The 288358-nt window shown below is 45.5% G+C and overlaps 1 protein-coding gene across 1 annotated transcript; it reads right to left on the bottom strand.

The window, feature by feature from the left end:
- Positions 1-66252: 66252 nt before the first annotated feature.
- Positions 66253-285627, bottom strand: LOC146860101 (cholesterol side-chain cleavage enzyme, mitochondrial-like). The gene is made up of 9 exons (XM_085643887.1): positions 285295-285627; positions 178310-178465; positions 173465-173664; positions 165705-165908; positions 157913-158073; positions 140403-140569; positions 113653-113731; positions 76227-76418; positions 66253-74748 (listed from the first exon to the last, which is right to left on the bottom strand). The coding sequence occupies exons 1-9, from the start codon at positions 285591-285593 to the stop codon at positions 74635-74637; spliced, it is 1572 nt and encodes a 523-aa protein (XP_085500013.1). The 5' UTR covers positions 285594-285627; the 3' UTR covers positions 66253-74634.
- Positions 285628-288358: the final 2731 nt, after the last annotated feature.

Genomic DNA, 288358 nt, shown 5'->3' with positions numbered 1-288358 from the left:
TGTAACGTCACAGCAGTACATAGGTCGGGTGACACAGCCAGATGATTGGCCATTGCACTACATGGGACTCATGTGGACATGTGGAATTGAGATGTGAGGTGATGGTCATGTAGGTGACATATGTGTCCATGCCCAATAGCACCCACCTCAGTACATTGAGTAATGTCATGATCTATCATGTGATATTGAGCCTGGTCATGGCCACATGGGTGGATGAACCGACAATCTTCCTTTGTTCATCTCTGTTCTGCAGGGCACCAGCTGTCCATCGACCGTCCCAGACCTTGCAACCATGCAGGAACGCGACTGCATCCGACAGTACCGCTTCACCAGGCCACTGATTGAGTAGTTGGCAGAGCAGTTGGCGCCACATCTGCTACCTGGCCGGACATACACTACAGCACTGACCCCAGAGGTGATGGTGTTGGCCCTGCACTTCTTTACTACTGGTACCTTCCAGTACACTGTGGCTACTGCTGGTGGGATGTCGCAAACTATGTTTAGTCGGGTGCTACGCGATGTCTTGGAGGGGATGTTGCATTTCCGAGACCTGTACATCAAGTTCCCGAGCCCAGCTGAACTCCCGGAAATAAAGGATGCCTTTTATAACACTGGGGAGGATGCCAAACGTCATCGGATCTATTGATGGGACACATGTGGCCCTGATACCACTACAGGCACATGAGCAGGCATACCGGAACAGGAAACTTTTCCACTCAATCAATGATCTGGTGGTATGTCTTGCAGACATGTCTATCACACATGTGTGTGCACGGTTCCCTGGTTTGGCGCACGATGCCTACATAATGAGGAGTAGTCGCATTGCAACGCTGATGTCACAGATGCCAGATCAGCATGCCTGGCTTGTCGGTGTGTACTGACTGTTTATCATTGTGTGTGTTTGTCAATGTTGTATTCCGTACTCCTACAAAACTCAGCTACTTGGTCATTTTTGTGTGTGTAGGTGACTCCGCCGGATACCCCAACATGCCGTGGTTGCTGACACCCCTCAGGAACCCTGTGACACCAGCCGAGATGCGCTACAATGAGGCACATGGTCGGAGCAGGAGGGTGATTGAGCGGACATTCGGCCGCCTGAAAAGCCGCTTTCGCTGCGTGGACAAGGCCGGAGGGGCCCTCTCATATGAACCTGCAAAGGTGTGCAAAATAATCCTTGTATGCTGCATGCTCCACAACATGGCAGTGCGGAAGAAGGTGCCTCTCATCCAGGATGACGATGACGTTGACCAACCTCCGACACCTGTGGAGGATCCCGGCCTGGGCCAAGATGCCAGTGATGATGAGGATGAGGGTGACGTCCACCCACAGCTCATCAACAACTTCATCACCTGAATGTGAGTTTCCAGGGTTATGTCAATGTATGGAGTTAGCCTGGAATGTGTTGTGGCTGCTCTGTTGCTGTCTGAGTGTGTCTGTGTGCCACTTGACTGGATGCGTGCAGTGATGTGTCCATTCAGGCGGTGTGTACTCCACAATTGGGTAGTACAGCTAACTTGTTTTTGTGTAGGTTTGTTGTGACATGTTTGGTGCATTTGTATTGCATTTCTCTCCTGTTTTGCTGTGCTTTTGACTGTGTCTTGTGTCTGTCCTTCACAGGGTAATTTGCCTGTTGTTTGTTCAACACTGACCCCCAGAATCCGACACCAGTGTGGGAGTAGTCAATTGACATCAAGTGATGTATCACACACCCCTGGACTACAATTCTCAGACACTCTGTGACCGTGTGTCCACCGTAACGTACAATTGCCTTGCAACTATTGTGGAATAAACATGTTGCTGATGTGTAATGAACCTGTGCTATGCTTTGTTAGGTGCGTTGTCTGACTTCCCACATCTGACTGACATTTGCTTACCTCACCTGTGGACTTGTTACCACTGACTGTGGATAGGTGTTGTGGTTGTGCATAACTATGTGTTTCAGGTCACCATCATTGTGTGTGATGAGTAACATGGCCATGGTGAGTATGTGTTGTGTTGCCATAGTGGTGTGTCTCCCTCACATGTGTCACGCCACCATGACTCACCTGACGTTGGTCACATTGTTGCATTATTTGGCATGCACTGTGTTGTGTAGCAGATCGACATCTCCATGACACATGACAATTTGAAATCACAACAGAGGCAAGTATGGTGTACTGGTGAGTTTATTTTCGAACATGTGTGTGGAAAGTGCACAGGATGGTGGGTGCTGTACATTGTTTTTGGAATCCAAAGTTCACATTAGAGTTGGAAGTGCTGGTAGATGAAATGTCCAGAGTGAAGTCCACAGTCATCTGCTACATTGACCCAACATGAACCCTCCATGTCATGTGGGTGAGTTGTGTGGGATTGGACAAGGTGAACGTGTTGCGCACAAAGAATATTGTCCAGAACAGGTTTAGAGGCCCTGGGGGATGTGCTGGGACATCTGCCTCTCACATGTCCTTCTTCAGACGACCCCTCTTCTTCCTGGGGAGAGGGGATCCTCAGGTGCAGGCCTCTGCGGTGCAGGGGACTCTCCGCCAGAGTCCTCCTCCCTCCCTGTGGCGCTGGCAGATGGTGTTGCAACAGATGTTGTGGCCACACAGGGAGGTGTGGACAGGTTTGTGTTGATCTGGCGGAGGCATTGGAGTATGTCATGCTGCACCGCAGTAAGGGCATTCCACTTAGCCTCTATGCGAGCATAGTGGGCAGCCTGCTCCTGTTGCATGTCCTTGAGGCTCCCCACTACCTGGCCAAATCTTCCGGTGCTATCCTGGTACGCATCTATGATGCATGCCAGTTGGGGGTCATCATGCAGTCCAGACCCCTCTGCAAGGCACGCCCTCTGCCTCCCACCCCTCCCAGCACCCCTATCCACACGGGCAGGACCAGCGGCGGGCCGCACAGGTGACACTGGGACCCCTTGGGTGGTGTTGCTGGTGGTGTTTGCTGTAGCTTCCGGGGGGTCCTGTGTCCCTGTGCTGTGGGTGTTCAGTGGCCTTGGTCTGTCCATGTTGGCGGGGGTGCCCTGTCGGTGTCCAGATGCTGGAGGCATGGGTACAGGGGGTGCAGAGGTTGATGCTGCTGGTGCTGCATGATGACTCACACCGGAGGGGCCAGGTTGGTCGTCGTCATCCGAAGAGGACAGAGACAGAGTCAAACCAGAGAGCTCAGTGTCCACCAGAGTCTGGGCCTGGGAATCCTCTTCATTCGGTGCTGGGTCCCCAGCACCACCTCTGTTTGGAAGAGAAACACAATGTGAGTTATGTTTCTACAGGCATCAATAGTTCACAAACATGACATTTTCTACTGTACGAACAGATGCCTGCCTGTACGCTGCTTTTTTCCAGGTTGTCACGGACAGAGTTTGAGATTGTTGTTGCCCATTTCCCAGCAGGGCCTTGTGCTCCCCACAACAGAGCCCAGTGTCAGACATCTTGTCAGTCCCTTCCCACTCCCTGTGAGGCGAGCATGGTTCATTGTATGCTTGCTGGGCCATGTGGGTGGGTGTAGATTGTCTGTGACTGCGACTCCCATCATGCTCTTGGCTACATCCCCCTTCCCAGCATGCCCATACTTCCTCCCTCTTGACTCTGCATTCCTGTGAGGGGGTGTGACAGCAATGGCAAAATGGCTGACTGTGAAGTCCTGGTGTTTGTTGTTGTCCATTTCCCAGCAGGGCCTTGTGCTCCTGACAACAGAGCCCAGTGTCAGACATCTTGTCAGTCCCTCCCCACTCCCTGTGAGGCGAGCATGGTTCATTGTATGCTTGCTGGGCCATGTGGGTGGGTGTAGATTGTCTGTGACTGAGACTCCCATCGTGCTCTTGGCTACACCCCCCTTCCCAGCATGCCCATACTTCCTCCCTCTTGACTCCGCTTCCCTGTTAGGGGGTGTGACAGCAATGGCAAGATGGATGACTGTGAAATCCTGGTGTTTGTTTGGCTACATGTCCAAAGAGAGCCCCTGTGCTTCACACAGCTGCACCCAGTACGGGGTGTCTTTTGATGATGTTTCACAGAGGTGTGAGTCAATGCATGCTACCCGGTGAGTTGTGTGGAGTTTGTGTTGAGGGGGGTGTGTGTCTCTAAATGCTGGTAAGTTTGGTGAGAGCTGTCAGTCCTCCTTCCCACCCGGCCAAACATACCACCATGAAACGTGCTTCCATTGTAGGGCGTGCAAGTTGTCTTTCATGATGTCAGTCAGTGGTGTCCTGCTTCTGATTTGCGCACATGCCCTAGCAGGGCCTTGTGCTCCCCACAGCAGGACCCAGTGTCAGCCATCTTGTCAGTCATTTTCCACTCCCTGTGATGTGGGCATGTTTCAGGGAGGTCTTGATGGGCCAATTTTAAGGGGGAGCATTATCTGTGACTACAAACCCCATCATGCTTTTGGATACACTCACTTCACCTGCATCCCCACAATTCCTTTCTGTCAGTCAGCTGCACTGTGAGGTAGTGTGTTTGTGGTGGCAAACTGTCTGGCAGTGTCTATTTAGCATTGTGCCACTGCCTTGCTCTATTTGTTTGTAGGTTGGTGCATGTCATGACACAGTTCCAAGTCACTATGAGATGGCAGGTATTGTGTTTGTCTGACTGGCACACACATCTTGGGGTGATTATCTATTGGTTAGTGTAGCTTTGCTTGCGGTGCATGGTTTCACTGTCCCCTTGCCACACAATAGTGTGTATGTTGTTTGTGTACTCACCAGATTCTGGTATGTCTGTTAGCCCATGGACACTCTCTGGTGGTAGGATGTCCCGCACCTTCTCCTCCCAGGTCCTGAAGTAGACTGGTTTGGCAGGAGGGCCACCGCCGGTGCACTGACTCAGGGCGTGATCTTTTTCGATGAGTTTCTTGACCCTCCTGCACACGTCATACCACCTGTTCTGGATATCGTCCTTTGTGTGCCTTGCTGGTTCTTGTGCGTTCGCCTTGTCCACAATCCTCGCCCACATCTTTGTTTTCTGTGACATGGGGTTCCTTTGGACCAATGTACCAAACAAATGTGGCTCTACTCTGATGATCTCGTCTACCAGCTCTTCTAACTCACTATCTGTGAACTTTGGATTCTTCTTTGGGGGCATGGTGATGGGTGATGGTGGTGAGAGATGTGTGTGTGAGGGTGCAAGTGAGGGTGGGTTGGTGTTGGTTTTGCTGGCTGTATGTGTGTGTGATGTTGGATGAGGTGCTGATGGTGTGTGAGTTGTGTGATGGGTGAGTTGTGAGTGTGTCTGTGGTTGCTGTGTAATGGTGTTTGCTGCTGGCTGTGTCTCCTGTTTGCGAGGGATGATGGTAGTGATTGTAGCCCTTTATATATTTGGAGTTGTGGGTGTGTCTTTGGTCCAGGTTTTTTTTATTTGGTATTTATTGGCTTTGTCATTGCTTGTTTGGTCCTTTTTTTGTCTTTTTTCCTTTGGGTTTTGTATGCATGAAGGAGATGTTCATCTGACGGATACGGTCACTGATATTGTCTCGTGCGGGCTTCTCCGCCTCGTTCATGCTGCCTATCTTCTGTGTTTCATACGCGTCAGTCGCAAAGGTCTCTATTGGTTGTGGGCCCAGTTTTCTGTGCGTGTCAGTCGTGCGGCTTGGTCTCCGTGCGAGTCGGTCTGAGTTTCCACGCATTGCATCGTACTGCGCGGATCGGACATCGCTGGTACGGGTCGGTTGGGTTCATTCCGGGTTCGTGTCGGTCAGTGAAATTCGTGTTGGTTTTCCAGCTGGATCACTATTTTCCCTACGGCTCGGTCGTACGGCTTGTATTCCGTACATGTCGGATGTAATTCACATGCGTTGCATCGTACTGCACGGGTCGTACAGCGCTGGTCCATGTCGGTCAGTATCCGGTCCGGGTCCGTGTCGGTCGGTTCGTTTTGCGGCCGGAATTAGAATCGGCCCCATAGAAGTTAAAAAATTTCATTTTTTAAAATGATTGTTTATGTGCAGGAAGGGACACCTATCTGCACATAAACAATCACAAGAGGTGATTACTTTCGTTCTGTGTGTGCTGTAGAATAAAAAGAGGAAATACACGAGGAGAAATAGAAAATATTTCTCCTCGTTGTTCCTCTCTATGCCTCCCCTGGGGAGGCGAAACATTCGGAAGCATTTCCAGGTTTACAATTTCTCGTAAATCTGGAAATGTGGCAGAAGCCATGGGTGTTGAGTGGGAACACCCACAACAACACCCATGGTACTCCCCTTTCAACCAGTGTTGCATGTAAAGGGTCCATATTTACCAAGGACACCAAAAGCCACGCAGGGTGGCTTAAAGTGTCCTTGTACATATGGGGTAGCAGGTTGCACCGCTGGTGCATCACAAAACACGACGCCCCAGTGGTGCAAGGGGCTTGTAAATAACCCCCTCCATACTGTCAGCAACTGTCAAGTCGATGTTTCAGACAAAGGGGCCGATTCTAATCCGGGTTGGAAGGGCACCGAACGCGATCCGGCCGGAAAAACTACGAGCCGTACGCGTGTTTTCTGTCCGACTCGTACAGCTGTACGAGCGAGCAAGTACCATGCGAGCTACATGAAATTCACTGACCGAGTCGTTTCCGGGTCCGAACCGCTCTGTACGTCTCGGTCGTAAGCTAACCGTTGCGTGCAATGGATGCGATTCACGACCGAGCCAGTACGATGCACGCGTCGGACAGCCTGTGCGAGCTGGAGTGTCCAGCTCGCAAATTGTCTGGGTGGTTGCCTTAAGGGGTCCGTGTCGGACCCCCTGTCACACGCAGCCCTTTGACTCAGACACAGGGGGAGACCCATGGGTCTCCCCAACACTGGCATGTACGGTGCGGATGGCACCGATGCATACCCACTGTAGGGGCGCACTTGTCCGCGACGTACCCATTCAGTCAATGGGAGCCCATGTACGCGTCGTACGACCGGCTCCCATTGACTTCTATGGGAGTCCGACCGAACCGAGTCTGGCAGCATATGGCCGCATCGCACTTGCTCGGTTGGACTGCAGGACTCTGGCTCGGTCGGAAAACACTCTGGATCCGGCTTGGTCAGAGTGTTTTCCGACCCGGATTGGAATCGGCCCCAAAATGCTTTCTTTTGAGAAATATTTTCAAATCAGATATTTTCGGGATAATTCAAACACAGTGGGGCCGATTCCGATCCGGGTCGGAAAGCACTCCAACCGAGCCGGATCCGGAGGGTTTTCCAACCGAGCCGGAGTCCTGCATTCCGACCGAGCGAGTACAATGCGGCCATATGCTGTCGAACTCAGTTCGGTCAGACTCCCATAGAAGTCAATGGGAGCAGGTCATACGACGCGTACATGGGCTCCCTTTGACTGAATGGGTACGTCGCGGACAAGTGCGCCCCCTCTAGTGAGTACGTGTCGGTGCCATCCGCACCGTATATGCCTGTGTTGGGGAGACCCATGTGTCTCCCCCTGTGTCCGAGTCGTAGGGCTGTGGGTGACAGGGGGTCCGACACGGACCCCCAAAGGCAACCACCTAAACGATTTGCGAGCCTCGCACAGGCTGTCCGACACGTACATTGTACTGGCTCGGTCGTGAATCGCATCCATTGCACGCCACAGTTAGCTTCCGAACGAGACGTACAGAGCGGTTCGGACCCGGAAACGAGTCGTTCGGTGAATTTCATGTAGCTCGCATCGTACTTGCTCGCTCGTACAGCTGTAAGAGTCGGGCAGAAAACACGCGTACGGCGTGTAGTTTTTCCGGCCGGATCGCGTTCGGTGCCCTTCCGACCCAGATCGGAATCGGCCCCAGTGTTGTTAATTTATAACTCATTTGTGTTCCTGATACCACTTACTGCTATGGTTGTTGTTTAATACTTTATATGAATGAATTTCTCACCTATATTGTAAAAACTGCTGTCTTGGGTTTGTTTAAAAAATATCGAGTTGCAAGAATATTGTGTCGAAAATATTGTCAAATCCAAAATATCAAGGAATAGAATATAGAAGCCTAGATTATCCTTGTTTATGTATATAATAGATAGTTTAAAAAATATTGTTGCATGTAATATTGTTTATTTTAATATAGTTGTATTAAATATATTTTGTAAATTATTAAATATATATTAGTTATGAAAATGTAGGCATGAGGATTATAATCATTGTTTTAAATTCATTGTGTAATTTGTAATATTTATAGGGTAATTAATTTTCGTTTTACATTTAATTACTAATTTATAATTCAGTAGCAGGTTTATGTTTTTAGGGGAGTAGAGTGGAAAGTTATTTAAATTATAAATTATTTTTTTATTTTAATTTCATACTTAACTGGTAAGTATGTCAATTGTTTCTTCGATTAATTGTTATTTAAATATTTAACTAATTTGCAATTTTAATTTTCTATAGTTTCTATACTTTAAATACTAATTTATATTTCAGTAGTGAGTTTTTTGGTGTGTAGGGAAATAGTGTGGATAGTTGCTTAAGTTATTCTTTTATTTTTTATTATTTTTTAATGTTCAGTTCATGTTTATAATTTGTAGTTAATTATGTAAATATTTGAGCACTTATTATTATTTGAGCATATTTTGTAGTTTTTATTACTTCATTTAAGGTTTCTATAGTTTAATTCCTAATTTATATTATAGCAGGAGGTTGTGTATGGGGAAAGGTGGAAAGGTATTTAAATTATATATTTTTTTAATCATGTAATTGGTTCTTATGTAAATTATTTAATTGAATATTTGTCATGCCAATTATTTGTTGTATTTTAATTCACTGATGTGTATTTAATTTGTTTTTAAATTACTATTTTAATATTGTTATTTCTTTTATTTATATGTCAGTTTAATTTTGGTTGTTGTTATTTGGGTAGTAGGAAGGTATATCTACTTATTTTAAATGTATTTAATTTGTTTTCTAGTTGCATTATTTTTGTATTACAATTTCTTTTTCTACTTTATTTAATTATATTCATTTATGACACATATTTTTATTATTCATTTTAAATATTTTGAAGTTGTTACGTAATTAAATGTTTTGTTTAATTATTAAGAATTGGAATAGCATATTTAACCCTTCCTAAGTCCAACTCTTCGCCTATTTTTGATTATGTTGGAATAGGGAATAATAAGTCTAAGCCCTCCAAAGTTGCACTCTTTCCCCGGTTTTGCTTATGTTAGAGTGGGAATAGCAAATCTAACCCCTCCAAAGACCAACACTTTCCCTACTTTGTTTTAAATTGGAATTACAATATTAAATCTGACTCCTTTGAAGTCCAACACTTTTGCTACTATTGTTTATTTTCAATAGTTTTTTTAATGTTTGTTTTTTCTAGAATTTTAATTATTTATAAGAAATACATGTATTTTTTATTTAGAATGTATTTTCGCTTTTTATATTATTTCTATTTTTTTAAGTGTGTGATTATATGTTTTTACGGCAAATGATTTTCAATTGGCAATTGGGGTTACAGCAAAAAGTGACACATCAGAGTTTTTTACTAGTATATAAGCAAGTAAGTAATTCACTTGAGGTGTACCAGCATGCTGAGGGTCAGTAACCACTGCCCCCATTCTTGACCAGCCAAAAGGCTGCTTACATAAGCTAAATTGTGAGCAAGATGCTCAGGACCACCGTTAGTGTGTGTTCAAGAAATGCAGTTCTAATTCCATCAGGCAGTACCCCACAGTCCAACAATATGGTGTACTGTATATTTTTTATTTCTTCTTTAATAATATAATTATTCATAATCCTGCAAAAATTGCTTGTAGCCTTTCGCCAACACGTTTCGTTTAGCAAGAAATTTTTCAGGGCACTGTTATTCTGGTTGTGTACATTTTTGTATCTGAGGTGCTTATTTTCATATAATCGACACATCAAGGTGCCGATTCCGATCCTGGAAAAACCGGGTACGAACCGTCGGTCGGAGCGTTTTCTCCGTCCGACTAGTACCCGGTGAAAAAACATTACAAAAATGCAAGTACGATTCGTATGGAAACACTATTTCCGTACGAATCGTACAAAACACCGACCGACGAAAATATACATACAAATGTGATCCGGGAAAGCACCGACGTGACGTCGGGACGCTTTCAGGCTGCGTTTCACGAACCAGGAAGTACGATCCGTACTGACGTCACCCCGCACGGATTATATTTTCCGGCTGCCAAAAACTGCAGGGAAATCAGGACGACGCGCACAAGGAGCACCTGTACGCGACGGACAGCCATGGACCCGAACCTACGTGTTATCCCAGCCCTCATGGCAGTCCACCTGCTCTACAGGAACCGACGCAGACGGCGCAGAAGGTCAGAACAACACCCAGGGGCAAAGGGGGGGGCAGGACACATAACCCCCACCCAAGTCACAAATCATACATGCCCAGGACATACCTGACCTTCAGGGCCTGGTCACTTCGAGGGGGTGGGGGCGTGTCCAGCAACGCATGCGTCCGCCACAACAGAAGTGGATGTGGACGCGAACCGGCAACACAACCATTCCGGTACGTACCGTACCCACGCCTTAAGAGCGCGGGTACGGGTCGTACCACGCCCCCTCTACGTCACCCCAACAATGGCGGTACGGACCGTACCCACGTCCCAAAGGCATGGGTACGAGCCGTACCGCCATTGTTGGGGTGACATAGGGGTGGGCGTGGTACGACCCGTACCCACGCTCTGAAGGCCTGGGTACGGTGCGGACCCCTACTGCACCCCAACAATGGGGGTACGCACTGTAACCACGTTCCAAAGGCATGGGTACGGGCTGTACCCAGGCCTGCAGAGCGTGGGTACGGGTATGTACGGAGTGTACCCCCACCCGTGTATGTACGAAGCGTACCCCCACCCGTGTATGTATGGAGCGTACCCACACCCCACCAGTGTATGTTCGGAGCGTACCCCCACCCATGTATGTATGGAGCGTACCCACACCCCACCAGTGTATGTACGGAGCGTACCCCCACCTGTGTATGTATGGCGCATACCCACACCCCACCAGTGTATGTACGGAGCATACCCCCACCCGTGTATATATGGAGCGTACCCACACACCACCAGCGCATGTACGGAGCGTACCCCCACCCGTGTATGTATGGAGCGTACCCACACCCCACCCGTGTATGTACGAAGCGTACCCCCACCCGTGTATGTATGGAGCATACACGCACCCCACCCGTGTACGTTCGGAGCATACCGCCACCCGTGTATGTATGGAGCGTACCCACACCCCACCAGTGTATGTACGGAGCATACCCCCACCTGTGTATGTATGGAGCATACCCACACCCCACCAGTGTATGTACGGAGCGTACCCCCACCCGTGTATGTATGGAGCGTACCCACACCCCACCAGTGTATGTACGGAGCGTACCCCCACCCGTGTATGTATGGAGCGTACCCACACCCCACCAGTGTATGTTCGGAGCGTACCCCCACCCGTGTATGTATGGAGCGTACCCACACCCCACCAGTGCATGTACGGAGCGTACCCCCACCCGTGTATGTATGGAGCGTACCCACACCCCACCAGTGTATGTTCGGAGCATACCCCCACCCGTGTATGTCCCGAGCGTACATGGCCAGACATAGGAGGGGTGGGTGCCTATCACTCCCAGCAGTGCCCAGACATAGGAGGGGTGGGTGCCTATCACTCCCAGCAGTGCCCAGACATAGGAGGGGTGGGTGCCTATCACTCCCAGCAGTGCCCAGACATAGGAGGGGTGGGTGTAGAGTCCTCCCAGCAGTGCCCAGACACAGGAGGGGTGGGTGCAGAGTCCTCCCAGCAGTGCCCAGACATAGGAGGGGTGGGTGCAGAGTCCTCCCAGCAGTGCCCAGACACAGGAGGGGTGGGTGCAGAGTCCTCCCAGCAGTGCCCATGGAAAGAAAAGGGTGCAGTACCCACAGATACAATGCCCACAATTGTCAGTCAGGTGCTCAAATACCCTGCAGAACACGTAACACATGTGTGCGAGGCTGGGAGTACACACATGCATAGTGTGTAAAAGGGAACATGTCCACATGAAGTCACGTCAATATACTCGATACTCAAGTACAGTGACCACCAAGGATGCCACTAATGATGCTGGTGGAGACATTGCCCAGCATGCATGGGCAAAGTTGAACGGATCCGTCACACACCAAGGATATGTAGACACACCTCAGCACAACATTTAGGAAACACCCTGCAGGGAAGATGTCAGGGTCCACAGAGGAAGGAACACACCTTGGGACAATGTCACCATGCAGTAAGAGCTTGCATGAACAAAGTAATTTTGCAAATACCTTGTGATGGCACACAGATACCAGGGTCCACCCCATGAGCAGCACACTACTACATTTCCCAGACACCTAACACATTATCCCCACCCCAAATCATGGAGCAGCACCACCAACAGCAATACCAGAAAAGCAGTAGTGTTCAAAAGAAAAAAAAAGAGCTTTATTCAGCATGAAATTCAAAGAGGTTGTTATCTGTACACTATTAACAAGTCCCATAGGGCAGTCCATATTTCCATCCCTGGTGGGGGACACATTGGGACACGTGTCCCCTGGCTTGCCTGCACAGTTTATAGTTCCTTGTCTTCCACAGGGGGGGGCATCATGTGGGGGGGAAGGACCAGGCACCGCAGGGAAAGGAGGGGCAAGGGTAGGTGTTGTGGGTGCAGGGACGGAGGACTCCACCACAGGGGGTGGGGCAGCGCCAAAGGTGGAGGTGAGAATGGCGCTGCACACAGTTGTGAGGTCCTCCAGCGTCTCCCCTGCACCCGAAGGAACCACAGGCCCCAAGGAGGGGGGGGGTCGGAGGGATGGGTCGCAGCGCTACTGGGGGAGGGTGTGGACAGGGGGGGACTCAACTACCCTGACCGGGGACACCTTTGACCGCTTGTGGGGTGGTGTCACACTGGGGCTCAGGGACAGAGCGGCCACGAAGGATTCTTTTGTGCAATCTTGGCCAGGAGAGCTGAGGGGAGTGGATTTGGAGGCAGGGGGTTGTGATGAATGTGGACTCCCACTGTGGATACGTGTCTTCCATTCGCCCCCCGACCCAGTGGGTGTGCCTACTTCACCCCGTGTGTGCGTGACAGGAGGTGTGCGCTTGGGCTTCCCTGGTGGTGTGGTGCCTGTGTCTGGTGGGGTGCGTGCATGGGTACATCTGGGTGTGCTTGGGACAGGCATGGGAGTGGGAAGTGTGGATGGTGCAGGGGTAGTGGGGGGGACGTAGCGCTGCAGGAGACCCACTGCTGCAGTCAGTGTCGAGTCTATGGACCTCAGCAACTGGCGTTGGTCAGACTGCGCAGCTGAGATGCCCTCCATGTATGCCTCCATCTGGGTGAGCACTCGTGTGTGGCCATGGAGGACATTCAGCATCACAGTCTGGCCAACCTGCAACTGGCGCAGGATGTCCACAGACTCGGCATTCGCGGCAGCAGTGGAGACAGGGGCAGGGGGCGCGGTGCCTGGCAAGAAGGAGACACGTGGTGACCTAGCACGGCGGGAAGGGACCAGAGCAAGTGGGAGGCCGGTGATGGGAACGGAGGGGGCGGGTAGAGATCGAGTGTTGCTTTCAGCTGTCGGAGCAGCCTCCACCCCCTCTGGGAGCTCAGCCTCGGACCCGTCAGCGTCATAGTCGGTGGTGAGACTGGACAGGTCCTCCGCCTCACTCCCCTCGGCCTCCGTGCCACTCGATGTGCCAGACAAGACAGCACTGCTGCCACTGGTGCTTGCTCCCTCCTCACGGTCCGTGCCAGTGTCTCCCTCGGAGTCCCCCGACGATGCTGTGGGCAAGGTGAAGAGACAGGAAATAATCAGACACCTGTATACATATGTCACATGAGTCAAATCTACATAGGTCACAGTGCATAGCCTGAAAAGCAACAGGAGTAACATGTACAATACAAGGTACATATGTAGGCCCTGCAACACACAGCTGGTTGACCCACCATGCCACTGAGAAACAATGGAAAGCATGACACCACAGCAAATTACTTGATATCAAATTGGACAGAGGAGCCAGGCTCTGGGGACAATCGTGCACAGCATCTGTACCACACAGCGTTGCCAAAAAAGGGATGAGCAGGAACCATGTCTATTAACTTTTTGCACATGCTGCAAAGCTAACGCATTAAAACATGCCCAACATGACTGGGTCACTGCACCTTGAGTGTATGTCCAGACAAACATCACACACAGGCCAGACCTAGCAAGGAGACTACAGATGTAGGCCTTGCCCGCACAAACCACCCCCTACCTGAGACAATGTGATTGAGACAGAGGAAGTACTTACACCTCTTACTCTGGGATGAAAACACATGGGCTGCACTAAATCCTGATTGTACACAAACCACCCCTGTTGCGCCTGTCCACATACATCATTGACAATCAACCATCATCAGATTGTCGTACCAAGACACACAGGCACTGCCCACTGTGAGTATGCACAAGCAAAATTGGGTCACACTGTACAGTGGACACATGTAGCACAGTTTACGTAAATACAGATGAGGCCAGGGTACAATGCCACAGAGCCCAACCTATGCCGAAGACACAGAGTATGTCCACATTGTTGGATGACACACATGATACCTAGGAAAAGGTGCCCCAGGGCACGGCAGTGGCCACACTCCTCCATGGTCCTGGATGGATATGACTGCAACTGAAGCAACCGTCCCTGCACTATGCATTACTCCCACTCATGCACATCATGTCAGAGGGCACAACATTGGACATGCATGCTGTACGGCAGTACACTTTAAAGACACACTCCTATGTCGGGACTCAGCATCAGTGCCAACTGACATGGACCCCACAACGACAGAACTGGCCAGGGCACAGGCAAGGTCCCAAAACCTGTTACACACCACCCCCACACATGATGCTGCAAGCATTGGGCACTTGGATTAACTGCCAGCCTAGATTACCTTGTGCAAGAGTGACTACACACAGACCAGGGAACACATGGCAAGGAGGGGAAGGGAGGAAGAACAGCATCGGTTTACTTTGGGGAACTGGTTATGCACTGCACATTTAAACCCTGCCAGTGTATCCATGCAACTGCGCACTTCCAAAAGCTGGTGACACACAACAAACACACATGTACCTACCCCCTTCCTGCTGCTGCTTCTCCTGTAAGCGCCTGTCCAAGTCGGAGAAGACCACCGCCAGCACACGCTTATGGATGTGGGTCAGACGCCGGCGCCCACGGTTCTTGTGGCTCTCAGGTGAGTCCCCCAGCAGGACCCGTGCAATCCTCCTCGTCCAGCACCAGATATCCTGCCAGAGTTTCCTCACCTGGGCTAGGCGCCGCTTCCGACCCTCCGACTTCCTCACGGCACTGACGGCTCGCTTCCATATCTCCCCCTTGGCATGGACGCCTACCTGTGAGGATGCAAAAGTGAGAATACTTTAATACACCTGAGCAATGACACAGAGACAAACATATTAATAATTTGTCTTGTTTGAACAGGCCATGGTATGCAGAAAACTCATTGCACCTTTGTCATAGGGACATTATCCTCTGGGGAAGGCAAAATGCACTACGTGGCATTGAAAGTACACAGGTGGCATGAGGGGTGCCACACAATCAATGATCCTGGATCACACTGTGCATCACAAGCTACACCAGGATTATGTACAGCACCTCAAAGCAGTCACATGCCCCAGCCCACTGACGCAACCTCAGCAGAGTACACTGACACGCACAGGCACAGGACAATCACCTGCCATTGCCAACTGCGGGTACAAACCTCACTCTGCCCATGTGCCACTAGACTGGGGGGTGTCACAGGTGTGGGGCTGGCTCAGCACGGCAGTCACACAGCACTGCTCCCTGCTCACATCACATGGCCAGGGTATATCCATCCCTCATGCAGCTGGTGTGCAACACTCCCCATATGCACTCACCCACATGACAGGGGACTTACACACACACACCAATGTCCAGGGGACGAACACATCATTTGGACACTCACAGCACAGGTACACTAAACAAACACACATCTATGGGTACTGTCACCTGTCACACTGGGGGGACCACATAGTGATACGGACCGTACGCGCGTGTGTAGGGGCCGTATCACTATGGCGTACGCATACGCCAGCACTCCCATAGTGATAGGGACCCTACACACGCGTGTACGGTCCGTATCACTATGGCGTACGCATACGCCAGCACCCCCATAGTGATAGGGACCCTACACACGCCCTCAGAGCGTATGTACGGTGCGTTTCACACCTGACAGTGGTGACAGGCGGCACACAGACAGGAATAGAGCTGTCATACTTGGCCAAGGCTGGACATCAAGGCATTGTCTGTGCAGTACTTTATGTGTCGGGCACAGGTGTGTCAGGCTGTGATGTTGCACATTACTCCTGAGGTGTGAAGCCAATGAAAGTATGATGAGCTGTGTACACATGTCATGTGTGATGGTGCACTATGTGCCACACATCCCCTTCACTCCTTTGACACATGTAGTACAGACTTGTTGAGCCATGCGTCACTGGCATGGCACAGTCACCGACACCCGCAACTGTCCCCTGATGCCAGGTACATGGAATATTACCCCTGAGATGTGAATGCACGCGTTGCACGCTCTAACTAAGTCATGTGTGTGTCATGTGTTCCCATAGGTCTGCTGTAGGTGTTTGGTCAAATGCATCTGCAGTTGCTGCAACCAACATGTGTCTGTGTGTAGATGGGCATGGCACACTGTAACGCACACCAGCCCACATGTGTAATCTGACGTAAGGTGAGTATGTATGCATCGACACGGAGTCTCAAAACAAGGACATATCTGCATACTCTCAATGTATGTGTGATCAGTCTTGACATGTACTCCCTCATGGCAAGGTGTGTGGTCTGTCCTTTTTCGATGACATGTGACCTGTGCATCTAGTGTTCCGCAACCTGTCTGTACATTAAACATCCTTCTTCTGCACATATGTGGATGTCTGTGACTCCTGTAATGCGTCTGCCTGTTCACTTACACTGGCCCACAGCTGGTTTCATGGCATGGCATATTGAGGTTGAGAATCGACGTTTGTAGCTGGCTCTTGGTAGGAGTGTAACGTGCCTGGCATACGTGTCCAGGGCATATAGCACAGACCTGACTCTGTATGTAGCATATGTGTATTGCCTGTTAAACATGTGCTCAGTACATTGACATTGGTGGTGTACTGGACTCACTCTTCGTTGTCCCTTCAAATTCACTGCAGGGCTCCGCCTCTCCCTCGACCAATTCCGGACTTGGCTGACCTGAGGGAACATGACTGTATACGCCGCTACCGCTTCCCTCAACAGTTGATTGAGGACTTGATGACACGGCTGGCACCACACCTCCAACCGCTACACAGGTATCCTACTGCACTGACACCCAAGATGAAGGTGATGGCAGCCCTACATTTCTTTGCCACGGGTACCTTTCAACATACCATTGCTCACGTTGGTGGCATGTCCCAAACCATGTTCAGCCGTGTTCTGCATGATTTTCTAGAGGCCATGTTGGATCACCTGGATGAGTTCATTAAATTTCCAACTCCTGAGCAGTTGACAGGTGTCAAGCGTGAGTTCTATGCCCTGGGAGGGATGCCCCATGTCATTGGGGCCATAGATGGAACACATGTGGCTTTGGTACCACCACAGGCACAGGAGGTAGCGTATAGGAACCGCAAGCATTACCACTCCATTAATGCCCTTGTGGTGTGTCTTGCCAACATGGTGATTTCACATGTCTGTGCTCGTTTTCCAGGATCAGCACACGATGCCTACATCATGAGGCGTAGCAGGGTGCCTGAAATGATGCTGCAACTGCGCAACGAACAGGCATGTATTTTTGGTGGGTATACTCTGTCAGTCCTCTATTTAGCGTCATCTTCCTATCTTACTGCTTCTCCTGACCCACTTTTGTCCATGATGTTTCCATGTAGGGGACGCTGGCTATCCCAACATGCCATGGCTGATCACGCCTCTCCGCAACCCCAGCACGGCTGCCGAGCACCGCTACAACAACGCCCATGGGCGGACCAGGCGAGTGATAGAGAGGACGTTTGGCCTCCTGAAGAGCCAATTCCGTTGCCTCCACACCGGTGAAGGTCTGCAAGATCTTCCTCGTGTGCTGCATGCTGCACAACATAGCAGTGGAGAAGGCTGTGCAACTCATCCTGGATCCAGATGAGCAGGACCATCCACCCGTGGAGGATGAAGGGCTTGGTCACGAGGCAAGTGATGTGGAGGAGGAGGAGGCGGTAGAGGACATCCGGAGTCGGCTCATACGCAACTTCTTTGCTTAGTGGTGAGTTCCAGTCTCTGAGTGTGCACGCATTGGGCCGTGTGTGGCATGTGTTGCAATGTGTGTGTCCATCTGCATGTCTGCCAGGTGAGTCAGAGGTGTGTTTGGATGTGTCACTCGAGTGATGGTGCAATAGACGAATGTTTTTCCAGAGTCATCATTGTCACCTTGCATGTTGACAACCTTATACGTGTCGAGTACATGCACATGCATGCGGATGTTATTATTATTATTATTTAGAGTTTGTAGAGCGCGTAGTCACCACGAGGGTATCCCAGCGCTAGAACCTTGTTGCTCAGGAGGGGGAGCGGCTAGGTAAGAGACCGGATTAGGGGAAGAGGAGAGTTTTGAGGGTTTTTCTGAACCGAAGTAAATCGGGCTCTGTTCTGACGTTCAGAGGGAGTGCGTTCCACTTGAGTCCGGTGTTTACCGAGAAGCGGCGGCCCCCTATCCGGGCCTTTTTCACCATGGGGATCGTGATAAGGTTTCCGTGCTCTGAGCGAAGCGCTCTCGTGGGTCTGTAGGGGGTGATCCAGTTGTTTAGTATGGGGGGGCCGGTGTTATGGAGAGCCTTATGGGCCAGGCAGAGGGCCTTGAAAGTGACCCTTTCTTTGATCGGGAGCCAGTGTAGCTTCCTAAGAGCGGGTTTGGCCGATGATCTGGCCGGGGTGCTAGTTAGGAGTCTGGCGGCGGCGTTCTGAGCCTTTTGCAGAGTTTGGAAAGTGGATTCCGGGGCGCCCAGGTAGATGGCGTTGCTATAATCCAACCTGGATAGGATTAAGCCCCGGATCAGCATAAGGCGCGACTGGAAGGGTAGGAGAGGGATTACTTTCCTGCAGAATTTAAGTAACCCGTAGCAGGTTCCGGCCGTCTTTCTGGCCTGGGTCCAGAAGGTAAGGTCGGTCTCCAGCCACACGCCAAGGCTCTTGACCTCCTTTTTGGGAGTGGGAGGATCGCCCATGCAGGCGGGCCAGAAGTTGGAAGGGATGTTAGTGGTTTTTTGTCCGAGGACCAGGATCTCTGTCTTGGAGCCATTAAGCTTCAAGGCGGAGTCGCTCATCCACTGGTATACGCTGGTAAGGCAGTCGTGGAGGTTGGAGGGCTCGAGTTTGGGGTGGGAAAGAGTGACCACCAGTTGCGTGTCGTCGGCGTAACTGACGATGGTGACTCCGAAGGGTGAGACAAGTTCCTCCAGTGGGGCCATATAAACGTTGAATAATGTAGGGCTCAGGGAAGAGCCCTGTGGCACACCGCACTGGAGGGGGATGGAAGAGGAGCGGCTTTCGCCTTCCCATACTTGATAGGAGCGTCGGGAGAGAAAGGACGAGAGCCACTTCAGGGCTTTGCCCTTAACTCCAACAGTCCCGAGGCGGTGGATTAGAACCTGGTGGCTGACCGTATCAAAGGCCGCACTTAGGTCTAGGAGGACCACTGCCACTGATCCTCCTGAGTCGATGATTTCCCTGGTTCTTTCCACTGCCACAAGGAGTGCAGTGTCTGTGCCTTGGCCAGGTCTGAAGCCAGTCTGCGAGTTGTTGAGAAGATGGTTTGACTCGAGATATTGCGACAACTTTTTGTTAACTAATTTTTCAGCGACTTTGCCTATCCAGGGGAGAAGTGAAATGGGTCTGTAGTTGGAGAGGTTAGTGGGGTCAAGCGACGGTTTCTTGAGAAGCGCTTTGACTACGGCTTCCTTCCAGGTGGAAGGGACCACTCCGTGTTCCAGTGAGATATTGATCAGGGCAGTCAGTTGAGGGACTATGGTCTGCATGATAATTTTTGCGAAACGTATGGGGACCGGGTCGCTAGGGGCTCCGCTCTTGGTTGAGGCCAATGTGGTTCTTACTTCTTCTTCCGAGACCGGGCCAAGCGACTCTAGAAGGGGTTTGTCTACGGGAGGCGTCTGCTCCTTGGCTCTTTCTGAGATGTTGGAGTTGGCAGGTGGGAGGGAAGAGAGTATTTTTTTTATTTTTTCATCAAAGAAGGAGGCCAACATGGCGCATTTTTCCTCGGCTTCTTTGGGGTCCAGGGGTTTCTGGGGGGGGGCAGGGACACGGAGGAGTTCTTTAAAAATGGAGAAGGTCTCCTTGGATGAGCAGGCAGAGTTTTTTATCTTTTCCTCGAAATAAGTCCTTTTAGCGTTATGAAGGGCTTGTTTGTAAGCTTTCATGGAGCAGAGGTAGACGCTTTTCTCTTCAGCTGTTTTGTGTTTTCTCCATAGGCGTTCTGTCTTTTTACAATGCTTTTTGAGAGAGGCAAGGGCGGGTGTGTACCAGGGGGAGGGACTAATTCTTTTCATGTGTTTTAGCGAGCTCGTCAATGGAATGGAGCTGTCTAGAGGTTGGACTAGCCAATCCATGAGTTCTCTGTCCGCGGTATTAGGGTCCGTGGACAAAGGGGAGATGGTATTGCGTAGTTTGGCTTCCCATTCCTCTGGAACTAATTTATGCCATCGTCTGGTTTGTACCCTAGTTTTATAAGAAGGCCCTGGAGATGTGTCGAGTGGCCAGTGCATGGGAATCAGCATGTGGTCTGTCCAGGGCAGGGGGGTGGGGTCCTGGGCGTACAGGTTCGCAATGTTAGAGAAGATGGGGTCTAGGAGTTGGCCCTTCTCGTGGGTGGCTTTAGGATTTTGCAGGAGGAGGTCAGCTGTGGTGAGATCTGCAAGCAGGTTTGCTGCGGTGTTATTCGTGGGGTCCAGGAAATGAATATTAAAGTCCCCTAAGAGGAGGAAATTGGAGACCGAGATGGACTTGAGTAGGATATGGTCAATCAGAGTGCTAGTAAATTCCCCTAGGGATCCTGGGGGTCGGTACACAAGTATTCCGGAAAGGGAGGTGGAAGGAGAGATCTGGATTGTGAAGTAGCAGTTCTCACAGTCTTTAACAGAACCGGTCTCGATTCTGCATTTGAGGTGATCTTTGAAGAGTATGGCTAGACCTCCGCCTCTACCGATTGGCCTATTTAGGCAACATATTTGGTAGCCGGGGGGAGTTGCATTGGCCACATCGAAGTCGTTGTGCGGGGTTAGCCAAGTTTCTGTCAAAAATAGCAGATCTAGCCGCGAGTCCTGGACAAGGATGTTGATTTCATGGGCATGCTTTACCAGGGATCTGCAGTTCAGAAGACCGAGCCGGAGACCTGGGTGGCATTCCGTTTCCTCGAGGTTATTACAGAGGGTGCATCCTACATAGGGTGTGTCCTCCTTGTGGATGTATTTGCACTGGGGGTGTTTTCCACGGTTCCAGGCAAGCAGTGAGTCTCTGGGGTAGGAGATGCCATTTTGCCGATTGGGCATAGTGGCTAGGCCTAAGGCCGTCTTGGCCCGGACGGGCCCAGACGGGCTTGCCTTTGGCGCGCCTTCGGCGCGCTGACGGCGCGCCCGCTGCGCCCGTCCGCTGCGCGTCCGGTAGTTGCACATCTTAAATGTTGCAGAAAAAGGGGCGGGTGGGCGTGGCCTAAGTGGGCGTGGCCTCTCTCCCTCGCCGAGAATGGCGGCAGGGAAGTTTGTTTGATGCCTTAACGTTGCAGCGAGGGGGTCGCTGTTCTAGTGACTGAGAGCCCGCTTCAGGAGGAAAACGGGTGAGTGAGGTTCAGTTAAAAGTACAAAGTATTTCGGCGAAATTAGTGACACAAATGCAAATTTTAAAAAAATGAAGGTTTCTCTCCCGGCTTCCGCCTCAGGAGCTGTCAGGATTCTAAGCAAGTTGCGCTGAAGGCAGCGTTTAAGTACTGATGGCGGCGCGTGGGCGTGGCCTAAGTGGGCGTGGCCTCTCTCCCTCGCCGAGAATGGCGGCAGGGAAGTTTGTTTGATGCCTTAACGTTGCAGCGAGGGGGTCGCTGTTCTAGTGACTGAGAGCCCGCTTCAGGAGGAAAACGGGTGAGTGAGGTTCAGTTAAAAGTACAAAGTATTTCGGCGAAATTAGTGACACAAATGCAAATTTTAAAAAAATGAAGGTTTCTCTCCCGGCTTCCGCCTCAGGAGCTGTCAGGATTCTAAGCAAGTTGCGCTGAAGGCAGCGTTTAAGTACTGATGGCGGCGGGTGGGCGTGGCCTAAGTGGGCGTGGCCTCTCTCCCTCGCCGAGAATGGCGGCAGGGAAGTTTGTTTGATGCCTTAACGTTGCAGCGAGGGGGTCGCTGTTCTAGTGACTGAGAGCCCGCTTCAGGAGGAAAACGGGTGAGTGAGGTTCAGTTAAAAGTACAAAGTATTTCGGCGAAATTAGTGACACAAATGCAAATTTTAAAAAAATGAAGGTTTCTCTCCCGGCTTCCGCCTCAGGAGCTGTCAGGATTCTAAGCAAGTTGCGCTGAAGGCAGCGTTTAAGTACTGATGGCGGCGGGTGGGCGTGGCCTAAGTGGGCGTGGCCTCTCTCCCTCGCCGAGAATGGCGGCAGGGAAGTTTGTTTGATGCCTTAACGTTGCAGCGAGGGGGTCGCTGTTCTAGTGACTGAGAGCCCGCTTCAGGAGGAAAACGGGTGAGTGAGGTTCAGTTAAAAGTACAAAGTATTTCGGCGAAATTAGTGACACAAATGCAAATTTTAAAAAAATGAAGGTTTCTCTCCCGGCTTCCGCCTCAGGAGCTGTCAGGATGTGCTTCTTTTGGCTGACTTCTGGTGTGTCTCTCATCCACAGGTACTTGCGCATGCTGTCTGCTGGTGGCATTGTTGTGCTCCTGCTATTCCTCATGAACACAGCAACATGTGCTGAATCAGCGTTACATGCACGGACCAGTTTGAAAATCTCCTTAGGGTAAGGGATGCAGCACGGATTTTTGGGTGTGGTATTTGTTTTGATTGTGTGTGCACTGCTCCTGTTCATGTTTGGATACTTAGCATACATGTAGAATCACCATGGGGCACATGACATGGAGCTGAATTCACCAGAATTGATGGTCAGACTTGGTGACAGTCATCTGTAATGGGATTGTGGATTGTGATGAAGCCATCAATGTGTGTAACACTGCCCTCGGAAACATACGGGTTGCACCGGGTTGACATGGTGTGTGAATTCCCCATTGGAGGCTTAATGGTGTATAGCAGCCTCTCCGTGAGCAGCAGGGGGTGTTTAGCTGTAACCCGTCACTTGTGTGCCAGTTCAATGGATTTCCTGCATCTGTGGTGCAAAGGGGGGTGCCAGTGTCGGTCCCACATGTTCATCCACATGACCTGTGTATGTGTTGACAGAGTTGCATTAGCATTCCGACACACATGACTAATAAAGGTGTCCCTCTGCCTCCAAGGTGCCTCATCTCTGTCAATGGTGGTCTGTTGCCACTGTGCATGCGGCATGTCTGGCATAGTTATCTGAGATGGTGCATATGAGTCTATGTGTAGAGTAGCAAGATGCAAGCTGTTATTCAGGGATTAGAATCTGTATTGTGCATGATGTCCGTGGCTGTATAGGTATTGTGGCATGTCAGTCTCCACAACGGCCACTGTGCTGCATGTGCATCCATTGTGTGTGTGTGTGGCATGTTGAACTAGACATTCCTTCCCTGGCATACACCTTTTGCATAGTTCCTTCCTGAGATCCTTGTCTTTGTGTGCAACTTGGGGCATTGTTTTCTTGACATGGCGCATGCTGCTGCAGGCCCTGCAGCAAGGGCACCCAGTGTCAACGGAAACGAGCTGGTGTTCATCATGGATTGCTTGCTGACATGTGCTATGCTGATCAGCAGCATCTGTGCCTCATGCTGCAGCACACTCTGCATTATGCACAAGATCCCCATTTCCATCCACCTCAAGGCAAGAGGGAAACCATCCCCCAGGTCAACTTCGACATCCGTGTCTAATCCTACCCTGCACTCTACGGACATGTGCGTTACAACTCCCATGATACTTGTCCACATCCTGGGTGCATCTGCACAGCTCTGCTTCTACATCCGGCGACCAGGCCACATCAACGTCCAACAGAGATGGGGGGAATGGATCACTGCCAGCTGCAGGATGACCTTCTCAATCCACGCACACACTCAGGATGCAGCCCACAACCACAACACAACCTTGTGGCACTGTGATCCAAGACCCCATTGGGCCATCTCCATGCATCCAACCTTGGCCGGCCCACCGTTCTCCACATCCACCTGACTCAAGCATGCAGGCCATGGTTCTGCCACCTGTCTACAAATACCTGGGAGTAGCACCCCAGGACACTCCACATGATCCCTGACCTGTGCGCATGACTGTTGCTCTTCTAAATAGGTCTGTGGGCACAGTTGTGCGGGCACCCCCTCAGCTGGTTGGGCCTATCACGGGTGAGTATGGTGCTCCATGTCTGTATTGGATGATACATTGTAACCCATTTGTGTCCTGTGCCAGACTCAGACCCCAGGGCATGGATGGTTGGAGTTACTTCAGAAATCAGGCATGGTTTGACTTTACAACACACACATGTAGTGGAATAATGCAAAGTGACGGCATCATCTCGTGATTGTAAAGATTTTTATTGGTGGTGGGGTACGTGTTTGGGGGGATGACAAAAGGTGCTTGGCGGGAGTGTAGAATCCAAAGTTCACTGGGGGAGTTGGTATCCTTGCCATTGGAAGTCATCAGAGTCTTTGCCACAGTCTTTGTCAACATTGGTCAGACAGTGACCAGCAAGTCCATGTGGCAGAGAATGTCATTTGCTGATGTGCTGCAGGTGGGCCAGAGGGCCAGGTGCCAGGCCAGGTGACCTGGGAGATGGTGATGTTCCGCTGACTCTCACGGTCTTTTGCGTGGACGACCCACCTGCCTGCGGGGACCCTCAGAAGCAGGCCGTGATGATGCTTGGGATGCTCCGTCGGATGAATCCTCCTCCTCCTGATCCCTCCCTGTGGGTGGTGATGTTCTTCGCTTGGTTGCACAGGGAGAGTTGCCCATGTTGTCGGCAATCCGACGGAGTACACGGGTCATTTCCGTTTGCACCGCCACGAGCTCAGCCTGTCTTGCCTCCATCCATCCTTGGTGTCGCTGTTGACTGACATATTGCTCGGCCTGCATGTTCTTGATCTCTTTGAGGGTCTCCACTACCTGGCTGAGGCCCCTGGTGTCACGCCGGTATGTGTCCAGGATGTTGCTGACGTGTGACATTACCGGTTCCTGAGCCAACTGGTCAGGTTCGTGCCTCCGCCGTCCTCCACTCCCACCACCCCTGCCCACTTGCACCTGGCCTGCCGTTGTGGGCACATCGGGTCTCCGGGACCCCTGAGGGATGGCATTTGCGGTGTCGCCTGCCTCCTCCTGGGTGCCCGGAGAACCTTGTCCCTCCTGGACAGACTGGCTGTGTTGTTGTGTGCGGGCAGGGCTCCTGGGTGTCTCCTGGGATGTGGCAGGAATGGGGGTGGTGGTTGGCACAGTTGTACCTGACGCAGGTGCTGCAGGTGGTTGGACTCCAGAGGGGCCAGGTTGGTCTGGGTCGTCCACGGAGTGGTGAGAGTCGTCGCTGCCGGTGGGGTCCTCTTCACGCAGAGCCTGGTCCTGTGAGTCTTCCCCCCCAGTGTTGGGGGGAGATCGACGACGTTGACCTGTGTGTGAGAGAGACAATGTTAATTGTGTTACATGCGACATCCATGTTTCATTCATTTTTGAGTTGGCACAGTTCCTCTGGGTGGTTGGATATGGCTTGCATTCCTCTCGCAGTGCACTTGTGCATGGGTATGTCCCTTGGCCACAGCTTTCGACACTTTACCTATGTGTGACACAATCTTAGTTGATGCATCTTTTTGGAACGCAGTCAGCAGTGTAGTGAGCGGGCGTAGCAAGCCATGCAGAGCCGCCTTACGTGTTGCACTGTACGTAGCCAAATGGTGTTTTTCCATGCTATTTGAGAATGCAGGTAGGTAACTTAAGCATTTGTGACAGGGTTCTAACAAACACAGTGGGTAGGTATACTGGGTGTAAGGTTAGATTCGTGCCTGCAGCACGGATGTACTCATGCACAGATTGACACATGGCCCAGTGTTTATCAAAGTAAAAAGGGGGGGTTCACGCACTGCTAAACCTTGTCTACATGCACACAGTCCACCTGCTGACGAGCGGACATGGCCACACCGCCCAAGGGTGATTTGGTCTCCCTCTGTCTCCCTTTCTCCCTCCCTCTGTCAGCCTCCTCCCTCTCTCTCCCTTTCTCCCTACCTCTGTCAGCCTCCTCCCTCTGTCCGTCTCCCTCTGTCTCCCTTTCTCCCTCCCTCGGTCACCCTCCTCCCTCTGTCCATCTCCCTCTGTCTCCCTTTCTCCCTCCCTCTGTCAGCCTCCTCCCTCTGTCCGTCTCCCTCTGTCTCCCTTTCTCCCTCCCTCTGTCACCCTCCTGCCTCCCTCTGTGTGTCACCCTCTGTCACCTCAGCCCAGCTTCCTGGGAACACACAGTTTGCAGGTCTTTCAAAGGCCATTGGCTTGTTCATGTGGGTTTGTTTCTAATCTCCGGGCACCCATTGGGCGGAGTGTCTGAGTCTGCGCTGCTGCTGTGGCGGTGTGTGCTGACACTCTTCCAGAGTGATGCGTCTTCATTAGCTGCTGTTATGAGCAAATTGTGCCTTCATACCCATGTCATCCTGCAACGCGGCCACAATTTGCAGGCAACACAGTACTGTGTGGGGACACACTGTTTGTATTCGCTGTGCCCTAGGCCATATGGGCTGAAAGCATTTGTTGTGTGCTTCAGAGTTGCTATGTGTTAGTTTTGGGGCCCACCCTCCTGGCATCGTGTTGGTGTTTTGTGTGGCATGTGACTTGGCATGGCCTTGCTTGGGGCATGGGGCATGGAGGCCTTAGTGGCATGTGGGTGTTTTTGGAGTGTGGTTGTGTCCGGTGCTGGCTTTGGGGGGGTTGCGTGCATGATTTTGGTTGTGTATGGCGTTCCCCCATGTGAGGTGAGTTGTTTGTGTACTCACCAGGGTCTGGGACTCCTTGTACTCCGTCTACTCCCACCGGTGGCAGCGTGGCCATCACCTTCTCCTCCCAGGGATGGTACTGTACCAGTCTGCGGGGCGGCCCTCCTCCAGTGATGTTCCCCTGGTTGTGATCGTCCGTCGTTTTGCGGCGGACCGTCCTCCGCAGATCGTACCACCTGGCTTGGCACTCATGCCTGGTCCTTCTGGTGGCCCCAACAGCATTCACAGCATTGACAATCCTCTCCCACATGGCTGATTTTCGGATATGCTGGTCCGTCTGACCAATGTTCCAAAGAGCTGTGGCTCGACTCTGACGATTTCATCGACAAGGACCTCCAGCTCCTCCTTTGTGAACTTTGGATTCTTGTTAGTGGGCATGGTGTGGAGTGTGGGTGTGGATGGTTGTGGGGGTGTTGGTGTGGATGGTAGTGGTAGTGGGTGTGTGAGTGTGGTTGTGAAGGTGTGTGTGTGTGAATGTGATGAGGGGGTGTTTGTGATGGTGGTTGTGTGAAGGAGTGCAAGTGTAAGGTGTATTGATGGCTGTAGTATGGTGCAGTGCGTTGTCTCTGTGGTCTGGCAGTGGTTGATCTGTTGCAAAGGATCATGGTTTGTGTGTGTTGGGCCTTTTTATTGGTCCATTTGTGGGTGTGGCTGTGTTTGAACTTTGGGTGGGTGTGTTATAAGGAGTGGTTGTGTTTTGGGCCTCTGTTTAGCTGTTTGGCAGTTGCAGGTCAGTGTATGGGGTGTATTTGGGCTTGTTGGACATGTTTTGTGGTGATGTGTGAATCTAATTGGCTCTCCTTGTATTGTTTTGGTTTGTCCTGGTTCAGTAGGTGTGTTTTTGGCGTCTGTACGGTGCGTTCATGGGCCATTTTGTTGTACAGTGCTGGCCTTTGCTATGGCTTAGTGCGACTCGTCCATGCGCGATGTTGGGTGAGGGTGCTGGTGTAGGGGCCTGGGGTAGGGTGCGTACAGTCACGGGCAGGGTGTTGGTCCGCACCGTCCATCGGTGGTGGTGTTTCGCCGCGTACATACAGGGGGGGATGGGTGTACGCTCCGTACATACACGGGTGGGGGTACGCTCACATACACTGGTGGGGTGTTGGTACGCTCCATTCATACACGGGTGGGGGTATGCTCCATACATGCACAGGTGGGGGTACGCTCCATACATACACGGGTGGGGGTTCGGCGCGTACATGCACTGGTGGGGTGTTGGTACGCGCCGCACATACACGGGTGGGGCGTTGGTACACTCCATTCATACACGGGTGGGGGTACGCTCCATTCATGCACGGGTGGGGGTACGCTCCGTACATACACGGGTGGGGGTTCGGCGCGTACATGCACTGGTGGGGTGTTTGTACACTCCATTCATACACGGGTGGGGGTACGCTCCATGCATACACGGGTGGGGGTACGCTCCGTACATACACGGGTGGGGGTTCGGCGTGTACATGCACTGGTGGGGTGTTGGTATGCGCCGTACATACACGGGTGGGGTGTTGGTACGCTCCATTCATACACGGGTGGGGGTACGCTCCATGCATACACGGGTGGGGGTACGCTCCGTACATACACGGGTGGGGGTTCGGCGTGTACATGCACTGGTGGGGTGTTGGTACGCGCCGTACATACACGGGTGGGGTGTTGGTACGCTCCATTCATACACGGGTGGGGGTTCGCTCCATACATGTACGGGTGGGGGCACGCTCTGTACATACACGGGTGGGGGTTCGGGGTGTACATGCACTGGTGGGGTGTTGGTACGCGCCGTACATACACGGGTGGGGTGTTGGTACACTCCATTCATACACAGGTGGGGGTACGCTCCATGCATACACGGGTGGGGGTACGCTCCGTACATACACGGGTGGGGGTTCGGCGCGTACATGCACTGGTGAGGTGTTGGTACGCGCTGTACATACACGGGTGGGGTGTTGGTATGCTCCGTACATACACGGGTGGGGGTACGCTCCATACATGCACGGGTGGGGGTACGCTCCATACATGCACGGGTGGGGGTACACTCCGTACATACACGGGTGGGGGTTCAGCACGTACATGCACTGGTGGGGTGTTGGTACGCGCCGTACATACACGGGTGGGGTGTTGGTACGCTCTGTACATACACGGGTGGGGTGTTGGTACGTGCCGTACATACACGGGTGGGGTGTTGGTACGCTCCGTACATACACGGGTGGGGTGTTGGTACGCTCCGTACATACATGGGTGGGGGTACGCTCCATACATGCATGGGTGGGGGTATGCTCCGTACATACACGGGTGGGGGTTCGGCGCGTACATGCACTGGTAGGGTGTTGGTACGCGCCGTACATACACAGGTGGGGTGTTGGTATGCTCCGTACATACACGGGTGGGGGTTCGGCACGTACATCCCGGCGGGGGGGCGTTTGGCGCGTACATACGGGGGCTGGGGGGGTGTTCGGCGCATACATACGGGGGCTGGGGGGGTGTTCGGCGCGTATGCGTGCACACGTCTCCATGGTTGCTATAGGAGTTCGGTCCGTACGGTGTTTTTTCCATACGGTTGTAAAATCGGAAGGACGGGACGGATCGTACTTGCGCGGTCGGACTTAATTTTTCAGATTCGTAGGGTAAATCGTCTGGGGATGTGTCGGACACATTTTCCGACCCGAGGACGTGTGGGGAAATTTTCCCAATGCGATTCGTATGGACTTTTTCCCATGCGAATCATACTTGGCAGTTTGTACGCTACTTGTACGATTCGTACGGTAAAAATACCGGATACGATTCTTACGGGGGAAATTTTTCCAGGATCGGAATCGGCCCCCAAGTGTCTCTCAGTTAAATTTTGCATCCTTTTTTGGCATGTGATGGTCCAATCAAGCTCGCATTCCCATTCACCTCCTCGGTGTACGTCCACGCCTTACAAGGTGTTGAATATCAACAGTCATCTGGGTATAACGCCTGTTAAGTATGGTCCTAAGTGATTTCCTATAATCTATGGAATATCTTGCTCCCAAGATTTTCATTAACATTTCACAGCTGAATTGATGCATCTTATTAGGCATTAGTTGCACTGGTTGAAATCTCTATTAGCATTTCGGAAAAATATCAAATGAAATCTTGAAATCACACATAGGAGTAATTTTAGAAGACATAGCATCATGTGGCTATGCCCTCCTCGCTGAAAGGCCAATTCATGAATCCACTACATGTTAAGAGGTTCATAGAGAGTCCCACTATCTTGCATTCTTCGCAGGTATGCTTTTCCATAGAGTGACTGAGGCATATTACTAAATTCAGCTGCACAGGTACCAGCATTTTGTGCCAAGTATTATCCAAATATTTTTTATAATCAAATTAAAGCTGAGGCGGAGAGGGGCTAGTGTTAGACCAATGAACACAGAATTGTCTCGGAGGTAAGCCATTGCTACAGAGGTTTATTAATAGAAAAATACACTCAACACATTATAAATAAAGTGTAAATTCATAATTTTATGTTCAACTTGTTGTTAACTTTGAGCCATGAATTTAAATAATTTCATTTTCATATTTTGATTTTGTATATTTGTTTTATAGTACAGCTCACTACTAAAATATTAAAATTACAAACAAATTCAAATATGATTAAATACAGGTTATCTAGGTTAGTAAGATAAAACATGTGATGTTACAAAGAAAGGAATGTGAAAAAGGTGTTGTGATGCATGACTGGGCCCATGCCCTGTCTCCATTTTAGTTCCATGTTTTAGATTGACATTGTTTTTCTATTTATAACTCTTTAATATACTTTGCACTTACAAGATAATGTACTGAGAATTTATTATACATGCTGTTCATTTCTTAGCAAGCATTTTTATCATGTTATTCGTACACTCCAAGGCAGAACATTTAGAAGTTGATACCCTTGTATTTGATTGTTTGGCTGGAGATAGCTCTTCAACTCCAGACTAAACATTGCATCAGCATTGCATCTTTGACACAGTTCGATTGAAAAAAGTGCTTTTTATCATATAAACGCCTCAGCGCCACATTTTGGAGAGGAGGACTATCCCCAGGGATCTGGCAGGGGATACTCCCACTATGCTCTTGTTGGTGGAGGTAGTTTTAGGAAGGAGTATAATCATAGCAACGTCTTAATGGTTGAACTGTTTATCTTTTTCACAATTCTTGTAATGATGGTTACAATTCTTTGGGGCATATCAGCAACAACCGGCGATAATTATCGCTAAGCGCACTTAGTGCTAGGATAATTATCGCCGGCTATCGTGGATTTTTATCGCTGAGATAGCGTGCTATTAGCAACGCTTATCTCAAAAGCGATACTAATCCTAGCACTAACTGCCAAACGTGAGATTATCGCTGGAAACCCAGCGATAATCTCACAAAGTTTGGCGTTAGCTTGATGATAGGGCCTCACATATTTAGCCATGATATCCACCTTCCATAGGATATCATGGCTAAGTCAGTCCTGAAGCAGGCGTAAGGAAAGTAGCGATAACAGGGGTTATCGCTACTTTTCTTGCCGCTATGCTTCATAGCGTGGGGCTTGACGATAGGATAAAGGTCGCTTAGCGACGTTTCTCCAGTCATGTCAGTTCAGGAATGCCCACTTTGCATCTCATTAGAGATGCAAATCTGGGCGTTAAGAATCTGGGCGCTAATGCAAGTTTTCACGCGATAGCGTGACCTTGCTAATTAGGTGATAAAATTATCGCAAAAGCGGCAATCATTTTATATCGCCTCGTTGCTGATATGCCCCTTTGTTTCTTATGCCTTCTAATTGCAGCACACTCTTTCTATGCAAGCATGCGATTGTTTTAATACATGTTTTAAAACTTAATTCGTATTTCTCTTGTGATACCTTGGGCATGTAAAAGTAAAAAACAGAAAGGGTAGTTCTGTTTCCACGATTCCTTGGGCAATAAAAAGGGGTCATATTGGAGGTTGCTAATACCATCTGTGACCCTGGTAATGTTAGGGGTCCAGATGGGGCACTGTGAGCTAGCTAAAAACCTGGCAAACATTGTCTGATAAATGCATTTGAGCTGAGTTCCTATATTTTGAAGTATATGTTGTCCAGATACACAGCCCAATACATTTGTAGGAACCGTATAACAAAGGGTTAATTTTGCTGGTACCGATTCCAGCGACAGATCAAAGGGGACGCAAAGCATCAGTGGGTGGCCTGGCATGGCTAATGTAGAGCTGGTGCTTGGGAGGTCATAGCAGCTCAGAGCAGTGTAGGCCATGGCAGGGACAGTATTGCATGCTTCCACCATAGTGCTTAAGGGCTCGGGCAGGGATGTACTGTGCTCCTACCCACAGTCCCTGCTCCTGCAGCTGATTCACTTGGTGTGCATCTGCACCCGGTACAACCAGGCCCATAATCTCTGGCCCAGAATTATTGGGCCCAGGGTAGTTTCTTCCCCATCCTGAAAATAATTCTCTGGAGGGATACCACCACATGTAATGAGGCACAGAGAAGAAGAAAACAAATTATACAATGGTTCATGTAACAAAATCAGGGATTAGGAGCCAACGGAATGAGCATATTTAAAACCAAAAGAAGGAAAATTATCTTGAAAATGGAATGAGACTGGAAATGGAAAGAAGGAAGCAGGTATATGACGGTACCAATATGATATACTACAAAGTAATACACCACACAGCAGAAAGTGAAATAGATTGAGTAGGGACTAAATCACAAGCGGGAAGTCCAATATTCCATTGGAAGCAGTATTTCTGAAAAGGACATTTTTATGTTTATTTCATCTCTATCTTGTTAATTTTTAGATTGCCTGTTCTTGTCTCTCTGCAAGAGAGAAGACTGTAAATAAAACACCAGATGTGAAGAGTGAAATTCACCCTACTGAAGTAAAAATGTGTAGCCCTAGTTATCTCGTATCTGTCACAAAAAAGCCTTAGGTCTTAATTCTATATTTGGTGCTAACCTGTACATGTGCCAGCCTGAGTCCTGATTCAGTGTGACACTTGTATTCCAGGGACCTAAACCATTCTTTACTTTTTTAGTTTATCCATCCTGGTCTTTATGGTCTAATAAATTATTAGTGCGAGTCAGACACTTATGCCAATGAAAGTATTTACACAGTATATTATGTGACTCTGAGAGTGATTTACATGTGTTCTTGTTGTCTCAGGGCATAAACATCAGTGTTCACATTTCACAACTTCAAAAGTCAGCTTACACACTCATCCTATAAAACAAAAACACTCTCCCTACCTTGCCTTCTGGCCTTCTGGCCCGCATTCAAACAACTGAAGTACTTGAATGACTTCTGTACCTTCACTACAGACCTCAGTAATCTAATCTCTCTCTGACAGTCTATATATGGATCCACCTAATTACAGGTCCACCTAAATCTAGTTATGCCATGAATTCCTTTCTGAAAAAGATAATTCTCTCAATGGATGTATGCCAGTGTCATGAGCAAGTCTTACTCCTTGGCAGTAAGTTAGGAAACTGACCAGAGTTTTATGTTGCTCACTTGAATTGATACCCATGAAGTGGTGACATGGAGTGCATCATGCAGCTACTGCCGATAAAGGAATCACCCAGTGCGTATTCCAGTGATTCCTCTGCAACGGAGATGACCCTGGGGACTCTGCCAGCTAGTGGCTGAGACCTGACCTACTGACAGCCTGCCTAGTCTTTAGCCCTTACTATCCAGTCCATTCAACAGGATGGGGCCCTATGCATATGTGGGATCCTCCCCGAAGGAAGATGTTCTGCGCTCTTGTTGCCTATGCAACTTGGATTGGCAGGGCTACATGGATGCGCCATAGGCAGCTCCCCAGAAGCTCATATCTCCTTGGAAACAGTTTTGTCGTGTGGCAATTTTTCTCCCCCGAAATACACACATTACTTGCAAGCCAGGCCTGATTGTAGGAACCTCAGATCGAGCTCTGCGCGAATGATCACGGTCCCAAGAATTAGCAAAGCAAAATGGGGTGTACGAATGCTCTTGTACTGTGTAGGGAAACTATGGAACTCCTTGCCTCTTGCCCTACGCTCGCTACCCATCTTGCAGCAATTCAGAAACAGTTGAAGACCTGGTTATTTCCGCAATAGGTCACTGAACCACACCAAAGGTATGTCCTTAGGCTCAAGGCCTTCCTAGGTTTTTGATCTGTCTAGAGCTAAGACACTTTTGGGTATTGCGCGCTTTATAAAATTATTTCATTCATTCATTGTATGCCAACATGAAAGCACAAAATCTTTCCAGTGTGTGTGTGACATGTGTATGTCATGCCAACTCAACCGTCTCTGAAACCAACTCCCTTGCTTTCAGCCCACCAGGAAAATGCAAGAGTGGCAGTCACTGTTACTCACAACATTATTCAGCTCAGGTCACACTTGCATACCTCATCATTTCTTCCTGATTGCATATACATTGTTGTCCTGCCTCATGAACCTCCCACCTGTTGCTGGCCCAAGTTTGGCCAAAACAGTGCACCGGATGAAATCTTTATTAGAACCCTAGATTAACACTTTCCGAACTTTGTAAGGGACACAGCCCTATAAATGAAATAATTTCGGCTACTATGTGCTTATGATGGGCTTGGAAAGTGCCATTACCTTGTTGAATGAAAGCTACAAGTAAGTTATTCCAGGAATATAGAGACTATGTAAAAAGGGTTATCAAAGACAGCAAAGCAAGGATGACCAAGAAATGAATGGGCACCAACACCAAAACAGCAAATAACAGATTTGAGAGATTAAAACAAAACTTTACCCAAGTGTAGAGTGCCAAAGGATGATGAAGAGACCTATTACGATGGCGGGTGGACAAAGTCCGCCCACCATCGCAAGGGAACCAGGGACCGACCGCCGAAGGCGCATCCTGCATTTTTTACATTGCTGCGGGCGTTGCTGCAAGCAGCACCCGCTGCACGGTAAAAAATGCATGTTGTGCATTTGAATGCACAACGAGACAGGCACCATGCGGTGCCTGCCACCTTGTGCATGCAAATGTAGGGGGTACCATTGGTACCCCCCGAGTGCACCCCCTGAACACCCTGGGGGCCTGCAACGGGCCCCCTAAGGCAGAAACTACATGCCTTTCAATGGCAGCAACACCGCCATGGAAAGGCACGTCTCCGCATTCATCATAATATGGATGGCGGTGTCCTGCAGACACCACCATTATATTGGAGCTCCTTTCCGCCCGGTCGCCTGTCCGACTGGCAGAAAACCGGCGGACGGTCTTTCCGTCCGCCAGGGTCCCCCCGCTATCGTAATGTGGCGGGGAGAAATGGTAGGCGGGCGGATCGTCACTACCATACTGTGGAAATATGGATTTTTCTGGTCAGTTATGTCCCCTATCTTGGACCCCAACGGTCCCATGTGCATGTCACAAGTACATGTATGTTTCCCTCCAGTTCCAGTTATGAAGACGCAAACACATGTGCGTCCACCGTCAACATGTCCTTTGACAGATCCGCCATGAATAGGCCGGATATTCCATTCCTAAATATGAAAGGCCACCGGCTTTATATGGTTCACTTATGCCACTTTACAGTCCAGGCAAGTAGGCCCTGATTCTGTCATCAAAACTCCTCTTGCCTTCTGCCTCTGAAAGCTCCAGTCCGAGCCTGCATCTGTGACCATGAACTTTGTCTCATTCTCTGCGCGGCTCACGAAGCCTGACATCAGCCTACTCTCTGCCAAGAACTGTATTTCACCTTCGAATTATCTGCTTCCCCCTCAGCCGATGCATTCCTGCCTAGTAGTTTAAGTAAACATTCTTCCAGTTACCAAGCAAAAAGGCCCAACTTCTCTGTCCTCATGCAAGTAATTCATAGCCCTGTCACCATGGAATATTCCTACCCCCTCGCATTCAGTGTAGACACTTAGACGCTTGTACACGCACGCACAGTTAGTATAGAATAGATTCTGTCCGAGAGTCCTTCTTTTGTGGATAACATAGTTCTTTAAACATAGGATGTTAGATATGATTTGGGATTAGGTTGACTTGACCCCCCAGACTTCTCGTCTCCACATATAGAGCTAAATGTCAAGTCCCCGTCACCCCCTAGTTACACGTCAATTACACGTCATACTGCTGCGCGCGCATCTATGCCAAGTATTATCTTATAGATCCACCTATGTATTACATCATAACCAATCATGTTTCTTTTTACTCATTATTACACCCATTTTCGGTTACGCAGACCAAACGTCAATGTCCTTATCAATTGTTACGCCTACTGTATTCACTTCATTATAATGTATGTACTATAAAAGTTACTTCTTGTCAATAAAGTATGTACTTCACTTCCTGAACCCCCGTGGTGATGGAACTTGAAGCATCCGATTATAATCGATTATTGGAATAAAGCCCATTCCGAAACTCTAATATCACGGATTCTGCCTCTCATTTTACCGAGCTATTTTATAATGTTTCTGTATCAAATTCAGTCCCGGTAAAGGAATTTTTATTTACCACAAGATGGCGCCCGAATAGGGACACTTTCTCATCTCACGCGCCGGCGGTGAGTTGCAGGCCCGGTCTCCTGCCACAGCTGGACGGACAATAACGCGTACCAGCAGGATTTCCTGTATCTCCCTCCGGTCAAGCGGGGGCGACTGAGACTGCGATCAACACCCAGACGAGGCGGTGAGAAGTGCGAAGTATCCCGACCAGAGCCTAGCTGAGAGAGCAAGATCCGAGGTATACAGAGACCCACCAGTCCGAAGTCAAGCCCAGTGTCCGACGAGTCGAGTCGAGTCGAGTCCAGTCCGGTTCAAGTTCAAGTTACTGAGGCCTTCCGTTTCCGAAGCTACCCGGTGAGTACCATTGCTGGGGAGGCATTTCTGACGTGCACATAGGTTGTGCCGGTCAAGACGGGTTTGGGTACACAAATCCGGTCTGCACTGTTTTAGCAGTGTATCTGTACTGTTTAGCAGTATATCAAGTGTTCCGAAGTATCTAGTAAGTGTCAAGAATTAAGCATGGTGATTTAGTTATGCAGACGATCATCATTGTTGTTTCAGTTAAAGGTTTAATGTTTAATGTTTAAAGTGTTTAAGTATGTTCTGTATATCGTGGTATGAATGACTGTTCATTATCGTGTTTATTGTATTAAGTCTGTTCAAATTCAAGTATCAGGTCAAAATCAAGTATAAGGTCAGTTCTCAATATGCCGCTCTTTTCGAAATTAAGACAGATCACTACCAGAAAAGGGGTTCTCGAAGAAGCCGTCCCTATTCCTCCTAGGGACACTCCAGGGCACTTTATGTATCACAAACATGGCTTAGACGCTATATTATTTCTTGATTTATGGGTAGACTACACCAAGGGATTACCAGAAAGTCAGAGGTGGCCCACAGCGGGGACCTGGGATGCAGAGTGCATCATGAAAGTCGAGGAGGAGTTATGGAAAAGGAAAGTCAGACAGTCACAGAAAGACGCCGTTGAGTTATGGCGTAAAGAATCTCATAGACGTACAGAAAAAGCACGTAGACAGGAAGAGAAGAGTAAAGAAAGTTCAAGCAAAGTTCGAGAGAATCTATTAATTGAGGAAGGTATCCGAGTGAAATCAGAGCAAGTAGACAGACAAAGAAATGCCCTTATGAATGGTATGTATCCCCTTCTGGCCGAAGGATTACCTAAGGCTACTCCAGAGATACCGAAAGACTTGCCACCCCCATTATTCCCAATCAAGGTACATCCTAAGGGGCATCCTAGAACCGCAGAGGATGTTTTTCTTTCCTCATATTTAGATGACGCAGCTCCCGAGTATGCTAATTCCGCCCCACGTAGACCACATACCAGGGAGGTCCAACGCCAAGATCCAGCACCCGTATCCCTACAGCAACAAATCGAGTCACAAGTCCCGGCAAGCACATCTGTTTCTGCATCTGTTCCTACAGGTACTTCTATAGCTGAGTCCACGCCTATAGTTGCTGTGTCACGTTCGACGAATCCTTTCACACCCGACGCCCCAGACGGGGCCACGGGAGGTGCTACCAATATTTTTTCTACGCCACCTAGAATAAATAAACTTATTTTTCAAGAGTCAGCGCATTCACGTACACCCAAATTCGTAAGTGATCGTACGCTTAAGGAACTTCTTATAGATTGTAGATATGACCCGGTGCTCGGTAAAGAGGACGAAATGATCCTGGCATCATTACGTATCAGACGAGCCGCAGGGTATTTAGCGAAGCTACCAGGAATGACTGCGCATCTAGATAAAATATATCATTTTGTTCAAACAGGGCGAGATCCAGAATGTATTAACAGAGCTATGGAATACCAGAAAGTAGAGATACAGGGGGAACTGTTACGTTTCCTCATAAACTGTGTGATCAGAAATCAAGACCGACCGGGGGTAGATCCGGAAGCAATGAAAATTCTTACAAAATGGAGCCAGAATATATCAGAAGGGAGACACGATAAGCAAAATTGTATAATAGCCATGTGCCGAAAGATCCGTAAAGAAATAGAACGCCTACACGAAGAGAGATTAGAGACAGACGAGTTCGAGCAAAGCGAGGAAGAAGGGTCAGGACTGCCCGCAGGACAGTCGGACACCATAGCCTATGTAGGTAGAGGAAGATCTTGTAATAGGAATCAGACTAGATGGCATACTGACCAAATACGTCCAATATGTCCAGATGACAGGAATTTCCAAATACCTATAATTAACATAAGGTCTAACGAGCATTCGTTCCAAACCGCCGACAAACTACTCCGAGAACGAAGGGGTTATCATTTTCTCGATTCTATGGATGAACAAGATTTAGCAAGGGCAGCTGTTCATTGGGTGGACAGTCCCGGAAAATATAGTGATGAGACAGTAGTACGCACATTTTTGAATCTCACCCCAGATGAGCAGAGGTTAGCTGGGATTTATATGATTCAACAACTCATTATACTATATCAGAGTCAGCATTCGGACCCTGGTCCCTTACCTGACATATTGACTGAATTGCTTATGAATAAATGGAGAGGTCCAGGTACTAAATTAATTAAAGAAATTCTAGTATCAAGAAAGCAGTATATTCTTTTTGTATGCTCAGAACATGTCTCATTGCCTGTCAAGGAAAGAACTACGTATCACCTGGATAGACAGAATCCCTTACGAGAAGTACACCCAATAAAAGGCGAGGACAATCAGTTTAAACGCGTATTCGTATATACGCCCATATCGAAAATAGAATTGTTAGAAATGAAGAAAGTGGTACCCAGTCATGACAAAGACCCAGCGGGTTTTCACCGAGAAATTAAAGACATGTTACTCATGGGAGAGTATACCTACCCCGACATCATGACAATATTAAAGGTGTTGATGCCTGCTGGCATTTATGAGAAACTCAAGGAAAAAGAGTGGGAGGTAGGTGACCAAAAGATAGAATGGTCAGCATTAGAAGCAGAAGAAAGGGCCCGAGGTCCAGGTTCGGGGCTTGGGGACAAAACTAAAGCACTACCAGGTCTACTAGTACAGGTACTGCCACGTTTATTAACTACGAAAAAGGAAGATTGGGGTACAATTTCAGCCTGTAAACAGAAGCAAGATGAAGACACTAGCGATTACTATGCCCGATTCGAGAAATGTTTTGGTATAAATAGTGGCATAAAAGCAAGTAGCGAATCATACCCGCATCTGTTTGTAACAAAATTAGTGGAAAATGCCCTGCCCCCAGTAAAGAATAGAGTATTAAAATTCGAGAGTACCTGGCAAGGTAACACTCCAACACAAATGTTACAAATGTTACAGTACCACCACAATAGAATTAGAGAGGAACAAGAACATGAACACAGACGCATGAAAGACACGAAAATGAAAATGCTAGTTTCCCAGACAGTTCCAGCTGAAGGACATAAAAAGGGTATGACACATTCCGATTCAGCAGGACCTGTAAAAGGGACATGCAATTATTGTAAAAAGCCAGGTCATTACGTACACGATTGTCCAGTGCTAAAACATAATATCGCCATAGGTAAAACACAAGAAAGATCACGGCCACTAAGACAAGATCAGAATGAACAAGGAGCTCCGCAGCATGCCCAGGCCATGCCAGCCGCACAACAGCCAATACAGTTTGTGCCAGCTGCACCACCGTTGCCTGTTGCTGCCACACAGACAACAACACGACAAATGTATCAGACCGCACAGTATGAATATCCCGAGTATCAGCGTTACGCATGAACTAGCCTAGAGAGGGAAGTTGACTTACCCCTTATCGAGATTCCTGTAGATCAAGAAGGACCTTATGTACATAGTAAATTATTAGGTCAAGATAGAAAATTTTTACTCGATACAGGGGCAAGTCGAACAACTATAAAACGTAGTGAAGTTCCAGGGGCACCCCTCTCAGGCTCACAGAATATTTCCCTTGGTTTTTCAGGAAAACCTATTGTTAATGAAGTGTCACAGCCTCTTCCACTTACGATAGGACCTCTGACCCGAACTACAGATCTATTGCTTACTAAATCATGTCCAGAAAACTTGTTAGGAATAAAAACGTTGAAAGCCCTAGGAGCCATAATATGTTGTTCTCCGGAAGGAGTAAGGTTGTTTTTACGTGATTTTAAAGGTCACTATGTATCTAGAGACATGGATCCCCGACTGCAGACTTTACCTACACATCTATGGGCACAAGGCCCTACTGATGTTGGTTGCATGAATATTACACCATATCGAGTCACGCTAAAGGCAGGAGTGGTGCTACCACGAATGCGACAATACAAGCTACCACCAGATGCTGTAGCGGCTTTACTACAAATCATTGACGAGCTCATTGCCCAAGGAGTAGTTGTAGAAACAGACTCCAATGTATGTAATTCACCGATAATTCCGATTCTTAAACGAACAGATCCTACAGCGCCGCCAGTATATCGATTGGTTATTGATCTGCGCGAGTTAAACAAATGCATTGTGCCACAATTTCCTGTGGTCCCAGATATCTCGTCATTATTGACAGCTATTGATTCCGAAGCAACATTCTTTACTGTAATTGATCTCAAAAATGCCTTTTTCAGCGTCCCAATAGATCCGGAAAGTCAATATTTGTTCGGATTTAGTTTAAATGGGTGTAGCTTTAAATTCACCCGCGCACCTCAAGGATTTACAGAAAGCCCCAGCATCTATAGCCAAGCACTGAAACGAGAACTTGACAGTATCCACATGCCAGTTAACACCGCCTTGCTTCAATACGTCGATGATCTGCTGATCACCGCCCGAAGCGAACCCGAATGTGAAAAAGCATCACTGACAGTTTTACAATTTCTAGCCGAAAAAGGGCACAAGGTGTCCCCTTCTAAGCTGCAATTCTGTGTCCAGCGAGTTGTTTATCTTGGACACTCGCTGGACAAGGAGGGAAGGCAGCTTACACCCGACCGCATTCAGTTGATAGCTAACATGTCAATACCCAAGACACAAAAGGAGGTGCGGGCTTTCATAGGCCTCACTTCATATTGTAGGCAGTGGATCCCTCAGTATGCATTTCTAGCAAAACCCCTCATTCAGTTAACCACACAGGAGGCAGCCACATCGACTGTTCTCCCTTGGACTCAGGAACACACACAAGCTTTTGAAAGCTTAAAGAAAGCTTTATGTCAAGCACCCGTTTTAGCAATGCCATGTTACAGAAAACAGTTTACACTTTTTGTTACAGAGCGCGAAGGTACTGCCTTGTCAGTACTCACACAGGAACAAGCAGGAGCACACAAACCATGTGCTTATTTTTCTAGTACATTAGATCCCGTAGCTCAGGCTTTGCCTGCATGCCTAAAATCAGTAGCAGCAACAGCTTTAGCAATCAGACAAAGCGATGCCATAGTTTTAGGACATCCATTGACAGTTCAAGTACCACACGCAGTAGAGGTTCTTGTAAATAGAATGCAAACACAACACTTGACTATAGCGCGACTTACAGGATACGAGCTTACATTGTTTCAGCCACATATAGAAATCAGACGCTGTAACACATTGAATCCTGCCACACTTTTACCAGTAGTCGGAACAGACCCACTAGCCCACGACTGTATTGAAGTTATTACTATAACGACAAAACCCAGACAAGACTTGACAGATGTCCCATTGTCAGATCCAGACCTGACCTTGTATGTAGATGGTTCATGCAGGAGAACAAGTACAGGAGAGTTAGTAGCCGCCTACGCAGTCACAACAGATACTGAAGTCATTGCAACTAATCGTATAAATACTTTGTCAGCTCAAGCCGCAGAACTTATCGCTCTGACACAAGCCTGTATTCAAGCCACGAATAAAAAAGTCAACATATACACTGACTCACGTTATGCATTCGGAGTTGTACATGACTTCGGCGTGCTGTGGCGAGAGAGAGGTTATTTAACTTCCCACGGTGCCCACATTCAGCACGGACCCCTCATTCATGCATTATTAGATGCAATACATCTACCCACTGAAATATCAATTATGAAATGTAAGGCCCATACGAAGGTTACTGATATCATTTCCCAAGGCAATGATCTAGCCGACAGAACAGCTAAACTGACTGCTCAAACTCAAACCCCCGACATGACAAAGACAATAGTCCCGACACCGACACATTGTATGACAGTTAAAGATCCTACTCTTGACGTAATTGACATACAGACACATGCTACACCAGACGAAATAAAGAAATGGACTGAATTAGGAGGGATCCAAACGGACCAAGGATGGATGATGAAGGAAAAGTCTGTATGGTTCCTTCCTGATTCAATGGTCCAAGTTATAATTAACACTATACATAGTCCAGCACATCTAGGAGAAAAAGCTATGCTAGACAGCATTCAACACATTTGGTTCAATAAACATTTACGAGCAGCAGCAAAACAAAAGGTCCGTACCTGTATGATCTGTTGTCAGTTCAACCCAGGAAAAAGCGTTCCCGTAGAACAGGGTGGATTTCATACTCCTAATCATCCTTTTGAAGTACTCCAGATGGACTATATCCAGATGGAACGATGTCGAGGATTCAAATATGTTCTCGTAGTTGTCTGCGCTCTGTCCCGTTGGACGGAGGCATACCCGGTTTCAGATTACACTGCCCCGACTACTGCCAAACAGTTGGTTCGAGAATTCTTCCCACGATACGGTTTACCACGTGCTGTTTACTCAGATAACGGCCAGCCGTTCTCATCCGAATTAATGAAACACGTTTCACTTCTGTTAGGATATCAGTGGAAATTCCACTGTGTCCGACATCCCGAGGCAGCAGGTCTCGTAGAAAGACATAACCAGATACTGAAAATTAGAATGTCCAAAATATGCAGAGAGAAAGGTGTCGACTGGGTAGTAGCGTTACCAGTTGCACTCTTTTACATGAGAATGGTAGCACACTCTCGAACAGGGCTATCCCCGTATGAGGTGATCTTCGGTAGACCACCAAATATGTGGGGGACGCCTATACCACGTAAAATAACTGATATTGACTGTAATATGCTGACAGATTACTTGGCTTCCTTGATGTCTGCACTACAATCTTCTCGTTCACAGGTAGCTGCAGCCTTTCCCGACAACACTGAGGTGAAACCCCATGACGTTGTTCCGGGTAATCTTGTATTTGTGAGGAATTTCGACCGAAAGACTCAGCTGGAGCCCAGGTGGAAAGCACCCAAGTTGGTCCTGTTGACCACAAGAACAGCCGTGAAGATCGAGGGCCGCAAGGGCTGGATTCATTCAAACCACATCAAGAAATTTCATGGACTATCTTCGGATATAGACATTGTGCCCTGCACCCCCTCACAGACTGATACAAAACTCCCTTTTGTTGAACCGAACAAATCTGAAAATTACAAACTAAAGCTTAGGCCCACCAAGTCGAGCAATTTGATTGTTTAAGTCCTCTCCAAGGTGAAGCGGTTGAATTGTCTCTGACATGTATCCCTTGGACCTGAGTAGAGAAAATACCCGAAAAATGTTGAAACGACAGGCGTATTGTAAATCACTGCGTAGCCACTGCATAGTGACATTATTAATTTTGTTTTTATTGAGTCTTTTAATAATTATTACAAGTATGTTGTTGCACATATATTACCCTATTTCTAGACATGTTTATAATGTTGCTGCTGAACATTCTTTTAGTGACTTACCTCCGCATGAATTGTCTTATAGACTTGCGCTGCGCAATAACACTTTCATTAGTATGTTACATCATTCCCATCAGACTAGTAATGCCACCAATTGTTGGGTGTGTGGCCGACTCCCTCCCTATCAGAATTATGAAGGAGTCCTGCCTTTCTTTCCACATCCATTTACACATAATGGCTCCTGTGGAGCATGGTTTAGCTTAATTAATTCCATAGACTCAGACACAGCAGTTTACCGAGATCATTGGGTATGGGGAAATCTGAACCCCGCTTTACTCAAGGTCTGTTACCCTGACAAGGAGGGTCGCCCCAAAAGAACAGGAACTGATCTAGAAAATGAAGTATATGGATTAGGTAATTTTACACCTAATCTCATGATTCTAAATGTCGTATCTGAAATTGAACTAGTCTTACCCACCATGTCAGTATTTCCAGCGAAGGGTGAATTGTGTGTAAGAAAGGTTGGTTCCATACATATGGGCCATAGTAAATGCACTACTATAGTAGAATTCAGTGATCAAGGAAAATCTTCATTTAGAGCTTCTCGCCACTCCTACTTTATATGTGGTCAGACTGCATATATGCGTCTACCCCTAGATTGGGATGGTACCTGCTACATTGCATTCCTTTTGCCACCTGTTTTCCTAGCTCCTCCTGATTATTACAGAAATATTCATTTAGTACACAACAGAGAACGGAGAGATCTCCCCATTGTCGATTACACTGAGACGGCATGGGACAAGTATGTAGATTTTAATAAAGGCATCTTTCCCTATATAGGTACTGTTACTAACAGTAAGCTGATACGTAGATTAACTAGAACCCTTGAAGCAGTAGTGAATGAGACTATTTCCGCCTTAGGCAATTTAACGGAAGAGCAGTCTGCTATGCGGATTGTTGTGCTTCAAAATCGTCTTGTCCTTGACGTCATCCTGGCTGATAGGGGCGGAGCTTGTAGGGTCATCGGATCAAGCTGCTGCGTATTCATACCAGAAAATTTGCCATCTGTATATAAAGCCATCACTCGCCTTCATAAGATTGTAAGCCAGATACACCAGAACCCAGGCACTTGGACTTGGTCCAGTTGGTTTTGGAATGCGGTATCAGCCTGGGGATGGAGAGTTTTATCCTTCCTAGGTATTGGCCTTCTCATACTATTCAGTTGCTGTCTATGTCTACAATGTGGACCAGCGATTTGTGGTCTGTGTGCCACATCGTGCATTCCACATCAAGATTTTCATTCAAGATCCCGGAAGAAGAAAGAAGAACAAATGATGCTATATGAACAGATCAATGGATTAATGAAGATTGATATCTCTTGAAGGGCAAGTAGGGGACAAGGAGGGAATGTGGAAATATGGATTTTTCTGGTCAGTTATGTCCCCTATCTTGGACCCCAACGGTCCCATGTGCATGTCACAAGTACATGTATGTTTCCCTCCAGTTCCAGTTATGAAGACGCAAACACATGTGCGTCCACCGTCAACATGTCCTTTGACAGATCCGCCATGAATAGGCCGGATATTCCATTCCTAAATATGAAAGGCCACCGGCTTTATATGGTTCACTTATGCCACTTTACAGTCCAGGCAAGTAGGCCCTGATTCTGTCATCAAAACTCCTCTTGCCTTCTGCCTCTGAAAGCTCCAGTCCGAGCCTGCATCTGTGACCATGAACTTTGTCTCATTCTCTGCGCGGCTCACGAAGCCTGACATCAGCCTACTCTCTGCCAAGAACTGTATTTCACCTTCGAATTATCTGCTTCCCCCTCAGCCGATGCATTCCTGCCTAGTAGTTTAAGTAAACATTCTTCCAGTTACCAAGCAAAAAGGCCCAACTTCTCTGTCCTCATGCAAGTAATTCATAGCCCTGTCACCATGGAATATTCCTACCCCCTCGCATTCAGTGTAGACACTTAGACGCTTGTACACGCACGCACAGTTAGTATAGAATAGATTCTGTCCGAGAGTCCTTCTTTTGTGGATAACATAGTTCTTTAAACATAGGATGTTAGATATGATTTGGGATTAGGTTGACTTGACCCCCCAGACTTCTCGTCTCCACATATAGAGCTAAATGTCAAGTCCCCGTCACCCCCTAGTTACACGTCAATTACACGTCATACTGCTGCGCGCGCATCTATGCCAAGTATTATCTTATAGATCCACCTATGTATTACATCATAACCAATCATGTTTCTTTTTACTCATTATTACACCCATTTTCGGTTACGCAGACCAAACGTCAATGTCCTTATCAATTGTTACGCCTACTGTATTCACTTCATTATAATGTATGTACTATAAAAGTTACTTCTTGTCAATAAAGTATGTACTTCACTTCCTGAACCCCCGTGGTGATGGAACTTGAAGCATCCGATTATAATCGATTATTGGAATAAAGCCCATTCCGAAACTCTAATATCACGGATTCTGCCTCTCATTTTACCGAGCTATTTTATAATGTTTCTGTATCAAATTCAGTCCCGGTAAAGGAATTTTTATTTACCACAATACGGGCAGTGGCGATTCGCCCACCAACCTAATCGACCCCGAAGTTTGTTGATCCCAATTTTATATTTATAAAACAGGTATTGCATTAATGTTTAGCGTCACTCTACATTGATTGGAAACCCCTCGAGCTCGCATATTCCCCACATCCAATAGAAGGTCACATCAGTAAATTATTCATTTACATAAGGGAGACCTCTTGTACCCATATCGCCAATGTGATTTCCACAGACCTCACATCCTTGCTCTAAGAGTCAGCCACAGCAATGCTGGATTTGAATTGCTCAGTGAGGTAATAAAATATTACATGTACTTTGTTGATGAGCGAACAAGAGAATAGGAACAGCCTATTAAAGATGAACTTGTATGTTAAAAAAAACTTCCCCACTTGCCTGATCTCCCTCGGGCTTATTTTTCAAGACCTTGGGCCAGATGTACAAAGCTTTCTTGAGGTTGCTATCCATCTGATTCACAGAATCAGGCCGTTTTAGACCGCAGAAAACATTTTTTATGTACAAATGCTCAATTTGCGATTCGGGTAACCTATTAACGAACTGTGCATTGATTTTGTGATTCGGTATTAGGAAGGGGCGTGTTTAGGGCGTCCCTTCCTAATAGCCAATCGCAGTGGTATGTGTGAATGTTTTGTGACCAAAATAGGGTTGCAAAACATCAACATTTTACCACCAACTCATTGGTGGTAACCCATTCACAAATGGAAAGGGGTCCCCAATGGACAGGCAGTGGTTTCACGGACCACTGCCTACTCTTAAAAATTAAAAGAAAACTTTTCATTTTGAAATGCATCGCATTTTCCTTTAAGGAAAACGGGCGGCATTTTTTAAAAAACTGCTTTATTTTAATAGCAATCACGGACATGGTGGTCTGCTGACCGCAGCAGGTCACCAACCCTGCTTTTTGCGATTCTCAATGGATCGCAAACCGATACCTACCTCATGAATAATAATGAGGTAGGTCTACATGCAACCCAATGGGAATTGCTAAATGTTTTAAACACACATTTGTACATAGCTGTTTACGATTGCCAGATAGCGAATCACAAACATTTGCCATTAGGTCATCGCAAACCTAAAGCTACGTACATCTGGCTCCATATCTTTAATCCAGAGCAAGGGCAAGAAAAGCAAAAAGGGGAAAAGAAGCAGGAATAGAAAGATAGGTAAACAGTATCAAAGTAATTAAGCAGAGCAAAAATAAGTTGAAGGCGCAAGATCAGACAGGAAGTATAAGGTAGCAGAACAGAAGGGCATGAGGTGGAATCAACACTAAACACCCTTAGTAAAAGGCAACCCCAGTATTCAGAAGGGTTTGGTGGGTTTCTAAGAAAACCTTGTGGCCCTCCAATATATTATTTTTCAAATTAAGCACTGAATCTTTCACTGTATAAACAAGTTAAGTAGTTGTGGAGTTAAGAATAGGACATCTGCACTTACTCACATATACTTATCGTCCCAATATATTGGTAGTTGATGTTGCTTCTGCAATATTTTGGCAAGTCAGTATTTCCACTTCAATATTGTGGCGAATGACCCATTCCCAGACAAAAAGGATGACACAAGCAGGGTCGCAAAAAGAACAAGCATTTGCATTGCAATAGGTCTCGCATTTGCGAGGTTTTGAGCTATTGGCATTGTAAATGCCAATGTCTTTTAGTTATGTGTTTGTTTTTAAAACAGATACATTTTGTAATAGTGCTAATGCGACGCTTTCATTTTAACGGCGGGCACCCCCATTTCTATAGACACGGCATATCTAAAGAAAGGTGAGTGGCCACCATTAAAGTGTAAGCCCCGGATGGGGTACTTTTAAAAAAAAAGAACTTGTAAAGCAAGCAAATAAATGTTTTTTTGTTTTTGTATAAGGGATTGATGTCGTGCTTTCACTTTAATGTTGGCAACGCCCCTTTCTTTAGACGCGTATCTTCTAAAGAAAGATGTGCGGCCGCCATTAAAGTGAAAGCGCGGCATGGGGTGCTCTTACAAAAAAAAGCATCTGTTAAGCAGCATTATCATATTCATTAGGCTAGTCATGTTATGTATGCCCCTTTTTACATACATTGTCCCATCCACACCACAATAACAGTTCTGAAGGGTGACCTTTTACCTAGTATAGCTCTGTCCCTATGCGAACAGGCTCTGTACCTGACGTATACAAACATAAGGGATTAGGAAACCTGTTAGGTATCAGAACACTGAAAAACATTCCTTTCAGGGTTCATCAATAAACTCAAAGAGGGATGTGCGATCAAAACAAAAGCAAGAAGATCGACCAAAGACACAAAGGAAAACACATCGAAATTCAGATTATATTATCAAACAGGAAGAGCAATTTAAAGTGAAACCTCAATTCAAAAAGAAGAAAGTAGCTGGAGTAAAAATTAGACATGCCCAGGTTACTGAGGACACAGCTTCTGAACGGGGAATGGGCTCTGACGATGCTAGACAGCGCAGCAGAAGTAACAATAGCTCACCAGAACCTGAAGGATTTTCTGGTGACAGCAGTATTGAATGAACATATCACGGTGCAAACACCTGATACCAGAGTGAGTGTACAACATAGACTATACGAAATTATACTGCTATAATAGAGGGGGCAATCTCAAGAAAGGTCAAAGGGCTCTTTTGGGAGAACTTAACATATGGATATGACATATTGCTAGCAGAAAAAAGATTGGTCTCCTGAATTTGTGATGGATTGCCCAAAATGGGACAGTGTCATTTTGCCTGCTTTTTCCAACCTCGTTCCAGTATCCTTAAAACATTCATACGCACAGGAGTGGGTGCAAGTGCTAGCTCGGGCATTATAGCGTAACAATGTAGGGTGGGACGTGGAGTCTTCACACCATGACATCCCATTAAAAACTACTCCAAGTTCACAGAGACAGTACCCTATAAAAAAACGATGCAAAAAGTTAAAGAAATATCAGACCAGTTGGAATACCAAGGTGTGATTGAAACTTACACCTCTCCCATGAACAATGTGTTGTAATCTCTGATGTTATATTCATAATGGTATAGCCCATGCCCACCTCCCTGCTGGCCGTGTTGGTACGGCTGGGCAGAGAGCTTACTATAGAATATTGACAACGAAGGTTCTATTATTGAGGAGAGCGGATGACCGGAATAAACAGAGTCACACTCACCTCGTGTGTGGTCTTTACTTAATTATAACACTGGCGGCGAGGATGGGATACGAACCCACGCGTGCACAGCACACCCCGCGGCTCAGCTGTCGTTCGTGTTTGCCTCAGGCGTTCCTGTGAGGGGTTGCGCAGGTCATCAGAGATTTTTAGTAGCCCCGTTGCTCAGCTGTTCTTCGTGTCTGCCTCAGTGCGGGCGCTATCCTGGTGGGTCCCGCAGTGCTCTGGCTCACCAGCGGAGTGCAGGTGCCTACCGGGAGTCGCGGTGTTCCCAGCGGCCACATTCCTGTCGGCTCCGGTGCTCCCTCCAGTCGGCGGCTGATTCCTGTGGAGCTGTCTTCCTGTGAGGTCTCCTGGCCCCGCCCCAGGGTATCGCACTGCCGGCGCACCAGTCCTCCTTGGGCCGGTCAGCAGTCTCCGGATCATCTTCCAGTCGAGTTTTCAAGTAAGATCCACCCAGTGTCGCTTGCAGCGAGTGCGTTTGTTTTCTCTGTGATGCGCACACATGGTGCGTGTTGTTATTATTTCCACAAGTCCATTATTACAACGAGTTACACATAATTCTTCACTGTGATATGCACACATGAGGCGTGCATCTCGATTTCTTATTTCCACAAGTCCATATTACAACGAGTTACACATAATTCTTCACTGTGATATGTACACATGAGGCGTGCATCTCGATTTCTTTACGCTTTAGCGTGTTCCTCTGCACAGTGGCACGCGCACATTTTGGGAATTCAATACTTTCCTTGGCTCGTTTAAAATCTACACTGTGACGTGCACACATGTGTGTGCATACCATACATTTCCTAGGTGTCTATGTCTTCTGTGACACGCTCACATTGGGTGTGCTGTGTATGACCTTGTCACATCTGGCATGGTCTAGGGTGTCAATACCTGTGTAAAGTCTTGCAATGTTCTCCGCATCAGTTTGATTTGGGTTCAAAGTCTGCTCTTCTTCTTTTAAGGTCTGGATAGTGAAGTTCCTGGGCCCTCTAACCCTGTGAGATCGTAACATATACACAATGGGCACACCTGGCATGAGTCAACCACCGTCTTTCCTCAATGACTGTGGTGATCCAGAAATCCATTGGAAAGACTGGACAAAGCTATTCGAATCTTATTTAATCGCTATGGGGGGAGAAAGGTTCTCTCCGTTGCGCAAACAACATATCCTGTTACACAATTTGGGCGTTCATGGACGTAAAGTCTATGAAACTTTACCTGAGCCTGAGTTGGAAGAGGAGGATAACGCTGATGTGAATGACATCACTCTGATGAAGTTAGAGTTACATTTTGGTGACAAGGTCAATGTGGTGCTTGAACGCCACAAGTTTTTTAGTCGTGTTCAAGGAAAGAGGGAATCGATTAATAATTACATAGCTGCCCTTAGAGGTCTTACACAATTATGTGATTTTGGTGAATTAAACGATTCCCTTATAAGAGATCAACTCGTGAGGTGAACGAATAGTGGGAAGGTACAAGAGAAATTGCTGGCAAAAAACCCATCCTTAAAGGAGGCCATTTCAATTGCGCAATCCATTGAGCATACCGCTAAGTGTGTCAGAGAAATGAAAATTAAAGAGGAGGTGGTGGCGTCCATTCAGTGTGAAGGTTCTGAGGGAGAAGTATTTAAGGTTAACAATAGAGAAGGTATTAAAAGCACACCCACTAGTAATCCCATTAGGGAGGGCCAAGGGTTGAAATGTTTTAGGTGTGGCAGCAATAACCATCTGGCCAACAGCCCCTTTTGTTCTGCACGTGGGGTTTTGTGTAAAAAATGCAATAGAAGAGGCCATTTGGCCAGGGTATGCAGGGATGGGTCAAGTAACTCTGCTAGGGCTGTCAACACCAGTGGGGAATCACAAGCGAGATTCATTTTTCAAGTGAAAGATAGCCAAGAAGCAGACAGGCCTAATTATCCCAAATGTGTCATACTCATTGATAACAAACCCCTTGAGGTGTATGCGGACTCGTGTTCACCGTTTACGTTAGTAAACCTTGCAGACTTTGAGAATTTCCTGGGGTGCGACAAGGGAATGCTGGTCCCTCCTGATATATCGCCTGAAGGGTACACCAGAGACCCCATTCCTTTGGTGGGGATGGTTAGTAGTCACATAGACTTCAAAGGTAGATCCATTGTAGGCAGAGTGTATGTGGTCGAGAGGGGTGCGAACCTGTTGGGGTGGAAACACCTGAAGGAACTGGGTATTATCCATGACCCAAATGACGAGAACCAAGTCATTTTAGTAGACATTCCCAATTGCAACAAGCTCATACAAGATGCTTTTCCTGATCTTTTTACTGAAAAGTTGGGAAAGTTAAAAGATTTCCAACACAAAATTAAAGTGAAGAAAGGCGCCAAACCTGTGGTTCACAGAGCGCGTCCAGTGCCTTTTCGACTGAGAGAAATCTTCAAAAGTGAGTTGGATAAATTGTGTGACATGGGCGTCATCCAACCCATAGAGGCATCTGAATGGTTGGCCCCTCTAGTTCTTGCTTCTAAAGCAAATGGTAATGGTATCCGCGTCTGTGTGGACCAGTGCAGCCTCAACGACAACATCTGGGTGGAGAGGTTTCCCCTGCCTAACATAAACGAGATATTGAGCACTATGGGTAAAGGGTGCTACTTCTCTGTCATAGACTTGTCGATGGCCTACCATCAAGTCGAGTTACATCCTGATTCCAGACCCCTGACGGCATTTTCATCGCCGTTTGGGGCCTACATGTTCATCAGGATGCCTTTCGGCTTGGCCTCGGCGGCGTCTATTTTTCAAAAAGTTATGCAACAAGTGCTGGAGGGCATCAAGAACACCCTCTGCTTTCAGGATGACATACTAATGTATGGGTCGACGGAGGAAGAACATGATGTCATCCTCAACACAGTGTGCCAAAGGTTGTCTAAAGCAGGATTAACTGTTAAACTCGATAAGTGCAAGATCAAAGTAACCTCGGTGGATTATTTGGGTCACACCATATCGAAGGATGGGTTCAAACCAAAGCACAGCCTGATTCAAGCCATCAAGGACGGTGCGAACCCCTCAAGCAAAGAGGAGCTGAAATCATTTCTAGGACTAGTTGAGTACATGTCTAAGTACGTAAAAAAATTTGCAGATCTTTGTGACGGTCTTCGTGAGCTCTTAAAGAAAGACAGAGAATTTGTGTGGGAGGAGAGACACAGCATGATGGTGAAGTCCATAAAAGAACGCATCCTAGATTCACCTGCATTAGGGTCGTTCGACCCACGGAAAAAGACCATTCTCACGACGGATGCATCCAACAAAGGGTTGGGTGCGATGCTTTCTCAAAAGGACCAGGGCGAAGATACGATTATAGCATTTGCATCACGGACCCTCAACTCGGCGGGAAAAAACTATTCTGTCATCGAAAGGGAGGCGTTGGCGTGCTTCTGGGCCGTCAACCACTTTAAATTTTTCTTGTGGGGGATACAATTTGTTATACACACTGACCACAAGCCTCTGACATTTATGTTTTCGTCAAAAAGTGTGCATAACAATTCTCCGAGAATTTCCAAATGGGTCCTGGGCCTAGAAAACTACTGCTTTAAGGTGGAATACCTCCCAGGTCCTGAGAATGTAATTGCTGACTACCTGTCCAGGTCTCCACTTTTGGATTATTCTAGCGAGGAGCAGCTGGATGTTCCCATTTTAGCCATGCATCTCCCTTCATTAACGAAGGAAGAGTGGGATGCGAGTGGGAACGAAGACAAAGAGATGGGTATCCTCAAACAGTTCATCCTCAATGGCTGGCCTGAGACTCGCTCAAAAGTCCCAGATTCGGTCAAAGACTTTTGGGAGGTGAGGTACGAACTGTCTATACAGTCTGATGTGATACATCGAGGGAACAGAGCTGTTCCCCCCAAGAATATGAGGAACAAAATTATCGACCTAGCCCATGAGGATCACTTGGGCAGGAGCCTCACGAAGAACAAAGTTAGGGACTGTTTCTGGTTCCCAAAAATGGACTCCATGATTGAACTCAAAGTAAAGGAATGCATTAGCTGTGCAAATAGTGACAAAAGCAAAATCACACGCAATGCTCCCTTATCCCCGGTTGAGGTTCCGGAGGTTCCATGGACAAAATTAGCTGTGGACATTATTGGTCCTATGGATGTCCTAGGTACACAAAGGAGATTTATGTTCGTACTTGTAGATTATACCTCCCATTGGGTAAATTTTAAATTCACTTCATCTACCACAACGAGCAATCTCATCTCATTTTTAAAGAGTGTTTTTGTGTATGAGGGTATCCCAGTCACATTGGTGACAGACAATGGGGTGCAGTTTACCTCAGAGACAATGAAAACATTCTTGGGGAATCTCAACATAAAGCATGAAAAAACTGCGCTCTATTGCCCCAGAGCTAATGGGTTGGTAGAAAGGGCTAATCGCTTAATTAAAGAACACATCCAATTGGCCATCACCAGTGGGTTTAATGTTGAAGATTCCTTAAGAGAGTGCATCTGGTCTTACCATACCACGCCCAATCTTATCACAGGAGTGTCTCCCTTTGTTTGCTTGAGAGGTAGGGAACCCTGTACTAAAATGAACCCGTGTTGGTTGGGAGGTGGAAAAAGGGCAGTCCCCGATCTGGTGAAGAGCAGAGAGAAGATTTCCCAACACCAACGGAAGTACAAGGGGTGGTACGACCAGATGCATGGTGTCAAAGCTCAGGAGTACAAGGTTGGCACCACAGTGGTGGTTAAGAAGCCCACACATGTTCAACCAGGTATGAGCAAGTACCATACACATCAACGTGTGGAACAGTATGGTCGAAATGTAGTTCGCCTGGATAATGGACAGACTTGGAGCAAGGACAGAGTGGTGGTCTCATCCCAACCGTAATGTTTGTTTTCCTTTGTTTCCCCACATAAGGAGATGTGTTGTAATCTCTGATGTTATATTCATAATGGTATAGCCCATGCCCACCTCCCTGCTGGCCCTGTTGGTACGGCTGGGCAGAGAGCTTACTATAGAATGTTGATAACGAAGGTTCTATTATTGAGGAGAGCGGATGACCGGAATAAACAGAGTTACACTCACCTCGTGTGTGGTCTTTACTTAATTATAACACAATCCTTTGTTTCCAGTAATGAAACCTGACAATACAAATCATCTAGTAAGTTCCAGCCCCCAGCAATACGACTACAAAATCTCTAGGAGATTGTACAGCACAGTTGGCAGAGCTGAAATCCCTGATACTAGCACTACACTATACGGATCGGGAATTCCCCACACTGATAGTGTGCGATTCGTTTTACTGTGTACAGTCCTACAATGAATATCTTCATTACTGGGGCCAGAATAGCTATAGAGATTTCAAGGGTTGCACAATTAAACATAAATTGTTATGGGAACAAGTGGCAAAGCTGAAAGCATGCCTGCCATTGGCTCAGGTTATTCACACCTTGAGTCATCATTGTGTTGGCGTACTCGTTGAAGGGAATTCACTGGCTGATGAAGCCGCCAAGGAGACTGCGAACTGCTGACGTTGCTTCAATCACTCGTTCTAGTATGAGGATAGACAAAGAGATACTGATAGTTATCAACGCCTCGAAGAATGGTTCTGCCATTCCAAAGGGCTTTCCACTCAAATATTCCCATAAATTAGATGCGCAAAATACACCGTATGCTCAAATTCCAGGAGTCAGAGGATAGAGATATACCAAACACGGATCGCAGATAAGGTCGAATTCGAGCTGCGCACGAGGGTCTGGGCTCAGCCCACGCAGGAGTTGCTGCAACAATTTCATTGTTAAAGCAATGATATTGGTGGCCAGGTCTGTCAAAACAAACAATGGCTTATGTCTTAAAGTGCGACATCTGCCAGCAGATGAAAGGTTCCACCATAGCACGGCCGCCACAGACACCATTACTCATTTCAAACAGACCTCTCGCATGTGTCTATTTGGATCACTGCGGCCCCTTAAATTCATAAAGGGCTTACAAGTACATCTTGGTGGCAGTAGATTCATGCTCTATATTTCTATGGGTTTAGCCTCAGCGCTCGGCTGATGCTCGAACTGTTATAAAGGGTTTGTGAGTCTTCATCGGGACAGACACAATTGGGACGTTATATTCCGACCGTGGCTCTGCATTTAGCTCTTGTGCTTACAAGGAAGCCATGGAAAGTATGGGCATGGCCTGCGGTACTCCTCTCCTACCATACCAAGGGAAATTCAGTTGTAGAGAGGAGAAACGATGACCTAAAGCTATCATTAACAGGACGATTATAGGGTGCAGGCAGTACTTGGGTCAATCACCTATATGGGGTCCAGAGTGCACTGAATAATATGCCAAGAAAATCCTTGGGAGGACGTGCCCCCTATGCGATCCTCTTTGGGAAAAGATTGTGGGTACCTGACCTCGATTGTGCCAGCACAGTGGCAAATATGAAACCATTTGAATTGAATGATCGTTTGGCTGTTTTACAGGAACTCAATGAATTCCGGCCATTACAAAGCAAAGTCCAAGTAAAATGCACCGCCACTGGGGAAGTGAAAGCTGTTCCGACAAGACCTGCCTGGGTCCCGTAGGTTGGGGACCTGGTCAGAGACAAAAATTGTGAACAAGAAGGAGTTTGGGTCATCGTACAGAACACCTGTACCTGTCCTGGCGGTAAGAAACAAGAACAGTACTTCTTCCGCCTTTTGCTGGCCACAAAGAAAAAAGATGTGTCTCCATTAATTTGATCAAACCACACTATGTGGCCGATTTTCAACAGCAGGCCATGTGGAATCCTGAGTAGCCGCCGATCTTTGCTCGCTACTATACAGGAAGTTCAGATGGAAGGACTAAAAACGTTTCAAGACTCCCCTGCGCAAAATGCAGAAGTAGCAAATAATGGAGTCTGAATCACACCAGTTGAATATGAACAACATCCAAATGAATCTGAAAAGCAAATTGCAATTCGGCCCAATAATGAAATATAAATCAACGTGTCTTCACAAAATGCAACTGCCAGTTCTACAAACACTGATGAGCTCCTAAAGATAGATCGAACTGTGTCTGGCTACTTTATCAACTTTGATTACTTTTCTTCAGATCAAAGTAAACCTGAGCAAACGCCACCCATTTTTAAAAAAGAACAATTTATCTCTGGTTGAAAAAGACTTACTCAGGGGCCGATTTCGATCACGCTCGGAAGGGCTCCGAACGCAATCCGGCCAGAAAAAGTACGAGCCGTACACGTGTTTTCTGCCCGACTCGTACAGCTGTATGAGCGAGCAAGTACGATGCGAGAAACACGAAATCGCCGACTGAATCGTTTCCGGGTCTGAACCGCTCCGTACGGCTCGTCCGTAAGCAAACCGTGCCATGCAATGGAGGCAAATTCCGATCAAGCCAGTACGATGCACGATTCGGACAGCCGGATTGAGTCGGAGCCTCCGACGCATAAACGCTCTGGGAAGCGGACTTCGGGGGTCCGCGCCGGACCCCCCTTCACCCATAGCCTTACGAGTCAGTCACAGGTGGGGACCCAAGTGTCCCCCCAACACATGCATGTACAGTGCGGGTGGCACAGACGTGTCCCCACTGCAGGAGGCGCACTTGTGCGCAACGTACCTTTTTCATCAATGGGAACCTATGTATGCGTCAAACAACAGGCTCCCATTGACTTCAACAGGGCTTCGAGTGACCCGTGTTGGTCAGCGCTTGTTCTCATCGTACTCGGGTGCTCGGAGCCCCGGAGCACGAGTCGGTCGGAAAGCCCCCTGGATCCGAGTCGAACGGAGCCTAGCGAGATCGGAATCGGCCCCTTAGTGTACCCTTGGTTGCATCTTTGGTTTGCATTAGGGATCCTGTTCCTGTTAGTTTGGATTGTTATAGTAACTGTCTTTTTCCTACTACTGAATGGATATTACCTCCCACAATGCTCTGCAGTACAACCTGTGAACTTGGTCTTAAAACCACACATGTCATCACACCGTTAACAGAGAGACCGGTCCCTAGTGAATATTTCAGCAGTTCCAGTACTGGATGGTATAATTTGGGATAGAGTTTAATACGATGTATTTGGTCCTACTGAACATTTGAAAATTCCACACGTGTTTAAAATATCAATGAATGATTTCATTAACCTGAGTACACTCTCTGATGATTGGGACATTGAGACTGTAAACACTATGCTGTCAGATTTAGAACAATCTGCTGCATTTTCTTTCAGGGAATCGTACAAAGACACATCTGACTTCGACAGCATGTATTGTTACCAGCACTACGATCATCACTTTTTGCTCAGAGCTAGTGTTCCACACACTGTAAACACTTACCATCAATGGGAACATTGCCCAACACCACAGAAGGGTAGTCCTGCCACATTCGTACAGAAATTTGTATACTTTTCAGGGTTCAGTACTTCAGACCCAATGTCATACTACTATAAGCTAGTACAGACAAATGAAACTATGAAGAAAATGATGCTCACTAACACCAAGCTCATACATTTAGCAGATTTTATCTCCCAACTGTCTATACAATGTTTCGACTATTGGAGGGACACGATAGACACAAAATCGATCGGGGGGACCAAAGAATAGCAGGTTCAGGGAACAGAGGCTTTATTTAGAGCTAGACTCATACCATTACAAATGATCTTCCTGAACAGAACAGTGCAACAGACTACCTGCTATGGGTTTGCGAAAATAAAAGACCTAAAATCTCCACGCATCCCCTCACACATACCTATTGAAGGTATAGCACATAACACACTGCTTAGTGAGGAAGTGGTAGGTGCAATGATACAGAATAGTACATAAAATTCTTCAACTCCCAATTGGAAGGGATAGTTAGTTTGGCCTATCGACACAAATAGGTGTCAATCAAGATTCAAGGGTGCCACCAGAGGTTTTAGTATCCATAGGCCTGAACCACGCCATATACACACAGACAACCCTGGGGCAGTGACTTCTTATAGTGTTGGGAGTTGTGCCTAAAATAAAATAGCTAAAAACTTCAACACTACAAGTGAAACAACACTTGTCCCTTATAGCTGACAACATGAATCTTAGGGATTTCTCGCTAGGTCCCAAGAAACCGCGTAAGAAACGCTTCTTATATGCCATCTACAATGAACTGTGGAAAGTCTCTTAACAGGATGCTGCTGAGAGATTATGTGAAATTGATAGGATTAACCTAGAAAAGGCCCTGGCTGTGGTAGATAATTTTATGACCACACTTTCTTCACGTATTTATTTACTAAGCAACATTGTGTCCTCAGCTATTGACATAATGGACCAAGATTTGTCTATTCTACAACATGGACAATCTCAGTTGCTTTCCATTATGCTTTTGAGCTGGACGCTACCATCATTGCATTTGTTCCGGCCATGTGCCATGGCAATACATTAACAGCACAAATATGTTCTCTGCTTACAATCTGACTGACAGAGAGTTGACTATGGCACGCAGACATGCAAAGTACACCATGCTGCTTATTGAAAAATTATCGAAGTTACCTTTCACAGTATCTGAGTCGCCGTCTGCTGAATGGTTAATTCATGGCTATATGACACTGCCAATCACGACATTTCAGTTCCAATACTGCCTTAGATACATCCAAGCAGGCAGGTATGAAACGTTAGGTGAAGGGTACATAGAGGAAACATGGGAGTTACGGTATAGATAGAGGTGCAGAAATAAAGACACGTTTTCTTAAGTGGTACTGAGTGCGGAAAGGCTTTAGTGTGCAAAGAGATGTCACTTTATGAAACGTGTAATGCCTCAAGAGCGAACTTATCTTGCTACTTTAAAGGTTCCTCAGCTGCTGTCATTCATCCAGTTTTTGAATTACTTTCGAAGGAAAGTTATTTAATGTTGAATGATCAAGGCTTGTTGTGTGTAGATTTAGATTCCTTATATAGGTTTCCCGATTCATGCCCTCATATAGGTACAATTCATAATGCCCTTATTTAGGCATAGAAAATCTAGCCCTTAATTAGACGTTGTCTATGCTAACCAAATACAGGCATGGTCTCCTACATCCGTCAATCCACGTCACAATGAGTTCTTGGATAACCAGACTCTTAAGCCTTTAGGAATTTCCCTTGCTTGGATATTGATTTCTCCAAGAACTCATTTATTATGCATGAACATCTATTCCTTAGGGGTTCATTCATGATGTTCCAATGCCTGATTTTTACGTCAATACAGACATTCCTAAACACCTTCAAGGTATAAATATACTTGCACTTGCCCTGGCAAACCACGGTTCCGGTATGGTCCAATTCGACTGCCTACTTGCGGTTCGCCATGACAAGTTCGGAAGGAGATCGAGTTCCCGCCTGATGCACTGACCAGACGCTGTCATCCTACTCACAGAGAATCCAGCTCCAGTGTTTCTGACTCCCCTTGCGGGGTGTTAGATATCGAGTCCCTGAAAGAGATAAGACTGTTCAATAAACCCCTTTTTATTGAAACGCCCGTCTCTGTATTTCTGTGCAACTCTTTAGAAACGAAGCATGCACGATTGACTAGGTGAAACTGTTATCTATTGTTTCCACGGTTCTGAGATTGATCCGATTCTAAGGGAAACAAAGTTGTCATGTTTATGCGGTTGTCAGAAACTAATTCCTTCTTGTATATTCGAGAAGTTTCTAGTGACCACTGAATTAGCTGGCACACACAAGTAATTAAGTTTAATGTACTCAATAGAGACATACTGACCTCAGTCCTATGTCAAAACTATAGTGTATATTATTCCAATGCGCAGAGCCTATCAGGGATATAGGAACTACACTACATGGCACTAATTTAACGCTAGATACTGAAGTAACTCAGTCATGCTTTTCTCAGAGACCCCTACTCATAATACTCCATAAGACATCTGGAGTGGGTAGGGATAATATCCGCCATAGCTGAGTAGGACAAAAATCCTATGTATTAGCTGTTCGGTTTGTTCAACGTTGAAGGATACAGTGTTCCAAAATATTGTGCACCTTATCTTTGTTCCCTTGAAACTTGCTCTGAAACTTTCATTAAACAATGACCGAAAACGGCACAAACACCGATACTGGTGGAGCTGTACCCGACGTAGTCGCAGCAGCTTTTGAGTATACAGGTTTTGATGAAATCAATGAAAATGCGAAAATTATCGCTCAAAATTTAAGGAGAGCCTTCACTCTAAAACTTATAAAACATGGCCTAACACCAAGAGGTGGTAGAGCAGTTTTTGTGATAGAGGCACATGAATCTCACCAGACAGAGGTATTCTATTCATGGACAGTATTCCCAGAATCAAATCCAGTAACTAAAACGTTTCATTTCTACAAAGAAGATGAACCACCTGAGGAATATATTCCTTTCGAGGATATTGAAATTCCACTCACAGATCAGAAGCATGGTCTCTGGTTTAAAGGCGCCCTAAAAAATTACAATCACATTACCAGGCTCGGTCCACTAGGTAGACCAGAAGCAACATGGACAATTTTAGCCGGCTATACACCTCATCCTGACATTGAAGCAATGTCAGACGTAGAATTACTTAATCAGATACAAAATTTAATAGAATTACACAGTTAAACCACAACTGTCTGAAAGTCCTGATAAGGTCTTTCCTAAAAACACTCCTACCTCTTCTAAAATGAAGTGGGAAAATAACAAACAACATTCAAAAGAGAAAGATTTTCAATCCCGAGGTAAGTCTCCTCAAAAGGAGCCCTCTGAAAGGAGGTATAACCTCAGGAATAGGGATAATTTGAGAAAACCTGACAGGTATCAAGATACTGATACACGTTCCTCTCGTACCTTTCAGAGATCGTCACAGACATCCGAAAGAAGAGGACGGTCAGGGAACAAAGAAGAACGCGTAAAGTCCAAAGACGATCAACACGTTCAGAAAAACAAACCAAAACCTCAATCCTCCAAAAAGAAGGTAGCAGGTCTGAAAATCAGATATGCCGAGGATTCTGAGAACACAACTCAAGAACGGAGAATGGGCTCAGATAATGTTGGACAGCACAGCAGAAGTTACAGTAGCTGACCAGAACCTGAAGGGGCTTCTGGAGACAGTGTACTTGAATGAAGACATTCAAGTTGAAACTGCAGATACCAGGGTTAGTTCTCCGCATAGGTTATATGAAATAACACTCAGGATGGAGGGAGACATACCAAGAAAAGTGAAAGCACTCTTTTGGGAGCGACTTTCAGTGTTATGATATACTTCTAGCAGAACAAGACTGGCCACCAGAATATGTCAGGAAGTGCCTACATGGCAAAGACATCATTATGCCAGCCTTCTCCAGCGATGTTCCAGTACACTTAAAATATACTTATGCCAGGAAATAGGCAGTGGCCCAAGCCCCAGCATTATACAAAAATCATGTAGGATGGGATGAGGACTCACCTCACCATAAGATCCACTAATCAACCAACTTCACAAAGGCAGTATCCAATTAAGCAAGAAGCTAAGAAACAGGCCAGGGAGATCTTAGATCAACTTAAATACCAAGGGGTGATTGAAACATGCACCTCATCAATGAACAATCCTTTGTTTCCTGTCTCCAAACCAGACAATACATATCGTCTAGCTTTGGATTACAGACACCTAAGCTCTTGTTGTAAAATTTGCAGTGCAAAATGCACACAGTACAGCATTAATGAATAACATGGTGTGTAAAAAGTACAAAACCACATTAGACATTTCAAATGATTTCTTTTGTCAAAATATTGCACCTGAAAGTAGATATTTGACCGCTTTCTCAATAATGGGGACCCAGGTCAATTTTGTCGACTCCCACTGGGGTTCAAAAACAGCTCGGGGTTCTTCTCAGCAAGAGTAACAGTGTTACTACAAATTTATGATGACGAGGCATTGTTATATGTCAATGATATATATCTGACAGATGATGACCTGGACAGACACTTGAACAGGGTGAACACCATTATATTGGGCTTCGCCTCTGAGGGTTACAAATTCAACTTTAAAAAGTCCAGAATTGCCCATCTCAATGTCCTTTTCCTAGGATATGAACTTTCAAGTGAAGGCAAAAGCCTGGCAGCCAACCTTTTTGAAAAGTGTGCGCTGCTCCAACCTCCAAAGAAGGGGAAAAACTTACAGTTGATTCTAGGTTTCCTAAATTTTTGAAGAACATACATTCTAAACTACGCAGAAAGGGTTAAACCTCTCTACGAATTAATCAATCCTGATTTTAAAATCACACATTGGACACAGGAGCACACAGAAATTCTGCGTTCACTTCAAACAGACATGTTAGCAACTAAACACTTGCAAACACTCGTAAATGTATGCAGCTTAGTGATCCGAATCATTCCGGGTCAATGCGGATTCACCTACTTAACTTTTAACAAAGGTGAAAAAGTACCAATTGCCTACAAATCCCACTTGTATACACAAGCAGAAATGAAATTCACTTCTACAGAAAAAAGTTTGACAGCAGTTCAAACCGCTGTAGCAAAAGAAAGAGCCCTAGCACAGGGGAACGCATTATGGTCGTAACCCTTGTACCAGCCTTTGAGGCAGTTACAAAAGCGAGTATTCCGAATGCAAAAGCTTTACATCCAAGATGGATACAATGGGTTAATTCTCTTGCTGCAACTGATGTTGAATATGTTTTTGATCCTTATTTAAAAACACAAGCATTCCTGCAATACGAACACGAATGTCCTCTGCCTACTGAAATTCTCCCTCTTAATCAGTACGAATTTATAATTTATACTGACGGATCTGCACATCCCGCTACGGAGAGTAAACAAGCTTACAGTGCAGCATGCGCGATCGTTAAAGGTCGTATGCGCGATGGCAAATTCAGACCAATGGTCACAAAAACGCAATCTCTAGGAGATTGGACAGCTCAGCGAGCTGAACTACAAGCATTCAAAATGGCACTTGAAAACACGGATCGCGAATTCCCCACACTCATAGTGTGTGATTCTTTTTACTGTGTTCAGTCTTACAATGACTATTTACAGAATTGGCTTCAAAATGGTTTCAAAGATGCAAAAGGTGGCACAATCAAGCATAAAATGCTTTGGGAACAAGTAGTTCAGTTGCGAAATGGACTACACACGCTGAGTCATCAACGTATGGCGTTCACGTTGAAGAGAATTCATTGGCTGATGAAGCCGCAAAAGGGGCTGTGCAAATGGCTTCCATAGCTGCAATCACTCGTTCAAAAATGAAAATAGACAGTGAAATAATGCTGGCTGTTAATGCTTCAAGCAAAGGCAGTGGTGCAGCGTTACCTAGAAAAATTCCACTCAAATACTCATATATAATTGATGCAAACAATGTTCTGTTTGCGCGAATCCCTGGAGTGGGGGATAGGGTAATACCAAGCATGGAACATAGATTAGGACTAATCCTAGCAGCACATGAAGGGATCGTCTCTGCCCATGCAGGTGTTTCCTTCACAGTATCGTTATTAAAACAGAGATACTGGTGGCCAGGAATTAGGAAACAGACCAGGAATTATGTTTTGAAATGTGAAATATGCCAGAAGACTAAAGTCTCTACTGTGAAACGTCCTGCGCAGATGCCCATGTTAATTTCAGATAAACCATTAGCATGTGTTTACCAGGACCACTGCGGTCCCTTAAAAAGGGATGGTAACTATAAATATATCATGGTCGCAGTGGATTTGTGTTCTAAGTTCCTATGGATGCGGCCTCAGCGCTCGGCTGACGCTCGAACTGTTATAAAAGATTTGCGAGTCTTTTTCGGCACATACGCAATTGGCACACAACATTCTGACCAGGGTCCTGCGTTTAGCCATGGCCTGTTTGGGCGAAGCATAGCGGTATTCTTCTCCATTCCATCCTGAGGGAAATCCTGTTGTGGAAAGAAAAAACCGGGACATAAAGCAGTCTATAAAAGCTACGGTATTAGGTTCGGGTGATGGGTGGGTCAAATACCTTTATGGGGTCCAGCGCACACTTAACAACTTGCCAAGAAGTTCTCTAGAGGGTGTCACTCCATATGAAGTTCTATTTGGAACTAGAATGTTGGTACCGGACCTTGATATGCAAGGCACAGTGACGGAAAATAAGAAATTTGATATCAAAGATCGTTTAGCTGTTTTACAGGACTTAAATGAACTAAGAACGAAACAAAGCAACAAGCTCCTGAAGCCAACCATCACTGGGGAAAAAACGGCCGTCCCAGCAAGGCCTGTCTGGATCCCAAAGCTTGGTGATCTAGTCAGAGAAAAGATCGCGGACAAGAAGGAATTTGGGCCTTCTTACAGACAACCAGTACCTGTCCTAGCAATCCACGTATCAAGAACAGTACTTTTGCCGCCTCTGGTAAAAAGGAGAAAAGATTTGTGTCCATCGACCTGATCAAACCACACTATGTGGCCGATACTAAATAGTAGGCCAAGTGGACTCCGACAATGTAGCAGGCGCACTCCACTAGCTACAATCCAAGAGGTTCAAACTGAGAGACTCATCACCTTTGAAGATTCTGCAGTGAGAAATGAAGGATTAAGCAACAGAGCTATGGAACTCGGCCCTCTTGAAACCCAAATAACAGTTCGTCCTGATACACCTGTCTACAACGAAGTAACAAGTGATCAACTGGTTCCAGCGAATTCAACAAATCCTTATGCAATTTCAACCATTGACAGAACTGCCTCTGGCTATTTCATGAACTTTGATACGTTTTCCAGAGGATCCCAGCGAACCTGAAACAACACCAGCACAAAGAACTTTCAAAGAACAAGCGACAGACTTTTTTCATCTCCTGAAAAAGACTTATCTGGTTTCACCATGGATTTAACTATGGAATGTTTTGGGAATATTCTTCTTTCTACTTTGGTTAGCTCTGGTAATAACTCTGGGTATGCTGATAAGTGGAAGATATATTCAAATGGACACAGCAAGTAAAAGAGTTAACTTACTTCTCCAGCCACACAAATCATCCCATCGTGAAGCAAAAGACTTGTCAGCAGTGAACATCACAGCGGTTTCTATACATGATGGTATAGTTTGGGACCAAACTGAATATGACATTTTTGGCCTGCCTGAACATTTGAAGATTCCAAACTTATTTAAAATTTCATTAAGTGACTTTATTACCTCTAGTACCTTTTCTGATGATTGGGAGTTTGAGACTGTTAATAACATGATGTCTGATCTAGAGATGTCTACAATATTCACAAATCATGAATATTTAGAGGGTTCATCAGACTTTGAACAAATGTATTGTTATAACCACTATGGTCATCATTTCTTGCATAAATCTGCAACACCTAGAAATGTATTTATGTATAACCAATGGAAACATTGTCCTACACCTCCAAAGGGTTGCTCAAAAACTTTTTCAATGAAATTTCCATATTTTGCAGGCTACAATTTGTCTAATCCAGAAATGTTTTACTTTAAAAATGTGAACAAGACAGGAACGAAAAATATGTTAACCAATACGAAACAGATTTATTCTGCAGCCTTTATTGCCCAACTGTCTAAACAGGGTTTCAACTTTTGGAAAGACAACATTGAGACAAAATCTGTCTGGGGTACAAAAGATTGGCAAGTACAGGGGTAGAAGCTTTGTTTAGAGCCTGTATCATCCCTGAGCAAATTATGTTTTTGAATTACACTGTCCAACAAATGTCTTGCCTTGGGTTAGCCAAGATCAAAGAGATGAACACACCGACCATACCTATACCTGCAAGTAATAGCACCACATGGGGGGAGGTCGACGTACATAATATTTTGCATCACAGCCGATCAGATTCAGAATGGAAAAAATGGTTGCTCTGGCCCACAGACACGAATAACTGTCAAGATCGATTCCTGAACAAAACACAGGGTTTCACTATCAATAGGCCAGACCCATGCTATGTTCAAAGACAGCATCCAGGGGTTGTAACAACATACAGTGTAGGGAAGCTTTGCCTTGATTGGCTACAGAAAGCTACACTGAGGGATGTAAAACAACACTTAACTTTACTTCAAGAAGGTGCAGACCTTAGGGAATTCTTGCTAGGACCAAGAAAACTGCATCAAAAACGTTTCATATATGCCGGTATCTACGCTGCTTATAATTAAGCATGGAAGGTTACCCAAGCAGAGACTGCAGAACGAATACGAGAAGTTGATCGTATCAATTCAGAGAAAACTCTCTCTGTAGTAGACAATGGGTTACCGACTTTGTCGTCCAGAATGTATTCATTGGACAGCATTGTGTCTTCTGTCATAGACATCATGGAACAAGACTTGGTCATGTTGCAACATGGTCAGTCTCAGCTACGTTCAATCTTGCTATTGGGCTGGACACTACAAAACTTGCGTGCAGGCTATGTGCCTTGGCGTTTAATCAACACTACATCACTGTTTTCAGAATTCAATCTCACTGATAAACAGATCAAACTGGCACAAAGGGGAGCAGACTACACTGTGCTGAGCATTGAAAAACTGGAAAAATTACCATTCACAGTGGCAGAAAAAACAGCTACTGAATGGTTCATACATGGTAAAATTACTCTGCCTGTTACAACATTCCATTTTCAGTATTGCCTAAAACATATACCAGTAGGCAAATATGAAAGGTTGGATAAAGGATACATCAAGACATCCTGGGATTTACCTTACACACATAGATGTTGGAGCGGGGAATGTGAAGTGTTTCTTAGCGTTGAAAACTGTGAACATGCACCAAGCGGTTCTCTCCTTTGGCAGGGTATTAACTTACACGGGGCCTGTGATGGTTCCACTACAAACGTATCCTGTCACCTGCAAGGTTCACCGGCTGCAGTGATTAATCCAATTTTTGGCCAACTTTCTAATGGGAGTTACATTATGTTGAATGATCACAGCTGCTGTGGCATGTTGCCAGGTATTCCATATCTAGTTACGGTTGCATCCAGGGCCACCTGCTGTATGCAAGTCTTGTTTTCACCAATAGACACAGTCAGGGAGTCACCTTTATGGCCTTTACTGAACATCTCTTCTATACGAATTGATACTCTAAGCAGAATGAAAGCCATTCTTTTACAGAAAACAGTGCCACTGACCACTGCCACAGAAACCTATGATCTCCAAGTCGCAAGGACTTCTGCCGAGATACATACCCTTTTGTATACAAACTGCCCTGTACATTTCTCAGAAATGTTAGTTAAACATGTCTAATACGAGCGGTATTACACATGTATTTAAGAACGTATGTGCATGACTGTTAGCACCTTTTCAAGCAGTCCTCGGCATATTTCCAAACTTCGTGCACTCTGTGTTTGGCGGACTGCTGCTCCTTTTAGCACTCGTTGCAGGGATTCTATTTTTGCTCCTACTGCTACGATATGGCAAGCCAAATCACCAGCGACACCCAATTTACCATGGAGAGAGCTCTATTGGAGATGAAGTGTCGTGAGCGCATCGTCCAAATTTTGGGTTTACCTCGTCTACGAGAATTAAACACCACATGGTTTCTGTCATTCAGACCAATCTGGCAAGATTGCATCTTACCTGTTCTACGCTGCCTGCTCTGCAGTGAAGAATGCGTGCTAGACATCTGTCTAACGCTCCCATCAGTCATGCCTATGGATATCGATACTCTGCTGGACCCGGTAACGTCCCATGCTCTGTGTTGTCCCCAACGGCTACCAATCTTGATGACGGCATTCATTGAGATCTCACAGACGCAAATTGCTACTGCTGAGGTACGAGAGGAAACAACAGTCACGCAGGTAACATCCGATTCGAACATTGCTGATGCAACCAATGCTGAAGGCGATAGTTCACATCTATGTGCAGTTAATCTTCTAAACAAGGTATTCCAACTTTCACCTATAACGGTAGACGACTTTTTGTCTACAGGATTTGAAGATTTCATGTTTTCTCCAGGCCCACACACTGACTTTTGATTCAGGCACACGGTGTTCCAATGAGACTTTGAATTTGGCCTTTCTTCTCTTCAGACAAGGGACTAACTTTGGAACTTTTTTCCTATGATTAATTTTTCTTTTCCAAATTTGTATTTTTTTAATTTTTTGGCACAGTAATCTGCTTATGGTAGAACTATTGATAGAGAACATAATTCTTTGAAAATCTTCCAGGAACATTATGTCACCTTGTCACATCAACCAATTGATTTGTGTTAACCTGATATGAAATGGTTTTGGCCCTTTTTCTTCTGTATTAACGAGCCATTTCCTCATGTGTATATATTTCTGGTTCATTCTTTTTAGCATTTCCAATGCACACATATGCTTAGAATGAAATATTACTTTTAATATGTACAGCACCTTATGCATAGCAATGGTTTTGTAATGCATTTTTAGGACATATGTTTTTAGATATGTTTTAGCATGTTTTAGCTAATCATGCGATACTCTCCATTAGATATGTTTAGTATGTTTGGGATTTAGTAATGTCGTTCATACAAAACTGGAGTGGGTGTTGTGTGTAGATTTAGATTCCGTATATAGGTTTCCCGATTTATGGCCTTATATAGGTACAATTCATGTTGCCCTTATTTAGGCATTGTCCATGCTAACCAAATACAGGCATGGTCTCCAACATCCGTCAATCCACGTCACAACGAGTTCTTGGAAAACGAGTCTCTTAAGCCATTAGGAATTCTTGCTTGGATATTGATTTCTCCAAGAACTCATTTATTATGCATGAACATCTATTCCTTAGGGGTTCATTCATGACGTGCCGATGCCTGACTTTTACGTCAATACAGGCATTCATAAACCCCTTCAAGGTATAAATATACCTGCACTTGCCCTGGCAAACCACGGTTCCGGTATGGTCCAATTCGACTGCCTACTTGCGGTTCGCCATGACAAGTTCGGAAGGAGATCGAGTTCCCGCCTGATGCACTGACCAGACGCTGTCATCCTCCTCGCAGAGAATCCAGCTCCAGTGTTTCTGACTCCCCTCGCGGGGTGTTAGATATTGAGTCCCTGAAAGAGATTCCAGCCTCACACATTCTAAGGTATGGAGCAGACTAGAACTTAGAGAAACTTTTGGCAACTCTTGGCAAAACTAAAACTATAGCTAGCTATACTTTAGAAAACAGCACCTACTTCTTACCTCGTACTATACTTAGGTTAGGTACACTGGGGTAGAACTATTTAGAAGCATCAGATGATATTCACATTTTAGCCTGTGTTATATATGTATGTAGGTATTTTATGAATATATGTCATAGCTACAAACCATGCTATTGCAGTATTATTTTATCTTACTGCTAACCCTGTACGTATTGTACTTCGCATCCTGTCTTACGATTGTAGTAGTTCATATCTCTTGCATGAGAAATAAGACTCTTCAATAAACCCCTTTTTATTGAAACGCCCGTCTCTCTCTATTTCTGTGCAACTCTGTAGAAACGAAGCATGCACGATTGACTAAGTGAAACTGTTATCTATTGTTTCCACGGTTCTGAGAGTGTTCCGATTCTAAGGGAAACAAAGTTGTCATGTTTATGCGATTGTCAGAAACTAATTCCTTCTTGTATATTCGAGAAGTTTCTAGTGACCTCTGAGTTAGCTGGCACACACAAGTAATTAAGTTTAATGTACTCAATAGAGACATACTGACCTCAGTCCTATGTCAAAACTATAGTGTATATTATTCCAATGCGCAGAGCCTATCAGGGATATAAGAACTACACTACAGGCTGTTGTGGAATGGCGCCAGGCATAGCATATTTAATCACAGTAAACTTCAGGGTTGTTTGCTGTAAGCAAGTATTGTATACCCCGGCTTGCACAGTTAGCGAGGCACCACTGTGGCCTTCATTGAACGTTTCCAGTATAAGGTTTGATTCACTGAGCAGACTGCAAGCCATGTTGTTTCAACAGAATGTGGCCTTAACTTCAGCCCGAGAGACGTTTGATCTCCAGGTTGCAAGGTCTTCAGCAGAGATACAGGCTCTGATCCGTATGAACTTTCCATTCTATTTCGGAGAAATGGTTCATCGTATCTGTAACATGTTGGATACGAGTAGGATAGTACACTTATTTAAGCGACTTGGATCAGGTTTCTTAACAATCTATCAAACCATCCTCGGAGTAATTCCAGCTTTCATACACTCCGTACTTGAAAGCGTTTTTGGATGGCTTTCTCTGGTACTGCTATTGGTAGCCGGCATCCTGATTTTAATCCAATTGCTTTGCAATGGATATATCAATCCCTCAAGACATGGAGAGAACACTGTTGGAATGACGTTGTCATGAGCGTATGGTGTTCTACCTGGGTACGCCTCAGCTTCGAGAGCTGAGTGAGCACTGGTTCCTGTCTTTCAGACCAGTCTGGCTAGACTGTGTCATGTCTGTTGTCCGTTGCCTCTTCCGCGGATCTGAGTGTGTGTTGGACCTGCGTCTGACACTTCCATCGGTTGTGCCAATGGACATAGATGTGCTCCTGGAGCCTTTGCAGCCCGACGTGTACAGTTGTCCACAGCATATTTCCATGTTGACGACGGCATCCTTGGAGCCTCCACCGGATGCTTTAGTTCTGTTGGAAGGGAAATCGGCTCTGCTCCTAACGTACAGACTTCGGTTCCCTGCCTGCAGGCATCTAATTCTTCCCCGGTGGCTGCTGTGGGAACCAGAGATGTTCCTCTTTGCTTGCTCAACTTTATACTGGAAGTGCTGGAGGTGTTGTCACTTGCGGATTCAATGTTCCGCGATGTTGAGTCTTCAGCACAGGATTCATAAACAATCTGGCCTTTTCTGTGCTGGGAACTATTCAACATGTTTTAAACATTTTCCAAATTTAAGGGCGAACATTGACTTTGTTTTATTTTTCCTTTAACGCTCTAACTGAGCATAATGGCTTTTAAGGTGCTCAGTGCAATAATAACTACATATACCATTCTGGAGGACCTTTTTGAATGCTTTTTTAGGGTAGAGGACTATTTCAACTTTGAATTTGTTTCTTTTATGGTCATATTAACAGGCTTTTCGTATTTTAATCATACATGATTTTTATGCTTTTTAATGGCCCTAGCTTTATCATTAGCTAGCTGAGCCTGTTTACCTTTAGATGAGGAGTGGGTGTCATATTCGTTAGGATAGTCCTGTCATGTTGTAGTGAAGATCGTTATCTGCTTATGTACAATGCTAAGTTAGCACAACTGCGTTAGATGTTGGAAAGCCATCTTGCCGCTTTTGCTGCTTTTGCACATGACACTGTAGTCACATGTTATTAAAATTGAGAAATGCTTACTCGACTTTGCTTCACATGAGAACTGTCTGTTGTTAACATCCGAAACAGTGAGCAGCGACCTTGGTCTGTACACAGTGTAAAAGAAACAGTCTGGGTCGCTAGACGGTGCATGTTGTTGAGTTCAGGTTGATCGGCCCACTAGTTTAGCCATAACACGCACGCAGCTGCAAATACCTGAAAGTCGGGTGCTTTTAATATTGCAGTGTTACAAGTTTTCATTACATTCGGAAGAAGAGCGTTCCTAGGAGCAGAGCATAGCTGATCCTGTGATGTGAAATCTCTGAGCTGATCTTTACGGTATGGGGTTCCCCATTCAAGCCTAGAGACCTTCTATTAGTCTAATAATACTATTAGTGTTTTAGAGAAAGGAGGGTGGCTTAGATCCACTGTCATTTTAGTATGATTACTCCTTTCATTTTCTATGGTATTGTAACTATGCTGATGGTTTTGATTTTAATCGTTTGTCTGCTAATGTTAGCCAAACTGCTGCATCTTAGGACACAAGGTTTATAAAATAAACTCTTTAAACTTTTACCGTGTCTCTGTTTATTCTGTTGTGGACTGGTACGAGAATAATTATGAAAAGGTATTTCTGATTCCCACCATTCCTGAGAAATATACTAAGTCGCTTGTTCTGGGTTGTCTATACATTGGGACCGCCGAGCTAAACCTTGGATAACGAATGGGACACTGATGCAGGCCGGATAAGGGGTTCTGGGTTCTGAGGTGAGTTTTTGGTACACCACAATTCACTAAGGGCCTGGGTTCCTGCGCATAGTTCTGCGCATAAGCAGAATCCCTGCAACAATGTATGCTCCTTTTTACATACATTGTCCCATCCACACGACAATAATGGTTCTGAAGGGTGACCTTTTACCTAGAACAGCTCTGTCCCTTCGCGAACAGGCTTTGTAACTGATGTATATAAGCATATCCCCATGCACGGCATATTTACTCTGTATAAGGGTCACCACATTTTTGTCATCCTTGGCCAACAGCCAGCTGTGCACGATCACATTTGTTTGGAAAAACATCGGTGATTGTTTTCAAAACATTTATGATTGTTTTAAAAACATATCACTTCTAGAAAAACCCTGGAGTGACCACTTTAGTATAAAAGACCCTCACTCCCCCCCTACAAGATAGAGGAGAATTCCTTCGAAGCTGCATGCATGCAGAATTTTCAACACACATTGTTCTGACATCCATTGCGGGGTGCCATTCTCCAAACAGAGACGGGGTCCTTCATTCTAAACCATCAGGTGAGGGGGCTGGTTCATCCCTAGAGATTTCTTGGCTACATACACATATGCACCTATACATGCTTAACATTTAGGCAAAGTATGTGGGACGCGCATTATAGGAGTCTGCAAGATGCTACTGTTAGCACGGAGTGGACAACATAGATGAGGGACATTGAAAGAGGAATTGAGCAGTAAAGCCTCATCTTTGCGCTATAGCAAACATGAGGACACCAAAGTCAATCAGGGGCGGCCAACATGACTCGCGGGTGGCGGGGCATGGGCGGGCTCAGTAGGGCGGGGGTGGGTGCGAGTTGTGCATTGCAAATAAACAATGTATATACACTTACCTTTCATCCGGGTCCCGTAACTTTACTCCTGCTCTCCTCATGTGACACGAGGAACAGGAAGCCATGAAGAACAGCTAGGCTCCTCTGACCAATCACAACACTTCAATGCAGTGTTGTGATTGGTAAGCACCCAGGCTCCCCTAATCAATCACAACGCTGCAATGTAGCGTTGTGTTTGTTTTTGAGCATCCTGGTTCAACGCTCAACCAGGGAATGGGGGCCTGGGCATGTTCTCCACGCAGGCTGTAATGCAGCCTGCATGGAGAAAAGAGAAAGTGCACACAACTGTTTTGGGAGGCCCGAGAGGGCCGAACAAACAGTCATTGCGCACTTAGGAGTGGGCAAACTACTCCTCCCCTGCTCCGAGAACAGAGCAGCTCCGGCCACCCGCCCGCCAGAAAAAGAAACTTAAAATGATAATAGCTCAAAGTTATTATCATTATATATTTCCTTTACTTTGCACTGCTCAAAAGCAGTAGGGCGAGGCTCCTCCGCCATAGCAGAGGAGCCACCACTGAAGTCAATTAGGATTTTGATTCAGGAGAACAAAGTTTTTGTCTAGTACAGTGCTTAATTTGGATGTTGGTTGCAGGTGGTGAACCCCGTCATTGATTTTTTGGTGAACAGGACTTATTTTCATTACACGACTTTGTCCAAGATGAAGAGAGAGATAGGCAGCATTTACACAATCAAAATAACATTAACAGCTGTTGCGCCAAGGTTGCAGCTTGCATCAGTCACAATTTAGTAGTTGCTTCTGATAAGCCCATTGTTTATGTCCATTACCTTTCCTTGGGTTCTCCTTAAAAAACAGACCGTATCCTTTTGCTGGCCAACCGGTTCACAGATAGAGAGTGGCATATGATTTAAAAGATGCACTAAGGATAGGCAAATACAAAATTCCGTGCAAATGACTCTACACTTCTTGATGCACGAATTTGTGCAATTGTGCCTGTGAGTCAAGTCTCCGACAAGTCAAGGAGTCTCTCTATAGTGGAGCCAAATGCAGACCAGGATGCCACAGGGAGGAGGCGGTTGCACATGTAGATAGGGAAATCAATTAAGAGGCAGTAAAGTTAGAAGGATGGGTTTTGAAGGGACCAAGATCAGATCGAAGGATGTTTTCACTTCAGCTTCTCTTTTGACTTCTATCCTAAAGTTCTCCAACAGCTGTGGAACAGAAAAAAAGAGAAGTGATGCTAGATGAAGGACTGTCCATGTGCAATCATTCTCTTTCATTGACAAGGCCTGGCTTTTAATCCCTAACTAACTGTCTCCCTTTGATATTATGTACTGGAGGTGTGCAGTGTCATCTTTACTGGATGGCCCCCATCATTGATTACATAGAAAGTAGTGCTTATAATTTGTAGACTTGCCTTTGCTCCTCTTTGATGGCTAGAGAAATAGTACAAAGATATGACAGCAGAAAGATACGACAGCAGGGCTGATAAGTGTAACAGGCATAAAAAGACCCAATAGAAGATGATGTAGTAAAGTAATTATAGATAAACATGTTTTTGAGATTACACTGCACTGTTATATATTATAGAGGGGTGGCCCTGCTGTTAAAAATGTATTCATTTTTTTCTCGATTTTAGTCATCATAATTTAATAATCAACCCTCAGTATAAGGAATACAAAATAATCAAGAAATGAATGGGACACAGACTTTAGGTATATCGATGCCCTGATAAATATGGACCCACACTGCAAACATAACAAGCTTTATCATGAAAACATTGAAGGGATCAACATGAGCTCCCTAATCCAGACCCATCAGACCAGGGCTCGTACTGTAAGGGATGTCCCTTGTTCAGCAAGCCATTTGAGTGCAATGAGGCATCACTGCGTAGTAAACTGTCTTTTGTGGCTGAAGATTACCCTTCCGCTCATGGTGTGAAGTTTACAACTCTTGTACGCCACAAAACAAGCACTTGTGTAACTTGCTGAGCTCGGGTTTAAACCAGGGGCCCCCAACCTTTTCTGTACTGAGAGCTACTTATGTTCAATGAAATGCATTGAGAGTTACTAATAATATTAGTGATGTATAATGTCAATATTTGTATCCTGGTTTAACCCGTTCGGTGTGCGCGCTGGCCAACGGCTTGAATTTAAATCCCTATGCATTGCCTTTAAGGCATTGCATAGCTCCAAACCTGTATACTTTAAAAATAGATTTCAATGGTATGTCCCCAACAGACATTTGTGGTCATCATCAGCATTTAATCTTGTGGTTCCCAAAGCTAAAACAGCCACCTAGGGTGGCAGAAGCTTTGCAGTGGGCACAGCCATGTTATGGAATTCTATGGCGCCAAATCTTAAGAAAAAAATCAGAGCCTCTCTCTTTCCGTAAAACTTTAAAAACGTCGCTTTTTAATAAGTAACACTTCTATAACCTAGCTCTCTTACCCCTTCTCAGCCTTCTTTTCCTCTCCTTTTTTCCTCCTTTTTAGTACACTAGTGCCTAGACACCTTCGGGTAGTAGTGCGCTTTACAAATTACGAATTCATTTCAGTGCTTGCAATACGTTGACAAAGTGACAGTGCGTCCGCAGAATGACCAAAATCTCTAGGATGTGCAATCAGTGCTATACACTTTCAAATGGTAAGCAACATTAGCCATTGAAAATGACATGGGCAAATGCTTACATGAATAAGAAATAGATGCATCTCCATTTCTGCTATACGACGCCCAAGACACTGCCGGGGTCCGAAACCAAAGCCAAGCCCTCGGAAGTGGTTGGCATCCCTCTCCAGCCATCGCTCTGGGTTGTATTTCTCAGACTTGACAAAGACAGTGGAGTCGCGTCCCATTGCGTAAAGTCCAACCTGCACCAGTGTCTGCAGAAACAAGAATGAATAAATACAATTTGTAGTAGAAATCCTTAAGCTTAAGGAATTAAACCTAAAGACTCTCCAGGCATACGTTAGAGAGCAATTGGTTGAACTCATACTATAATATTTAAAACAGTCCTTTTGCGCTTAGATAGGCAGACATCATCCAGTGCTAAAGTAAATTTAAATGCATTGATCAAATGTTCTATTTTCATGCAAGTCATTTAAAATTTCTTCTTTCAAATTAATTTCAAGACATTACAAAATATTTGACCAAAATCTAAAATATGTTAACAATGCCACTCAGTCACACTTGTAAATGTAAATCCAGTATTTGTAAAGCTACCCGTAGGCATCCTGGTGCTGGGGGCTGTCGGGAAGATTAAGCGAGCTATTGCCCAGAGTCACATGGTGCTGGGGATCTAACCGTGATCCCCAGCTTCCGGCGTCAGTCGCCCTGGCCGCTGCGCCACACCTCTTCCGTTTTGACGGTCAACCTTGCTGCGCTGCCTTATGCCAAAAGCTCATAAATATGCCCCTTAGTGTCTCCACTATCTTGGTGCAAAGTAGCCACTCGCATTGAGGAATCCAAGTTCAAGGACAATCAGGAGCAGGTTCAAAATCCTGGCCGTCGGTACTCATCACCACTGAAAAGATCCACTCCTGGAGGCAAGTCATTTATTTAATATGACTTTTCATGACGGCAGGACGGAGGCTCATTAAGAGATCAGCTCTAACCCTCTTGCATCATACCAATGCTTAAGCCCTAATTCTAGATTTATCTCACCCTCCTCTCCTGTCCTGGGAAATACAAATTAAATAAGTAAAAAAATTAATGGATCAAGAAAATAGTGTAAGAAAGATTATTTAGTTTGGATTATTTGTTTATTCTTCCTTAATCTTCGTAGAAGGACAGTAGGTGTGGCCGAAGGATGAAGAACAAGCATTTGCAATGCAAACGGTCTCGCCTTTGGGACCTTATATGTATTTAGCTATGCCGCACATTGGCCTACTGCTCACTCCTCATAAGTGGAGGAGTTACGGCATGACGTCATGCCCGGTGAGTGTTGAAGGGTAAGGAAACCCTTGCTTCTTACACCTCCCATGTGTCTGCTTTTTAAAACACAAAACTCTGAGCGCTGATGCGAGTGACGGGGCCCTATTGAATAGCGCACACTTCAAATTGCCACTTTACTTTTCGAAACTCAGAGGCAGCAACATTGTTGTGGTGTCACCAGGGCTTTAAGTAGAAGCTTTTTCAATATTATAATTTAGCCATAGTTGCTGCTTGATTATCTTATGCAACTAACAACCATGGACAAAGCCAATAGTCCTGACTTGTTGTAGATAGATATGATGTTACTTGTTGTATCATATGTCTGGATGCAATGAAAGAAACAGCAAAATACAAGTCGGGCGGCACACTATGCTAAGTGCATATTTTTAGCTTAGAGTGACCACCCCCCACAGTTTTTTCATCCCACTTAAAGCCCTGTGCACCTCTATACATTTCATAGAAAAAAGTGACGGTGACCGCCAGGTCCAGCAGCGCGGCCTCCAAGTGACTGCTTTTGGGGCAGGGCTGCGGCAGAGAGCCATGGCTTGCAGCCGGCTCTGAGTCATACACTGGCAGGGCGACTCAGACTGGGACGGACTGAGCAGGATGTGCGCTGCGCTTGAGAAGAGCACGTGGCCCGGGAGGTCGGCGCAGTCTTTAACTGCTCCCGGTGATGATCTCGCGGAGGGCGCTTCGAGCCTTAAATATGTTACATTCTCCGGGCACCCCAGGTCGCAGTGACTACAGTGCAGCCGCACCCGTGACAGACTGTGTACAGTACTCACACATTCAGTGTCACTGCTGGTGCTGTGCTCAGCTCTGTGTGTTATTGAGCCCACGTCTGCAAATCTGTGTTTTAAGGCTGATCATTGTAGCAGCGGAGTCCAGCTTCAGCCCGACTCGTCGCTGTCTGTGCTTGTGAAGGGGCGCAGCACTGCTGGTGCTGCAAAGAATGCAATTTGCTGTGCTCTGCCCTTGCTCCTGGGCCCCAGAAACTCCTCACACCAGACATTTCACATGTGTGAGCCCGATGGTGGTTTATTAAATACATTGTTAACACTGAAATGTGTCAACAACTTGCGAGTAAGCCTACCCTCACCCCGCATAATATACAGTGGATCGGGCCTGGCATGGGTGCACACTCACAAGTGCAGGGTAAGCAGAGAGAACATGTGCTGGAGCCAGCTGGAATAAAACAGAGGGAAGGATGGTGGGATGAGAGAGGAGAACAATGTGTGCGATTAATAGTAGTGCAAGACATCTGACTCATTGCTGCCCTTTGGCTCCGGATTCCTTGGCAGAAAAAAAGAATCCATGCTAATGCTAATGAAGTTGTGGTAATTGGTCCGCAGGAAGCTAGAGTAATGTAGCTGCCGTGGATTGTGTAAACCTGTAATAAGACTGAATGACTTGCATTTTTTCAGAACCAAAGACCCCACTCGAGGGCACAAAGGCATTTCTACTGGGCAGCACAGAAACACCCGATCAGCTGCTGCTTCCTCGCAAAAACAAAGTTTTCTTCAGTCACGTAAATGAAGATGCCCAATTAATGACTCGGTCTGGAACGCAATATCCTGCTACCACCTTAATTGAGACGGGGCCTCCATCCCCCATATGGCAGCCGCAGCTCTACTGCGTTTCGCGAGGTCGAGGAGTTAAAGCCCTCAAACCTTGCTGTTTAGAGGACACACTGACGGGATAATGGTGTTGAGCATGCTCCACCAGGTGCACATGGGACCGCTTATGTCATGGAGGGCTTATTTACGAGCTGCATGAAAAGCAATGTTTACAACAAGAGCGTGGCCCAATAACCACAGGAAATGGTACCATAAAGCATGGGCGATTCACACAAGTCTCTGGCAATGCTTTCAACCCCCTCCCCATGCCAATGGAGTACTAACCTGACGTTTTCGCCTTGATCCGAGCCCCGCACTTCCTTCTGGTCCACATGAAGGAGCAGGGTATGAGTGTCCATATGCGATTAAATACTCGCGGCGCCCCAGTCTTTAAGCCCGAATTGAGGTCTTATAATGAAAGTTAAATAAACATCAAAGAAAGATTCTTATTACAAGTGTGGCGTCCCTTATGTAACAGTGTGTGTGCGCGTAGCTGTGTTTATTTGTTGGTGTGACTCCCCCCTCCCCTCTTCAGTCCCGGAGCACACCCTCCCTGGGGGTTTATTGCTCCGGACAGACAGTGACGGCCCCTCAGACATTGTTGGGGGTGGAGGAGGTGATTTACTGCTGCAAAATCACGGGCGACTCTTCTTTACCAGCCTGGAATAAAGGCAGGGTGACATCTACCACAGTATATAACTGCTGCCACGAGTGATAATGGTTCGGATATCACTCTTCCTGACAGGGGGCACCCCGAGTATTGTGTGGGGGGTGCAGGGTACAGGCATGGGGGCAAGGAACAACAGAGCGCGCACTGGGTGCGAATGCCTCCACGAGACAGTGGCCGGGGGTGTTTGTGCCTCACCGTAGGAAGGAAACTGCCCCAGCGGGTGCAGGATGGCAATGATGGGGGCTGGGCGCTTAGTGAGAGGCAGACTCAGTGAAAGGCAAGAGTCACCGATTTACGTGCAGACCCTTTGGGGTTGTTACGGCTTTTTGCCCATGCTGAATAGTATTTTTCTTCTTTGTTTTCTAGAGTTTTTATAAAGCGCTATTGCGGTTTCCTCTGCACTGCAAGGACTCTATGTGAAGCCTCGGCCCCGGCAGAGTACGTATCGCGCTTGGTCACACGAACCACAGCCTCACTGACAGTGCTTTGGACAAGGAAGGAGTGGCGTCGTTAGCTCGGTGAGGATATTACAGAACAGCAGTGACGATACTGTTGTTGGACATGTGCGTGCTGCGGGCGGAACGGGTCGGATTTTTACAGCTAGCGCAGCATTGCTCCTGCATAGCACAGTACTGGGATCCAGTGCACGGTGTCATTGCAGACATTACGGCAAGTGTGCTACCACGACTGCCAAAAGTGTCAGTTCTCAGCTATGCCACCCAACCTTTCCCAATCTGTTGTTAGTCACTTGCCTGAGGCTATGACTGTCTTTGAAAGCCAGGGTAGCGTTGTACCAAGTGCCTCTCCCTGATGAAGCCTCCGCGCCTCCTCCCGCTCTGGTGCTGGCGCCCTGGAAGTCACCTGCTGAGGCGTCCACTCGGTTCTCCTGACGTCCTCCTGTCGAACTCTGGCAAACGTCCGGCGACCTCCATTGTCCAACGGCAAATCAGTGCCGTTTTTTCCAATTGACTGTGGGAGGCAGAGACAGCACAAGCAGTGGCCGGGAAAATGCTGGGAGAAGATAAAGAGAATTTGCCCGGCCGCTGCTTGTGCTGTCTCTGCCTCCCACAGTCAATTGGAAAAAACGGCACTGATTTGTCACGCATGCGTACGATGTAAGGCATCGCGCGCATGTGAAACAAAGAGTGCAATTTGGGCCACCAATCAGAAAACAAACAAGCACTGAAAATGCAACGGGACTCGTATTTACGGGAGCCCTGTTGCATTTGAAACAGAAGTGCCGGCATTAAAGAAGGCACGAATGGGAGGGGGTGGGCGGGTGGTTGTGGTGAAAACAATTACGGACTGCGAGAGGGAAGGGTTAGAGGCAGGGGAACAAAACGGTTTTTACAGTAAAGGGGCTGATAGCTTTGGAAGAATAATAATGACGACATGGCTGTCAGGAGGCGGGACTGAGAAGGTAAAAACCAATCAGAATGCTCAATTTTTAATGGAAGCCAATGAAACTTATAGATGGAAAGTGGGCGGAGCTTCCCCCAGCTATAGTGTATACTGCATGCCTCGCAAAGTGATGGCAGCGCTTTCGCGCTGCATCACTAGGCGAGACCTAAAAAGGAGGACAGAACCAGATCAGAGGATCAAAGACGATGGAGTGCAGATGAAGGAAGAGGATTTAAGTTTTTAGAACATTTAAAGAAGGAGACTATTGGGCAGGAGAGTTGCTAAGTAGCCAGAAGGATGATTCTAATTCGATGGTTAAGATGCTATGAATTGTTCTTTAAAATGCTTGGCCAAGAAAAAGCAAAAAAGAGTTATGGATAATATTAGCCTTCTAGCCTTTAATAGAATCAAAATTCTACTGTCACTAAACCCTGGAGAATCATTCTTTTCTTTTGTGCACTATGGTGAAAAGGTTCTATTGTCATATGTGTCAGAATTTTGAAATAAAGAGGGAAATTTTGAGGAAAAAAAGGATTGTATTTTCTGCGTCGACTTTCATTTAAGCAGAGCAATTTCAGGCGGGAGAGTGCTAAAATAAATCAATATTTGGCTTACAAAATCAAGAGTCTCCCGCAATATGGTCTGTAGGCATGTGTGCACTGTCCCACCTGTACCCCCTGAATTCCACATTTCTGTTATGTGGCTGTTACAGAGCATTAGGTCTATCCCTACAAGGCATCCTCTTTGCATGCCATTTTTTTCAACAGCTTCATTAACCCTTTTAGCTATCTTAAAAGCTATTTTACTTTACATATATCTTAAAATTATTGTGACATTGATTGGAAACCTCTGGCACTGTCATGAGTATATTTGAAAATGTTTGTTAATATTGATCCTGTAGATTCCACCACTGCTTGGCTCAAGAGAGGATAAAAGTGTTAGATACCATCATGCGTTCAACTTCAGACCTGATGGTTAGAATAGATTAGATTAATATTTTATAAAGCACCTGGTTACTACAACGGAGTGTCCCCGCCCTAGGAATTCCAGAATGATGCCCCTAATAAAAGAAACAGTTCTCAGCATCAGTTTACGTGGGATGTCTTGAAAAACCAAGTTTTAAGTTGCTTGCGGAATATCAATTCTGAGGACTGCATCCTAAGGTCGAGCGGTAGTTAGTTCCAGGCTTTAGTTGCTAAAAGGCGGGCCTTTTGAATTCTCAGAACTGTTATTTAGCAGTGCCTGCAGACCTGAGATTCCAAATAAGTCTATAGGGCTTGAGTAGAGGCCAAAGATGGCTGGGTCCTTTCTCGTTCAGGATTCTATGGCAGAAACACAATGCCTTAAAAGTCACCCTGTCCCGCACCGGAAACCAGTGTAATTCCCTTAGGGCCGTACCCACTGGGGCTCACCTTGGTATGTGGCATGTTAGGCATAGATCGTGAAAAATAAGCTTTAAAAGTATCCATCAGGATCAATTCCTTAAATTAATAAAATGCCCAACAGTACTGTTAAAAAAAGATTGATTGATTTTCCCTTGCAGTGACAAATAGATATTGTTAGAAATTGGGTTTCTGGTTGGCAGAAGTATGCACCCTGTCCAAGCTGGAACCGCAATAAGTCACACACACTCTAAATTATCCTGTGCTTTGACAGCTTGGCACAGAGCAGTCATGCTCAACTAAAGAAGCAATGTGTAAAATATTTGTGCAACACTTAAACAGTAAATCAGTGAAAACACTACAAAAAGACACCACACCAGTTTAGAAACACAAAGAATAATTGCACAAATAAAACAAGACCAAAATGACAAAAATCCAATGAGTAGAAGTTGAAATATGAATTTTTACAGATTAAATGCAAAAATAGTGCTTAGAAGCAGGAAGCTTCTAAAGAGTTAATTGGTCATGTCAGGCCCGGACAAAGTCAAGAGTGATAGCCGTTCGCAATGAAGCATAGGCTGGATACAGGGACCCAGCTAGGCCGGCTGAATAAAAATACCTTGCTACTGGGTTTGCTTTGACAAAGATGCGGGACGCAGCCAAGTGATGTGTTGGTGATCCTCACGCAGTTGGGGTGATGCCCCGGATTTCTCCACACTGATACATTGGTTCTGAAGCAGCAGTTATGGTTTCCGCAACACTGGCGATGTATCAATTCTGCCTCTGCAGTAGGTGATGCATTGGTACCTTTGGAGCAAACCCCTAGGTCTACTTTCAAGGGTCCAGGACTGACTCACAGCCAGTAGAGTCCAAGGGATGGCACAGAAGGGTTGTAAGTCTTTTGTGCCCCTGAGACTTTGAAATCAGGAGGCAAGTCAGCAAGCCCTTGGAGTCACTCTGGGTTCAAGTGATGCAGGTGCAGCCCTTCTCACTCAGGCAGGAGAACAGTAGGCAGCAGGGTAGCACATGAACGCAAGAGCACAGCAAGGCTGAAGTCTAGCAAAGTAGCAGTCTTTCAGTCCTTTCAGCAGCATAGCAGCTCTTCTTCCTGGCAGAATATTCACAGGTCCGGAAGTGTACTGAAGTTATGGTGTCAGAGGGTCAGTACTTAAACCCAGTTGTGACTTTGAATGGGGGAGAATTCGTAGAAAGCTTCAAAGTGCACAGAGGTCCACTCTTCCTACCCTGGATCCAAACTCACTACAGGGGGGTATGCAGCCATTTGTGTGTAGACAGGGCCCATCCTTTTCAGGTGTAAGTGTGAGTCTGTGCCCAGCTCCTCTCTCACCATCTTCCAGCAGTCATACCCTAGAGACCTTTGTGTGTAGCTGTCTAGAGGGAATATACGAAGCCCAGCTGTCAACCAGCCGAGATTGAACAAAGACATGCAGCAGGCACCAAATGGCTAAAGTAAGTAAATGCCAACTCTCTAAAAGTCATTTAAGGTAAAATGATACGAGTAAACCAAAGAAAATAACAAATATATGGTCATATCAAGCGTCATGTGTGATCATGCAGAATGATGAGAAACTGTTCTCAGTATTGGCACGTGTGTTGTTGTGAGATTCTTAAGAGGCCTAGCCTTGCTGATTGGGTGCCAAACCCTTTCTAGTTAAAAAAAATTCTAAAAGTGGCATTTGCTAAACTGTAATTTATAGTCCAGCTTCCCCTTAAATTGTGATTTTAAATTATGAGTCCAATGACACCAAACTTGAAAAGTCGATCTCTTCATAATTGGGAATTACACTTGAAAGAGTTAATAAGGTAATCCCAATGTTATCCTATGAAAATGGCCGGACTGGCCGTTGCGGGCACCGGGCATTACCACGGTGGGCCAGAAGGGTTGGGGTTAGTTTTCGTGCGGTAGGGGCCACTTTTGCAGCAGTGCTGCAATATTGGCCCTCTGTAACAAAAGAGACAGCAGTGTTATAGTGGCAGCAGTGCTTCTCACTAGCATCCCCCCTGCCTGTCCAGCTGAATTGCCAGGGCTGGTTTGTGTTCCCAGTATATCCCTGCCTATGGAAAATATAGGCCTTGCAGTAGTGAAAAACGAAATTGGGAGTTTTTTACCATCAAGATATGTATAAAGTACATGTCCTGCGTTTTAAATACATTATACCCTGCCCAGTGTGCTAAACAGGGTAGGCCTGGGTGCTAGATTCCGTTCCGTTCGTGGATTTTGCGGAATTTGGGTAATTTCGAGTTCCGCGGAGAACACGAAATTGCCCAAAGTTCTGCGTTCCGCGGCTTCGTAGAATTTTTTGCTTGTTCACGTTCTCAAAATGCGTGTTCTCAAGCGTGCTCTCAAGCTATTTCCGCAAACAGGAAAAAAGCATTGCGAAAAAGCAATTCCGCGTGTTTGCAGAGATTTTTTACCGTTTCGCGGAGCTTTGCGTAACACGACTACGCAAATTCCGCCCACCCCTACTACAGGTCCTTCCTTAGCGGGGACTTGTATGTATAAAAAGGGAAGATTTGGGCCTGACAAGAGGATTTTCTTGCCAGGTTAATATGGTAATATAAAACTGCACAAACCACCTCTGCAGTGGCAAGCCTGAGACATTGTCAAGGGTCTACTTACCTGGGTGGCAGAATCAATGCTGCAGGCCAACTAGTATCATTTAATTTACAGGCTCTGGGTACACTTAGTGTACTTTCATTTGGTCTTATAAGTAAATTAAATATGCCAGTTGGGGATGAACCGATATTACCATGTTTAGGGGAGAGAGCACAAGCACTTTAGCACTAGATGGCAGTGGTAAAGTGCACAGAGTCCTAAAGCCAGCAAAATCGAGGACAGAAAAAAAGAGGAAGGCAGGCAAAAGTTCAGGGAAGACCACCCTAAGGCTGTTGGAACTAACAGATTTGATTTGCATTTTTTTTCCTTCCGATGAAAGAAGACCAGTTTCATGTGTATGTTGTTGCAGTAATGTAATTTATGACAGCTTTACCTAATACCACATAGATTGGATAGTCGCTCCATCAGTGGCAAGAACCTTATTTTGCAGATTTTTCACTGGCTTCCTGTTTCCTCTTGCTCTAATATTTGGAAGTTCTCATCCTTTTAGCATTTTTATCCAGTTCCGAAATCTTAAGATTTGGAATGTCCTAATCTCCTCCTTGCCCTTTTAGGACAACTCTGTCCCAGAGTGTACTGACTATTCTATGTGGTCACCTTTTTTAATATATACTCTATACACTGTATACATTGATTTTGATTCATTAGACATTGGATGGGAGTGGGGGGAGAATATGGAGGATGTGCTCAGATGACAACGATACCCAGGACAGGGAACAGTGCACAGCATGATGGCATGCTTTTTCAAAATTTCTTATTCTTATGCCACGTTAACAATTCTACAGATTTCTCAACCAGAACAGCCTTCATCTGTTAGCCAATGAAACCGCTCAGTTGGATAAATTTTAACTGAACCTTTTATCCTCCTAGGATTTATGAAAGGAGGACAGACTTCGATTGAGAGATAATTTGGGATAGGCAAATTTACAACTTCAAGCTTAAAGTTGCCCTTAACGAAGATGTGCAAAATTTCCCGATTTCACATGTGGCAAGGGTTGCCAGTTCTGCACAGTCAGAAGAACCGAAGACTGCAGGAATTGGGGGTGGGGGGGGAGTCTGGCCACCGACTGAAATGGCCGCCTCAGTGTAGAGCTAAGAGGCTCCGGAGGGGAGAATACTCCAATTCAACTGTCAACAGGTGTCCTTGGAGCCAGAATGAAAGCAACATGAATGAGACAACAGGGAAGTAACTTTGAGGTTATTTTTGACATGAGAAATTACAGTTAAACCAGCCTGAGATTTACAAATCGTTCTGTCAGGAAACAGTCAGCTGCTCAAGAGATAAGTGAATTTCTTTCTTTTAAACACAGAGGCTGCTTTACAAACAGCTTGATTCTAAAGAGTTAAGAGAAAGTGGAAAGATTGCTGTGTGTTTTTGAATTGTTTTTGAATTGCTGTTGTATTTCTCACAGGACACAGGAGAAGCAAATACTCTGCTATGTAACATGGGAATTCCTGTCAGCAGAGAGTGTAGAGGGAATTTGGCTAGGCAGGGGAAAACTGTATGGCATTTCTGATACTCTGTCTTTCAGCAACCCCTGTTTGAAAACATGCAGCCATAAGTGTTAGAATCCCAGAAGTCTGTGAAAATCACTAATTCTGTCAGGAAACACAACCTGATTCTGAAGAGTTAAGTTGAATTCCCTTTCTTGAAGTGGAAAGGCTGCTGTGTGTTTTTGCATTACTCTTGTACTTCTCACAGAGCGCAGGGGAAGCATGTGAGAACCTTCAAACCTAAGGTATTTCTCTTCATTTGATAGCTTAGCCTTTGCTACACATTCAAGAAGACAAGGAAAGTCCTACCAGCAAAGGGTGCTGAACTTGAAAGAACCTGGATAAACAGGGGAAAGCTGAGTGACATTTCTAATAGACTGTTTTCAGCACCCCTTGTTTGAAAACATACAGCCATAATGTTTGAGAATCCCAGAAGTCTGTCCATATCCAAATATGTATTTGTGCTTATAGCGTTACTACCCAACTGCTTTGTGAAGCGACTGGATATCATATTTGGTTACTAGGCAGCACTTATTTCTTGTCTTCTCTAACATTGAAGTATAACAGTATGGCCAGTGGAAAACCTAACAGAAAGCCTTTGTTTACACAAGTAGTAGGGAACACTCTACCTTCAGGCACTTTTACTACTGTCCCACAAGATACTGCTTCTATGGACCTTATTTTAAAAGATATCTCTGGTGTGGGACAATGATTGGGATCTATGGATGTCAAAATCTCAGATCTTTCAACAGAATGAAGTCAATAAGGATGGATCTAAACTATTTTCATACCAAAGTGGAAACTCTAGATAAACGAAACACCCCTTTGGCAGAAAGATTAGATAATGCAGAGTGTCGGGGTCCAGATATCTGGCATTTTGAAAACAAAAAGTAATAGATTTGGAAGACAGGGCCCAAAGAAAGAATGTTTGCTTTTATGGAATTCCAGAAAAAATGGAAATGATTAATGCTGTGAAGAGCTTGCTACTAACCTTGATACCGCGGCTACTGAACATATCTTTTGAGCATCCCCTTAAGTTGCAGAGAGCTCAGAGGATTCAGTCAAGAACTTACACTTCAATCCTTGAATCTATACCTAGACCAATAATTGTATGTCTCCTGCTTCATGAACAGGTCCGTCAAATACTAACAGCTGCTCGTAAACATGGTCCTTACAACTTGGAAGGCCATAAAGTATTAATTGCAATAGACTTCTCCACTGAAACCAAGTGCAAACGAAAAGTGTTCGAGCAACCTAGGCCAAGACTTCCGAAATGGGATATTAAATATGGTCTTTTGGAACCTGCTACAGTGTGGATTACAATGGATGGGAAATCAAGAGATTACGCAGAGCCTGAAGATCTGGTATGCTTCCTGGACAGTTTAGAGGTCCAACACATGGACTTAACATCACCACTCCTGACCGAAACAAATATGAACAGAAAACTTCAATTACAGAATGTTAGAAGGTGGTTCTGACACTATGGGCTGCCCGGATTCTTCGCTTTTTGAGCACCTAATTGTTGAGCTTTTACTGTGGGGGAGCCTCATAAATTGGGACTCACCCACAGTGAACTCAGGATGTAAGAGACTGCATGGGGATTTTACTGGTGTCCCCCTGGCTTGACCAGGCCACTGCGCAGCAGCTGGAGTAAGGGACACCGGGCTGGTTACCCGCAGACACGTGTACATGCTTGTGCACACGTGTACGGGCTGCGCAGGGGAGATTCCTAGCGTGCGCAGTCCAGGAGCAGCTACAAAGTGAATGGTGTGGCAGGACTTGTGCAGTATTGGGTGGTGACATGGAATAGGCTTTATACACCGAAAAGAAACATGCCAGGGAAAGTCAGTGTGTTTTACTGTGTTTTCACTTCATTATTCCCCTATGGGGATGTGGGGCCCATGGCTAGATTAACTTCCGTTAGGCCTACAGATTCCAGACACGCACCTAAGTCCAATGTAGCGAATGTGAAAATAAGTATTCTGTAGAGTCCAAAGTCATATTTGTACTGCTTTTGGGTCATCCAGAACTGTCATATTTCTCTGAGCCAGCCATGACCAGACCCAGGCTGAGGGCTGACCAAGCAAGGGCCTCCTCTCCACGAAGATGGGTGGGGCTACATGCCAATCCATCAACAGCTGTCACTGGGTGCCAGGCACCAGGCTGCACCAAGGAGGGAAGGCAGCGTGGGGGAAGAGGCTTCAGAGGCATGTGGCCAGAAACCCTGGACGCCGCCATTTTGAACAAGCCCAGAGGCTGGACAAGAAGGGGGAGCAGGGGCAGGGACGTGATGTGTCGCTGTTTGATAGGACCAACAGAGACTTCCTGCCAGCCCCCAACTCAACTTTTAAAAAGTGCTTGCACAGCAAGGGAAGCTCTCTCTGGGGTGTGGTCTGCTGAGGCTGAAGGTGCTGGAGCCAGGCACAATGGGCAGTTGGAAGGAGAGACCCCCTGACTGCCCCCAGGACCCTAACAGCACCAGAAGAAGAGCCCAGGACCGGTGCGCAGGAGCAGTGGCCTCTGCGCGGGGAGAAGAGAGGCCACGGAGGAGAGCCAGGCGAAAGGCTGGCGCAGGGAGCCAGTGAAGACAGCACCCTGCTGAATCAGAGACCCTGAGGGTGGAGGAGAGTGTTCCCAGTGGCTGGGGCTGGTAAAGAGGAGCATGAAGCGCCCCATAATGCCTTGACAGGCATTTGAAAATCTGCCGTTTTGGTGATTTGTGGCCCCCAGAAGAGGGGGGTCACCCTCACTTGTGAAAAGGTGCTGGGGGAGCTGCTGGAGGAGCGCAGTCTCCCCCTCCCCCCCCCAGCACAAAGAAATCTGCCATTTTGGTGCTTGGTGGCCCCCAGAGGAGGGGGTCACCCTCATGTGTGAAAAGGGGCGCAGGGGGGCTGCAGGAGCACCGCAGTCTCCCCAGCATAAAGAAGAACAGTCCACCCCTAAGTTTCACGGGGCATCTGAAAGAATAACCCCTCAAGGGATCAGCCAGCCTTTAACACCTTCTAGGCTGGAACTTATGTTCTACAGCTGAGGGTGTACTATGAAGTGCATCATGGAGTGAAGGGCTGAGATGGGGATGTCTGGAGAAGGGCATCCCCTGGAGGTGAAGTGGTGTAATTGCACCGAAATGCATTTACTATTGGTTATTTCTTTTTAGGTGGACTGGAAGTCACATGTGTAAAGTGAAGTACCTGTGTAAGGTGATGTTAAGCTAAATGGAGTTATGTTGCTGGACCTTCCTGCTAGGGGGTCTGGCTGTATTTACGTAATCCCATGCTTTTACCTGTGATTCCTTTTAAAGTGAAGAGGCGCACTGCAGGAGAAGTGTAGTTGCCAGGAGTACTTCTTTTGAAGGGACTGTAAGTCACATGTGTAAGGAGATGTCATAAGCCAAGTGGGGCGATGTTGCCAGACAGTCCTGCTAGGGTGTCTGGCTGTATATGCGCAATCCTGTGATTTCATCTGTGATGCCTTTAGGGGCTGTAATTGCAATGCATTCAAATGATCAACCAAGGTAATGAGTACTGTCATTCTAAAGTGTGCGTAAACATGGATTCTTGCTGCTGCGCTTAGGTGAAGTCCCCAGACTGCTAGCCCTTAAGATATAGAGGGGCATACTTTATGGTCAGTAGGTGATGCTCAGTCACGGTCATGTGTCACCAAGGCAGGTTTACCCCTTTTTAATGCTTGTTGAGGTAATGGGGTGGGTCGTCACTGGGATGGTGCCAGTGTGCAGGGACCTCGCTCCAGGTTATGTTCAACGATCTGCTTTGGATGCAAGTTGAGGTGCATACATGGGAGTGGTGGTACTAGACCCCACTCCCCTTTGCGGGAGGGGTGGAGATGTTATGCAATGTCACAAAGTAATTCCAACAGCTTATGTATATTTGTAAATTGGTGCATAGTATTGAGTAGTGTGTGTGTTTAATAAATGTACTCTTACTTTTATAAAGCAAAGTACAGACTGGACAATCAATTATTGAGTGTTATTTTTGTGCACCTGCAAATGGCGATTACTAGCCCACACCACCTCCCTTGAGTAAGCCTCAGACTGCTCTGCAACGCTAATCTCTGAGAGTCAGGCGCTACAATTGGGTTCCCAGTGAAGGACAAATGTAGTCATGTTATTTGTGCAGGCCTCAGAGATGCTGCCTCGTTTTCCAACACAGAATGATCTACAAAGCCACCGTACTGGTAGATTACACGTCCGTACCTTTAAGAAACAGTCTGACAGAGATAAAGTAGTTCACTGTGTAGACGTACTCCCACACGAAAATATCAGAGACAAATCGAGATCACCTCTGAAGTCATCCACGTCTTTTGATAAAGTATCTGATGCTAAACCTTTTACTGTTGCTTCTTCCAGCTAGATGAGTATATATGCATGCTATGTATTAATATAATATTATTGCTGTTTTGCTCCAGTTATTACCACTGATGGATATGATTCATTTCATTTTCTCCTACATTTTTGTTCAATGCACCATGTATATCTCATACTGTATTTGTGTATACAAATCTCCTAGATGGACTTTATACCTCCATGGCTTGGTTCTTTACATAATCTGTTTACCACGTGTGGTATTCTCCCCTGCGGAGTCTGCGTCTCGCATTGAGGTTGAGACACACCGACAAAAGATATACATGGTTTGTTCTGAAGTGTTCTTTTCCTTTCTAGCAGGTAGAACAGTGTACTTACACCAATTAAAGTTTAGTATTACCAATATTTTGTGATCATATTTGCACATATTGGTTTCAGGTTAACTATACTTTTTTTCTTTTTTTTTCTCTGGCTTCCAGTAATTTTCCATTACCATATTCCCACATCATTTATCAACCTTCCTTTCCCTTTTTACCCTCTTTGATACATTCTCACACAATACAAACATACTCTAAGATTTCCAATCAGCATCATGACAACTAGTCCTATGTACATTGTGTCCATCAATGTCAATGGCTTTACAAATTACATTAAAAGGAAGAACATTCTTTCCTATTTAGCCTCCAAACATACAGTTATTGCTGTCATTCAAGAGACACATTTATATAGAATCACAAAAATTAAAAAAAGATTGGGTAGGCCAGATTCTTTACAGCTGTAAACCTCCTTCTCACACGTCAGGAGATGCTATATCCCATACTATTACTAGAAAATGTGGTGTAGTCATTCTGATATGGAAAACCCTGCAATGTCAAATACTACAGTCCTGGTGAGATGAAGATGGTCAGTTTGTTTTAGCCAAGCTCAAAATCGGTAATAACATATTAGGAGTGGGGTCTATTTATGCCCCCGTTAGGAACAAAGCTTCTTTTTTCCTTCATCTAAACAGAATTCTAACAGAGATGGGAATTATCAAAATAGATCTGGGCGGTGACTGGAATCTTGCCCCGGATCTGATCTTAGACAGAACGGGGCCCCTAGACAAGACACATGGCAGAGATAGAGCGATACTGGGAGACATCCGTGAAGATCATGGGTTGACTGACATTTGGCTTTTGCACTTTCAGACCATGCTCCTATCAGTCTACAGCTTGATTGGGGTCTGAAACGCCCTTGTATGAAACCATGGCGTTTAAACATATCCCGACACAAACTACCGACAGCCACCATTAGGGGGCACATTTTGAGCGATTCTGCCATAGCCAATAAACATAGAACAGAACAACAGACTATTTTAGAAAATTATATCAAAACCCTGACACATGCTCATTTTACAAATCCAACCGAAGCTTCCAGATGTAGATTGGAAAAGGCTAAAATGGAGCTTAATACACTACATACTTCGAAAGCAGAAGATATGTTATATAGACTTAAGGCTTGAAATTACAAACAAGAGAGAAGCTATGACAGCTATTCCAGCAATTTATAATTCTGAAGGTAAGCTAATAACTGAGACTCAGGAAATAGCTAATACATTTGCAGATTATTATGAGAAATTATATTGCTAAGAGGTTGATGGTGATCACCACAAAGATCAGGAATTGTTTGATAAAATAACACTCCCCCGCCTCAATGAACAGGATCGGCTCATACTGGAAGACAAAATAACAGAGGATGAAACTGCCCAAGCAATCTCCAATCTTCCATACAATAAAGCACTGGGAGAAGATGGTTTTCCTGGGGAATTTTACTGTTGGGTTAAACCAGAAGTAATAGACGCACTTTATGAGGCCTATGAAGAAGTGGAGGAAACTGGTAGCCTCTCGTCTCTCACAAATGAAGCTATCATAACTGTCCTTTCCCAACCTGTGAAAGATCCATTATAATGCAGTAACTATTGTCCAATTTCTTCTCCGAATACAGATTCAAAGATATTAGCCACCATTCTCGCCAGAAAACACAAACAAGTTATCCCTAAACTCATACCTAATTCTCAAGTGGGATTCATGTCAGGCAGAAACTCTTGTAACCATCTACGCACTTTGGCTCACATACTCTGGCTTTCCAAGGATGCTGGAGAAGACAGAGTAGCATTTTCCTTCGATGCCGAGAAGGCCTTTGACCGTATTGAATGGAGCTATATGTTCCATATACTACAGAGGCTGGGATTAGGCAATGAATATATCTCTAAGCTCAAATGGTTATATGAGACACCATCCGCACAAGTGAATTGTGTGGGTTTCCTTTCAAAATCTTTTTTAGTGCAAAGAGGAACCCACCAGGATTGTCCTTTATCGCCCCTTTTGTTCCTTCTTGCACTTGAACCACTGGCTGCGCCAATAAGACAGTGTTCACAAATAGCAGGCATTCCTACACCAGTAGGGATCTCAAAAATACTTCTTTATGCAGATGACATATTGCTCACACTTACAGATCTGCCTACTTCACTTCTTAGACTCATGTCTACCATTTCCCGCTTCTCGATCATTTCTGGCTACAAAGTCAATTGGAATAAGAGTGAAGCTCTCCCATTGTCCACGGGTAAAACGAAAGCAGCTATTTTGGGCTATAACCTTCAATGGAAAGTAGACCGCCTGAAGTATTTAGGAATTTATATCAACACAGGTTTAGAGCGCTTGATTCAAGATAACTTAGATCCACTTATTGCCAAAACGAAGTCAGAGTATGAAAAATGGTCCCATCTTAACTTGTGTTTTTGGGATAGAGTACAGGCAGTGAAAATAATTATAGTTCCCCATTTCACTTATGTTTCAGGTATGTTGCCTTTGACAGTTCAAATATCAATATTGCGATATATTGACAAAGGTATTGGGGATTCCTGAGACCTAGACTTAAAATTTCTAAATTGATTGCTCACAGGCGATATGGGGGTCTTAGTTTACAGTGTATTGAGCGTTACTATACAGCCCTCCATTTATCTCAATTGGTTTATCTTTGGCCCAGATAGGATGATCTCCTACTATGAGTTCTCATTGAAAGACAAACTGTACAGGCAACTTTAGGTGTGCACATGTTTTACACTCATAAATCACCTGCTTTACAAACTTCCAACCCTATTATTCAATCTATGCTTAAGATTTGGATACATGCCCACAAACTCCTTAAGAGTAACACAAGACTGCATGGAAAGGCCCCCATATGGCATAGCGCTGATATTAGAATGGGTAAACAGACTATATCCTGGGATATATGGGAGAGAGCACCCATAACGTTGGATCACTTACTAACTTTAGAAGGTGAGCTTAAAACCTTTGAAATGCTTCAGATAGAATTTCAACTCCCTACCTCCCAAGAGGGGAAATACAACTAAAACAAGCCCTATTTCGTAGACTAGGACCATTTCCTTGTATAGTAGAGGATTCTCTAGTGTCACAATACTTATAAATTTGGGGGAAATTCAAATGCGCAGTCTCTGGATTTTATAACCTCATAGTAAATAGATTACACTCATACCCATTACTAGCACAACTTCATGTCAAATGGCAAGGGTTAATTACTGTAGCTTATTCCGACGAGGAATGGGAGGATGTTATTATGAACATGGATAAGGGAATCAGAGAGGCCAGAATGAAATGTACTCACTTCTAAATACTTCATAACTGGTACTGGTCACCACAAAAACAAAAGTCAGCAGGTTTACTACATCAATCTACCTGTTGGAGGTGCCCACAGGAGGACTGCGATATACTACACATTTTATTCTGATGCCCAATTGTGAAGGACTATTGGTCTTCCATAACTCCCACTCTACACAGAGCTATACAAGTGTCCATTCATTTAACGGACAAATTAGTTCTATTACATGATGTTAGTGATCTCCCAAATCTAACAAACCATACAAGACGATTGTTAGCTATTGCACTCACTGTAGGAAAGATTTGTTTATATTAAGACATTGGAGAACACCACAATGCCCTACAGATGATGAATGGCTCATTGAAATGTATAAAATAGCATCATATTAAAAACTCGTTTATAGATTGCAGGACAATGTTAGAACTTTCATCCAAATTTGGAACCCCTTTCTAGCTAATAAATATTCTATTTCTGGTGATATTTCAGATTTATCTTCTATTTAGGAACTACAATAAGGGATTCACTTCCTTTTTCATTTCCTTATTAATTCATTACCATCAGTATTTATATTCTTGCTGTTGATGTTATCATTAGGACAGTTGATGCTTTAGCCAGTAACACTGTTATTTGAATTAGGACTTATTGTTTACCTATTGGAAATTGTTGAGTTAGTGGGAATATCTTCACTTGAAATGTTATATTTGTATGATATCATCACTACTGTCTTCCAACTATCTTTACAATATGGTTTACTAAATATTGTATACTATCTATATCATCTCCTCCCTAGTCCACCTTTCCTATTTCTTCCTTTCCAGGTTTTATGAGTATCTCTGATATTGTATCTTTTGATATCTGTATTATCTTTTTTGTATTTAGAAATCTCGGAAGTTAAAATGTCATAATAATTTATTGTGTGGCAATAATTTGAATTGTTTATACTCCCTTTTTATGTATTGTTTATAAACTGACATGTACTTCTCAATAAAAATATACAACAAAAAAAGGACTGCAGGAATTGGCTGATGGATGAGAGTTTTCTCCACTGTGAGTCAGGCTGCCCATTGCCCTCATTAGCAGCGGGGAAACACAATGGCCACAGCTCACTCACCATATACAGCATGTGCAGTACATGTCACTTCCCATTTTCAGAGGTATCGAACCTGCACAACTAACAGGGAAGAAAATATATGTCTTCAATAGTAGAAGGTAAGTGGCTTTTGAGTGGTGACAGTGCTCTAATGGGCCCGAGTGGCAGGGGGAACATTCTGACAGTCGAACATGGTTCATTTTTTGTGTTTCTGTTCCCTTTCCATTTTAAACTTGGCAGCTTCAGTTCCCGAATAGTGGAAGCCATAATATAAACTGCACATGACACCTATCTCTGGTTCAACACACACATTACTAAGCTGTCAATGTTAGCCTATATATTCTGAGAAACATTCTACACTTTCTTCCAGCATCCAAAAGAAAACCAGTGGTTCATGCACTACTGAGCTTTCATTTGGACTTTTGTAATTTCCTTTTCATTTGGGACTTCCCCCATATCTTATTTCCCGAATAAAACCCATTCAAAATAAGGCTGGTCATTGTAGTTTGGGATGTACCAAAGATAACACACATCATCTAATTTGAAGAATCTTTACTGTTTCCATGTCAATAAAAGGTGTTTTTTCCTGGCCCTAGTTTGGTGTAATCTCATGCTCACTATATGCAAAATCCTTTCAAACAATACATTCCCACTAGAAACCTGAGATCATAAGCTGATCTACTGGTGTTTCTATGTTTCACAAGGGCCCCTCACGGCAGTTTCACTTTTTCTCAACTTATTGTAAAGGCATTGAACCCTTTGACGAAAGAGATCAGGACCACAACCAATTGTCTATGCTTTTGTAGGCTACTTAAATACATCTTCATTGCATTCCATAGTGATTCTATAAATATGCAAAATGTCACTTAGTAACTATCATCATCAATAAAAGAGACCAAGAAAAAGGTCCTGACCCTGAAAATCATATATAGCTCCAACAATGGGAGGAACTTTGCCAACCCAACAGTCTCAACCCAGACCATCATCGCTACACAAGAACTCTGCAACAACCTCTCTGACTTCTTGCATAAAAAATCACTAAGATCTACAACTTCTAACCCCTGCCACCCCCATCAACCCTCCTGGCCTGCTAACCTCATGAACCAAAGGCTACTAACTAACTGGCAGCATGAAACCCTCTATCCATCGAGGATATTGCAGCAATAATAAAGACAGTCCACTCATGAGCTCCCACAGACCCCAGACCCCATTATTTCTACAACTTGGGAACAGCCATGATCCGTGATGCATTCAGTTCCATCATCAACACCTCCCTCTAGACAGCCACTTTACCAGACAGCTAGAAACACGCCAAAGTCACCGCCCTCCTCAAAAAACCCTCTCGGACCTAAACTACTTAGCAACTACCGAACCATCTTGCTGCTCCCTTTCACAGCCAAAGTCATTGAAAAGACCATCAAGAAACAACTCTCTGACCCCCTAGAGTACCACAAACTCCCGGACAACTCATGATCAGGATTCCGAGACAACCACAGCACCAATACAGCCCTTAATGCTGCCACAGATGACATATCCACCATCCTAGACTGTGGACATACTGCCACCGTTATCCTCCTCGACCTCTCTTCCGCTTTTGACACCGTCTGTCACCACACACTCATTGTCAGCCTACACACAGCAGGAATACAAGGACCAACACTAAAATGTATAGCTACTGTTAGAAATGGGGGTCTCTAGTTGGCAGAGGCAGGTACCTTTGTCCAAATAGGGACCCTTGCTTCTAGTCAGGGTAAGGGGAATACACTTCTAAAATAACCCCTGCTCACCCCCTTGGTAGCTTGGCATGAGCAGACAGGCTTATCTCAGAGGCAGTATGTAAAGATTTGTGAACACATACAGTAATACTGTGATAACACTACAAATGGACACCACACCAGTTTAGAAAAATAAGTAATCTTTATCTAAACCAAAACAAGACCAAACGACAAAAATCCACAATACAGTAATCAAAATATGACTTTCAAAAGGTAGAAACAATTCTGTCCATAGCAAACTATGAATGCAACACTTTCAACACAAAGCACCTTGGATGCGTCACAGTCACAAACAAAAACAGCCACAGGGAAGGCGATGTGTCGGTTCCTTACGCCCAGGAAAGGTGATGCGTTGGTTCCTTACTTCAGGGGAGGTGATGCGTCGGTTCCTTACTGCCACGCGAGGGGGTGATGCGTCGGTTCCTTACTGTGCGGGGAGGTGATGCGTCGGTTTCTTACTGTGCGGGGAGGTGATGCGTCGGTTTCTTACTGCCGCCCAGGTGTTCTTGTAGACTTGGTGCCCCAGTGCGATGTGTTGCGCACCAAAGGCTTTCCGAGGCTTTGTATCGTACGGCATCTGTGCTGGGGGCTGCACAGCGAGGCTTTGCATCGCCCCGCTTTGGTTCTGAGAGGCTTGGCACGGTTTCACGATGCATCGCACCGGTTCTTGCAGAGAGCAGCTGCAAAACCCAACTTGGAGTCCTTTTGACTGCAGGAGGCACCTCAGGCAAGGGTAGGACTCATAGATGGCAGAGTCCAGCAGCACCAGTAGAGTTACAGGAAGTCTTTTGTGTCCCTCCGACTTCTTACCAAAAGGCAAGCTCTATTTCAAGCCCTTGGAGATCTTCTTCAAGCAGGGGATACAGCAAACAGCAAAGTCCTTTTTCTCCTTTCCTTTGCAGCAAGCAGCCACTGCAGGCCAACCCCAGACAGCAAACAGCACATGGCCAGTATTCCTCCTCAGCTTATCTGGCTCTTCTCCTTGGCAAAGGTTCCTCTGGATTTCCCAGAAGTGATCTAAAAGTCTGGGGTCTGGGCTCCTCTTTTTATACCCAAAAATCATTTGTTCTCTGAAGGCAGAGAGTGCTTGTACCTAGTCAAAATCAGTTATGTGGGTCACTTTGCAAGTGCACAACAAAAGAAATATTGCCTTTCAGCGGGAAATGGTATAGTCCAAAGCTCTGTTTTTAATATAAAACCAGGGCCTTTTCGGTCTTCATATCACGGAAAATACAAGATTTGAAAAAATATTATTGTCTGCCAGTGCTCTTGGAAGACAATATCTATGGACTGGAATCTAGGGAATGCTAACTGACAATGCCTTTTATTTATATGTTTAAAAAACAACACATAAATAAATGGCATTGTCAATTACAATCCAAATAGCACAAAATCTCGCAAATGCGAGACCTAATGCATTGCAAATGCGTGTTTGAATGACCCTTGGCAAAGGTCCCAAGTTTTTACAGGCCCACCTTCTGGAAGGCATATCAGTTACTGCAGTCCACAGGTGGCATTTAGCTGCCGGACCCAGGATGCATTTGCTACACCATGTACTAGGGATGTGTAGGCAAGTTAATCAGTTGTATGCCAATTTAACCAGGTATAGAGTGTGAGCAGTTTTACATTATTCCTCCTTAGCAGAGGTAAAGTGCACAGTGTTTTTAAGTTCAGCAAATATAAGGTGCAGAAAAAGCTGAAAAACCTAGTGTGACCATGCAGAAGAGGTGAGGCATGTGAAAGAGACAATGGGGCAGAAGTCAGTGGCTTAACAGTAATGTCATTGGCCCTACAGAAAGAAAGAGAAAAAATAGGCCATCCTGACCTCCTTTTGTTAGAAATTGAGGTGTGGAGAGCATCTATAGGTACACCTGCAGCAGAAGTGAGGAGGGATATGAAACCTAGAAAACCAATACCAGCGAATGTGATGAATGAAGTGTGGAACAATAAGGAAAGGGAAAAAACAGGCAGACGTAAGCAGTGATTAATAGGAAGAGAGAAAGAACCAATTAACGGAATTCAGATGAAACCAAACCTGCCACTGTAACTATTAGATTGGAGCACATTGTGTGAACTCACTCACAGTCCTCCTTTCCTTGCAAGCTCTTCTGCAGCCTCTTTGCCCACAATCTCCCTTCCCCCAATTCTCTCTTAATCTTCAATACACATTTCCTTTACTCTTTCTGTGTTTGTATAGACCTTTCTCGATACCCCTACACTCCATACCGCGTGTCACATGTGTCTTCTCACCCTTTCATCTTTTCCGTGCACCAAAACGGTGCTAACACGAGACCACCCAGCAAGACGTTTCTCCGAGTTTGACACAGCAAGAACAACACATGAAGATGCCAAAGTTCTACTTACAATCCCTTGGTCATAGGCCGGCATGATGCAGCCTCGTTAGATGTACTGACCCCCTCTGGTCTCCGAAGTGACCCATCTCCTAAAGCCTGCACAGCGACGTTCTGCCAGCTTTTAACTGTTGTTCCCTCTAACTGTCACGGACCGTGCTCGGGCTCACGCTGTGACATCAGCGGGGAAAAGGAAGCAAGTAGGCTGTCTGCTTTTAGGAGGGGAGATACCGGCAAGCATCACTCCCACCCACATCCTCCGGCACAAAACAAATGAGCAAACGAGCATGGCAAGAGCCCTCGGTAAAGGGCGGCGCTGAAAGATAGCTATCGAAACCCTGCACTAAACGGTAGCTGAAGAGTTCACTCAAGTAGAAGTTTATTGTTTAACATCTCTGAGTTTATTACGGCCTCAGACACCACACACACGTTATTTTCCTCTAGACATTCACCCAATAAAATTGTAAACTTACTTATAGCGCACAAAATGTTCAAAATATTAAAGCATTTGGGTGACTGTATGTTGTGGTAGTCCATATATGCTGCAAACATGTTTTATACAACCGTATGATTTCGAGTGCTATAAGACATAGTTAGGTGCAGCGTGCATGTATTGTCACTACTGAACATCAATCTGCCATGCTCTGCTAAGGGGGTGCCTAGGGTGCTTTGCAAACGCTCCTGCAGGACTTCTGATGCTGCAAGCCCACTGTGACTGAAGTTTGATTCAGCTCCGGAGAACGCCGACGGCCTTTACAAACCTTCTTCTGCTGCCTTGAAGAACAAGTGCCTCACCCTCATGAAGCCTCCGCGTCTTCTCCCGCTCTGGTGCTGGCGCACTGGAAGTCACCTGCTGAGGCATCAACTCGGTTCTCCTGACGTCCTCCTGTCGATCTCTGGCTGCTTCCATGGAAAACGTCCAGCGACCTCCATTGTCCAACAGCAAATCAGTGCCGTTTTTTCCAATTGACTGTGGGAGGCAGAGACAGCCCAAGCAGCGGCCCGGAAAATGCTCATTATCTTCTCCCAGCATTTTCCCGGCCGCTGCTTGTGCTGTCTCTGCCTCCCACAGTTAATTGGAAAAAACGGCACTGATTTGTCACGCATGCGTACGATGTAAGGCATCGCGCGCATGTGAAAGAAAGAGTGCAATTTGGGCCACCAATAAGAAAACAAACAAGCACTGAAAATGCAACAGGACTCGTATTTACGCGAGCCCTGTTGCATTTCAAAACAGAAGTGCGGGCATTAAAGAAGGCACGAATGGGAGGGGGCGGGAGAGTGTTTGTGGTGAAAAAAATTACGGACTGCGGGATGGAAGGGTTAGAAGCAGGGGAACAAAACGGTTTTTACAGTAAAGGGGCTGATAGCCTCGGAAGAATAATAATGACAACATGGCCGTCAGGAGGCGGAACTAAGAAGCTAAAAACCAATCAGACTGCTCAATTTATAATGGAAGCCAATGAAACTTATAGATGGAAAGTGGGCGGAGCTTCCCCCAGCTATAGTGTATACTGCATGCCTCGCAAAGCGATTGCAGCGCTTTTGCGCTGCATCTCTAGGCGAGACCTAAAAAACAGGAGGAAGGCAAAAAGTTCCGGGATGACCCTGCAAAAAGGGCCAAGTCCAACAACTACCTTCCTCCCTGGAAGAACATGAGTCAGGCTCCCGACGTTTACATAAGAACCCAAGGACCTCATCTGCGGAGTCCCACAGAAATCATCACTCAGCCCCACACTTTTCAACATATACATGACTCCTCTAGCAAACATCATCAAATCCCATGAAATCGACATCATCTCCTACGCCATGCTCATTTATTCCCTCTCAGACTATGCCATCACCACTAAGACAAACTTCCAACGGAAGTCTTGCTTCACACTTGCAATGGTAGCACCAGTCAGTCGGAAGTGCACTGTGGGTCGCAGAGCTCATAGTCAAGGAGCTATCGCCACTTGGATCATCCTCTGACCCCTCCAGAAAACACCCCTCTCTAACAAGCAGGTGCCCTGCCCAGGTCAGTGTGGTGACACACCTCTAACAATTGTGGTCTTTACTTGGTAATTGGAGTTTCTTGTGAGTCCAACCGGTTCTGGCAGTAGTGGTTTTCCTATTACTTTGGTACTTCTATATGCTATGGCACGGAATTGAATTAGTGTACTGTCGAATTCCAAGACACCCCCAGTCACAGGTGTCAATGCTGTTCCAACTGTGGAGACATATCACAGCCGCCAAACCTCACTCGCAGTATCTCATTGTGGGTTGCCCCTCACATGACGATAGTGTCATTGCTTTACCTCACCTGAAAACCTCTTATCCTCTGCATCTTTTGAGTAGCATCTTCTTTGTGCAAAGGCACCTCAAATTCCCTCGCAGAGGAGAAAGTCAGCTCTTTTGTTTTTTCTACAGCTTTGTTTTCATAAAAATTAACCAAAGCTGTATGCTTATTAGCAGCTAATAATGAGTATGTATAGTAAGTATAATATATTTTGGTATGATTCTCAAGCAGGAAACTCTCATGAGTTTTTTAGTCTGATGATTTATCTTGATTTCACACAAGTTACTTGGGCCATATCACTGATTTAATTTTTAGCACTGCTGGGCTGGTTCAACTTGACTCATAATCCTCATTAGGATGGATAGATCATTCCTTGTGCTATTTGCAATACTCACACCAGACCCTCCTAAAACTCAAACACCCCCCTCTAAAGCTATCTTTCACTGTCGGTGGCCTACGATGAACATCATTGAGACAATGAGCGATAATGTTTATTGAGGTAGAATGATCCCTTAATCGGATCTGGATACATTCATTGCTTGTTTTAGTGAATCCCTGGTGTCCATATTTAGGGGCACGGTTCCACAAACAAAAAAAACTATTGCAGCGAGACTCCCTTCCCAGCCTTGGAACTCTAATGCCTTGAAAATCAGAAAACTCAAACTTCAGCAGTGGGTAAAAGCATGAAGAAACAGCTATGAGGAAGACAGCTTTTACCTCTACAAATGTCAACTAATTGAAATGAAGCAAGCTTGAGAAGAACCAAAACAGCCTAACTTGATTCTTTCGTTTCAGGAGTGTCTAATTCCAGTGAAACCGTTTTTAAAGTAATAAAAGAATGATCGAATTCTATTACAGGACCGGAGGCTTCAGATTATGCTTCTCTTTCATTTACTGCAAACAAACAGCAGACAATAAGAGACATTATAACAGTATAACACAACATTCCCAGAATGCTTAGCGTGACAAGAAAAAACAATAACCATAGAGACTAGCTCTATATAACAGTCCTCAAACCGGAACACCTCCTCTTTCTTTGCTGCTCTTCGCAGAGATAAGTGCTCGATTTACATCTTGCTTTGTCTCTCGCTTTGTTTATGTCTGTATTATTTTATATTTGCAGCCTTTAATGTTTTAACATTTGAATATTGGCGCTGGTTTGGCTCGGCGCGCTTGGTTCGACTTTTTTTACATCGCGCTGCTCTCGCGCGCCTATGCGGCTCACCTTCCGATCGCCGTTTCCCCAATGTCCAGTGATTTTCGCCACGTTACGGCGGTGGGCGGTGCTTTCCCTGATTCAAGCCCGAATTATCTGTGAGCCTCGCGTCGCGAAGCCCAATTGGGCTCCTTTTGGGCTACGCGACGCCTACTTCGTTTCCTTCTTGCTCCGCGCACTTAGACCCTCGTGCGTTGGAGCTACAGGTTGTTTTCCTCTGTGGTACCCTTGTTTGACGCCTTATCCAGGCTATAAAACGTTGCAGGCCCCCAGCTGGGTGCAAGCTGGTAGAAGGTTTGAGGCACTGACTGCCCTTTGGGTTTCTGATTACAGCATTACTGAGGAGCACAGTTTTCTTAGGTCTGAAAGTGACTTTTGCACCAGGGTTGCTCCCCCTTGACTGATCCCCTTGGGATTCATACTTATATAGTTGGTCTTAACTTGTCACCTTCTCCTCGGTGGACATGGAAGACTGGGCCTATTTTCAGGAGGATGAGTATGGGTACTATGAGGAGGAGCATGCCCCCCTCCTTGAGGACAACCTTGTGCAGGCTTTAGATGCCTCTGTCCAGGACTCCGTTACGAAGGCGGTGGAAGTGACGGTCCCTAAGACCATAAATAAAGCCTTGGCTGAGGCACTGAAGCCTATTACAGCACAGCTAGAAACTTTTGCAAAGCGCCATGGCTTATTGCAGCAAGATGCAACACAGGCCTCTTCTTCCTCTGGAGGTACATCTAAGTCTTCCAAAACCAGGGATCACCCATATTCGGGGGCTCCTAATCCTCTACCCGCTGCACACAAGGTGGTCTCGGATACAGATACCGACATGGACACGGACTCCTCCAGTCACACTCTGTCCCCCAAAAAGAAAAAAGCTAAAAAGTCGGTGATGACCCCTCAGTCTCCCCCGGTCTATCAGCCTTCTACCCCCTTTGACTTCAATCCACAAGACATAGTGCACCCCAGGTCTTCGGACTGTGCCCATCCGCTGGACTACATCCATCAAAATCTGCGTCGTAGCTTCGACAGGGATGTTAGGAACCGTCTAAGATCTGAATGCCCCCGTCCAAATGTTCCGGACAAAGTCGCGGAAACCCCTGATATCGATCCGAATATGTTGGCTTTCTTGAAAAAGTTCCAGAAGGATCCTAAGAAAGGCATCGACCGCGCCTGGTGCGGGTGCCAAGATAAGTTATTAGACACCATCGGCCCCTTGTCTAAGATCTTGGAGATGGCTCTGGTGGCCAAAGAGTCTGGAGCATTGATTGACCCTGACATCCTCACAGGCTGGACCCAACGCGCTATCTGTTTTTTAGGCAATGCAAATTGTGCCATTTCAGCCGAACGCAGGAAATCTCTTCTGATGCGCATGGATACTAACTTGACTGAGTTGGCTGGGGCTGAACCAGGTCCCCTGGCGGACGGCTTGCTGTTCGGGGACCGTTTTGTGAAGGACGTCTCCAAATACGTGGGGACTTTCACTAGCTTAGACAAGGCCCAATCGAATATCAAGAGAGTATTCACTACTGGCCTTTTTGGAAGGGCCGGGGGAGACAGGGGCCGCTCCCCAGGGGCTGCTCTCCAGGCCGCCAGTACCACCAGGGTCCCGCGAGAGGTGGCTACGGACGAGGCCGCGGAGACTTTCAAGATTCTACCCGAGGTGGAACATTCTATCCCACGAGGCGCTCCAACCGTCTTGGTTTCCACCGAGGGGGCCAGAGAGGAAACTCCGTCCTCAAATTACCTCAGGTAAGCCCAATGCCTTTGTCTGTTTATCCTCTGGGGGGTCGGATTTGCCATTTCATTCCCAATTGGCAGGCCATTACTCAGGACGCTTGGGTTCTTCAAACCGTGCAGGGCTTTCACATAGAATTTTATCAAACTCCTTTTCAAGGGTCTCCTCCCCCTCCGCTATATTTTTCCCAACAAGACATGCATTTTATAGATCGAGAATTAGACGAGTTGCTGCAGAAGCACGCGGTGGCCTATTGCGAAGACGACGGTCCAGTGGGCTTCTGCAGAACCCCGGTGGGGTGGAGGTTTTCGGTTGGTTCTCATCCTGAAGGGGTTCAATTGCTTTGTTCTTTATCGTCACTTCAAGATGGAGGGTATCCATCTTCTGGCGGATCTCTTGTGGCAGGCGGACTGGCTAGTCCGCCTCGACCTCAAGGACGCATACCTTACAGTGCCCATTTTTCCTTCCCATCGCAGATTTCTACAGTTTCTGTGTCGCGGCAGGCGCCTGGAATATTTGGTCCTACCTTTTGGTCTTTCCTCGGCTCCGTGGTGTTTCACCAAACTCCTGAAGCCGGTGGTGGCGCATCTCCGGTAGCAGGATATACGTCTCATAATCTAGCTCGACGATATCCTGATTATGGCTCCCTCGGCGCATCTAGCATCCCTTCATCTTCGGATGGCAATGTCGCTACTGGAGAGTCTGGGTTTTGTAGTGAACATGGAGGAATCAGTGCTCACTCCGACACAATCCCTGGAGTTCTTGGGGTTTGTGATCAATACGCAGTCAGCATAATTACTTCTGCCCAAACAGAAAATCAGGGACCTGAAGAAGGAACTGAGGAAGACTCTTGGCACATAGGTGATGTCACTGAGGGTGATCGCGCGTTTGGTGGGCCTACTGGCATCATCCATTCAAGCGATAATTACGGGTCCTTTACACTACCGAGCCCCACAGCATCTGAAAATCAGACACCTCCAGAAGGGACTCTCTTATTCAGACCTCGTCCCACTCACGGAGGAAGCCTGTGTGGAGATCCAATGGTGGTTGACCCATGTAGAGACATGGAACGGTCAAGCGATCTTCGGATCTCACCCCGAGGTGATCATAGAGTCGAATGTCAGCAGGTAGGGCTGGGGAGCCCATTGCGGAAAGGTGACTACGGGGGGCAGGTGGTCTCTCCAGGAGTTAGACCTTCATATCAATTGTCTCGAACTCCTGGCGGGCTCATTTGCGATTCGCACTCTCTCCTCCAGGAAGGTTTCATGCTGTATTCTGTTGCGAATGTACAACATTTCAGCTGTACGTTATATCAACAAACTGGGGGGTACCAGATCCCCGATGTTGGCAGAGATCGCCAAAGACTTTTGGCATTATTGCCTAGCGCACCAGATATCGGTGATTGCGGAATATCTTCCGGGGCGAGTCAATGCGGTGGCGGATTGGCAATCACGCCATTTGAAGGATTACAGCGATTGGAAGCTTCACCCATCCTTGTTTCTCCAGATCCAAGCTCTGTGGGGTCCATTCCAGACGGATGTTTTTGCCTCCTGACTGAATTTTCAGCTGGAGGCCGGATCCCTTAGCGAGGTCAACTGATGCATTCACTCAGGATTGGTCCCTGAGTCTTCATTACGTATTTCCCCCTTTTGTTCTGATACCCAGGGTGGCGACTCAGGTTTCCCGGCAGGAAGCGGAGATTGTGCTGATTTCTCGGATTTGGAAATTGCAGCCGTTCTTCCAAGTTCTCCTGGAGATGGCATGCGATTGTCCGCTTCGCCTCCCATACTTCCCTCGGATGCTCCAGGGCCCTCAGGGAGAGCTCCACCCGCTAGTTCTAGCGGGTCAACTAACCCTGATGGCCTGGAGACTTTCCGGCAACAGTGGTCGTTGCCAGGAATTTCGGAGCAAGCTTCCAGTTTTATTCAACAAGCTTGGGCCACTTCAACCAGAAAGAGATACGGGTCTGCCTGGAAGGCTTGATTGGGTTGGTGCTTGGAGAAACACCTGGATCCCGTGGAAGCAGATATCTCTCACATATTGAATTTTTTCTCTCACAAGGCCGCCAAAGGTCTGTCTTACAGATCAGTGAATAACTTTCGGTCGGCCATTTCAGCAGATCACGCGCAACTGGATGGCAGGCCGGTGGGCATGCATCCGGTGGTGTGCAAGCTTTTGAAAGGAATTTGCATCTCCAATCCACCTAAGGCTAAGTATACTTCTTTGTGGGATGTTTCAAAAGTTTTGAATCTGTTTGATGGATGGCCTATTAATGAATTATTATCTCGTAAACAATTGTCAGCTAAGTTAGCCATGTTGTTATGTTTATCCTCCTGCCGCAGGGTGTCTGATGTTAGAGTGCTTGACTTAGAGGGTAGAATTTTTTCCCCTGAAGGAGTGTCCTTTGTTATCACTGCTCGTACTAAAACATTTTCCAGGTCTATTGATTACAATGCGTTTCCTTTGAATGAGAAACTTTGTGTGGTCAGATGTCTTAAAGTATATGAAGATTGTACATGTTCTCTTCACTCTTCTGGTTGTTCCAGGTTGCTTATTGCCTTACAGAAACCGGTTAAACAGGTTACTTCCGCTACTATTGCCAGATGGTTGAGATTTGTTATGTCAGAAGCAGGCATTGACACAAATTTTTTTGGAGCACATTCAGTTAGAGGTGCTATGGCCTCTAAGTCATTCATGCTTGGTACCAGTATACACGATATCATGAAAGCTGCCGACTGGTCTTCCAGTTCTACTTTCAAACAATTTTATTACAAACCTATGGGCGACATAGCCTCTGTGGTGTTACATAAGCGTTAAACTAGCATAATCTGAAGCCTCCGGTCCTGTAATAGAATAAAAAATTAGCTAGCATTCGCACCAAGAATATTCAATTCTATTAAGGACACGGAGGCGAGGATTATCCCGCCCAGGTAAAACAGACTGACTGTTATGATTCATAATGTCATGTTTCCCACCCTGAGTTACCTGTCAATGGCAACTATTACGAATATGATCTTTCTGTTTCAGGCGCTGATCAGAAAGGAGATTAGACCATGGTGAGGTCCTCGGAGGAGTTGGTTCGACGTTCTTCACTTTCCAGTTCTACGGTTCCTATGCTTCCAGCATCCTGGACTGGAGTGGTGTGGATGTTTTGCCGTTGTTTCTTGGACTTATACTAATAGACTTGGACTCTGCTCGTTGGGCAAAGAAAGAGGAGGTGTTCCGGTTTGGGGACTGTTATAGAGAGCTAGTCTCTATGGTTATTGTTTTTTCCTGTCACACTAAGCATTCTGGGAATGTTGTGTTATACTGTTACAATGTCTCTTATTGGCTGCTGTTTGTTTGCAGTAAATGAAAGAGAAGCATAATTAGGCTTTCCTGTTTTCAGTTTCTATTTTTGGTGAATTCTGGTGGTGTTTTTTCAGTGTTTTCCAGTGATTTCAAAACCTCAAAAAAACAGTGCTTTTCAGTGGTTACTCATTTTCGCGCCATAAAAAACAACTGAAACGGTGTTTTACCGGTGTTTATGGAACGCTTTCTTCATTGATGCATGGTATATAGACAGTGTACGTACAGTGTAGATGAGGTCCAAATACATTTTTACAACTCGAAGGTTAAGTCAGCACTTTCTGAAATGTGCCTGAAAAGGGTGGCTCTGTGCAAGGCACACCTCTTGAACTACGGGGTACAGAGAGAACTTTTTGGAAATGAGAGATTTCTGGGGGTGTTGGGCGTTGTAGGCAAGGCAGGCAGTTCTCATAGTTCATTTAGAAGCAATGTGTTGTCATTTGCAGAAAGTGAGAGCTTGGTGACATGTTCATGGTTTTGGGAACTCCTCCTCAGGGAATAGACGCACCCTTGCTGAATCTTCTAAGACATAGACAGAGTGGAACTGCAGGGGCTCTTAGAAGGGGGTGAAACAACAGCGAGACCTCATTAACATGCAAATGGTCTTTTAAAGACCGGTGAAGTGCTCGGGTGCGGCTGTGTTCGTGCCCTGAAGCTGTCTCAGCCCGGGCTGCCACACACGACGGGGGGGGGGGGGAAGGATGCCCTTTGAGTCCAATTTGAAAATCGTGGGCGCGAGTGGGGGTGCTAATCCCAAGTTGGTAGTGTCGCGCATCAGGACTGGTCTTATTAGGATCACTGTGCAAATGCACGATGCCTATGCCACATACCATCCGCGAAATGCAGACGAGTCCACCTTGTCTGGGCCTGCCGGTTTCCCCGCCTCTCCAGTAGTATGTGCTCCGCACTGCAAATCTCATTTCCCGTCTGCCAGCTCTCACCTTGACTCGGTTTGTCTCTGGGGTTCGAGTCCTGTCTCTGCGCATTCACACCGATGCTCAGCCTGCGGGAGACAGAGATCAGCCTCCAGCAGTCCCAATTCAGCCTAGGAGGGGACAGTATGGTGTGGTGCGGTGGGAACTTATGCCGGGCCAAATAAAGCAGCTGCTCACCTGGGGGGGTACACCCCATGCCCCTCTCCCAAGGCCAATGTCATGCGGCAGAGCAACCACGTGAAGAGGACAGATAACGAGTGCATTATTAGCCGCGCCCCTCCCCTGATCCATTCCTGGCTCGCACTTCAAAGGCAGGACGGCAGCCAGGTGTACTTACGCTGTATTCCAGCAGATGGCACAAGTTCGCAAATATGAAATCGGTGCGGCCGCAGTCAGACAGACGGCAGACCACCACAGCTCCTCTCCCCCGCCAGCTATGAAAATCAGTGACACTCGGTTTAAACCGAGCGCGCTGATTTTCATTCGGTAGGGTAGTGTCGGTTAGATTCGGTTTAAACCGAATTCCGGACAGCCTAAGCATAATCCTCGCCTCCGTGTCCTAAATAAAATTGAAAATGCTAGCTAATTTTTTATCCTCGCTGGCTAGGCACTTCTTTTACCCCCTCTCAGTAATTTCGTGAGAAGGTGTCCATTACTTTGTTGATAAGATTGAAACAATTAATGCCATTAACTCTTGAACTGTCACAGCTGTCTTCTCTGGCTCCTCTATTATGGAGTGCACAGATACCCTTCTCAGTGATTCAGCTCCTCCTACTGATGATGATACCACTTTATTATTACTCTTGTCTATAAACTCAGGTTCTTCAAATGATGTGTGCCCCACTGCAGTATTTCATGTTCTAGCTAAAGCTGTCAGAAAGGGTAAGATATATCTTGAACCTTCCTTTTCATTCTGGAAAGTGCACAAAGTTTCGAAAGAAAGTGTAGTTAAACCTCTCATAGAAAAGCTGCGTTTGGACCCCTTTCTTCTTCCTACTTATAATCCTATCTCTCTACCACCCTGTCAGCCAGGATTAGTGAGAAATATTTGCCTATATGGTTATCAGACCTCCTAGAATGCCATGGCTTTTTGCACATGTCTCAAATAGGATTCAGACCCGGAATGTCCACTTAAGCCGCACTAGTATCTGTTCTGAATTCGCTTATATTAAGTACAGACAAGGGATATCCAGCAGGTCTCTTGCTTGTCGATCTCTCAGCTGTGTTCGACATGATTGAGCATTCAATCCTGAAAAAGCCTTTGCCAGATGTTGGTCTGAGTGACTGTCAGATGCTGTTTTGCCACCTGTGTGAAAGATTGTAGCCAGGCTCTGGAACTGTAAACCATTCAGACCTGAAAGGAGGAAGGTGACCTTAAGGGTCCTCGACGGCTTCTTAGTGCCCCCCATTTTATTTAATATTTATGCCTACCCCCATGGTGCTCTCCTGCTCCCTCTCTGTCGGTCAAGGCAGCGTAGTGTCGCGGGGGCGAGGGGATTGCTTTCAAATACAGATCTATTGTGGTGGCAGCCTCCCCTCTCTGTTGGATTGACTATGTCAATTCCTACTATCTAGGCTTTAAAGGCAAACTTCTTGCAGTCTTGTAGTTTTCCGATTTCAAAGATTTGATCATATTTCAGAGGCTAGACATAGGCTGCATTGCCTGCCTGTAACTCAACATACACAGCTGAAGGCACTATGCCAAGTTCGCAAGTCAATTCATGGCTCCAGGGCCCTTAAATGTGGTATCAGGAAATATGAACCAAGCTCTCTCTGAGCTCCTCTTTCAAGTTCCTTCCGGCAGTCCCATGTTTTAGACTGGTTTGCTCGGGGGGGAAGACTTTTTCTGTGCTAGAAGCTAGGGTCTGGAGTCAGCTCCGTACATATATACAGACTATGGAGGTCTGAAACACTTTTTGTAGGAAGTTAAAAACGTATCTATTTTTAAATCTCCTTCCAATTTATATCCATTTCCTTTTCTATTTTTCTGTAAAGATTTCTCTCAGCGCCAAGATACCGATTTGGTGGGCATTGTGCTATACAAATACCTTCATTCATTCAGTCATTCTTTCTTGCCCTCGAAGTATGATGTAGTCAGCCCCTGCTATCATGCTACTGTGATCTACACCAGGTTAATGGTCACGTTCAAACCTGGCAAGTGGAGTTGCGGGTTGGTCCCCAACCCTGGTGCTCAAAGTAAGCTTCCGGTTGCCACTCATGTGGGGCCTCAAAGCTTCTGGTCATGAAATCTTGGCAAACTAACTGGAAGTTTATGGCTCATCTTTCTACTCAAGTTGCAGTAGGAGTCTTTGGTCCTACATTGTGAGTGGCCTCTTATTCCGAAGAGGCCGGCAACACTAGTTATAGGTACTATCGGAAGTATTAGATCCAAGGAAACACTCTCCCCTGGAGATTCCAGCTGCTGAAAACAGTTGAACGAAAGTATGTGGGAAATGAAGACCAACAGGGGAATTGAACCTGGATTTACTGATTCTGCAAGTAATTCCTCATTTCTTAGTGGATCCTCAGGGACCAGGTTGTAATGGCTTGATATTCCCCAACCTTGTTGTCACCGGTACCCCTGGTGTAGGTTGCGCAGGTGCTGGGGAAAATCATGTCCATTAACCGGGCCACTCGTAGAATGGGCCGTTGGGTATTCAAGCAGTTCAGTTCTGAGACTGGTTCTGGGCATTTCTGTACTATTGAGATTTCCACGCAGACCTGCCCAGTTATGCTCTTTGTTACAAGTGTGAGCAGGGGGGCATTGAGGCTCCTCTCAGGGGCAAACAAAAACACACAGGCAAGTGAGGCTGCCCACTTAACCATCCATTCCCTTGTAGAGGGAGCCTCTCTCTTACAGCATTGCGTCACAAAATGGAACCCCGTAGCTTCAATGGAACCCTGTGTTTCTTCTTTAACAACCCTCCTGTCCAACCCACTGAAAAGGATCGCTAGCAGGTACTCACGGAGTGTTGCAATAAATATCTCCTATCCTACCTATGCTCCCTTCCAAGTCTTCATCATGGGTACCACCAATGTAAATATGATACAAAATGGAACCCACTGTGGCAACAGCTACATGTGTCATTCATGCTCTAAATGCATATTCAACAGACAAGTAGCACACACATGCAACACTCAGGCTGTACTTGGATGGGGAAATGATCCTTTTGTAGAGAGCAGGCAGAATATTTAGAAAAGCATGGGAGACAACAGTAGACTTCTCTCCCAAACAGGTGACAGGGAAAGGCCTGTCCTGCAGCTATAATCACTTCACTGCCATCATTGGCCGTCCTGGGCTGCCCAGTGACATGACATAAGGAAAATGCAGATAATGTGCCCTCCCAATCACAGAGCCTGCTCAGTCCATATCATGCGAAAGCTTCCTAGCACACCCATGATCACTGTGTGTTTCTGACGTGGGAGGTCAAAAACAATATGGCTTATTAAAAGGACCTCAAGAGATGGTTGCACACATTCCAGTGGCATGAAGGGGACTTTTCTACACCCCTGCACCCAGCTCCCATACAATTTCCTGCAACATGATGTCCATGGGACATCCTTGGCCAGTGAATTGCGCTGCTGCAGGTGGCGGGACCCCCCCCCCCCCCATGAACACTGGTAAGTCTGATAGAAGACAGCAAGAACACCATGGGTCATAGCAGCAAGGTTGGGGGGGGGCAGCTCCCAAATTTCCAGAGTATCACCCACGCCCTGAAATGTGGCGTAGACAATGGGGGTTTGGGCCACAAAATGCCTTTGGTGGTTTTAGGGAAGTTAGTGGGTCAGGCGGCCCCCGCTAATTTTAATGCCCGAGTGTCATAGGGCTTTGAGCAGGGAATGGACTGAAGGGCTGCCACGCAGCACCTGGCTCCCTCCCATCACCCCAGCTGCCCTTAGCACACGTCATTTTTCTGATCACAGCTACGGCTTATCTGGAAATACCCAAAGTTTACAAACATGACGTAAAATGGTGCGCCATCAGGCTTTGCAACTTTACACACTCCTATGAATTGCTAACCTGGCAATGTTTCAGCAAATGATATCAAGCTGCAAAGCTATGTCTTTGCAACTTAATATACCCCTAGTGGTGATAACTGAACTATACAATGCCCCCATGGTTTAAAAAATTATGCTTGAGAACCAGATTATCATGAGGATTAATATTATTTCTGTTCTGCACCCTTCACCAAGCTAAGAAAACCAACATCTCTGGAATGCTTTGGTTGGGAGGTGCAGTGCAAAGAAACATCAGAAGGAAGCTTGGTCCCTTACCCCAGCTGGGATGAGGTAGTTCTGGATGACAGCGTCCTGCTGGATGTACCTCTGTAAGCTCACGGCCACTGGGTGCAGCCTGTGGAAAAAGAGACACACAAAGTGATAGAGTCAGTGCTAAACGCAGACCGTACCTGGACAGCGGATCTCATACTGTGCCTAGATATGGTTGTCTTCTGCAAGTCTCTGCTTCCCCAAATGAGATAGGTACTGGTAGGTGGTCAGTAACGGGAGTGGCATTAAATTTTTAAGAGACTGTTTGGTAGTAGTAGTACAACAACATGTAAACACCTCAATGCTTGCCATTTCAACCTGGACAGATTGGCAGTGCTTAATTTGTGCGGGTGGTTGTAAGTGTTGGGTACTGGCACTTACTTTTGGGACCAGAACTTATATTTCACCATCAGACTTTGACCTATGTCAAGAGACAGAAAGGTGAAAAAGGGAGGAGGAGGGAGGACGAGAAAGACAGTAAAGTGGGAACAAAACGATTAAGCACGAATAATAAATAAATGCATGTGTGTGGTAAGGAGACAGGGAGTGTAGGGTGGTGGAAGAAAGAGGCATGAGGGCAAATCAAGATGAGGCAGCCTGGGTATTTCACGAGCCCGGCACTTGACAGTGCCGGTATTCATCAGCACCAGTGGCACTTAAGGAAAACTTTGATTCACTGCACTAATGTTGTTTCCTTTTAGAAATTAAGCCTTGGTTATTAGTAATATTTCCAGATCTAAACAGGGGATTGAATAAGAGTGCAAAGTAGACTTCTCTATCAGCAATATCGAAGAACTTTGCAAATGGAGGTCAATAAAAAGAAAAAGGTAGAGAGCCTGAAACATATGTCCTTCCCCGGGAGAGGCCTATGACTGCCTACGGAAATACACTGAGCGTCCTTCTCACATTTAAAGTGAATTTTCTCAGAGTGATAGCAAGGACTAAACAGACGTACGTGTAAGTTCGAACGCCCTCTACATTGTAAGCATAGGTCCGCTCTGAAAGAGACCAGGTACTGGCTGGACTCAGAGACTAAACTTTGGGGCATATTTACAAGAAACTGGCAGAGCGCTGTGTTACCCCAAAATTGGTAATGCCACGCTACGACAGTTTCAAAACGCAGTGATGCCCGGTATTCACAAGAATGCGGTGCACCCCTGCGTTATCCCTAGCACTAATGCTAAAAAATCTACCTAGCTCCAGCACAGGCACCCTAGTGCATTTTGCTAGCTGGCCTGCTCTGCAGGGGCAATTGTTTATGTGCAGGAAGGGATACCTTCCTGCGCATAAACAATTTTTACAGGCGATTTGCCTGTGGAAAGAGTAGAATAACCTGCTTAAGACCAGGTATTCCCTGGTGGTATTTTTGGTGCTGCCCCATACCTTGTAAATATGTGTGTGTGTTCTTATATGTGTGTGTGTGTGTTCTTATATAGCGCTCGACTTACCCTTGGGCATCTCGGCGCTTGCATTGGGAACCCATCCTGGCTTTTTCCCTGTGAGATAACCCATACTGGGCATCCCCAAGGTGAAAGCCAGGCATCCCGCCGCAGGGGGGGCCGTAGTGGAGATTAAGCAAGCTATTGCCCAGAGTTGCAGAGTGTGAACCCATGATTCGAGTAGGCACCAAAGTGAGAATTATCAAGTCCGTGGACACTTGGGCTCAGACCCTGCCGCATCGGGAATTGAACCCTGGTCCCGGGTCTGACCTCTGCTTCAGGGTATGCCTTCTTTAACCAGTGAGCCAAACTTCTCCATGGGGCAGCATCAAAAAGCAATGGGTGTTGCAGCGGTAACGCCCACTGCAACACCCATTGCACGCCCCTTTCAAGCTAAGTGCTGCGGGAATAGAGACATTATTTACATGGCAGCATTAAGCCATGTTAAGGGGCTTAACGCCACCTTGTAAATAAGGCAAAAGAGTTACCGCCCCAGAACGTCAGAAAAAGTGACCTTCTGGTGGCGTTAACTCCTTGTAAATATGCCACTCTGTCTCTCTTGTCTGGGGCTGACCCTGGAGCCCGAGGCTTGTGAGTGAATTATCAATACAGTACAGTACACCGGCTGCTCTTGTGGTGTGAATGAATAAAGACACGAAGATGAACTTCCTGGGAAATTCGAATGTTTCCAGTATTGTAATTTCAGCACCTTTCAATAACTCCAAATTTAAGGTGCAAACAATAAATATATTTTTCATTGATTGCATGGCCATCTCCACCAGGCAACACTCATAAAATACTCAAAACTAGAGAACCTACAGCTGTTTCTAATGAATTATTTTATTGCTGTCGCATGTCCTTCCCAAGCGATAGGATGGAGGTGTAGGGTGGGTGTATGATAGGTGTAGGGCAGGTGCAGGGCAGGTGTAGGTCACAGACCGGCTCCAATACCACGGTGAATCACACACTGTCTCCGAAGACCATCAGTCGAGGATCAGATCACTCAAGATAACAGAGTTTGTTCTAGCTGGCGTACAGAGCACTCCTGCATCCACCAATCACAGGACAGTCGGAAGTCCTGATGCTCCTCGACCACTCAGCAGCGTACGATTTGGTGAATCCCACAGTAGAGTTGCAAAGATGAATACACATGTGATAATTCAAGCACCTAAATACACTACAAATGGCAAGCTGTCAGGCATACTTTCATTTAGTGGGGGCCAAGCCCCTTCCTTAACTCGTCTGATGTAATAGCCATCCCTAGAATAACAACACCTTTCTAAACTAACCTGTATAATGGGCTGTGGACTCTGGGCCAGGCCCACAATGGTCCTTTGTTTTTAGCTTTTTAGGTCTCGCCTGAGCCAGCGCATGCATTTTGTATATGGGATTTCAAAGTGCTACCAGCGCTGGCCTAACGCTTGCGTTCACGCGAGCGTGCACGCGTGCAGCCGCCAATCACTGCTGCGTGCGCACAACTCACGTGCTTACACAGCGCGTCCCATCCTCGTGATCGCGATCACTTTCAACTTTGATCACGATCGCGAGTACTTTCGCTTTCACGGACGCGCGGCCGTTACTTTTACGGCCGCGCGGCCAATGCTTGTTATTAAATGTGATGTACTTTATATTAAATTCCGTATTGTTTCTTCGTAGATATTTAATTTTATTGGTGATTTCCTTTAAGTTATCAGTGATTTCCTTTAAGTTTTCAAAATCACTCTTCAAAGTGTTCGTGTCATCGTCACTCAATTTATGACGATTTTCTCCCTCTTGCAGGCTAGATTTAACTTGAGTTCGACCAATCACAATAAAACAAAAACAACAGTTTTCCATTGCCTTCTCACTGTTTGGGAAATGTTTTTCCAAGGCATAAGCACCCCGCATGTGCTAATCTGCCGCCTCTGTAGGACAGCATCTAATGCCAGCTGAATGACACACGATGAATGGGCTGCGAGGCTCTAAAGCTGACCAGGTGGCCGTAAAAAGAGAGACTCTAAACTGTCTACGCCCCCACTTCCCCCAATAGGCAAACACTGCCAGGTTGGAGGTCAGCAAGGGCCATTGCGCAGCGGACCTCCAGAAGCACACAGTTTTTTTTTTTTTTTTAAATAACACGGTCGTGTTTACTCCGCGTGCTTTCAGCCAAACTGATTCTTGTGACTCTGACAGCCACATAGCTCGGAGGCTGGTGCCAAATGCCATGATGCTGAGAACTAAGACGCTGTTTACGTTTAGATTGGGACCTTCCACAATGCCACCCTCTCAGCACACAAAGTTAAACACCTATGCAACACAAAACTTCCACACACTGGGAATCCACTGGCAAGCACAGTGCCCGGCAATGTCTCCGTTTGACCGTAAGACTAAGTAAAACAACGACTGGTGAAGTTAACGCCAGCACAAATGCAATACAAGGGAGTCGCTAGGATGACAAACTGCCCTGCACTTTCACGGGGGTGGTCCCCAATTGTAAGGAAAGCAAGCATTGGCATAGCCAATAGGTCTCGCCTTTGGGACCTTCTAAGTGTTTAGCCATGCAACAGTTACATAACTAAATACTTATAAGGTCCCAAAAGTGAGACCTATTGGCTATGCGATCTCAATAAGTCTCGCCAGACCAGCGCATGCGCTGGGTCAGGCGAGACCTAAAAACGTCCTCCTTGCTTTTATAGCTCTAACACAGTCTATAAAGTGACCCTTATGTATGATTTTTAGGTCTCGCCTGAGCCAGCGCTTTAGCGCTGCTCTGGCGAGAGCTATAGAAAGCGGGATTTGGAAGTGCAAACGAGTGCTTTTCAGGCCGCCAACTACAGTGCATGTGCGCCAGGCGCGCGCACCATTTGGCAGCCTGCTGATCACTTTCTCGGCCGCGTTGATGTTCTCTTTTTTTTTATTTTCCTTTTTATTTTAATATACCTGGTAAATCCAATAATACAACCTTTGACCATAATGATACAAATAATCCAAAATACATAAATATCACAAAATACATTAAATATTTCATTATTACAGAGTAGACCTAAACATGTGACTCCCTACCCAAAAATCCGCCCACATTCAGATGATGTCCCTAGGGTTGCATTACCAACGGGAATCCCTCCAATCCTTAATTGGAGCCCACATATTTAATCCTAATTCCCTCATTTTCCTACCCCGGTGCCTATATAAAGCGGATTCAATGTTATGTATTCCGAGAAGTCTAACCAACCACATCTGAAAGGAGGGTACTACAGTATCCTTCCATCCTGCCGCTAATAATAGCCTGAGGACCGCCACTGATATAAATACAAAAGCTTCCACCTTATTATTAAGCCCCAGACTACTATCTATTCCTATTATCATTAAGGTAGAGGATAGGTTTATTTTAACACCTAGCAGCCCCTCCCAAAATTTCTCAATTTCTCCTCGAATTCCCCTTAGATTTTCACAGTGGTAGAACATATGCAATAAATCAGCGGGCCCAATCCTACACCGCGGGCATCTATCATCCTCCTTTTTGCCCCATAGAAATAGTTTAGCTGGTGTAAAATATAAATTAAAAAGAGTCTTATAATGTTGGGCTCTTAAATTCGTGGAGCGGAAGAGTTTCCCCGCTAGTTGCAATGCCTTATCTATATCCACATCAGGATCTCCAAGTTTCGCTGCCCATGAGGTTTCGCATTTTTCCAGGTCATCCTGAATCCCTGATAACAGAGCCCCATACATCAATTTTAGCCGTGTTCCACCACCTAATAAATAGTCCACCATATTAATTATGGCCCCAGGGGTGATCCGTGGTCTAATACCCATTAGGGTCTCACGAATCTGAAGAAACTTGAAGCTTTGATTTTTCGGGATACCGAATTTCTGTTGAATACAATTAAAACTCATCAAGCTACCCTCCTCAAAAATATCACCTATTCTTTTAATTCCATGGTGCTCCCAAAGCCTCCACAATCTGTCATTACTAAATTGAGGGAACAAACTAGAATTCCATAAAGGTGTATAGTAATTAATTTTGGGAATTTTTAATGCTTTCTGCACAAATTTCCAAGTCTCCCAAACTCCCTCCAAAACTTTGTACCGCGATTTTTTATAATAGCGTCTATCGGTTTTCCGGAGAAGGAGCCGACGGAGCTTCACGTCCCAGCAGTAATTCAAAGATGGAGGGTGGGTTATTATTTCCAAAAGGAGTATCCTCAAGATTTGTGGCCGGATCAAATAGAATCGCCATCTGATTTAACAAACAGGCCCAGTGATAAAATCTAATATTGGGGATTGCCAGCCCTCCTGTTTCTTGTGGAAGAGACAAATATCTCATCGAGCGCCTAATCTTGCCGTAATGCCAAATAAAATTCATAAAAACTGCCTCGATCGATTTAATTAAACCTTCACCAATTATAAACGGAATAGAGCGAAAGAGGTATAATACCTAGGGGAGCATAGTCATTTTAAGTACATTAGCTCTCCCTAATGAAGATAAATGTAAGGCATCTATTCTTCTAAGATCGGTCGTCATTGACTTAAGGAGCGGAGTAAAATTATCCTTTATAGTTAATTCTGTCCTAGAGCCTATCTTGACTCCCAAGTATATCGCTGAGTCAGAATACCTCGCATCTCTCCTTCTTATATTATTTGTACATATTATCTGGGATTTGCTTTCATTCAACAGATACCCCGTGCCCTGTCCAAATTCCTTAGTAATCCCTGTAATAGCTATCAGTGCCTTATCTGGTTCTGGCGTAATTATAGCCAAGTCGTCAGCATATGCCAACAGTTGATGAGGGATATTGGACGATATGAGCCGGGATTTTCCTTCGGCTTTCCTTTCTTATAAAACACAATAATATTTGTTTCCTTCCAGGATTCTGGAATTAATCCAGAGCATATTATACCATTAAATAAATCCAATAGTATCGGGGCTATCTCATTCTGGATACTTTTATATACTTCCAGTGGGATGCCGTCCGGCCCTGCAGCCTTTCCTGCTGCTAGCTCCTGCAATGATTCCACCAGTTGCCCTATTTCCAAATGGTTCTCCAACAATTCTTTATCCAAATTACCCAGCTGACGGCCTATATCTTCAAACCCAAAAATAACATCCTCCGGTCCATCTTGTGCTTTATACAGTATCTGATAAAAGTTTTTAAAAACTTTCAGTACATCAGATGGTTCCGTATACTCACGTCCTCCTTCTACTATTTTTGAAATTATATTTCTATTACTTTCTTGCCTAATCCGTAATGCTAACAGCTTACCCGCCTGTTCACCCGTCTCATACATTTTACCTCTTTGTGTCTGATACTCATCAGCAGCTTTCTGGGCTAGCCACTTGTGCAGTTCTGCTTTAATAATAAGTATCTTCTGCTGGCTCTCTGTGGACTCACACCCATGCCCAATATCCTTTATGTGTTGTTCTTCTGCTGCAACAAATTGACAAACCAGTCTCTCATTCTCTAGCCGAGCGTCTTGTTTTAACTTGACCGAGAAGCTAATCGTCTCACCTCTCAAGGCTGCTTTAAACGCATCCCAAACATTATTTCTCGATGAGCTATAGCGATTCATGTCAAAATACTCCTGAGCCCATTTCCTCATATGCTCTACAAATCAGAGATCTGCTAATAGCTTTCTCTCGAAAGTCCACCTTGAATAACTGTTATTTAGAGTACCTAAATCATATTGCAAAATAAGCGGGTTATGATCAGATAAAACTTTAGGCAGTTTTTTAATACTAACTTTCTCTATTTCAGGTAAAGAAATCAAACAATAATCCAACTTAGTATATTTCTTGGCAGGACATGAATAATATGTAAAGCCCGGATCAATATGCTCCTTATATCCCCAAATATCCATCAGACCGTGTGACCTTACTAATGAAGTCAATGCTCGAAATACCCTAGGCTTACGGCCTACATAGCTAGAATTATGTGCAAAATTAGCGGAGATATTCAAGTCTCCACAATCTATAATAGGTTTGGTCCAGTTCAATAATTCCACTTCAAGATATTCAAATACCTTATATCGAACATATTGTAAAACCTAAATCATGTTCAGCCAGTGCCCATCTACCACGAGAATCTGCCAAATGGCGCTTAGCCCCTCCCAGAGTGGATCTGGCCAATATTGCCACCCCTCTAACTGTGGATGTCTGTGAGGAGCAGGTCAATATCTCAAAACCCCTTGTTCTGAGCAGATGTTTTTTACCCATGGTAAATGGGTCTCTTGTACACATAATACATCTATATGATTTGACCTAAAAAAATACCCCATCATTTGCCTCTTCCTCCAGTTATTTAGGCCCCCTATATTAACCGTGCATTTCTTAAGTTTCCCCATTTAACCCTTGTGAGATACCAAATTTTCTTTGTAACAACCCATGCCTCTGAATAAGAACCACAGGTCCTAAACCGTCAAAAAAAATAAAACCAGGTATTTTTCCTTTTCCCCATTTTCCCCATCTTCTTCTTCCCTCCCCTTCCAACCCCACCCGCCCTACCAACCCCCAACCTTCCCTCCCTGATCCCTCCACCCCTAGGAAGCGCTCAGACCTGGGTCTGTGCATGTGATGTCAGCAGCATTAGCGTCTGGGTCTTCCAAAACAAATTGTCCCTGCTACCACTACCCCAATAAAACTCTAACAGTTAACACCCCTCATCACCCAGCTTCTAGTAAAACCTTAAAGTCACCAAATCCGGGCATTCTTATTCACCTATTCATCTCCCTTTCTTCAACTCACAAACAAACTTTCTATTTATCTAACGCGTCCAGATACTCTCTAGCTTTTATCTCGGATGAGAAATAACATGTACGCCCCTCATGAATCACTTTAAGTTGCGCTGGGTTAATCAAATATATCTGGATATTCTTTTCCTGGAATGGTTTGATTAGCTGTCTCAGCCTCCAACGTCTCTCTACCGTTGAATGGCAGAAGTCGGGGCGAACAAAAAATGAAACCCCCCCGCTAGATCTTTTTGCTTCTGGTCTGGCCTTCTCTGAGATAGCTTGTCGCAGTAGGAAATTCCCTAAGAACACCAGAATAGCTCGTGGCTTATCTCCCTCTTTCACTGGGGCTCGTAATTTAAACGGGGTACGATGGGCCCTCTGAATTTCGACAGGACAGTTCCAACCCGACAGTTCAGGAAAGGCGGCCTTAAATAGCTCAACTATATATAGCCTAGTGTCCAGTCCTTCCACTTCCTCTGGCACCCCCAACACCCTAAGGTTATTTCTCCTCTGCCTGTTCTCAAATTCTTCAAACTTCCATTGAATGTCTTTTATCTGTGAGTTATGAGCCTCCACCTGAGTTGATGCGGTTGCTGCCTCTGCCTCCGTGGCAACTATTCTTTCCTCCAGGTTCGTCACTCTCTCCCCCACATTACAATATGCCTTGGAAAGCTTCCTGACAACACCCTGCATTTTTCTCATGGCAGCTTGCGTCTTACGGTTATCCTGGCGTGTTTCTTCCCTGTGGGAGAGGATGGCCTGATGTATAACCTCCAGCATAGGGAGGATAGTACCAGTTGCTGGGGGGAGCTTATCAGAGAGTGGAGTGACAGATGAATAATCCCATCTTAAATCTTTCCCTCCTCCACCTTGTATATCTGGCTGCGGCTTAAGCTTCTTGGTTACTGTAGGGAGGTCCAAGTCCGTATCATGGTCTGAATCCAAATAACTCTCTTCTAGTGATGAGCTTTGATCATTATCAGACCACTCTGCCCCTTCCGAGACAGAGAAAAAACAATCACTGTGCTCCTTATCGGTATCCGGCCTGTCCTTACCCCCACCTGGGAGATCCGCTCCCCACAATGCATTATCACCCTCCGGCATTGAAGCGGCTTGCAGTAGCTCCTTCTGAGATATCACTCCCTCAAACACGGGGGCCGGGACAACAATTTTGTTACTAATATCTGTATCTTGTATTGCTCCCAAAGTTGCTGAAGATACTATAGAAGGATCCACTATTTTGACTAAGTTATCCCCCTGCACATTCTCTTCTGGAGAATCCATCTTGTCATAGTCAATATCATTGTCTCTGAGGGTAGCCACAACAGTGAGTGGATCGCTGAGATCCCTACTAGTTAAGTTTGACTTCATGCCTTGGGTGCCTTGTGGAGCTTCAACCGGACTACCCGAGCTCACCTCTTCATTTCGTTTCCTCCTTGTATTTTTCCCCGTATTTTGGACCAGCGCTGCTCTCTCCACCTCCGCCTGTTGCTTCCTGCTCCGCATCAGCATATCGACTACCGAGGGGCCAGCTGGCCGGGATTTCCCGACCCCGCCTTTCCCCTTCCTCAGCTGATCCGGAGTCCGCACATGCTGCGAGTCGCTCGGTGCCTGCTCCAGAACATCCTGCTCCACCGCTGCAGAGCCCGCGGCCGGCTCTCCATGCTGCCTCCGTGCTGCTGCCTTGGAACCCGCGGCATTCACGGCGACTTTCGGGGGCATCTCTCCGCTATTCCAGACGCTCCGGCTCGGCAGTTGAATCAGGTGAAACAGGAATTTAGAAAGAGAGCGTCTGGCTCTCTGTAAACCAAATTTTATAACGGGCAGCCAGATTCCTTTAAACAACATCCCGAGCCCCCATAGATGGACCGGGAGGGGGTGTTAGTTTTTCAGAGCGATATGCCTACAGGAGCCAGCCGATTCTAAAGCGTATAGGGGTCATCACAAAACCCGACCCAGAACAGCTTCGCTAGTGCCGCACTCGGCCCTCAAGCGGCCGCCATCTTGCTTCCCGGCTCAATGACATCTGCCGCGTTGATGTTCTCAGTGAGCCGCGCGGCCACTGAGAACATCAAAGCGGCCGCGAAAGTGCTCACCATATGCCAGCCGTATGCATTCACACACTTCTCCATCCATGCAGTGAATTCGGCAGCGTTTGCTTACTCCTGTATGTCCCAATGACAAGCTCTGCTGGAGCTTATGACCCACTAACATGCACTGTGAGAAACTCGCCCTGTCTTCAGCCTCAACTCTAGAGCTCCCAAGCATGACCAAAACTTCACGCCACTTCGGCTGAGCGCACAGTGGCCATGTCTGAACTGGGGTGACAGAGTGGGCTAAAGAACGGTGATGGATTAAACCCAGATCAGTTGACTGGGGGTGAGTGCTTGCAATGTTCAACACTCCGTCCATCATTTCCTTTGGTTTTTGCTTTGTTCGCCATAAGTTGGCAGGGTATGCTCAGACGTGAGTCCCTTGCTCACTTTGCCACTGGATTCAAGCAAGCCTGGCTGAAGACGGCTGAAATGCCTGAAACCGGTCCTAGGAAGCTTGTTTCCGGTCCAGGGAAGACATGGCTTGGCAGTTCGGGCTGGACTGTTCCCATGAGGCACAGGGTCAGACTGATTTGCATATGGCCATGTCTGAACTGGGGTGGCAGAGAGGGCTAAAGAACGGTGATGGATTAAACCCAGATCAGTTGACTGGGGGTGAGTGCTTGCAATGTTCAACACTCCGTCCATAATTTCCTTTGGTTTTTGCTTTGTTCGCCATAAGTTGGCAGGGTATGCTCAGACGTGAGTCCCTTGCTCACTTTGCCACTGGATTCAAGCAAGCCTGGCTGAAGACGGCTGAAATGCCAGAAACCGGTCCTAGGAAGCTTGTTTCCGGTCCAGGGAAGACATGGCTTGGCAGTTCGGGCTGGACTGTTCCCATGAGGCACAGGGTCAGACTGATTTGCATATGGCCATGTCTGAACTGGGGTGGCAGAGAGGGCTAAAGAACGGTGATGGATCAAACCCAGATCAGTTGACTGGGGGTGAGTGCTTGCAATGTTCAACACTCCGTCCATCATTTCCTTTGGTTTTTGCTTTGAGCGCACAGTTAGAGCAGAAAAACCGTCCACTCTTTTTGGATGGTATTCACAGTTGCGTAACAGTTCACAGAAAGCTGTAACTTTTTGGGTGAAATTCGCAGCAATCGTGTAACTGCTCACAAAATACTGTAACGGTTTTTAGAAAAGTATATCCGTTGGTGGCTGGGACTAAAAGATCGCCTTGAATTCAATGCTCTAGAATATCTGTAAAATGTACAAATTACACACACCGTTATAACCCCCTCCCCCCCCCCCCCCCTCCACCTGACTCACACTGATACCTATCTACAGGTGACCCAGATCCCTGTACGTGCTATTGCATAATATGCTGGGTGAAAAGGGCGAAAAGAAAACAGAAAACCCAACGTTCAGGAAAAGCTAATGCTCTTGGGAAAGTGTAAACAGAAGCTACCTCGAAGACATGCGTTTACGATTTGTACAGCCTGTTAACGATCTTTTCCCTTGTAAAGCTATGGAAGAATATAGGACCCGACAGAGCCGAGTTTCCGCGTATTCTTTAACTACTGCCACGGACGGACCCGCCCCACCCAAAGCCCTGTTGGTTGCGGTTTAGTTTTTCGTGGTGGTTACAGTGTGAAGCGAACGGAAAATAAACTGGAGCCTGTAAACCTCTAACGGTCTACAGACGAATTCGTAGTGCGGGTCAGGTTCTGCATGGATTGGCAAATGGTGCTCTTATCGCATTGGCGGCCCAGAGCTGCTGACTGAGTGAGAGGGGAAACCAGGTTAGAGTCTCTCCATTCGCTTACATCCTGTGATTCTGGGCAAATCACTTCATTATCCCTGACCCACAAAATATGAATGTGCGTCCTTGTGTAATGAAACTTGTGCTTGTGCGCTCCAGTACCTTCGGGGCAAATTTGCGCTAAATAAAACTTTCAAAAAAGCAATTTGCCCAAGATCACAATGCAGTAAAGTGAGGAGACCAGAATTGGAATTCGGTTTGCCCATCAGACACTGCCATGTTGTACAGTAGTGTACTATGTGTACTAACCTCAGAAAGGCGACACGTAGCCCTACCACTCGGTATCCTTAGTAATCAAGAAGATATTTGGGACTATACCTGGGTTTCCCGTCAGGTTGCAGCCAAACGCTGGTTGGAAAGGGCCGTGTGCACGTGTAAAATCTCTGAGTTCCGTGAAGTGAAATGCTAATTAAAGTTGGTGTTCAAAGTCGCAAACTTTTTGATAGATCACATTAGTGAAATATGTGAAGTTTAATTAAACCACATATGTATTTAAAGTACTTGAATTTCGGGGATACCCATGTATAAAAACTCATCTTTATTGTTAAAACTGTCAACATCATTGCATATTAAAACAAGCATTTGCAATGCAATAGGTCTTGCATTTAGGCGAGTTTGAGCTATTGGCATTGTAAACGACAATGTCTTTTATTTATATTTTGGTTTATAAAACCAATAAAAAGGCATTGTCATGTACAATGCCAATAGCTTAAACTCGCGTAAATGCGAGACCTATTGCATTGCAAATGCTTGTTGGTCATATGGAGCCAGCTCACATGGTGAATAATGCAAACGGAACCATAGGGAAAGATGGATCGGAGCTTCGTGCTCAGTAAAAAAAATTTTTTAGACTCGAATGGTTAGTGGAAAACATCCTCACTAAATCAGCAATTTAGATATTAATCACAAAAGGCGTGAATATACATTTTCACACACAGCTGTTTCCAAACAGCATGACAGTTGGTGTTCAATACCCTTCCACCCCCCTAATTACAGCCAAGCCTCAGAATGCACTGCGAGATTTCCAGAAAGCTAACAGTATAGTGCTCTTTATATGTCGGTACGATAAATGTAAGTATATATCCACTGCTTTTCATTGCCTTTGAGGCAGACTCCCGGCAGCTGCACTGCATCTAAAAATAAAACCATAAGAAAGGAGAGCACCATCGAGAGACAACAGCAAGAAAAAGCTGTGGCTCCGGGAAATGTAGGAGCAGGCCCAAGGAGCATTGATGTAAGCAAAGGTGCCACTGGCAGGGGAGTGTCTTTCATCTTCCCTGTCAAGACAGTACAAGCGCTACAGCAGCTCCAGTGCTCTGGCCTCGGTGAAACCTCGAATGGAGAAATACTAGAGATGACTTTCTAAGGGGCATATCAACAAGGGCTTTATCTCTGCTTTTTTGGCTTTAAAAGCCAAAAAAGCAGAGATAAAACTAGCACCCTATCAACAACAGGGTGCTAACACGCAAATTTGCATGTTAGCACCCTTTTACTCTACGCTTCCCCTTGCATCTCTAATGAGATGCAAAGGGGGCGTTCCAGAGTAAAATAATAGGAGAAATGTCGCTAAGCGACATTTCTCCTATTATCAAGAATGTCGCTAACCCTGTTAGAGACAAAAAAAGCAGCGCTAACCGCGGTTAACGCTCCTTTTTTCGTCTGCTAATTTTCAGACTTAGCCATGATATCCTATGGAAGGAGGATATCATGGCTAAGTTTGCCTGTCCCTATCAACAAGGTAGCGTGTGATTATCGCTGGGTTTCCAGCGATAATCTCACGTTAGCCTGTTAGCGTGTAGATTTTTATCGCTATTGAGATAAGCGTTGCTAATAGCACGCTATCTCAGCGATAAAAATTCACGCTAGCCGGCGATAATTATCCTCACGCTAAGAGCGCTGAGCGATAATTATCGCCGGTTGTTGTTGATATGCCCCTAAGCTCGCAGCCATTTAGTTGGTGGCCTTTCAGCACCAGTTTGAAAAAGCTGCCAAGGTCCTGGCAGTGTTAACCTTAGGCGGATGTGCTCCCAGCTCCCTATGACTACACTTGCTTGGATGAGCAAAGGCAACAGCTGTATTGACTACTGTCACATACAAGCAAACTTTCATTCCTCCACCCTGTGCCCTGCATCTCAAATGATACCTGTAATGCTTATCCCGGCTAATGTTCACTGCCAGCTGCTTCCATACTCCGTTTTACTTGGTGAACTTTCACTTCTGATAACTTTGCCATTTGCTTGAATCAGGTTAACTGGTATCCTTCACCTTTCGTTCCTCACCTGCTGGTCTTACACCGCTAGGAGGCTCGCAGTCATTCCTCACACACTCCGTCCACACCCACCTTGTGGGCTTTCACTGACTTAGCCTTTCAAATCTGTCAGACATGCCAGATGGCATAAACTTGAGGGAGCCAGGCTACATTAACTCTCAGACATATTGTGTGGCCACATGATTACGATGGCTGGGCTTCGTTGGTATCATGGTGTTATGGTACAATGTTTTTTATATTGTGGATCATCCACTGTTTTTGATGTCCCCGGGCCACGGTTTGCAATTTAAAAGACAGGTTGGTCTAAAAACCAGTGTGTGCCCATAGCCTTTTGACATTCAGCCTCAACTCATATTTGTACATTCCTACCTCCAGTTTAAATTGTGTATCAGATCAAGGGAAATTTGTCTTTATTAATCTAGTATGCTCTTTTTTCTAGAGGGTCTTGAAACTTACTGCCAGCGTGCGAGTATGCAGAGATGAGGGATGTGTGCTATGTTAAAGGGCACTGTGGCGGAGACCTGGTGTGAGTTTCTCTTTTATTCTCAAAGGAACTCTCACTTTGGCTGTGCAATGCAGAGGTTGGGTATAAATATTTTCATCATGATCTGGTCTGAGAGGTCCGACTGTGGTTCCAATACTCTGGACCACTGAGGATCCTTCCCAACAGTGCTACACCCGACTACATCCTGGCATGAAATTTGGACTTCTAGCCAAGCATTCCCCAACAAAGGACACACTGGACAGGCTGTCAGAGATCCTGATCATTAGAACACAAGGTAATGTAATAGGTCTCGCATTTACGCAAGTTTGAGCGATTACCATTGTAGAGGACAATGCCTTTTATTTATGGTTTGGTTTTTAAAACATAAATAAAAGGCATTGTCATTTACAATGCCAATAGCTTAAACTTGCGTAAATGCGAGACCTATTGCATTGCAAATGCTGGTTTTGCTTTAGAGTTTCTGGAATAAAGTGAGGGGCATACTGGTGCCCAGGGTTTTAAGTGGGATGAAAAACTGGGGGGGGGTCTCTCAAAGGGGCATGGCCAGTGTAATTAAGGGTGTGGCTTCAAAACACATAAGCTAAAAATCTGTGCTTAGCATTGTGTGCCACCCGACTTGTATTTTGCTGTTTCTGTCATTGCATCCAGATATATGATACAACAAGTAACATCATACCTACAACAAGGCAGGACTATTGGCTTTGTCAATAGCCGTGTCTGGTGGCTTAGTGGACTAATACACCAGGTGCAGGTGCAGATGCAGGTGCCTGTGTTTGACCTCATGGTCACAGGTTTAAATCCCAGCGGGTCCACTCAGCCTTTCATCCATCTGAGGTTAATAAAATGAGTGCCATTTAGTTGGGTAACAATAAAAATCTGTTATTCAGCGCCTTGAGACCCATGGGTGATAAGTGCGCTTTACAAAAACACGTGTTATGTTATTAGTTGCATAAGATAAACATGCAGCAACTATGGCTTGTTGTATATAATATTGAAAAAGCTTCCCCTTAAAGCCCTGGTGACACCACACAAATTTGCTGCTCCTGATTTTCAACAAGAGAAGGGAAATCCTTTAGAGAAAATGACTCTCGTTAAAGGATTTCCCTTCTCCTACAACGCTCACCTGGCATTAGGTCATTCCGTAACTTCTCCACTAGTGAGCAGTGTGAGCACGGACAGATGATGTGCCTGCTGTCACTGCAGCCCAGAAAAAAAGGACCGCCGATGCCAGGGCACAAAACAGAGCCCGATAGAGACCTGTTTCGAGGCCCCCTTAAAAAACTGTCGGTGCTCAGACCCGGTGAGACTCGGCCCACTTAAAGCCCTGCTGGTGACCCTCCAGGAGGTGCGAAGCTTGTGGCTGATCCCCTCCGTGCCGGGTCACATATCCGCCTCCACCCACCTGCAGTCAAATGCACAAAATGCCAATGAAACCCAGGGGTAGATGGAATGCGCCCCTTACAGCGATTGTCGAACTGTCTGCATAGTAAACTCCTCTGAGTCTACAGGCATTTTAACATCACTTACATCAACTACTTCACTGTAGGATAAATCCATGAAGCTGGACATGTAATGCACAGGGCAGAGGCTCAGGCTTCCAATGCATCATGAACATTTGCAGCTAAAATAAAGAACTTCTAACCTGTTATTTAACGACCCTGGTCCCCTAACTGATCATCATTTGTAGTGCTTTTATATTTCCTTCTGTACCTAAAAGCAGACCCCGGAAGGAGTATTAACAAATTAAAGAGCAAATCATTTTTAACTGATTGCAGGCAGAACAAGAAGATGAGGGGCTATAACCTTTATAGCACAAGAAAAGGCTGATCATTAGAACACAAGATAATGTAAATGAGTATCAGGATAGTGCCCATACCCAGAAAGATATCTTATGCTACGAATTTGAGATAAACGGCAAAAGGCAAAATTCAACGTATGCGGCTTTATTTCTGGGAATTGATGCCCCCACCTTGTGTTTCTATTGCCAGTGTTATGTAGTCGGCCATTTGTCATATTGCCCTTGTCTGCCTGGGTGTCCATTTATTTGAGGTCTTGTTCATGTGTTCCCAAACCTCTGCTCGGGAAGGCTCCAGGGAATGACCTGCGCCCTTCCTGCTCACTGATCCTAATTGTTCCATTTAACTGAAAAGCCCAGAGTTGCAGAGGAAGAGTTGGAAACCAGGGGACTGCTCCGGTTTGAGGATATCAGTATAGAGAGACACTCTTAAGGATGTTATGGGCCCAACCCTATCAATATCATATCACGTCAGCAGCATGGCCTAGGCTGTCTGTTCACTAGACCTCTCTCTAGGCAAGACTCTTGTGAGTAACTAAGATTATCCAAGACCTGAATCCAATATGCCTGTGTCATGGCCAGCAAGAAACCTTAAGAGATGATAGAAGAACTATTTTACATCCTGCGTGGGAGAACTATAGGCTAAAGCTCAAGAGGAGAAAACATGTTACATAAAAAAATGCAATCTTAGAAAAATTATAATCAGTTTATTCTGGTTTCGGCAGAAGATTTGGAATGTTGGCAGAAAACTCTTAGGGGCAGATTTATGTTCCCTGGCGCATCCCTGCAAATCAGCATGGATGCGCCAGGGAAGATGCGTCACGCAAGTTTGCCCATGCGCCACCGCAGATGCGCCGCGTTTACAATGCGGTGCACCGTGGCGCAAGGACAAGCAGATACGTGACGCATCTGCCGGCGTAAGGTTGGCGCAGTGCTGAAGTTGTGTCGCAAGCGCGACGCAACTCCAGCACTGTTCCAACCTACCCTATCCCTAACATGGTGCGTCAAGCCTTACGCCTGCTTCAAGCAGGCGCAGGGTTTTGACGCATCCGCGTTGGGAAAGTGACTCAGTGAAATCTTATAGATTTCACTGAGTCACTTTTCAGGGGCGTTCCTGCGACGGAACGCCCCCCCTGAGTAGAAACGCCCACATGAAACCTGACGCAGGTTTCATGTGGCACAGGGCTTTACACCGTGACGCATCTCCATAGATGCGTCACGATGTAAATGGGGCGCAACATGGCGCAGGGTTTATGCCGCCGCTGCATCACAAAAGTGACGCAACGGCGGCGTAAAAGTGGCGCAAGTCTGATATAAATCTGCCCCTTAAGCTGCAACACAGAAAAAAAATGTTTTCCTTTAATACACATAAAACAATAAAAACATGTGTTTGGATAAATGAGGAAGCTCTCTGTGGCAACCAGAGCTCATCTGGTCTAAAAACAATCGCCTTTCCACCCGAGTTGCAACAGGATACTTCATCTCCATGCAGCATTAAACATTAGAGCTCGATTAGTTGCATTTAACATGGTTCAACTCGTAGTCTGGGACATGACATGAGCACTGGCTATCTGTTGTTGAGGACTGCCTTACTACCACAAGCCAAGAATCGCCCAATAAATAATCATTTGCAATGCAATAGGTCTCGCAGTTACGCTAGTTTGAGCTATTGGACAATGCCTTTTATTTATGTTTTAAAAACCAAAACATAAATAAAAGGCATTGTCATTTACAATGCCAATAGCTCAAACTTGTGTAAATGCGAGACCTATTGCATTGCAAATGCTTGTTAGTGATGTCACAGCCAACAGGCCACAATTCACAGCAATATATATTCAACCAACTAGATCGACTATTGAGCTCCTCTTGTGCCCTCACTTTCACCCAATCTCTTTATAAGCATGATATGTCCTTAGGTAATCATACATTATCCACTGTAATTGTAAATGTATTTAGAAGACACACAGCTCCATGCTTGGTTGGGGAAGTACCCCAATTATCAGAATAAGTTCCTTGTGTGAGACCATTGCACCACTGCATGGGAGACAACTACAAAATGGCTAAGCTGCACCAAATTTGAACGGAGATTGAGTGGCTTGTAGTACTTTGTATCATCTTGTCCCTTATATTGCTATCCAAGTTCTTGCTTGCATGCTTATAAAACATATTTGCAAGCTAAATTCCCTTTTTAAGGTTGTTTCATTGATGTCAAAGTTTTTTGATAACTGAAGGCAAAGGACCTGATTTAGAGTTTGGCTGACGGGTACTCAAACGTGCGTACGTGCAGTAAGTTGGATAGATATCCTATCCAACTTACTGCAAGTACATTACGATATAATGCAGTTGTAATTAGGTGGACAGGATATCCGTCACATTTGTGACAGAGTACCCATCTGGAAAACTCCAAATCGTGCCCAAAGTCTGGTAAAAACTGATTATTGTGTGGTGCAAATGTTTCCTTAATATGGTTGTGTATTAGCAGTTCATATATACAGTAATACACAGAACGGATGGCTGGGTGTCAAATGCGCAGAGTTGTGAGATAGTAAAAGTTCAACATTTAGATAGCTCCATGGATATGGTAACGGCCATCCACCATTTACCAGAAGGTATAGAAATTCTACCCCGTTTAAGTGAGAAAAGAGAGATATATCCTGAGCATATTTCACAATCAATCAAAAGTCCTTAATATGACAACACCGAAAGATCTTCTTAATCTTCTTTTATTTCTTTAACACTTCTCCAAAGAAAGTCCTAGCCGCCAACACGTGTTTCGTCTCTTTGTTGTATGAACAACAGACTTCCTCAGGGCTAGAATTTATAACATACAAGAAACCTGTATTACAAATCAATGTTCTTTCAGCTGGTTATTTTTACAACAAGTACAACACACAGTTATAAAACCCTAGCGTTAAGGTGAGAAAGGAGGCACAAATTCTAAAAACCAGCTTGTGTATAATACATGCAAACCATAATTGGTGTATAGCATTCCAAATAGTGCATCACCAGTGTATAGATAGAACACTACTCATAAATATAATCACGATAGATCGTATGTGTCTGAAAACTTAGTTGATGATAAGAAGAGTGCATAGTCAAAAAACAAACCACCAGGTGAGACCAAGGAAAGAGGAGAAAAAAGAGGTATAACCGAAAAAACAGGAAAGAAACACAAAGCGCTTAAAACCCAATCAGACTTCAAAGTATGTGATGGGTCTTTCACTCCCAATAATAAAGGACAAATAGAACCAGCGTGCGCCAACGTTAAACAAATAATGAGCCGTATATTCAAGGTTTGTGCCAAAAATAAAAACTCACCTAATATTACGTAATGTTCCAAAATGATCAGCAAATTCAAGAAATAAAAGATTAAGAAGAACTTTCGTTGTTGTCATATTAAGGACTTTTGATTGATTGTGAAATATGCTCAGGATATATCTCTCTTTTCTCATGTATACAGTAATTTGTAGAAGTTAGTCGACGACATTCTTATGCTCAAGCAAGGTAACGCCACCGTTCTACAAGAACACCTTGCTTAGATGAATATTAACAAATCTATTCAACAGACATTTCAAGTAGAGTGGGGTACCAGGGTTGTCTGGCCCAGGTGGGAGCTACAAGATTGAGTATCTGGGATGTTTGCTGAATCTTCCTCACCACTAGTGGAAGTAGTGGGAGAGTCAGATGAGCATAAGCAAATATCCCTGACCAGTTCATCCACAGTTCATTGCTCATGCACTGTGGGTGTGGGGACACAGAGGTGAAGTTTGGGCCTTTTGCGTTTTCTGAGGTCGGATAAAAGGTCTATATATGGAGTTCCCCAGTGTGTGAAGTAGCTGTTTAGTACTTGTGGAAGGAGATCTCATTCTTGGACTTCTTGATGTGACTTGCTGAGTAGGTCTGCTAGGTCTTGCCCACCACGGAAGGTACTCTCTCAAACAAATAGATGCAGTGATTAAGGTCCCAAATCCAAATTGTTTGAGCTAGAAGGGAAAAGTGACAAGATTGGGTGCCGCCTTGCTTCTGTAGGTAGTACATCGCTGTTATATAGTATTACTTTGAGGAAGGCTATGAGGGATAACTGGATTGTCAGGAGTAAGAGGTAGTTACTGTGGTATCCCTGCTGTTGCAGGTCCGCAATGCTTGCACTGCTGTGAGATTAAGATACGCCCCCTATCCTTGGGATGCATCCATGGTATTGGTGACCTATGGTAAAGGTTCTTTGAAGTGCTGGCCCCCAACCGATTATTGCTGTTCCACTACTATTATTCCACTATTCCATTATTGATGTAGAGAGCAATGAACATTGGCCTTTCACAGCACTCGATCCTCCATCTGACCCTCCGCTTGGGAACATTGTGCTGCAAGGCTCTATTAAAGCGGTCGCATGTTCAGCCTAGCATGGAGCACCACGGCGATACAGAAGGCCATGATGCTGAGAAGTCGCATATCTGTTCTGGCTTGTAGATGGCGATTTGGCTGATAAATGGGGACAGGCTGTTGGAAAGCATTGACTCCGTTTGCCGGGTAGGCTTTGCTTGTTGCCATATTGAGAGTTGGCCCTAGAAAGGGCTCTTTGTTGAGACAAGGTATGACTTAATGTTGATGGTAAAGTCATAGGTCTGTAGTACAGATATCACGGTTTGTGTATGGGTGAGACATTGTTGTTGCTTGAGCCAAATAGGGAAAAACATGGATGCCCCCTAATCTTAAATGTGGTGCAACCACAGCCAGGCATTTGGTACAGACCCTTGGAGAGATGGTTACGTGGGCTGTAAAACTTTGAATTGGTAATGCTGGCCACTTACCACAAAGCGCATGAAGCGTCAGTGGGTTGGGTGGATGGGGATGTGGAAATATGCATCCTTCAGGTCCAATGCTGCCGCTGCAGCAGAGATATGATGTCCTGAAGGGTTACCATGTGGAAGTGTACCGACACTATGCATCATTTGAGAGGTCTGAGATTGAGAATTGGTCTGAGGAACCCGTCCTTTTTAGGAATAATAAAGTACAGTGAGTACGCCCCCTTCTTTTGGTGCTGCGAGGTGACAGGTTTGATGGCCCCTTTTTGGAGTTGGGCCTGCATTTCTTCCTTTAGGAGGTGTATGTGATCCTCACTGAGGTGTGAGGTGGTATGTTGGGGGGATGAGTGAAACTCTAGATAGTAACCATGTTGAAACATGGCTAGAACCCATTTGTCTGATGTGATTTCTTGCCACTTTGGCAGCATATCTATTATTCTCCCCCCATCAGGTGTTATGTGGATAGGCGGAGTTCTAAGAGGTCAATGTTTCATAGTAGTGGAGACTCCCCTGCTGGAACCTCCTTTGGCTCTCTCTTTGCTGTTACCCCTGCACCCCACTCTTTTCTAAACCTTTAGATGTAAGTTTAATAGGGATGCTGTTGCTGCAATTGCCTCTGGTAAGAACTTGCATACGGGGAGGTCGTTTTAGGACCTGTATGATATTGCTTATTACCAAAGGGCCCATTTTGACTAGTGGTTTAGAGGGCCCTTATGGCCTTAGCTGTATCTGTATTTCTTATTAGTTTCTTCAACATTTGTGATCCAAAAAAATGCTCTTCATCAAAGAGATTAACTAGGTGTTATTGTGCCTTCAGTGTAAATCCTGAGTTATGCAGCCATGTGTGAGGTCGAATGGGGATACTTGTGTTGACCTCTCACACTGTGGTGTCTGCTGCATCAAGGGTGCAATGTATAGATGTGTTCAAGATGGTCTTGCCCTCTGTGACTAGTTCCTCTTCTCTTGTTATTCAGCAGGCAGGGCGAAGCAACTCCTGTATCTGGTCCCATTGGGTCCTAATATACTGTGCCACTAGGCCAACAGAACTGGCAATGCACTAGTGGTTAGCTGTCCCTGTGACCGCCCTCTTGCCTGCTCCTTTCAGCTTCTCGTTGTCAGTGGTGATATCCCTTGAGAGATCGTACGCTTGCATGCAGAGTGGAAGACTAAGGAGTCCGGTTTTACCCTGATGTACGGTGGGTCAGAAAGTAAGTCCATGTACTTCTGCTCTATCCTGGAGGATACAGTCTTGGCTTTGACCGGGTCCATAAAGTGCTCTGAAGCTAGTTTAGGCATGCCCTTTAATATAAGTAAGATCTCGATCGTTCACTCGGTTTCAGAGAGGCTCTCAACCAAGAAATCCTCCTCCTCCTGAACTACATGGAAGTACACTTTATGGTACTAGGCTGCCCGTTGTATTACCCTGTGGTATTAGGAAGTAAGTCTGAAGGGGTGGGTTTGGAAGGATATAGATCTGGGTCAGGGTACACGAGGGTCTGCAGAATAATCATCCCCCTCACCTCACTCCCCACCTATATTGTATGGCTTATCCTTGTGGCAGGGACTGTGTGATCCTGTTATGGATTCTGGTGAACCCAGAGTTATATATGCCATTTGTAGTGTGTCTGCAGGTGGCAGGGGAAGGACAGCAGGAGTGCAAGGGGCAAAGTGGATGGGGCCCGTGCCCAGATCCTTTCGCCTCTTTTTGTGCCTGGAAGCCGGTTCTAACTTCCGCTTAGGTGGTAAGGTGTCTACTACTCTGGACAGTGATTTAGTAGTAATCTTTCTCATCTGTAGATGGAAATACAGTCTCTTTTTGACAGCCATCAAGCCTAGCTTGGAGCCAGTTATGGGTTGGTTGCTCCGAGTTGTTTGGGCTTTCAGAGCCAGTGGTTCTCCATGTCCAAGGTGTGGCCCTTGGAAGTGACACCATCAAAATCAGTGGCTTTGGTGTTGAGTAGGGTCTCTGCTCCTGGTGTTTTGATGTCTGCTCTGAATAGGCTTTCGTTGCCGATGGTGTCTTGAGGCATGTTGGCGTTTTTGATGGCCTCATGGGCTTTGGGTAGAGCAAACTACATTTTTAGTACTGGTCAGGAATGTTGTGAGCAAGTGGAAGCGGGAGGTACTGGCTCCATAGACTTATCATGAGTTTGACCTGTACTGGGGTCATGTGTTTCCCTGGAGGGCTGACTTGACTTTAAGAGACTAATGGCCCGACGCCTTCAGCGGTAGTGCTTTGCCACTCCATGAGGGACTTTGGTGGGCTTGGAATGAGGGTCTGCCATTGTCCATCTGCGTGGCCCTATTGCCTCGATGTTTTAGTGGGATTGTTTCTGCTCTTCATCTGAACCAGAGTACAAAACCACCTCCAGCGATGGTTGATGTGTCGGAATGTCCAATGGCCTGACTTCCTCATTGTCCTTGGTACTGGGATTTCTTCCGTGAAGATGTTCATGGTGTCCTCATGGAGTGTCTGTGCATCTTATGATGTGCCAAGCATCTGTCCCTTCGATGAAGAAGAGTCTTTTTGCACCTAAATGTCAGGCAGGCCTTACACTTGGTGTTGTTGTGTTGAGATGACAAACACAAATTATACAACTGGTAAAGGTCAGACCAGGGGTCGTTTGTGCTACATCGAGAGCAGTGTTGAAATGAGGAATATTTAATCTCCAGCTGAACATTCTGGAAGGAAAAAAACATAGTGTAAAAGCTTTGGGGATTTAGGTCCTTAGCTGGGCCCATGGCTCAGCAGTGGGAAGCCTGCCGATCATCGGTGTTGTGGAGATCTCATTAGGGTGTCAGCAGTAGTATGTTGTTTTCTGCTTTAATTGGTGTAGCAAGAAGACCAGGAAGGGTAAAAAAAAGTGTCAAAGGCTGCCTCAATCGTGGAGCTCTAGTCATCTCATCCCAACACGATGGCGGAAAAAATCATCTAAAATGGAGCTGGTGCCCATGGCCAATACAGGGATAAGGAGGAGTCACCATATACCCCGTGATTCAAGAGAATGGTTTGAAGAAAAACACATCGCAAACATCCGAGCCCAACACTAATGGCAGGAGTATGCAGAGCATGTGTATCTACGGCAACATCTGCTACGAACAATGGGCCTCATTTACAAGAAGTGGCGCATCGCTGCGTGAAAGCAGCAATGCGCCACTTCTCAGTGCGCCCTCAATGCGACACCAATATGTCATATTTATAATATGACACATCATGTCATAAGGAAGGACAGATACTTCAGAATAACTGACGTATCTGTCAGCGCAAAAAGTGGCGCATTGCTGGAGTTGTGTCGGAAGCCCGACACAACTCCAGCAATGTTCCTTTCACATGGGGCAAGCCCCATGTGAAAGGGCCTGCGTCACTCTTACGCCTGCCATGAGGCAGGTGTAAGGTTGTGACGCATTGGCATTCTAGAAGTGGCGCAGCGAAATCTCATAGATTTTGCTGCGCCACTCCACGACCCTTTCTTGTGGGGGAACGCCCACCCTGCATACATTATACCTGGCGCAGGTATAATATAGCGCAGGGGCTTACGGAGTGACGCATCTGCCTAGATGCATCACTTCGTAAATATGGCGCAACATGGCGCATTATTTACGCCACCGCTGCATCACTAAAAGTGACGCAACGGCGGTGCAAAACTGGCGCATGAGGCTCATAAATAAGCCCCCATATGGTTTAAACATATTCCACCAAAAACTTATACAAGGTAATACAAGTTTCACAATCTCTTTGTTCAGATACTACAGTAACTGAGAAAAAGGCAACCCAGTTGGAACTCCATACCACTAACATTAGGGCATCATATAGAGATGGCTGATTCACCCTGAAGCCCTTTATTCAAATATGAAAGCACCACATTGAGCATTTTGTGACTTGTAGCCCACCCACGATCCCGCTCCCATTCTCTTGGGCCCAAGATACGGGTATAACACTGTCCCCATAACCAACAGACAAATATATGGTGGTTGTGATTGAGTCACATGCCTCTTCTTACAAGAGATCATCACTGTAATGAAAAGTTGCAGAATATTTGAGCTGGAAATGTTAAGGAGGGTCCCACCACATTTCCAGATAAACTCCATTGACTTCTAGTCGAACAAATAGATACGTTCAAAATACTTTACATTGTCTACAACGCGTTCGAGAGAACAGATTCAGAATATCCGCTAAGACACATCCCAACATCAGGCAATGGAGTGCTCGAGGCCCAAGCCAACAAACACAGAGGACAATCAATAAACGTTTTTAAACCCTGACTTTGGATCTCAGTGAATTCTTCCTTTGAGAACATTGCCAGTCTTCAGGCAATCACCCCACTACAACAGGGGTACTCTATGAGTCTGAATGTCAAAGAGCTGCCCTTAGAAAGCAGAGTTGGAGCTTCTTGAACGTCTTCTTTTATGCTTCAGAGTTGGTGACTAGTCTTGTTTCTGAGAGGGAACTCCAGTGGTTGGAAGGTCTAAAATGGGAAGTGCCAAGGTGAAGTAGTAGAGAATTTGATACCTTTGTGGGCAGGGACATTGCCAGATGACTGACTCAGCTAGTTAGCAAAGATTAGGGTCATGGACTGATTTAAGTCATTGAAGCAGTCATGGACTGATTTAAATCATTTAGGCATTGACTGATTGCCATCTCATGAAGATTCTTCTGGAACAAATCAGTTTAAAGTACATTCTTGATAACTTCATGAGGATACTGAATCAGGGTCGGCTCCTCCGCTGGAGCAGAGGAGCGTAATCCCACTTAAGTTACCCCCAAAGATGAAAAATGAAACAGTACTTCATTACCATTTTATTTTTCATCCCCCCGTCCTGAACAGAGCATCAGGACGGCGGTAGGGCCGCTACTGAATGACAGCAGCAGGGAGGAAAGTGGTCTGTTTGTGCACGTTTCAAAGTGCAAATGTCCCTTCGGCAGGCCATCTTGCGACGACCTATCAGACATGCACATTTTGTAACCTCTAACCCGGCTGTCTTAAGATAGCCGGGTTAGAGTAAGTATAGGTTTCCAAGGTGCTGGGGAGCGCTGAGTGAGTCTGCTCTGTCCAATTATGGTGCTGCTCTCTCAGCATGAGAGCAGCACCAGAATTGGTCCCTGCACTGCAGCATCCGGGTCAGAAGAAGTCTGGTTCAAAAGAGGTTTGGCATGGAGGACGTTGTTTCAGGTAAGTATTTTTTTGTTGTTTTATTTGTGTGGGCCTGAACCTACCCATCCTCCCCCATAGATGCCAGCCGCCACTCTGCTGAATTTGGAAAGACTTCAGGGAAAGGTCGAGGAGGAGCCTGATAAGTCACCTTTTATAAACAGGGTTAGAATATGCATGAAGACTTTGGATGTGTGTAAGGTGTGGTGAGGTGTGCAGGGTGTGCAATACCTGAGAGTTTCCTTAATGGCAGCTTTTACCAGAGGGACACTTTTCAGCACTTTCGACATGTCTCCCTGGGCTTCTGCCTTTGCTGTGAGAACCTCTGCCCGCAGTTTGTCCTGCACCATGGGGTATAGAGCAAGCTCATACAACGTCCATTGCAAGGTCATTGAGGTCTGTGAAAAGAGAGATTCCCAAACATTTCAGCTCAGTTAACCAAAGCCTCAATTTGCTTCATAAAATAAAATCCTGCCCGAAGAAGCATTGAAATCAACAACTTCAGCATATTACGCATTAGTCAGAAGCAAACATTAAAAGCCAGATCTAATCTGCAAGCACAAGGGCACATGGCAGCAGGAAATAACATCTTAGGCCACACCCCAAAAAATAATTACAGAATTTGATTCAAGCATGGATAAAATGAATGTTTAAAAAACATGGCTGGAGAAAGGCATGGCGTGAGCCTCACATATTTCAAGCAGTTAGATACAACATCTTTGGCTTTAGGAAAAATGGATGTCCGGCATTGCAGGGGTTAACATGACCCTAATGCAGGCAAAGACATTGGCCCCTGTAACCCCCCGTTGGGTAGTAAAAGACAAATATAAATGAGATGCAGTCGGTCCCTCTTTTCCGTAGGCCCCAGGGCCACTGTACCTCCTGCACTAATGACATCTACATCTTTGGTGAATATCATCCTGAAGTCACTAATATGCAGTTTTAGGCTCAGCAGGCAGAGTAACAGGCTGATGCCTTGGTGTCGATATATCAGCTAGTAGACTGGTCCACTGGACTTATACAACAGCAGAGGACCAAATTATGCAGCAGGTTGACTAAATTATGCAGCAAGAAAAGGCAAATTATGTGGTGTAATGTAGCACATTTGTGATAGTATTACTTAATGATTTGTTTAGGTCGAGGGTAATCATACGACCTCTTGTATACTTTAGTATACTTCTCTTGTGAGCTTAATGTTGCAAAATATATATGTATATCCATTTAAATTCATATGTATACACTCACACTAACAGGAGGCCCAGAGCTCCAAAGGTCTTCCTATCTTACCTTGCCTGGACAAGCTTCCGGCAGCTATTCTGAATCAGCCTTAAATGTCACTTTCCTTGTCTTGCCGTCATCATAAGTTTCCTGGTTGTGCAAGTTGCTTACACAGTGCCGAGCCAGCCTTTCTGGTCTGCCCATATCTAGCCATTTATAATTGGCATGTTACACATCCCTGTTAGCCATATTTGGCTTGGTGCCTTATTCTAGTTCCGCTGACATGGCATTACTAAATGTATATTGCACCCAGAAACCTGTCACTCTGGGAAGGAGCAGTCTGAGAGCCCCTAAGGTGGCAGATCTGACTTCTTCCTTGCTAATTAACAATGATGCATGCTTTTGGTACCAATAAATACATTTCACTCTGTTTCTGAGCAAACCTGCAATGTCTGGTGAGTTTCATTAATTTGCTAGGGGAGGGTGCCAGTATTTCTCCATCAGAATGGTGTCAGAAAGTGGGACATTGGAGGACTGTGATGTCACCAGTCGGTAAGTGAGATGTAAGCTAAAGAACTAACTTGCCTTGCTGCAAATGACCTTTCCAGTCTTTCAAATGCGTATTTAACCCATAGTATTAATAAAAGGGGCATTAACTGGCATTTAAAATAACCAGGGGACTGTAGAGAATGTTTTTAAAATATTCTCTGTATCAATACACTAATTGATATGTGGCATACACTGCAGGAGAGCCTGGGTTAGAGAATAATTTATGTGTACCTACACATATAAGAAGTAGTGAAACAGGTGACTAATAAGTAACTGGGGGCATATCATCAACGGCCGTCGATAAATATCGCAAAGCACGCTTAGCGCTTGCATATTTATTGCCGGCTACCTCTGGAATTTATCGCCCAGTTAGCGCGTTATCAACAACGCGCATCACCAAGGCGATAAAAATTCCAGAGTTAGCTGCCAAATGTGCGATTATCGCTGGAAATCCAGCGATAATCGCACAACAATTGGCGATACGTTGTTGATAGGGCAGGGCAGACTTAGCCATTATATCCACCTTCGTTTGGATATAATGGCTAAGTCAGCCTGAAAGTAGGCGTAAGGAAAGTAGCGGTAACCGCGGTTAGCGCTACTTTTCTTATCGCTCTGCATGTTAGCATTCACATTGTTGATAGGAGAAATGTCGGTTAGCGACATTTCTCACGTTGTTTTGGGGAGGAACGCCCACTTTGCATCTCATTAGAGATGCAAAGCTGGGCGTTAAGGGAATGGGCGCTGCGGCAAGGATTCACGCGATAGCGTGACCTTGCTAATAGTGCGATAAAATTATCGCCGCTTTTGGCCCGAAAACGGAAGCTAAAGCGGCGATAATTTTATCTCGGGCCTTGATGATATGCCCCTAAGTTACTTTATGTCAATAAATATTGACAAATGGCTAGACCCTTTGGGGGTTTATATAAAAAACCATTGTAGGAGACCCTATGCTAGAATGGGGTATTGATTTTACCCACAAAAAGAAACCCTCCCAGAATATAGTGAGTGAAGCTTCTGATTTGCTGGTTGCACCCGAACACAGGGGAATGATTTTGAAATATGCGTAGTTATGTCATGGATACATGACTGCATTTGAATACGGCATTGATCTTCAGTGCTGGACCTCTATATTTGCTTGATATGTTTCCTTGATCTATATAAAAAATGGAGCGCATTAGTGCATGAGAGAAGGAAATTGGTTTTATATGTGATGTCTCTGGCTGGTCCATAACTATTGATTTTCCTCTTTTTAACTAATTTTATCCACTACGTAACAATTTTTCCTATGTAGGAGACCTCTTGTATTTATCTTTCAGGGTGTAAGTGCACATTGTGAGTAAAACACCAGATTTCATGAGAATGGATCTCAGAAGAAAATTATGTAAGCCCACTAGAAAATTGGTTAAAAAACTGGCAGGAGAAAAAAAAGAAAAAAAAAGTTCAAAACCAATCATCACCAGATAGCCCTGCAAATAAAGGTAAGAATATAAATTATATAAAATATGCTAAGTAGCTGCACGCTACTATGGAAAGTGAAGCAGTAACAAAGTATAGATGTGTGAACATTCAATTATTATATTCCCACAATGAAAAAAATTTAGAATTAAAAATCGAGGCAGGATTGCCTAGATAATAATTGTAACATGGTAATGTTAAAACCAACTTTTCCTAGGAAAAGGCACTAAGTAGGAAAAGAGTAGGCCTCACAGACAAAAAACGAATTTTCAAAGTAGCAGTAAAATGTGCACACAGGCCTAGAGTTTCTGGGAGGGTGCCAGTATTTCCCCATCACTTAAAGCCACCCCCCAAGCGTTTGATTTGTTTGTTTTAGTGTCCTCTTAAAATCATTGCTTGCTACTGGTCAGTCCTGCCTCTTTGTCCCTCTTTTTCTTTTTCATTCCTCCCACACAGCACAGACTAACTACTGTATCACTACGCTTTGTCATGTTTTTGTGTTCTTTGGGGGACTTTTTATTTCTTGGTTTCCTGCTTGTCTTTGGGGAAGCTACCCTTTTCATTTACAGAGCACTTCACTGCAACTGGTTTTTCTGTAAACTGTGCTGTAAATCATGCTGACATATCCATCACATTTACAAAGCTCTTGCCCCACTTATGTTTTATTTTTATTCCCCCCATCAGGCGACTGCTGTGCTCAGTTTCGCTCTTGGTGTCGCCGTGGACCACCCTCCAAACTTCTCTGGCCATGGTTCAGTGTGCCTTCTATGCTGAGGGACCCCTTGTCCCTGCCAAGTATTTTAGATCTCGCCTGGCGGTGCAGCGCAAAGAGCTGCTCGCTGGGCGATAGATATTGTAAGAGAGTAGATTTGAGAAGGGGACTTGAAGCCCCGCCCCTCATTTTCATTGGCTGGTGTTACTATTTATGCTAAACGGTGGCCTGCCATTGGAAATTAGGTTTTTTTATTGACGCCCTTTTCGCCTTTTCGTCCGGTCGATCCAGACAGAGTCGTCTGCTTTGCTGCTGTCACAAAGCAATTTTTGATCTTTATGGGGGCTATCTGTTTCTAATTAGCGTACCTGGCTCATGGCAGATAATGGAGTTGCTCGGCCTGCCCTGCTCTCTCCACCCCCCCTCCCTCTTCTCACATTGGCTCTCCTAACCCGGCGTGAATGTATGTTGTGCTGTGAAGTAAACAACTGCGCATATTTCTAGGAGTAAACTCACACCAAGCGTTCCGAATTCACAACAACATATTTAACTGTTTATTTTAGCAGCGCTGTACAGGGTAGCATTTTTGCAGTAGTGCGTTTTGCACGTATTAAAGCCGGAAAGTAAATATAACAGTAAGATGTTTTGCAGCAGGCCACGGTGTGAACGAGAAAGAACACCCATCAATAATCAGACCTGATAAATTTGCACTTTACCATCTGTTTTTGTAGGTGTTGATCAATATTCGAATTGCCGACAGCAGCTGTGTTTACTGTCACAATTTAACCCCTTCAGTGCCACGCCCTTTCCCCCTCCTGTGCCGGGCGTTGCACTAGTGGGTGGGGTTCATGACGAGATAGTCTCGTCATGGGCACAGCGTAACCGTGCTCCATGACGAGACTATCTCGTCATGGGCACTGAAGAGGTTAAGTCTGCAGGAACAAAAACAAATGTGTACACAATTACTGCATGCTTTTTTTGCTCTGCGCGGCTGTAATTGGGGTGAAAGATGTTTTTGAGCCAGGGGCGTAACAAAGGCCCCCGCAGCCCCCCCCTGTGCAGGGGGCGCCCAAGGTGCAGGGGCCACCTAAGCGCACAGTACACCTACACTCACAGACAGGGTACGTCTGTTGATGCCTCCCTGTAAGATATTTCACCGGTTTCTTCGCTATCATGAGTATTCAGCGGACTCTTTCCCATAGAAAATCTACCTCCCCTCCATGCTGTCTCGAGCACCAGCTATCTACCAAGCACCTTCTGTGTCATGGCCTCTCCCCTCCTGCCATATCTCTCTTGTGATCAGTACCACGCCTCCTTCAGTCCCTTCCTGCCCTTTCATGTCATGCTCCCTCAAGAAGATTTATCCTCTGCCACAAATTATTGTTCTTCTTTTTATTGTAATCTATAAATATCAATGTATCAAGATATTTTGTAAATTGAGATATATGTTGATATAGTAACACACTTTTTAGAAATAAGGGTGTCAACTTATTTGAGGTCCTTTTTAGGTCTCGCCTGACCCAGCGCATGCGCTGGTCTGGTGAGACATTTTGTGAGGGCTCCAAAAAGTGCTACCAGGCCAGCCTAGACCTACAGTGCATGTGCGCGGGTGAGCGCATTGCGCTTTACCGCTATTACTTTCACTTTCGCGGCCGCTTTGATGTTCTCCGTGAGGCTTCAATAGATTGCAGCAGTTAAAACAAGCATTGTCATAGCCAATAGGTCTCCCTTTTGGGACCTTATAAGTGTTTAGTTATGCAACTGTTGCATGGCTAAACACTTATAAGGTCCCAAAGGCGAGACCTATTGGCTATGCCAATGCTTGTTTTAATTTGATTTTAAACTGCCATAGTTTGTTTTAAAAAAATACAAATTTGATATATATGTTATCCATGGTCTATACACTGGAAATTCTTTATAAATTGTGATGTTTTATTATGTGATTAAATCGATACTAGCTAAACTGTCTTTTGCCTAGGAATATATACTCTGTTGCATTATTGTCCTGTTCTAGGAATTGGTAAATCAATTTTACAGGGGGTCCTTGATATTTAAATTTTATGCTCCCTCACCCTTCTACGGTCTGTGACACCCTCCTCCATACCCCTTGACATGCTCACCACCCCCTACCATGCTTCTTCCATGTTATGCTTCCTCTTTTCTGCTAGGCGCTCCCTCATTAATAGCCTCTTGACTCCCTCCCTCCATAAAATGTTTTTTCCCGCCTCATTCTCCTTCACTCCCTCCACCTCGGACCTCAGTGCGTGCTTCACCCCGCTCCATCTTCCTGCCAAGCTCCAGCTGCCCCACACCCCAGACCCCACCAGGATCATGATTTCCCCACCAGCCCCCACCCGCTGTACTTCATCCATTCCCAATCCTGCCTCATCGGGTTTCTTCTATAAGGACAATGTTCCACCCTCCTTCACGCCCTCCCTGTTCATTCCCCCTCATTCTCCTTTGCCGTATCTCCACTCACTCCACCATACTTTCTCCTTCATTCATTTCCATGCTGTCACCATTTCGCCCCCTATCACCCCATCGCCGCTCTCAGCCTTTCTTCCTCACACAACCCCCTCGCGCCCCTTCGCTGCCAATGCCTGTCACCTCTCCGTCTCTGAGTGCTTCATTTGTGCCGGTGCTTATTTTTCAGGGCCGGGTCTACACTCTACACAAAATATTGATAATTGGTTGCACTGCACGTTGCTTACTAAGTTCTGACACGGGTCCCAGTCTCCCCGGCGAAGAGCTCATATCTCATGTGACTGCGTGTGTTTAAAATATTTCAAATTGGATGCCGCTGCTTGCCGCGGCCCAGCTGCCTGCCTTATTATGAGCCACACAGTACTGAAAAAAACTGCCTGGACCCCTGCCTCGGCGTAAGTTAGGTCACACCTCATTTTGAAATCGTTCAATCAATGGTGAAGGGTTGCAAATTTGTCCCTGCTTGGTGAATCGTCAAGTGTGTACCTGGAGTGGCCCAATGAGCAGTGTTTTGCCCACGGCCCGCCCAGCATACTGCGCTGCCGCAGCCCTATTCAGCCAACGATAGAAGTAATCATCGTGTCGAGCAGCAGGCCTCCTTCGTAGATCATTAAAACTAATAAGCATTTGCAATGCAATAGGTCTCGCATATGCGAAATTTTAAGCTATTGTCATTGTAAATGACAATGCCTTTTATTTATATGTTTTCAAAACCAACACATAGATAACGGTTTGTCATTTACAATGCCAGTAGCTCAAAGTCTCGCAAATGCGAGACCTATTGCATTGCAAATGCTTGTTTAAGAAAGCTGCGGAGCTGGTTGCCCCCTTCTGACCCCACGTCAGAGCCATGCCAGCCCCTGCTTTGTGTGAGCAGCGGAGCGGCGAGGGCCGCTTGCCACTGCACTTGGTAATAAGAACAAAGGTGGCAGATGTCCCCCCAGAGACGGGCTGTAAATCTGACTTATCTAGTTGGGGAAGAAACGACTCTCAGTAAAGCTGGAGAGCTCGCACACTCTGCTTGTTTACCCTGCTAACGCTATCCGGGCAAAGGTTTCACCTCTTTGTTACCAGTCAAACACGCAAATGCAGCAATAAGCAGCAGAAAGGAGTGCAGTTAGCCTTTGCAATGGAGCTTGCAATGCACGGCAATACATGTTGCCGAGTTTTAACTAACTGCCACCTAAACTAAAAACTCATTTTTAAATTAAAATATGTAGATTATGCAGAGGATGATGGATTGAGTGGCAAATGCAGCAAAGCTATAATTATGCGAAAAACAACGCAGACACAAACTCGTCAAATTCCAGTGGCCCTGTTCATAGATAGCATGCCATAGTCCATTAACAATGACCTTGTGTATGAATTTCCAAAGAAAGACAGCTGAAAGGCCTCCATTGGTCACTCATCTCATTCTCCCTCACTAGTAAGACAAATTCGACAAACCATAGAGACCAGTCGTTTCTCATACTACATCTCCAGCTGAGCATCCTATCTCGTCATGCGCTTGCGGTAAAACTGAAGAACTGGGGCAGGGGTCCTAGAGGAGTTAAAAATATTACCCAGAAATGCTTATGGCTTTGGCAGAGTCTGATAAAGGTGCTCGAGTCAACATAGATATTCGAATAGGGTTCAAATGTACCTTCGTAATTAGGGTTACATATTCATTTTTCTTCAGTTCTATTATTTTGCTGTTACTAATGCAGATGTCTGTGTTTCATTTTTTCCTGTTTCCGCTCCTTAGAATGCCGGGTGAATATTGTATGTTCCTTATTTCTGCTTTTTTCACCATGTCCGCCAAAGACCTTATAACGATAGCATTAATTTCATGGCTAGCATTTTAGCAACTTGTATTGAATGTAACCTTCAGTTGATTTGTTGGGAAGACTTCGTTGCCTTTTTAAGTCTCCCTTACGCAGCGCGCATGTGCTGCGTAGGAGGGGACCTATTGGACTCGATCTGCTTTTTCCCCAAAAAGGTGCACGCTGTGCATTGCTTTCAATTGCAACGAGTGCACGTTTGGTGTTTCCCTTGCGGGAGCGAGCAGCGCCATCTGTTAGCAATTATCGCTCCTAAAAGGTAAACGCTGCGCGTCCCTGCTCCCAACCACACTCCCCCCACCCCTCCCACTTGTTTACTGAGCTTCCCTATGCTTGTCTATCAGCACGACATCAGAGACGCCGTGCTTTATGTTTTGGAAACATTGATATTAGGGAAGTTTCACTTTCGTTGCTGCCTGTTTGTTCTTGACTTTCCCCCACCTCCTTGCGCTCGAGCCCTCCCCTACTCCCCAAGCACACATACAGCTATGGATTTCTCAAGACTGAGACCTCGCACTGTGACCCCCCACCACCTCACCTCAGCACCAGCACTCCCCCGCTGCCTGCCTCTCTTTACTCCAGCGGCGGCATGTGCAGGTTGTTAACCCTTTCCCCTTGTTGTTGGTTGCAATTGGTGCTTAGAGGCTACTAGTCTCCTGTTGTTCGTTGATATGCCTCGTGTAGTGCGGTGCTTTGTGTAGGAAGAAGGTGCACATAGTGAGACAGAGGTACTCTTTATTTCCTAGTCTGCCCCCATCTACTGAGGGGGGAGCCAGACTACGCCATGTATGTCCTCGTCGCTGGACTTTGGAATTGCCCCCTTCGGGCACCTCTCATCATTTCTTGTATTGGTCCCCAGCTCTTCTTTGTGGCCGGACGGGTGCGTAGGTGTGTGTGCGCAAGCACACACGCATGCACACACACTGAATTCCATCACACGCTATCCCCTCCTCCACACCCACACACACAAACACAAACTCCATATTCCCGCGCACCCACCTAACCCCTGCTCTGAGCTCCCACACTACTTCGCCAAAGCCTCCCCCACACATAACCTACCCTCTCATTCAACCTGTGCGCTCGCGCCGCTGTCTCGCGCCAGTCACACATCCGCTCGAGTTACCAAGCTACACTATGCCTTCTCCTGCCATTCTACCAGTTTCCCAGTCCCCTCCTTCACAGTGGCGTATCAGGTGTGTCATGGGCCCTAGTGCAAGAAAGAATACAGGCTCCTGCTCGCCGTTTGAACTGTGAAGTACAGCAATAATAATGGTCTAGTGGACCGTTATTGCTTCTGGGCTCTGGTGCCACTGCACCTGCTGCACCCATGGAAGCTACACCAATGTCTCTCCACCTGGCTCGCGTCCTCTCCCTTCCTAGTCCATTCACTCTGGTTTATTTCTTCCCAGATACCCTTTTCCTAAAGGCCATTATGCGATCACTACACATCAAAGCTCTCTTTCTCGTCCTTCATCTCTTTCTTTGTCGCCTGCTCTCCCCTTCATTCTCTGCTTTGCCTCCTTGTCTAATAATTCCATGATCTGCCCATTCTCTCTTCGCCTACCTTTGTCTTCTCACAGCTCGCACCCTCCTACTCATTTCCCTTCTCCACTTAACTCCTCTCTCCTCCTCCTACCCCCTCTCTCCTCCAGCTTCTTTCCTTGTATATCCAATTCGCTTCACTCCCTCGTGTCTTCTACCTCTGTCCCCTCTCCTCTCTTCTCTTCAATCCATCGTCAACACCTTTCTCCTTTTCCTTATGTCCTTTATGCCCGTTCTCCCTTCCTTTAACTTATTGTATCCATCACAACCTCACTCTTATCGCTTTCCTGCCTGGTTATCCTTTTTTCACGGGCATCTCATTTAAACCGATATTATTGATCTTCACCCTTATCCACTATTATGTTTCTCCCCCTCTCTTCCTCTGCTCTGCTCACCCAGTTTCTCACGCTTGCCACTGTCATTACTTTTCTCTTTTCTTCATTTTGTTTTTTTCTTTGCAACTTCTTTTAGCCCCTCTTCCTGTCTACTCCACTCTTTCCCATGCTGTAATTTTCACTCTCACTGTCTCCTCTTTCTTTTTCCCTCCTTGCCTTCCATCGTTCTCCCTCCCTTAGCCTCTGCTAGACCCCTGCTTTAAATTCGCCTTTCTCTCCATTTCTTTTTTCTTCTCTCACTTTTTGGTCTTTACATCTGTCCACGTGTTCCATCTTCTTCCTTCTGTTTTCCTATTCCCCTCTTTTCTTTCTCATTCTTTCTCATCTCCTTCTATGCTATGCTATTTTCTTTCCCCTATGTCTCACTGTAAGATGGTGCTGGTATATGAATGTGTTAGAAGACTGGATAAGGATGAATATCTGGTTCTTCCTGCTCTCTCCTCTGACATGATGTTAGTGGACTAGTTGAGATGACGCAGGACTAATCCTGCAACCAGCAAGTCCCAGCATTCGCACCCTTGACCTCCTGATGATATCACGATCCGCCCCACTGCTAGCCTCTCAACAGTTTTCTGCCGAGGGTTTAGTGAAAGGACAAAAAGTGCAAACTATAGAAAGTAAACTGGGGTCTGAGGCTTTAGTTATGAGCTGGCTAGCTAGGTAACAGGCGCTATTTATCACACCCATTAAATACTGATTCCCCGGGGTGGGAATTTAATGGGTACTGTAGCAAGCACCTAATACCAGATTTCCTCATTGCATTGGGAAATAATAAGCATTTTGCTGCTTTCCACACCAAAAATCTACATCTGCTAGTTAACTGACCATTTCACCTGGTAAATATCGGCAGCATTGACCTGCTAATATATTTAGTAAAAACTCAGAGGCTGCAGACAATTCGTACCGACCGTAAACGTTTTCATGTGTCACAATTAACCACTGCACTCCTATGTGTCCTGTTTTTTTTCTATTGCTGGAGCTCCTTAATGGCTGATGAGACCCTGGTAGTAAAGGGGTAGCAAAGCGCAAGCTAGGGATATCAGCTGCTGCTCTTTGTTACCCCTTCTGTCATCCCTGCCCCAGATCCCTTTAGCGGACCCCAGTGCACCGAGCTGCTATGCCAGCAGGGCCTTCCAGATCTGAGAGCTTCCTTTTTGTGATGCTTTCCAACATCAGCTACCACCCTCTTCTGTTTTTAGAAACTAGTTTGTCCCGCCTCCTGTTTCATGCTTCCGTTTGCAAGCATATATTTCTAAATCAGACTACTTGAACTAGTGTGTAGCAGTTGTATAGCTCTTCAATTTCTGGCTGCACAACACCCAGGAAAATGTGCTGCATGGCTAAACACTTATGAGGTCCCAAAGGCGAGACCTATTGGCTATGCCAATGCTTGTTTTTATTGCACGAGGTTTGTTGTCTTAAATCATGACATTTGCCAGTACAAATCCAGAAATGAAGTGTCCTTATAATTCTTCAATCTTAGATGGATATGTGTATATGTCTTTTTGAAAATGTAACTAAAATATTCTAATCATTATGGCTTACATGGTCAGCAAAAATAAGGCAAAATCAAAACACGGGACAGTTTTACAAGCCCCTTGCGCCTCTTCTGCGTCACTTTTCTCATGTTAAAAGTGACGAAAAGTGGCGCAGGGGTTTGTAAATCTGCCCCTTAGGCCCCCCATTTTGGTTGAATTTTAATTCCCCTTGGACAATAACAAGAGTTAACACCCCAGTGGAATTACAAGATAGAGGAGTACTGTGCAAATCCCATGACTTTCACCCAGAAACTCCATCTCCTTGTAGAGGGCCACTCGGCCTCTACGAAACCGTGCGTACGCACGGGCACCCCTCGTGACCGGGCTCGGTCCGAGGGTATATAATAAACTGGCCGAGGTCGCACGTGACCTTACGGCCGGACTATAATACTGAGTGGTTGTCTCCCTTACTTGTACTGCTAAGGTGTAGGCCGCGTACCACGTCCCAGCACCTCTACACTGGCGACGAAGGTGTTTGCGGACCCCCGCTGCTGTGTTGCGGTGTCATACTGCCGTGTCCCGCTGTGTTGCCGGCGGCATCAGGAGGCGCGCGCACCCGTTCCTGGCGGTGCGCATCAAGGAGTGTGGCCGACTTGGTTCCCATCGCGGGAGCCGCTCGAAGTGTGTGCCGGCAGCCCCTGGTGTGTCGCGCGACTCCCGCTGGAGTGTGTGCAGAGGTGGAGCTGCGCGTTTCCCTGCAACTCGTCAAATCAAGCGGTGAGGCTGCGCGCACGTGCTTCTGCAGGCAGCCCCGACCAGTGCGTCAGCTACACGTGCCCGTTCCTTCACCTGCGAGGGCGCTTGTCTGCACCTGGTTGCTTCCAAAAGAAAAGGGAGGAGGATTCCTGCCAGCAAGAGGGTTTTTAGTACATTTAACCCCACATCTAGGCACCTGTCTGTGTCCCAAAGGAAGGGAGGAGCCGCCCCCTTGGTGGGTGATTGTCATCTAAGGCCTGCACAACAGAGGAAGCAGCCCCCACCCCATACCTGGTGCAAAGAGGGACAGCCTGAAGAAGAAGGGAGGCTAGTGCCTGCGGAGGTGCAATTGGGAGAACCTCTGTGTGCAAAAGCGTACGTTAGGGAGTGGTTCACACCACCAGGCGGTGCAGAGTGGAGCAACATGGGTGATGACCCGGCGGCCCAGACTCTGGCCCCGATGACCCCTCACTCGCATGCCTCAGTGACGTCCTTACCGCCTTTCAGCCAGCTGGCCGACTCTGCCACCACAGCGCCGAGATGGAAGCGATGGGTAGGCCGCCTCAACCACTATTTCACGGGGACTCAAGAGCATGACGGCAAAGTGAAGCGGTCACTTCTCATGCACTTTGGAGGCGCTGAGCTCTACGAGCTGTTCGAGTCGCTACCCAACACCGGACCGGACGACGATTATGACACCGCCATTGCCGCATTGAACAAGTACTTTGATCCCCTGAGCGGTTCAAACTATGACAGGCTCGTTAGGGAGAAACGGAAACGATGGATATGTTCTACGCCAGGCTCAGAAAGCTGGCAGCCACATGCACGGGCATAGACCACAACGACGAAATCAGGATGCAAGGCGGTGGCCCTGCGACGCCTCATCCTGCGTCAGCCAGGCATCTCCCTGGACGAGATTTTGATCCTAGCCCGTTCACACGAGCTCTCCGATAAACGCGCGGAGGAAATGGAGACAGTGAGGCTACGAAACACGTCAGTGGCAGCAACACCCAAGCCGGGGCGGATAAAGGAAGAGATGGTAGAGGTCATCCAATGACGGCCAGGAAGAGTCCAACGACGGGGCACAGGACCAAGGCCCAGCGGAAGGTGCGGGTACTGTGGGTTCGACCACGGTGACCAGGAAAGGTGCCCTGCAAGGGGGCAGGCATGCGCTAAGTGCGGGAAAGCCACCATTATGCCAGTGTGTGTCGCGGGCGAGGAGGAAGAACACGTGGCAATGCTCCCAGAGGACGCCCGGGGAGTCTGAAGCACCTCACACTGGAAGACCGGGAGCCCGGAGCAGCCCCAGACAGAGCCGTAGATACAGCGTACTACGAAGACGACGATGCCGCGTTTGTCATTTCATTCATCGGATGCACGGGCAAGAGAAGACGACCACCTCCTATGTGCCAAGTCAGCGTCAATGGATTTCCCATACAGACTCTGATAGACACCGGAGCGTCGGTGAATGTAATGGACTCCTACCAATTTGATCTACTACAGCCCAGGCCAGCGCTCGTCCCAAGCAGAACCACGATCTTCACGTACGGGGGCACGGAGCCTCTCCCATTGAGGGGCATGATTGAGGTCAAGGTCTCAAGCGAGGCTCGCACGCTGACAGCAACGTTCCATGTAACAGAAGGGGGAACAGGCACGCTAATAGGATGCCACAAGGCGGAGGATCTAGAGCTGGTTTTCTTTGTGAGGCAGGTACATAAAAACCATGGGGAAGACATCATAAAAGAATTCCCTCACCTCTTCACAGGGCTAGGCAAGCTCAAGAACTTCCAGGTGAAGCTGCACATTGACCGCAGCGTCCAACTAAGAGCACTCCAACACCGACGAATTTCACTGCACATCTGCCCGTTGGTGGAGCAAGAGCTGCAGACCCTGGAAGACATGGGAGTCATAGAGAAAGTATCGGGGCCCACACCGTGGGTGTCACCCCTGGTAGTGGCGCCCAAGCCAAAACAGCCTGGTGCCATCCGCTTGTGTGTGGACATGCGGCTCCCCAACCAGGCCATTCGAAGGGAGCGGCACGTGAACCCGACGATGGATGACATCGTAGCGGACTTAAATGGAGCCCAGTGGTTTTCTAAACTTGACCTTAACTCGGGATACCACCAGCTAGAGTTAGCTCCGGAGAGCAGGTATATCACCACCTTCTCAACGCACGTGGGCTTGAGGAGGTAAACCAGGCTCAGCTTTGGGGTGTCGTCCGCGGCGGAGGTTTTCCAGAATATGATCCATGAAACCCTGTCTGGCCTCGTTGGGGTGATCAACCTTAGCGACGATATTTTAATATACTCCCTAAGTCTCGGAGACCACCATGCCAGGCTGAGAGCCAAGCTACAGCGACTAACGGACTGCGGCCTTACTCTGCACCGGAAGAAGTGTGCGTTCTACCAAAGTTCCATCGAGTTCTTTGGGTATGTGTTCTCCAGGGAGGGGCTCCGAGTGGACCCCCGGAAGGCGGCAGCGATCAGGAATGCTCCAGTGCCGCAGAATCCAACGGCGATCAGAAGTTTACTTGGCATGGCAACGTACTGCGGGCGGCTCCTCCCGAATCTCGCCACGATTTCAGAACCACTCAGGCAGCTGACAAAGACCGGAGCACCATGGGCCTGGACGCCGCCAAGGAGTCAAGAAGGCGCTGCTGGACCAAACGACAATGGCATACTCTCATCCCGGCCGAAACACGGAGCTAGTGGTCGATGCCAGCCCAGTGGGGCTTGGCGCGGTACTTCTGCAAGAGGCTCGGCACGGAGTCTATGTGCCAGTCGGGCGCTGACGCCGACGGAGACATGGTACACGCAGATTGAGCGCGAGGCCCTGGCCATTCGTTGGGCCTGTCAGCACTTTCACCTGTATCTGTTTGGTCACCCTTTTAGAGTCGTAACAGACTACAAGCCTCTACTGCCATTGTTCAGAGGGTCGAACAGACTAGCACCACCCCGGATTGAGCGGTGAGCTATCCAGCTGCAAGCCTACACGTTCCAACTGGTATTCCGCTCGGGGGCCAACAACCCTGCGGATTTCCTGTCAAGGCACCCGTCGCAAGCGGAAGAGGGACCGCCATCGGAAGACAGCCTGATGACGGAAGCGTTCGTACAAATGATCGAGGATGATGCTTTCCCGTTGGCAGTCACCAAGGAAGATCTGTGCGAAGCCATGGAGCTGGACCTCATGTTGCAGCGGGACATGGAGGCGCTCACCACCGGATGCTGGCACAGGTTTCTGGATGGAGTGGCTGGCCTCATCGAAGAGGAGCAGAATGCTCGAAGACAGCTATGGAAGGTGTGCCATGAGCTCAGCATCGGAGAGTCAGGCCTGGTGCTCCGGGGACAGAACATCGTGATCCCGCACAGTATTCAGAGACGCCTCGTGTCCATAGCCCACCAAGGTCACCAGGGAGTCGTGAAAACGAAGGCGAGGCTCAGGTCCAAGGTATGGTTTCCGGGCATGGACCGGCTGGTTGATGAGGAGGTGCGGACCTGCCACTCGTGTGCTATAACCGGAGCTGACCCGGTTCCCGCACCGGTGATCACAGAGGAGCCATGCAACACACCCTGGACCAAAGTGAGCGTCGACTTCGGCAGTTTTCCCGACGGGCGGCACACGATGGTCGTACAAAGTTCCCGGTGGTCGAGCTAGTGTCGTCCACTGCATTCACGCATGTACTTCCTGCTCTCGAGAAGATATTCGCAACCTTTGGGCTACCGGAGGAGATAAAATCGGACAACGGCCCGCAATTCCAAGGGCAGGAATTGCAGGACTTCCTGCAGAGGTGGGCGATCAAACACCAAAGAATCACACCTCAATGGCCCCAAGCCAACGGGGAAGTTGAGCGATTCATGAGAACTCTCAACAGAGCGATGCGCATAGGGTTGGACCGTCATCAAGACTCTGAGACCTGCCTCCATCAGTTCCTGTTTGCATACCGGCAGACGCCGGGTCTCGGGTGATTCTGAAAGATAGGCACCCCGGCTGGAAGTTCCGCACGCCCTATAAGCCAGAAGAGTGGATGGTTACCCAAGTAAACGGAACAATAATCACCGCCCAGAGAGGGCAGCACACGGTCGTGAGGAATGTGTCGTGGTTTAGGGTGGTACAGAGTAAGCCGCATGGGGTGTCGAGTGACCCCGAAGAAGAAGAGGACGTGCCTAACTTTCCAGACGGGAGCGCCCAGAGTCCAGGAGCAAGCACAGTGCCGAGACCTAGCCAAGAGGCCGAGAGTCACAGGAGTCCCAGCCAAGAGGGGCCTCTGAGGATTCCAACTCGGAGCGGCCTCCGCGCTGCGCCACACTAACGCAAAGGGGAACGGTGTCCCAAAGCCAACACTACCAGTTGAGGCCAAACCCTGCACCCAGTCAAAAGCTGAAGGACTATGCCTGTCAAGTGGCCAACTCTGTGACGACTTCCCTGGAGTACGGGCCCGAGGCTCTCTGAGAACGTTGGACATTATAATGTCTAGCTCTCTTTCTCTCTCTCTCTCTCTCTCTCTCTCTCTCTCACCCTCTCGTTCTCTCTTTTCTCTCTTTTGCTCAGTTCCTCGCTGCACTCTTTTCAGCTAAGGGTTTGGAGGGATGTAGAGGGCCACCCGGCCTCTACGAAAGCGTGCGTACGCACGGCACCCCTCGTGACCGGGCTCGGTCCGAGGGTATATAATAAACGGGCCAAGGTCGCACGTGTCCTTACGGCCGTACTATAATACTGAGTGGTTGTCTCCCTTACTTGTGCTGCTAAGGTGTAGGCCGCGTACCCCGTCCCAGCACCTCTACACCTAACACAGGTGGATTTTCCAGGTGAAAGTGAGGAATAACCAGGGGAATGAGGACAGAATCACTGATTTTCATGGCAATTCCTCATTTCTTCGGAGGCTACCTCCATGTCAGTAATTCTGGGGCACTTGTAATGAAGCCCCAAATGTAACCAGTACACTGAGTGGGTTAGAAAATGTTCTCCTACCAATGGAACCGAGACAAACTATTGGCCAAGTTGACTGTATTGAGTTATGTCTGTTTCAACGCCCAGAATTGCATCCTAGAATAAAGCTTTGCCACCCCATGGCGGTTAATTTGTGCTATATTAAAACGCTAAAACTCAAAATAAATTTTAAAAAAAGTATTATGAATAGGTGAGCTTATTAATTTTATGAAAATTCATGTTTTTATAGTTCCTTCTCTCATAGTAAAAGTTCTTAAATTGATACTTTCAGTTAGATGATCTAATGCTCTAATAAATGGTACCTGATTGGAGTCTTGGTTGAATACTTGAAAAGAGGCAGTGCTTGTCACCATCACAGTCTTGCATTTCTGCGTTTCCTTCTTACCGTATCCACCCCTCCGGCCATCAGTTCAGTCACACTGGCTTTGATGTCATCGATGTGCAGCTTGTCCTGCATCAAGAGATTTGCTAGAACCCCGCTGTATTCCTTTCTGTTCTTCTGGTTGAGCCTCAGATCCCTGTAGATGTTCTGGATGCATTTGTCTGCTGTAAAAATTGAGAGAGTAAAGCCACTTGAATGTACTGTGAATCCAGGCTTATTCAGTGGATGGAGGGAAGATATGTGAGTGGAAGTCTGAGGATCCCACCAGGATGGATAGGAAAGCTTTCTATGGTAACGTCTAAGGAGAATTAGAAACACCGGGTTTAATGAACTGATTCCAGCTGGGGGATTTTATTAATTGATGAATATGAAATTACAGAAAAATTCAGGCAGCCAGAGAATTTTCTAAATGTCAGTAAAGTCAACTTCTGGAGCCCCACAGAGGAGTTCTATTTACAGGTGAGAGTAATAAGATGAAGCCATTTGGGTAAAGGTGATGCTTTTTGCAGGAGAGCTAGTCCTGCACCCAGAAATACAGCAAGCCTTAACGCATATTTTATTTTAAAGTGTGGAAATGGTGTTATTAATGGAACCTGTGGCAACTGGTGGATTTTAAAATGGGTGGGCGAAGTGGTTTGACCCGAGTGCACCGCGCTAACGCAGCGAGCAAGCCTGAGTTAAAAGAAGATGTGCAAGGGCAGATCTTTCACCTGGGTACAAATTGTGCATTTTGCTATATACATTTCGATATGACTTACATTTTTTTCTTTTTAGAAAGGGTGCAAATGGTGCAAATTGTACCCTGCTACACTCACTACGCTGCATACACAGACCCAAGATTCACCGTCCTCAGACACACAGATCTCTCTGCCCACACTCAGAGACATACGTGCTCTCATAAGACACTGCTCTCCTTACTCCTAGCTTACCCTGCACACATACAGCTTACCCTGCACACACACAGCTTACCCTGCTCTCAAACAGCTTACCCTGCACTCACACAGACACACAGCTTACTTTGCACTCACACAGCTTACCTTTCACTCACATACACACACACAGCTCACCCTGCACACACACAGCTTACCCTGCTCTCAAACAGCTTACCCTGCACTCACACAGACACACAGCTTACTTTGCACTCACACAGCTTACCTTTCACTCACATACACACACACAGCTCACCCTGCACTCGCACAGGCACAGTCTAGGTTGGGGGAGGGCTAAGTCTGGGGTATGAGAAAAGCTGCTTTGTGTCAACAGCTCATGGGGTCCTGGATTCTGTTGCAGTCATCACTGTGGAGTACTTGACTAGCTGCTGCTCTTTAAACCCTCGGTCTGTAACAACCATTCATGTTGGATACAGTGAGGAGCCTAAGCCCCTGCAAGTCAAGGGTTGTGCAACATGAAGTGTTTACTCGTTTTACCAGTGACTACCAAGATGCACACAGCCTGCAAAGGATGGTCTAACAAGGTGAGCATTCTCCCACGAAGAGGGTTTCTGGGTGCTGTGACTCCTCAAACCCGGAAGGTAAAATCATGTTGCATGTTACTGCTTTTAGACCACGTTGGGGCATATTATCAAGAATGGCGTTGAAAGTATCGCCGCTTTAGCGGCAGAAAAACGCCGCTAAGGTGGCGATAATGAGCTTGATAATATGCCGCAGAGAATTCCAATAGAAGCCCATGTTCACACCGGAGCATGGGCTTCTATGGGAATTCTCAAGGGATCAAAGCCGGATCTTGATAATATGCCCCGTTGTTCGTGGTGTGATCTCTCACAGGTAGCAGTGCATTCAGCTTCTCATCCTGCTTTTTACTCTGAAATGCATTTTCACCCCTTACCCTGGAGTAATGGCACCTCTTATCCTAAAAACCTCGATTTAGTCCAAGTTCACGCACTGTGTAAAAAGAATGAGGCTGCCCAGCTGCTGAACTCAACTTGCTTGGAATTTTCATTCTGTTTTTAAAGCATCGTTTTGAGGCCCTTCTCTGATGGGGAACTGAGGTTAGGACCACCAACTGCCCATTTATTAGGAACATTCATGTTCTGTATTCAGGTATGAATGTTCTTAGCTCCTCATTCTTTGAATGACGATCAGCTGTTTGCACTGCAGATATAAGAAAAGAGGGACATATTATCAAGCCCATTATCGCCGTCTTAGCAGCAGTTTTCTGCCGCCAAAGCGGCGATAATTTTATCGCCTGGCTTGATAATATGCCCCAGAGTCACTTGTGCAGGGAAACTTGTGCAGCTTAGAACCTTATGATATTAAAAAAATACTTAACAATCTAATTTTATAAAACATTCATTGTATAAACCTTCATGGTACATACAAATAGAATATGTATTGTTATCAAACTCAGTGGTACTCTTTTTATCAACCTCAGAAGGATGAAATGCTGAGTGCCCTCACCAGGATTCAAACATTTGGCAAATGGGTTATATTCAGATCTCTGCGAAAGACAGTGCACTGGACAATGTTATGGTATATTGATTTGTATAGTACACTAATCATCCAGGCGCTTGGGTAGATGTGTAGTCCCCAAGGTGCTTAAACTAAGAGCCAAGTCTTCGGCTTCTTACGGAACTCAAGAAGTAAGGAGGAGGCTCTGATGTGTTGAGGGAGCTCGTACCATATCTTGGGTGCACTGCAGGAGTGACGTCAAGTTTTGCTTTTGTAGATCCTGGCAATGCGTGCGAGTGACAGCGCGGAGAGTGTAGATGTCTGGTGGGTTGGTGAAAGTGCATGCTGCTTTTCAGGTATTCTGGTCTTGTGTTCTATACCGCTTTATATGTGTGCGTGAGAAGTTTCAATTGACTGTGCTTGTGAATGAGGAGCCAGTGAAGCTTCCTAAGGTGTGGTGTGATGTGGGCGCGGCATGAGAGGTCGAGTATGAGTCTTGCAGCGGTGTTTTGGAATGGTCTGAAGTCTGTGTAGGAGTTTTTTGAAGATTCTGGCTTAGAGAGTGTTTCCGTAGTCCAGCCTGCCGGTGATAAGTGCTTGCATGATGGTCTGTCTAGTGTTCAACCAACTGAAGATTTTTTGTGGTATGCATAGGATGTGGAATCAGGAGGTACACATTGCATTGACTTGAGCTGTCATGTCAAGCTTGTTATCTAGGATGATCCCCAGATTTCTTGCGTGATCTGTCGATGTGGGGGTTGGTCCTAGCTCTGGCGGCCATCAGGTGGAATCCCATGAGAGGTCTTGTTGTCGAAGACCAGTACATCTATCTTGTCAGTGTTGAACTGCAGGCAGTTGGTTCGCATCCAGTCTGCTACAATGGGCATGCAGTTGGTAAAGTTGGTTCTGATGGTGGTTGTCTTGATTGTCATGGAGAGAATGAGTTGGGTGTGATTGGTGTAGCAGATGACCGTGATGTCTTGTGATTGGATAATGTTGGCAAGCAATGTCATGTATATGTTGAAAAGGGTAGGGCTGAGGGATGATCCCTGTGGGACTTTGCACATCAATGTCTTGGTCTCTGGTGTGAAGGGTGGCAGCCTGATCCTTTGAGGAAGGAACAGATCCATTTGAGAGCAGATCCTTGTATGCCAATCTAGTGGAGTCTTCTGGTGAGGGAGTTATGGGAGACAGTGTCGAAGGCCACAGACATGTTGAGCAGGATGTGGGCGCTGTATCCCCCCTGTCTAGGATGATTCGAATGTCGTCAGTGTCCGTGATGAGTGCTGTTTCCATGATGTGGTAATTTCGGAATCCTAATTGAATGTTGTCTAGAAGATGGTGAAGATCGAGGTGGGATGTTGTGAGTTGTGGCTTGTTAATAACCTTCTAAAATACTTAAGCTGGATGGGGGAGCAGGGAGATGTGTCAGAAGTTGCTCAGTTTATTCATGTTGGCTGTGGGCTTTTTGAGGAGGGCATTGATTTCGGCGAGTTTCCATGCATCCGGGAAAGTGGCAGGCCTAATGGAGGTGTTCATGATGTGGGTCAGGGTGGTGCTGATTTGTGATGTTCCCAGTTTGTAGTTGTAGTGGGGGCATGGGTGGGTTGGGACCCTTAAGCGGATGATCCTCATGACTGCTACTGTGTTGTTTCTGGTGAAGGTAGTCCATTCGGTTAGGTGTCTGTCTTGGTTGGTGGTGGGTAGGTTAGTGAGTTCTTTGGGGATTGAGTTGGTGTGCAAAGTTGCTGAAGATGTTTGCGATTTTGCTGTGGAAGAAGTTGGATAGGTTTTTGCAGAGTTGCTGGGAGGCAATGATGACTTTGTGAGGTCTCGAAGAGGGCCGGTGATGTCTGAAAGGTTTTTCATGAAATGCTTGCAGTATTTCACCATGACCAGGAAGATGCAGACTCCAGACACTAATGATGGGGCTGGGGCCTCTTGTATGTCCTTTACTTTGTCTGGGTCGGGCCAATGCGTTTGCCGAGAAGCTGTGCCCAAAGAAGGTGATATCCCTTCATAGGAAGTCACACTTCTCGCTGTGTAGCGTGATCCCTCGTTCGCTGAGCTGTGTGAAGATGGCATGGCGGTGAGTTGGATGTTCCTCAAGCGTGGGAGCGTGAAGGAGGATATCATCACTCACGGTAGGCACTCCGGGCAGGCCATGGAAGACATTCTTCACGAAGGTTTGGAAACTTTGTCTGCGCTGGAGATGCTGAAGTTGAGCCTTGTGTACGTCCAGTGGCCTGCATGAGTTGAGAAGATGGTAATGGGATGCAGTCCGGGTGCAGTGGAATTTGGTGAGTGTCTGACCTGAGTTCCATTTTGGAGAACCATTAAGAGTTCGACATCTCCCAGATGATGTTATCTATGGTTGGTATGAGATAATGTTCCCGCTTAATCGCTAGGTTTGGGACCCTCATGTCTACACAAATGCGGACTGCATCAGGCTGCTTGGGTTTCTTTGGCACCACGATGGGGGCCACCCATGGTGTGGGGCGTCTTACCTGCTCAATGATACTGGCTTTCGCCAGGTGCTTCCGCTCGGCCTCTACCTCGAGTCGAAGGTGGAATGCAATCCTCCGATGCCTGAGGGCCACGGGGCGACAAACTCATCAATGTGCAGCTGAATGGCTGGATCTACCAGGCAGCCGATTCTATCGATCAGCTGTGTGGGATCCTGCAACAGACTGTCCAGATAATACTCATGCACCCCAAAAGCAAATTGTATGAGGTTGAGATTATGGACTGCGCAACAACAAAGGAGGAATCCTGACCCTTCTTGTGATAAGTTTTGTTTTCTCTTGTTGCCCCACTGCCTTGTATGGGCTTCTCACAGGGCAGGGAGCTCCGGTGGGTCAGGAGACAGCAGGGGCGCAGCCGCCTTGCCGGTGAGGTGTGTTTTTCGTTGAACGGGACTTTCCCTCGTCCTGAGAGAGAGAGAGCGACAAGGAGCCCTGCTCTTCAGGGTCAGCCAATCAGGGAAAGGTGGGCTCTTGCACGCAGCTAGCAGCTGAGCAAGCCAAAGAGGCTCCATTGGCTTTCCTCCATGGGCGTCGGAGATATGTGAATTGCAGGTGGTGTAACCAGGCCTAGTAGGAGACAGTGGGAAGCCGGGTGAACAAGGACAGGCATCCACTGGGACCATGGCCCCCTCGTCACTAGTGTAGTGTGCTCGGTAAGGCACAGGCTCCCCCAAAAGATAACATACAGTTCTTGGTACAGGCCTGGTTTCTCAACTCAATGACGCCGGGCACCCCGGGTTATATATTATGTAGCGCTGGCGTACATTAGGTATCTTAATCACATTTAAGTACTCCACTATTGTTCTTATCAAGTTATTGATTGTAAGAAGAGAGGAAGAGGTGCTGGGATGTCCCTACGTGAAGCAACCACTTATGCAGTGGTGTAGGAAAATACCTTTCTTTTATTTATTTTCCCTCACACACCGTAGTGGTGTCATGCTTCATCATCGGGACACCGCGACCCCTATAAGTTGCGGTGGGCTTGACCAATATTTCAGCGAGCACTTAGATAATATAACAGACCAGGGGGATAAAGATAAAACATTCTGTGTTAGACCCCAGTATCCCTTTATTCTTGGGTCTGACAGGAATATTAAAATAATGAATAATAGGGTTGTATGGAAAATTATGGTCCTAAGACCCTAGGGCCAACATGTTTCAGTCCTTGTGTGCCCAAAAAATTGGTGCTAGGACTTTTTTCAGGGCTGTGTCATCCCCTGGTGTGAACAGAACTGGGAATTACCCTATTCTTTTTAGATAAAGGGCAGATAGCTGCTCCTTTGTATGTCGATATTAGATTAAAAGATGTGTCACTCCATCCCGTTTGGAGAGTAATAGTGATCCATGTGGAATCACGCTTTTACGGGGATGTCCGGTCTGCCCGGTCTCTCCCTTCTAATAACCTACGTGGCGCGGATTCCATCGGCTTGTGCGCTCACAGGGATACTGGGGTCTAACACGGAATTTTTAATCTTTATCCCCCTGGTCTGTTATATTATGTAAGTGCTCCCTGAAATATTGGTCGAGCCCACTGCGACTTTTAGGGGTCGCGGTGTCCCGATGATGAAGCATGACACCACTAGGGTGTGTGAGGGAAAATAAATAAAAGAAAGGTCTTTTCCTACACCACTGCGTAAGTGGTTGCTTCACGTAGGGACATCCCAGCACCTCTTCCTCTCTTCTTACAATCAATAACTTGATAAGAACAATAGTGGAGTACTTTAATGTGATTAAGATTTAGAATCAGGAGGGTGTACTCCCTCTTTTTCTCCTCTTGGGCCTTCAAATATTCAGGACCTCGCGGTTCTGTATATTTAGTGTATTATAAGCATTAGGTATCACCACTCCCCCTACGCACGCAAGATTTACAAGCATTCCCCCTGTGCGAGAATTACATCATGGAGTTGCCCATGACCGAGCAACACTACACAGGATAGTGAGAACCAATCAAGCCACTTCTTAACCAACTTCATGGAAAAGCCCCTAAGCAACAGCCAAGCTGGGATCCCGACAAACAGTGTTACCTGGGTCGGGTCATCTCCCTTATTGCTGAATGACATCAGACCCTGTTGGGTCGCAAGGGTTTCCGAGTCGCCATCTAATTATTTTGATCACTGCCTAAGCGCCCAAGTCGCAGGTCGGGCCCTCAGCGGGAACTGATTATGCAATTCATCCTCGATTGGCCTTCCACTGCAAGGGAGCAGAGTAGCAAGTTATTGCTGGCACCAATGCAAGGGCCTCTGACTGCACTTTCTCAGTATGCCGTGCATTTCATCTAAAGTCTTCAGCAGCAGTCTGGTACAAATAGCATTCCCGTAGCCTCCGCACCATGCTCCCCACCTTAGCGGGGCCATCCCCAGCTGCAGCTTGCACTTTTAGTCTTATTAAGATGGATTCTGTGAGTTTAAGGGATAGGAGCTCCTGATAACCCATACCCCCCAGATGTAGTAATATGATGGAAAAATATTATGATATGTATGTAATGCTTTTTGGTAACTTTATGTGGAAGGTTAAGACCGTGCTGATAACAACACTTATCAATTCTTTTTCCTCTTTCCTACCCTTTATTTGTTAAATACATTTATATAAGGATGCTTTAAAGTGTTTTAAACCTATTTAGATTTTATGGAAAATGGTATTTTGATTAGTTCTACTGCAGCACCAAATCAGATCACAGCCATCATGTGCTATTGTAGGTAAGAGAGCCTGCAAAGGTCTGCCTAAACTATTGCTATTCAAGTATCATCTCAAATAGTCTTCCTCGTACTCACCACATCAGAAGTAAACAATTCCATTTCTAGTTTCCTTTCACTGATGCATTCTATCTTGCTTACTCACCCCACTATGAAGTCTTTTACTCACCTTGAGTAAAGATCACATCCCATGCCTCTATATGACCCGTCCAGATTTTGGAGTTGATAGCACGTAGCAGTTCTGGTGGGATGTAGAGCATTGGTGAGGTGGTCTGAAACATTTTAGTGACAGCATCAATGAATCGCTGTGCCTCATGGTCAATACAATCCTGCAGGAGTCCGAGTCGCTCCCCATACAATACATACGAAACAGCTGCAAATTTCAGAAAAAAATGCAAAGTCAGCATTGACCACAAACAGAAAAAACATATAGGTCGGTAATGTGATGGAACACCCTCCACTCATAATGTACTCTCAAACCAGTAACAAAGAAAGGTATCATGGAAATATGAAAACATCTGTCATCACACTGCTCCACTCTATATATATATATATATACATTTTTTTTTACTATGTACTGGATTTTATTTTTTGGGGCTTAGTTGCTTTGGGCACTTTGCCACTACTGACAGTGTCAAAGTGCAAGGGCTCTCTGTGTAAATTGAGATTACGATTGGTTATCCCTGATTGGCATATTTTGTTTCATGGTAACTCCCTAGTAAAGTGCACTGAGTGTACCAGGGCCTGTACATCAAATGCTACTAGTGAGCTTGCAGAAATGATTGTGCCACCCACATGAGTAGCCCTGGAAATGTGGCTCAGACTTGCCACTGCAGTGTCTGAACGTGCAGTTTTTTAACTGCCATGTTAATCTGTCAAGTACACCCACTTGCCAGGCCCTAACCTTCCCTTTTCCTACATGTTCGGCACAGCTCAGGTAGGCCCAAGGTACCCCCATGGGCAGGGTGCTGTGAATGTGAAAGGTAGGACATGTACCGTTGTGTTTTACACGTCCTGATGGTGAAATACTGTGTATTTCATTTTTCACTGTTGAAAGGCTAACTGTCCCATAGGCTATCATTGGAGCTGCACTGTAACATTTTACATGTGTAACTTTCATTTGGGAACAGCTAGAGATTTGGAGTTTAGGCTCTCAGAATTTACTAACACTTCTTTTAGTAAAGGTGTTTTTTAAATTGTGGGTTGAAAATGGCACTTTTAGAAAGTGGACATTTTCTTGTTTAACTGTTCTGTGTGCCTCTGCCTGTTTGTGTATTCACTGTCTGGTTTTGGACTGACAGGGCTGGGGATGTGCATTCACTCTAGACAGTCACAAGGGGGTAGAGGTGGGTACTGCCTTGCCTGGGTGACTCATCGCTAGGCTGAATAGACCTTTCTGCATTTAGAGTGGTGGGAGGAGTTTTCAACATCACATGAATAGGCTGTGTCTGCTCTGCACAATGTTGTCTCCACTTCTTGCAGTGAAGCTGGACCAGGGAGGACAGACCTTGTTTTTAACTGAGCTCAGAGACTCTTGCAACAAAGACTACAAAGAGAAAATGGGGTATAAATATTAGACGTAAGACCCCAGCACTTTAAATCACTTCTTAAATCAAGAGTAACCTATTCCAAGGAGAAGAGCTGAAGAGCTGTGAGGAGGAGTACTGCCCTATTGCTAGGTGGTGCTTTGCTGGGTTGGCCTGCAGTTGTTGCTTCTGCCAAGGAGAGGATAAAGACTGGAACTTTGATGTGAATCTGCTTGTGAAGAATCTCAAAGGCATAATGACTTCACCACCTGCTTCCCTGAACTCCACTGCTGGAAGTTCTGAGCTGCCAGGAGGTGCCTGTTCCAGTTCTGGGCCTCTGGAGGTTGTTCCTGTTGCTGAGAGCTGAAAAAGCTTGAAGAAACCAAGAAAATTGACGTATTGCTTTTCAAGCAACTGTGGTTTTCCTTACTTCCCTTCTCTGCATCTGTTTGGCCTTGTAACTTTTGACGCATTTGAGGTACTTTGTGTTAAAGTCACACATCTATAGTTTTGTATGGACAGAATCGCTTGAAACCTTTTGAAAATCATATTTTGAATTATGTATGTTGGAGTTTTGTCATTTTTGTCTTGTTTGGTTCAGATAAAAATACTATATTTTTCTAAACTGGTGTGGTGTCCATTTGCAGTGTCTTCACTATGTTACTCTGTGCCTGGGGAACAAACACTTTGCATATTGCCTTTGGGATAAGCCTGCCTGCTTGTGCCAAGATACCAAGGGGGTGAGCAGGGGTCTAAAGTGTGTAACTCCCTTATCCTGACTAGAAGCAAGGATCCCTACTTGGACAAGGGGCATACCAAATGTCACAGTGATATTTTCAATGATGTCATAGAAGATGTCATAAGTGTTATAAAATGTGGGGTAATTAGCAGTGCATGGCAAAGGTGTGAGACATAGTTACCTTAGTTATAGTTACCTGAGCTAACAAATTATACAAAGATAAGCTAATTATACCGTAACTTTAACCTTTGTTTTTTTCAGTGAATGTTTAGGTTTTTTTTAACGTAAAGTAATATTTTGTTACCATACATAAGGCCAACCCCACGCCTCACATGACCTTTTATTGTGCATTGTGGGGGGTTGGTCTTTGGGCTTCGGGGACACCATCCCCTGGGGGATATGTTTTGAAAGGATATGAGTTGCCCCTTCTCTGAGACACTTTGGACCGCCCCTGGGGCAAAACAAAATTTGTAAAGAGGAGGGGGACACGTGGACCCCCTTCTCGAGTCCAAAGTAGCCCAGTGACCCCATCCCCCAGGGCCATGAAGGAGAAGGAGCGTGCATATATTCACCCTGACCTAATAATGGCCCCGGGGATCCCATGCCCAGGGCAAAACCATATATGTAAGGGGAGGGGAGTGGATGCTCCTCCTTCCCTAGCCAATAGTGGCCCCAGGGATCCCAAACCTTGGCCAAAAGAAATATATTAAGGGGGGAGGCACTTATCCCCGTCCTCCAGCCATTATTGGTGCCTGGAACCCTATCCCCTGTGACCGACTTCCAATATAAAGAGGAGGGGGCAGCACAGACCCTATCCCCTGGGGCCACAAATTATAAAGGTGAGGGGGTTGCGCAGCCTCTCTCTCTGAGCCTATTCTGGCCCTGAGGACCACATCCCCAGTGCATTTCTAATTATAGTTTGCTGCCCTGGTGCCCGCCAACCATGTTGAAGGTATGTAATATTTATGATGAAATCATCAATATATCTTCAATAATTGGCTCTCTTCGATACCGTAGATCTCAACATTTGAAATTCCAGCTTTGGATTTTGGATGAAAACTCAATTTTAGCAGATGAGAACAAATGTATAATTGTCAGGTTGCTTTTTAGATTTTTTAATGGCAAATGAGCTGTACTCTCATCTTCCAGACACCCAAATTGCTATAGTACATTGTTACTAAATGCTACATGCAGGCTACTACAGGGCCAGTCTCCCAATAATCAAGTCATACCTTTTCTTGCTTCCCAACACTGGTGTTAATTTCATTAACACATTAGGGCACGATTGAGAATGGGCTGCACAAATTGGGTGCAAATTGTGCATTTGCTAGCTTGCAACAACATAGGATGCACAAATTACCCAGTGCAGAATTTGCACATGCAAAATGAGGAATCGGGTATGATTTCTAGGGGTGGGTGGAATTTGCGAAATTCACATTCGCAAATTATCGCGAAAATGTTAAAAATCTCCGCAAACACGCAGAAAAATCGCGAAGATGCGGAAGTTTTTTTCCCGCCCGTTCGCGGTATTTTCTGCATGGTCGCGGCTCGCCAACTTACCCATGTGGTTGCTCGCGGCCGCAGCCATCTTGTTTTCACCTGTCTCGATGTGCATGATCGCGAGAAGAAAGACGTGATCGCGCGACGAATGACGTCACTGCGGGCGCGAACTGTCGCGAGACAGCGCAAATGGCTACCAACAATCCAACATCTCATGGAGAACACGACCGGGAAAACTTGTCGGCGAACGCGGGGATTCAGGTAATGCGATCGCGCGCACGCGAGAATGTATTATTTTACAGCGCGAGCAAGCAAAACATTTTTGGTAAAATGCGGATTGCGGAAATTTTTACATTTTCGCGCTCTCCGCGGAACACGAAAATGTCAAATTATCGCAATTTCCGCGACCGGAACGGAATTTTAGCCCAGGCCTAATGATTTCCACATAATTCCACTCATTAGCAGGTGTGCCAAATGACACTCAACGCTTCAAGGATCTGAAGCAAGTACTTCTGACTGCTAATCGTGGGACGAAATTCCCACAATTTGCTGCAAGGCTGTAATCTCAATTAAAGCTCAAATGAGAGCTTGTGCCTGTAGGAGGCTGGCTTAATATATGGTGCACACGTATTTAAGTAAAGCACCTCACACTAATCCAGACAACCCTTATGGTGGTTTTAGTGGTCTTATACAACCTTAGAAAGCTCTCTAAGTGGTAGCTGTGGAGAGTAGCCTTCAGGCTTCGTCCAGAAGGAGTGTTAAGGAATGCTTTACCAGTTCTAATCATGTAGTGTAGGTTAAACGGAAAAGAGTCACACAGTGTAGTTATGAAAATATGTATTGTTACTACACAACACTCACTAACACATTGGTATATCTCCTACCCTGAGATATCAACACAAATACACAAGAATACTACAATTGCAAGAGGTAAGTAAGTACAATACAGAGTGGTCTCCAGGGGGAGACCAAACCATATACTATGCAAACTGCGACTAAAGTTTCGACCAGGAGACTCAGAAGAGTTAGGGACACAAGGAACCACTCAATGTAATTACCCAGGAACCCCATGGAGGCTGTGTGCAGAGTGGAAACACATACTCAATAGTAGTCTATAGGAAAGCCTCGGTTGCAGTTTTGAAGAAGAAGGACCCTTCCCAGTGGACCTTGAAAAACCCCATGGAAGACAGAAGGTTGGTGAGTCATCACAACTGTGGATACCCCTTGGAACCAGGATCCTACACCAGGGAAGCCAGGTGCATAGGTGCGAAGTGACGTCGGAAACCGCCGTAGACCACAATGGAGGAATTCAGTAAAGATGCCACTGGCAAATACTGTGCAATAGTCCAGTGGAATCCATGGGTAGGTTCTTGAAGAGAAGACCATGCAATCAGAGGTGTCCAGAAGAGGTGATCAGGAGGCACGGAAGAACAATGCCCACCGATGACGGAAGATGCCGGAGTGATAAAGTGACCTTGTCGCTGTAGCTGTGAGGACCAGGCAATGCTGAGGAAGACCAGGAGCTATTTATGAGCTGTCCCACATCGTAAGTCGATAACCAGGGGGTCGATTTCCAGCGGGGGTAACAACAAGCCTTGGCAGCAGCAACAGACATGGAAAATGATGAAGGAGCAACGTTGGGACCAGCAAGGTCCAAGGGACTCACCAGGAGCATGGGAACCCACTGAAGCAAGAGAAGACCCTCAAGAGGACCCACACGCCAAAGGCACAGGAGTCGCAAGAGGACCTTAAGCAGGTCACCAAAGAAGTAGGCCCATGGTGCAGAGGATGTGGTGCAGATGCTGATCTTGGCAGAAAGAGATACTGGTGGATGGAACTTCTTGAGGCCAGAAGATCCCTGGAGTACAGAGCCAACAATCTTTGGCAATGGCAGGTTGATGTGGTTCACAGGGCTTTAGTCCGAGCGATTCTTACGAGGGATACTGGCCTCAAATTTGCTGAGAGGACAGGTCAGGCCTCATTTGAGTGACAGAACCACTACCTGTGTTGCTGAGCCTTTCGAAGTCCGTGGGACATCGGGAGCAGCAGACTGGTCGGCTTTGTTGCAGACCTGCAAATGCAGGGGAGTGACTCCTTTACTACAAAGGAGATTACTTCAAGTGTCCATGATGTCCACTGGTCTTTTGACGAAGTCCAGCGAAGTACAAGTGTCCAGACGGTCGAAGAGTGACGTGGTTTCAGGCTTGAGTCTTGTCCCATGATGAATCTGAGGACCCACCCACAGGTAAACACTTTGATAACCTAAGAAAGGGGTCAGGAAGACTCAGGAGTCCCTCCCAGAGGAGGGGCTGGATAGAGGGGAGGATACTCCCATGTCCTTTGTCCAATTTTGTACCAGAGCAGGAGCTAAGGGTTCCCTGAATTGGTTCTAACTAGAGTTTGCAAGGAGGGCACCAAATGTGCCCTTCAAAGCAGTCTGGTGGCGCTATCAAGCGTCTCCACCCCAGCCCAATACACTAAGTCTTGTCTGGGAGGAGGACACACCTCCCTGTGACAGGAAAGCTTTAGTTCTACCTTCCCATGTTTGAGCTCAGCTCATCATTAGGAGTGCAGAATCATGTCTGGGGTGGTCTGTAGCACTAGTTTGCTGGCAGACCCTGGGAGGCTGTTACCGGGAGTACTGGGGACTTCCTGGAGGAGCCCCCTTGTGCAAGGAATCATATTGCAACACCAGTAACGGTGTTGGGGTATGATTCCAACATGTATGATACCAAACATGCCCAGATTCGGCACAGCCACTATATGGTCAGCCATTTTGTAATGACGTATAGCCACTATATTTATCAAAAGTGCTGACCGCACTTACAAAGAATGGAGAATCGACTCTGGGATTTGTAGGGGTGTCCTGCTCAGACAGGGGCACCTTATACTTATAACCCAGCACCCTGACTTCAAGATTGAAAGGTCTTGCTTAGGAGTGACTTATAGGTTTTAAGTGTAGTGACCTCAGATATAAGAAAACATATATCTGTCATAAGTGGTGCTAGCACCAGCTTACACAGGCTACAATGGCAGGCCTGTAGTCACAGGTTGAGTGGTCTCTCATGGGTGGTATACTACATGCTGCAGCCTATGGAACCCCCCGGGTGTACCTATGCCCTTGGTAACTTAGTACCATAGACTAGGGACTTGCAAGGGTACACTAGTAGCCAATTGTGGAGGTACAGAAGTACTACCATGTCAAATTTAGAGAGGAAGCACAGTGACTGGGGTCCTGATTAGCAGGACACCAGGCAGACTAGTCCAAAACATACTGACACCAGCAGAAACTGGGGTAACCATGAAAGCAGATCCTACTTTGCTACAGTGCCCAAAAAGGAATTACTGGGCCCATTGTGATAGGTATGTACGTTAATAGATGTTATGTTCTGAAATCCTTTTCGCCTGTAAACCCACTCTATCTACAGAATCAGAAGCGTTAAATCTTTAAAACGGAGTATGGAAAAGGCAAGGGTCTTCTTACTGATAGAAGTGGAGTTCCTCAACTCGTCAACAGTATTCCTGCACACCCTTCTTTAACACAAAGTAATTAGAAATGTTCAATGATACATTGTTTCTAGATATCCATTAGTCCTACCACACCCGATGTTTACTTATTAACCTCCTGCTTGTGGCTGCCTAGGGCACTTCTGGACATCTGGTGGCACCTTACAAAGAAATGGTGGAGCCATAGTGGACTTGGGCAGCATGAGAAGCATATATAGTGGTGGGATAATGCCTAGTGTGAGAATGGGAATCTGGCAGTAGTTCTAGTGGTACAGTGATACCTTTGCAGAGTGCTTGTTGCACCTGATGACTGGATGATTGATACATATCTATGTTGAATCGTGGAAAGTAGAGAAGCCATTGTTGTTCTGTGCTTGTGTCTCTTATAGAGTTTGCCTGGTTATCTGGGGGCATTCTGAAATGGGAGGCATGTTGGATGATGCGGATGGTTTGGATGCCTGCGTTACAGGTTAGGACAATGTGCTGGGAATAAACTACTTGAAGACATCCTGTCCTCCCACTTTATTATAACTTCTAGTAATGCCAGTCACACAGTGTTGACTGTGTGTGGACTTGTCTTCATTTGGCTTCAGGATGTTCTCAAGTTTACTACAGTGGCATTCCACTAATAGAGCATCGAGTGGAAAGGAGTCTTACACTCAAGAGCAAAGCGGAAGAGTTCATTTGATAGGTCAGCTGTCCACCGCCCACGCCCACTTCTTTGAATCTGGTAGTGGATCCGCTTCACAAAGTCCTCGCCTACTTCATTCAGTAATGGCAAGAACTGGTCGATCACTTTCAGTGAGAGCACTTCTTTGTTGAGCACCAGGCGGTTGGACCTCCAGTCCTCTCCACTCCTGTAAAACATGAGGAAATATTCCCATGAAGAACAATCAAATATAAGAACATTGTTAAGGATCACCAGGTACTCTGCCATAAAAATAAAGAGACTAATCGCATAGCAATTCTCAGGGACAAAGTCATGGTCACCAGCACATAAAGAGAAGACATGCATGGAAGTACATGTATTCAACACCACCTATCTCAGGAGACAAACTACAGACTGCAAGAAAGATAAACTGATAACTACAGAGGGAGCGTTGAAGTTTACCAAACCATTTAATAATAATTTGAGTTAAACTGACTTAAAGTGTTTCGGTAGTGATTGATTTAGGCTAGCTTAAGTTGGGTTGATGTAGTCTGCTGATCCAGAGCTTAATTTGTAAAGGAAATGTTGCTGGAGCCAGAAGCTCTGCTCAGAAGCCCATGGCCAGTGAACTACAGAGGGAGGTTTGGGGTCACAGGTACGTCACTCATTCCCATGTTAAAATTGACGCACCAGTGGAACAAGGGGCTTGAAAATAAGCCCCATAATATTAATTTGAGTTTAACTGAGTTACAGTGTTTTGGAAGTGATTAAATGGTTTGGGTGATGGATTGGATTCAACATGGCTTAAATCATCACTAATAATAAAATTAGTCACTGAAATCTGTATCAGTCTTTACTGTTGAAGACAGCAGAGCATGATGGTTGTTTTGGTGTCGCCTTTCTGTGTTAGTATGGCTTAAAGATTGCCTAAAAAACTTGACTTCTTTAAATAATGCTATTTTTAGTATTGCACGCAGCGTTCTGTGATTACACACCTTCTTCCACAGTACTCTCCTGTCCCCACTATGCACCACGCATAGCCAATTAAAAAAGGTAGGTCTGTGTACTGAAAGAATGTTTCAAAGTACTGTATGCAGTTGTGTGTAATTACTTTGAAGTTAATTATATTTGTTCTACAGTTGTGTGCAACTGTTGTGCACCTGTGTCACCACCTGGAGAAATGTACAGGAACGTGAGGAACAAATGCAATATGCATTAATGTATTCCTATCCCCCAAGCGCCAGCACATCAGGATTACTACCATAATGTCTTACAAAAAAGGTTTACATGCGGGGCCCTCTGTTGCTGTTTCCTTTCAAAATATGCATGCAGCCCCAAGTACTGGTTATTGCACAGCATCAAACAAAATAGGGGAGAGGGCCCCACGCAGCCAGTGGATAAGGCACAGTATTAAACAGTAGAAGTAAAATTCCCCCTTGGGCAGTAGAACGCCACATATATATGCACAACATTCAATCTTAAACCAGCAAGAGCTGGTCTTAATTACGTTATATGGACCCACACATCAGTACCACTACAGTATGAAGAGACACTAGGCAAAAAAGATGTACTGTCAAATCTCGTTTGTTTTTTTTAAACATTATCATGGACTCAAAACTCATATATGTCATTCTCAAAAATCCCAGTAAAAAAACATGTTATCATTTTACAAGGCAAAAACAGAGTTGCTGCTTCTTAGAAGTCCTATATTTAAAACCAATTCTTTCTTTCCACAATATGGCACAAAATAAATTAATGCAGTCAATTAAAAATAAGGAAAAATTGATAAACAGCACAGGGAGTAACACAAAAAGACAAAACCCATGATACATTCAGTATTACTGATCTGTGTCAACATTATGCATGATAATTGATCTAAAAATTATCAGAGGTCATATCAGACATGTTTACAGATTCTTTATTTTTTTACTTCATTTACGCGTTTCGGTGGATCTTATGATTTTTACCACCTTCTTCAGGATAACATATGGATTCTCCCACAAACAAAAATAATTAAAACCGATAAAAGGAACATGCAGTGTTCCTATTTGAGACCTGTGCTTTACTACTAGTTTTCAAACAAGACTTCTTCTTTTGAAGATTCCGATCAATCAGGAATGGACCCTAATCATGGATAGCCATCCCTTCTCGAGATGATGCTACTTCAATCCTTCGCCACTGGACCCTGTCTTATCCAGGCTGAAGAAGTTATGTAGGGGAGCTTTGTCCTCCTTACAAATTATAGTTGCCACGCAAGTTTGCTTCAGTCAAAATATTTTTTAGACAATGTTTTACTTGGAAAACTTTTTATGCCACGTGTATGCTGTAACACATTCTGACTCTCTTTATACTGTAGTAGTAATGACGTCTGGATCAATATAACGTATGGGAGACCAGCTCTTGCTGCTGTAAGATTGAATGTTGTATGCATATGTGGTGATGTACTTCCCAAGGGGATATTTTACTTATACTATTGCATAACATCAACTTAAATGTCAGATGAATGTGAATAGTATTCAGATCTACCTCTGCCTGAAGAATGGATCTGAAAGCTGCAAAAGCATCAACGAAGGTCTCGTTTAAAGTTGTCCAGCACCACGCATCTGCCAAAAACTAGCAGATTCCCTGTCCACCCAGCCATTGACTCCTGGCCTCCTTTACAGTGCAGGAGATGGTGGTGCTGGTTTTCCTGACAGCGGAGCAGCCACCATCTCTGCCATAGGGAAATCCCTCATCATGAGGCACCCACCAGCAGAATTGGCATCAGAATGCCCAACCTAATTACAGTGATGCCATATTAACCGTTTGGAAAAAACAAAAAAATACCCTATGCACTTTATCCCAGTGCAATAGTTTTTTTTCCCAAAGATGAGTCATGCTGGGATATTGTCTTTAAAAAAAATGTCTCGCCTGTCGGCCACAGGGAGACTGGTCGTAGTAATGTTTGTTTTCACTGAAGTGGCACCTACCATGTTGGCAGGAGCAGTTTCCCAGGTGTGTTGTCTGGCCAATCACTGCGAGGCTGGCGGAGTTGGTGCAAACTGTTCTAATTTAATTTGGAATCATTTAGACCTACCATTTTAGCTAAATGTTAGTCGTTGTGATCAAAAGATGGAAGATTAGCAGAACATTGGAACCAGTCTGTGACTTTATAATGAAATAAGCCTACATAGGACCACAACAAAAACTGTAGAAACAATGTAATCCATTTTGAACTGAAGTACAGATTTAAAGGCTTAAATTAAAATAATCTCAACATCAATATATTGAAGAATAACAGGAATATTTTAATGTGGATAATCCTAATGCAGATAGAACACTAGCGTTTTAGACATATATGTAAATTGCACACACGTCAAACACTAAAGAAGTCACTGTAAACTCTTGAGCGAGGGGTTTTCATTTAGGAAAGATCAGAGATAATGAGAAATTGCCTGAATTTCAAAATGGCGGAGAGGGCAGACAGATGCATGGAGTCATCCATCTCGGTCTGCAGATGTTTTACTCGCTGCGCTACAAGACTGAGGGCAGGGGAGCCCATGGAACCCAGTAGTACATGATCCAGCAGGGGTAGTCAACATTCATTCAACCTTGGATAGACATGAGGCAGTCAGTGACTGCTTCGCCTCATTCTCTCTTGCAGTATGAAGTGGAGCTGGCTAAAATCAGACTAGCCTATACAGGGTACTTAGAATAGAGGTTGGGTGTGTTAATTTACATTGGGTTGCGCTAATGTATTTTCGGGTGGCAGAAGGTTCATTTCAACTGTGTTTGTTTTGCGTGTATTGGGTTTATGTTGGTATGTATTGTTTTGAGTCAGTTAAACTGGGTTCTGGTTCTTTTGCATTTTGCCATAGTTGGGTTATAGTGGCAGAAAACGAGCTTTCATTGCATTGGTTCTGGCTGAGGTTGTGTTTCACTGGGTTTAGACTATCTTTAGTTTGGTTGGGTTGGTGTAGTCTGCTGATCTAGCGCTTCATTTGTGAAAGAAAGAGTGCGGGTGCCGGAAGCCAGTGAACTGAGCAGCGTATGTACAAGCCCCTTGCGCTGCCGGTAGGTCACTTTTGCCCATATTAGAAGTGACGCACCGGCGGGGCAAGGGGCTTGTAAATAAGCCCCTATATGTCTGCACGCTGCAAATACCAAGGCTGGTTGTCTTTAATCCACTAAAGACACTCCCTGCCACTTTCCTTGCTCTTGCAGGTGCCTGCTTTCTTCCCTTGCCGTTTTCTCTTTCTCCACCTTTCCGATCTGTGTGTTTTTCCTTCACTTGCATTCAGTAAATATCTGATGGGCAAAGTAAGGGCAGTCCCCAAAAGTAGGTGGCCCCACCGGCTCAAATTAAGCAATGTGCTGATCTTAAAATGCATTCGTTGTTAGTGTTTGGAAATAGTAAAGTTTGTATTCAAGTTAGGTTTCACTGACAGCTGTTACATTTAGTTGCAGCTGTGTTAAAATAAATTGCCCAGGCTTGTTGTGCTGTGGCATTAAGCTTAAATCGGGCAGCATTATGTTAGCTACTGGTTAGGATGTTAGCCGGTGGCTGGCTTGTTTTACACATGAATAGGTTGCATAGGATTGGCTAGAGGGATGTCGTATGGATTTGCATTCAATTGACCAGTGAATAGCCTCAGTCTGACAGAAGAAAGAACAGTTGGGGTGATTTGAGTTTTTAGAATTAGACTAAGGTTATTCGGGTTGAGCTGACTATTGTTGTGTTATGTCAGTTTTGTAATTGTTTTTAAACAATGGAATCTGGCATATAATAGCACAGCTTTTCAGTAGTCTGGTTGATGACATGCCTGACTCCAGGCAGTGCTCTGTCCATACCAGAGACCCCTCCCAGCGCTTACTTCAGCAGGACGCCGTACTTCTTGTTGCGGAAGTCCCTGTAGGCCTTCCACGGCTTTACTGTCAGTCTCTCTGGATAGCTGCCTTCCACCTTGAAAATGGTCGCAGCATCTTCTGGCTGAATGATGTTCACACTCTCATAGTATCCAATCTTCTCCCTGAAAAAAATAAAGGCACGATAGAATGACTTGAACATGTACCCAGTGAGACCTTTTTGAGGGAACAAACGTCACAATAGAGACCTGGGGGTATATGTATCAAGTTCCGTTTTTGCAATTCGCAAATAGCGATTTTTAGGGAATCGCTATTTGAGAATTGCAAAACGGGATGTAATAAAAAATTCGCAAATGTTTTGCGATTTCTTAGCATTCCTTAATTGCGATTAGCAAATTGCTAATCGCAATTAAGGAATACCTTCCCATTCATTCCTATGGGCAGGCCCATAGGAATGAAAGAGAAGACATTCTCAATTAACGATTCGCAATTAGAGAATCGCAAATTGAGAATAATTTCAAGGGTGCAAGGGTGTCATAAGGACACCCTGATGCACCCCTGAAATGAGCATGTGTGCGCATGTGGCGCACATACATGCCCTAAGGGCATGTCTGTGCGCCACATGGCACTTTGAAAGATACCAAAAAGTGCATCTTTCAAAGAAATCGCAAATTACCACCAACTTGAAGTTGGTGGTAATTTGCGATTTCTTAAGGAGAAATCGCACAACTTGGGTGCTTGTTACATTGCATTTAAGGAATCGCAATTTGCAAATCCTTAAATGCAATCGCAAAATTTGCGATGCCCTTTTGGGATGATACATCCCAAAAGGCCTTTTCCCGTTCGCAAACGGGAAAAGGGCTTGATACATATGCCCCCAGGTTACACGGGGCCATATTCACAAAACATTTTTCTATCAGTCTAATTTGCTCCTGGATATTTAGACTTAACTCATACCTAAGTTGCAATTAATTGACACTTACTGAAAAAAAAACATTTGACTCGAACCCTGTTCCTTTTAACAAGCACAGAGGAGTTAATTGGCTTTATTGATGGATGCTAAACAACATGATTCATTGCCATTGGTGGCTGCAAATTCTTTTCAGATATGGGACAGGAATCATTCTGGTCTTGGAGCAAAATCTCACTCAGGGGCTGTCTGTTCACTGTTCTCACGTATACATTTACCCGCAAGAGAACTCATTAGCTGGTTGGCAGAAACGCCTAACCATTAAGATACACTTACAATGTCAAATTCCACGTATGCTCTGTTAATCTAAGGCTTTTTTGGGGCAGGGCGTTTTAGAACGATTAAACTAGAGTTTAAAAATATGTATACTTTCCCCAAATATACACTTATTGGTAATTACAACTGGAACATTTCAGTATGGTGGCAAAGTTCTACAAGAACTAGATTGTAGGTTTACTAATGCTTAAAATAAACAATATGAGCCTGGGGAAGGAAAGATAGGACACTAACGATGGTGATTTCATTAATATTATTTTAATATAAAATAATCAATGGATAGAGTTATTCATGGATAAAGCTTACATTAAAGTTAAGAATGACATTTAATTATATTTAGATTGCTTTTAAGCTAAGACTACAATTACCGGCTAGAATTAAGTAAATTTATGTATCTATAAATGAAGCACAATAATTATACTTTAATCTAAAAACGAAATAATTGTGTAATAGGACTGATGTGGTTATATAACAAATAAAAATATACCTTCAGATGTACTGGCATTGATATAGTATATAGTTGGCAAACCATGCCAAACACTGGGCCTCAAGGTTCTAATATAGAGCCTAAACATGGTGTCACATCAATTCCTTGATTTAAGATAGCATTTCTTTACCTTTTGTCAGCACTAAACAGGGAATGGGGTGTGAAGGAAATTCATTTTTTGGTCGAGCCTACCAGACAGCACAAGCTGTCTGGATGCAAAAGATCTATTGGGAACTTAAAGTGGGCCTACAGCCCACCCATTGCTTACCATTGGCTGGCTTTATTATTACTCTCATTTGCTTGCTTCTTTTTGAATGGCTTGCCTTTCTCTTCTTGTGTTTGTGCCTTCCCTAGAGTATAACATCTTTACTTGTGTTCTTCCACTGCTCACTTTCAGGTAACTTCTTGTGTCTATTTTTGGGTAAAGACTCTAGGAGAGTGCATGAGTTTTAAAATCACTCCCCTTCCTGTAGTTCTCCCTCACCCCCACACTCTGTGTTACTCTTTTCCTGGTTTACCTTGTGTGCTTGTGTTTTTTCCCTATCCTGTGCTGCTACCCTTCTCTCTTGTGTGCTGCCTTTTCTCTCATTGTAAGGAAATACCTGTTTTTGCGTGATCACCCACAAAGATTTGGACTGATGCTGCTGGTTTGTCAACTCTGAGTGCACTGAGACCTGCCAACCAGACCTCAGTACCAGTGCTCTGACCCCTAAAAATTGTATATTTAATTGACTTCTTCACAATTGGCATGTTATAAGTCCCTAGTATATAGTGCCAAAGGTACCCAGGGCTGGTAAGTTAAAGTGTTCCTCATGGACTGCAGCACTTATTGTGCCACCATGAGTGTGACAAAGTAAAAGTATATCTCCCAGCATGCCACTGCTGACTTGTAGAGCAGTTTTTAAACTGATAACTCAACTTTGCCATTTAAACTAATGACAAAGTCCAGACCTTCCTTTTTAGGTCGAGCATTTGAAACCTCTTCTATATACTTTAGTGCATATTCTTATATGTGTATGTACTTTGTGGACTCTGAAGATCAGCCCTAGGACTTGCTTGCTTCCGCTTAGTGACTTTTCTCTGTTTAATTGCCTCAATGTATCTGTCTTGATAGAAAACGACCAGTAGAGGTCAGTAAAATACCATAATTGCTTTCTGCTTGTTAAACTGCCTCTATTTAACTGTCTTGATAGAAAACGACCAGTAGAGGTCAGTAAAATACCAGAATTGCTGTCTGCTGAGGGACTTTATTTTTTAAATTTTTCTGGCAACTGCCTCTATTTAATTTTCTTGATAGAAAACGACCAGCTGAGGTCAGTAAAATACCAGAACCACTTTAACATTCTCTAAATTCCACTCCATAGAAATTGTCTTTCATGAGCACCAGTAGACAATAATAGTTTTTTCAGATCTTGTATTTTCAGTGATATGACCACAGAAAGCCCTGAGTTTATATTAAAAACGGAGCTTTGGACTATACCATTTCCTGCTGAAAGGCAATATTTCTCTCCATGTGTTCCCATACCAGGCGTGTCACGCAGTTTGGTGCTTACTTTCCCTTCATGTTAAAGAACAGCAGATGTTTCAGCACCCAGGCTAATGTGCTGCTTAGCTAAATGCACATAAGGTCCCAAATGTGAGACCGATTGCATTGCAAATGCTTGTTAACATATATAGTCCACCCTAAGGTAGGCCTGTCTAGCCCTAAGGCAGGGTATTTAATATTAAAAGATTGGACATGTGTTTTTAAATATCATAACAGTAAAAACAAAAAAAAATGTTGTTTTTACTGTAGAAAGGCTAGTAGCCCAATTGGGAAGTACTGGGTTACATGCTGGTAATTCAGCTTTGTTAACTTTTGAATGGGCCTACTAAAGTTGGTTTTTCAAATATCAAAAGAATTGTTGCATTCTACCTGACTTGATGCCCAAGTCAAATTTAATGTAACTTTAGAGGAAAAGGCAACTTTAGATAGTTGCCACTCTATTACCTAAAGTTATCCAGTGGCAATTTACAGTTGCTGGACACGTGACAGCCTTCTGCCCTCCTGGAGAGAGATCTGAAAGACTCCATGATAAGGGCACAATAGAGGCCTGCCATTGAAAGAGATGTTGATTCTCCCTGGCAGGAACCCACACATGGTGTGAGCCAGAAAGCAAGCTTCAAAGGGGAAGTCGACTTTGAAGGACAAAAGGAGGACACACATGAGAGGTACAGCTCTTTTGTTGGTGTACACAAGCTGTCATCAGGGACAGAGAGTGGAAATCAGTTGCCAAACCAGTTTTTCAGTGAGCTTGTGGCTCTTAGGTAGCCTTAATGGAGGAACCGCCGCTGTCCCCAAACAGAAGAAGTGATCTCTAAGTGTAAGTTGGTTGTTCCATCACTGAGTCCATAAAAGCTGAAGAGGCCTGCCTTGGTGAATTGATAGCCACAATCTCTTGATCGCCAAAGGCCGCTTAAGTGCAGCCTGAGAGATCATATCCCAATGCTCAAAAGTTGCACCCAAATGTTGGAATTCAGTTTGTTCATCCTAGACAGACCCTAGTCTCTGTTAAACGGAACTGCTTGGTACACTATGACTGGAGACCAGGAGACCAATAACAACTGCTTTTTGGCTGGACTTCACCCAGACTTCGAGGGACATTGAGCTCTTTGGCCAAAGTTGCCACACTTTGCTCGTGGACTGAGGGGTGGCCCCAGGAAGACCCCTGTCGACTGGATCAGCACCCACAGAATTCTTCAATATTTCAATATCCTCTATCCCTTGCATCAGGTCTAGGCGTGGGCGGTAAACTCCGCTCCCGTCGAAGTTTGCTGAGTTTTGTCCACTCCACGCTCGGCTTGGAACGCGGAGTTCGGCAAAAACTCTGAAAACCCCAGCGACAGAGCATAGTTTACCGTTATGCACATTTATTAATTGTCTGTGTCTCCATGAGGGGGGTAACAACACCATCTTGGCCTTGAAGTAAACCTGCAGCACAGGCTGGTGACATGATGCGAGAGGAGACTGTGTCCTTCAGCACCTATGGCAGGGAGATATAAAGGAATTTCAGCCTTATTCGTGAACTATCATGTGCTTATATGCTTTACTGTGTTGGAGCACACATTTGTTATCAGCCCGGAAGCACAAAAGAAGAAAGAGGGGCCTGCCTCGTGTGTATCACTGCAGTGCTGATCCGTGTGGTTATGGCGACCGGGCTGTCATAACATCACTGGCATGGTGCAACAGGGTGAATTTAGAGTGATTAACACTTGCAAGACCCCCACCCACTAGTCTTGTAGAAAAATGCTACAGTGTAATTATTTTCAAGACATTACATCATTTGCTCAAATACCGCTCTTCTCCCTGCCCACGCTTTCCATCCTTTTCCATTCTTTATTGGGTGTGTCTTGTGTTAGACCCATTTATTTCGCTCATTGTGCTTTTTCCCAACAGGCTGACGTTGGGATTTTAAAAAATAGAGAACTAGCAAGGTGGAGGAAGTGGAAACATGACACAATGCTCTGCCAGTGGTGCGGCCACAGGAAGCAATGGAGCCAGAATCTGCCGGAGCCTGAGAGAGGCTGGGATTGAGACGGCTGCAGGTAGGGAAAAGCAGGAGGGTGGGAGAATGGTGGCAAGAGAAAATGGGACACATGGTTGCCGGAGCTGAAAAACACCGGGAGGGACTCCTAAGCATTTACAGCCTCATGCATCAACCCAAAATCCAGTCGGTAAAATACCGATTCGGTAATAGCTCCCGGTATTAAGGAAAAAATACCCAATCCCAATGCATCAACCCAAAAGCAGAAATCGCTATTTAAGGAATCCTTAAATAGCGATTCTTTAAATAGGGATTCCTTAAATACCGATTCCTTAAATAGCGATTGCATTTAAGGAATCCCAAAGTGAGATTCCTTAAATGCAATGCATCAAAGTTAAAAAATTAGCGATTTCGCTAATAGGGGGAGCAAATTACCATGAAGATGAACTGCATGGTAATTTGCAAAAACTTTGAAAAATGCACTTTTGTGCATTTTTCAAAGTTTCATGTTGCGCACACACATGCCCTTAGAGCATGTGTGTGTGCAACATATGTGCACATATCATTTTCAGGGGTGCAACAGGGTGTCCTTTTGACACCCTGGCACCCTTGAAAGTGCTCCCGCTATTAGCGATTCGGTAATACCGAATCGCTAATACAGAATGGCTTTACATTCATTCCTATGGGCCTCCAAGCCCATAGGAATGAATGGGTAGGTATTCCTTATTACCGATTCGGTATTACCGATTCGGTAATAAGGAATATTAAGGAATCGCTATTTGAATAGCGATTCCTACATGCATAGCCTTTTGCTATTCCTTATTAGCGATTCCTTATTTTTCGCTAATAAGGAATCGCAAATGGCATTGTTGATGCATAGGCCCCTTAATTTCTATCTGAGCCCTCTCCGGAGCAACACTCCATCGGCTCCTCAGCGCTTCCTGGGCTGTACACTAAGAGTGCATAATGATAAGGCACTAGCCTTCGCTCGTGTTGGACAGTCTTCCTGTCACTGGCATGCCGTGCTGCTGTGGTAAGCAGCAAGAGCTGTCAAGCTGACACTGCAGAGTCTAATCTGTAGACCAAGCGGACACGCAGTCACACCTAGCAGAGAGCGGAGATCATGGCACCCCCGGTTAATGAGTATGAAACACCTGAGGGCCAGAAGGGGCTGTACCCTGCCATTCAAGTGGAAACACACCTGGAATTGATGGGATTATGCCTCTCGCAGACTTGTATTTTTCTATCATGTATGGAATCTATTTTGTCTTGCTAAAGTTTTATGATACTCAATGAAGTATGAGGCCTACTATTCATTCGAGGCCTGAACAACGAAGGTTCATGAACTTTGAAGAACCATTGTTTTGTTAAAATCAACCAGCATGGAGTGTAATGATGCAAGGCTTACTCAACCGACAGCACTAGTGATTCTCATAGCTCGCTAGCTCAGCAAAAACATACTGTTTTTATAAGAGACACCTGCTATGGTGTTTCACATTTTCGGAATTACCCAACTGTCACACGACAGGGCATGTGGGTCCCCATTAGGTATTTGCTTATCATGCACTCTTGATCATCCCTGATTGGATGATATATATATGTGGTGTAATTTTGATGGAAATTTACTGGACTTGTGACGTATTTGTCCATAGCTGTCAAGAAATGTTTATGTATTGGATATTTTATTGGGCACTTAATACTTAGTTACGCCCTTCTGCAGTTTGCGAAAATAAAACATAGTGATTAACTTCTTCTTTTGGGCACTTTGTCGAACACTTAGGCAGCCTGTCCCCGTGACACTTTAAATAAACTTGTATCTCTGTGCATGGTCTGATGGTTTTTGTCTTTGCTTCAATTTAGGAATCATTTTGTAGTAATTATGCTAGAGATAATTATTACGCCAGTTCCGCCTACACCTAATCAGGAATACTCCACTGAAGTGTAAGGCAGGTTGCCCATAGAGCCTGCCACGGAATTGGAGACTGCTTTGACTGGAAGGTAACTATTAAGAGAAACCTTATTGGCCCGTGTGACATGCTCCCTGCTGGAGTTGGTTGGCCAAAGTGAGGCATGGTAGGTGGACAAAACTTTATAAAAACTTTTCAAAAGTTTCCATTGAAGCTGTTAACCATGGTACTTGCCAATGCTTGTGATAAGCAGTGATTTATGAATTGCTTAATAATTTGTATCTCCGGCACCCTCTGGTGGATTTTGTTCATTTTGATGTCTAAAAATTCATAAAAATAAGATCTATTTGCATAACTTGACTTGGTGTTGCATTTCCTTTGTGTCCAGTTTCTTTTTTATCTTATTGTTTTGGTACTTCTAAAACCTTCACACTTGTTCCTGTGTTAAAACTTTACTGCTCAAACCAACAGCTACTCAGGGCTGACCTAAGGTATTACAAACAGGCCTGACTGGACCCATAACGGATTATTTATCATATGGTGTGAGCCACTTTCCTCACACTCATCTCCTGCCTGGATTTTATTTTCCTCTGCTGCTTCTCCTTTGACTCCTCCTCCATTGACCCATCATCCCCGGCCACCACCCTCCCATTTCATTTCAGCAGCTCTGACTGCTTACACTCTTCCTGCTCTTTTCCTAGGCACCCTGCAGGGCCATTTATTTCATAATTCTGCATCTCTGGCTTACTTCTGCCAGAATTAATGAGATGAGCTAAAGGGGACAGAATTGCTTGTTCTGGAAGTGGTATGCTTAAAGGCAAATCCTCCTCGCCATAGGTATCCAGTGCTCTCAGTAGAGCCCTCTGGTGACGATTTCTTCCCTGAAGTCCTGTTTTTGGCTGTATATTATGATTTGTTATTGTGTTAAAATACATCACATGACATTGCAATGTTTGTATCATAGAATACACTGTAACACATGTTGTGCATATTTCTCACATTCAACATAGATGTGCAAATCAGGCTTTTGGGATGATTCTTTAATGTGGTAAAGACATGCTGGACCTTTCAATACAGAAAGGCAAAAAAATTCCGTACCATGGTCCTACCGAAAGGCCTTAATAAAGACCAACAATACCCAGCAATCCCCCCCCCCCCCAAAGAAATCAGAAATTAAAGATTTTCCAGAGTTAAATTTTATCATATAGTGCAAGTTACAATTGCATGCTGATTAAAATGTTTTTGTTTGCTTAAAAGCATATTGTTAAGTCTGGCGTTAGCCAAGAAATTTTGATTTTACTAACATAATATGTATAATATACTTACTTAAAGGGGCTTTCAGCCTCATATCTTCACCCATGGGTCTGTTGTGTCATTCACATTTTGCTTCCACCCACTACACCATATAGCAGGCCTCTCCAACAAGTAGCTCGTGAGCTACTAGTAGCTCTACAGCTACCTGCCAGTAGTTCTCCTCCGTGTATTCCAGCCTACTAAATTGGAACCTTCTGCTTGGTTAGATAGATAGATAGATAGATAGATAGATAGATAGATAGATAGATAGATAGATAGATAGATAGATAGATAGATAGATAGATAGATAGATAGATAGATAGATAGATAGATAGATAGATAGATAGATAGATAGATAGATAGATAGATAGATAGATAGATAGATAGATAGATAGATAGATAGATAGATAGCATTGTGTATTCAAGACAAAAATATGTGTATTTTTAGAACTCATGAGCTGATGTTTGGGGAAAAAATGGCTGAATTTCCAAAATATATTTAAAACAGTTTTTTTAGTGTTTGCTCATATGGGAAGCCTTATAACTATTATTATTACTTTCATGCCAGGGGAACTGCAGCTGACATGTATTACCTACATTGAGGCAATCCAAATTGATAAAGCCTTTTTTTTACATTACTGCTCCCAAAGCTGCCTGATGTACTGAAGTTGATCACAGCTGGTAATCTTGAATATGGTGGCCACTAATGTAATATTGTCTGATGTGGTCACTATTACAACACTAATAATATTAGTAGCTCGTGATGTTTTCAATTGAACATAAGTAGCACTTACTACACAAAAGGTTGGACATCCCTAACATATAGCATGGGGCAATGGGTCAGCCTTCTTAAGCCTCTGGTTGACGTCACTTTGAGTGAATGCATTTTGCTCTTTCAAGGTGCATATCCCCACACAAGGAGTTCCCTTTAGTGCCAGTGTTGCCTGATGTGAAAGTAGGATGCTTATCACACTTGTAACAGTTTTATGTAAACATAGATGGGGTTTAATTTGGGCTTTAATATCCAATATTTTATGCTGTAAACCCTCTTTTGTTTCTTCTTTCGTCATCCTTCCTTCTTTCCTCCTTTACTATTTTCATTCTTTCTTCATTTATACCTTATTTCTTCCTCGTTTGCCTTTCATTCTTTGTTTCCTTTATTTCTTTTTCACTCATTTTTCTTCTTTCTTTTTCTTTCTTTTGTACTTTTCTTCATCCTTCCTTTGATTCTTTCTTTGTTTCATTTTCTTTATTTTTTTCCTTTTCCTTTTTCTTTCCATCTTTTCCTTTTGACCCTTTTTGTTATTTCCTTTTTACTTGGGTCATTTTTTCTTTCCATCTTTTGTTCTGTTTTGCCTTCTTTCCTTTCTTTCGTTCATTTTGCCTTCTTTGCTTTTTTCTTTTATTCTTTCCTTTTTGCTTTCTACTTTCCTTCTTTCTTCCTTTCTCTCTTCGTTTGTTTGTTTTGTTCTTCCTTCTTTCTTTCTTTTTTGCCTTCATTCTTCCTTTCTTTCCATCCTTCCTTCCTCTCTTCCTTCCTTCTTTCTTTCTTTTATTCTTTCTTTCCTCCATTTGTCTCTCATTTACTCCTTTTCTATCTTTATTTCTTTCCTTCCTTCTTTCACTTTCTCTTCCGTTGTTTCTTTTCTTCATCCCTTTTTTCTTTCATTCTCCTTATTTTGCCTTCTTTCTTTCCTTTCTTTTTCGCCTTCCTTTTATTTTTTGCCCGTCTGCCAACATTATTTGTCTGCTTTCCTCTGTTTTTGCCTGCATTCTTTCCTTTCTTCCATTCTTTCTTGCTTTCTTGCTCAAAGGTGAGGCTAGCAGCCAATGCCAGAACAATGGCTTTTTTTACGTCTGTGTGAGCCAAGACCTTTCGACTTGGCTAACACATTTATTAAAAGTATGTATCACATAGTTAGTTGTAGGGGTTTTAAGCCAGACTTTATCCATTTGTCTGTGATTGTGTCATTCACCTTTTTTTCCTCCCACTCCAGCATGCATCAAGGGCATTGTTAGCCCACCTCCGCCATTGACTGTCTTTACTATAAGTTACGGCAAGCTGCCCTTTCACAAGGAGCACATCCAAACAAAAGGTAGTTCTCTTCTGCACCGTGGTAATGTCTACTTTCTTGAGACCAGAAACACACTTTTTCCGCTAGCCATTGTTTAACAAAAAAAAATTGATGGGGTCCTGAACAATAAAGTTTTGTAAAAACCTTGACAAAACAGGAATTGACAAAAGACTCGCGGCCAACACCACATTGAATGTTTTTTCCAGTGCTTGTCTCTTTTGTTATTTCAGTTGCTTTTCTTGGAGCTGCTCACATGAAGTATTTGTGCTCACTCAAAGTTTGGCTGACACCACAGAGATTAGGCTTGACTGGCACATGTTGGACTCCAGTATCACTCTCACATCAGGCTCTCACTAATTGTCGATAGCTGCTTTATCCCTCTCAATGGCTTCAGATTAAGGAGTAACCAGGGTCGCCAATATGCTTAGCCTGGATTTTGGAAAACATTTAGTTATTCATTCAAGTTCAGAATTTCTTTCTAATCACTTTTTTGCACAGTGCTTCAGTGGTATGGGCGGAGATAGCCAAAGAAAATACACTGCACTTTCGTGCGAGCTCTTGTCTTTAACAATTTGTAACCAATTCAATAAATCAGAGACACTCTGAGGCATATTATCAAGCACGGCGTTAAAATTATCGCCGCTTTAGCGGCAGTTGCGGCGATAATGGGCTTGATAATATGCCGCAGAGAATTCCAATAGAAGCCTATGTTGACATCAGAACATGGGCTTCTATGGGAATTCTCAAGGGCATATTATCAAGCCCATTATCGCCGCTTTAGCGACAGTTTTCTGCCGCTAAAGCGGCAATAATTTTAACGCTGTTTCTTGATAATATGCCCCAGACTTTTTAAGAAATAAAGCTGTTTCTGCAGATTTATAGACAGGGCGTGGCCAGTGCTTAACTTGCAAAAGAATAAGTGCAAATGCGCAAGGCACTGCTATTAAAATCACCCCGTCTAATACCAGGGCTGGCAGTGTTGAACTCACCTCGAGCCTCCACTGCCAGACACTGATGGCCCTTTGTCTTACTCTTGACGGCCCCTGCTTTCTCCCTTTATGTCCGTTTTTCCGTCTTTTTATTTCTTCTTCTTTACCATTTGTGTGATTTTCTCTGTCTTTCTCATTAATAAGATGTGATAAGGAAAAATAAATGTTGGTCCCCAAAAATAAGTGACGGTGGGCCCACTGAAACCACTGGCTCACTTTAAGCACTGGACTTGGCCGAAAGCAGTTTCTTCAGATTTACAGATGGACGTGGCTGAGTTTTATGGAGACTTTTCAGGGACCTGTAGGGCATTTGCTCACTTTCCAATGGAGACGCATGGGCATATTGTATAGTATTGAAATTGCATGCATATATCGCTTACTACCCCTGACGAGTCATGGAAGCACTTTGGAGTGATTCCGTCTATTTAATCAAATGGCATCTAAAAAATGTTTTGCAAATTATAATATTCCATGCTTGTGATATATAGAATCTTATTACTTTCGGTGCAGCTGAAGCCAATTTCTCCACACTAAAAATGCTCAGACAGGCTGTTCATTCTCTGACTTTAGAAGTATAAATGTTTTCATTACTGTGGCCCGGGCCTTTTTAATGAATAACCCCATGAATACATTGAATGCCTGTGCTTATCTTTTACCTGATAGAATAGCACAGACTGGTGTAAATTCAGTAGCGGCCGGCATGGCTCATGGGTAGGGTGACAAGTGCAGGGTGGGGGGGGAAGGGCGAGTGGTCACAAGGGAAGAAGGGGGTTGCACAGGGAGAGGTGGGGGTTAAAAAAAAAGTACCTTTCCCAGGTTCCGCGTCTTCAATGCTCGGTCTGCTCCCTCTTTCCTGCTTCCGGCAGGATCAGGAAGCAAGCAGCCTCTCACCTCCTCTAAGCCAATCACAATGCTGCAATGGTAGAGCTGTGGTTGGTCGGGACGGCGCCTAGCCAGGCGCCTATGGGGAGGCCATTTTCTCCATGTAGGCTGCATGCATGACTGCTATGGACAGCCACAGAGGGCCGTTCAAACAGTCAGCGCCCTCAGCAGTGGGCAAGCCACTCCTCCACTGCCCTAGAGCAGACCCGCACACCTACCCACCCCCAACCAACAACTTCTGCTTTCTCGCAGTGGGAGAAGCAGAAACAGAAAATGGTAGTTTTACCATTTTTTGTTTCTGCTTCTAGCACTGTGAGAAAGCAGTAGGGTGATGCTCCTCCGCCCTAGTGGAGGAGCCGCCCCTGTGTAAATTGGGATTTTGCTGTCCCTGTTATGAATTTCACATTATTTGAAGCATGTTTTAGAGAGCTGCAATGTACTCCGATGGGTAGATATTCATACGGCACAGAAATACCAATAATCTTTATCGCTCGCAGCTGGGGCCCGTGCAGATCAGAGCGGTGAGGCCAGGTGGGGGGGGGGGGGGGGGGGGGAGGGGAGGTTTGATGGAGGATGATGAAGGAAAATTAAATAAATAATTTTCCCTCATGTCGTCTGTCGAAACACCCACCCCCCCACTCGGCCTCACCCAACCCCACCCAGCCCCACCCAACCCCACCCAGCCCCACCCAACCCCACCCAGCCCCACCGCTCTTACCTGCACGGGCCGTGGCTGATGTATTGCCTACCAGACAGTGTAAGCTGTCTGGCTGCAGACGACATAACGTGAATTTACTGTGGTCTTACTGACCCATTGCATATCATTTGTTGCGTTTGCTGTCAGTCTTAATTGCATGCTTCTTATTGGATGGCTTGCCTTGCTCTTCCTGTTTGTCTCTCCCCTGGAGCACATCCTGTTTACCATTCTATAGATTGAGGGCCATATGTATGAAGCAGTTTTGCGATCGCATACACTGCGAATCGCAAAAAAACTGTGTATGTGATCGCAAAACATAGCTTTGCTATGTAAGAGACACATTCACATATGGCTCTAATTTTTGACTGCCTGTCTATAATTCATTCACAGGTAGACTCTCATTATATTTGGCCATATATCATAGGTAAGCTAACTTAATTTTCTTACTCAATTGGATTAGTATATCTGGAGAGTAACTTAAAGCTAATAAAACAGCTAAATTACATCTTAAATTGATTTTAGGTTATCTTTGTGAATCCTAAAAGAGTATTACAACCACAACTTCCTGTAACATAACCCGTCAGAAGTGGAGAATTCGTGATATTTATATTTATACATGGTAACTTCCTTTTAACAGATGCTATTGAGTGCTCGAGCTTTATGTTAAAACTCGCTAGCTAACCCATATTCCTTGGTTTTTCTTTCCTGTCCTATGGTGCAGGCAATTTTGGCCTGATCGTATACAACTCTTATGGTCTACAACACAACCAATTTCCCTTGGTCTTCCATGATCAGGGGGACAACAAAAGATCGCATTTATTCGGAACAGGTAGGCATGAATCTAAACTATCTCTTCTTTCCCTAACAATTGAGCATTATATAAGATATGCATTAATGCAAAACTCCATGTTACCACAGAAACAGAAATATACTTCTACCAGCAGCTTTGTATAAGGCGACTACAGAAGCCCACGCTCCAATTAGGAAACGTGAAGTGATCCCTATAAAGGATGGTCAATATTATTCCAGGGTAAGCTGATATTAATATGACTACCCCATACGTCTATCTCTGAAACTTGGGTGTTCTTTGTTACAATTCTTCTGGTTTAGTGGACCTGTACCCCCTATTTTGTTTCAAGATTAGTGAAATCTGAGGCCCCAAGTGCCTCTTATCTGCGTTTCTTGAACAAAATGTTTTTTTATGTGGAACCAAGGTAGTACAATTGGTTTACTGCTTTGTTAGCTCAAGATAAATTGGGAAAATACAGGATATGTTTACAGTAATTTTTATTGTCGATAAACCATGTGGCCAAATTTTGAGCGATAAAGTCAATAGCCATGAGCCACTTCCAGTAAATTGTTTCTATGTTTTTTTAAGGTTTGTCTAATATTTTGAAAAAATGCACATGTTAACCTAGAGAAAAAAATGGTGCTCATTGTAACCAACATAAGTAATAGAGATAACAGAAGACAATGAATAGTGAACATGTTGTGATTTTTTCCACGTATTAACTACAGTAATGCTATAAGTCCACTGAGTTAAAAATGATGCTAATTCTCTGCATGAAATTTAATCCTAGGGCGATTTTACATACCCTCTGGTTCTGGCAGACAACTTTTATGTCTTGATAAAGGTGATTATAAGAAGGAGTTATCACCGAAACGCGTCGACGCAACCTAAAGCGTATAATTCAAGTCTCCAACACCATAATAGATACGCTGATTTGGTAGTGATACTACTCTGGTGTCATTAGAGCGGAGAAAGAATATACAAACCTGTATCCAACAAATGTGTGTTGTAACTGTTCTGTCTGCTTGTAATTGTGCAGGTCGCAATTATATATATTGTCTTAATTTTATCTTGTTTTAGTTCAGGGATTTAGTTTAGTTATCCCTATTGACTGTTTTTTAATATATTCAAATAAATGAACTTTTAACTTTTCCATATTTTGTTGTATGTATTTGTTAAGTCATAAGGTACATTATTTTATACCTGTTTTCTATTTGTGCCTTAAGGGAACCCTTTCTCTTACCTAGGTTGAATAACCCTATTTCCCTTGGCATTCACAAGGGGTACCTCTCTGTTTTTCATAGAGACACATTCTGTAACCAAAATTGCTAATTGTTAAATCTGCGATTAGCAAATTTGCGATTAATACTCCTTTGAGATTTGTTTGCGAATTCGAAAAATGTGACTCAACAATAGCGAATCTCGCAATTGTTGAGCTCGCAAGTAGCGAATTCGCAAAACGGAATGCATGAAAAAATCTCTAATTGCGATTTGTCCAAATTCGCAATTTAGAGAATCACAATTACCACCAAGTATGAGCAGGTGGTAACCAGGTGCAAACTATTTAAGGAGGCCCACAATGCAACAGATGTTTTCCACAATGGCTGGGCTGTATGCAGTGGCGTAGCTAGGGGGGGGGGGTGGGGGTGGTCCTCTCCAGGCGGCACTATTTTGGGGGCGGCCGCACGCACTGGTGGCCCGTTGCGGCCTCCTTTATAATTTATTTAGGGACACAGTGTCCCCAAATAAATTATAAAGGCTGCCGCGGCCGCAACGGACCACCAGCGCCGTGCGCGCGGCCCAGTTATGCACAGTGCTGCCATAATTGCCGCTGCGACGGCGTCCTGCCTTTGTATTTGCTTGCCTACTAGTTGCCTGCCTTGACTCTTGGTGCCAGAGTGGTCCGTCCAAGCCTCCAGGGCCGTCAATCTTGCAGCGCGCGAGCGCTACCAATGACTGCCCTGGGTGACATGATTTTGGCCAGCCGTCGCGACGCGAGAACGTAGCAGTAATGCGTCAGGCGCTTCAACACTACGCGCTCGAGTGAGTGAGGTAAGAGGAGAGCAGCAGGAACCCAGCTAGCTAAACGTTTTCAGAGGGGTGGGTGGCTGAGTGGCTCATCATGCATAGCTGCCAAAGTTTCAGATTCTAATGAGTGACATTTTCATAATTTTTTTCAGTGTAATTACGAGTGACATTTCTATGGCAATGACTGACACTTTGTGGTGAGCAAAATCAATGAACGAAGCTGAGGAAAACCTCTAAATATCAGACATTGCACCCATTTGTGCAACAAGACTGTCTGAATCATACTGTGTGTGCTACCCAAGGACAATTCATTAAAGGGCATCTAGTGAATGAAGTCACAATAGCTATCAATATCCAAGCAGACGTCACAGTTATCAAATAAACAGCATTCTGGAATGCTTACTGGTGGTGCTCATTAGTGGTGCAGGAGAGGCCTGTTGCTTTTTCTTCAGATGATGCCCCTTTAAGAGAGAAGAATCTCAGCCAGGCAGCAGCTCGAAGAAAGCGATTTATGATATGATAAAATAATTAAAAGATAATTTCACTGTGGGGGGAAAGCAGTTCCATCCTCAGCACATTTATCACTGGTAGTTGGGACAGAGCTGGCATCATAGGTTGAAAACTTGAATGAAACACTGGTTTCCATCAAGCCTATCTCCATTCTCTCTCTCTCTCTTACCTTTTTCGTCTTCTTCCCCTCTTGTCCCTAATCATTTTTACATCTGGTCTTTTTAGGGTCACACATCTGCTTTCTCTCTACTTTCTTTTTCTTGCCTCAGACTGTTTCCTTTCACCACTTCCTTCTCTTTCCTTTCTCCCTCTTCTCTTCTCTTCCCCCTCCTTCCTCTTGCCTTTCTCTCCTCTTTCCATACCTTTCTTTCTTCCCACTCTCTTTACTATGCCAGTGTCTCCCTTCCTCCATCTCTCTGAAACTTATATAGCAGAATTATAAATTCAGCTGACACAATGCTTTAATGTGCCTGTGAAAAAAAATGTTTTTAATTTGCAGAAATGCACATCAGCAGGCACATTACAAACCACTTGCCAGGCAGCTGACTCTATTCTAGTGGTTTTAAGGAGCACGAGACCGAACAGTTACCTGGGGGCCCTTATTGGTGATCAATCAGGTCATGATATTGCAGAGTAAGCCGCGGCTCTTCGAAAACAAAGTCCCTAGTTTCCCAGTCAGCTGCCAGTTCCTCTCAGCAATTAAATTCGTGGCGGCGACCGGGGGTCACATTTACAGCAGTTGTTCAGCTCCTCACACAGACAGCTGAGCCACACTGTGACAAACTCAGTCCTGCTAAGTATCACGCTGGCATCAGGCGGGTGGGGGCTATGGAGCATTCACTGCCTGCTGGGGAAGCATTTGGAGTTTCTCCCTGCGATTACGAATTCAAGGAGAGACTCACTCACCGATCGCTCTGGCTGCAGCTTCTAGGCCTCTATTCAGCCCGTAATTCAACCCCACGAGCGCCCCCTGCATAGCTGCCAAGGTTTCAAATTGCTATGTGTGACATTTTCATAATTAAATTGTAATTATGAGTGACATTTCAACGACTATGAGTGACACTTTTTTGCAAGCAAAACTCAAGCAATGAAGACGAGGGAAACATATATATATATATATATATATATATATATATATCAGTAATTACACCCATTTGAGCAATGAGAAACTCTAAGAAGACTAAAACTGGTGCAAATGTCTGCAGCGGCGGACTCACAATTACAATAAAATTATGAAAATATCACACCTAGCAATCTGAAAGCTTGGCAGCTATGCACTTTGAGGCTGCTCTTTACCAACTGACTTTGGAACTACTCAAAACAACAATGTACAGTAGAACACTTCTTACTGTGTATCATCTGTGACTTGTCCGTGCACATCAAGGGTTGAATTTCTTTGGCAGCAGTAGCCCCATATAAGTCATGTAGATTGCACAATTTTCTTCTTCAATGTATAATTCAGATGTAGCTTACTCAACTTATTTTAACTTATGTTGGTAATATATTTTAATGGGCACATCTAACAGGGAGTCACAGTAGTATAGCACAATACAGCCCACCCCATAATCTCCATGATTATCTCATGTACATCCAGGGTTCGATCCCCTGGCTTTACATCCCTTCATTTTCAGTTTGATTGTTTTTGTCTTCTTTAATTTAGTCATAATGTGCTGTTTTATTTTGGCAATATATTTAAATAGACACACCTCACAGCATCTCATGTAAGTTTAGCATAATGCAGCCTACCTGGTTTGCTCAAGACTCACCTATATACATCTGCTTCCTTTAATCTAGATGTATTTCATTTGTATTTTAGCAGCTGACAATCACACTTAATGTGCTTCATCTCGTCTTTGTCTTGTATCTATTTATTTGCCCTGCACAGTTCTTTATTCCGAAACATTGACCATTCATGGCCCACATCACCCGGCAGTGTGCGAGCCTTGCCGTTCCGTACTTGACACATTATTATGATTTTACTGTTCTTGTAGACTTTTAACACTGTTGGTTACCATGAAAGCAATGTGAGAACAAAATCACAGAGAAATGTAATGTTTCTTGTTTCTTCTGAATATTCAAGGAGTGCCGCAGCGCCGAAACAGTTTGTCCCGGGCCTTGGTTAAAGTTGAACATGTTCCCATGGCCCCTACAGCTGTGTTTAAGGATTGTGATGATAATGTGTTGCCCCTACCTGTATTTTAGCTTTGGACCCCCAGGCAGGCTGTGCACCATGTGTGTGCTGAGGCTGCTGTGAAGGAGAGATGCACTATTACTAGCTGGTGTTGGGTACCATGAGCACATGTCTTTTCATTCCCAGGGAGTTGGTTGCTGCTGCTTAGAAGTAATGACAGGGCGCGACCCCTGGTTGTTGCCTTTGGGCCACCAGAGCGGGCTTTGTATCCGCTCTGTGTTGGCAAGGTAGAGCTGACGGACCCCTTTGTGCTGCGTTTGGTTCTAAGGGCTCCAGTGAGTCATTCCCTGTGAATAATTAATTTGCTGTTTTTGAAAGATAAAGCATCACAGGCTTCGACACTGTTAAGTTGGTTTGGGGTCCCCAGAGCACATCACGTTTGTGCAGGTCCCCACTGCTTTAATGGGGGGACCATGATGTATGGTCATTGAATGTCAGCTGTAGATGATGGATCCCTGAACAGTGTCATGTATGTGCATGTTTGAAATGTTCTGAGGGGATTACCAGGTAATCGTTCATGCAGCTCTCTAATGGATGTCACATGCAGTTTTTCTGAGTCCCCAGATAGATCATGCAGTCTGTGTGATCTCTTTTGTACTGCCAGTCACCAGTGTATTCCACTGTGAAGCCTTGGACTGTGTCATGTATGTGCATGTAATTTGCATGATCGAGGTAACTATTAGCGGCGATACTACGTGTCTCTCGGACCTCTTTCAAGTGCTTGCCGGCCTTTTTCCCCAGCACCCCTCCCCCCAGGGGCGGTAATCTGAGGGATAGCCCTGGGCGCCACAAGCTCTAGCTACGCCTCTGGCTGTATGTCATAGCCAGGAGGCTGCGACTCAGAGCTGCTGCACAGAGGAGACGCCAGGAAAGGATCTTTCGAGCCTGCATAACCCTGTTCCAGCGGACTGAGGAGATCCATACAAACTACAGGCTCGATGAAGAGAGCATCCTGGATTTAATAGTGGAGCTCAAACCAATACTTGAACACCCTTCAAGCAGGACACACACCATCCCCACCCCTATCCAAGTCCTGTGCTCACTGCACCCCTTGGCATCAGGTAGCTTCCAGGGGGTGATAGTCACAGCAGGAGGGGTCTCACAGAGTGCATTGTCACGCTTTTTCCACGTGTTCCTTGATGCCATGGTACAGAGGCTGCATCACCACATCCACGTCCCCAGCACACCACAGTCACTAGACCAGACCAAGCAGGAGTTCTATCAAATTGCACAGTTTCCCCACGTCATTGGATGCATAGCTGGGACACATGTCGCCATATTGCCCCCTCCCAGAACAAGTATGTGTTCAGGAATCCCAAATCCTACCATTACCTGAACATACAGGTGGTGTGTAATGCCAAGCACATTATCACCGACATTGTCGCAAAATACCCAGGCAGCACGCACAACGCTTTCATCTTCCACCACTGTGGGATACACCGCCGACTCACAAGTGGGGAGTTTGGTGAGGGATACCTACTAGGTAATTGCATTTGTACAAAGGACACACTAGTAAAGGACAGCATTGGCAGGACTGTGTTTAACCATATTCCTCCCACCCCACAGGTGACAGTGCGTATGAGATCCGTGAATTCATACTTACTCCTTACCTGAATCCTGCCAACACTGGGGAGAGGAGGTACAACAGTGCCCACATAGCAACCAGATGTACCATTGAGCGGACCTTCGGAATTCTCAAGAGCAGATTCAGGTGCCTACATAAGAGTGGAGGGGCACTACAATACAGCCCCCAGACCTGTTGCAAGATAGTGGTAGCATGTGCCATGCTGCACAACATCTCCACCAGGAAAGGCACACCAGTGGAGCTCAGTGAAACAGATTCATCAGATGAGGAGGGGCCAGCGCCAGGACGCATGCCAGCCGGTGTAATTGGTGCAGCTGCTGGGCGCCAGAGGCGAGATGAGATCACACAGAACTATTTCTGGGTAAGAAAATATGACACAATGCTAACTATCAATTAAGAGACTGTGTTTTATTTCCTACAGGATTAATATCGGCACACAGGCCGTATAGCACACAGCGTATTGTTCAATGCCCAGCACATGTTAAGATCACAGTGTGAATGAACAATCTGGACCAAGTGTCCGTGTACACTGGGTTGATGAACCCATCTCCTTGTCCAAGTCTGAGCACCTCAACTGCGGCGCTGTCGGCCTGAAGCCCCTGGCTGTGGGTGCACAGTGCCCTCCTCACCTGTCCCATAAGCCATTCTGTGACGCACACTATGGTGCCTATCCAGGGGGGGGCGGAGGTGTAATGCTGCTCCTGCCAGATTGGGCGTCCTCGTCTGTCAGAGTGAGGACTCCTGGGCCAGTAGTGTGAGCTACCCGCAGCACATCCACAGCACATGTCACCTGTACCAGGGCCCTTGCCACGTCCTGGCTGTTGTGTGCCACCTCACGGTGCATACTGATGCTGCGCCTTGACAGCACATTGGTTGCTGAGGAAAAGTGGTTGACCACCCTGGTGTAGAGGTCTAGGCGCTGCATCTCCCTGCGCCTAGCAGCACGATCTGCCCTCAGTTCAGCGCAGAGTGCCTTCAGGGCACCCATCATGCCCATTAAGCCAACCCTCATTTGCCTCTGTATTGACCTGATATTTCTTGCATGCAGGCGCTGGACTTCCAACATGTGCCCCTCCAGCCTTCTGAAGACCGTGTCCTCTCCTGGGACTGCTGCATTGGTGGATGCACGTGCCCTGCGTCTGGATGGTATTGGCGGGATTGGATCAGCACATGTTCGATCACGGTGTTGTGGCTCTGGCTGTCCCGGGACTGGGTGCACATCGTTATCTGTGTCCTGGGCTTCCTCTTCCAGCGGGGGCAATGGTGGCACTGCATTCCGCCAGCTGCATTTTGGAGGGATGACTGGGCTGCCTTACTACTCCATTCCCTCCTCCTCCTCTTGCCCTGTTGCCTCTGGGTTAGGGGATTCATCCTCGCCTCCACTGACTGTTCCCTGTGTTTCTGATGGTGCTGTGGACGTAAAAGCACACATTAATTTTCTGTCCTGACTTGCATCTGTCATGCATTAAAATTCACTGTTTGGAGTTACATGGGTCCTGTCTGTCTGTATTTTGCCTTTCATAATGCACACATACTGTTTGGGACTGGCTGGGTGTCAATGCTCCACTGTTATGTGCATGTGACTTAGGGCCATATGTAGGTAGCATACAAGTTACCACTTCTTAAATACCGAACTTTACCGATTCGGTATTTAAGAAGTGGTAACTCGTATGTAGGTATTCAATCGGTAAAAATTACCGATTCGTAGAAATTCGGTAATTACCGAATCGGTATTTACCGATTCGGTAATGAGGCATACCTTCCCATTGATGGGAAGGTATGCCTCATTACCGATTCGGTAAATACCGATTCGGTAATGGGGGGAGCACATGCAAGGGTGGCAGGGTGTCACATTGACACCCTGTTGCACCCCTGATTCGGCCATGTGTGCACATGTGGCGCACATACATGCCCTAAGGGCATGTATGTCTGCCACATTGCACACTTAAACGTGCACAAAAATGCTTTTTTACACATATTCGTCATTTACCACCAACCTTTAGTTGGTGGTAAATAACGAATCCCCACACCCACCACACACTCCCCCTACATCTCATTTCATGATTCGGTATTTACCGAATCGGTAAAATTACCGATTCGGTAATTTTACCGATTCGGTAAATACCGAATCATGAAATGATCCCCCTACATCTCAAAAGCCTAAATACCGGTCGGTAACGGTATATTTACCGAAAATCGTCCGTTACCGGCCGGTATTAGGCTTCCTACATGAGGCCCTAAATCTCCCATAATGCATTGCTATGTGTGCTTGTGTACCTGTACTGGACATTTAGTTTTGTTGTGCCCCTGGGTCTCTCCTGGGTGTGTGGGGGAAGTAGGGGGGTATCAGGGGTGTGATGGCATGTTTCTTACCTTGTCTTGGTTCCGGGGGGGTCGGAGCTGTCCAGGTCTGCCACGCCCATTACACTCTCCAGAAGCCGGGTCCCCTCAAGCATTTCCTCGAGTGATGTTGAGGCGGTGGCAGTAGAGGTCCCATCACCGGTCTTCTTGGCCTGCTCAACCTGGCAGCGACCTTCTCCTTTGAGCGCTGGCACATGTCGTACCAGCGCTTCCTGAGGTCTTCCACGCTTCGGTGGGTGACGCCAATTGCATTTACTTTACGCTGGATATCAGCCCAAATCCTCCTCTTACGTGTCTCAGGCACAAGCAGGAACTTTTTTCCAAAGAGGTGCTCGTGGCTAACGACCATTTCCTGAATCAGGACCTCCAGCTCACTTTCAGAGAACTTTTGTTTTCTTTTTCTGGGGGTCCCTCCTGCTGCTGATTGTCCTTGCTGGCCATGTCTCCAAGCTCTGACATTGTTTGTAGCACTGCAGTGATCCCTCACCTCCACTCCTACTCTCTCACTGTGCTTCTGAGACTCAGGTGCAGCATGGGTAGTCACACTTCCTGGTTGTGATGTCATCATGCTGCACCTGAGTTTCCGATTCTCTAATTTGGAAATTTGGGATTTTTTTGTATAAGGAATCGGTATTTGACATTTCGCAATGGGAATAGCGATTTCTAAGGAATCGCTATTTTTTTGCGATTTTTTATTTACATACCGTTTTGTGATTCTTAATTTGCGATTCGCGAAACATCGCAATTTGGGAATTGCAAAAAGGGGGTTTGATACATATGGCCCTGAGTGACTTGTTTCCCTCCACCACTGGCTTTTAGGAAACAATTTTATTGTTTTTCGTTAAGAACACCAAGAGAATGCATGTGTTTTCTGCTCTCCAGCTCTTGTGTTGCTACTCCACCAAATACCTGCCCCCCGAGCTCTGAGTTGCTCTTTGCCCCGTGCATTTCACTCCCACTCCACCCTGTGTTGCTTTCTCCCTTATGTGTTGCCTGCCTGCCTTCTTGTGTGATTTCATGACAAGACCGGAGGCTAGCATAATGCATATTACTTTTAATGCCAGCTCCTTGTAGCTCTTCAAAGCATTACATCACTAACTTCAAAAACTCTAGAACTTAGAATGTCTAACAATATATAAACCCTGACACATCAGCCATCTTCCTCTTTTATTTGCTGCTCCTTGCAAGAGCAAGGTAAGTATGCTGTTTGGTGTTTAGACTTGGTAGATGAATTTAAGTTAGAGTTTAAAGTGTTATGAATGAATGTGTATCTATTTGTGAAAGTTGTTTTGTATAATTGATTTCACTGTTTATGGTATTTATTTAATTTTGAACATGGCTTATTCGTGTTTTAATTTGATTGTGGAACCCAATTTATGGGTTTTAGGGGGTTTGGTTATCAGGTAAGTTTTTTTCGGTAGTTTATTTTATGGGTTTGAATAAAATTAAAAGAAGAGATATAAATACCATTTTCTGATGCGCCATGCGTGAGCGACTTTAGTAAGCTTGTGGCGTGGTTGAAACATGCTATCCGAGCAAGCATGTATGTCAGAAGCGGCTCGGTGTGTCTTAGAAGTGACTACGTAGGCTAAGGAGCGTCGTCACGCATACTTGCATGGCGTCGGATCCCGGCCATCTTGGAAGGAGTCTAGAGTGAGTGCTGCCCGACGAACTGTAGTAACATACAGGCATCAGCTAGTGGTGCGCTCGAGCGATAACAGTTTCAACTGCCAAATCAGCTGTTTTAGTCAGCCGGCAGTTAGAAGGTGACGCACACAAGTAGGAAAAGCATATTACAGTAGGTAGTGGTGGTTTAGAGCTAGTTTTTGAGAAGTATCTTAAAAAAATATACAGTAAATAAGGGTGAGAAGAAAGTTTAAATTTGAAAGGAAAAGGTTAAAAAAAAGAGTTTCATAAATAAGGTGTTATAGTTGTTTGTGAAGAAGAATTATGGAGGTAGTTGAAGATGCTCAATCTTCAGGGTCTGGAGATGCTGATTTAAGGAAAATAGTGCAGGAGGAGGTTAAGAGTTAAATGAAGGAGGTTTTAAGTGTTTAAAGGAAAAAAAGGAGAGCGGAAGAGTGTTCAGAGGATGAGCATTGGTCAATGGAAGATGAAGAAAGTAATGAAAATGAGAAGATATGGAAAAAGGACAAAGAAGACAAAAAATATTGAAGTGGGTGTTACATTTTTAGCAAAGGGTACAGGTGAGCCTGGCGCCACTAATGGAGAAGGTGTCCTTCGCGGCATGAAAGAAGGTGTCCTATGTGGCACGAGAGATCTTGAGGGTGCGCAAGAGGAATTCTTGGAGCAAGAGAGTGAATGAAGATGAATTCATTTTAGAGGATTACTATGATGATGGATGGGATATTGACATGGATAGGGTGGAGAAGGACAGAAAGGAGAAGGGTTTAATTAAGGATCCTCAGGGTTAGGATGTTTTGTCCAGAGTTGATAAGGGATCCAAGGGCGCAGGCTGGTGGCCGTTGCCTCACGTGGCAGAATTTTTAAAGATTTGGATAAGGAAGCCTTGGAGAAGGAGGCCAGGGCGGTCATGAGAGCTGAATGTTCTCGTATTGTAGTTGAGGGGAAATGTTGCATGACTCCAGATCTTGACCTTGATTTGATACGTTTTTTATTTAAAATGGGGCGTGATCCTAGGAAAGGTTTAAAGAGAGCACTCAAACAGTGCCAAGATAGATTGTTGGATGTTTTGGGGCCATTGGCCAGGGTTGATGGAAGAGGCAAAAATGAAGAGTGTGCATGTGGACAATGACCTGTTGAGAGGCTGGTCACAAAGGGCTATTTGTTTGCTAGGAAATGCAAATGCAGCTTTGTCAACGGAGAGGCGCAAAGCTATCCTGATGAGGATTCGTCCAAAGCTAGGAGATTTTGCAAAAAAGGAACCAACAGAAAATCCAAAGGGTAATTTATTCGGTGAAGGTCTGGTGAAAGGAGTAGGGAAGTATGTGTCTACATTCACCAGTCTAGATAAGGCACAATCTTCATTGAAAAGAGTGTTTGGAAGAGGTGTTTTTGACCAGGGCCCTTTCCCTGGCCGGTCATACTCAAGGGCTTATTACCAATGTTATGGGTGTGCCGCTTTCAGTGGCTTCCAGTCCGCAACTGGATTTAATCCCCAAAGAGCAAGAGCAGGCAGGGTGCGTCAAGCAAGGGGACAAACGCAGTTTGCACAAGGATCCCAGGGTAAGTAAGAAGACTGTTTTTGGTTCTTCCCCAGACGGGGTAGGGGGAAGGTTGAAATGGTTCGTGGAAAATTGAGAGAAAATAAAAAAGGAAAGTTGGGTAATTCACACTGTGAAAGGATATATGTTGGAGTTTGAGGAAATGCCAAAACAATTGAAGGAGCCAAGTCAATTGGTTTTCCAAAAAGAACTACAAGGAATAGCAGGGATACAGGTTTTGGAGATATTGCAGAAAGGAGCAAAAGAGAAAGTACCCTAGGAAGATCGAGGTTTCGTGAGTACTAAAAAGAAAAAGGTTGGAGACCGATGATACATTTGTGAGGGTTGAATCAGTATGTGGTTTACAGGCATTTCAAGATGGAGGGTATCCATATTTTGAGGGATATCCCGCAAGCAGACGATTGGTTGATGAGGTTGGATCTAAAAGATGCACATTTCACTATTCCGATAGCAAAGAAAGTCGCAGGTTTCTTCAGGTCAGGTGGATGGGTCAGCTGTATCAGTTTACGTCCCTTCCATTTGGACTGGCTTCGGCACCATGGTGTTTCACAAAGGTGTTGAAACCTGTTGCAAAGCTTCTCAGAGAGAGAGGAGTGCAGATGAATATGGAGCAGATTTACAAGCCCCTTGCGCTGCCAGTATGTCACTTTTTGGGACTCACTGGCAGTGCATTTATCTGCCCATTATTTACAAGACAGGAAAAGCCACCCTGCATGGCTTTTCCTGTCCTTGTAAATACGGACCCTTTACATGCAGAACTTTGTGTGAAAGGGGCGCTCTATAGGTGTTGCTGTGAGTGTTCCCACGCAACACCCATGGAACCAGAAACATATCCATATTTACGAGGATTCGTAAACCTGGCAATGCGTCAGTGGCGTAGCCAGGCGCAAAGAGGAGAACTTTTTTCATTTATCCTCGTTTCTTTCCTCTTTCAATGCGTGCTGCATTCTACAGCACACATTGAAAGAGGAAAATGCCTGTAGTGATTGTTTTTGTGCAGGAAGGTGCTCCTTCCTGCACTAAAATAATCTCCCCATGAGGCAGGCAGCCTTGCACCATGGTGCAAGAGTGCCTGCGACAGCACATGGCCGCTTTTTGTGCACCAGCGCAGGGGAGAGCACAGGAATGCGACATATCATTGTAAATATGTCACTTTCCTGTGCTCTGAAAGTGCCGCAGCGTTGCACAGCCAAAGGGGTGTGGTGCCATGCTGAGGCACCTACATGTAAATCTGCCCCTCAGTATTTGATGATTTTTTGATTATGTCTCAGTGTCAGGAAGAGTTGAAGAAGCAGTTACATCCGACTATTCATCTATTGGAAGGTTTGGAATTTTAAGTAAACAGAGGGATATCAGTATTAGTTCCCAGTCAATGTTTGGAGATTTTAGGTTTTGTGGTAAACTCCGTGGAGAAGACTCTCAGTTTACTGAGAAAAAAGGTAAAGACGATAAGGTCAGAAGTGAAAGGGTTGTTGAGAAAGGAATGAGTCATTCTGAGATCTTTGGCAAGAGTGATTGGTTTGTTCTCTTCGTCTATTCAGGCTGTGTTTGTGCTTCCAGGGCCACTTCATGACAGGGCTTTGCAGGGAGTGAAAGCAGAGGCTCTATGGAAGGGGTTTTGTTATGGCCGTTATCTCTGTAGAGGCTCGAGAGGAGTTAGTTTGGTGGTTGGAGAATCTGGAGGCGTGGAATGGCCAAGCAATTTTTGGATAATGCCCAGATAATGTATTGGAGACAGATGCAAGCCTCTTTGGCTGGGCAGCATGTTTGGAGAATCCGTTGACAGGTGGGAAATGGTCCTTGGAGGAGAGGTCAGAACATATAAATGGTTTGGAGATGAGGCCAGGTCTTAATGCATTGAGGAGTTTTGGAAAGAAATTGTGAAGTTTCAATGTTTTGTTGAAAATGGACAATGCTTTGGCTGTTCAATACATAGACCACTTAGGTGGAAGCAGATCAAAGAATCTGACTCAGTTGGCCAAGGAGATTTGGAATTTTTGTTTAGAAGAGAAAATTGGTTTGCAGACAGAGTATTTGCCAGGTCAGAGCAATGTTGTAGCAGACTGGAATTCAAAGTATCTCAGGGATTACAGCATTTGGAAGCTGAATGTTCTATGCTTCAAGAGAATTTTACAAGTTTGGGGCCCACTGGAGGTGTATCTGTTTGCGTCAAGGTTGACTTTCCAGTTGAAACGTTATTACAGTTGGAGACGGGATCCATGGCAGAGGAAGTGGATACGTTCCAGTACGATTGGAGGAAAGTTTGGGGGTATGCTTCTCCCCCATTAGCATTGATACTGTGAGTGTTGTTGGTGGTGAGGAGGCAGAAATGTCAGCTAGTGCTAGTGACACCATTTTGGGCTGGTCATGCCTGGTTTCCAGAATTTTTGGAGATGGCAATAGAGAAACCTTTTTTAATTCTGGATTGAGAGGACATGCTTCAAGGGGAAGAAGGAGTTTTTCATCCTTTGGTTACGGAAGGGGCTTTGAGCCTTCTTGTTTGGAGGATTTCAGGAGAGGAAGGCAGTTCAGAGAACTTTCGGAGCAGGCTCAGGAGTTGCTCAGGGAGTTTTGGGCACCAGGAACAAGGAAAAGATATGTGGGTGCATGGAAGAAATGGGTTGGTTGGTGCTTTGAGAGGAGTTTGGATCCCTTGGAGGCATCTGCCATAGAGTTGTCTAACTTTTTATCTTCTTTGTTTGAGGAGGGTTTGAGTTACAGAACTATTAATTGGCATAGGTCTGCAATTGCTGCAGGGCATAGGTTTGTTGGGGGTTGTTCGATAGTTAGGGTGCCGTTATTTTGTAGGGTGATGAAAGGCGTTAAGTTGAGGAGACCCCCAAAGCTGAGATACAGTAGTTTGTGGGATGTTAACAAGCTTATCAGTTTGTTTGAAGGATAGCCTGCTAATAAGTATTTGAGTCTGAAACAGTTATCTGGTAAATTAGAGAGTCTTTTATGTCTTATCTCTTTCAGGAGGATTTCTGATGTAAGAGCGTTAGATGTTAGTAACAGGTGTTATAACACAGACGGGGTAATTTTTACTATTACATAAACGACAAAGTGCTGTTTTTTATCCAAGATTTTAGGAGTATCCTAAGTTGTGTGTGGTTAGATGCTTAAAAGAGTTTGAGGGTAAGTTGAGTGAATTAAAAAGGCATGGAGATGATCAGTTGTTGATTTCTTATGTGAAACCTTATAGACTGGTGACTACAGCTACTATTGCTAGATGGGTGAGATTTTGTATGTTTGAAGCTGGTGTGAGTCTGCAAGAATATGGTGCTCATTCAGTCAGAGGTGCAATGGCAAGTAAGGTTTTCTTGTCTGGTGGTCGTTTTGTGGAAATTTTGCGTTCAGCAGATTGGACGAATGCTGATGTATTTGCAAAGTTTTATTTAAGACCTAGGAATCATGTATCGTCTGTGTTTTTTTCACAGCTTTGAACATGCATAATGCTAGCCGCCGGTCTTGTCATGAAATGTAGATTCTCTAAGTTTGTGTAGAGAGAATCTGGATTTCATTAAAGACACGGAGGCAAGCATTACCACTCTTACCCTCCCAAATTGATTTTAGAAGGGGGTGTGAACTTGTTAAGGTATGTTTTGGTTATTAAAGGAATGTTTATGAGGGTCAGTTTATCTATGGAATTTTTCAGATGTCCTGTAAAGGAGGTCACGAAGATGTTTTTGTTCATGCGAATAAGTTGATGTTTGCGTCCGGAGCAGCTTAAAAGAAGATGGCTGCTGCGTCAGGGTTTATATATTGTTGGACATTCTAAGTTGTAGAGTTTTTGATGTTAGTGATGTAATACTTGAAGAGCTGCAAGGAGCTGGCAATAAAAGAAATATGCATAATTCTAGCCTCTGTGTCTTTAATGAAATCCATATTCTCTCTATACAAACTTGGAGAATCTACCTTCTTCCTCATCAAATCCTTGCTCTCCAAATTTCTCTCCATCATGTGCTTCCTCCCACTCCTGCGATGCTCTTCCACTTGTGCATTGCTTTCCCTTAATCCCACTACACACTCCCAACTCACATTGCGTCCTTTCACACAAAAAAGAAAATACATCTTTTATTTACTGACCAAAGTGGCGTCCAGAATCTTGGAACTGTAAATTCAAATTGAGAAAAGAAAATGGTGCCTGCATCATTCCGTATAGTGATGCAGGCTAAGGCATACCGAATTCCAAGACTAACAACAGTGGTCGCATCAAGAAACCTTTTTTTAGATGTTTTTTTCCAGTACTGTACAGCATCAGCTAAAAGCTGTTTTGACAAAGCCAATATTTTAAAAAGGCGAGACATATTGACTTTGTCAGTGCTTGTTTGGGTAGTGAGCAATTCACTGGACAAGCTTTATTTTGGATGTAAAGTACACACATTTCTTGGGTGATTACTGCAGACTTTTTGCATTCTTAATTGTCGAGTTAACCCCATTTAAAGGATATTGCCAGCATTTTATGTCACTCATTCTATAAAAATCTGTATTTTCTAACGTTTTGCCTTCATTTGTCCATTTGATGCATAATCTCAGTTCATTTCTAGGCAATTTACCTGAAGTACCCAATGGCATTCAAGAGCCACATTTTTCATGTGTAGATACATCATCCTACACCGAACTGTATACACAACAGAGTTGCGTGGACTATACCACCACTCCTGGGCGGATTAAGGGTCCTGTGCATCTTGCATCACACTTCAAACAGGTTCTAGGTTTGCCATCGTGTACATAGATTATGGTAAAATCACCATGCACCATACGGAGGGATTTTGATCTCTTGAGCTAGCACTTTATTTAGGTTAAAGTGCTGTCATTCTTATAAACCTGCTTTCTCTGTCAACTAGAGCACCACCTACGCTCCTTATGATTGTGGACTTTGAAAAGCACCTGGGACACACCATCCCCACTCTCCTCGCCCCCCACCATTAGCTAAGTTCTTTAAAACACTGACAATAGAACAGTCGGCCAGAATAACAGGTATGCGATCTGTTCTGTCTTCTTAGTCACCAGCAGTCAATTTACCTTCTGTCATCCTAGGCTGGAAAGGGGCACTCTGGCACTGATTGAAAAGGCTGGCTGTACAACTTGAAAATGCTATCAAAATGCTATTGATGTCTAAAAAAGAAACCCTCCTTACAATTTGTTGTATCAGTAAGAAGGGTTTTTGAAATAGTGGTTGAGACCTGTGTATCGAACATTTGCATAGCATGGGTGTCTCTTCCTGCACATAAACAATATTTAAATGCCGTATTGTCACTTCAATGTGTGCTGCTTGTAAGATCCTCATGCAGCTGGAAGGATGACGCAGGACACAAGGATGTAGAAAAGAGGTTCAGGTTTAATCCAAGGAAAAAGGAAGACCCATCCAGACCACAGCCAGTCAGAGTAACAGCACACAAGCATTTCAAATAAAACATTCTAACAAAGGAAACTAAGAACAGAATGTAACCATAGTGAGGAATCATGGGTAACCATGGTACAATAGCACCATGACATCATAGACTTACAAGTCTCAGATGCCACACTGCTTAATGCAGCACATGTGGAAATTACAAAATGTCATTTTTGTAAGGATTGTTTATGTGCAGGAAGGGTCACCTTGCTACACATAAACAATCCAAGGCTGCACCATATTTAAAATGATATGGTGCATCCTTGCGTTTCCCACGGCGCCGGCGCTACACTTTGCAATGTAGCACCAACACAGGCACCCTTGCACCATAGTGCAAGGGTGTCTGCGTGCAGGGTAAGATTGTTTATGTGCAGGGAGGTGTCCCTTTCGGCACATAAACAATATTTAAATACTGTTTTGTCACTTCTGTGTGTGCTGCTTAATGCAGCACACATGGAAATTACAAAATGTAATTTTTTTAAGGATTGTTTATGTGCAGGAAGGGTCACCTGATTCAAACTGGAAAGGCATGGTGAGCAAAAAAACGATGGATTTAGGCCCAGATCTCTGTACTGGGGTGAATGTATGACATTGTTCTGCATTCTGTCCATATACTGTTGTTTTTGCATTTGTCACCCCGAGTGGGAAGGGTATGCCCAGACGTGGGTCTCGTGCTCTCCATGCCACTGGAATCAAGCTATCCTGGCTGAAGAGGGGTGAAACCCCGAAACCGTTCATAGGATGCTTGTTTCCATTCCAGAGAGGACCTGGCTTGGCAGTTTGGGTTGGACTGTTCCCATGAGGCACAGGGTCAAGACTGATTTGCATATGGCTGGGTTCAAACTGGAAAGGCATGGTGAGCAAAAGAACGATGGATTTCGGCCCAGATCTCCGTACTGGGGTGAATGTATGACATTGTTCTGCATTCTGTCCATCAACTGTTGTTTTTACATTAAGAAAAAGGGGGGGCGCTGCCACATTTTGCATGACTTACCAGCTGAAGCTTGAAATGGTACACAAATAAAGAGGATAGAGGTGTGTATAGGGGAACAACCAAAATAAGCGTTCTAAATGCACTCCCTTTTATTTTATTTTTTTAAACTGTGAGGGAGTCAAAAACAAAATAGTATATGCACTGCAGTATGCGATAACTAAAGTCAAGGAAATGGCAAATGGCGTTCACAATACATATAACATATGTGTCACAGAAGTAGCACGCAGTGTAATAATAATAGAGCAAGTGTGTGTGTGTCACAGAAGTGCACGCAGCATAAAGGTAAAGTGTGTGCATGTCATAGAGGTGGCAAACAGAATATAGAATGCGTAGCGTAGCGTAAGAGTGCAGTCAGTAAATGCAAAATCAAGGTGTGCACATCACCGTGTGTGTAAAACGGAAAACTTGTTATCTTGAATTATTATACTTATAACGGATAAGCGGTGTGCTTATCACCGAGTGAAAAGACATCATAAATATAATTAACGATAATACCGTCTAACTTTGGGTTCCCACGATGTCTAGATGACAGATTGACTTGCTACGAGTTGAAAAAGAATTCAGTATTATCGAGTGAAAACCTCGTGGCTGGTTGCTAAGGAGCCGCTAAATGCTAAAATGGCCGCCGCGCAGGGTTACGCAATGACCTTACGTAAGGATGCGCGGATTATAGCAGCATTGTGGAGAAGAGGAAACACTGGACTCGTAGGAGGATTCGAGCGAGGACGCTCCACAGTGCGATGAGATCACCGCGAGAATCATGGAATCCAGTGTCCCTTTCAAACGATGCGGAGAGACTGAGGATCCTTCCAACAGTTATTTTTTCCTTTTCAAGGTATAACTCCCATTTTCTTTGAGCGTACCCAAAAAAAAACTGGTGTTCAAGTTTATCTGCACCAGCTGCATTATCCAAGAGATCCCACATATAACGGAGACCAAAATTGACCCCAAAATCTTCTTCTGCTTGCACCTAAAGCCAGAAGGGCAAATAGAGAAACTAGCTCACGTAAATTCCAAAGGAGCCGTCAATCCCAAAGTTAGGCACACTTAGCAAACCCCAGAAGCGCTCACAGGGGCCCACAAAGGTTGAAGTAGGGGCGAGCCCGCGTTGAGTTACAAACACCAGGAGAAAAGAGGTGTGCAAACGCAGCAAAAGCTCCCAGTCCCCAACGCAAAGTAAAGGTAGTAATACAGTACCTTGACAGTGAAGTGCGAGACACACACAGATTAGGCCAGGGGTTTTGGCCAAGATTTCTAGCCTAAAGTAGTTGATGTTGAGGTTGTTGGGTCCTCCTTCTTTCCAGCTGCCGACTACGCCAGTGTAAGATCCTCAAGCAGCTGGAAGGATGACGCAGGACACAAGGATATAGAAAAGAGGTTCAGGTTTAATGCAAGGTAAAAGGAAGACCCATCCAGACCACAGCCAGTCAGAGTAACAGCTCACAAGCATTTCAAATAAAACATTCTAACAAAGGAAACTAAGAACAAAATGTAACCATAGTGAGGAATCATGGGTAACCATGGTACCATAGCACCATAACATCATAGACTTACAAGTCTCAGATGCCACATACCTTCCCCCGTTAACACAGAGAAAAAAGATGAGGGAAGACCAAAATAAAGTACAAGATCATGAAACATAGTCACTTAAGTAACGAGGTTCAACAACAACCCTAGAAGACATGCTTGGGGAAGCAAAAGACTTTGAAGAAGAAACCCCCCCCAGAGGGAGCTTTTTTACATAAAATCGGACTAGAACACACAGAAATTCGACTCAAATTCCAAATTATGTGGTTCTGAGTCCTCACGGCATTTTTAAACTCTTTAATAACATGAACAACACTTTATGACCCGGAAGTCTGAAAACATCCACCGACAAGTCACTTTCCTAGCCAAACACTTGTTCTCTTCCTTCTTGCGCCAGTTCAAGGCAGACTTATGGGAAAAAGATTGTGAGAGAGACTCTTCAAGGACCCTTACCCACAAAGGTTCAACCAAGATGCATGGAACCCTACCTTTGAAGAGACCAAAGGAAGACTGACCAGTAGAACTATGAGGAGTTCTCCACCATTTTAAGGACTTGCTCCTTCCAGTTAATGCCTGCGTTTTTGGCCCAGGAGATGGTCTCCTTTAACACCCTGTTGAATCTCTCAACCATGCCATTAGTTTCTGGCTGGTAAAGAGAGCACTTTTTATGTTTAATTCCCCTGTTCTTCAAAAAGGACTCAATTTCCTTCAAGACAAACTGAACACCATTGTCAGTGAGAATGGATTCAGGGTAACCTTCCCTGGTTATGAGACCCTCTAAGAATCTAATCACCTGAATGGTCTCTATGCTAGAGGTAAAGTGGACTTCTGGCCACCTAGAAAATAAGTCCAGGAGAACCAAAATGAAGACTTGCTGCCCATTGGAATGAACTGGACCCACAATGTCTAGAGCCACTTCTTTCCAAGGCCTAGGTGGCAGTTCCCTGATAAGCATGGGTTGAACTCTCAAAACCTTGGACTTTTCACTCGCAGCACACACCATGCAGTCCCTTACAATCCTTTCAACACATAGGTCCATGCCTGGCCACCAATAAGAAGACTTGAGCCTCTCTTTGGTCTGAGACATACCAGAGTGAGACTCATGAGCAAACTCTACTAACTCCTTGCGGAGCTCAAGAGGAGGTATTAGGTGTGTGCCACGAACAGGCTCATCACACATAGCCAACTCGTCTTTGACTCCCCAGAACTTGGAAGCTTCCTCAGAGGCTTGTTTCTTTGAGTGCCAGCCATTACAGATGAAGCCCATAACCTCACATAAGACAGGATCTAAGGATAACCTGAGTCGCCACTGACTCTTATTAATGATTCCTTCGCCAACCATGCACACATGGACATCACTGCCACTCCTTTCATCATCAGTGGTATCATCAAGGGGTCCATCAACAACCAACATAGAAAGCGTGTCAGCAATGCAGTTTTCCACCCCAGGAATATACCTGATGTCAAAATCATACTCCTGGAGAGCTATGACCCACTTAGTGATCCTACCAGAGACTAAATCTATTTTCTTTTTTGAGAATATTTCACATAGTGGCTGGTGATCAGTTGTAACCAAGAACTTTGTCCCCCAAAGAAACTTCTTAAGCTTTCTGATGGCCCAAAACACAGCGAGAGCCTCCCGCTCAATCACAGAGTAACAGGACTCAGGGTCTTTGAGCCCACGTGATATGAATGTGATGGTTTCCTCCCATTTTCACCCTCTTGCTGAAGTAGAGCTCCTAACCCCTTAAGGCTAGCATCAGTGGTAACAATAGAGGTCTTGGTGGGATCAAAACTCTTAAGGTTCGGAGCATCACACAGCCTTTTCTTAAGAGAAACAAATTCACGATCACAGTCTTTGCTCCACTTGAACTCTGTGCCTTTCCTTAAAAGACCCCTCATACTGGTGCAATGCTCAGCAAAACCTTGAATAAACTTATCATAGTATTCGATCATCCCGAAACATTTCATAAGTTTCTCTCTACAGGAGGGGGGTGGCATCCGAGAGATCGTGTCCACTAGATTGGATTTGGGAGCAATACCATCCCCTGAGATCGTGTGCCCCAAGTAATGAATCGAAGAAGTCGCAAATTGGCACTTTTCCAATTCTATGATGAAATTGGCTTCTTCATACCTACCCAACATGACATCAAGATGATTACCATGTTCCTCATGTTCTTTACCAAAGATCAGAATGTCATCATGATATACGCACACACCAACACAACCTTTGAGGACCATCTCCATTGCACGTTGAAAAACGGAAGCCGCCGACACCAGGCCAAACGGCATCCGAACAAATCTGAAAGTCCCAAAGGGGGTAATAAAAGAAGTGAAATCCCTAGAAGTTTCTGCCAGCTCAATTTGTTGATAGGCGGATGCCAAATCAATGGAGCTGAAGACTTTGACACCACCCAACAACGCTAGCAATTCAGCAATGTTGGGCAAAGGATAGCATCCACCACCACACACTTGTTGAGTTGCCTCAAATCTACACACAAGCGGAGAGACCCATTGGCCTTGCGTGCTGCCACAACTGGAGCAAGCCAATCAGTGCTAGTCACCTCTTCAATTATTCCACCTGCCTAAAGCTTGTCTAATTATTTCTTCATCTCTTCCCTCACGGCTAAAGGCACATTTCTAACCTTACATCTAGAGGGTTGTGAGTTGGAGCGAAGAGGATGTCCAATTTAAAACATTTGAGACAACCAAGACCCTCTCTAAAAACATTGGGAAATCTACATCTAATGTGCGTCTCAACAGTGACATCAGAATTAACACAAATAGACTGAACTTCACGTTTAAGGGTGATGGGGGATGGACTACTAGGATCTAGCATGATCCCTAAACTCCCCTGGTGAAACCAGCTGATGATGCTATCACCTTTCTGAGAGTCGTAAACTTTACCTGAGACATATCGCCCACAGTACTCAATGAGGCCCAAAAAGTAACCGCATAAGGGTATAGGCTCACCACCATAAGCCAAGGGGTGTATGTCCGGTTTTAGAAGGGAAATTTTACTAGCAAGTTTTGCTTCATAGAAAGCCTTGGAGACTATAGTGGTCTTAGACCCCGAATCGAACAGAACTTTGGTAGTTTCGCCTTCAACTTGAATAGTGTCAATAGGACAAGATTTTTGTTCCAAAGCAGAGTCAATTTGAACAACTATTTGTCCACAAAGTCCTCCTCAAGAACTCCTGTTTCAATGCTCTTAACTTTAGTATCGGAAAGCTTGTTCTTACAAACAACAGAAAGATGACCCTTCTTCTTACATTTGGAACAAACTACAATCAAGGCAGGACATTTTTTATCATTGGCGAAGTGCCCTACTTTGTTACAGCTAAAACACCTGGGAAGAAAAGTACCTTTCTTTGACTTCACCGCACTATCTGTTTTTGATACCACCTTGGCTTCGTCCTTGATAGCTTGAACAGACACTTGCTTGTCCTTCTTTAAGGTATCAACACATTTCAAAGAATGTTCAATCCTTTTTGCCACCTGTAATACTTCATCCAATGAAGGTGACATTGCATAACATCTCCACCCCTCCCATAGGGGGGTGGGGTCTAGTACCACCACTCCCATGTATGCACATCAACTTGCCCCCAATGCAGATGGTTGAACATAACCTGGAGCAAGGGCCCTGCGCACTGGCACCATCCCACTGGCGACCCACCCCATTACCTCAACAAGCATTAAAAAGGGGTACACCTGCCTTGGTGACACATGACCCTGACTGAGCATCTCCTACTGACCATAAAGTATGCACCTCTATATCTTAAGGGCTAGCAGTCTGGGGTCTTCACCTAAGCGCAGCAGCAAGAATCCATGTTTACGCACACTTTAGAATGACAGTACTCATCACCTTGGTTGATCATTTGAATGCATTGCAATTACAGCCCCTAAAGGCATCACAGATGAAATTACAGGATTACGCATATACAGCCAGACACCCTAGCAGTACTGTCTGGCAACATAACCCCATTTGGCTTATGACATCTCCTTAAACAGGTGACTTACAGTCCCTTCAAAAGAAGTACTCCTGGCAACTACACTTCTCCTGCAGTGCACCTCTTCACTTTAAAAGGAATCACAGGTAAAATCATGGGATTACATAAATACAGCTAGACCCCCTAGCAGGAAAGTCCAGCAACATAAGTCCATTTAGCTTAACATCACCTTACACAGGTACTTCACTTTACACATGTAAATGCATTTCGGTGCAATTACATGACTTCACCTCCAGGGGATGCACCTCTCCACACATCCCCAACTCAGCCCTGCACTTCATGATGCACTTCTCCACACACCCTCAGCTGTAGAACAAACGTTTCAGCCTAGAAGGTTTTTAAATGCTAGCTGAGCCCTTGAGGGGTAGTTTCCTTTAGGTCCCCATGACAATGAGGGTGGGACTTTTCTTTGTGCTGGGGGGAAGACGACGCTTCTCCAGCAGCTCCCCTCTTTTTCACAAGTGAGGGTGACCCCCCTCCTCTGGGGGCCACAAAGCACCCAAACGGCAGATTTCCAAATGCCTGGCAAGGCATTATGTGGCGCTTCATGCTCCTCTACCAGCCCCACCACTGGGAACACTCTCCTCCGCCATCGGGGTCTCTGAGAGGGTGGATTCACGAAGGAGCTGTCTTCACTGGCTCCCTGCGCCAGCCTTTCGCCTGCCTCTCCTCCTTGGCCTCTCTTCTCCCTGCGCAGAGGCCACTGCTCCTGCGCACCGGTCCTGGGCTTTTCTTCTGGTGCTGTTATGGTCCTGGGGCCAATCAGGGGGTCTCTACTTCACACTGCCCATTGCGCCAGGCTCCAGCACCTTCAGCCTCAGCAGACCACACCCCAGAGAGAGCTTCTCTTCCTGTGCAAGCACTTTTTAAAAGTTGAGTAGGGTGCTGGCAGGTCTGTTGGTCCTATCAAACAGCGATACATCACGTCCCTGCCCCTGCTCCCTCCTTCTTGTCCAGCCTCTGGGTTTGTTCAAAATGGCATCGTCCAGTGTCTCTGGCCACATGTCTCTGAAGCCTCTTCCCCCACGCTGCCTTCCCTCCTTGGTGCAGCCTGGTGACTGGCACCCAGTGACAGCTGCTAATGGATGAGCCTGTAGCCCCACCCATCTTCTCTCCATGGTGAGGAGGCCCTCGCTAGTGGAAGAAAGGTTATCAATCCATCCAGCTGAGGTCAGCCCTCAGCCTGGGTCTGGTCATGGCTGGCTCAGAGAAATATGACAGTTCTGGATGACCCAAAAGCAGTACAAATATGACTTTAGACTCTGCAAAATACTTAGTTTCACATCCTTTACCGTGGACTTAAGCGCGTGTCTGGAATCTGTAGGTCGAATGGAAGTTAATCTAGCCCAGGGCTCCACATTCCCATAGGGGTATAATGAAGTAAAAAAAAGTAAGACACAGTGACTTTCCCTGGCATGTTTCTTTCCAGTGTATAAAGCCTATTCCATGTCACCACCGAATACTGCATAAGTCCTGCCACACCATTCACTTTGTAGCTGCTCCTGGACCGCGCACGCTAGAAATCTCCCCTGCTCAGCCCGTACACGTGTGCACACGCATGTTCACATGTGTCTGCATGTAACCAGCCCGGTGTCCCTTACTCCAGCTGGTGTGCAGTGGCCTGGTCAAGCCAGGGGAACACCAGTAAAATCCCCATGCAGTCTCTTACATCCTGAGTTCACTGTGGGTGAGTCCCAACTGATGAGGCTCCCCCACAGTAAAAGTTCAACAATTAGGTGCTCAAGAAGCGAAAAATCCGGGTGGCCCATAGTGTCAGAACCACCTTCTAACAATGAGTGACATACACTTCAACAGATTCCACACACACAGATTAGGCCAGGGGTTTTGGCCAAGATTTCCAGCCTAAAGTAGTTGATGTTGAGGTTGTTGGGTCCTCCTTCTTTCCAGCTGCCGACTATGCCAGTGTAAGATCCTCAAGCAGCTGGAAGGATGACGAAGGACACAAGGATATAGAAAAGAGGTTCAGGTTTAATGCAAGGAAAAAGGAAGACCCATCCAGACCACAGCCAGTCAGAGTAACAGCTCACAAGCATTTCAAATAAAACATTCTAACAAAGGAAACTAAGAACAGAATGTAACCATAGTGAGGAATCATGGGTAACCATGGTACCATAGCACCATGACATCATAGACTTACAAGTCTCAGATGCCACACTGCTTAATGCAGCACATATGGAAATTACAAAATGTCAGTTTTGTAAGGATTGTTTATGTGCAGGAAGGGTCCCCTTCCTACACATAAACAATCCAAGGCTGCACCATATTTAAAATGATATGGTGCATCCTTGCGTTTCCCACGGCGCTGGCGCTACACTTTGCAATGTAGCACCAACACAGGCACCCTTGCACCATAGTGCAAGGGAGTCTGCGTGCAGGGTAAGATTGTTTATGTGCAGGAAGGTGTCCCTTTCGGCACATAAACAATATTTAAATACCGTTTTGTCACTTCTGTGTGTGCTGCTTAATGCAGCACACATGGAAATTACAAAATGTAATTTTTTTAAGGATTGTTTATGTGCAGGAAGGGTCACCTTCCTACACATAATCAATCCAAGGCTGCACCATATTTGCAAGGATATGGTGCAGCCTTGCGTTTCCCACGGTGCTGGCGCTACACTTAGCAATGTAGCACCAACGCAGGCATCCTTGCACCATAGTGCAAGGGTGTCTTCATGCAGGGGAAGATTGTTTATGTGCAGGAAGGTGTTCCTTCCTATGTGCAGGAAGGTGTTCCTTCCCTGCACATAAACAATCTTTAAATGCCGTTTTGTCACTTCGTTGTGTGTTGCTTAATGCAGCACACATGGAAATTACAAAATGTCATTTTTTAAGGATTGTTATGTGCAGGAAGGGTCACCTTCCTACACATAAACAATCCAAGGCATTTTCCTTTTTCCATGTGTGTGGCACAAGGCAGCACACATGGAAAAAGCAAAAACAAGGAGAAATTAAGCATTTCTCCTCATTTTGCCAGGTTAAGACCAGATTTTCCCTGGTCTTAATTTTGGCCCAGCTTTCTATTTATGCTGCCCTTGTAAATAGGGGGCAGCGTCAAAATCAATGGATGTTGCGGTAGAATGCCCACTGCAACACCCACTGCCCACCGATAGCGAGAAAGGGGGGTCTATTTACAAGGCAGCGTTAAGCCACATTAAGTGGCTCAACGCTGTCTCGTAAATAGACAAAGCCCCCATCGCCACAGAAACGTCACAAAAGTAACATTCCCGTGGCGATAGAGGTTTGTACATATGCCCCCTGATATGCAGTCCTTTGGGAAGGAGGGGTGGGTGGTAAAAGATTAATGCAAGCATTTCATTCATCACAAAGTGTGGTGTTATAAGTGTGGAGTAGTTTACAGTGCCAGTGGGGTGATGTTCTTGCTGTACAAATGTGTGTTGGGTGTGTGTACAACCTCAAATTTATGTTCGGTATTTACTGTAGACTGAGTCTAATTCCAAGGTGTGGCAGAGTGTGTTAAAGAGAACAGTTTTGTGTCAGCAAGAATCTCTAAATTAGGGTGATGCACAAAGAACAGTATTGGGTCTGTTGGTCCAGCGAAAATCAGATTACAAAAAAACACAATCTTATACCATGGTGGTAAATAGCAACATGTCATATTATTTACATTCCTAGATAATGCACTGTACACTACGTTTTTACATTGCATATACTTTTTACTTTCAATATGATTACAATTTGAGGCATAGGGAGATAAAGTGATTTGCCTGTTATTAAAAAACATTTTGGTTAAGTGTCGTAACCTGGTTTAAAACTCATGACCAGTAATTCTAAGGTCAAAACGAGGCCATTTCGATTTGATTAAAAAAGCTGTTTCCAGAATTGGAAGGCAGAGTGCAGTGGCCTAAATACAATTACATATATCTTTCCCACTGCTCCATCAATTGAAAAGGGTACTTTTAAACAGTTGGTAGAATGTATTTTTGAGGAAGAAAATAGCCTCCCGTAAAAATTAACCGCCATTTTCTATCAAATAGTGAGGGCAAAATTGAATTTATTTACGTAATCAAGCATATGAATGTCCCTTACTTCACATGGTTGTTGTTTCTAAAACACTAGTAAAATAAACTGAAAGTTGAATTGTTGGAATCGTGCAATCAAGTCAACAAAGTCTGATTAATGAAAGGAAATGCTCTTATTTGAAAGTACAGTCTGAAAATAAACTTAAAATGCTATTTCAGGAGTATGGTCACACTATTACCACAAAAGTAAAGTCCAATGGGTAATCTAACTTTTTAAGTTGTGTATTGATGGTTGAGCAAAGGATTGTTTACATTTGTAGACCATTACTGAGCCATCCGGTCTCAATACATTTTTTATTGCAACTAATAGCAATGCCATTCCATAGACAAAACATTGTGCAAAAAAGTGAGATGGTAGGAAGATGAGCAGAATATTCATTACTGCCAGATTTTAGCCTTAACTTATTCTTTTATGCAAATGTCCAAAAAAACATACCCCATATCAAAAAATGCATGCCTGCTATTATTAAGTTTGTAGCAAAGTGTAATGATCCATCTCCAATGTTCACCTATGGATGCCGGGTGAACATGGAGATGTGACCTTCAGAGGTGCTCCATATTTCCACTGAAGAGGAGGTCAGCGGTACATGCAGCTTGGTGTGAGGCTTCAAGGATGCAATGCTTACACTATGCCAAACAGGCAAGTGAACTAAACAGAAACCACATATCCCAGAGCACCACAGGACTCTCTCAAGACTTTCAGTGGAGGCAGGCATCTTAGATCCCAGGTATAAGCTCTTTGTATTTGAAAAAATTCATTGCTAGGCAATTGTGACACTTGGTTACTGCAGCCCAAACCTTGTTTTTTGGAAACTAGCACTCATTGCACTTTCATTAGGAGTTGTCAAGGAGTTGTTGGATACAGAGAAGTATACTAGATAACACTTGTGGTCAAGGATTTAGACTTTGGTTTGCACGTTCGTATTGGAGTCATCCTGCCCAGGTTTACGAAGTCCATTATTCTTTGTTTACAAAAGAAACAAGTGAATCCTCAACTTGTACAGACTTTGTTTATATTAATTGAACAACATGGAGTATTAACCCCTTCCATGCTCATGACGGAATGGTTCCGTCATGAGCACAAGTTCAAGTGTGCTCATGACGAAACCATTCCGTCATGAGCACACTTTCAAATTGCCCATTTTTTGGGGTTTTGGAGGTCGGGAAGAGCTTCCTCAAACTCCCAAAGTATGGTTCGGGTTTTCATTGCAATAACGATCGCGCGCATGGCGCGTTGTCGTCATTACAAATGAAAATGAAACTGACACTTAGGGGCTCATTACGATGGCGTAAAAATAGCCACCGCCAGGCCGGCGGTGGCGATCGTCCTGAGATTTACCCCGCCACATTATGACGGCGGTGGGTATCGCGGCGGACGGAAAGTCCGTTTGCCGCTTTTCCGCCGGTAGCAATCATCACGATTGCCTGGCGGAACGGTCAGCATGCTCCGCTGGCACAATAATGATGCCGGTGGAAGCCAGCCTTTCTGTGGCGGTTGAACCGCCATTGAAAGGCTGGCGGAGAATATCTTCAGGGGCCCCCTAGTGTTGGGGTAGTTGTGGGTGCACAGGGGGGTACCCATGGTATGGTACCCCCTACATTTCACTGCACCAAGTGGCAGGCACAGTGTAGTGCCTGCCACGTAGTGCAGTGAAATGCCCAACATGCTCTTCTAGACAGCCGCCGCTGCAATGTTAAAGGTGCGGAATCTGACCGCACCGGTGGCGGTCCCATCATAATTGTATATGCGGGACCGCCGCACTCATGGTGGTCGGGCCTAATCACCGCTACGGTGGCGGACGGTTGGCCTGCCCACCATCATAATGAGCCCCTTAGTTTCAGTTTCACAATTTTGGGGCTTGTGGGGCTATCTTAGCCCTCCGAGCTCCGAAAAACATGGGAGAGGTATCGCAGCAAAGGGGAGAATCTCCCCTTTCCAATGGTACCCTTCCCTAGTGGATCCCTGCTTGGGGATCCACCCACTAGCCACCAGGGAGGGGGGAGCGGACCCCTTGAGCAAGGGTCTTTGCTCCCGCCATACAATTTTGCCAGACAGCCTTTCTTCCCCCCCCCGGGGGAGGATCAGAAAGCCCACTAGGCCCCAGGGATTTTTTTTTATATATACTTAGGGGTGGGGGCTGACCAGAATCCTAATTGTTTGTAGAGTCTTCCTGCACCCCCCCCCCCCCCCGGGAGGCAGATGGGGCAAAAGCCCTCGGGCGGGGGGCAAAAATCCCACTAGGCACCAGGGATTATTTTTCCCAATGTTCAGGGCGGAGCTGCCCAGAATAGGCATGCCAATGCCTCCAACCCTCCCCCCAAATAATGCCACAGTCTAGCCCTCCCCAGAAGGCAGATGGGGGCAGTAGCCCCTAATCTGCCCACCGGGGGGAAGAAAGCCCACAAGGCACCAGGCATTCTTTTGTCATATACTTATGGGTGGGGGCTGCCCAGACTTGGCATGTCAATGCCCCCACCCCAAAAATAAATGCTAAAGTATTTCTGAACCCCTGGGAGGCAGATGGGGCAGTAGCCCCTAATCTGCCCCCATCCGGGGGGGGGGGGGCAGAAAGCTCCCATGCACCAGAGATTTAATTCCCTCAAAGTTCAAGGTGGGGGCTGCACAGAATGGGCATACCAATGCCCCCACCCCCTCCCCAAAAATGCCACAGTCTTTCTGCCCCCACCCCAGGAGGCAGGTGGGGGTAGTAGCCCCTGATCTACTCTCCGGGGGGCAGAAAGCCCACTAGGCACCAGGGATTTTTTTTCCTTTTTATACATAGGGATAGGGGCTGCCCAGAATGGTCATGCCAATGCCCCGACCTTCAAAAAATTACCACAATCTTTCTGCCACCTCGGGGAGGCAGATGGGGGCAATAGCCCCTTATCTGCCCCCTCGGGAGGGGGCAGAATCCCACCAGGAAGCAGGGATATTTTTCATTCAAAATGCATGTGTGGGGGCTGCTCAGAATGGGTATGCCAATGTCCCCACCACTCCCATAAAAATGCCACAGTCTGTCTGCCCCCCAGGAGGCAGATGAGGGCAGTAGCCCCTGATATGCCCCCCGGGGGTGCAGAGAGCCCACTAGGAGCTACTGATTATGTTGGCTTTTTTATACGTAGGGGTGGAGGCAGCCTAGAATGGGCATCCCAATGTTCCCACCTACCCAAAAAATTAGCCACAATCTTTCTACCCCTCTTGAGGGCATATCGGGGCAATAGCCCCCGATTTCCCCCCCCCCCTCCCCAGGGCGGCAAAAGCCCACTAGGCACATACTTTAAAAAAAAAAATCCTACCTGTGGATTTTGGGTCCTAGCGCAGCTGGCACCAAGGGAAACCTGGCAAACGTATACATTTTTTAAAACTAGACACCCAGGGGAATCCAGGATGTGGTGACTTGTGTGGCTCTCACTCGGTTCTGTTACTCAGAATCCCTTGCAAACCTCAAACTTTGTAAAAAAAAAAAAAAAATTCCTCACATTTCTGTGATGAAAAGTTCTGGAATCTGCATGGATCCACAAAATTCCACCCACCCCACATTCCCCAAAGTCTTTTGATAAAAATGATACCTCACTTGTGTGGGTAGGCCTAGTGCCCGCGACAGGAAACGGCCCAATACACAACGTGAGCACACCACATTTTTACAGTGAAAGCAGGCCCTTAATTGGCAAAGTGCCTAGCTGTAGATTTTGAACCCTAGCTCTGCCGGCACCTAGGAAACCCAGCAAACCTATACATTTTTTAAAACTAGACACCCAGGGGAATCCAGGATGGGGTGCCTTGTGTGGCTCCCACCAGGTTCTCTTACCCAAAATCCCTTGCAAACCTCAAACTTTGTAAAAAAAAAAAAAAAACAATTTCCTCACATTTCTTTGATGGAAAGTTCTGTAATCTGCGTGGATCCACCAAATTCACCCACCCCGCCTTCCCCAAAGTCTTACAATAAAAATGGTACCTCACTTGTGTGGGTAGGCCTGGTGCCTGCAACAGGAAACGGCCCAAAAAGCAATGTGGACAAACCACATTTTCACAGTGAAAACTGACCCTTTTTTTGCAAAGTGCCTAGCTGTAGATTTTGAACCCTAGCTCTGGCGGCACCTGGGGAAACCTAGCAAACCTATACATTTTTGAAAACTAGACACTCAGGGAAATACAGGATAGGGTGACTTGCCTGGCTCTCATCAGGGTCTGTTACCCAGAATCCCTTTCAAACCTCAAACTTTGTAAAACAAAAAAACACATTTGCCTCTAATTTCTGTGATGGAAAGTACTGGAATCTGTATGGATCCACAAATTTCCTACCACCCAGTATTCCCCAAGGTCTCCTGATACAAATGGTAGCTCACTCGCATGGGTGGGTCAAGTACCCGCGACAGGCAAGGGCCCAAAACGTATTGAGGAGACATCAAAATTACCTTGCACAAAACAACCTGGTTTTGCAAGGGGGGGGGGGTCACCTAGGTTTTTGGCCATGGGCTCTGCGGCCATCTTGGTAAACCTATCATAACCCACACATTTCCAAAAACTAGACACCCAAGGGAGTCCAGCGAGGTATGGCTTGCGTGGACCCCCCAACGCTTTCCTACCCAGAATCCCCCGCAAACCTCAAATTTAGATGAAAAAACCCTAATTTTTCTCAAATTTCTGTGTGGGAAAGTTCTGGAATCTGCATGGACCCACAAATACCCTACCACCCAGCGGTCCCCCAGGTCTCCCGATAAAAATGGTACCTCACTCGCTTGGGTGGGTTAAGTACCGGCGACAGTTAAGGGCCCAAAACGTATTGAGGAGACATCAAAATTACCTATCAGAAAACAACCTGGTTTTGCAAAGGGGGGTCACCTGGGATTTGGCCCGGGCTGATCAACCATCTTGGGAACCTACCAAACCCACTCATTTCTGAAAACTAGACACCGGGGGAGTCCATCAAAGTATGGCTTGCGTGGATCTCCCAATGTTTTCCTACCCAGAATCCCCTGCAAACCTCAGATTTAGCTGAAAAAAACACATCTTCCACATATTTATGTGTGGAATCACCGTGCCGGCACAAATGTCCTACCCCCACAGCTTTCCCCTCAGCCTCCCGAGTAAAATGATACCTCACTTGTGTGGCTAGGGCAAGGGCCTGGGACTTGGAAGAGCCAAAAACATAGGGATTAAGGGCATAGCACCGAGAATTCTAAGTGCTATACTTTTTAAAAAATACGTTTTTACCCACTTCTTCATTAGGCACCCTCTCAAGTGAGGTATAATTTTACTCGGGAGACTCAGGGGAACGCTGTTGGGTTGGACATTTATGCCGGCACGGTGATTCCACACATAAATATGTGGAAGATGTTTTTTTTTTCTAGCTAAATTTGAGGTTTGCAGGGGATTCTGGGTAGGAAAACGTTGGGGGGCCCACGCAAGCTATACCTCGCTGGACTCTGCTGGGCATCTAGTCTTCAGAAATGTGTGGGTTTGGTAGGTTTCCCGAGATGACCGCCGAGCCCGGGGCCAAAAACCCAGGTGACCCACTTTCAAAACCACGTTGTTTGTGCAAGGTAATTTTGATGTCCCCTCAATTCGTTTTGGGCCCTTGCCTGTCACGGGTACTTGAACCACCCACGTGAGTGAGGTACCATTTTTCTCGGAAGACTTTTGGGAATGCGGGTGGGTGGAGTTTTGGGGATCCACGCAGATTCCAGAACTGTCCACCACAGAAATGTGTGGAAAATGTGTATTTTTGACAAAGTTTAAGGTTTGCAAGGGATTCTGGGTAACAGAACCTGGTGAGAGCCAGACAAGGCACCCCATCCTAGATTCCCCTGGGTGTCTGTTTTTCAAAAATGTATAGGTTTGCTAGGTTTCCCTAGGTGCCGGCAGAGCTTTTGGGCCGTTTTCTGTCGCGGGCACACACACAAGTGAGGTATCATTTTTCTCGGGAGACTTTGGGGAATGCAGGGCAGGTGGAATTTTGTGGATCCACATAGATTCCAAAACATTCCACCACAGAAATGTGAGGAAAATGTGTTTTTTTGACAAAGTTTGAGGTTTGCAAGGGATTCTGGGTAACAGAACCTGGTGAGAGCTAGACAAGTCACCCCATCCTGTATTCCCCAGGGTGTCTAGCTTTTGAAAATGTATAGGTGTGCTAGGTTTCCCTAAGCTGCCGGCAGAGCTAGGGTTCAAAATCTACAGCTAGGCACTTTGCAAAAAAGGGTCAGTTTTCACTGTAAAAATGAAGTGTGTCCACGTTGCGTTTTCAGCTGATTCCTGACGTGGGTACTCGGCCTATCCACACAAGCGAGGTATCATTTTTATCGGAAGACTTAGGGTAACACAAAATTGTAGAATAACTGTTATTACCTAGTGACTTTCGATGCATTTCTGAATTCAAAATGAAAGACAATGTGTAAAATAGAAGTCACTTTGAAAAATTTCCTATAATTCTCATGCTAGTATGGGTACTCACAATTTCGGAAATGTGCAAATAGCTACTGTTTCTAAACTCTATGGGGCAGATTTACAAGCCCCTTGCGCCTCATTTACGCTGCCGTTGCCTTTTGTGACGCAGCGGCGGCGCAAATCCTGCACCATGGTGCGTGGTACTTACAACGTGATGCATCTGGGAGATGCGTCACATTGTAAAGCCCTGCGCCACATGTAGGTGTTCCTGCGCAGGGGGGGGGGGCATTCCGGCGCAGGAACGCCTCCTAAAAGTGGCTGATTGAAATCTACAAGATTTCACTCAGTCACTTTTAGGCCCATGCTGCGTCAAAACCCTGCGCCTGCCTGAAGCAGGCGTAAGGATTGACGCAGCATTAACAAGATAGGGCCCCCCAGACCATTGCTGGAGCTGCGTCGCGCTTGCGACGCAACTCCAGCAATGTGCCACTTTTACGGCACAGATGCGTCCGCTAAACCGGTGATAATTTTAACGCTGTCCTTGATAATATGCCCCCAAATTGCTTTCAAACATCTGTCATAATTAGTGGAAGTTACAGGTGAAAACATTGGCACAAATGGCTGTTTTTTTCAACACATTTTCATTTTTTCCTGTTTTCAACTGGTAATTTCTATAAAGAAACCTTGAAGGATCTACACAAATGACCCCTTGCTGAATTCAGAATTTTATTTCTTTCATACCCATTTCTACCATTAACTGGAAGAAGGTTGAAAGCACAAAAAATAGCAAAAATAGGCTATGTCCTGGTAAAATGCCAAAACTGTGTAAAGAAAATTTGGTTTTCTGACAAAAGGCTGTCAGTCCCTGAAAGCTGGGAAACTTGTGATTTCAGATCCACAAACCCCTTGTTGATACCATTTCAGGGAAAAAAACAGACACTTTCATTTGCAGACCATTTTTCCAATTTTTCCAAAAAGAAAAGAGATTTAGCTGTGTTTTGGCTAATTTCTGTGACCCCTTTTGGGGGAATCCACAAACCCTGGATACCTTTAGAATTCCCATGATGTTGGAAGAATAGGGCGCAAATTTGATGTGGATACCAGGGTCTATCTTAATGTGTTTTTTTTAATTATAAATGCACTTAATATACATAAAAGTATATTTGTTCCAATATAGCGATGAGCCCATGATGATTTGACGAAACTGTTTTGCTTTTATAAATTGATATTTTATGTGTTCTTATGATTAGATTAACTCTGACCCCATGTTGTCTAACAAGTGTTCTAACAAGTGTTATTCAACATGTTTTTATTTGATATTAATCATTAGCAACGCAATTTGTTTTTATGCATACTTTTGTGGTTGTTTCATACACACCGAATAAAGTTTATAAAGACATGGATACCTTATGTGGTCAAAAGGTGAAGGGGCCTAAGCGCGAACTAACGCAAATAACCAAATAAAGGCTTAACACATGGGGGGAGGAGGTCTAGCAGCGAAGGGGTTAAGGTAGTACCAGTGGTGGGGAAGTGAATAAATAATATGTGATACTTCATAATGCTGACATGTATTCATTGTTACAGCTGATGAACTATGTATATTCAAAACCATTCCAATCACAGACTTGATTTACATGTCACTGAAGGTAGTTATCTGTATACACTTGTCTATTACATTTCGTTCATCTATTACTAAAGTTTATTCTAATTTTCAGCTCTAGGAAGTTAAAGACTTCAATAACCATAAAGAGCAAGTTATACAGAAAGTGTTGCAAGATATCTAATATGTCTTAATAGCAATAATGATTTGTAACATAATTGACAAAGTACTGAAAGAGTTATTTATTGTTGTAGATGTGAACACCTCTACAGTGCAGGTTGAGTCGAGCAGTTATAACAGGCAGAATGAAGATATCAAGTGTCTCTTCTTTTCTCTCCCTTATCTCATTCCCCTTTTCCTGGGTCTCCTGCTGGTCTGCATCAGAATCCTTTTCTTTGTCACCAGTGATTTCCAGGATGTGTGGATACTAGCCTCACTCCTTTTGAGTCTAAATTACCGGGTTAATGCAACCCTGACATCAAGTGTTCTATGGACGCATACCATAAGAGATTCTGTAACCATAAAAAGGCATTCATTTGTTCCGATTTCGTTTGCAAAAATCACGTTTTAGCTACCTTCAAAGCTCCTAAAAGCTTCCCAATTTAGAATCTCTTATTTACCTGTACTTCTTTGCATAGAATAGCTCTCCTCCATGGTTTCATTCTAATTTGCATAAAGATATTGAGCTAATAAAATAATCATCTTCCCAAAACGAGCTAATGTGACATTTGAGCAATGCATTCAATTACCTTCAAGTTCAGAACATATTTTTAAAGCCCATTCAGAATCAATATTTTTAAGAGAGGATCGTCAATCATTCGCACACCATTTGAACTCCTAGATGAAGTCAGACCTTACCTGTTTATCTACCTGCCTGTAAGGGATTTAAATAGTAAGCAGACCTGTTATCTTGTAAAGCTTAATTTCACCATCTTTGAATATTTCTTTAATGGTGAGAATTCGACATTTGGATCAACTTTTCCACTTAAATCCTTGACCATTTGTTTTTCTTACCCCACAATAATGCATCAGCTTGCACGTCACGTCTAGCACCAAATGTCTATTCCAGGATAGTTTTCTTATACACAGTTTTGCAGAATTGAATGTTAAAAGTTGAAAACCTTCAGTTGTTGAAACTTTGACATACAATACTTATTATGTAGTTTTTGAAACATAGATCATGACTTTCCAAATACACTCAGTTTGGTTTCTCTTTTTACAGTAAGTCCTCAGAAGTTATAATGTGTTGCAGCATAAAAGCACTATGATAGTTCTCAGAAACAGCAAAGCCAATACCTCTTCTTCTTGTGCTAGGTGTAGCCTTTGTCTTGAGTATTTTCCTATTTTTCCTTGTGACATCATAAGTAAAATGAATTCCATGTTTATTTGTTGAAATACCAAAGCAGGAAAGTGCAGTGGTGTATTTTTTCAAAGAATAAGGACTTGATTTAGAACTCGGCTGATCGGTTACTCTGTCATAACGGTGACGGATATTCTGTCTGCCGGAATATAAATCCCATAGGATATAATGGGATTGATATTTAGGTTGACAGGATATCGGTCACCGCTGGGGCATTGTAATCTGTCCGCCGGTATCTAAATCAGGCTCATAGAGTATTTTGGTGAAAGTCATCATTTTTTATGCATGCACTTCACCTGGCATACAAAACATCACCTTGACACACTTTCAAGGTCTCTAGTTGTCTTGTTCTTTAGAGAGTCTCAGTAATAACAAATATACATTGTGCATATCCATTGGAATATTAATTCCCCAATATTTCACAAAATGCATATGGCAAAAAAAAGCTTGGAATGCAGAAGGTGATATCTGAACTTAAGAAGTGACATATTTAATGTTCCCACATTCATCAGCTAACTATTTCTCTAAATCGGTCTAGGTCTAGCATGTTGAATAACAGTAGTAACAATCTGGTTCTATAAGTGTCAGAATCATGTTTGCCAGCTGCCTTATGCCTTTTGAGAGGGACCTGGAGTAGGATGATACCCTTTATCAGTGTAAGTAAAGATCCCCAGAGGGATCTGTCACTACTACAACTGATAATCAGGTCAATACAAAAAAACAGAATATATTGGATAAAGTCAACAGAGAAAGGATAATTCTATACAGCTGTCAACAAAGGGAGTCTGAATTATAGTGAATTTCGCGTGGCACTGTCTATCACAATTCTACAGAGATGGAGTGAGATTAATATACCATATAGTTCAATAAGAGCACTTATTTCATGTATAACATGTTCCTCCTCTACCTTGGTCTTCTTCCACTTCCCTAATCCATGTCAGAGTACTTTTTGTTTCTAACAAGGTACGTGTATAGTGCCTGAGAGATTTCTTAAAAATTACAAGAACATTTGAGAACAGAGATTATGTTTGTGAGAATCATAGATATATTTTCTGGGTTTTCATGTCAGCATATGACATTATGGCCTTACCAAGCTTTCTATAGTATCTACAGTGTACGTCATTATGTAATCATAAGATAATGCATTCGGTTCCCGGATTGTGACCCTTGTACAGTACTCCTTTTTCACTAGGTGCACAAACTGGTTCCATCTCTTAACAATCAATACAAATTTGCTAAAGTCCCATTTGGGGCTGATGTAGGGGGGTGTGGCCTATTCACAAGAGGGCCTCATCTGAAGAGTGCAGACGCTGCAAGTTATTGTCACTTTCAGACTTAACGCCTTATTTAGAGTTTGGCGGATGGGATACTCTGTCACAAGCATGACGGATATCACATTCACTGTATTACAAGCGCATTATACCCTATGGCACTTAGAATATGACAGACAAGATATTAGCCACGTTATGATGGAGTATGCCAGTAAACTCAAAGTAAGACCCCAATTCATGATGCTGCTTTTCTTATGCCAACACAAGCTCCATGTAGCACTCCTCGTAGCCAGCGCTCTCGCCTCCTTTATTTTCCTTTGTCAGTGCTCTCCTGTGAATGTCAGGTCAAACAAAACTTGGATTGGGGTGGGGCTGAGAACATCAATTAAGGGGAGTGAGAGGTAGCAGCAGCTACTGCTGGCCTGTTCTTTTGTACTCCTGGCACTGCCCTTGCTATCCCTGGTCTCACTGTTCATGAAGATTGTTATAGGAATAAACATTGAACAGCTTTATGAGCCCTGCTCACTGTTGCTCACTCAGTAACTCCTAAACAGCAAATACATTGTTCTTTACAGGCTATTTGTGGGACAATGGGTCACCACTTTGATGCACTGGGAGGAGACAAAGGATGTGTAATGTTAGGTCATTTTTGTGAATCAAGAACCATGGAGGGGGGGAGCCCAGATGATGTCACTGCTTCTACAGTCTATATCTTATTGCAGTGGAGTGTGCCGGCTTAAGTCTCTTGGAAGGAGAGCTGAAGGAGCCTGGCACACGAGGTGCGGGGTTTCTCTCTTTCAGTATGGCAGGAGAGAGGAAGCAGAGGCATTCTCATGCCAGCCTTTCAAGCCTGAAGCACTGAACAGTGTCTCATCCCTGTACAGTGTCTCATCCCTGTACTGTGTCTCATCCCTGTACAGTGTCTCATCCCTGTACTGTGTCTCATCCCTGTACAGTGTCTCATCCCTATACTGTGTCTCATCCCTAGTTTCAGATCAGCCAGTAGGAACGTGCTCTAAAGACAGTGAGAGCAGGAGTGGGTGGGTTGTTATGGCACAATGGAAGTCAGGACTCAGAGATTCCTTTTCAACCAGCAGGCAAGTCCAGCATTGATAATGGCAGTAATTCTGAAGGTATTTTATTCTTCTGTCACGTGATTTCTAGTGAGCATTACTTCCATTCAATGTATTTATAATTGGTCTAATTTTCCTTGCACATTACTAACGAGTGCCATTCGTTTCTTGTGCCTCAGTGGCTCACTTTGACAGGCCGAGCTAGACATTGGGGTGTGGATGCAGCCACAGGGGCACTTACAGTAACTGCACAGGGTGCAGCTCAACTCCTGTTCCCGACTACTGATTGGTTCTGTTTATATGTTTGCCAAATACTCGATAAATGCTAGCCACACGGAGAGGTTCGTCTCCTGCATCACTTGAGAGTCCTTAAAGATGGTGGTTGGATTTAGATGGTACTTGGTTCCCTCAGGGACTATGGTAAACATTACATATATCGAGATGAGTCCGGATCGAAAATCGCAGCCACCAACCTCTATCTAACATCACTTCTGTGGGCAAGGATGCGGACAGGTGTGCTCCTGCTGGACCCAAACAGGTGGCCCTGACACGGTGAGAAGCAGATGGAAACTGAAGAGTTAGGAATGATTTTGGCTTCTGTCAGCCAGTTATCTCATGAATGTGAAAATGTACCCCTTTCAGAACTTTATGGGTAAAGGAGGCCATTGCTGATCAAGAGTAGAGTGCCCACCTGGCCACTAAATATTTAGCCTTGGGACCCTGATGAATGTATTTGACTTTGCTGTTCACTACTGAGCCCCCTATCCTGCATCATTTTGCCAGCAAAAAAAAAAAAAGGTGCCAGGAGGTAAGAGCACACCCCAAGGAAAATCTTGCTCCGAGGCTTGCCCACAATACAATACAAGGGACCACAATGAAATCATTACAAGCGAACAAGACCATGAAGGTGTTTGTTTTTATGTGATTGCTTTTTCTAGACCTGTGCACAGTATCATATGATAAACTGAAATTAGCAACAGCAGTGGCTACTGTGCACAGGTATCAGGTCTGCAGTACTTGTCACAAGGTGTATTATTGTTGGCGTGTTTTAGGCTACACGCCGTTTTCCTGTGGCACGCACGGTGAAAAAGTTGAAAAAGTTGAATTTTATAAGAATAAAAAAAAGGTGTGCTTCACTTAGTAAATATATTTTGCTTTTTCTAGAGCCCATAGATTTAGCCAGGAATTTCTCAGAGTTAGCCCATGTGTTGCAGACAGCACAGCTCGGAGACAGCGAGCAGTGACTGCCTCCCTGTGTGTTTCAGCTTTGTTCATTGATGCTGAAAAAAGGGACCGGGGGTGGGGGGGTGCAATATCAGCCATATAAAACCTGTGCTGTAGTTCAGAAGGTGAATGAGCAATAAAGATGGCTTTCAATTTTGTTCTTCCCTTGTCACATTCGCACAGTGTTCAGAGAAAGAGGTCCAATGTCAGGCTTCTGGCAAATTACTGCTTATTCTTTTAACCTGGAGACTGGTGTTTACTTTTGTTTCTCTGTCTGCAAAGTTGGAGGATTTTGTAAAGTGAACTATCTGACAGTCTTGCTGGGGTACCTGGAGTATGAAAGGGAGGGTTGTAGGATGTCACTTTTTTCTAACCGACATTTAAGTACCTGTAATTCAACTCAACAAATATTTTAAAATACATAATAGCAGTTGAAAAAGAACAAATGAGGCACATTTTTTATGACATTTTGAAGCGTGATGGAAACAAAGATTTTAATAGAATCAAAACAAATCAAGACAATTTTACTTGGTGATGTGCAAATGATAAATATTTACTGAAATCGATTTCCACGTTATATAGTTTTATCCATAAATGTGCATGTCACAACGAATTATGTGGCCATTTCAATGGAAAATGTAATGTAAATAACAGTGTGCTACCACCCTATAAACAGGTTTTACTTTCCAACATTATTTTGCATTCTCTTGTATCAAAGGCCTCGAGTCTGAAGTGTGTTCGGTAATGAACCGAGATTAGGCACGGTGTGGCAGACAATACTTCTTTAATGTGACACATCATTGTCTGAAGGACACAAACGATTTGTTGCCGTAGAGAAATCTTGCTCCCAGATATTAAGAAAGTCACTGATGTTTTGGAATGTATTATGAATTCCCCTTTAAAACTACTTTTAAAAACATATTTATTATTAACCATTGTAGGTGTAATATTGTGTAGTAAAATGCACCACTTGACCCGTTCTTAGGTTTCACCTCAATAACAGTCTTGCTGTGCATTGTGGTAAAGCTATTGTGATGGTTTTCCCAAAATGACACCTTGCATTTTATCAAGAGAATACATCCCATGTTATTTCTATGCAAGTGTAAGAAACCTTTCACAGACATAACAAAACGCAAAAAAGTGTTCCCTCTCTTGGCCCTTTTTTGTCGAAAAAGAAAACGAGCATTGTCAATGCCAATGGGTCTGGCTAATGAGAAAGTGCCTGTTGTATCACTGATGGGTGTAGACACTCACAAAGTCATCATACACCCACTTTGTTACTCATCTTTGCACTTGTGCATCCATTCATCTATCCACTGACTCGTCCTTCTATTCACCCAGTAACACAATCGCAATAAAATGCACACAAACCCAAGACCCTCTCAGCAACAGACGATGCACCACACTTCAAGCATTCAGGAAGAGCCTCAAGACCTGGCTTTTCAGATGACCAGATTCAGGAAGAACCCCACGATCTGGCTTTTCGGCTGACCGGAGCTGCCCAACCCACCCCCCCAACAGCGCCTTGAGACCCTCACGGGTGAGTAGTGCGCTCTACAAATCCCTGATTGATTGAAGAACATATGCAAGATAGAGTAAATTAATGCAAAGAAACAAAAATTAACATAGCAGCGGGTGTCCATCTTGAAAAGGTATTGCAAATATTCTATCATTGTTTCAAAGTTCAAGCATGGTCCCCACATTTAGTGCCAACGTGTAGGCCATCTTGTAGTTGTAAAACAATGATACACTATGGATAGTTTTCCATAATGGTCTCCTGGTTTAGAGGATGTGACCACGTGTAAGTGTAACACTGCAGATGAAATGTGAGGCAGGCAAGCAAACTGTTAGCACTGACTGGAGAGCTAGCTATAGCATCTTCCTAAGAAATAACCATTAAATTAAAAAGAGGAGAAGCAAAGAAATGGAAGAGGTACTATAGAAGGAGAAAATTCAAAACAAAAGCACTGGTTAACCAGCCCTGTTACTGAAACACACTCATTCACAGGTGGATGTGCACACATGATCAAAAAATGCAATCATTCACATGGCAAAAGATCCAATGGCTGATGTAGAATGAACCATTCACCTATGCAGTTCACTGTCATGTTTGGAAGCAGAGTGTAAATGCCACTGAGGCAGCCCAATAGCAGAAAAGAGAAGACCCATAGACCTTCAATGTACCTATGTGGATATATATTTATTTATGAATGCATATATTATTAATATTTTTTCAAGCTCCTGCCAGACATCTAAGAAGAGATTATGACAAGAAATATAGCAGTGTAAATCGTCTCCCCCTATGATTTATTAGAGGTGAGAACCAACCGCAAAATATTTCCCTACAAAGGTAATTTGAAATTTCATGTAAAAAATACCTATCTGTAACTTAGAATACAGCGGAATAACAATCCACCCTTAAATGCCTGTTTATATTAATACATCTTTTTATAATCAATATGTCAAGCCTAATGTGTCCATCATAACTTTTCATACTAAACCGATCAGACCTATTGCAACAGAAATATTTTTTTCCTTGTGAACCAATCAAGACTGAAGCTCTAAACAATGGCTTATCACCATAACAACAATGACCTACTGTACTCAGCATAGGCTTTCTGTTAGAAATGGGGGTCTCTAGTTGGCAACGGTTTGCACCTTTGTCCAAGTAGGGACCCTTCTTCCTAGTCAGGGTAAGGGGAATACACTTCTAAAATAAGCCCTGCTCATCCCCTTGCTAGCTTGGCACGAGCAGACAGGCTTATCTCAGAGGTAGTGTGTAATGCACTTGTGCACACCTACAGTAATACAGTGAAATTACTACAAATGGACACCACACCAGTTTAGAAAAATAAGTAATCTTTATCTAAACCAAACAAGACCAAAATGACAAAACTCCACAATACAGTAATCAAAATATGACTTTCAAAAGGTAGAAACAGTTCTGTCCATAACAAAGCATGGATGCAACACTTTCAGCCCAAAGTACCATGGATGCGTCACAGTCACAAACAAAAACAGCCACAGGGAAGGTGATGCGTCCGTTCCTTACATCCAGGGAAGGTGATGCATCGGTTCCTTACTGGCACGCAGGGGAGGTGATGCGTCGGCTTCTTACTGAAGGGGGGTGATACGTCGGTTTCTTACTGTGTGGGGAGGTGATGCGTCGGTTTCTTACTGCAGCCCCGGTGTTCTTGTAGACGTGGCACCCAAGTGCGATGTTCCTCACTGGAGGTGAAGCGTCACTTTGCGAGACTTCCTGTAATCTGGGGTCAGTGCTGGGGGCTGCGCTGCGAGCCTTCGCGTCCCATGGCGGGACTTGGCGTGGCTTTGCGTCGCCCGGCATCGGTTCCGAGAGGCTGTGCACAGTTTCGCTATGCTTCGCACCGGTTCTTGCAGAGATCAGCTGCAAAACCCACGTTTGAGGTCTTTTGACTGCAGGAGGTACCTCAGGCAAGGGTAGGACTCCCAGATGGCAGAGTCCAGCAGCACCAGCAGAGTTAAAGGAAGTATTTTGTGTCCCTGAGACTTCTTAACAGGAGGCAAGCTCTATTTCAAACACTTGCAGATCTTTCTCAAGCAGGGGGCACAGCACACAGCAAAGTCCTTGTCCTTTCTTCTGCAGAAACAGCCAGTGCGGGCCAACCCCTGACAGCAAACAGCAATGGGCAGCATTCCACCTCAGTTTCTCCAGCTCTTCTACTTGGCAAAGGTTCCTCTTCATTGCCAGAAGTGATCTTTGAAGTCTTTTCGTCCCCTGAGACTTCCAACAGGGGCACGCTCTACTTCAAGCCCTTGGAGAAAACCCAAACAGAAGGATGATGAAAGCACAGTTCAGTCCTTTCCCTGCTCAGGACAGAAGCAACCAATGCAGGCCATCCCCAACAGCACACAGCACAGGGGCAGTACTCCTCCTCCAGCTTTCCCGGTTCTTATTTCTGGCAGGTTCCTTAGTTCAGCAGTAATCTAAAGTTCTGGGGTCTGGCCCCAATATTTATACAGCAATTCTCTCTGTTCCCTGGTGGCAGAGAAGCCCTGTGCTCAGTCAAAACCAGTTCTGTACTCTCTGGTGCAGCTTCCTGGCAGGAGGTGGAGACAGCATTGTGTAAGGCAGACCAGGGCTCTTCAGGTGCATGTAAATCTCCTCCCCTACTCTAAATGCAGCCCAGGTCTATTAAGCCCAGCCCTGACTCATTCAGGAAAGGCAGAACACACATCAACCCCTCCCCCCTGGTGGCCGTCTGAGAGAACGCACATCCCCAGCCCCTGTCATTCTCAAGCCAGTCAGTCCAAAAAACAGCAGAGGCACACAGGATGGCTAAGAAAAAAAATACCCTCTTTCTAAAAGTGGTATTTTCAAACCCAGAATTTATAAATCACCCTCACTAAAAGATGCATCTTAATATTCAGAGTTTAGGGGTATCAAACTTTATTTTCCTATCTTGTTCCCATGGGCAGTAACACTCATAAGATGTTATGAGCAAACTCTCCATTCTATCCAATGGGACGGATAGCCTTACAATAGTGAAAAATGAAATCGGCAGTATTTCACTATTAGCACATGCCACACACATCATGCCATGTTCTACCTTTCACAAACACTGCACCCTGCCCACAGGGGTACCTTGGGCCTACCTTAGGGGTGACTCATGTGTTAAAAAAGGGAAGGGAAGTGGGTGCACTTGCCAGGTCGACATGGCAGTACCAAACTGCGCAAAGACACTGCAGTGGCAGGTCTGAGTTACCTTTGAAAGGCTGCTTGTGTGGGTGGCATAATCAGTGCTGCAGGCCCACTAGCAGCATTTGATTTACAGGCCCTGGGAATACACAGTGCACTGTACTAGGGACTAAGTAGTAAATCAAATAACCAATCATGGAAACACCAATCCATCATAACAATTTACAGGGAGAGCATATGCACTTTAGCACTGATCAGCAGTGGTAAAGTGCCCAGAGTCATAAAACCAACAACAACAGGCCAGAAACAGAAGGCCAAAAAGCAAAATGTCTGGGGATAAACCCGCTGGACAAGCAAGGTTCAACACTTTCCCACAAGAAAACCATCAGGCATGCAGTCATAAATGTACATAGTAAAAAGAATTACAGTCGCAAAGCAAAATACCGTCTCTCCTATTAAGGCCTCACAAGGATGCTGACAGTACAAATCTTCTATACCATGATTTGTCGGAATAGGTAACCAGCACCAAAATGCTTGCCTACTATGGTAACCCAAGAGATTCCATGTAAAGAAATGCCCTGTCTGTAGGCTTTCATGCATAGTAATAACGATCTGCTGTTAAATGCCTATTGACTAAGACATGCTTTACGCAATCAATATATCAGACTTACTGCATTTTTGTACCTTTTCATTAAATTAAATCTATAACCTTTATTGTTTATCTGTCCCACAAGGCAACTTTCAGGTATACCATAATAAAATTACAAATATATACAAAATATAGTTGTCAACACAATACATAATCCCTACAAATAGAGTCTAATAAGGATTACCATAGTGCAAATTGTCTATCCACATGAGACTTGTATAGTTAGGTCATCACCACTGAACCCTTGCCTACTACAGTTATCTGTGGGTTTCCATGTAACAAAATGCCTGCCAACAGGCTTAGCCTAGTGCAATAGCAATCCATCCCTAAATATTGTTTGCATTTAACACATATTTTCACAATAAGTAAGGCCTATGTGCTTTGTCATAACTTTTCATTATAAACAGATCACATGTAAGTAATATAACATAACATCTCTTAGTGAAATGACAAAAGGCATTACCAATGGCATGACCCTATCTACCACTTAGGCCTACATAAGTGCATAGAAACCGACAGCCATCAGGTATTCATTTATAAAATTACAAATATGTACAAAATTGTAGTTGACAAACCAGTATGCAGCCTCTCTCACTATGGCCTAACAAGAATCATCACCATGAGATTCTACTCCCATGGTTTGTCAGAGTAGGTGACCAGCACAAAATCCCTTGTCTATGATGGTAATTTCAGAGATTACAGGTAACAAATGCCTTTCTGCGGCCTAACATATTGTGACAACAATTCACTGTTAGAGGCATACTGGCTTTACCATATGCTTTTCTCAATAAATAAACCAGTCTGCTGTCTTTTTAATACCTTTCATAATAAGCAGGCCAGATTTATGGCATTGAGCATAACATTTTCCTACACACACATGGAACCTTTAGCTGTGATCATTGTCTTGCCACCATAACCAACTGAGGCATACTGTACTGAGCATAAGCTTTTCCAAAAGTCAGCCAGCAGGCATACAGACATGAAATTACAATTGTCAACAAAATTACAGTTGGGAAAGCAAAATACTATCTTTCCTAAGAGATCCTAGTAAGAATTACAGTAGTTCATATCTTCTATCCCACAGGTAGATCACCAAGACCAAAACCCTTGCCTACTACAGTAATCTGTGTAATTCCATGTTACAAAGCATCTGCCCACAGGCTTCAGCACTGTGTTACCATAACGTTTCAGAATAAACAGATCAAACCTCTGAAATCAGTCATGCTCTTCCCAATTGACTGATAACGCATTTATCCTTTAACATTGGTTTTACACTTTAACCAACACCGGCCTATTCAAGTGCGCATAAACTGGTGACCATCATGCATAAAGTTATAAAATAACAAATATGTAGAAATAGCAATCCACACCTAAATGTCTTTTGAATTTAGCAGATGATTTTCACAATAAATATGTCAGGCCTTAGGCCTTCTTCATAACATTTCATATTAAACAGATAAGGCCTTTAGCGATGATCATTGGCCTGCCACAAAGACCAACACAGTCCTGCTGCACCAAGCATAATATTTGCCATAAGCTAAAAAGTTCAAAACATGAAGCCTTTTTAATGGAAGCATCCAAATATGTCCCAATCAAATCCTGTACTGGGTACTCAGGGGCCAACATATGGGTGGAGTCTAAGCCCAACTTTCAGTGGGACTCTAAAAGCTCTTTTTAGTTGATCCTATAAAAAACAGGTGACAGTGCCCTGTCAAGCTAGAACTAAAAATCCATGTAGGTTAATTACTGCCCTCCTCCCATCTGTGCTGCTGATAGAGAAAACACACTAAATTATCTAGTTATTTAAGACACTTCTATAACATTACAATTTCATGTATGTCCCCTGAAAATTCAAGCTCAGGTAGCTGGATAAATAAACAAAATGTCAGAGCTGCATGGAGGCCAAGCACTTTTTCATGGAAGCACACGACTGCGGTCCAATCAAAACATGTACTCCTGGTTCCCAAAATATGGGCGGAGCCAGAGCCCCTCTCCTGCTGATTCTCACATAATTGTCTGGCAACAGCTCCTCTGGCCACGCAACCATACCCAATGACCCATGAGGCACTCCTATTTATTATTATTTATTTTAGTGTTTTATAGAGCGCAAACGTGACCTGTGAGGGTATCAGAGCGCTTAACACGGTATACAGTGGTAACAAACAAAAGTCTAAAGTGCAGAGATATACAAAATCAACAAAAAGGATAGCGAGGGGCAGGTGTGCTGAGAACATAGGGAAAAAGGGGATACAGGTGTATGGTTACAATCATAGTTAGAGTCAGTAAAAACAAAGGTCCCACATATTCTCGGCGGGGAGAATTGGTGATCTGGGGAAGAAGCGATAGTCTTAGATTCATCTGGCACAATGTGGTGGTTGTGGGCAGGCCTTAGCCGAGGAATTTACCCATGAGGAAGGTTTTGGCCTTCTTCTTGAAACGTGCTAGAGAAGGGATTCTTTTGATGGCGGGTGGGAAAGAGTTCCAAATTCTTGGTGCTGCTCCGGTGAACGCCCTATTGTAGGTTCTTTTTTTCTGAAAGAAGGCAGGTTGGAGTAAGAGGTTTCTAGCGGACCGGGAGTTCCTGCTTCCTCCAGATACCACTAGTTTCTGTGCCAGATAAGCAGGGGAGTTTGTGTATAGAGCCTTGTGTGTAATGCATGCCAGTTTCAACTGGATTCCGGCCTCTAGAGGGAGCCAGTTCAGCGCTTTCATATGTGGGGAGATGTGGTCAAATTTCCTGGTGCCGGTGAGTAGTCTGGCGGCCGCGTTGAGGCAGGCTTTTAGAGGTGCTAAGGAGATCTTGGGTAATCCTGTAAGGGTGGAACATCCAAATTCCAGTCTAGAGATGACTAGTTCTTGAACTGCCATTTTTAAGTCAGGAGCATCGATGAAAGGTTTCAGCCTCCATAGGTAGCTCAGGTAGAACCTGGCTGCTTTAGCCATCGAGTTAATGTGGTCTCGCATGTTGAGGTTACAGTCGAGGATTATGCCCAGAGATTTGGCAGAGTCAACAATGGTCGTCGGGCAGTTTAGGGCTGTGATGGCCTTGATCCACATCTGAATCTCCGGATTGGCTTTTGAAGGGGAGATTAGGAGAAATTCAGTTTTCTTTGCGTTAAGTTTGAGTTGGTTATCGGCTAGCCATTGGACAGTCAGTTTCAGGGTCTCATTCATGGAGAGGATCTCCTCGAGCGAAGAAATATTGATGTATATTTAGGTATCGTCCACGTACATATGGTAGGAGATGTTGGCGGTACGAAGAACTTCGGTGAGTGGCTCTAAGTAAAGATTAAAGAGGGTGGGGGACAGGACTCCTACTTTCCAAGCCATCTCAAGCACACCCTAGGCACTGATGCATGCACTGTTCCCACTCCAACTCACCAGGCTTTCTTCATTACTCCTATGCTTATCTTCCTCCAGTCACTCTTGCTTACTCCTCTCACGCCTCCAGGCACTCCCCTTTCCTCCCTACCCCTGGCACTCTTGCTTGCTACTTCCCTCCCCACTCCAAAGGCTGCCGGAGATGCTCCCCTCTACCCCCTTCTGTCCCTCATTCATCTTAGAATGGCAGTCAGGAACAGGTGCCGACCTTGTATTGGAGAGCCAGGACAACAACTCTAAGCAGAATTTATTTTTTGTCCGCTAAAGACTGATGCCTTCTGTTTATATGTAATAATGGTATTTTATGCATATTGTGGGTATTTATGGTAACCTGGTGCCTATTTCTCAGACAATTCTGGGCCCTGACAGAATGGATGGCAGATTGTGTGCATTCATGGCACAGTGCACACCAATGTCATAATGGCGGTCTTGGTAGTACAGTGGTAACACTTGGCATAATGTGGGCTTTCATTACACAATGGTGTTCAACCTTGGCATAATGTTCACCAGCACAGGCACTCGAGCGGTGCTTTTCATCTTTGCACTGCTCTGGACTGCTTTTGAAATGGTAAGTAAAATACTTTGTGTGACTTAGCACAATGTAAACACCAGCATATAAGATTAGTAAATAACCCACATGGTCTGATGGCAACAAAGCAAAATTGAATACAATAAGGACCACAGTAGAGTGAAACTCAGGGGCGGCTCCTCCGCTATGCCGGAGGAGCGTCGCCCCACTGAAAAATAAATTGATAATTAAACCCTTTTATTATCATTTTATTTTTCTTACCTTATTGCCAGCCAAGCCGAGATTAGGGCGGGGTCATTCTGACTAGCGTCACATCAGCAGTAGGGGGGGTGGTAGGCACTTACTAATAAGTGTGCGTGTCAGTTTGGCTGGCTGTCATAGGCAGGCCAAACAGACATGGGCACTTTGGTTTCTCCAACACAGCTATATTGTACAGCTGGGTTGGAGAAAAGCTGCAGGTTCCCTGTGCATGAGTGAGTGTTAAAGCATCCCGCTAAGGCCAATCCAGTCGCTGCTCTCATGCTAGGTATAGCATGAGAGCAGCGTCTGGATTAGGTGGGGAACCTGTTCCGTGATGCCCATCCACTTCCTGGACGAGAGGAGCAACTAGGCAGCCAGAAGCGGAGCGACAAGTACGTCTTTTTATTTTATTTTTAAAACCCGAGTGCCCACTCCACCAGATCAACCACTACTATAGCGGCAGACGCAACTGGTGAAACCAGTGCAAGTGAAAATATATATGCTATAAAATATACGCTATAATATATCTATGTTAATATATGTATTATATGCGCCATTGTCCAGCTTAGCTAACCCTCTCTCCAAAAGACAGGACCAACCCTCATCGTCAATGAAAGGGTTTTGGAGTTTTCCAAGGTGAAACCTATTGCATTTGCTAATTATATATCATAAAATACTTTTGGAGGTAGAACCATTACAATTCCTGGGAGCAAGGGTAAGGCACACTCCCTCTGCTCGTATGCTCAACACAATGTGGGGCTAGCGTAAATGGCCTTGTTCATGCTGTTTATTTTGAGGCGCATTCACGAACTGCACTTTGTGTTATGTGTAGTAGTACTGCAGTAGTACTACTTATGTACTAAAAATGCTATTCACCAACCTACATATGGAGACCTCCACCTCACCTATATTTTCCATGCTGAGTTGCGGGGATCTCCACACACGTAGGTATACGTTTAAGAAATAACTGGGGGGGAGCCTGGGTAGTGGCAGGAAAACGGGGACTACTTACTCCTAAATGGAAGGAGGTTAGAGAAGGGTAAGAAAAGGCTAGAGAAGGACATGCTAATACAAACACTCACAATAAAAGAATAGTCCATCGCTATTCATAAACTGCGCTTCTAAGCAAAAAAGGACACAAAACAGTTGTAAATGTATTCTAGCTCAGACTTGGCAGTAAGTCCAACACCACACATAGTGGCCCATTACGATGGCGGGCGGACTTTGCCCGCCTGCCTCCGTAATGGTGAACGGGACCAACCGCCAGAGGTGCAGCAGTCCCGCTGTGCCCATTAGGATGCGGCTGCCACCATGGCGGTCGCATCCGCACATTTAACATTGTGTTGGGCGGTGCTGTAAGCAGCACCACCACAATGTTAAATGTGCATGTTGTGCATTGGCATGCACAACGTGACAGGCACCACTCGGTGCCTGCCACCTTGTGCATGCCAATGTAGGGGGTACCACCCAAGTGCAGCCCCCCCCACCCCCAGGGGCCCGCAATGGGCCCCCAAAGCAATTCCCGCAGGCCTTTCCATGGCGGCATCGCCGCCATGCAAAGGCCTTCTCCGCCAGGGATCCTGATATGGATGGCAGTGTCTTCCAGACACCGCCACTATATAAGGCCCGAGTTCCACCCGGCAGACAATCAGAACGATTGCCTGCCAGCGGAAATGCAGCGGATGGTCTTTCTGTCCGCCGCTGTAACCCCTGCCATTGTAATATGGCGGGGGGTAAATGGAGGCAGGCGGGGAAAGGTTTCGGGCGGATCGCCACCGCCCGACATCATAATGGACCCCTTAGCCTCTCACAGGTGCTTGCAATTCACACTCGCATAGAAAATAATTGGAGAAGGGACTTCATTTAACACCTTATAGGAAATAATTTTAAATAGAATACATTATTTAAAATTTTAAATTACACACATGCATACATATTTTTCTGTTTTATGTGTTAACAGTTATAGACAATTTAATATTTTGTATTAAATAAATTAATATTTAATTTTATGTTTCTAAACAATTAAAGAAAATGTTTAAACTTTTAATAATGGAATTCATTGAAATTAAAGATAACAATTAAATATCAAAATTAGAGTGAGGGATTTTAGCTAATTTTATTAATTATAAATGAAATGAATGCATACCATTAATGTAATTATTTATTAAAGGTTTATTTTTTGTTCTAGGTTAGTAATTATTTTAAGTTAATGTAAAATTTGCACTACATTCAAATATTTTAATATTTTTTAAATATCACTATGCAACGTTATTACTTTCCTCTATACTTTACTACATGAAGATCTATGCCTATGTGGGAAAAGTTACTAGCAGAATCTTTACACTCATAACTCCTGGTCCAGCAGGCTCCACCTCATGTTTTGAGAGGGTCAAGACATGTATGTCCACACCAGGCAGCAGGCTTAACAAGTTTACCTTTGTGAATAGACCCTAGTATTCAGTTAATGTATTTATTTACAGAGCAGTAGCAAGAGTATTTCCTCAAGAAATGCTGTACTTATATTTCAGTCTCTGCTACTCAACCCCCAAATCAAAAATCCCTTCACTGATGCTGAACTGTTTTTTGATATTTTCAAATCATCTATGCAACACCAGAAATATCTCTACAGCCTTCTGGCAAACACCACTGGTGACCACTTGGGAAGGGGTGTGGCGCAGCGGCCAGGGCGACTGACTTCAGAATCCGAGGGCTCACGGTTTGATCCCCGGAGCCCGCGTCAGATCAGCCCAGCACCATGTAACTCTGGGCAATAGCTTGCTTAATCTTCCCAATGGCCCCCAGCGCCTTGACACCCACGGGTAATTGTTTGCGCTTTAAAAATACTGGACATGGACCACCAACACAAATCAGGGCAAAACCAGTCTGTGGTTGCTTGTGTTCTGGTGCATGGAGTACCTGGCTTGGCAGTTCAGGCTGGACTGGTCCTACTGGAGCAGGACAAAGATTGTTTTGCATATAGCTGGTTCTGGTGCTTAATTTGAGCCGGTGGGGACTAGTGGGGCTAATATTTGGGGCCAGCTCTTACTTTTCATAATCAGACATTTACCAAGAGCAAGTGAGGGAAAAAACACAGAAAGGGGAAGAAAGAAAGAAGAAAAAGAATGTAAACGCCATCACAAAGGGAGAGAGTTGGAACTGGCAACTGTTAGATAAAGAAGGAGTGTCTGGCAGTGGATTAAAGAGGCATTAGGTGGATGCAAGATGACGCAGCCTTGATATCTGGCATGCCGACATTTAATAGCACCAGCCAGCATCTGAGCAGAACTTTAGGCACCACCACTCATTCTGTTACAAATTATAAACTGGTTGGGTCTAATCGGAGGTAGAATGGTGGGCAAAAGCACAATCATTTGGAATTCGCACCCAACAAAGTGAAATCGTTTTGGAGCAGGACAAAGACTGATTTACATATGGTGTATCTTAAGGGGGGTGGAACACCACCTGTAAGAAATTGGATTACTGGTTGAGGGAGGTAAACCGTACTCAAGCAGCAACCACAATCTTTGTCAGGATGAGGCACAAGCAAACCCCAAATTAACTTGTGCTCAACCCACACCCAACTTGGTACAGAGCAGTCAGGTTTAACATGGAGGCAATGGGTAAAGATTTTATGTGGCATTTCAAACAGAAATAAAGTGAAAACACAATACATTAAAAAACCCTTATCAATTTAGAAAATTAGAGCAAAATGTAATAAATAATTTTACACAAAAATGACAACAATGTAATCAGTAGAACCAGAGTTATACATTTTCAGTTAAAAATAGTGCCAGAAAGCCCCAAGCACCACTTGTGACTATCTGTTTACATCAGACTGGGAGAAAGTCACAAGTTCCAGCTCACTGCAATTGAGCACAGGTTGGATACAGTGACCAGGTTAGTCCTGCTTAAAAGCTACTTTCTCAATGCAGTGCAAAGAGTCCCGTTAGCAGTGGAGGGAGCCACAAGGAGCAAGGAAGCGTAGTGGGTGGTCTTCGCAGTAGCACAAAGATCTTGTTGTCCTTGCAAAAGGGCAGGTCAGAGCTTTGCGGTGGTGCTCCTCGCGAGCAGTTGATGCTGTAGCACAAATGGTCAGATTGTGCGAGTGACAAATGTTTGGCACCAAGGCACCCATTTGTAGTCATGAAGATCACTAAAACTTCAATTCACCTCTTTGAGACTACACCAAGGGTCCAGGACCTGAGGGGCACCACTTGGGGATGAAGGGCTTGCTCCAGCTGGATCTGGGTGCTGGTTCAGGTGGTTGGAAGGCTTTTATGTCCCAGTGACTGAACAGAAGGCCAGTAGCCTAGCCCTTGGAGTCACTCTGGGATTCCAGGGTTCAGGGGTTGTCCAAATCCCTCTGATTTAGTCAGGAGGGCAGCAATCCAGTAAGGTAGTAGTCCAGCAGGACAGCGGTATAGCAGAGTAGCAGTTCTTCCAGCAGCACAGCAGTCCTTCCTGGTAGAGTTTCCACTGGTCCAGAAGTGCTCTGAAGATTTGGGGGTCTGACGTTCAATTTTTATACCTGATGCCTACTTTGAAGTTAGAAAAGCTTCTATAGGTTTCCACCCCTGAGATATCAGGCATCCCCTTTCTCCCTGCTGTGGCCCAAGGGTGCCTGGGGTCACAATACACTAGTGACAAGCCCTTGTGATGTGCAAGTGTGCTAGTCTGGTCTTCCCTTACGTTAACTCAGAGTGACTCATGCTGCCAACACATAACTTCCCATTGTCTCACTGTGTAGGAGCAATACACAAATACCAACTGCCAGCTACACCTAGTCATATGATCCAGAATCAGGCTGAAGGCACCAAATGGTTAGGACAAGAAAATGCCAACTTTCTAAGAGTGGAATTTCGAGAATTGTGATTACAAATCCAACTTTACCATTAAAAAGGACTTTTAATTACAATTCTTTAGACATCAAACTCAACTTGTCTACCTGGTCCCTATGGGAAGAATTGTGATTAAAAATCCAACTTTACGATTAAAGAGAACTTTTAAATACAACTCTTTAGACACCAAACTCGACTTGTCTACCTGGTCCCTATGGGAAGTTACAGTTTATTAAATGTAAAAAGGTAACTCCGATGTTATCCTATAGGACAAGCAGGCCTTGCAGTAGTGAAACGTGAATTTTTCACCACCAGGACATGTAAAACTTAAAAGTACATATCTTACTTTTTAAATATGTCGCACCCAGCCCTGCAAGCTGGGGCATAATCTAGGGGCAAAAGGTTTATTTTGCCTGGTCGAAATGGCATTTAAACATAAACTGCACACACAGACTGCAATGGCAGGCTGTACACATGTCAAAGGGGTACTTCAGTGGATGGCACAATCAGTGCAGCAGGCTCACTATTAGCATTTAATTTACGGGCCCTGGGCACATGTGGTACATCTTTACTAGAGACTTCTCAGTAAATTAAATATGCCAATTGGGTATAAGCCAATCTAGCCATGTTTAGAGGAGAGAATACAAGCACTTTACCACTAGTAGCAAAGTGTGCAGAGTCCTAAGGCCAACAAAGATGAATGCAGCAAAAGCAGGAGAAGTGAATTCAAAAAGTTTGGGGGTGACCCTGCAGAGAGTCCTACACTTCCCAATTAAATATTTGGTAAGATAAAATTCCTGGTGTTCTGTGCCAGTAGGGTCGGTCCTGCAGCTTGCAGGGTGAACGTTCACCCTGTCAGTGGCGAGTATGCAATTTGCAGGCAGAGTCGAGGGGTTTGAGTCGGCGGTCCGATTCACATTCGTTTTTCAGCCAGCGCTTGGTCACTCACACAGCCTCCCCTCTGACCCATTGTGAGAACATAAGTGCAGACTTTGGAATTGGACAGTAGTGTGACACTGCACCTTTATGGTTTTGCACTCTGCTTGGGTATGGACAGCATGTCAGTTAGACACAGTCCAAGCAGTCGCACCCAAGAGTGCAAGCCACACTGCTACTTACTGCTTCAAGTGGCTGCGATAATCGTGGTACACCCTTCCTTCCCTGCATTTGTTCCTCAGACAGTGGACACAGGCACTTATGATGAAGCCAGGTCTAAACAGTTCAGTGTAACACTAATTTCCATCCTGGAGGTAAAAACTATTTTAAACAGGAATGTAAAGTATAAATATTAGTAGGGTTATACGTGCGGTAAATAATGGGTGCTTTCCAGTGACTGTAAATGACATGGTTAATGCTCATGCTGGAGGGTTGTGTGCGTGATATTGGATTTGAGGACACAGCATTTTTTTTTACTCCTGGGACTGAGATCTATTCACCCATCTGTTTAACGTCTACTGTTGTCAACACCACCCAGAGAGAGACAGAGAGTGAAAAGAGAATAGAGAGATGATTTGTGTATATTGCTTTGAATGTTAATGTGTGCATGTTTTTTAAACTGGGTTCATGCCTTAGATTACTGCTGTGGACACTGGGTATCCCCACTGTAATTCCACCCTCCTCTTCAAATAGTTAGGTTGGTATGGTACTCTCTTTAGAGGAGGATCAGAACTGTATGTGACACTCCTCACCTGGCTTTATTTAATTAACAGGGGGGTTCATCATGCTGTCACAGTCTGATTGTTAGACTGACTTGATTGCTTTGTGTTCTTTATCTATAACATGAGAATGGCTCCTTCTACAAATTTATTCTGCACAGACCATATAGCTACCCCATAGTCATTGTGCTTGTGTTCAATACTCAGTATATATCATTAACTATTTACACCCATTATTGTAATGTACTTGAGGCCTGGGTTGTCATTGCGTTAGAGTTCTGCTCAATACTTTGTGTATATCATCAACTTTGTACACCCATTATTTTTTCGATTATTAGATGTTTAACTCTATTATATTCACCCATGTTTACGTCTAGATCTTTATTGATCTATGATTGCATTATTGATGTACCTCTGCCCATTTAGGTTCACTTGATGGTTCGGTTTCATGTGATACCTTTCCAGAAAAATTACTGACGCATCACTCTGATTTCAGTGCTGGGCTGGATGGGTGCTGATATTTGATAATATTTTATGTATACATAAGTTCGAGAGCTTACTGCACCACACACATCTTAGATCCCAATCGCGCAACTCCGATATTCAGAGCAGCTATTCTGTATGGTTATATTGATCCATTATCTCCATGATTGCTTAGCACCTCACCTGACTTTATACAGCTTGTATTCCAGTTTCGATATGACCATGCATGCGTTTGTTGTCCTGCCAGTTAATAATGCTGCGCTTACAGTGTCTACTTTTACACAATTTGACCTGTGATTGTGCTCTGAGTTTGCTTCTGATTTGTAGCCCCGTGCTAAGATGGCCGGCATTTTGTCTAACACCCGAGCTACTGAAATAGAGTTAGCACTCCAGAGTTTTAACCAGCAGTTCTATCGTATCAGATTTCTGGTTGCTCCCGCCGGGGCAAAGTTTGATTGGCTTTTTCATGGAGCCTCTCAGGCAAGATTGGTTATTTCCCATTTTGCCTTACTGCTATTTTACGTTTGATTGTGGATTCAATTGACTGACACCAAGATGGTCGCCGTTATGCTTAGCTCTATGGTTGAATTAAAAATTTGCAAACATTCGTGACAAGAATTTTCAATTCTATTAAGGACAAGGAGGCGAGGATTATGCTTTCTCATTTCTTTATTAGAAATGCCCAGCAGCCAATTAGAAGAACCATTGTAGAACGAAAAAACTACAGTACCCATGAGCACCAGGGTACCACGTGAACAACCATAGAGTCTCACATATAAAAGATAATGCCAGTGAAAGTACGTCCTCTTTCTTTGGTGAGGAACAGTTCACAGGAAACAGGAAGTCCAATGGAAAACGATGAATGCCAGGTAACAGAGTCCATTAGCAACAGCCGGGAATCACCCTGACGAAAGTAAACACAGCAAACGCCGAATACAGGAGGCAGCAGACCATCCAAGCAAAGAAGCAGGTGGAACAGAAGGACCGCTATTTGGGGTCAGAACCTGAAAAGAAAGGCAGAGCCGTAATATTCATCCCATAAAGAGAGTGAAGTTAACAACAGAAGGGGGGGTAAAAAAAGAGAAAAAACCAATGCATTAAACATCAATGAAATGCAAATATGACATTGAAAACATGAGAATAAGTCATGACCTTGGGTGGGATAATCCTCGCCTCCTTGTCCTTAATAGAATTGAAAATTCTTGTCACGAATGTTTGCAAATTTTTAATTCTATGTCAGGACAGGAGGCTCCGATTATGCTTGTTCAAAGCTTATCCACCACTACAGAAGCAATATGTTCAATAGGTTTGTAATAAAAAGTTTTGAACACAGAGTCAGAAGACCAATCTGCGGTTTTCATGATGTCCAATAATGAAACACCCATCGAGAACGCTTTAGAGGCCATAGCCCCACGAGCCGAATGAGCACCAAAAATGGAAACATCAATTCCAGCCTCAGACAAGAGCCATCTAACCCAGCGCGCTAAAGTAGCAGGCGTAACCGGACGAAAAGGTTTTTGCAAAGCAATAAGTAATTGACCCTGTGGATCTGAACGGAAAGGGGCAGTACATACCTCATAATCCTTGACACACTGAACAACGCAAAGGTTGGGATGGTGAGGAAATGAAGGATAGGTAACAAAAGAAGTAGCCGTTTTGGTGCGTTTAGAAATAAGAAAAGTGACACCCTCGGGTGTAAAACTACGACCTGCCAAGTCTAACGCACGCACATCAGAGACTCGTTTGCAAGAAACAAGACATAACAGCATAGTCAGTTTGGCAGAGAGTTGCTTGCGGGAAAGCAAGGAATTAGGAGGCCAAGCCTCCAGAGACCTCAAAACAATGGAGACATCCCACAACGAGACATATTTAGGGCACGGAGGATTCGATAAGCGAATGCCCTTAAGCAATTTGGAAATCAAGGGATGCTCACCTGCAGGCTTACCATCGATAGGAACATGAGCCGCTGAAATGACGGAACGGAAGTTGTTGACCGTACGATAAGCCAAACCAGAGGAAGCGAGAGAGGCTAGAAAATTAATAATCATAGCCACATCCGCTAAAGCGGGATCAGCTTCCCGCTGAACACACCAATCACAGCATCGTTTCCATGAAGCCTTATATCGTTTGTGAGTACTGGGAGATCAGGCATCACCGATGAATTTGGAAGCGTCGCATGAAAGGCCTGGGAGCCACCAGCGATCCCCGAAATTCGCCACGCCAACAGAAGGAGAGTGCCTGACAGAACAAGGGGATGCGGATTGCCGAGGGGATCCAACAACAGATTCCACTTCTGGGGAAGAAGGAACGGGACCGCACAGCACATTTCCAAAAGAACCGGGAACCACGCTTGAGCTCGCCACAGCGGAGCAATTAGGATTAGCTCTGTTTGAAAGTGTTTCGAGTAAGCCAGAACCCTGGGAATCATCATGAACGGGGGAAAGGCATAACAGAGAGTCGACGGCCAAGTTTGCAGGAACGCATCCGTGGCTTGGGCTTTCGGATCCGGTCTCCAGCTGAAAAACAGAGGGAGCTGAGTGTTCAGGCGAGAAGCGAACATATCTAGGTGACATTGACCCCAAGTCCGAAGGAGATTGCGAAAATGCGCGGATGAAGGCGCCAATCGCTGAAGTCGCAAAGATGGCGAGAGTTCCAGTCCGCAATCTGATTGTGACAGCCGGGAAGATATTCGGCAATAACTGTGATCTTTTTTTGAAGACAGAAGTGCCAAAAATCCTTGGCGATCTCCGCCAAAATCTTGGATCTCGTTCCTCCTAACTTGTTGACATGCCGGACTGCCGAAACATTGTCCATGCGGAGCAGAATGCAACAATTGGACTGGAGAGGAGAAAAACACCGGATCGCAAAGGAACCCGCCAGGAGCTCCAGGCAATTTATGTGAAGAGACAGTTCCTGGGAGGACCACCGACCCCCTGTCGAGACGGGACCGCAGCGGGCTCCCCAACCCCATACACTGGCATCGGATTCTATCACCAGATCCGGAGAGGAGCCGAACAGGGCTCGCCCATTGCAGGCCTCCATGTGGTCTAGCCACCACTGCATCTCGTCCCTCGCATCCTGTGAAAGGGGAATCAGATCGGAATATCGAAGACCTTTTTGGAGATGACGAATCTTCAACCTTTGAAGTGCCCGGTAGTGAAGAGGGCCCGGAAAGATAGCCTGAATGGAAGATGCTAAAAGACCTACTACACGTGCTAACGATCTCAACGACACAGTCTGTTTGGAAAGAACCGACCTCAATTCCCTCTTGATGTACCGAATCTTTTGGTTTGGCAGAAGAAGTTGACAGGAAAGAGAATTCACCTGGAAACCCAGAAACTCTATCACCTAAGTAGGATTCAAGATTGACTTCTGAGGATTGACAAGAAACCCCAGAGATTGTAAAAGGTCGATAGACCACTCCAGGTGCGATAAGACTGTGAGGGGACTGTCCGCCATGATAAGAATGTCGTCGAGATAAATTATTAAGCGGACACCCCGAGCACGAAGACATTCCGCGACGGGCCTCAGAAGTTTCGTGAAGCACCAAGGTGCTGACGAGAGGCCGAATGGAAGAACCGTGTATTCGTACCGTGTCCCCTGCCAACTGAATTGAAGAAATCGGCGATGAGGCTTGAAAATAGGAATCGAAAGATACGCATCCTTGAGGTCGAGCCGAACCATCCAATCCCCCTCGCGAAGAAGATCGCGCAATAGATGAATCCCCTCCAGTTTGAAGTGTCTGTAAACGACATTTCCGTTGAACTCCTTCAAATTGAGGACCAGGCGATTGCCGCCCCCTTTTTTCTGAACCAGGAAAATAGTGCTGAGGAACCCTTGAGGGTGGGGGATGGACGGAATGATTGCCCCTTTTTTGAGGAGGGATTCGATCTCCGCCGAGATAAAACTTTGGTCCTGAAGAGAAAAAGTTAGGGGATGTGGAGGAAGGTATTGATGCTGGGACTGATAAAACTCTATTTTGAAACCCTGAACAGTTTGCAGAACCCAAGCATCGTCGGAGATTAGACGCCAGTTGTGGAGAAAATATCGTATTCTGCCCCCCAGAATCACGTCGGAAAAAGGAATCAGACTCACCTGAGGTGTTAGAGTCGTGGTAGGCTCCCTGGTTTCCACCTGCACGGCCCTTTCGAAATTGACCTCTCCCTTTGCGGGAAGGGTAGAAATTGGAGCGGGAGTTGTATCCAGAGTCTTGACCTCCGCCTTTCTGGGACTGAAAACCCCTCTGGGAGGGATGATGAGATCCACGGCCGAACGAGCGTCCCCTATGTCGTCCGGCCCTGGCAAAAACCGGACGAAGAGCTCGTTTGATGGAAGCCTGAGCTTTATCCAGACCGCTGAAGGTCGCAACAAATTTCGTCAATTCCTTTAGAAAAGGTTGGCCAAAAAGAAGACCCTGAGCCACCGGACCAGACTCGGAAGTAGACAGTTCCGCTAATTTTGGGTCGATTTTAAGCAAAATAGAGCGACGACGCTCGCTCGAAATTGCACAATTAGCATTGCCTAACTGGCAAATAGCCCTCTGAGCCCATTCGATCAGGTCGTCAGGATCCACAAGGGAAGAAGATTCTTTGGCTTGAAATCCCAGATCCAGAATTTTAGTGAGTGGTCCCAGTAAATCCAGCATTTTATCCTGACAGGAACGCCAGGACCTATCAAGACCCTTCTTCGGATCCTTTGCACATTTTTTAAGGTATGACAGCATAGTTGGATCAATCTCTGGAGTGTCTGCCAGGTGATCTGCGAGATCCGGGCGAGGGCACTCAGAGCGAAGGCGAGCCCTAACATCCTTTTCGAAGGGCTGCCGAATGTGCGCCTGAACATAGGCCGCTACAGCAGGGGAAGGGAGCCAGGAAGAGGAATGCGGATGATAAAGTTCAGAAGGTTCAAATGTAAGGACCTGAGGGTGAGTGGGAGCATCGACATAATGCTCCTTACGAGACTTCTTGCGTGGAGGCGGATCATCCTGGTCCGAAGGAGAGGAAGGAGGACCATCGGAATCAGTCAGAAGTCCAGAAGAGGCAGAGGCGCCCACTGAAGGCAAGGAGGAAGCTTTTTCTGAGGCTAAAGATTTAGCCAGTCTTTTAAAATCCGACCTATGCGGATTAGCCGGAGATTTTGAGGAACTGGAAGGAGGCAACCAACCCTGTTGTTTGGCGTAGTTCGTCAAATGACGTTTCAGGGGATTAATGGCTTGAACCAGGGCCTTATTAACGGAGTGGGTAACCCCTTGGTCCAAAGCTTCCACTAGATCCTGCTCTAGAAAACTAGAGTCATCATCTTCAAAGGAGTAATCATCGTCATCAAAATATTCCTCCATTTCTGTCACAGAAATGTGATAATAAAGCCCACAAAATGATACTCCGAGTGTTCTATATATGCCAAAGGCACAAATCAGGGGGAGTGAATAACCCCACAGCAAGCCAGTAGGAAAGGTAGAGAAACCTGACCCAAAATATATAAATAAATAAATTGTGGAGGGAGGGCTTGCTGCACAATCACTCTAGGCAGAGCCTATGCGCTATTATACAGCCCAAAGCCTTGAAAAAGCAATGGGCGTCGATGGGGCTGACAACCGATTCTGAGAAGCTCCGTGAGGAAAACACAATGTAAACACTGAAAATGGCCGCCGCGCATGCGCGGTAACGGCCGCCTCGAGAGAGAAATGAAAAAATGAGCTCGCGCGTGAAAGCGCGAGTCTCACTGCCCCAGGACTCCCACTCCACCTGAAAAACGAGCACGGACGCTCCGACGAGCGTCCGGACCTCGGGAGGTGACACACGCTCCCAGCACAGCACCGCGCGTGTGTTAAGACACCGCGCGAACTAGAAACGAAATGCGCTAGAAGCGGCAACAAAGTAGCAATGCAAATTGAGCACAGAAGCATGCATATTAAGCCGTATCTAGAAAAAATAGCAACAAAGTATCAACACATTAGCAATAGACAAATAAGAAACACTTAACTGGCTGCGGAGCAGCAAAGAAAGAGGACGTACTTTCACTGGCATTATCTTTTATATGTGAGACTCTATGGTTGTTCACGTGGTACCCTGGTGCTCATGGGTACTGTAGTTTTTTCGTTCTACAACGGTTCTTCTAATTGGCTGCTGGGCATTTTTAATAAAGAAATGAGAAAGCATAATCGGAGCCTCCTGTCCTGACATAGAATTTGAGTCAGAGCCTCAGTGTTTCTATTGGTAGTCTCGAATCATGGGAGGTTTTGTTTTATCATGGAAGCTTTTTTAGGTCTTGCCTAGGCAGCATGCATGCGCTGCCTAGGAAATGACCTTTAGAAATTGGTCATCTCCTTTTCTAGCACACTCGTGCTTGTGCTGGCATCCACCTTGTGGGAGCGAGCACATATGGCTCTCATGCCGCCGCTGTTCGCTCTTGCAAGGCGGATGCCAGCACAAGCACGAGTGTGCTTGAAAAGAGCTGTGTGCATTTGCCTGCTCCGAGAGCGCGCAGGATGCCATCCATTTCCAATTGACAGCCTTTCACACTCGTCATGCTCACCGTCATCCTTGCTGGGCCTGTGGCCACACCCCCAGCTCCAGCTCTACTCCATGCTGCCGCTCAGCTCTTGAACCGAGCGTGCATTCCTTTCCAATTACTGTGACCCCTGTCTTTACCATTTAGAAGCACATTGCTTGCTTCCCCGGACTCAATGGTCAGGAAGGTGGTGGCAGGAACAGAAAGACTTGTTTCTTCTCTATTTCATTCTCCTAGCCCCTCAGCAGCAATAGGAAAGAGTTCAGGGGCTTAAGGCAAGAGGGAAGGTCAACCGAGTGATGTGACTGGGTGTCAGAAGGTGTGCGATGTCATTTCCACCACACGGGATGTGACGTCACTTCCGCCGCTCCTGGCATTTGGTGAACAGAGGTCCATGACATGCATGGGCTGTGTGTGTCACGTTTATATAAGCGGCACACTTGGCGCATTGCCAAACTGTGACGAGACATTTACTGTGTGAGTAATACAGAGTGTTATCTAAGGTCTCGGCGGCGGGTTACCATGCAGAAAGATCTGACTCTATAAATAACATTTGCCTTGTGCACTAATCTGTATGAATCGAGTGAAAAATGTGTCTCTCTCGTTCTTTCAAAGCCATCTCCGCTCCTCGGCACCCAACTAAGAGCCGTGCCTTCATTTTACACAGCTCGGAAAATTGCTTTTGTACTGATTCATGTGGGGGCTGTAAAGTACACCCAGATGGAAAGCTCTGTGATTTGGCTAGGCTAATTCTCTCCAATAAAAGATATGAAGGGCACCCACAATTCACAGCAACACCGAGCATATTTCCTTCACTAGTGGCCATTTTGTGTGGCACAATTTGGCATGTTTTGGGTGAGTGATAGATATGTCACGCTCTCCAGCAAAGGTGCATTTGATGCCCTTGACATCTCATTGAATTTAATGAATATTTTCTCATTTACACAAAGTTTACCTGGATATGGTAAACCATTATGGTGAAAACATTTGTGATTAATCAAACATGAGGTCGTGCTTGAGGTGAGGAAATCCTTTCTTAAAAATCACGGATCAATCGCACTTGAGGAAATACCAACTAACAACACTGACACCTGAGGGTTTATCATCATATCAGCCCTTTGATAACTTCTCATAACCGTGTTTACATGTGTCAGCATTACTTACGGTTTATCCAAGCAGACATTTATGGCACATACGAAGAGAGCTGTTAGCTAATGGCTGGGCCTTTTCTAATATACAGAGAAGCTGAAAATAGTACCAGTGATTTACTCTATTTACATTGCGATAAACAACAGCAGGAAATGTCCAGGCTAATATGCAACTTCACAAGTTTCAAGTGTGTCTTCTTGAGTCAACTGGTAGCCTGTTGGAATTTAGACATAAGAACTGTTATAAAGATAATTCTGGGCAATTCATGATGAATCACAGGGCTGGTAACAGGAGTTAAATGGTGGTGGTTGGTTATAATTGGCGCATTTTAATCCAGTTTCTGTTCCGATATTTTTTCTGCCGACACATATAAATTCATGGCTTGCAAGCCACATGCCACAACCATATAGGGGAAAACATTTACCAATGACCCAAAATAATATCCATTAAATCATTTGTTTCAAGACCTTAAATCTTCCAAACGTTTTGTGAAGAACTGCGCACAAATCTACATTTTCTTACAATTAACATTCTCTAAAAGTGAAGCAGTATTCGGTGAACGTCCAGTACATGCATTTTTGCAAAAAAGAACGAGGTCCCAACAAAGTTTTAAATGTACATGTTATACTTATAAAACTGTATATCACTTAGATTTGGCCAGTGATAAGGTATTAACGCCTTTTTGTTAGGCCCTACCTTTATCAACAAGCATTGGCATAGCCAATAGGTCTCGCCTTTGGGTCTTTATAAGTGTTTAGTTATCCAGCACAATATCCTTGGTGCAACAACATCAACTGTTGCATGGATAAACACTTATAAGGTCCCTAAGTCGAGACCTATTGGCTATGCCAATGCTTGTTTCTTTCTGCTTTGCAGTTCAATTCTATGGTCACTCTCGCGTTTCATTCACAGTGTCAGTCTGAGGTGACCACTTGAACAGTGTTTAGGTGAGTTATCAGCCAGAAATGATTATTGACAGTGTTGGGCATAGATTTGTGATGTTTTATGTCATTGCAGCAGTGCACTGGCCCCTTCAAGTTATCTCAAAATTCTTTCTATTAGAACATCATACATAGCAGAGCAGTGAGTATGGTTTATGTTTGTTACTCACAATCTTTTAGTACTGATCTGACATGGAGTCCTAAGTTCACTTACCTATATTTCAGGTTACGTTTACTAGTCGGAGCCTGTTTTTGTATTCAGCATATTTTGCTCTCACATTGATTCCACCCCAAGTGTATGATATGCTACACACATGTGTAAAACAAAAAAGAGGGGGGGGACCTAGGAGCTATTAAAGGTCCAGTGTCCATGCTCCTGATGCATACATTTTAAACCAACGAAGGACACTGTTCCTAAAGCAGGATGCAAAAAGTCACCCATACTTACGGGTGCAAAAAGTCACCCGTGCATTTAACAAGAAAGGATGTGAACAAAGAAACCTTAGGTAAGAGGTACCCACAAGTGAGGGGAAAAAAACTTTTCGTCCTCTGATGCCCTCACACACCCCAAGAGGTGTCATGCTTCATCATCGGGCAGTTGCTCCTCGTAGGGCCGGCGCTGCAATTCCCTACGGGTCACCGAAGGGTCGCTTTGTCGGAGATCTTTTATAGGACTGCTCGATGGTGCACGAGGGTGTGTGGGGAGTGGGTTCAATGAGGGTAAAAAAGAGAATGTGCGTGCAAGATAGATAACGAGTAAAAGGGTCAACATGCAGCGGCAATGTAACTGTTGTACCCTTCGCAGTCCGAAAACCGCTCAATAAAAGCATTGCCCCAAAGGCTCACTATGCCTGGGTGTCATAGGTCATGCTACACACATGCCCATGGCCGGCTTTAGGGGGGTGTGACCGGTGCAGCCATAGCTGGCGCTGACATGAGGGGCAGGGGCTCTGTTTAAAAATAATTTATGGCTTAAAAGCACATCCTGCAGTGATCCTTGTGTGTCTTAGTATTTTTAAGGCACAATAAAAATGTCAAGCTAACTCTGGTGATTAATGTTTCTGTTGTAGAGAGATGGGAGTTTTGTCTAGTGGCAGTTTTGACTCATCCTACCATGGAGCAGAGGGTAAATCTGCCTGTTGCAAAGAACGTGTACCATGCAGATCACAGAACTGAGTGTGCGTGAAATATGTAACACTATACAAAATGAAATGCATGTCAGAGAGGAGGCTATGGAGAGATGAGGGCTTTATTGGAAGGTGGTAAGGGAATCCGCGGAGAAGGAGATCATTGGGGGGTGGGGGTGTCGCCCAGAAAAATACTTTCACCGGGAGCAACCAGTGCTAAAGCCTGCCCTGCACATGCCTTCGCAGTTGCAGTGCAATCACAATCCCCTTCAGACATCTTTTTTAAGATGTACTGCTAGTTCTTTTTTTTTCTTTTTTTTCACATAGAAGCTTTTTAGGGGTCAACGAAAGTAACTTTCTGCTACTTTTAGTCCTGAGGATGGTCTTGCACATTTCAACAACAGGAGGGTAGACATACATTCCACTACTTTTACATAGGTCTATCATCATTGAGACATTTCCTACAACACAGGGATATGCTCTCCAGAAATGTTGCTTTTATTTAAAGTGGATTGCACACTTCTATCTCAGTGAAACACTATATAGAAACATGTAAAAAACGGTAGGCTAGATAGATGTGCATGTTTTATTTTGTTATTAAATGCACCTCCTGTTACCCAAACTCACAATGAGTTATTGGGTTATAGCACTTCGTAAACATGCCACTTTGAAGGGCTACCGTCTAGTATTTCTAGTATTGATTCCATATACATTTGAGCTTGTTCTTGGGTAGAGGTATACAGTTTTGTTTTCATCAGCTGTGATGGTGAATATTTTTGTTTTCATCAACTTTGGACTTCTTAAGCATATGGTAATGTTACTAAGCATGTTCCTTACGTTTTCAAATAACTCAAAGTCAATGCCCTTTAATTTCACCCAGCTTTAGGTCCAACCATCACCCTTTCCATTTGCTGTACTGGTCCATTTTAGTTGGGTCCACCCTGTTACTTGTTGATCAACCTGAGGCTCACCCCCTCCACCCCTCTAATATTACTGACCCAGCTACGGCCCTAAATCTCAGGTAACATGGTGGGTAAAAGAACGATGGGTTGGAATGCTACCCGAATGAATGCCAGTGGTTAGACTTATTGCAAGTAGAGGCATAACACAAGCCCCTGCAGGTCAGGGGGCCCATTCCTTCAAAGGCCCCCAAATGCTTGCGGGGCTCTATTCTGGCAAGGTCAGTCAACATCTGTAAGATATTTGTAGCAGTATGGGTCTCTCGTCATATTCTGAATGGGGGCCCCATCATTTTGCGTTACGCCACTGATTCCACGCATTCATCCTATTACCTTTTGGGTGTTTAAGAAATGACCTCTCCACAATGCTAAATGCATTAGTCAGGGGCGGCTCCTCCGTAATGACGGAGGAGCGCCGCCCCCCTGCTAAAAGAGGAAAAATAAAATGATAATAAAAGCATGTTATTATTATTTTAGTCTAAACAGCTGACTAAGCAAATCTTCAGTGGAGGGCAGGGCTAGGCAATCCTGTTGGACAGGCATGGCAGGGGGATGAGTGGTGGGCACTTTTAAGTACATGTAGGCCGGCCAAACACAAATTGGCACTTAAGTTTCTCGAACCCGGCTGTGTTGCGCAGCTACAATGGAAAAACACGCCAGGCTCCAATGCACTGTGCCTGAGAGGCAAACAAAGCCGCTCAGACCAATTTGAATAGTATTCCCAGAATGAGAGAAGCACTGGGATTTTGCATCTAGGAGCCTACACAGTCGAGGTCCGGGATCAGAGGAGCAAAGGAAGGAAGGCGGCTGTCGGAGCAGCAGGTAAGTGTTATTTTAATTATTTTTGATAGTGCATTTAGTTTTTGGTTGTATTCCCTAACCACCCTCCCCTCCGCCCGACCACCGGCTCAGCAATAATAGCACCCGCCACTAACATTAAATGCTCACTGTATTAACTAAATATATTCAGGAGAAAACGAGGTACCTTAACCTCCTCTGCATTATTGAACTCACCTCATCATTTTACGTTCACTGGCATCCTGCGACTTTAACAAATCCTCTGACAAAGCCATGGATATACAAAACTTTGCCGGCCACGGGCCTTACTCACTGCAATCCCCCTTTATCTCCTCCTTCACGACATCATCGTCCCTTTAGCACCACCACCCCTGTTATGCTTGATGTCAGTGATAAAAACAAGCATTTGCAATGCAACAGGTCTTGCATTTAAGCGAGTTTAAGTTATTGGCATTGTAAATGACAATGCGTTTTATTTATGTTTTAAAAACCAAAACATAAATAAAAGGTATTGTCATTCACAATGCCAATAGCTCAAACTCGCGTCAATGCGAGACCTGTTGCACTGCAAATGCTTGTTCTAAATTAGTGTGGGATACTTCTTGTGTTGTGTTTTCACTTATTACTGTGAGAAGTTGGCCTGTCATATGCTGTCTCCTAGTTATAGGGGACACCTTGCACCAGTCCAATTCGACTCTTATTGATGATAGGTTTAAGACAACCTTGGATGAGGGTCGCTGCGGTGTTAGTGTCCGGATTGGATCCACTAAGCCTTGGCAACTGCAACCCATGCAAGATAAACAAATCAGCTACTGGTGCAGACCCACGAGATCTGTGAGAGCTCTCCTTTGAAGAGACTGTAGAGCAGGCCTGGAGCAACCAGGGGAACTCTTAAATGTCAAGATTGTTCTCTGCTCGGGTCCACAAGTTGAGAGACAAGGGACTGCAGAAGGCAGCAAAATGGAGTGTGTAATAGGGAGCCCACGGGCCACTGGAGGGGGCTAGGGCGCTGATCTTTGGCACAATTGCTGCGTGGTTGTTGGCTCAAAAATGGGCCAAAGCACAACTTCCCCACTAGTCAGGGTCGTGTGCTATGTAAGAGGTGGCCGGTGTCCTGGGGTATTGGGAATCTCGGCACCCACGCGGTCCACGGTGCTCAGGTTTGCTGTGCACACTCACTGGCCTCTGGGATACTTAGGAAACCCACCTCGAGGTTGCTGAAAGTCGACGAAGTTTGTAAGAGCAGCGAAGTTCCAACCGGGTCACTTGCAGTGTTTCAGGTGCCTGCCAAGCAGGGGGGTAACTCCTTTACCCCAAGGGAGATTTCTTCTGTCAGCTGAGCAGCAGCTCGTCGAAGGTCAAGTCTGTGAAGTCCAAGATTAATCTGAGGCTCTGGGGCCACGTTATTCACCTTTATCCCCAAGATTAGGGGAGTGTCCAGAGTAGTGCCCACCAATGAGAGGTGAGGCGGGAAAGGGTGGCTACACCCTCTCCCCTTTGTGTGTTTCCCGCCTGGGCAATGGGCAGGATGCCCCTGAACCGGTTCCAGGCGGTGTATGCAGAATGTAGGCGCTGTAGCTGCCTACGTGCAACTCTGAAAGGCAACATATGGTGCACCCACCCTGTTCCAATCCACATATCCTGTCTGGGGAGATGCTAGCACCTCCCTGCCACAGGAGCCCTATTGACCAGCTGGCGAGGCTGGGATTTTCCCCAGCAACAGCCAGCCAGAGTCGTGTGGGTGGCGGGTAGTAGCTATTTTGTACTACGTGTGCACTTTTAAATTGGTGTCTGAATTCTGCCGCTTTTCCCATATCGCCCCTCTAGCAGGGGGGAATCGTGCCCTCATGCCCATGGCTGGACTGGGGGTAGGATTCCTACATGTTTGACACCAAACACGATATGGTTCTGTGTACCCATTCTCAAGTTATCACGCTATCGCGATAGACTTATAATGCGGTTAAGAGTATATGGTATGGCTACACTACAAACAACCCAGCAATGATTTTACGAGGGTTGCAGAGAGGCCCTACTCAGGTAGGGGTCCCCCCTCACACATACCTCAGCACCCTGCCCTGTAGGATTAGCAAGGCCTGCTATAGGGGGGACCTATGAGAGTATATGTGTTGTAATGGGGTGGGATATAGGGTACCTATATCCCTGTAAGGGGTGCTAGCACCACCTTACCCAGACTACAGTAGTGGTCTGATGGTGTCAGTTTGTATGGCTGTCCCAGGGTGGCACAATAAGTGCTGCAGCCCTGGTAGGCCTACTGAGGGACCCATGCCCTAGGTACCTAGGGTACCATCTACAAGGGACTGTCAGGGCATCCTCAGCATCCAATTGGTTTGTACCTAGGGTACTCACATCGTTTAACAGAGGAAGCAGATAGGCTGGGGTCCTGGATAGCAGGGCCACAGCCTGGCTAAAGTCATAAAACAGTCAAAATAATCAGCAAAACGTTGGGGGCAACTATGCAGTCGATGCCACTCTCCTACATAACCCCCCCCCCCCAAACGCAGGGACATTAAACTAACCTTGACCAGTTAAGTCGTCATGTTCTAAGTGGAAATATCTGGAGAGGCCATCTGCATTGGCATGGTTGCTCCCAGGTCTATGTTCCACTGTATAGTCCATCCCCTGTAGGGAAATGGACCACCTGAGTAGTTTGGGGTTTTCACCCTTCATCTGTTTTAGCCATAGGAGGGGCTTATGGTCTGTTTAAACAATGAAGTGAGTGCCAAACAAGTATGGCCTCAGCTTCTTCAAGGCTCAGACCACAGCAAAGGCCTCCCTCTCTATAGCTGACCAACGTTTCTGTCTGGGGGTCAACCTTCTGCTAATAAAAGCTACTGGTTGATCCTGGCCCTCCTCATTCAGTTGTGATAACACAGCACCTACCCCCACCTCTGAAGCATCAGTTTGAACTATGAATTCTTTGGAGTAGTTGGGGCTTTGGAGCACTGGAGCAGAGCACATTGCCTGTTTTAGGTCATCAAAAGCTTTCTGACAGCTGACAGTCCACTGAACCTTTTTGGGCATCCTCTTAGAGGTGAGGTCATTCAAGGGGGTCACAATGGATCCATATCCCTTTATTAACCTCCTATAGTAACCAGTCAGGCCCAAGAAAGCTCGAACCTGAGTCTGGGTGGTTGGAGCAACCCAGTCCATGATGGTCTGGATTTTGCTCTGAAGTGGTTGAACCTGGCCTCCACCTACAAGGTGACCCAGGTACACAACCTGACTCTGCCCTATCTGGCACTTAGTAGCCTTGATAGTGAGCCCAGCCTTTTGCAGGGCTTCCAAAACTTTCCTCAGGTGGATCAGGTGATCTTCCCAGGTGGAGCTAAAGACAGCAATATCATCTAGATATGCTGCACTAAAGTCTTCTAGGCCTGAGAGGACTTGGTTCACCAACCTTTGAAAAGTGGCAGGTGCATTTTTCAAACCAAAGGGCATCACAATAAATTGATAATGCCCACCAGGGGTAGAAAATGCAGTTTTGGCTTTTGCAGACTCAGCTAACCTTATCTGCCAGTAGCCAGCTGTCAGATCAAATGTGCTCAGATATTTGGCTGAGGCCAATCTATCTATGAGCTCATCTGCTCTGGGAATTGGGTGAGCATCAGTCTTAGTGACTGCATTGAGTCCCCTGTAGTCAATACAGAACCTCATCTCTCTCTTACCATCCTGGGTGTGAGGTTTTGGTACAAGGACTACTGGGCTAGCCCAAGGGCTATCTGAGGGCTCAATCACTCCTAATTCCAACATCTTTTGGACTTCTGTCCTTATGCAGTCCCTGGCATGGTCAGGTTGCCTGTAGATTTTATTCTTGACAGGCAGACTGTCCCCAGTGTCCACTTCATGAGTGCACCAGGGGCTCTGACTTGGAGTCAGAGAAAACATATGTCTATAAGACTGAAGAACTTGTCTACAGTCTGCTTGCTGCTGGTCAGTGAGGCTGCCTGCCAAGGCTACTTCATCAACTGACCCATCGTCAGGGTTCTGAGAGAGCAGGTCTGGCAGAGGGTCACTCTCTTCCTCCTGTCCCTCATCTGTTGCCATGAGCAAGCCCATGTCAGCCCTGTCCACATATGCTTTCAACCTATTGACATGAAGTACCCTGTGGGGACTTCTGGGAGTGCCAAGGTCTACCAAGTAGGTAACCTCTCCCTTTTTCTCCAAAATGGTATGGGGTCCACTCCACTTATCTTGGAGAGCTGCTGGGGCCACTGGCTCCAACACCCATACCTTCTGTCCTGGCTGGTACACCACCAGTACAGCCTTTTGGTCATGCCAGGCTTTCTGTAATTCCTGACTTGCCGCCAGGTTTTTATTTGCTTTCGTCATGTACTCAGCCATCCGGGAGCGGAGACCAAGTACATAGTCCACAATATCCTGTTTAGGGGGTTTGAGAGGTTGCTCCCATCCCTCCTTCACTAGACGGAGTGGCCCTCTAACAGGATGGCCAAACAAAAGTTCAAAGGGGCTATAACCAACCCATTTTGTGGCACCTCCCTGTATGCAAAGAGAAGGCAGGGCAGAAGAACATCCCATTTTCGCCTAAGCTTTTCTGGGAGCCCTTTGATCATACCCTTTAAGGTCTTGTTGAATCTCTCAACAAGGCCATTGCATTGAGGATGGTAAGGGGTGGTGAACTTATAGTTAACCCCACACTCCTTCCACATTGCCTTGTGGTAGCTACTCATAACGTTTGTACCTCTGTCAGACAATACCTCCTTAGGAAAACCCACCCTGGAAAAGTCTCCCAGGAGGGCTCTTGCCACCACAGGTGCTGTGATGGTCCTAAGTGGAATAGCTTCTGGGTATCTAGTGGCATGATCCACTACCACTAGAATGAACCTGTGCCCAGATGCTGTTGGTGGGACTAGGGGACCAACAATGTCAATCCCCACCCGCTCAAAGGGCACCCCCACCACAGGCAATGGTATCAGGGGGGCCTTTGTGGATTTACCTGCCTTGCCACTGGCTTGACAGGTAGTGCAAGAGCTGCAAAAGCTCTTACAGTCCTCACTCATTTGGGGCCAATGAAAGTGAGGGACAATTCTGTCCCATGTCTTGTTTTGGCCCAGGTGTCCTGCTAAGGGAATATCATGGGCCAGTGTGAGCAGGAAGCCCCTAAACTTTTGAGGTATGACCAACCTCCTGGCTGCGCCAGGCTTGGGGTCTCGACCCTTAGAGTAAAGGAGCCCATCATCCCAATATACCTTATGGGTCCCACTGGCATTCCCTGCAGCCCCAGCAGCAGCTTGCTGTCTGAGGGGTTCAAGAGTGGGGCAGCTCTGCTGCTCCAGGCTCCAGTCTGCCCTAGAAGGTCCCCCTGCCCCCAAGAACTCAACCTGATCAGGTTCCAGTTCATCTGGGGCAGTTCCTTCTTCAGGAACTAGATCCTCTTCTGCTAAACGAGTTTCTACAGACTGATCCTGGGGGGAAGGCTCTGCCTTACCCCTGCTACTCCTCCTCTTGGAAGGTCCTCGGTCCATTTTTCCAGGATCCAAGGCCTGTTCAGTTCCTGTCAGCTTTGCTTTTGACCTGGTCAGGGCAAATACTTCTGCTGGTATACCCAACATTGCTGCATGGGTACTTAGCTCCACCTCAGCCCATGCTGAGGTCTCCAAATCATTCCCTAGTAAACATTCAACAGGTAGGTCTGCACTCACCACAACTTTCTTGAGGCCAGTTACCCCACCCCAGGAGAAGTTCACAACTGCTAGAGCATGGTTAGTACTAACGTTGCTTGCATTGGTCACTTGGTAAGTTTCCCCAAGTATGATCTGGTTAGGGTCCACAAGGTCCTTAGTCACCATGGTGACACTGGCCCCTGTATCCCTGTAAGCTAGTGACTCCCTTCCATTTATTTTTGGCTGTTTCTGTATTTGCCCAGACCACTGGGGCTCACAAACAGGGACAGGTCCCCATCACAAACTAGAACAGCCTGAGTAGGAGTTCTGACTAGGCCAGAGTCCTCTCCAGATCCCAGGGTCAACCCTACTATGCCCTTGTTCTGTGTACCACCACCTATAGCTGGACTAGGGGGAACAGGTGCCTTAGGGGCAGGTGTGATACTGGTGGAGTCTTTGGCCTTATTACAATCTGAAGTCCAATGGGTTTTCTGTTTACAGAATTTACACCATGGCTTCCTTGGTTGTTTAGCTTTAGTAGCTTGGGTATTATCAGATGCAGATTTTTGGGGGCCTGTTGAAGACTGCTGGTCTTTTCCCTTTTTCCCACCCTTCTCAGAGTTCTTGGCATCTTCCTTTTTAGCTGCACCCCCCAAGGGCTGGACCTTCTGCTTAATCCTGGTTCTGGCCCATTTGTCTGCCTTCTTTCCCAATTCTAGGGGAGAGGTCAGATCTGAGTCCACCAGGTGCTGATGTAAGAGCTGATTCTGACAATTATTAAGGATCTGCTCCCTCATTATGAGATTATACAAATCTTGGTAATCATTGACTTTACTGCCAGTTAACCAACCTTCCAGTGCCTTGGTAGCACAATCAACAAAGTCTACCCAATCTTGATTCTGTGCTTTTTGGGTGTCTCTGAACTTAAGTCTGTACTGATCAGTGGTTAAGCCAAAGCCATCTATTAAAGCATCTCTCAAGATATAGTAATCATCTGCATCCTCTTCTCTTACAGAGAGGAGCTTGTCTCTTCCTTTGTCTGCAAAGGAGAGCCACAGGATTGCTGCCCACTGCTCTACTGGGACCCTTTGTACTTTACAGGCCCTCTCAAGAGCAGAGATCCATTTGTGGATGTCATCCCCTGTATGATAGGGGGCACAATCTTGTGGAGGTTCCTATTGTCAGGGACTTTCTCTCTAACTCCAGGGGTTTCATTACTGCCACCAGGGGTCTCTAGACCCCACTTTCTTGAAGCTTTCTGAAGCTCCAGGGATTCCCTGTCCAATGCTAACTGTTCTCTCCTGAGCTGTAGTTTAGCCTGCTCAAACTGGATCAGTCTGCATTTTCTCTCTTGGGAGGATTCTCTTCTCTGAGAAGAGGAAGAGGTCCCCTTGGGTCTCTCAGCATGGTTGGACCCCTCTGAGGAGGATCTGTTCCTTCTGTTTGGATCCACCTTTCTCCCTTTAGGGATGGAGAGAGTGCCTTTTGGGCCATCACCTCCATGTTGTGAATGGTTTTGTTCATCCAGGTTAAGTTCATCTTCCTCTTCCTGGTCCTCATCAGAGTCCACCCCAGGGGTGTCCTCTTCTGGGGGATGCCCACCCAACCTGTCTACCCCATCAGACATTAAAGTCTGCTTAAAGTCTGCTATGAGCAGGATTTCCCTGAGACGTTGGGTATTGGCACCTTTGTTTGTCTTAAGTTGCCTAGTGGTGCACATCCCCCTCAGCTCAGCAAAGGAGAGATGGTCATATCTGTCGACTGGGACCCTCTGGGGTCCTTCCAGAGCCTTATGGGCACCTGAACTTAAAGACGTTTCTAGTGTATCTACCTACACTAGGTGTGGCCTACTGAACCCTTTCTTGAGTTGTAGTCAAGGTGTGCTAAACCCTCTACACACAACTCCTAAGTTCAGTAGAACTTATTGTATTCTAAGCTTGAATTTATATGTACTTTTGGTACCAAGTGGCTTTCACTTTAGAAATTCAATTTGTTATCTGGTAAAACAATGGCAAGCTTGAATCCAACCGCTGCACACCAATGTGAGAAGTTGGCCTGGCATATGCTGTCTCCTAGTTATAGGGGACACCTTGCACCAGTCCAATTCGACTCTTATTGATGATAGGTTTAAGACAACCTTTAAAGAAAGCTATCCTAGTGGTAGCTGTGGAGAGCAGCCTTCAGGCTAAGTCTTGAAGGAGTGTTAAGCTTATTGTTTTACCATAGATAACCTCTTGAATGACCAAATGAAAGAGTAGCCCACACAGGTATATATATAAAATATATGTATTTATTCTAAACAGAATCCCACAAGTCTCTTTATGAGGCTGAGGCAAAGTTACAATTCAAACAAGCATTGATAGATACAATAAATAGCACTGGAATCATAGGGCCCCAGGGGGGGACCAAACCATATATTAAAAAAGTGGTATAAGAACCACGACAATTCTACAGACAATGCCTAGGGCATTTAGGATCGCTGGCCCCTTAAGAATCCACCCCAGGTTATGAGGAAGGGGACCCACGGGAGGCGCGTGCATTGGAAATAGCTGCTATCGGGATCTCTATTAAAGCCTATGGAGAATGTCGCGGTTTGATTTAAACAGATTAAAGTCACTTCTAGCAGGAGTACAAAGTTAAAACTTTAGAGTTAAGCTTTTGAGGAGCCCACTACCATTAGAGTACCGAGGTACCACTGTTACCTGCCCCAGGGAAGCCGGGTGCATAGGTCGTTTTCGATGTCGGGTCGCGGGCTGATTTTCAATGGGAAAATGTACAAAACTGCTGCTAGCCAAAAGCGTCGATGATGCCGCGAAGATTGAAGTTGTAGATCTTGCAGAGAAGAACCTGAAAGCAGAGGGGAGAGAGTCTGGGTCACGGCACAGTGACCAGGGAGCTCAAAGGAAGAGCCCTTCAATGTTGGGTGCTTCAAGTGGAAAGAGGTGTAGCTTGGATCTGCAGCCACAGGCTCCGGGAGGCTTCAAGGAAGGCCAGCTTTGGGAGGGCAACTGTCCCATGTTGGATGAGGGTCGCTGCAGTGTTAGTGTCCGGATTGGATCTACTAAGCCTTGGCAACCGCAACCCACGCAAGATAAACAAATCAGCTACTGGTGCAGACCCACGAGGTCTGTGAGAGGTCTCCTTTGGAGAGACTGTAGAGCAGGCCTGGAGCAACCAGGGGAACTCTTAAATGTTGAGATTGTCTTCCGCTCGGGCCCACAAGTTGAGAGACAAGGGACCGCGGAAGGCAGCAAAATGGAGTGTGTAAAAGGGAGCCCATGGGCCACCGGAGGGGCTAGGGCGCTGATCTTTGGCACAATTGCTGCTTGGTGGTTGGCTCAAAAATGGGCTAAAGCACAACTTCCCCACTGGTCAGGGTCGTGTGCTATGCAAGAGGTGGTTGGTGTCCTGGGGTATTGGGAATCTCGGCACCCACGCGGTCCACGGTGCTCAGGTTTGCTGTGCACACTCACTGGCCTCTGGGATGCTTAGGAAACCCACCTTGAGGTTGTTGGAAGTCGACGAAGTTCATAAGAGCAGCGAAGTTCCAACCGGGTCACTTGCAGTGTTTCAGGTGCCTGCCAAGCAGGGGGGAAACTCCTTTACCCCAAGGGAGATTTCTTCAGTCAGCTGGGCAGCAGCTCGTCGAAGGTCAAGTCTGTGAAGTCCAAGATTAATCTGAGGCTCTGGGGCCACGTTATTCACCTTTATCCCCAAGATTAGGGGAGTGTCCAGAGTAGTGTCCACCAATGAGAGGTGAGGCGGGAAAGGGTGGCTACACCCTCTCCCCTTTGTGTGTTTCCCGCCTGGGCGATGGGCAGGATGCCCCTGAACCGGTTCCAGGCGGTGTATGCAGAATGTAGGCGCTGTAGCTGCCTACGTGCAACTCTGAAAGGCAACATATGGTGCACCCACCCTGTTCCAATCCACATATCCTGTCTGGGGAGATGCTAGCACCTCCCTGCCACAGGAGCCCTATTGACCAGCTGGCAAGGCTAGGATTTTCCCCAGCAACAGCCAGCCAGAGTCGTGTGGGTGGCGGGTAGTAGCCATTTTGTACTACGTGTGCACTTTTAAATTGGTGTCTGAATTCTGCCGCTTTTCCCATATCGCCCCTCTAGCAGGGGGGAATCGTGCCCTCATGCCCATGGCTGGACTGGGGATAGGATTCCTACATGTTTGATACCAAACACGATATGGTTCTGTGTAGCCATTCTCAAGTTATCACGCTATCGCGATAGACTTATAATGCGGTTAAGAGTATATGGTATGGCTACACTACAAACAACCCAGCAATGATTTTACGAGGGTTGCAGAGAGGCCCTACTCAGGTAGGGGTCCCCCCTCACACATACCTCAGCACCCTGCCCTGTAGGATTAGCAAGGCCTGCTATAGGGGTGACCTATGAGAGTATATGTGTTGTAATGGGGTGGGATATAGGGTACCTATATCCCTGTAAGGGGTGCTAGCACCACCTTACCCAGACTACTGTAGTGGTCTGGTGGTGTCAGTTTGTATGGCTGTCCCAGGGTGGCACAATAAGTGCTGCAGCCCTGGTAGGCCTACTGAGGGACCCATGCCCTGGGTACCTAGGGTACCATCTACAAGGGACTGTCAGGGCATCCTCAGCATCCAATTGGTTTGTACCTAGGGTACTCCCATCGTTTAACAGAGGAAGCAGATAGGCTGGGGTCCTGGATAGCAGGGCCACAGCCTGGCTAAAGTCATAAAACAGTCAAAACATCAGCAAAAAGTTGGGGGCAACTATGCAGTCGATGCCACTCTCCTACAATTACTGTTTGAAATGTTGCATAAATAAGCCTGAATGCTTTGTGCTAAGCTACCAGAGGATTAACACAGGTTAATGAGTTTCACCAATGTTAAGGTCTGTAAAACAATCAATGACAAAACCAATAAATATTGTTTACAATGAACAAGAAAAATAAAGACGCCTCTTGAAGATGGAATTTTTATTTGGCACAGTGACCACAGACCGCAGTCAGTATTTCAGCAGAAGGAGCAGAGAGCACTGTCTGCCCAGAAAGCTGCACGCTCATCTCTACCTCTATTATCCATCCAGAATACGTTTCAGGAATGCTTTTTCCAACCTTTCCCGACCTGACTCAACGTCAGGCTGAGCTCACCGGGCCTAAAACTTGCCAGCCAGCGATAAGTAATCCGTAGGACAGCCGGGAGGACTGGAAGCAGGAGAGCACAGAAAGGAGATAGGGGGACTGGTCCATATATCATTCACTGACTGGTACCAGGGGGAGGCAGCTTGAGAGCATGAAGGGATGTGGGAGAAGGGGGCCCACACGCCTAACACCTCCTCAAAGCCGCTGCTCTGTTGAAAATAGTTATTCGCAAGTATAAACACAAAATATATATTCATGTAAAGGTAAATTAAAGGATTCCTTATTTAGCTCTGCACCTGCGCTGCATGTGAAATAAGTCTTCCACAGTGAACACTTGCTGGGCCAGCAGTCAGTGGGGGTACAACCCTGAAGCTACCAGCGTGATACCGCCCCTTGTGTGTAGCACTTCAGACAGTGTGTGTGTACCTCACAACACAGGTGAGACCTATACAATTAGCTGTCCAGAATTCTGCCAGAATACTGTGTCCAGATACATGTCGCAGACAGGAGCTGAAGTGCCGCGGGTAACACTCCTTGAGGTAGCAACTTAGGCATACCTCACTGAAGGTAAAGTGCCTGATCTTGTCTCTTTTCTCACACGCAAGTGAGAGTGTGACCAAAGTATAAAGGAAACAGATAGTTCAACCAAAACGAGCTGTTTACGACAAGCAGGGATTAAGGTGCTAGGTGTGAACTGTGGCACAGTATGCTCCTCCCACAGCGCGCGTGACCTGGGTCACAGTTTGTCGCCGCCAGTGATCCTTCCAGGTCATACCTTACTCAAGCGCTCAGCGCTCCAAGCACCCGGCCTTCTTATTATTATTATTATCAGCAGCAAAGACATACTAGAGCTAGTCGAGTAGTGAGTGACAGTGGTGGCTATGGTCAAGCTGCAATCCTTCTCTTTTTGTGAATTAGCGTCCATTGAACTGCAAGGTTTCACAGAGGTGGTAGTGGAATCGGAAAAAGAATGGCAGATTAATGAAGCTTCATACACTTAATATCTGGATAGAGATACAACTTTTAAAGAGACTAGTGGGCTGGTTTAGAGGAGAGACCGCACCCCATAAACGTACACTCGACTCATGTTCCACATCCCAGCAAAGTCTTCTGATGTATGGCATGTACAAGTGTCTTTTTGCAGGCAAGTCACATGTCTAAAATTGGGCAAAGTTGCAAGCAGTGTGGCTACTGAAAACCAGCGCTCGCCATTGCAGGAAGGCAGGGGGCCATCTGTTTTCACTCAGCTGCGTGTTTATATTTGCATTGCGCCTTTCACTTTAAGTGAAAGCGCCATGCAAAAATAAACACTGGGATGAGTGAAAACAGATTGCCCCCAAAAAGATAAGAAATTGCTTTGCGACAGCAGCAAAGCAGACGACCCTGTCCGAATCGGCCAAATGAAAAGGCGAAAGGGCGTCACCAAAAAAACCTAATTTCCAATGGCATGTCACCGTTTAGCATAAATGGTGACGCCAGCCAATGAAAATGAGGGGCGGGGCTTCAAGTCCCCTTCTTAAATCTACTCTCTCAATATAGGTCTCGCCGAGCGTGCAACGCATGTGCTGCAACGCTAGGCGAGACCAAATAACAGATTTGCATCGCGCCTTTCACTTAAAGGGAAAGCGCCATGCAAAAATAAACACGGGGCTGAGTGAAAACAGATGGCCCCCATAAAGATAAGAAATTGCTTTGCGACAGCAGCAAAGCAGACGGCCCTGTCCAGATCGGCCAGACAAAAAGGCAAAAGGGCGTCACCAAACAAAAACCTCATTTCCAATGGCAGGCCACCGTTTAGTATAAACGGTGACGCCAGGCAAAGAAAATGAGGGGCGGGGCTTCAAGTCCCCTTCTCAAATCTACTCTCTCAATATAGGTCTCACCGATTGCTTGCGCTTGCGCTGCAACACTAGGCGAGACCTAATAACAGATGAAACCCCACTCTCTGTACGCACATTACCTATGTAATGTTGAGCTGCTCTGACAAGTTATAAAATCTCCATGGAAAACAGTGAGTGGCCATGAGATGGCGCTCTAAGTACTGATGACTTACGCTACATAGGCATTTGTGAACTGGAATATTAGTGAAACGGAGCAGCAGTAATTCAACAAAATAGCTGAGCTGCTTAAACGGCAGACAGCAGATATATATATATATAATATCGAAATGTACGTATTTTTCGAATTGGCCGATTAAACTTGTATTCACAAGTGCGAAGTGTACCTCTGCATTGCAAGTTAACTTCTGTTATATCGTGGGGTAATTTTCACTCCAGTGAGAGCCAGGCAAGGGGGATAATGCTCAGTTTTATGTAGTTTGTGAATCTTTTCACAGGCCCTCCTAAAGCTTTCAAGACAAAATACTTTGCACCTACGCACAGCCCACCTGATATCACAAAATATGTCATAAAAATCTCTATAGAGTTTCAAGTTAAACTTGATGTGCACACTCGAGCATATTTACTAGAGAAGTGGCGGAGTGCTGCATTAGCCTCCTTGGCTTAACGCCACGCTCTGCTACTTCTGAAACGCAGGGCTTCACCATATTTACAAGAACATGGTGCGGCCCTGCGCTTCCACCTGCGCTGGAGGGAACATTTAGCAGACTAGCGCCAACGCAGGTGTCTGTGTTGAGGGAAAGATTGTTTATGTGCAGGAAGGAGTTCCTTCCTGCACATAAACAATATTTAAAGGGCATTTTGAAACTTCTACAGCAGCACACATAGAAGTTGCAAAACGTAATTTTATTAGTTGATTGTTTATGTGCAGGAAGGACACCTTCCTGCATCTAAGCAATGAAAGGCCTTATGCTGTTTCTTCGTGTGCTGCACAACGCAGCACACATGGAAACAGCAAAAACAAGGAGAAATCAAACATTTCTCCTCATGCACCTGTTTAAGACTAGGTTTTCCCTGCTTTTCTATGTGTGCTGTATTCTGAAGCACACATAGAAGGAGGAAAATGCCATCAATGATGTATTATGTGCTGCAAGTAACAAAAGCAGGTCAGTGTTGAAAGCAGTAACCACTTACCTATCTACATAAAATAAAAATCTGTCATCTGGATGTTACATGATGTGCTCTGCAGGAGACACATTAACCTTTTTATACTACTTTGATTCATATCTATGACAACACAAAACACAGATCGCTCCAGCAAAAGTGTTCACCTCCAGAATTATCTTACCATTATTACTATTCCATGAGATTTACTGGGCACACAAAGATCTCTGCAGCAGATGCCTTATACCAATAATATATTTTAAAATGCAGACTTTGCAACCAATTAAGCAGAACAGATCTACTACCATGCTTCTACTCGTTGCCTAGTTCTTTGTGGCAGGGTTTAAAAAAAAAAGTATTGGTTGAGGCCCTGATTTTGCGGCAGGGTGACACCACTTTTTTTTGCACAAATCTGACACAAAATCTCATTTGTTAAATCTCATAATGCGCTTTAATGTACTCATGATATACCTGATAAGCATATGTGTGAGGTCTTAATATTGCGACGTCATGCGCTGTGATGTCACACGCCATGATGTAACTTTCGTACAGCCTAACTTAGTTAGTCCCCTCACTTCGTTTTATAAGACTTGTGCCCTGGGCATGATTGCGTATGGAAGATAAAGGCACTGAAGCACTGGAAACACCGTGATTTGTCTAGGATCACACAATGTTGTCAAGTGAGGAAGCCAAAATAAAACCCAGGTCTCCAGGTTCTCCTATTAAAACTTAGACCTGATTTAGATCTCGAGGATGGGTTACTCCGTCACAACGGTAATGGTTATCCCATGCACCGATATATAAATCCCATTATATCGCAAGGGATTTATTTTTCAGTGGATGGATATCTATTACCGGTGTAACGCAGTAACCCATCCGCCGAGATCCATATCAGGTCATTACAGCGCATGATATCATCCACGGGTAATGACCAGGGACACTGGAATTATGTGACAAGGAAGCGCCAAATTATGTGGCACGTGTGACTAAATTATGCCACAAGAACAGGCAAATTATGTTGCACATTTTTAATAGTATTGTGTCATTATTGAACGATTTTAACACATGGTAATACAGCCTGGGCATAGATTCTACCTCATTCGTACCATTTTAACAACCAAATACCGAAATGAGCTACTGAAACATAACCCATTGACTTTTGCGAAGGGCCTTCCACTGAGGATAAACATTTTTTCACATTTTTAGTAAATTTAGATCTATCTGAGCTAGAAACCATTTTTTTTTGTTAAAATCTGCAGATTATGCAGAAGATGATGGATTATGTGGCAAATGCATTGAATCCATAATTATGCAAAAAAAGCTGCGGCTACAGAAGCACATAATTCCAGTAGCCCTGGTAATGACAGTGTAAGATTTTTCACATTGCCCCCAATGGGCCTTAAGTTGAAGGACAACAGCAATAGGCATTTATCCATCTTGTTTTTTCAGTTGCTGGCTCCTCTTGAGACTACCAGTCCGAGGATAAGTAGTAGATTTAGCGGAATATTTACAATGCACCTTTGGTGCATTAATGCAGCTGCAGTGTCACTTTTATGACGCTCCAGAGGCCAGGTGTGCATACCCATTTTTACAAGGCAATCTAAAGCCACCCTGCATGACTTTTCATGGCCTTGTAAATATGGTCCCCTTTTACGCATTACTCTGTGTGAAACGGGCATTCCATGGTTGTTGATGTGGGTGTTCCCACAAAACACCTGTGGAATCTGACACATTCCCAGATTTTCAAGGTTTTGTAAAACTGAAACTGCATCAGATTTGTGCGCCTCCCATGGGGAGATGTAAATGTGGCGCAACAAGGACAAATACCTTTATTTCTGCTCGTTTTTTGCTCTTTCTATGTGTGCTGTATTCTATACACACAGAAGGAGGAAAATACCATCAATGATTTTTTATGTGAAGGAAAGTATCCCTTCCTAAACAAAAACAATTATCCCAGCAACACAGGCAACCTTGCACCATGGTGCAAGGGTGCCTATGTTGGTGCTAGGCAGCCAAGTGTGCACAAAGGCAGAGGAAAGCACCGAGATGCATCATATTGCCATAAATACGACGCAGCCCTGCACATTCTGAATGATGCAGCTTAGTGCAGCAAGATGGCTTGCAGTGCCAAACTGCATCATTTTCTAAAAAACTTGCCCCTCAATCTCTACAGCCAGGCAGTGCTTGAGGTGTTTCTGAAGGGATAAATCTAGCAAAGGGCAGGCAGTACAGTCTCTATGTCCATTTAGTTATTGGCTTCTCCCAAATCAAACAAGCATTGGTATAGCCAATAGGTCTCGCTTTTGGGACCTTCTAAGTATTTAGTTATGCAGCACAATATCCTTGGTGCAATCCCATCAACTGTTGCGTGGCTAAACACTTACAAGGTCCCAAAGGCAAGACCTATTGGCTATGCCAATGCTTGGTGTGGTTGTGTGTGTGGTTGTGTGTGGGTGTGTGTGTGTGGTTGTGTGTGTGTGGTTGTGTGTGTGTGTGTGTGTGTGGTTGTGTGTGTGTGGTTATGTGTGTGGTTTTGTGGGTGTGGTTGTGGATGCAGGTGCGGTTGTGGGTGCGGTTGTGGGTGCAGGTGCGGTTGTGGGTGTGTGTGTGCATGTGTGGTTGTGTGTGGTTGTGTGTGTGGTTGTGTGTGTGTGGTTGTGTGTGTTGTGTGTGGTTGTGTGTGTGCGGTTGGGTGTGGTTGTGTGTGTGGTTGTGTGTATGGTTCTGGTTGTGTGTGTGTGTGTGTGGTTGTGTGTGTGGTTGTGTGTGTGGTTGTGTGTGTGGTTGTGTGTGTGTGTGGTTGTATGTGTGGTTGTGTGTGTTGTGTGTCTGGTTGTGGTTGTGTGTAGTTGTGTGTGTGGATGTGTGGTTGGGTGTGGTTGTATGTGTGGTTGTGTGTGTGTTGTGTGTCTGGTTGTGGTTGTGTGTGTGGTTGTGTGTGTGTGGTTGTGTGTGCGTGTGTGGTTGTGTGTGTGGTTGTGTGTGTGGTTGTGTGTGTGTGGTTGTGTGTATGGTTGTATGTGGTTGTGGATGTGTGTGTGGTTGTGTGTGTGGTTGTGTGTGTGTGTGTGTGTGGTGTGTGTGGTTGTGTGTGTGTGGTTGTGGTTGTGTGTGTGGTTGTGTGTGTGTGTGGTTGTGGGTTTGTGTGGTTGTGTGTGTGGTTGTGTGTATGGTTGTGGTTGTGTGTGTGGTTGTGTTTGGTTGTGTGTGCTTGTGTGTGGGGTTGTGTGTGGTTGTGTGTGTGATTGTGTGGGTGGGTGTGGTTGTGTGTGTGGTTGTGTGTGGTTGTGGTTGTGTGTGTGGTTGTGTGTGGTTGTGTGTGTGGTTGTGTATGGTTGTGTGTGTGTGGTTGTGTGTGTGGTTGTGGTTGTGTGTGGTTGTGTATGGTTGTGGTTCTGTGTGTGGTGTGTGGTTGTGTGTGTGTGTGTGTGTGGTTGTGTGTGTGTGGTTGTGTGTGGTTGTGTATGTGGTTGTGTGTGTGGTTGTGTGTTTGGTTGTGTGTGTGGTTGTGGTTGTGTGGTTGTGTGTGTGTGGTTGTGTGGGTGGTTGTGTGTGTGATTGTGTGTGTGTGGTTGTGTGTGGTTGTGGTTGTGTGTGTTGTGTGTGGTTGTGTGTGTGCGGTTGGCTGTGGTTGTGTGTGTGTGTGTGCGTGTGTGTGGTTGTGTGTATGGTTGTGGTTGTGTGTGTGGTTGTGTGTGTGGTTGTGGTTGTGTGTGTGGTTGTGTGTGGTTTTGTGTGTGTGTGGTTGTATGTGTGGTTGTGTGTGTTGTGTGTCTGGTTGTGGTTGTGTGTGGTTGTGTGTGTGGTTGTGTGTGTGGTTGTGTGTGTGTGGTTGTGTGTGTGGATGTGTGGTTGTGTGTGGTTGTGTGTGTGGTTGTGTGTGTGTATTGTGTGTCTGGTTGTGATTGTGTGTGTGGTTGTGTTTGTGTGTGTGGTTGTGTGTGTGGTTGTGTGTGGTTGTGGGTGTGGTTGTGGGTGTGTGTGTGGGTGTGTGTGTGTGTGTGGTTGTGTGTAGTTGTGTGTGGTTGTGTGTGTGTGGTTGTGTGTGTGGTTGTATGTGGTTGTGTGTGGTTGTGGTTGTGTGGTTGTGGTTGTGTATGTGGTTGTGTCTGTGTGGTTGTGTGTGTGGTTGTGTGTGTGTGTGTGTGCTGGTGTGTGTGGTTGTGTGTGTGTGGTTGTGTGTGTGTGGTTGTGGTTGTGGTTGTGTGTGGTTGTGTGTGTGCGTGGTTGTGGGTTTGTGTGATTGTATGTGTGTGTGGTTGTGTGTGTGTGGTTGTGTGTATGGTTGTGGTTGTGTGTGTGGTTGTGTGTGTGGTTGTATGTGGGGTTGTGTGTGGTTGTGTGTGTGATTGTGTGTGGGTGTGGTTGTGTGTGTGGTTGTGTGTGGTTGTGGTTATGTGTGTGGCTGTGTGTGGTTGTGTGTGTGTGGTTGTGTGTGTGATTGTGTATGGTTGTGTGTGTGGTTGTGTGTGTGTGCTTGTGTGTGTGGTTGTGGTTGTGTGTGGTTGGGTGTGGTTGTGTGTGTGTGGTTGTGGTTCTGTGTGTGGTGTGTGGTTGTGTGTGTGGTTGTGTGTGGTTGTGTGTGTGGTTGTGTGTGTGGTTGTGTGTTTGGTTGTGTGTGGTTGTGTGTGTGGTTGTGGTTCTGTGTGTGTGGTTGTGTGTGTGTGTGGTTGTGTGTGTGGTTGTGTGGGTGGTTATGTGTGTGGTTGTGTGCGTGGTTGTGTGTGTGTGGTTGTGTGTGTGGTTGTGTGTGTGGTTGTGTGTGTGCGGTTGTGTGTGGTTGTGTGTGTGGTTGTGTGTGTGGTTGTGTGTTTGTGTGTGGTGTGTGTGTGGTTGTGAGTGATTGTGCGTGTGGTTGTGTGTGTGTGTGCATGTGTGTGTGGTTGTGGTTGTACATGTGTGTGGTTGTGTGTGGTGTGTGTGTGGTTGTGTGTGTGGTTGTGTGTGTGATTGTGTATTGTTGTGTGTGTGTGCTTGTGTGTGTGTGCTTGTGTGTGTGGTTGTGGTTGTGTGTGGTTGTGTGCGTGTGGTTGTGGTTCTGTGTGTGGTGTGTGGTTGTGTGTGTGGTTGTGTGTGGTTGTGTGTGTGGTTGTGTGTGTGGTTGTGTGTGGTTGTGTGTGTGGTTGTGGTTCTGTGTGTGTGGTTGTGTGTGTGGGTGTGTGTGTGGTTGTGTGGGTGGTTGTGTGCGTGGTTGTGTGCGTGTGGTTGTGTGTGTGGTTGTGTGTGTGGTTGTGTGTGTGCGGTTGTGTGTGGTTGTGTGTGTGGTTGTGTGTGTGGTTGTGTGTGGTTGTGTGTGTGGTTGTGTGTTTGTGTGTGGTATGTGTGTGGTTGTGAGTGGTTGTGTGTGTGGTTGTGTGTGTGTGCATGTGTGTGTGGTTGTGGTTGTACGTGTGTGTGGTTGTGTGTGGTGTGTGTGTGGTGTGTGTGTGGTTGTGTGTGTGGTTGTGTGTGTGTGGTTGTGTGTGTGTTGTGGTTGTGTGTGTGGTTGTGTGTGTGCGGTTAGGTGTGGTTGTGTTTGTGTGTGTGTGGTTGTGTGTATGGTTGTGGTTGTGTGTGCTTGTGGTTGTGTGTGGTTGTGGGTGTAGTTGTGTGGTTGAGTGTGGTTGTGGTTGTGTGTGGTTGTGTGTGTGTGTGTGTGTGTGGTTGTGTGTGTGTGGTTGTGTGTGGTTGTGTATGTGGTTGTGTGTGTGGTTGTGTGTTTGGTTGTGTGTGTGGTTGTGGTTGTGTGGTTGTGTGTGTGTGGTTGTGTGGGTGGTTGTGTGTGTGATTGTGTGTGTGTGGTTGTGTGTGGTTGTGGTTGTGTGTGTTGTGTGTGGTTGTGTGTGTGCGGTTGGCTGTGGTTGTGTGTGTGTGTGTGTGTGTGTGTGGTTGTGTGTATGGTTGTGGTTGTGTGTGTGGTTGTGTGTGTGGTTGTGGTTGTGTGTGTGGTTGTGTGTGGTTTTGTGTGTGTGTGGTTGTATGTGTGGTTGTGTGTGTTGTGTGTCTGGTTGTGGTTGTGTGTGGTTGTGTGTGTGGTTGTGTGTGTGGTTGTGTGTGTGTGGTTGTGTGTGTGGATGTGTGGTTGTGTGTGGTTGTGTGTGTGGTTGTGTGTGTGTATTGTGTGTCTGGTTGTGATTGTGTGTGTGGTTGTGTTTGTGTGTGTGGTTGTGTGTGTGGTTGTGTGTGGTTGTGGGTGTGGTTGTGGGTGTGTGTGTGGGTGTGTGTGTGTGTGTGGTTGTGTGTAGTTGTGTGTGGTTGTGTGTGTGTGGTTGTGTGTGTGGTTGTATGTGGTTGTGTGTGGTTGTGGTTGTGTGGTTGTGGTTGTGTATGTGGTTGTGTCTGTGTGGTTGTGTGTGTGGTTGTGTGTGTGTGTGTGTGCTGGTGTGTGTGGTTGTGTGTGTGTGGTTGTGTGTGTGTGGTTGTGGTTGTGGTTGTGTGTGGTTGTGTGTGTGCGTGGTTGTGGGTTTGTGTGATTGTATGTGTGTGTGGTTGTGTGTGTGTGGTTGTGTGTATGGTTGTGGTTGTGTGTGTGGTTGTGTGTGTGGTTGTATGTGGGGTTGTGTGTGGTTGTGTGTGTGATTGTGTGTGGGTGTGGTTGTGTGTGTGGTTGTGTGTGGTTGTGGTTATGTGTGTGGCTGTGTGTGGTTGTGTGTGTGTGGTTGTGTGTGTGATTGTGTATGGTTGTGTGTGTGGTTGTGTGTGTGTGCTTGTGTGTGTGGTTGTGGTTGTGTGTGGTTGTGTGTGGTTGTGTGTGTGTGGTTGTGGTTCTGTGTGTGGTGTGTGGTTGTGTGTGTGGTTGTGTGTGGTTGTGTGTGTGGTTGTGTGTGTGGTTGTGTGTTTGGTTGTGTGTGGTTGTGTGTGTGGTTGTGGTTCTGTGTGTGTGGTTGTGTGTGTGTGTGGTTGTGTGTGTGGTTGTGTGGGTGGTTATGTGTGTGGTTGTGTGCGTGGTTGTGTGTGTGTGGTTGTGTGTGTGGTTGTGTGTGTGGTTGTGTGTGTGCGGTTGTGTGTGGTTGTGTGTGTGGTTGTGTGTGTGGTTGTGTGTTTGTGTGTGGTGTGTGTGTGGTTGTGAGTGATTGTGCGTGTGGTTGTGTGTGTGTGTACATGTGTGTGTGGTTGTGGTTGTACATGTGTGTGGTTGTGTGTGGTGTGTGTGTGGTTGTGTGTGTGGTTGTGTGTGTGATTGTGTATTGTTGTGTGTGTGTGCTTGTGTGTGTGTGCTTGTGTGTGTGGTTGTGGTTGTGTGTGGTTGTGTGCGTGTGGTTGTGGTTCTGTGTGTGGTGTGTGGTTGTGTGTGTGGTTGTGTGTGGTTGTGTGTGTGGTTGTGTGTGTGGTTGTGTGTGGTTGTGTGTGTGGTTGTGGTTCTGTGTGTGTGGTTGTGTGTGTGGGTGTGTGTGTGGTTGTGTGGGTGGTTGTGTGCGTGGTTGTGTGCGTGGTTGTGTGCGTGTGGTTGTGTGTGTGGTTGTGTGTGTGGTTGTGTGTGTGCGGTTGTGTGTGGTTGTGTGTGTGGTTGTGTGTGTGGTTGTGTGTGGTTGTGTGTGTGGTTGTGTGTTTGTGTGTGGTATGTGTGTGGTTGTGAGTGGTTGTGTGTGTGGTTGTGTGTGTGTGCATGTGTGTGTGGTTGTGGTTGTACGTGTGTGTGGTTGTGTGTGGTGTGTGTGTGGTGTGTGTGTGGTTGTGTGTGTGGTTGTGTGTGTGTGGTTGTGTGTGTGTTGTGGTTGTGTGTGTGGTTGTGTGTGTGCGGTTAGGTGTGGTTGTGTTTGTGTGTGTGTGGTTGTGTGTATGGTTGTGGTTGTGTGTGCTTGTGGTTGTGTGTGGTTGTGGGTGTAGTTGTGTGGTTGAGTGTGGTTGTGGTTGTGTGTGGTTGTGTGGGTGTGGTTGTGTGTGGTTGTGTGTGTAGTTGTGTGTGGTTGTGTGTGGTTGTGTGTGTGTGGTTGTGTGTGTGGCTGTGTGTGTTGTTGTGGTTTTGTGTGTGTGTGTGGTTGTGTGTGTGGTTCTGTGTGTGGTTGTGTGTGTGGTTGTGTGTGTGTGGTTGTGTGTGTGTGGTTGTGTGTGTGGTTGTGTGTGTGGGTGTGGTTGTGCGTGTGGTTGTGTGTGTGGTTGTGGTTGTGTGAGGCTGTGTGTGTGGTTGTGTGTGTGGTTGTGTATGTGACTGTAATATTAAAAAGCATCTCAAAATAAAGAAACACAAACATCGAGTTTGTGGAAAGAGAAAGCACGTTGTAAGTCAAACGGGCGCAGCAAACCATTAACACAACAACAAAACAAATAAGATCACTTAGCGAAGAGTGAGTGCTGATAATGGATACACACAGCCCATCATCTTAAAGAGTTCGATTGCAGCCAATGTGCACTCAAACCTGCCCCCTCCTTGTAAGTTGCACCCCATATTTCATGAGTTGTAACTGCTGCACCCACCATAGCGCTTTGAGATCTAAAGCGCTACATAGGTCTAATCGATTAACCAGTCGCCAACATGCTGTGCTTTTAAAGAGAATGTGCCAAAAGTTTCCAGCTTCCTCATCATGTCCTCATGAAAGCGCCAACGAAAGGACTCTCTGAATGGTGCAACGGACATGAACTGCCGCTGCGATCAGAAATAAACACTGTTGTCCAGTTTCACAGTAACATTTCCTTAATGTTCTTTAAGTCACAAAACAGTAATACTAAAAGCATCTCAAAATAAAGGAAAACAAACACCGAGTATGTGGAAAGAGAAAACACATTGTAAGTCAAACGGGCGCACCAAAGCATTAACACAACAACATGTTCTTTGATGTTTGATGTTCTTTGAACGAGAACATCATAGGGGCGCCGCGAAAGTGATCGCGGGCACTTAATGAGCGTGACGAGGTTTGCCAGCCTCTGCTCCTAAGCACGCGCCCGCGCATATGCACTGTAGCTCTAGGCTGGCCATTGTAGCAATATTTTGAGCCCTCACAAAAAGTCTCGCCAGACTAGCATATGCGCTGGGTCAGGCGAGACCTAATAAACCATACGAAGAGAGAAGTTTAATCCCCATACCCATTCACTTGTGGAGGTGGACTTCAGTCTAGTAGGATGTTCTATATGGGTAAAAGGTTTTTTCACTTACAGAGGGCACCTTCCTTCCACGACCAGAGCTGCAACTGAGAACATGCACACTAGGCAATTCTGAGATTTGCTAACTTTTGCTAACTACCAACATCCTCTACTGAAAGCAATGTATGGAAACTTAAATGGTTGACAGGGTCGGGGTGGCCTATAGGGCAATTAGACAGTGCCAGATGGGCTGATCTGACAGGGCTGTTTTTTGCTGTTTGTGGGCCTCATTGATAGTCTGCCAGACTGGTTTGTACTGTTGGTTTTCCTGATTTTAAAACAATCATTGACAGTAGTAATGTCAAATCAATGCAGTCTACCAGACAGCAGAAAACACTTCAACAGCATGTCTTTACTTCTTCAGAACTGCCTAATTTGCAAACTTTGGCCACTTTTTTTTTAGCGAATTCACAAATGGGGTGCCACTTTTATTTCTAATATTTTCTGCCCCAGCTCAACCCTGAGGGTTGGTGAGCCAGAGGGGGATCATTTGCATGGCAAGTGCAGCATGGCACAGTTTAAAAGGTGCGGAAAGGCTGAATTGCCTTGCAGCCCAGACATCCTCTGCCAACGACCCAATAACCCCTTACCTACAGAATACCTGAACCTAGAAGTCGGCGAGCCAACAAATTAACAGGGCGAGCCAGAGCCGAGCCCGGGGTCTGGTTTGGCTCTTACAGCGCGTGCAGGAGCTGAATCCTGAAAATGTAAATCGCACAACAAACATCACGCAAAATATGATAAAAAGTCTTCAAACTTCATAAAAGTATATTACTTTAACACGTGGACATGTCACATTATAGCACTGCACTGATAAGTGCTTAGTAAAAGTGATAGTTTTCAAACATGAACTTATAGACATTCCTGGCCCCGTCCCAACCCTGGAGGTAGTACTAAGTGGCACGACAGTTGTCATGTGAACCCTATACACCTTCTTATGGACAGAGTAACATTATAGTATATTAATTCAAACCCAAATAGTTTTTGCGCAGCTGGTATTCTGAACTCACGTATTTGAATGTGCTTTCATATAAGATAACGAAGAAAATGATGATCAGTGAAAAAGAATTTGCCTTAAATCACACATTTGGTTAAACAGTAAGCCACGATTAATCTAGGTTTTCTGGTTTCACTTTTTGCAACTCAGACACTAAACAGCTATCCGTCTATCCTTTATTTTACCAAAATGTTAATGCTTTGCTTTTACCTGTTTGTGGTCTAAGAGTAGATGAGGGTGGCAGGCAGAAGCCACATGAAAGCTCGACTCGTTTTGGCTCAAGGTTCCAAAGAGTCCGCGAGCTCATCCAGAGCGAGGTTTCAGGCTCGCGCTTTTGGTGGCTCGGTCACCTCTACCTAGAGTCCTAGACCAAGCCTAGCCTGACCTGTGCCTCCAGCACCCAAGCACAGGCTCCTGCAGCGCAGGGTGAAGGGAGGCACCTAGCACGGGGCCCACTCAACCTGAAGCCTATGAATTCCGGCTGGACATGGAGCGGGGAGGCCCCATCGTTTTGCGTTACGCCACTGACGCCTGCCAGGCCCTCTCACCTGTAGATGGGCCCAAAGGTCTGGAATTTCTTCTCCATGAGGCCATGGATGTTATGGAAGCCGTCCTCCTTCCAGAAGCGGTAGAGGTTCACCCAGCCGTTCTTCCACTCGCCCGGGATCTCATCAAAGGGCCGGGGCAGCTTTCCCTGGACGGACGCGGACCCCTGCTCGGTGGTCAGGGCATGGACGTGGCGGCAGGAGACCGCCGAGGCGCAGCAGGGCACACCCCATGTAGGCCAGCGGGAGGCAGCCCTGGTGAGCATCCTTGCGCCGGTGCTGTGCAATATTTGGTACCCCATTCACTCCGCCTGTCCTCGGAGCTCTGCCCTATTCCACAGCCCGGACGGCTCTTCTGTGCCCCGCCCACTCACGGAGAGGCGCACTTCAGCGCTGCCTCGGCAGGTGCAGACGGATGCAGGCACGCCCTGGGCACGGGTACTGCTCGAAAACCACTTGTCACCATTTGGACAGCAGAGCGGCCTCCCAAGGGCCTGAGGGGGAGAGAAGGACCGTGAGCACTGCGGCCCATGAACTCCAGCCCCCTCCGCAGGCCGCTCTTATACTGATAGTGTCTGAAGGACACAGATAACCACAGCCATTTATCACAGTGGAAACTGTCCAAAATCTCTGCCTTGGCGTCTCAGAGACAGCTACCCCCGCCTCCCGCAGATCTAGTGACAGTTCCCAAAAGTCATTAATTTGATGGGACCGGCTATATTAAAGGAAACTACTCTCGGTTTACTTTGTCTTCAAAAGTCTTATTGCAAAACATTTAAGTCTAACTTCTTGCTCCCCCACTTCACATTATTTGCTGCGATCGCTGGTAAGGTAGCAAGACGAGTCAATGCACCTGATGCAGAGACGTCTGTTTCAAGCCACTTCGCAGGGATGAATGAACCCAGCAATGAAGAGTCAAACCTTCTTCCTGGCGGGTTCGGTGAAAAGATGCACCTTTAACTGCGATCAAACCACAGCTTAAACGGAAATATAAAAGTCTAGGTCCTTACTACCCCACACTACCTTTGTAATACTGCGACGTGCAGGTACTCTCCTATTGAAAGTATTGTGCCCCTGCTAAGAAGTGCAGGTGCCGTTCCTTTCAAATGAAAGAAGTGCAGATACTGAGTACCTGTGACTGCCTCACCATTAAAACCATGGCATCAGACACACTACTGTTGGCAGCATTTCGAGATTTCGCTGTGGACAGTGGAAATGGGAAGATTTACATCAGGATCCTATACACTGGAGGAAAGGGATAGAAGTAGAAAGGAGGTGAAGTCACGAGACACTGAGACATGAGTAGATTCTGATTTCACCGTGACCGTATACATATTTTTTTTTAAAACTCTGCGCCAGTGCCACCTATGAAATTGGCAACAAGGACATGTGATAAGAAATCTGTTCTCGATTACGCCTTTTGTCACAAACAGGCTGCAGAAGGGTAGGCCTGGGTGGTAAATTCCCTTCCACTCGCGGAATTTTCGGAATTTGGGTAATTTCGTGTTCTGCGGAGAACGTGGAATTGCCAAAAATTTCGCTATCCGCGGATTCCCAGAATATTTTAGCTTCTGCGCGCTTTCAAAATGCGTGTTCGCGAGATATTTCCCCCTGAGCACGCAAACAGCATTCGCGAACAGGAAAAAAGCATCGGAACTCTGCGTGCTCGCGGAGATTTTTTACAGTTTCGCGGAGCTTTGCATAGCGCGACTACACAAATTCTGCCCACCCCTATAGCAGTGAAGATGCTTGCGGTGGTTACAGCACTTGCTGGAGAGATCTGTGTGCAGTCGAGTCACAGGTTTGTCTCATCATAAAATAGCATAGAGGAATAGTGTGCCTACTGCAAAGCATGTGTTCCATGCAGCTCACAGATTTGTAATCCCTGCAGATAACTCAGTTGGTTAATGTTTTTTTACACAGATCACTGTGCTAACTGCTAGTCGCAAGTTTTAATTTTTTGTTATTCAGCTTTGTGACCTTTGTGAGTTATAAACTAATGTCAAGGAGCTGCATGTAAATTACAAACCAAAACTTTTCGACCTTCTTTATTTTGTAAATTTTTAGTTTGTATTAGGTAGCTAAAAAGGAAAAAAGATTACTATTGGTAATAATAAACACTTTTTTGATTTGCTCCTCCACCTCCCGTGTGCATTATCATTGATAATTCTTCACGCTACTGCTATTATGGCGCTCAGATACAATGGCTATTGTAGCGCCTCAACATGCTGCCCAACATCTACCTGGCATATTGGCATGCGATGCAGAATCTCTGGCGCCACACTTCCGGGCCATCGCCCCCCTCATTGCCTATTGAGAGCTACAAAGGCACCTGTGCTTTCACTGACGTGTACCCATGTTACTGTCACTAGATACCTACCAATCAATTCGTTAGCGCATACCTAGAAGGGAAATTTTCATTCGGGATCTATTGTATCCTGTCACAACGTTTAACACAGAGGCATTTGTCACATTACACCAAGTGACCATTTACTAGAAAATGAACACATCTATCACTGTACCGAATACGCCTGCCCCTGGAATCTCCGCTCCATATATGTCTAATAGGAACACGGGCCTCGTGGCCTGGAGAAATACTAGAGTTATTAACATCTTTCTAGAATATATCGCCCTTTCCTGATAACCATGACTTTGGGACATTTGATCCTTGTGACTAGAGCTAGTTGCAACCTCTGTAGATGACCCTTGAATTTGTCCCCTATTGCAAACCCTATTTCCTTGCCCATGTTTACCACCACCCTCCGTCCCCTCCTATGCAGGTATTATGTTTTCGCAGGAGAGCCTCTGGACTATGGCTTATGTCCTTACTTGTTATAAGTAATGTATGTCCATGGTCTACAGAAAATACTTATGAAGTGCCCGTTTACGGAAGGATCATGGTGCTAGAAAACCCAAGGACTGCTGAAAAGACCTTAAGACCTAATGAAGTCAAATTAGACTCAGAGTAAAGAGCAAAGTGGAGAGTATTCCACACCTTTGCTGCTGTAACCAAAAATCCTCTGCAGAGATGGCCAGATAACAAGCATGAGCTCAACATAAAGATATT

The sequence above is a fragment of the Triturus cristatus genome, chromosome 3_1, assembly GCF_964204655.1.
Source record: "Triturus cristatus chromosome 3_1, aTriCri1.1, whole genome shotgun sequence".
In the NCBI taxonomy this organism is placed as follows: domain Eukaryota; kingdom Metazoa; phylum Chordata; class Amphibia; order Caudata; family Salamandridae; genus Triturus; species Triturus cristatus.
Note: the sequence above shows the minus strand (reverse complement) of the source record. Positions and strands in the feature narration are given on the sequence as shown.

Excerpts from the sequence above, each read along its gene's own strand:
- LOC146860101 (XM_085643887.1), bottom strand. The coding sequence starts at position 285,593 with ATGGGGTACCAAATATTGCACAGCACCGGCGCAAGGATGCTCACCAGG. Across the intron at positions 178,466-285,294 it reads ACCTTTGGGCCCATCTACAG|GGAGAAGATTGGATACTATG; the intron begins GTGAGAGGGCCT and ends TATTTTTTTCAG. Across the intron at positions 76,419-113,652 it reads ACTACCTCATCCCAGCTGGG|ACACTGGTGCAGGTTGGACT; the intron begins GTAAGGGACCAA and ends TTGTTTCTGCAG.